At 43.9% G+C, this 266,977-nt stretch overlaps 1 protein-coding gene across 5 annotated transcripts; it reads left to right on the top strand.

Moving 5' to 3' along the window:
- Positions 1-75,361: 75,361 nt before the first annotated feature.
- On the top strand, positions 75,362-231,291 carry MYOM1 (myomesin 1). 5 transcript variants are annotated; one of them, XM_044294762.1, is made up of 40 exons: positions 75,362-75,508; positions 96,835-96,985; positions 104,466-104,600; positions 111,389-111,602; positions 128,553-128,710; positions 129,110-129,202; positions 132,845-132,933; positions 133,944-134,003; positions 134,087-134,251; positions 139,918-140,079; positions 143,275-143,416; positions 146,416-146,615; positions 149,925-149,981; positions 150,090-150,214; positions 152,846-153,029; positions 153,225-153,399; positions 156,745-156,866; positions 158,631-158,648; positions 167,419-167,615; positions 170,011-170,137; positions 172,106-172,290; positions 172,540-172,654; positions 172,748-172,907; positions 173,304-173,410; positions 175,871-175,915; positions 177,500-177,636; positions 177,934-178,078; positions 185,217-185,276; positions 188,912-188,979; positions 189,069-189,182; positions 189,349-189,436; positions 189,789-189,827; positions 208,339-208,444; positions 209,505-209,668; positions 210,075-210,111; positions 211,407-211,429; positions 212,138-212,193; positions 213,686-213,901; positions 225,257-225,401; positions 227,974-231,291. In XM_044294762.1, exons 2-40 carry the CDS (start codon positions 96,861-96,863, stop codon positions 228,114-228,116), a joined length of 4,701 nt encoding a protein of 1,566 aa, XP_044150697.1. In that variant the 5' UTR covers positions 75,362-75,508; positions 96,835-96,860; the 3' UTR covers positions 228,117-231,291. The 5 variants fall into 5 exon arrangements, with proteins under 5 accessions (XP_044150697.1, XP_044150699.1, XP_044150700.1 ...); XM_044294763.1 differs by lacking the exon at positions 75,362-75,508 and adding an exon at positions 95,295-95,418; XM_044294764.1 differs by lacking the exon at positions 158,631-158,648.
- The last annotated feature ends 35,686 nt before the right edge of the window (positions 231,292-266,977 follow it).

The raw sequence follows: 266,977 nt of genomic DNA, 5'->3' as shown, positions 1-266,977 counted from the left end.
CCATTTCAGGGCTCTCACAAGCGGCACAAAACGGATCAGTTTAGCCCCAATGCATTCTGAATGGACAAGGATCTGCTCAGAATGCCTCCGTTCTGCCTCCATTCCGCTCTGGAGGCGGACACCAAAACGCTGCTTGCAGCCTTTTGGTGTCCACCTGGCGGTGCGGCGCCAAACGGATCCGACCTGACTTACAATGTAAGTCAAGGGGGACGGATCCATTTTCACTGACACAATATGGTGCAATTGAAAACGGATCCGCCTCCCACCGATTTTCAGTGTAAGTCAGTGTTCATGGTAATGCAAGTGGATCCATTCTGAACGGATACAAGCGTTTGCATTATAGGTGCGGACCCGTCTGTGCAGATAACAGACGGATCCGCACCTAACGCAGGTGTGAAAGTAGCCCAACTCAGAAGTTTTCTAACTTTTTTCTGACCTATTTATGTAAGTGCGCTTCTTTTGCGCCTGAATTTGTCACAAAACCGGTCTAATTTCTACTCCACTCCAGGCGTACTTTTCTTCATCTGTTTTGTGCGGTGAAGCGCGACTTATTTCACGCGCAAATAAATTAGACCAGTCTAAGTGAACATGAACCTGTCATAAGGAAAAACAACCACCAGAGGTCAGACTAATAATAATACGCCGAATCTAATTCAACGGCGGTGCAACTTTTATTATATTTTCGGCAAAAGAACGAGAGACGAATGAAATAAGTCTTTCCAATCTTATGGCCAATGGGCCGTTATGTCTGGATTTTCTGCAACTGTCGCATTGCACAATCACTACATTAAATCTCCCACGACACTCATAGCTGCACCCTTACGTCTCATTCACACGTCAGTGATTTCCATCAGCGATTCTGAGCCAAAACCAGGTGCGGCTCTAAACACAGAGCAGGTGCAGATCTTTCACTTATAACTTCTCTGTGGAGGTTCCACTCCTGGTTTTGGATCACAATAAGGCTCCATTCACACGTCTGCAATTCTGCCCCCCCCCCGTAAAAAAAAAAGAACATGTCCTATTCTTGTCCGCAATTGCAGACAAGATTAGGCATTTTTTATTATAGTGCAGGCGATATGCGGTCCGCAAATTGGAGAAAGCACATTGACGGTGTCCGTGTTTTGCAGATCCGCAAAAACACATACAGATGTGTGAATGGACCCTTAGGGATGAGCGAACTTGTGTTTTCAGGTTCGGCGTACAAGGTTTGGGTTATCTAAGACTTCCGTTATGGATTCGCTACCAAAGGACCATAATTTATGTACACAAATCCATAACGGAATTCTTAGATAACCCGAACCTGAAAACACAAGCCACAATCACTGATGGAAATCACAGACGTGTGAATGAGGCTGTAGTGAACAGCAGTACACACCTATTACCGGGTCTAGACACTGCTGCGTCCGACTGGTAGATGTAGCCAGCAAGCAGAGTGTTTGTACGATGTGGTTACCACAGATCACATCAGTCTGGATGCCGAGACCGGATTCAGACCAGTGCTTTCCTTCCAGCGCACAGACCCATTGCAATTCCCACTCCTACCATGCGCAGGTCTTCTTCATTTTCCATCTAAGACTCATTCATTCAAGTGAATAGGTCCAGAAAACTGAAAAAAATAAACACACAGACCCATCTGGAGGTCAACATCCATCCATATCCAGCCTTACAAAGTATGTGAGAAGCCATCAACATTGGTATACATTAATCAGCCATAACATTAAAGGGGCTATGCCATTATTGATGTAAAAATGAAATCGGCATCATATAGTACAGTGATGGTGAACCTTTTAGAGACCGAGTGCCCAAACTGCAACCAAATACCCACTTATTTATCGCAAAGTGCCAACACGGCAATTTAACCTAAATACCAAACATAGTATAGCTTCCAAGTACTTTATTATTTCGCTATAATAGCTTAATAGCCTACATTCAGTGCGCTGCCTGTGCTGTTCATAGTGCAACCCTGTGCTGATGAATGGTAGGAAAAGTCTAAAGCATATTGGTACACCATAGACTTTTTCCAAGGCGCGGGTGCCCACAGAGAGGGCTCTGAGTGCCGCCTCTGGCACCCGTGCCATAGGTTCGCCATCACTGATATAGTACATGGCAATGCCTTTCTAACAAGGCTAGAGCCAGCCCTGTACCTCACATGGGTCCTGAGATCTCCTCATCCAGTGCTCCAATTCTTCTGCTAGATTCTCTTCAGGCTGGGCGTGCCCCTTCTGCTGCAGCTCTCTCCCTGCAAGGACTCATGCACACGACCATTGCCTGCTTTGCGGATCCGCAAAACATGGATACTGGCCGCGTGCCTTCTGCATTTTGCGGAAAGGAATGTCCAGCCCCACATAGAACAGTCCTATCCTTGTCCGTATTGAGGACATTAACAGGATATGTTCTATATTTTTGCGAATGCCACAGAACGGACATACGGATGCGGACAGTAGACCGTGTGCTGTCCGCATCTTTTGCAGCCCCACTGAAGTGAATGGGTGTGGATCGGATGCCGGCAAAAAAAATACGTTTGTGTGCATAAGCCCTAACAGCTGGTTTTGAAAAAGTAAAAAACTTTTTTTTTGCAGCACCACCCCTTTAAGGATACCACTCAGGCTGGAGCTACACCTAAACTTTTTGTAGCGCTTTTAATTGATTTTAACTAGTAAGCTCCAGCTGTACTTCAACGCAGTAGCAGGCGGGTGGACATGGAAGTGCGACAGAAAGCCAAGTGCAGCCCCGGCCAATCACACGCAGACACCTGTAGACTGGGAGCACAGTAATGTACTGCATCAGTAACTAACTAGAAAAAATCATGTTAACCTAATCAAAACTCTCCAAGTGCAGAGACTACAGGGAGGATAGAATCAAGCACACAGTCATACCACTACAATGGATAACTTGCCCAGTAATACAATCCATCACACACCAATAGAAGAGAACCCACATCCATGCTGGGAGTACCTACAAGTGAATCAGACAAAAAGCTGAGGAAGACTCCCCAGACAATCACCCCACCATGGCCATCTACTACCCTAAGAGACAGCTCTATACAGTACAGCTGATGTACAGAGACCACTTTACCTGAGCCCTCTCCGCAGACGATCACACCACACCATGGCCGACTACTACCCTAAGAGACCGCTCTATACAGTACAGCTGATGTACAGAGACAACTTTACCCTGAAGCCAATCTCCGCGACGATAACACCCACCATGGCCGACTACTACCCTAAGATGACCCGCTCTATACAGTACAGCTGATGTACAGAGACCACTTTACCTGAGCCCTCTCGCAGACAATCACACCCACCATGGCCGACTACTACCCTAAGAGACCTCCTCTATACAGTACAGCTGATGTACAGAGACCACTTACCTGAGCCCTCTCCACAGACGATCACAGCCAGCCACGGAGGAGGTCTTCATATAAGCCTTTGTCATGCCCCGGTAATCTTCCTCTAAAAGGGTCACATTCCTGCCATGTAACGCAGCCGAGCTCTATCTGTGGGATGAAGGTGCTCTGCAGCTGTCCAGCACTGGGTGATCCTCCGGCGGGCACACTCCTGTCGGCAGTACCCAGTGAGCTCCCACGTCAGCTTATTACTCTGATGTTTCTTTATTACTTTTGAGTCATCACTGAAGCAACTCAGATCCGTACAGCCGGCAGAAAGCCCAGTACTCCACCAGACACATACCTGTGACCACCTTCTCCGGGCAGTCGGATTAATCCGGGCAGAGTGGAATGTAGACTGAACGGAGGCAAACTGATGCATTCTGAACGGATCTTATCCATTCAGAGTGCATTAGGGCAAAACTGGTCCGTTTTGGACCGCTTGTGAGAGCCCTGAACGGATTTTGCAAACGGAAACCAAGACACCAGTGTGAAAGTGGCCTTAAAGGGGTTTTTCTTTTTTTTAAGGTCTGCAAAAAACGGGGTCCGTAGGTCCGTGACACGTTTTTCGTCCGTGGGTCTTCCTTGTTTTTTGGAGGATCCTACGGACATGAAAATGAAAAAAAAAATCTAAGTCAAGTTTGCCATTGAAATGATAGGAAAAAACGGACACGGATCACAATCTTGTGTGCATCCGTGATTTTTTCACGGACCCATTGACTTGAATGGGTCCGTGAACCGTGGCCGTGAAAAAAATAGGACAGGTCATATTTTTTTCACAGCCAGGAAACACAGATCACGGATGCGGCTGCCAAACGGTGCATTTTACGATTTTTCCACGGGCCCATTGAAAGTCAATGGGTCGGTGAAAAAAAAAAAAAAAACGGAAAACGGCCACGGATGCACACAACGGTTGTGTGCATAAGGCCTTAGAAGATACCGGCGCGGCCTTCGCCCCCAGGACATTGTATAGCACTCAGCCCTCACTTCAATGGGGCTGAGCTGGGCCTAGGTCACATGACATCACTTGGCCTGGGGAAAGCAGAGAGCAGCAGCGCCTTCTCAAACAGCTGATCAGCGGGGGTCCTGGGTGTCAGACCACCACCGATCAGATACTGATGGCTTGTTCACAGCTCTTTTCCTTTCGGTCATGAACGTATCCCAATGGAAGGCTGCAATGTAGGCCACCGTATAGGTGGGTAGTGGCATACATATGCAGCACAGTTTATTGCCATATTCTACACTTTACTATAAGGTGAAGTGCCAGCCCAGCTACGCTATAAGCCGTGCCCACCCAGAGGAACACTAAGGACTGCAAGCAGGGTCACCATCTGCAACCTTAGATCTCTACTCAGAAGCTTAGACAGGTTGTACAGCATTGGAAAAAATGCATGCTTTTTTCCAAAAACAGCACCCCTGTCGTCCACAGGTTGTGTGTGGTACTGCAGTTCATTCACTTTAACAGAGCAGAGTTGCAACACCATCCACAACCCATGAACAGAGGTGCAGTTTCGGACAGAAAGCAGGCCTGTATTTCTAATCCTGACCAAACCCTTAAATTAGGCTGTCCAAGTTCATTATACCATTTGTCCCATGCCACCCAATGCTTTAGAATGGGGAAAAAATAAAAAAAGGAAATGGATGACATACTCCTCTCTGTTGCGCTGTTCCCTGCGCCACCGATCAGTCCTCCAGCTGTCTGTATACCAGGCTGCAGCGGTGACATGCAGGTACACAGCGCATACTGCATACATCACCGCTATAGCCTTGCATACAGACTGGGGCGGTGGCGCAGAAAACGGTGCAGGGGAAAGAGGGGAGCAAGTATATACTTATTTTAATGCATTAGTTATCATGGGCAAAATTTCTAATGCACTTGGAAAAGTCCTTTAATTGTTGCGGCAAGTTATTACAATGTTTTACACAAAAAAAATAAAAATTGACCGACCAGCAGGATGCCCCACGCACAGGCGCCCGACCAGCAGGATGCCCCACGCACAGGCGCCCGACCAGCAGGATGCCCCACGCACAGGCGCCCGACCAGCAGGATGCCCCACGCACAGGCTTTGCTGTATATTTACACCGTGTCTACAGAACCGGGATCTCAGTTGCATTCACATGACTGTATAAATGGATCCGCATCTGTTCTGCAATTTTGCGAAACGAGTGCGGACCCATTCATTTCAACGGGGCTGCAAAAGATGCAGGACAGCACACTATGGGCTGTCCGCATCCGTTGTTCCGTTCCGCGGCCCAACAAGAAATACGGAGCATGTCCTATTCTTGTCTGCGGTTTGAGGACAAGAATAGGCATTCTCTATATAGTGCAGGCCACAAAATGCGGAACACACATGGCCAGTATCGTCTGAATGCACCCTAAAGGGGGGTTTAATTACAGGGAGCCCTCTAGTGGCGAGATCCTGCCAATACATCACAGCACACCACCCTGTAGTGTTCACATCTAGCCGGCACGCATTTCCTGCTGCGGGGCCCCAGCTCTCCGTTCTCCTGTACAGGCAGCGGGCAGGGCGTTACACATACCGCCATGTAGTCCACCGTACTATTTACACCTACTTCATAGCCACAATGCTACAACCACTTCCTATCTCACATTGCGGCAAGCTTGTCATAACTTGTACCGTGTGTAATGCTTCAAACACACACAGCGGTTCTGTGAAGAGGCAGTAGGGCGGCACATGCCGTCCCGATGGTTGTGTTCTGCTGTATGCCGCCTTAGCATGGCACCGGATGCCCCTTACAAAGAAACCTCTTCTCAAGTTTTGTATCACTCAGGGAGATACAACCCTCAACATGAGACGCACAGAGGTGCAGTACGGCCCCATGGCCATCTATGGCGGCACAACCTGCACAGGGCTGGATTTCAGCCGATGAGGCGTCACCACATGGCCGCGGCTTAAATGGTCACTTTTCACAGAAGTATTAGCGCTCTATGACGTGGTAATATGGCGCACTACTTGCTATGCCTTCCATTTCATACGGTGGCATTTTTCTGTCACAATTCAGCACTGGGCAGTAAAACAATGTGAGAAGCTGTCAGGGCTCATGCATACAAACGTATTTTTGGTCTGCACCCAATCTGCATATTTTGCCGGTCATATGCGGACCTATTCTCTTCAATGGGCCGGCAAAAGACGCGGAAAGCACACCCGTATGTCGTCCGCATCCGTATGTCCGTTCCGCAGTCGTGCAAAAATAAATAAAAATAGAGCATTTTCTATTGTGGTCCGTTTTACAGACAAGGATAGGACAGTTCTATAAAGCAGTGTTTCCCAGTGTGCCTCCAGCTGTTGCAAAACTACAACTTCCAGCATGCCCGGACAGCATTTGGCTGTGCGGGCATGCTGGGAGTTGTAGTTTTGCAACAGCTGGAGGCACACTGGTTGGGAAACACTGCTATAGAGGGCTGGATGTTTCGTTTCGCAAAAGGTTTAACACACACCTGGTCTCCATGTTTTTCGGATCCACAATTTGCCCTAATACAGTGTGGGACCGGGTCCAGCTAAAATGCCCCATCAATATGGCGGTACACTACCTTGTGATATCACTAATTACCAGTGCAAGTGTTACTGTATGGGGAGGTATATGAACCCATATGCATACACATTGTTCTATGCCCCCCAACAGCGGGCAAGACTAGTGGAGATAACCTGCATCCTCCCACATGCGAAACTGTCCTTAAAGGGATTGTCCAGGCCCAAACTGTATTTCTTTCTACCTGCCCAACTCACCACAAATATTGCTCATTTGTCCCCCGAATCATTTTTCCTGTTTCTGTTCTGTCTGGTCTCAGCATGCCTAGCGCCGCCATCATTCCCAGGCCTCGCTCTGTCTGCGATGACACCCATGTATTTCAGTGGACCAAGAGACATGAGAAAGAATCCGGAGCGGCATGGCCCAGGAAGTGCTGAAGTCTGGGGGGCGCCAGTCACGTAAGCGCAGGAGGAAGAAATGCAGCATTACGTACAGGCGATTTACAAAGCCACTTTGCACCAGGCTCTAAATTTGACCCGACCCAGAGAACCCCTTTAATCAGTTCTTACTGCAGCAGTCACAGCTACAGCAATGTGATGGCAGGAAAAGAAATGGCAACCTGCGCCAATGTGTTACTATTATGCCAGGCCTGACAATCATCCTTTGCTGTGCTCAGTGACATTACTAGATAGAATACTGTTGGAGCACCCCTTTAAAAGGGTTTCTGTCACCAGAAATACCTAAATTTAACTGGCCGACATTAGCGATGCGCCAATGTCAGCTGAACCTAACTAGCCCATTCCTAGTGTTCTCCATGCCCCGTTACTCCAGAAATGTAACTTTTACAATATGCAAATTAGCCTTGGGCGGGGAGCGCGGCGGTTATTCCTGCTACTAGAGGCTCCGTTCTCCCACCTCTGTCACCTCCCTCCAAGTCCTGGTTGACAGGGCCACGCAGCTTTCACATCCTCCGGCCGGCCCTGAGTGCATGGTAAATCTCACACCTGCACCGTTCAGTATTCAGCGCATGCACAGTAAGGAAGTCAGCAGCCAGTGAGCCTCCTTCCTTCACTATGCCTGCGCCGAATACTGAACGGCACAGGATTTACCAAACCAGTCAGGGCCGGCAGGAGGCTGTGTGGCCCTGTCAATCAGGACTTGGAGGGAGGAGACAGAGGTGGGAGAACGGAGCCTCTAGGAGCAGGAACAATGCCCCCCCCCCCGGCTAATTTGCATATGATAAAAGTTACATTTCTGGAGTAACGGGTTTAGTGCTCTCATTAAGAGAAACAAAATAAGAGTATTGCAGGTTTGATGCCTTTAATGGCTAACAAAACTAGAAGTGATGATGTTACATAGCGAGCTGTCGAGACATCACCAGTCCCTTCATCGGGCGTACCACAGGAATATATGAAGAAACAGCCATATATACAATAAGAGCAGAGGCATGGGGGAATGAATGGACATTTGAGGAAAACAGAACACATCAAAGATCTTGAGAAGGAGTCCTTAATTATCTTACAGATTAGGGGTGGGAAGGTTTGTCATCTCAGAGACCTGGTGCCCCCACTATGTCTATAGAAGACTCTTTAGATCAGAAATCCTGGGGACAAATTCAGTCCAGTATTCAGAGTGTCAAGCAGTGTTATAAATTTGTATTCCCAAATTCTTCTAGCTCTTTGGGATTTGAAGTTACCTTTTAATATGAGAACTTTCATGTGTTCTTCATTGTGTCCCGGGCTACAGAAATGCCGCAGGAAAGGGCAGCTTCTTCTCCAATTGTGTGGCGGGTGGGACCTCATCCTTGCATTGAGTTCTGCCCTGTTTCTCCAACAGGACATTTAGTGCAGAGAATCAGATGTGAATGTCCCAGGGATCCTATAGTCCTGCTGTGTGTGTTGGGGGGTCCGTGGTTAACACTAGGACTAGGCTAGTTAGGTTCAGCAGACATTGGCGCATCGCTAATGTCAGGCAGTTTAATTTAGGCATTTCTGGTGACCGTGCCCTTAAAGGGATTCTTTCACACATGCAGATTTCGGTTTGTTTTACAAAATCGAGGAAGAGCGTGCCACTGCTTTTCTAAAGGAGAATGTCCGAGGCTACCTGCAGGTTAACGTGCAGAAAATCTGCGGGGTTTTTTACGTGGATTTCAACACCCAAACGAATGTGTTTCTGTTGAGGATTTGATACGGATTTCCCCCAGATCCATTGAAAAGGGTGAAATAGACACCAAAAAAAAAAAAAAAAAAAAAAAAAAAAAAATCACACACGCAATTAACGTGCTGCAGATAGATATAAAAAAATAAAGTGCAGGTGGCCTATAGGTAAGGAGATATAGTACCCCGCCCCATATCGCATACACTACGCCGGCACTGCATTACCCTAACTGCGGCCACACATTAGTCTACAGTTAATCAAAAAGTATGATCTTAACCAAAACGAACGTGTCGCTTGAAATTCAAAGGGGGCCTCCAGGCATTTTACCCAATTTGTAGCGGTAACTAACCTGACAAAGGAGGATCTTCCACTCAAGAAGTGTCCACATCCGGTTAGGACCAGGGTGGGGGAGCGGCAACAGCGGCAGAGCCAGGGACGAGGGTCCCTTCCACAGGTTAGTAACAACTACGGATTAGGCGAAATGCCCGGAGAACCCCTTTAACAATGAAGGATTGTTTTAATCTACCAATGACAGATCGTTATCATCGGAAAAGAAGTCGGCGATGTTTAATATTTCTGAAAGACCCTTCCCAGAAAGATCCATCACCCAGATACACTGAATGTGTATAGCCGTGTCTGCGAAAGATAGTCCACCCACCTTCTAATGTGTCAGACTGTAAGTGTGAACCCGACCCGAGGAGCTTACACAGGGTAGGGCCAGCAATGGCACCAGACCCATGGACAAGACGTCTATAAAGGGTGTGAACCCGGCCCGAGGAGTGTACACAGGGCAGGACCAGCAATGGCACCAGACCCATGGACAAGACGCCTGTAAGGGTGTGAACCCAGCCTGAGGAGTGCACACAGGGCAGGACCAGCAATGGCACCAGACCCATGGACAAGACGCCTGTAAGGGTGTGAACCCAGCCCGAGGAGTGTACACAAGGCAGGACCAGCAATGGCACCAGACCCATGGACAAGACACCTGTAACTGTTAACCGAGCCCTATAAGTATACACAGGGCAGGACCAGCAATGGCACCAGACCCTCAGCGATGAGGTGGACAAGACGTTGGCAAAGTCAAGATTGTGCAACCGTCTCAGGAGGAACATCTGCAATCAGTTTGGATGAATTTCCAGAAATCTTAACTCTCTCAACATGTTATAGGGTCTGAGGGCATTGCCGTCTCCAAAAGCTTCCAAGAACACCACAAGAGCCGGGGGCCAACAGAGGTCTTGGCACTGTGCCTGGCACCTGATGATATTGTGTAGACTCCCCCCTCCCCCCAGCAAAGGCAGGAAGAGGAAGGAAGGCGCAGTAGTGTGTGTGCCATGTAGATAGGAGGACCTCTCACCAACATGAAGCAGTGCCCGGGAGCCCCCCCTAGTCAAGTAGACACTGTGCCCCAATATCATCTTGCAGACCGCCAGAGGAGTAGGACTACAACTCTTAACATGCTTTGTCAGGGCACAGTACAGAAATCTAGATGTAGTGGAGCTGAGTTTGTCCCCAGGCCTACCTATACGGCCCCCTTACTAGTGGGGTTAGAAGACAAACACAGCCCAGCTACATCTGCTGATATTAGGCTCCCACTAGAGACTTGTCCCCATATGCAGAGGGCGGTCTGTGGAGCCCGGCGGGGTAAGTGCCGCCGTCAGGTCAGGTGTAGACACGACGCCAGCCTTTGTACCGACAGCCACCCTGCCGGGCTCCTATAGGACGTGACTACTTACCGCACACTGAGCAGAGATGAACGGACACGACCGGCGCTGCACTCACTACACAGACGTTCTCAGCCTCCGACCAACACCCCTCACACAACCACGCCTCCAGACAGTCACTTCCGCATTACTCGCGCAGGGAGCGGATGGACCGTACCACTCTACAGTAGGGGAGGGGGGGCAGTAGTCAAACAAGCCCCTTTCATACCAAATATATCGCTTCTGCCACTAAAAGCCTGTATTCACGTTATGATAGGTAGGTGGACGCGCAAGTACGTACCTATGAGACAGATAACAGGAGAATGAGGCGGCGACAGGTTTAGCTTTTGGTACAGACCACAGGGAAGGGTGGGACGCATTCCAGCCGGGGTGACGTCACGAGACATTGGCTGACATGTCCTTGTATGGAAGCAGACGCTCAGCTCTCGCGGGAGTTCCCAGTAGATGGGCTGCAGCTGTCAGACTCGCAGGGGCCATGGCAGCTGCAGAGCTATAAAAGGCCCTGTACGGGTTACAATGCATTGCACATGTACTGGTCGTGGACTGTCTCTAGCCCAGGCTTCAGAGCTGAAATCTCCCAGCATGCCTTGCTGGTGCTGGCTAATGTCATTGTATGGCTGTCTTCCATCAAGCTCTGATGATAGAGATGCTTATCTGTCCTGAGCCCCATAAACAATGGGGGAGACGCAGATCATGGGCTCCTTGGTTATCTCTAGTAAAAGCATGGAGAGCACAGTACAACAGACCCACCATCAGATAGGAGCTGACTGCACCCTAAAACATTACCATGCAGTCTGTTGGGGTCCAGGGCCGACACATGGACCGTGTGAATCGGCCCCTAGGCTTTGTAGGCACAGGGTCAGATGTGTACGCCCGACTGCGGCAGATGCCATACTATAGCACCCGTCGCCCACAGGGACCCTTTGTGTAGGTTAGGATTGGTCATCAATATCTAAAGCCTGGAGAACCCCTTTAACGTTTTGTGTAGCTGCTGTTAGAACATGAAGATGCTCTATAGATAATAATTAGGGATGAGTGAATCGACTTTGGATGAAACATCGGAGGACAATTCGCATAAAACTTAGTTTGAATACTAATGCGAGCGCTCCCTACAGTATTAGAATGTATTGGCTCAGATGAGCTGAAGTTATTACTTCGCAAAGTCTTAAAAAATAAATTTCTACTGTTAAAAACCTTTTCCCGAACTCTGGTTCAGTACCTTGGAACCGTACAGTATTCAAATGAAGTTTTATGCGAATCGACTTTGGCCGTTTCGTCCGAAGTCGATTCGCTCATCCCTAATATGTAGCCACATAATTATAGGAGAAATCTTAGTGGAAACACCTCAGAAGGTCCACATGTAACAAGCCTTGTGCTGGAAAAAGATTTGCAATATTTACGCTAAAATTAGTGAATTTTTGCCTCTTGCCCCTTTTCAAAAGTGGGTGGAGTTTAGCTGAAAATGGGCGGGGTGTAGCAGTCTCGACAGGGCCTCTTTTGGACTGAGAGAATTACTATATAGTGCAAATATATACGCCTTTCAGTGCAAATTTACATTTCTGGTGCAAAGATGGACCTATGTGCATCAGATTTATTAAGGGGGCGCCTCTTATAGACTTGGTGCATTGCACTCCAGTGCCCTTAAAATAGGAGAAATATTCTGTAATATTAATAACTCTTGGCTCCCCAATGAAATATAGGAGTATATTTCATGACAATAGATCATATTGTGGAATGATCTATGTTTATACGGGGGCTCAGCGTCGCTGGGGTCCTAGGTTCACATGTGACTAGGCTACTTTCACACTTGCGTTGTTTTCCAGTATTGAGATCCGGCAGAGGATCTCAATACCGGAAAGAACGTTTCCATTTAGTCCCCACGCATTCTGAATGGAAAGAGATCCGTTTAGGATATATTTCGTTCCCGCAGCATTCTGTTTTGTGACTGGACACCAAACTGCTGCAAGCTACGGTTTTGTGTCCAGTCATAAAACGGGAAAAAAACAGTTCCGGCACTGAAAATGTTGTTTAGTAGCCTAAAAAAACGGATCCGTCACCCATTGACTTTCTATGTATTTATTGACGGATCCGTTTTTTTCCCATTTTGATTTCACACAACGTAACGGCTCCATCCTGATGTGTAATCAAAATGAATGAGTTTAATTGCGGTAGTGAGATCCTCAGCTGGATCTCAATACCGGAATTAACAACGCAAGTGTGAATGTAGCCTTAGCACGATATCTGCATGAAGTTTGTACGTTCTCTCCATGTCTGCGTCGGTTTTCTCCCACACCCCACACACTGATAGGGAGTCTAGATTGTGAGCCCCGCTGGAGTGATGATAATGTGTGTAAAGCACTGCGGGGTATGTCAGCGCTATATATTAATACCCCAGCTACCATACCGCTAGCCTAGATATCATGTATAATGCTTTATGCTTTTGGATCAGTTTGTAATAAAGACTACATAATAAAACTGCACCAGAATGCAAAATGTGGTCGGGTCCTACTTATATCTTATGACAGTATTTGGGGGTACTAGCTCTCCTTGGGGAGAGCACCTTAATTGGCATGAGGAGACTAAGGCTACTTTCACACTAGCGTTTCTATTTTCTGGTATTGAGTTCCGTCATAGGGTCTCAATACCGGAGAAAAACTCTTCCGTTTTGTCCCCATTCATTGTCATTAGGGACAAAACATAACTGAACAGATTGAAGCGCTCCAAAATGCATTCCGTTCCATTTGGTTGTGTTTCCATACCGTAGAGCAAACCGCAGCAAGCTGCGGTTTTCTTTCAGTCATGGGATGCGGAGCAAGTCAATGGGGACGGATCCGTTTTCTCTGACACAGTAGAAAACTGATCTGTCCCCCATTGACTTTCAGTGGAGTTCATGACGGATCCGTCTTGGCAACGTTACAGATAATACAACCAGATCCGTTCATAATGGATGCAGACGGTTGTATTATCAGTAACGGAAGCGTTTTTGAAAGTAGCCTTAGGTCCCTTTCACACGAGCGTGATTTCCGCGCGGGTGCCATGTGTGACGTGAACGCATAGCACCCGCACTGAATCCGGCACCATTCATTTCAATGGGGCTGTGTACATGAGCGTTTTTTTTCACGCATCACTTCTGCAATGCTTTGAAATCGCAGCATGTTCTATAGGCCTCTTTCACACGACCGTTTTTTTTTTCCGTTTTGCGGGCCGTTTTTTGCGGTCCGTATACGGTCCGTATACGGAACCATTCATTTCAATGGTTCCGCAAAAAAAACGGAATGTACTCCGTGTGCATTCCGTTTCCGTATTTCCGTTTTTCCGTTCCGTTTAAAGATAGAACATGTCCTATATTTGGCCGCAAATCACGTTCCGTGGCTCCATTAAAGTCTATGGGTCCGCAAAAAAACGGAATGCATACGGAAATGCATCCGTATGTCTTCCGTATCCGTTCCGTTTTTTGCGGAACCATCTATTGAAAATGTTATGCCCAGCCCAATTTTTAATATGAAATTACTGTATACTGTATTTGCCATACGGAAAAACGGAACGGAACAACGGAACGGAAACGGAACCACAACGGAAGCAAAAAACGGAACAACGGATCCGTGAAAAACGGACCGCAAAACACTGAAATGGACATACTGTCGTGTGAAAGAGGCCATATTCTGCATTTGTAACGCAGCCCTGGCCCATAGAAGTGAATGGGGCTGCGTGAAAAACGCATTGCATCCGCAAGCAAGTGCGGGTGCGATGCGTTTTTCACTGATGGTTGCTAAGAGACGTTGTTTGTAAACCTTCAGTTTTTTATCACGTGCGTGAAAAACGCATCAAAACGCATTGCACCTGCGTGGAAAAAAACTGAACAACTAAACGCAATCGCAGACAAAACTGACTTGTTTTAGGCTAGGTCTACACGACGACATTTGTTGCGCGACAAAAAGTCGCGCGACAGATAGGGCGCAACAGTTGTCGCGCGACATTTTGTTGCACTAATGTCGCGCGACAATTTTTATAATGGCAGTCTATGGTGTCGCACTGCAACATGCGACATGTTGCGACTGCGACGCGACAGTCGCAGAAAAATCCATCTTGAATGGATTTTCTGCGACTGTCGCGTCGCAGTCGCAGCATGTCGCATGTTGCAGTGCGACACCATAGACTGCCATTATAAAAATTGTCGCGCGACATTGGTGCAACAAAATGTCGCGCAACAAATGTCGTCGTGTAGACCTAGCCTTAGGCTGGTTTCACACGGGCGTTGCGGAAAAATGTGCGGGTGCGTTGCGGAAACACCCGCGATTTTTCCGCGCGAGTGCAAAACATTGTCATGCGTTTTGCACTCGCGTGAGAAAAATCGCGCATGTTTGGTACCCAAACCCGAACTTCTTCACAGAAGTTCGGGCTTGGGATTGATGTTCTGAAGATTCTATTATTTTCCCTTATAACATGGTTATAAGGGAAAATAATAGCATTCTGAATACAGAATGCTTAGTATAATAGTGCTGGAAGGGTTAAAAAAAATAAAAACGTTAACTCACCTTATCCCCAAGATCGTGTAGTTCCCGGTCGGTCTCTTCTCTAGCTGTGGGCTTGGGCTGAATGACCTTTGGTGATGTCAGATCACATGCTCCAATCACATGGTCCATCACCATGGTGATGGAGCATGTGATCTGACATCACCAAAGGTCCTTTAGCCACAGCTAAAGAAGAGACCGACCGGGAACTAGGCGATCATGGGGATAAGGTGAGTTAACTTTTTTATTTTTTTTAACCCTCCCAGCACCATTATACTAAGCATTCTGTAGTCGGAATGCTATTATTTTCCCTTATAACCATGTTATAAGGGAAAATAATACAGTGAATAGACTGTCACCTAGAACCCATGCGTGAAAATCGCACCGCATCCGCACTTGCTTGCGGATGCTTGCGATTTTCACGCAACCCCATTCATTTCTATGGGGCCTGCGTTACGTGAAAAACGCAGAATATAGAACATGCTGCGATTTTCACGCAACGCATAAGTGATGCGTGAAAATCACCGCTCATGTGAACAGCCCCATAGAAATGAATGGGTCAGGATTCAGTGCGGGTGTAGTGCGTTCAACTCACGCATCGCACCCGCACGGAAATCTCGCCCGTGTGAAAGGGGCCTTAGTGCCAAAATCGCAACATTTTCACTGAACGCACCCTGAACGCATCCGGATCAAATCCGTCACGCCCGTGTGAAACCAGCCTTAGGCTGGTTTCACACGGGCGTTGCGGATTGGGTCCGGACGCGTTCAGAGTGCGTTCAGTGAAACTCGCACTATTTTCAGTCAGTCAGTTTTGTCTGCAATTGCGTTTAGTTGTTCAGTTTTTTCCGCGCGGGTGCAATGCGTTTTGATGCGTTTTTCACGTGCGTGATAAAAAACTGAAGGTTTACAAACAACATCTCCTAGCAGCCATCAGTGAAAAACGCATTAGATCTGCACTTGCTTGCAGATGCAATGCGTTATTAACGCAGCCCCATTCACTTCTATGGAGCCAGGGCTGCGTGAAAAACGCAGAATATAGAACATGCTGCGATTTTAAAGCATTGCAGAAGTGATGCATGAAAAAAAACGCTCATGTACACAGCCCCATTGAAATGAATGGGTCAGGATTCAGTGCGGGTGCAATGCGTTCACCTACTGCATTGCACCCGCGCGGAAATCTCGCCCGTGTGAACGCAGCCTTAGCAACCATCAGTGAAAAACGCATCGCACCCGCACTTGCTTGCGGATGCAATGCGTTTTTCACGCAGCCCCATTCACTTCTATGGGGCCAGGGCTGCATTACAAACGCAGAATATAGAACATGCTGCGATTTCAAAGCATTGCAGAAGTGATGCGTGAAAAAAAAAACGCTCATGTACACAGACCCATTGAAATGAATGGTGCCGGATTCAGTGCGGGTGCTATGCGTTCACGTCACGCATGGCACCCGCGTGGAAATCACGCTCGTGTGAAAGGGACCTTATAGGTCATACATGTTCTTCTTGAACTCTGGGAAGAAAGGGATGCAAATGAGCTCTTAACAAGCTCTGCATACACATATATATATAGCCACGTCATGTCTCAAGGCCTATATAAAGGGTCGAACATTGACTTATAGGCAGGGGTGTAGCTAAAGAGTCATGGGCCTGGTGCAAAGTTTTCAGCTTGGGCCCCCCTTCCCTCAGTGCTTTGTGGCCAGGGAAGCACATTGCCTTCGTGCTGCCTAAGGGAAAAAATTTAAATGGCAACTACCGCCCACCCAAATTCTTGACCTAACCCCTTCCCCTCCAGCCAGAGGTGTAACTTGACCAGCATGCACGGGCGTGACGGATTAGGTCCGGATGTGTTCAGGGTGCGTTCAGTGAAACTCGCACTATTTTGCAAGCAAGTTCAGTCAGTTTTGTCTGCGATTGCGTTCAATTGTTCAGTTTTTTCCGCGCGGGTGCAATGCGTTTTGATGCGTTTTTCACGCGCGTGATAAAAAACTGAAGGTTTACAAACAACGTCTCTTAGCAACCATCAGTGAAAAACGCATCGCACCCGCACTTGCTTGCGGATGCAATGTGTTTTTCACGCAGCCCCATTCACTTCTATGGCCTCTTTCACACGGGCGTCATGTTTTTTGCCCGGATAAGAGGCGGGTGCGTTGCGGGAAAATGCGCGATTTTTCCGCGCGAGTGCAAAACATTGTCATGCGTTTTGCACTCGCGTGAGAAAAATCACGCATGTTTGGTACCCAGACCCGAACTTCTTCACAGAAGTTCGGGCTTGGGATTGATGTTCTGAAGATTGTATTATTTTCCCTTATAACATGGTTATAAGGGAAAATAATAGCATTCTGAATACAGAATGCTTAGTATAATAGTGCTGGAAGGGTTAAAAATAATAAAAAAGTTAACTCACCTTCTCCTCTTGTTAGCGTAGATGCCGGTCTGTTCTTTAGCTGTGGACTGAATGACCTGAGGTGATGTCAGATCACATGCTCCAATCACATGGTCCATCACCATGGTGATGGAGCATGTGATCTGACGTCATCAAAGGTCCTTCAGCCACAGCTAAAGAACAGACCGGCCTCTACGCGAACAAGAGGAGAAGGTGAGTTAACTTTTTTATTATTTTTAACCCTTCCAGCACTATTATACTAAGCATTCTGTATTCAGAATGCTATTATTTTCCATTATAACCATGTTATAAGGGAAAATAATACAGTGAATAGACTGTCACCTAGAACCCATGCGTGAAAATCGCACCGCATCCGCACTTGCTTGCGGATGCATGCGATTTTCACGCAACCCCATTCATTTCTATAGGGCCTGCGTTACGTGAAAAACGCACAAAGAGGAGCATGCTGCGATTTTCACGCAACGCATAAGTGATGCGTGAAAATCACCGCTCGTGTGCACAGCCCCATAGAAATGAATGGGTCAGGATTCAGTGCGGGTGCAATGCGTTCACCGCACGCATCGCACCCGCACGGAAAACTCGCCCGTGTGAAAGGGGCCTATGGGGCCAGGGCTGCGTGAAAAACGCAGAATATAGAACATGCTGCGATTTTCGCACAACGCAGAACTGAAGCGTGAAAAACAACGCTCATGTACACAGACCCATTGAAATGAATGGGTCAGGATTCAGTGCGGGTGCTATGCGTTCACGTCACGCATTGCACCCACGCGGAAAACTCGCTCGTGTGAAAGGGACCTAATACTGGTGTCTTCTTATGTGGCACAAGGGTCTTCAGGCCCCTCTGGCTGCTGGGCCCGGTAGCGACTGCTACCTCTGCGCCCCCTATAGCTGCCTTACATCGGCCAGAGAGTGCTAAGAGCTCATTTGCATCCCTTTCTTCTTTGACTATAAGTGACACAACGCAGGAGCTTAGGTATGTACCAGCAGAGGGAGCTCCTGTCAGTTGCTGTCCTCTCAGTTTAGTAATGCAAACACTTATGCCTCGTTTCCACTGAGCGGATCGGTTCAGTTCGGTACGGTACGGTTCGCTATTTTGGGTGTTTCCACTATGAAAGCAATCCATACAAGCGAACCGTACCGCACCATTCAGGGTCCTGCTTCAGATGTAGGGCCATAGAAAAATGGAACAGTTCGGTTAGGGCGGAGCTACTTGCGTCACACAATACATTCTCCTGATTGGCGGCCTGAATAATGTCAAACGTAAGCGCAACATAAACACCGATGTCGCACTAGTACCTGGCGGCCCGAGTTGCAGTGGAAACGCTCACCTAAATAGACCGGACCATAAAAAATCTTCCAAACTGTGCCGACCCAAACCGATCCGCTCAGTGGAAACGAGGCATTAGGCTACTTTCACACTAGCGTTATTCTTTTCTGACATTGAGTTCCTTCCTAGGGGCTCAATACCGGAAAAGAACTGATCAGGTATATCCCCATGCATTCTGAATGGAGAGAAATCCGTTCAGGATGCATCAGTTCAGTCACCGAATGGCGTTTTGGACGGAGGAAATACCGCAGCATGCTGCGGTATTATCTCAGTCCAAAATTCCGGATCAGTTGCCGGAATTCAATTTACATTGAAATGTATTTGTGCCGGATAAGTCCTTCCGGTCTGTGCATGGGCAGACCAGTAAAAATGTAAACAAACAACGGATCCGTTCTTGCAATGCATTTGTAAGACAGATCCATCTACAAATGCTGTCCGTCTGGCGACGGAACTGCTTGCCGGATCACTCTGCCGCAAGTGTGAAAGTAGCCTTAGTATGTACAAGTAGCCATCGCTGTTCCATTAAACCTAGACTCTGCTGTAAGGATTCTTATCACCAGGCTCAGCATTCTTCACATCATTCTCCTTTCCTTAGGCAGTTTTATCTGTATGCCAAGAGCTCTTAGAATAACATGCCTTCGGACTGTCGCCAGTTTCTATTTTTACTAAAACTTTGTTGTTGCACTTGAGGAAAGTAATCTTTCAATATGTGGATGGTGCCCAATTGCATTTTAAATGGTTGGAATTATAACTTTTTTATGCTTCCTTCATCATAGCACATAAGAGCCTGTTTTTTGCCGGACCAGTTATCTTGATTAATAGCATCAGGTAATGTACACCCCAAAAAATAATTAAAGGGATTGTGTCACTTCAGCAGATGGCATTAATCATGTAGGGAAAGTTATTACAAGGCACTTACTAATGTATTGTGATCGTCCATATTGCTTCCTTTGCTGGCTGGATTCCTTTTTCCATCACATTATACACAGCTCGTCTCCATGATTACGACCACCCTGTAATCCAACAGCAGTGATCATGCTAGCACACTAGTAAAAAGCTCCGGCCTATGCGCACTCCTGCGGTCCCGGTCACCAGAGAGGCACTTTTTCCTGTTGTGTACAAGCACGACCACTGCAGATAGATTGCAGGGTGGACTCAACCCCTGGAAATGAGCAGTGAATAGTGTGATGGAAAAATGAATCAAGTCAGCAAATGAGGCAACATGGACAACAACAATACATTAGTAAGTGCCTTGTATTAGCTTTATCTACATGATAGAATTTGCTGAAGTGAGACAGGCCCTTTAAAGGGTATGACCAGTTAGTAATAAGCATTTATTCCTTTTAAACAATCACTACCTTGTCTGATAATTTAATATGAATAATTCATGTTTACATGTAGGTCCGCTGACTTTGCATGCCAGCGCTGCCCTGGGAACATAGCCGCTGGTAGAGGATTTCTGATTATGAGCGGACTCTATTCACTTACACTGGGGAAGGGCTGCACATGCGCTAGCTTTCCTGTTCGTCTCCAGTGCAAGTGAATGGAGGCCATTAATGGATGGAACCCTCCATCAGCGGCCATGTTCTCTGGGCAGCGTTGGCACGCAGGTGAGGGGATCTGCATGTAGCTAAAGCTGTTACTACTGCTTGTTACTGGCGGTATGCATTGCTGTTACCAGCACATGTGCAGCTAGTAATATAAACACCTCCTCACCTTGTCCCCTCTCTGTTGGTGTCCCTCAAGGCTCTGTTATAGGACCCCTTCTCTTCTCAATCTACACCCTCGGCCTGGGACAGCTCATAGATTCCCATGGCTTTCAGTATCACTTTTTTGCTAACGACACGCACATTTACCTCCCTGGTCCAGACATCACCACCTTACTACCCAGAATCCCACAATGCCTATCCTCTATAGCCTCCTTCTCCTCTCGCTTTCTTAAACTTAAAAGGGGTTTTCCGGGAATTATGGAAATACTTAAATATTACTTTATAATAAATATATTCCCAAATACCTTTATTAGTTAGAGTGGCTAGTTTTTTCTACGGAGCAATCACTATGAGAAATAAAATGGCCGCCGTCCTACCAGTACACACAGAACCTGTCCTAATCACACAGGAGGACAAGTCACTTCACAACACTGAGCTGAAGAGCTGCCTCATCTTCCTCTCTGCTCTGTGGGATTGGAAATGATGAGGAGACATGAAGTACAGAGAGGAGGGTGGGGGTAATGAGCAGCAGCACTTTGTGCAGTCTCCATTACCACAGTCTGTCCTGCCCATCCTCTCTGTACTTCATGTCTCTTCATGAACTAAATTCCCCAGAGATTCAGCTAAAGTTTCTATCATCTGTATTCAGGATCATAATCCCTGAGAAGTAGAGCAGAGAGGAGGATGAGGCAGCTGTTTACATCAGTGTTGTGAAGTAGGACAGGTTCTGTTTGTACTGCTAGGACGGCGGCCATTTTATTTCTCCTAGCGATTGCTCCGTAGCCACTCTAACTAATGAAAGGTATTTGGGAATATATTTATTATAAAGTAATATTTAAGTATTTTAATTTCATAATTCCTGGAGAACCCCTTTAATGTGGGTAAAACAGAATGTATCATTTTTGCCCCATCTCACTCAAACCCTCATCAGACTTTTTTATCATAGTCAATGACTTCACACTCTACCTGGAGCCGCACATTTCTCAATCCAGAGTGTGCAAAAATACTTGTACATGCCCTCAACATCTCCAGCCTGGACTACTGTAACATCTTTTTCTGTGTCCTCCCATCTAGCACTCTCGTACCCCTCCAATATATCCTCAACTCTGCCTTGTGTTTTGTGGATGAGCTGTAGTTTTTATAGGTAACACGTTGAGTTACAGTTTGATATAAAAAAAAAAAATCTGGAAGTAAGGTTACCAAAAACAGTAATTCTAGTGCTGCGTTTTTTTTTTTTCTTTATTTACAGCGTTCACTGTACAAGATAAATATCATATTTTAATAGTTTGTACTTTTAAAAACATAGCATTACCAATTGTGTTTTTTACATAATGAGAAAAATGGGTTGGAACTCTTAAACTGTTCAAGCGACAGCCAGTTTGGACAAAATGCCGGAGCCCCATTTTTCAAATCTGCCATTTAAGGCTACTTTCACACCTGCGTTTAGGTGCTGATCCGTCTGGTATTTGCACAGACGGATCCGCACCTATAATGCAAATGCTTAGATCCGTTCAGAACAGATCCGTTTGCATTACCATGAACAAAAAAAAAATCCGTTCATGATAGTGCAAACGGATCTGTTTTGACTTACATTGAAAGTCAATGGGGGACCGATCCGTTTGAAAATTGAGCCACAGTGTGTCAACTTCAAACAGATCCGTCCCCATTGACTTACATTGTAAGTCTGGACGGATCCGTTTGCCTCCGCACAGCCAGGCGGACATCCGAACGCTGCAAGCAGACTGATGCATTCTGAGCGGATCCGCATCCACTCAGAATGCATTAGGGCAGTACGGATCCGTTCGGGCCACTTGTGAGAGCCTTCAAACGGAACTCACAACTCACAAGTGGAGCCCCGAACGCTAGTGTGAAAGTAGCCTAAGGGCTCTTTCACACTTGCGTTGTCCGGATCCGGCGTGTACTCCATTTGCCGGAATTACAAGCCGGATCCGGAAAAACGCAAGTGAACTGAAAGCATTTGAAGACGGATCCGTCTTCAAAATGCGTTCAGTGTTACTATGGCAGCCAGGACGCTATTAAAGTCCTGGTTGCCATAGTAGTAGTGGGGAGCGGGGGAGCAGTATACTTACAGTCCGTGCGGCTCCCGGGGCGCTCCAGAATGACGTCAGAGCGCCCCATGCGCATGGATGCCGTGCAATGCAATCACGTGATCCATGCGCGTGGGGCGCCCTGACGTCACTCTGGAGCGCCCCAGGGGCCGCACGGATGGTAAGTATACTGCACTACACTTTACCATGACTGCCAGGACTTTAGCGTCCCGGCAGCCATGGTACCCATTCAGAAAAAGCTAAACGTCGGATCCGGCAATGCGCCAAAACGACGTTTAGCTTAAGGCCGGATCCGGATCAATGCCTTTCAATGGGCATTCATTCCGGATCCGGCCTTGTGGCAAGTCTTCAGGATTTTTGGCCGGAGCAAAAAGCGCAGCATGCTGCGGTATTTTCTCCGGCCAAAAAACGTTCCGGTCCTGAACTGAAGACATCCTGATGCATCCTGAACGGATTTCTCTCCATTCAGAATGCATGGGGATAATCCTGATCAGGATTCTTCCGGCATAGAGCCCCGACGACGGAACTCTATGCCGGAAGAAAAGAACGCAGGTGTGGAAGAGCCCTAAGACAGATAGTGATACTTCATAAAATAGTTATTACTTTACATTCCCCATATGTATATGCAGCACGCCAGACCTGCAGGGTATAGCGACAGTGAGGTCACGGTATGGGCAATCGAGGGTTACTCTCTTTTCTGAGGAGAACCCTGGGCAGGCATGCGACAGTGAAAGAGAGGCAGACACTAGTTCCTCTGGGGCACACTCTGTAGATAGGGACTAGGCCTGATGGTGTGTGAGGTGCCCTGGATGTTGTAGGTGTTTTGAGTGCCTGGGGCAAGGTCCCTTTAAGGATCGTGACGCCAGTGCCTGTAACGGTGGCACACCGGTTTGTAGAGGTAGTAATTGAGGTACACAGATTGTATGATGAACCAAACGTTGCTTTACTTGGAAAACAATCCAACTTTGTACAGACAATTACAGTTGTTAATGATGATGCAGTCCCTTGAACAATACTTCACAAGCAGGTTTCCTTTCAATAATGGCAGGTATTAATCATGCAAGATACTTGGAGGGCAAACAGTTAATGCTTTGCAGTACAATGCTGCTCTATCCCCTCAGCTATTCTAGCTGGCTGGATCCCAAGGCCCGGATGCCTAATTGCTGGCTTTAATCCTTGGTATATAAATCCTTCCTCCAGTATAGACCCTTGCTCTTCACTTTATAGTACTTCTGCCCATCAGGTTACTTATCTGTACTTGGTTGTATTATCCTTGCTTGGTAGGGAAACTGCAGGTTGCTCCCAGGAGGTGCTCTCCTACTACTGGGGTATCTCGACTGAGCTATACTTAGCCTCAGGAGCTTCAGGCTGACGAGGTGACTCCTCTAGTCCCCTGGAATACACTCACGGTCTCCAAGCAGGCTGTACTTCTTCTAGCCTCATGGTGCAGCTAGGAACCAGGACTATCTAGCTGCATGTCAGGAGGAGGCCCTCAGCATATCCTGGGCTGGTGCCTTCTCACTTCTGTCTCCACAGACTCCTGACTATGACCTAACCCCTCCCTTTCTGGGCCTGGACATTTATACTAGGGGCTCCCTATCTCCCTCTAGTGTCTGGAATGTTTAATTACACCCAACTAGGCCTGATAAGCATATAACAGGGGAAATATACCAATGCAAAAACACACAGGAAATACATTACAATGCATGGATAAAGATAACATCACTGTCCCTTGTGAGTAGAAGTAACACGTTACCCAATTGATCCTTGTGTAGTGCCCACTCCTACCTAGTGGGACACTACATACCCCCACGCTATGACGTTGCCCGTCCTCGGCGCAACATGAAAGGGGCCCTGCCCAGCTGGATACTGCACCTGAAATAGAGAAAAATAATGCAAAGCAGGAAAATACATCTACATTTGCGAAATACATTATATGTTTACATCAGGCAGTTCCACTGGCTAAGGAGCAAGTTCGGTGAAAAGGGGCGTCGTTCTCTTCTCTCAGGATCATGTAAGGGAACAGGGGTGCTGACCTGGTGCAGCGTATCAAGGATACCAGGATTAGTCCATAATAAGCAAATTGTCCATAATAAATGTAAAACATTAAATAACAATTCTTGGAGGCTCAAAGCATATTTATGAGTCCGTACCCAGGTTTAAAGTGTTAAGTGATGCCAAATATAAAGCGGAAACAAAGGTACCAGATCACAGAGGCTCACATACGGTGGAGTCCATCTCTGGGCAATTTTTTTTTAAAATAGTAGCAAAATCTCAGAGGCTCATGTGCATTAGAGTCTATCCCTGGGCGCATTCCTTTTAATATTTACGTTGCATAATAAAAGTGACAGCACATAAAAATAGTCCACATTATTCAAATGGCACATATAAAAATAAGTGCTGCAATACCCTTAATTAACCTGAAAAGGGGGTGAAAGGGTTAAATGTGCAACATACACAAATAGGCACAACAGTTTTTTTTTTTTTTTTTTCTTCACTCTGAGAAAGCAGGCAGGAGGTCCTGTAAACAATATGGCCTTGCTGCAATTGGTATTTCAGTGGTTTACCGCCTCCACTGAGCCGTGGGTAACTGGCAGCAGTAACAGAGGGCCAAAACAACAAAGGACTCCTGTCCTGGAAGGGTTAATCCACTTTGATAGGGTCCCTTAGCAAAAGTAATCAAATCAATGGCCTAGCAGGCCAATTCACAGGGGCATGTCATATCCACTTGGCATCACAGTGGTGCTCCCTGGCTCCATTTGCAGATTGGGCCTGTACTGAGAGTCAACAGGCGGATGTGCCCACAACACAGTATTGGGGGACAACTGCAGCATGAAAGGACCCCTAATAGGTATTGGCCCCATAGGCCTAGGGGTGATCACGGTTGCTGACCGCACCGGTGCAGGCATGACAATTGGAGGCTGCTGCACTGGCCTGGGTACCTCTGCTGCAAGCGGTCCGGTGGGTTCCTGGACAACTGGCTATGCGCGTCGGTGCACAGCATAGGAGGACCTCACCGCAGGTGCTGACACTAAAGAGGGCCGGCTGGAAGGGACAGGTACTCTCACCTCAGACCCGGAGATGTCCGAGTCCTTAAGTCCACTTTCTTTCAGGTCAGGTGGAGTCTGGATCCTGGCAGAGGCAATCTGGCGCATCTCACGCAGTTTCATCTCCAGCCACACTATCTGGTCGTCTAGGCTTTCGGAGTTGGGATCGCTGTCCTCCGCTGTCAGCGCCGGCACTTGTAAAGTAGATGGCGCGTCCTGCGCAGCCGCTGCAGGTTCAGGTGAGGCGTCCTCTTTCTTTCCTCTTCGGATGTTGTCCAGGGCAGCATGGAATCTTTCTACATCCTCTAGTTCACGGATAGTCTTCTCCCTGCGAGGCAGCTCAGGTGAGGGCCATGGGCTTACCCTCTTCTCCACCACTGTAGGTTGCCAAAAGACGTTCGGGCCAATGAAGGAGCCCCGTTCTTGGAAGGCATGATGGGCCGGTTCTGGAGAGCGCACAGGTTCGCGCTCGCAGCCAGTATGGTCCTCATCGATTTCCCAGTCCTCCGATTTCTTTTTAGGACGGGACACGGCAGTGGCGTAGGGGCCTCGCAGGCCCTCGGCAGGGGTGAACTCGACTTCCTCTCCCTCGCGGAGGTTATGCAGATGCTCTGGGAGGTAACTCCGCTTGACGGACCTCCGATTCACATATAAGTCTCTGCCAGTAATATAGTCTTTTATGAAACCGAAGCCTCGGTCCTGGTCAAATGCCACAACCAACCCCATTCTCCTCTCCAGGCGGGGTTGGGTGTCAGTGTGGCGCTCATGAACGGTCTTTGCCAGTTCTTCATAGTATATTTTAGTCTTGGTAGTTTTCTTGATTGCAGCCTCCCGGATCTCTGCCATTAATGCTGACCACTTGAATGAGGGCTGGAAAAAGTCTCTCCAGGAGCCATAATAGGTCTCCGGTTGCGTCCTCGGTGGCGGGCAGGTGGGTCTCTCCGGTTCCGGAGAGTAGGCCAGTGGAGCATCATTTTGCTCTACACCAATAACATCTATCTTTATCAGATCAGGAGCAGACATCCCAGCAGAGCAGTCCTCACTCCTCAACATGCTCAATCCTTCTCTGGAGAGCGACAGGGTGGCGCCAACAATTTAAGACAGATCCTCCCATTGCACTGGGAGGCCGCCCCCCAGGTACTCCAGTATGGGGGAGGCGGAGTCCATTTCTGCAGACATGCAAATATCCAGACAGGGCGGTGGCGCGGACATATAGCCTTTCCCGCACTTTTCAGCAGAAGGCGCCAATTCTTACCGCCAATTGAGTATGAAGATGACGCAGCAAACAAATCCAGTCAAGCTAAGCGGCCATCTTTGAGCAAAATCGCTGTCTATTCACTGACAGCAAGCGGTGGCTTAAATAAGCAGCAAACAGTCCAGACAATATAATCTTCACACCGCAAATTATCACAGTTCACTTTGGCCCAATAATTTTTCAATAAAGCAATTAGGGCTTGGTCACTTTAAAGCAAATAACGGCACACAGTTTTTGTATCCGCAATGGTGCAGGAATGATCGTATCCTGTTTGTGACGCCAATTTATGCAGCACGCCAGACCTGCAGGGTATAGCGACAGTGAGGTCACGGTATGGGCAATCGAGGGTTACTCACTTTTCTGAGGAGAACCCTGGGCAGGCATGCGACAGTGAAAGAGAGGCAGACACTAGTTCCTCTGGGGCACACTCTGTAGATAGGGACTAGGCCTAAAGGTGTGTGAGGTGCCCTGGATGTTGTAGGTGTTTTGAGTACCTTAGGTAAGGTCCCTTTAAGGATCGTGACGCCAGTGCCTGTAACGGTGGCACACTGGTTTGTAGGGGTAGTAATTGAGGTACACAGATTGTATGATGAACCAAACGTTGCTTTACTTGGAAAACAATCCAACTTTGTACAGACAATTACAGTTGTTAATGATGATGCAGTCCCTTGAACAATACTTCACAAGCAGGTTTCCTTTCAATAATGGCAGGTATTAATCATGCAAGATACTTGGAGGGCAAACAGTTAATGCTTTGCAGTACAATGCTGCTCTATCCCCTCAGCTATTCTAGCTGGCTGGATCCCAAGGCCCGGATGCCTAATTGCTGGCTTTAATCCTTGGTATATAAATCCTTCCTCCAGTATAGACCCTTGCTCTTCACTTTATAGTACTTCTGCCAATCAGGTTACTTATCTGTACTTGGTTGTATTATCCTTGCTTGGTAGGGAAACTGCAGGTTGCTCCCAGGAGGTGCTCTCCTACTACTGGGGTATCTCGACTGAGCTATACTTAGCCTCAGGAGCTTCAGGCTGACGAGGTTACCCAATTGACCCTTGTGTAGTGCCCACTCCTACCTAGTGGGACACTACATATACTTTATGTTTGCATCGTTTTGTAAATGCCATTTTTTTCAGGAAGTTAGAAGGCTTAGAAGCTAATTTTAAAAAAAAATTGCCAAAACCCACTTCAGTTATGGAGTCGCTTTGTGGGACTTACATACAGTAGTAGAAACCACACCTAAATTACCCCATTTTAGAAACTACATCCCTCAAGTTATTGAAAACTGATTTTACAAACTTTGTTAACCCTTTAGGTGTTCCACAAGAATTAGAGCAAAATAGAGGGGAAATGTAAAAATTTCATTTTTCCATTTCGTCCACCATGACGGCTCTACTATGAGATTGACCCCTTGACCTCTGTAGGGGCAGGAACACAGAGAGTTTAAAAGGCCACCACCCACTCTCACCCTCAGTGTTTCCTGTCCCTACGGGGGCACCTCACAGAGAGGCCTCCTGATGGGGTTAAAGACTTTTATTATTTTAAAGAAATACCTTGGGACTTGTGTCCCTTTCCTCTGCCCTCCTGCAGTTGAGTCCAAAGCTGGGCAGATACCTATGGAGCTAATCTCGTTCCTGTCTGCAGGAGCCTGTATCTCTCCCCATAGCGTCGGTCCCCCTTCCCTTTATTGAGGAAGCTGTCCACGCGTCGCAGAGCACGCTGCACGCCGACTCCAGGTTGAAGCTTCAGCGCTGCACTCTGCTTCGGCCGGCAGGAGGCGGAAGGGGCGGGGCTTGGACCGGGGCGCACCGCGATGACATCAGACGCCGCTCTGAGTATTAGAAGCGGCAAGTTTGAAAAGGCTGTGGCACACAACCGGATCGCCATCCTAGAGCAGACAAACCACAGATGTCTGTCCCTGAAGCCCCTGACGCCCCTGCAGTCCAGATGGAATCTGAAGCCCCCTCGGCTACTCCAACTGTGAGTTCCCCTGTGGGGAGACAGACAAATGATGTATCATATCGACTTGTTTTATTATCATGTCTATTGATACCTGGTTGCTCCTCTCTTATAGGGAGTAAAAGAGCCCAGAACCAGAACTAAAGTTCATAGGTGTGCGACTTGTAGCAAGAGACTTCCTGAGAATCATAAAAAGAAACTCTGCCAAGTTTGCATGATCTTGTAAAAGAGGAGCAACCATCCATACTGGTGGAGGTCAAAACCCTAATTCAGAACAAAATAAAGTCCTCCCTGGCCTCTCTCAGATCTGTCCCTCCTACACCTCCAGCGAAAAAACCTAGGATGTCTGTCCTATCCTCCTCTGATTCAGAGGATATGGACGAGGAGGCCTCCACCTCTAGACAGAACGTTGATATTGACGCTCTATCAGAGGGTGAAATTGTGGAAGATAGTAAAAAATATTTTTTCTCTTCCGAGGACATGGAGGAATTATTGGGCACTGTCAGAGCAACCATGGGTATTGAGGAGGTGAAAAAAAACACGATCTGTCCTGGATGAGATGTTTGGGGGACTCAGAGCCCAAAAAAACTAAAAGTATTTCTAATGAATGAAAACATAAAAGATATGATCCTGAATGAGTGGACGGACCCTGAAAGAAGACTGGGGGTATCTAGCGAATTCAGGAATAGGCTATTATTCGATCCAGCGGACGTTAAACTGTTTAATTAAACCCAAAAAATTAACATCCAGGTAGCCAAGGTAGTCAAGAAGACCTCCCTCCCATTTGAGGACTCGTCACAACTGCAGGACCAAATGGAAAGGAAGGCCAACTCACTTCAAAAAAAATCCTGGGAGGCATCTATGTTTGGTATTAAAACCAACAAAGTTGCGACGTCGGTGGCTAGGTCCATGTGTTTCTGGCTCAATGAGTTGGAAGACCATATTAAAAACAAAACCCCAAGAGAGGAAATATTAAATTCTATTCCACTCCTCAGATCAGCCACTGCTTTCCTGGCGGATGCCTCAGAGGAGTCAGTGAGGTTTGCCGCCAAGGATGCTGCTCTCACCAATTCAGCTAGAAGGGCATTGTGGATGAAAGCATGGGGAGGGGATAGAACATCAAAAGCCAAGCTATGTTCTATAGCTTTTTCCGGGGAATACATTTTCGGACCCGTGTTAGACTCCATTCTTGAGAAGGGGTTTCCGGAGGAAAATAAAAAGAAGCCCTTTTGTTTCTTCAATTCCCAGACTAGACCCTATAGGGGCAAAGGGAAGTCGGGTAGGTGGAGTTACCAGAAGGAGGGGGGGAAGGCAGAAGTTTCCTTCTCAACCCCCAGAATAAACAGTCAGATAAACATTGTCGCCAGGTTAGGGGGAAGACTGAGGAATTTTCTGTCCCGGTGGGAATACGTCACCTAAAATCCGTGGGCCTTAGACATCATACGAAATGGCTACCGGATAGAATTCTCCTCAGCCCCTACAAAAAAGATCAAAATAACATCACACAGCCCAAAAACTCTAGGAAAAATCTGGCAAGGGGTCCTTCAACTTATAGATTCAGGAGTGGTAGCAGAAGTCCCCAGTATGGAAAGAGGAAGGGGTTACTTTTCCAGTTTATTTCTGGTTCAGAAACCAGACGGTACCTTCCGCACTATTATAAATCTAAAGGGACTGAAAAAAGCTGTCACATACAGAAAGTTCAGGATGGAATCCATAACATCCATCATTCCTTAGATCAAAGCCGGAGATTTCATGACGTCCATAGACTTAAAGGACGCTTACTATCACATCCCCATAAACAAGACATCTCAGAAGTACCTCAGATTCGCCCTAGTGGACAACTTGGGAGAAGTAAAACACTTCCAGTTCACCATGTTACCCTTTGGAATCTCCTCTGCCCCAAGGGTATTCACGAAGCTCGAAGTGGAAATGATATCCCCCCTGAGAGCGGAAGGAATAAAAATATTTCCATACTTGGATGATTTCCTAGTTCTAGGATCCTTGGGAACTGGAAACAACTAGCCTTACCAATGACCTAATATGCAGATTCTCAGACCTAGGCTGGATAATAAACCTAAAGAAATCATGCATAATTCCATCAACCAGAATGAAATTTTTGGGAGTGATCCTGGACTCAGTTTCCCAGATTACATCCCTCCCTCAGTAGAAAATAAAATCCTTTATAGACAAAACAAGAAAATTCCAGTTAGTCTCAGTGCTCCATACGCCGTGCCATGAGCCTCTTGGGAATGATGACTTCCTGTATAAGGGCGGTATCTTGGTCCCAGGCTCATAACAGGATAGTCCAGTCGTGGATCCTGAAGAATTGGGACAAGAGGCAGTGCTCTCTAGAAAAAAGAATCTCCATCCCAAACCACGTAAGATCAGATTTAAACTGGTGGACGGAAAACTAAAAATAGCTAAAAGGTGTAATCTGGATAAAGAATCCAGAGATACAAATTTATACAGATGCAAGTGGCACAGGATGGGGAGCAAAAATAGGCTTGCTAAGCTACCAGGGCACTTGGTCGGACATCATAAGAACAAAGTCATCGAACCACAGAAAACTGAGGGCGATCTTGGAGGTTCTGAAGGCATCACAAGGTATCCGGAAAACACCTGAAGATCCTTTCAGACAATGTAACAGCAGTCGCATATCTGAAGCATCAGGGGGGTACAAGATCCCCAAGCTTAAAAAATCTGGTGGAAAAAATATTCTTCTGGGCAGAAAGAAATGTTCCCTCCATCACAGCTATCCATTTAAAGGGTACAGAAAATATTCAGGCGGAATTCCTCAGCAGGATGACCATAGATCCAGGAGAATGGGCCTTAGACTCAGAGGTATTCTATCAGATCACCAGGAGATGGGGGACCCCCCAGATAGACCTGTTTGCGTCAAGAAAAAATGCAAAAGTCCATCCTTTCTGCTCTCTAAACCCCAGGGACAACCCTTGGGCAGTGGACGCATTCTCAATCAGGTGGACTTGGGGTCTAGCCTATGCTTTTCCCCCTTGGCCGCTGATACCCAGAGTGCTGCAAAAAATAAGGTCGGACCCAGTAACAGTAATACTGGTTGTTCCATACTGGACAAAAAGAAATTGGTTCCCAGTACTAAGGGAACTAGCTCTGGAAGAACCCTGGAGAATTCCCCCACAGGAGAACATCATTTCTCAGGGCCCAATCCTTCATCAGAATCCAGGTCTGTTCAAATTATCAGCCTGGATCCTGAGCGCAAGGTCCTAAAAAGCAGGGGGCTATCTGAGAAGGTTATAAATACACTCAAATCCAGCAGGAAAGAGGTCACCTCTGCGATCTATCTTAAAATTTGGAAGAAATACTGTAGCTGGCTAGGCCAGAACCCACCGGTGAACTCTACCCCAAATATTGAGAAAGTATTGGATTTTCTTTAAAGAGGATTAGAGTACAGGTCTCGGCCTTGGGGGCTTGCTATGATACTGACCTAGCCAGTCATAGGTGGATAAGGAGGTTTATAAGAGCCGCCTCCAGGTTAAGGCCATCCTTAACCCCTAGGACGCCTCAATTGGACTTGAATTTGGTTCTGAGGGGTCTTACAAGTTCAGCATTTTCTCCTATTCAGGATTTTTCACTCAAACACCTGTCATTTAAAGCGGCCTTCCTAGTAGCCATAACTTCAGCCAGACGATTGGGCGAAATCCAGGCACTGTCCTGCCGGGAACCATACCTCACTATCTTTCCAGACAGAATAGTTTTACGTCTGGATCCGGGTTTCCGGCCGAAGGTCGTGTCGGACTTTCACAGAGATCAGGAAATTGTCCTTCCATCCTTTCCCAAAGATGGTCCATCACACGATCAGTTCCAGCTCCTGGATGTTCAGGATACGATCATACAGTACCTAGATTCAACAAAGGAATTTAGAAAGGATAATAATCTTCTTGTCCAAACAAGGGGAAAAAGGCATCCAAAGCCTCCATTGGATTAGATTTACCATTGCCTGTTGCTATCAAAAATCGGGTCTAAACAGCCCCACAAATATAAAAGCCCACTCTACAAGAGCTATGGCTTCTTCGTGGGCAGAAAAAGGGGGTGTCTCAAAATTTGTAGAGGTGCCACCTGGTCAAGTATAAATACTTTTATCAAACATTACCGCATTAATGTTTCGGCTTCTGCTGACTTGGCCTTCGGTCATAAGGTTCTGCAAGTTGCCCACCCTATTTAGTAATCTGGTAGCTCTCATAGTAGAGCCGTCATCGTGGACGAAATTGAAAAAACGTAATTAGACTTACCGGTAATTCTGTTTCCTTGAGTCCACCATGACGGCTCACATATTCTCCCCTGGAGAATTAAGGAGGGGTTGAGTATATATTAATACAAATTTTTTTTTTCTATAATATATATATATATACACTCACCTAAAGAATTATTAGGAACACCATACTAATACTTGGACCCCCTTTTGCCTTCAGAACTGCCTTAATTCTACGTGGCATTGATTCAACAAGCTGCTGATAGCATTCTTTAGAAATGTTGGCCCATATTGATAGGATAGCATCTTGCAGTTGATGGAGATTTGAGGGATGCACATCCAGGGCACGAAGCTCCCGTTCCACCACATCCCAAAGATGCTCTATTGGGTTGAGATCTGGTGACTGTGGGGGCCATTTTAGTACAGTGAACTCATTGTCATGTTCAAGAAACCAATTTGAAATGATTCGACATGGTGCATTATCCTGCTGGAAGTAGCCATCAGAAGATGGGTACATGTGGTCATGAAGGGATGGACATGGTCAGAAACAATGCTCAGGTAGCCCGTGGCATTTAAGCGATGGCCAATTGGCACTAAGGGGCCTAAAGTGTGCCCAGAAAACATCCCCCACACCATTACACCACCACCACCAGCCTGCACAGTGGTAACAAGGCATGATGGATACATGTTCTCATTCTGTTTACGCCAAATTCGGACTCTACCATTTGAATGTCTCAACAGAAATCGAGACTCATCAGACCAGGCAACATTTTTCCAGTCTTCAACAGTCCAATTTTGGTGAGCTCGTGCAAATTGTAGCCTCTTTTTCCTATTTGTAGTGGAGATGAGTGGTACCCGGTGGGGTCTTCTGCTGTTGTAGCCCATCCGCCTCAAGGTTGTGCGTGTTGTGGCTTCACAAATGCTTTGCTGCATATCTCGGTTGTAACGAGTGGTTATTTCAGTCAACGTTGCTCTTCTATCAGCTTGAATCAGTCGGCGCATTCTCCTCTGACCTCTAGCATCAACAAGGCATTTTCGCCCACAGGACTGCCGCATACTGGATGTTTTTCCCTTTTCACACCATTCTTTGTAAACCCTAAAAATGGTTGTGCGTGAAAATCCCAGTAACTGAGCAGATTGTGAAATACTCAGACCGGCCCGTCTGGCACCAACAACCATGCCACGCTCAAAATCGCATAAATCACCTTTCTTTCCCATTCTGACATTCAGTTTGGAGTTCAGGAGATTGTCTTGACCAGGACCACAACCCTACATGCATTGAAGCAACTGCCATGTGATTGGTTGACTAGATAATCGCATTAATGAGAAATAGAACAGGTGTTCCTAATAATTCTTTAGGTGAGTGTATATATATATATATATATATATATATATTGCCTAAATTAAGGCTGCACCCACTTGGTAATTTGGAAAGCACTGAGGGTGAGAGTGGGTGGTGGCCTTTCAAACTCTTTGTGTTCCTGCCCCTACAGAGGTCAAGGGGTCAATCTCATATTAGAGCCGTCATGGTGGACTCAAGGAAACAGAATTACCGGTAAGTCTAATTACCTTTTTTTCGTGCAGATTTTCCATTTTAATCAGTTTGTACTGTTACACAGTAAGGGTTAACAGTCAAACAAACCTCAATACTTATTACCCTGATTCTGCAGTTTCCAGAAACACCCTATGTGTGGTTGTAACTTGTATGGGCATACGGCAGGGCACAGAAGGAAAGGAGCGCCATATTGTTAGCGGAGGGCAGATTTTGCTGGAATGATTTTCAGGTGCCATGTCACATTTGAAAAAAAAAACTAGAAAGGAAACCCCCTAAATTTACCTCATTTTGGAAACTACACCCCTCAAGGAATAAATCTAGTGGTGAAGTGAATGCTTTGACCCAACAAGCGTTTCATAGAATTTAGAAACGCATGGCAGTGAAAATGAAAATAACTTTTATTTCCAATATAATGTTGCTTTAGCCCTACATTTTCACAAGGGCTAACAGGAGAAAATTCACCCCACAATTTGTTATGCATTTTTTTCCTGAATACAGCAACACCCCATATGTGGTCATTAACCGCTCTTTGGGAACATGGCAGCATTCAGAACGGTAGGAGCATCATTGAGATTTTCTAACATGTAATTTGCTAAAATTGTTTTTAGGGGCCATAACATTTTTTTTTTTTTTACCAATGTAGCTGTGTGGGGGCTTTTTTTGTGGGATGGGCTGTAGTTTCTATTGGTATCATTTTGGGGTACATAAGTCTTTTTGATCACTTTTTATTATAACATTTTTTTGTGGAGGTGAATTGGGTAAAAATGACAATTGTGTCTTTTTTATTTTATTTTTTATGGGGTTTCCCTTGCGGTAACTATGATATGATAACTTTATTCTGTGGGTTGATACAGTTATGGCGATACCAAATTTATATAGTTTTTTTATGTTTAAAGGGAGTCTGTCACCACATTTGAGCATATTAGACAGATCCAATAGCGTTATATGTGCCACCCAGAAGTTAAAAACTGTACCTTTGTTGCATATACCGGAGTCTTCTTTCACCCAAAAATGAACTTTGAAGATTCTGTAAATGCGCCCTCTCAAGTGCCCAGGGCGGCGTCTCAATCTTCCGAGCCCAAGACCGGACCTCCCCAACGGCTCATAACCCCGCCCTCCGTGTGCCTCTGCCCGCCCGTTTACTCTCCTCCTCTCTCCTTTTCCACTGCACCTGCTACGAATTTGACCGCGCAGTCGCAGTGTTCGGTGTTGTGTAGATGTAATTATTTTCCCTTATAACATGGTTATAAGGGAAAATAATAGCATTCTTTACTACAGAATGTTTAGTAGAAGGTCAATTGAGGGTTAAAAATAAATAAAAATTAACTCACCTCCTCCAATTGATCGCGTAGCTGCCGGTCTCCTGTTCTTTCTTCAGGACATGTCAAAGGACTTGTGGTGATGTCACTGAGCTCAGCACATGGTCCAATCACATGGTCCATCACCACGATGATGGGCCATGTGATGTGACGTCACCACAGGTCCTTTAGCCGGCAGCTCATGATTAAAGAAGTAAGAAGAGATCGGCAACTACGCGATCAAGAGGAGGAGGTGAGTTAATTATTTTTTTATTTTTTAACCCTCAATTGACCTTCTACTAAGCATTCTGTATTAAAGAATGCTTTTCTTTTCCCTTATAACCATGTTATAAGGGAAAATAATACAGTGAATAAACTGTCATCTTAGTAACCATGCGTGAAAATCGCACCGCATCCGCACTTGCTTGCGGATGCTTGCGATTTTCACGCAGCCCCATTCACTTCTATGGGGCCTGCGTTGCGTGATAAACGCACAATATAGGTGTCACGGAAGGTGTACAGGTAACAAGACAATGCAAAATGAATGTATGACTCACTGGATCCAAAACTAAGGAACAAAAGGGAGACCCCTGCATAAGACCTGGCACTCTCCCTGACTGCTCAGCCTATGCGAAAATCCCAATGGTAGATGATCGCATATCCTCATACCTCGACTGTATAACACCTACAATAGTGAGGGGACATGACCACCGGCTCCCTACACTAGACACGGAGGGAGTCAGGGTCACCTGGGATCCAGCAAACAGGAAATCACAAAAGAATGTAACACTTATCTTGTAGAAGACTGGGAAATAGGATCAGCATGCACACACACTCCAGGAAGTTGTATAATCTGCACACTAATGCATTATGGGGAGGAATTTAAAGGGATGCAATCAGTCCAACTACATGACAGCTGAGAGAGGCTAACGAGATGAAGAACTGAAAACCAAAACAAAGAATAGCTCAAGGAGGAGGTTCTGAAAGGCATCTGTCAGAGCTTCTCAGATGTCTGGTTCTGACAATAGAGCATGCTGCGATTTTCATGCAACGCACAAGTGATGCGTGAAAATCACCGCTCATGTGCACAGCCCCATATAAGTGAATGGGTCCAGATTCAGTGCAGGTGCAATGCGTTCACCTCACGCATTGTTCCCGCGCGGAAATCTCGCCCGTGTGAACTCAGCCTTAGGGTGAATAGGACTTCACAGTCTCCCTTTTTCACACAAGCGAGTTTTCTACGCTGGTGTGATGCGCGACGTGAACGCATAGCATCCACACTGAATCCTGACCCATTTCAGTGAAAAACGCATTGCATCCGTAAGCAAGTGCAGATCTAATGCGTTTTTCACTGATGGTTTCTAAGAAATGTTGTTTATAAACCTTCAGCTTTTTATCACGCATCAAAACGCCAATCTGTATCATTCGTGTGACAAAGGCCTAAAAGTCCACATAAAAATTTAGGGGGTTGTAAAGGGGGAATATTAATTACCAATATTTATGCAAATATCAATAATTAATATTCATAAATAGGAGGAGTCGTCCAGTGATGACTCAGCCTATTTATACCTTTATAAATATTAATAACACTTTCACTTTGCCTTACGCTAATCACTTGACTAGCTGCAAGCGCCTAACTGAACTAGCTACCGCTAATAACAACACGTTACAGAGTAGGTACAAATAACACACAGTATTTATTAACACCTACAGTACACAACGCACGCAATGCACTAACAATACAGTACTAAAAATACAGTACTAAACTACACTACACAATCCCAAATTCCAACCACAAACTAACTATACAGTACACACACATACATTAGCAGCCCACCCAACCTGGACTAAAAACTATCCCTATGATCGAAGGGTTTACGGTAGCGCTTCAAAGGTAAATGCAGGCCACAGACACAGGGTTGCAGGGGTTAACCCAGAATAGGGAACAGAGATGCTCCTATAGGGTTAGGGTAGGGTGTTGGTGGTCCAGGGGTGAAGGGTAGGGGTACAGCAGGCAGGGGAATAGTAGGGGTTAATGGTAGGAACAGGGGTACAGGTGGAACAGGAGTAGGGATATATAAGGGTTAAGATAGGACATGGTATTGGTGGTTCAGGGGGGATGTGGGATAGAATATGGGCAGGTAGTGGGGTAGAGGTAAGGGTGATCGTTGGTAGGATAGTGGTATGGGGAATAGGATAACATAAGGGTTAATCGTTGGTGGGATAGTGGTCTGGGGAATAGGATCATTGGTGGGATAGTGGTACTCAGCCCTCCAGGTATGCTCGTTGTCCAGGGGGGATCCTCTTCAGGGGGGGCAGCTCGGCTCCTCTCCCAGTGCAGGGGCCGCCGGATATTTATGTCTGGCGGCCCGCACTGCCGCACCGCCATCAGGGACATGTGGGCCGGCGCAGTGAGATGACGTCACTGCGCCAGCCCACGCGTCCCTGCACGAGCGCGTCGGGGCAGCGCCACTTCCTGACAGGCGGGAGAAGCCTTTGCATTCCGGACAGTGCAATGTAATCGCGCTGCTGGAATGCACATAATAGAAAGAGGGGAGGTTTCTCCCCTCTTCCTATTATGCATAATTATCTCCAGCTGCGCTGGAGATAATTAATACAAAGGACTCCGATTCTATTGAATCGGAGTTCTTTGAAGCATACAGGATGACCGGACTCTTGTCCGGTCATTCTGATGCAATTAACCAGATGGCATCAGCGTGAATGCTTGGGGCATATTCACACTGATACATCTGGTTTCAGGTGAACCAGGGGACGCCATATATAATATACATGTATATGGATGCTTGGGGCACATCCGTACACATGTATACACCACATCGAATTTTGGGATATATATATGTGGGGACACATAGGGGGATATAAATTAGGGGGCACAGATTCCCCACAGGGGCCACCATGAGCCCCTGTGGAATACTAAGGGCAGATGTGTGCAGATGCTGGGCACATCTGCGCACATCATCCTATAACAGTGATGGCTAACCTTGGCACTCCAGCTGTGGTGAAACTACGGCTACCAGCATGCTCCATTTATTTCTATAGAGTTCTGAAAGCAGCCAAGTAAGCGGAGCATCTTGGGAGTTGTTTTACCACAGCTCGAGTGCCAAGGTTAGCCATCACTGTCCTATAAAATGCCTGTTAATGCAGGTTTGCATGTATATATTTATATATATATATATGCATATATTTCAACCCTTCCTCAACAAGGGTTATTTATCAAACAAAAATATGCATAAATTAGGTGTATTTCTGGCGCAGACTGCAGTGTAAAGGTCCTTTGCTCCGCAATCTGTGTCTTCTCCCCGCACATGCCAGGTCTAAAAAAGTAGGCGGGGAAGTGGCCTGTTTTAGGTGTAGAAAATGGTCTAAATGTAAGACAGCAAGGAAGCTGTTTTACATTTAAAAGTGGCGGAGGACCTGCCGAAATTATGGAGAGGCCTGCGTCTCTTCATAACTCAGACGGATCCACCGCCAGGTATAGGGGTTATTAAGACCGGCGTCTAAAACGCACGCTTCAATCTGTTCAAAGCAATACATTATTTGGCTGAATATTCCTTGACACTTTTTTGCAGCATAGATTGGGCCTTCACATGGTACCAAAACACAATCCATATCTTTTCATTTTAGGTTTTTCTTATAGAAAATAGGCAAAAATAGTATACATTTTTCAATTTTAATTGAAGTGTAATACGTTTGATTAAACAAATACATACACAAACATTCTTCTCACTCACCGATGAATAGCCATAGCAAATATATGTACTTTGTGTAACCAACATCAGTTCTGTAATACGTGAGAACAGAAGTCTCTGTTTTAGGTCATCCTTCGAGTTCTATGTGACCGAGAGATGATTTTTTTTTTAACTACTACCGTAGGATCAGACAAAGTGCCGGCCAAATCTCTAATGGCAGAGCGCTATACACAAAGAGTGAAAGTGGAGGACATACTGTATCTTTGTCCTACCTGCACAATGCATCATGTATATAGAGACGGTGAACACAAAAGGGTTAACTTTGCAGCCCATCAGTCCTGTAGTCACACGGCTAATCACAGTATTATCTGTAGGGATTGAATATTCAATTGAAACTTCTCATCCTAGCGTAAGTACTGCAGGAGAACCCCTCAAGATGTTTCCACCCCTGGAGAAGGCTTGTTCACACTCCTACCTCAAAGAGGCTTGATGTGCAGTAGGAGCGGTTAAAGTATTTTGGAACTGTATATTCTTGCCAAGGGTTGTTGCCTGTACCCATGCCAAGCAGTGCAGGCTGAAAGCAATTTGCCTCCGTACTGTAAAAGCGACAGCTCTTGCTAGTGTCTCTTTGAGAAACCATTACCAGGCTCCATTGAAAGCAGTTTAGGAATGATTGGGTTATGGTATAGAATTAAAGGGGTTGTACAGGGGCAACCCCGCTGATCAGCTGTTTGAAGAGTAGGCGGCTCTCCATGTGAGCACTGCTTCCTCTTCATTGCACTGCCCGCAGTCTCCCTTGCAGTGTTGTGTAATTACAAGTACTCGCTCCATTCAAGTGATTGGAGAACTTGTAATTACACTGTACTTCCGAGACGTCGCGCAGTGTAATGAAGAGGAAGCTGCGCTCGTGAAGAGCTCTGCCTCCTCTTCAAACAGCTGATGGGCAGGGGTGTCGGACTTCTGCAGATTAGATATTGAGGTTGGCTCCACTAGATTCCCAATGGAATATGTAAACTGGTTTAGTTACTGATCACTTAGGCCCCATAGACATGACCGTATCCACCCTACAGTCTGCAAATCGCAGATCCGCAAAACATGGATCCCGGCTGTGTGCATGCCACCATGTAGAAATGTCCTATCCTTGTCAGCAAAATGGACAAGAATGGGACATGTTCTATCTTTTTTGCTGTGCTTTCAACATCTTTTTCAGCCCCACTGAAATGAATTGGTTTGCATCCAATCTGCATTTTTTGTAAAAATATGGTTGTGTGCAAGGGTCCTCATAAAACATACACATCAAGTATATGTACAGGCTGTACACCACACCCATTAAAGTACTGATAACATAACTGTACATCAAAATGTCAAAAATAGACGTCTGCATATCACCTTGTGTTCAAGACACATGTCGATAGAGCTTTAAATGTTCTCCCTGACATCATCCCTCCTCTCTTTCAGCAGCTGTTGCTGTACATCCAGTGACCTCTCTAGAGGTGCAAATCAGATCCGGAAGAAAGCCTTTGGAAATTATTTTCCTCCACATACAAATAGTGAGGATTTTCAAGCAATTAAAGGTTATTAAAAAAACTGCCCGTAGTCCGAGTTACAAGGACAATTGTTAGTGGGGCCATTAAAAAGATTAAAATAGTTGCATGATTGGGCCTTTGTAAAGTTTATACTGTCATGTGAGATAGTCAAGTGTGATTAATCGCTTATAGCCTTATCTGTGAAGAGGACTATTATTTAGCCAGCAGGAACCACAGACCCGATGCTGTATTATTACATACTCTGGATTAGTGAAGGTCAGGCGACAAACATGTTTAGTGCATTCGTGGAATATCAGAATCAAACAAATAATATGAATATGCAGTTCAACAGCACATTTAGTGCGGAGGAACTGGATTTTCTTGATGTCAAGGTAAGGGTCAAGGATGGCCAGCTTAATCCCACCATTTACAGAAAAGATACATCCACTAATGCACTATTACATTACATAAGTTATCACCCACCTCACATCAAAACCGCAATTCCATACGGCCAATTCATGCGCCTCGCCAGAATTGTGAAAGATGACACTGAGTTTAGAGAGAAATGTGTGGACATGAAGAAACGATTTTTACAAAGGGGTTACCCGGAGAAGGTAGTAGATAGCGCATATGTGAAGTGTATACACAGGAGAGAGGTTCTGGGTAGAGACATCTACACAAATAAGAAAAAGAGGAGACAACGAGATAATGATGGCGAGCGTAGAACAGTGTTCACATTCGACTTTTCCCCAATGGCGTCAACCATCAAAACATTGATTTTAAACAACTGGCAAATGCTGCAGAGGGATGCCTCCCTGGCAGCTATAGTAGATAATCCAGGGGTCGAGTGGAGGGGGAACGCGTGGGAACGGCGTTCCTGCACTTTTTTCATGGCAGGAACGCCGTTCCCTTTCAAGCCTCAAGCCAGGAGAAATCAGGGGGTGAAGCGCACTGTGCAGGGCAGGCTAAGCGGCTTCACAGCTGTCTGTGCGGTGCTGCTGCTGTCTGTGACTCCTCTCATGGCGCCCCGCCCCCTACTGACCTCATCTCCTTCACTTCTTCTGTCGGCCTAATACGCTGCGAGTATGTTCAGTCACTTCGCAGCTGACACATAGGAGATCATTTAGAAGTTCATCATTAAGAAAAGTTTGTCCCTGGGATTCGAACTCACGACCTCTACACATCAGAGGCAAGGCATTTACCCTCACAGCCATGAATGCTGTCTAGGTAGTTGGTTAAAAAAAAAAAATATAAGACTTCTACTTATATCTAGTGTACTGATACCTAGTGTACAACCATACACATGACAGCTGCCCACTGTGTATGGATGTAGCAGAGCTGGGTGTGTTGGGGCAGCTGTCATGTGTATGGTTGTACACTAGGTATCAGTACACTAGGTATAAGTAGAAGTCTTATTTTTTTTTTTTTAAGTAACTACCTAGACAGCTTTCATGGCTGTGGGGGTAAATGCCTTGCCTCTGATGTGTAGAGGTCATGAGTTCGAATCCCAGGATAAACTTTTCTAAAAGTGTTTTTTTTTTTTAAGACTCCTACTGATACCTAGTGTACTGATACCTAGTGTACAACCATACACATGACAGCTGCCCCAACACACCCAGCTCTGCTACATCCACACACAGTGGGCAAAGTTACCTACAGTAGAAGTCTTATATATTTTTTTTTAAGCAACTACCTAGACAGCATTCATGGCTGTGAGGGTAAATGCCTTGCCTCTGATGTTTAGGGGTCATGAGTTCGAATCCCATGACAAACTTTTCTAAAAGTGTTTTTTTTTTTTTTTTTTAATACCGGACTGTTACTTTACTGCCACGGGGGAGGCGGGCTATTGGCGCCATGATACTGGCACATGAAGGGGGTAGGAGAGAGGAACTTGATACTGGCACATTAGGGGACAGGGGGAGAGGATGGCACTGTGATATTGTGTTTTGATCACAATGTGTACATTTGGCTCAGTCCGCAGCTACACAAATTACAGCGTGCTAGATTTTCTGTGCTTTTTTTTTTTTTTTTTGGAGGGGGGGGGGGGGGTTGCAGTGGATCTTGGGTGAGTTCCCACACTTTTTTTCCCAGGACTTGACCCCTGAGATAATCCCCCAATTGTCAGTTTTCGCAGGAGCAAAACTATAGGGGATGCCATTGTTAGGAGCAACCTCCCCGTCCAGCTGATAACTGGCTGGGTAGGAATGCTCCAAGAGGAAACTTCGCATGTGGACACTGCTCTATGTGTGCACATGTACATAAGCAGAAATACCTGCAGCTGGGGCATGTAGGACATGTACAGTACAGACCAAAAGTTTGGACAAAGAGTTTTCTTTATTTTCATGACTATGAAAATTGTAGATTCACACTGAAGGCATCAAAACTATGAATTAACACATGTGGAATTATATACATAACAAAAAAGTGTGAAACAACTGAAAATATGTCATATTCTAGGTTCTTCAATATAGCCACCTTTTGCTTTGATTACTGCTTTGCACACTCTTGGCATTCTCTTGATGAGCTTCAAGAGGTAGTCACCTAAAATGGTTTTCACTTCACAGGTGTGCCCTGTCAGGTTTAATAAGTGGGATTTCTTGCCTTATAAATGGGGTTGGCACCATCAGTTGCCTTGTGGAGAAGTCAGGTGGATACACAGCTGATAGTCCTACTGAATAGACTGTTAGAATTTGTATTATGGCAAGAAAAATGCAGCTAAGTAAAGAAAAACGAGTGGCCATCATTACTTTAAGAAATTAAGGTCACTTGGGGACACTTTGAAAGTGTCCCCAAGTGCAGTCACAAAAACCACCAAGCGCTACAAAGAAACTGGCTCACATGCGGACCGCCCCAGGAAAGGAAGACCAAGAGTCACCTCTGCTGCGGAGGATAAGTTCATCTGAGTCACCAGCCTCAGAAATCGCAGGTTAACAGCAGCTCAGATTAGAGACCAGGTCAATGCCACACAGAGTTCTAGCAGCAGACACATCTCTAGAACAACTGTTAAGAGGAGACTGTGTTAATCAGGCCTTCATGGTAGAATATCTGCTAGGAAACCACTGCTAAGGACAGGCAACAAGCAGAAGAGACTTGTTTGGGCTAAAGAACACAAGGAATGGACATTAGACCAGTGGAAATCTGTGCTTTGGTCTGATGAGTCCAAATTTGAGATCTTTGGTTCCAACCACCGTGTCTTTGTGCGACGCAGAAAAGGTGAACAAATGGACTCTACATGCCTGGTTCCCACCATGAAGCATGGAGGAGGAGGTGTGATGGTGTGGGGGTGCTTTGCTGGTGACACTGTTGGGGATTTATTCAAAATTGAAGGCATACTGAACCAGCATGGCTACCACAGCATCTTGCAGTGGCATGCTATTCCATCCGGTTTGCGTTTAGTTGGACCATCATTTATTTTTCAACAGGACAATGACCCCAAACACACCTCCAGGCTGTGTAAGGGCTATTTGACCATGAAGGAGAGTGATGGGGTGCTGCGTCAGATGACCTGGCCTCCACAGTCACCGGACCTAAACCCAATCGAGATGGTTTGGGGTGAGCTGGACCGCAGAGTGAAGGAAAAAGGGCCAACAAGTGCTAAGCATCTCTGGGAACTCCTTCAAGACTGTTGGAAGACCATTTCAGGTGACTACCTCTTGAAGCTCATCAAGAGAATGCCAAGAGTGTGCAAAGCAGTAATCAAAGCAAAAGGTGGCTACTTTGAAGAACCTAGAATATGACATATTTTCTGTTGTTTCACACTTTTTTGTTACGTATATAATTCCACATGTGTTAATTCATAGTTGTGATGCCTTCAGTGTGAATCTACAATTTTCATAGTCATGAAAATAAAGAAAACTCTTTGAATGAGAAGGTGTGTCCAAACTTCTGGTCTGTACTGTAGTTAAACAATTTATACACTTTAAGACCCAATATGTTGTGTATGCGATTTTATGCCCATGCGGGAAGTTTTACATTGGAAAGACACACAGGTGCCTATATGTATGCTTTAGGGAACATAGAAAATCAATCATTACCAGAAATGGAGCAACCAGATTAATTGAGCATATACATAATGAACATGCGGGGAACAGTGACATTTTGAAATGTGCGGGTATTGAAGTGGTCCACACCCCCATGAGAGGGGGGTCAGAAAACGCATTCTCCTGCAGCGAGAAGCAGCATGGATAATAAAAACGCAAGCCATGGGCCCTCTAGGGTTAAATGACAAGAATGACTTAGCTGTTTTCATCTGATTGGTTTTAACACACATGTTTTTTATATCACTTTAATTGTAACCAGTGACGTGTATGAGATGAGGGTATTTCTAACCCCGTCCTCCTCCACGTCACAGGAGGTTTGACGAAGCGCAACACAGCGCGAAACAGCTCTAGCCTATTCATTCACCTGTGTTCTGCCCGCGTCCACGATGTGTATCAAGAAATAAACTGCAAACAGCAACTTTGTGACCAGTGGTGAGTGCCGCAGTGCTTTTTTTCTCTTGCTATTATAGAAAGACCAACATCCTATATATATATACACACACACACACAGGTTGGACTTGATGGACTTTTGTCTGTTTCCAATCTTATTTAAACCCTATAATGCCCCCCAAAATGCCCAGGCCCCTCATACTGGCCATACTTACCCCTCTCCCCAGCACCCACATCGCTCCTGGCCTCCGCTGCATCTCCCCATTGTGCGGATCAAAACATCCAGCGACGGTATGGCAGGGGGACCGCCAATAGCGGGCCGTGACGGGAACCAGCCTCCCTAGCATTTCGGGTGACGCAAGAGCGGCTCGTTCCCATTGTGGCCTACTATTGACTCTCCAACCCCCCGACCGCAGATATTTTGATCCATGTGACGGGGAGATGCAGTGGCCGTGCAGGCATCGGAAGCGATGCAGTATAACCAGTATGAGGGGCCCGGGCATTTTAGGGGTTGGAAAACAATTATGTAACTTTATTAACACAAAATATACTGTTATAAGTTTGTTAATGTTAAATGGATGTACCAATCTTAAGGCCCCTTTACACCTATGTTCGGGCAGATTATCGCTGTGTGTCTGCCCTTAGACTGGCCTGTTTTACTGTCCTGCTACACTTTGGCATCCGATAGTCAGGCGTCAGCTACACCTGTTTTTTGTCCTAGCAGTCAATCTATAACAGAACAGAACACATGCCTGAATATTGTAGATTACAGTCCTTGCTGATTGATTGAAAGGTGATTCTTAGAAATGAATGGGCCACATCCAGAAAGCAAAAGCCTAAAATATACAAGTGTTCACCTAGCTTAACATGCATTTTTAATCTTGAATTTGATTTACTTTAACCCACAGCCATGTTTACAGACTGGAGCACTCATTATTGCACGCAGATAGTAGTTTCAGATTGCTGCAAAACTTGGTATGCGGTGATGTCTCTGACAGATATGTAAATGATTACAGTTGTGGTCTGATTAGACCAGTGATGGGCAAACTACGGCCCGGCGGACCTTTTTATTCGGCTCGCAGAGCTGTTCGAGGGGAACATGAGTCGAGATGAACGCTTCCATTGTGGAAGCGCTCATCTCCATATTCATCTGTATCGCCGTCCTCAGGACAGCACGGCAAGCACAAGCAGCAACCACAGTTTCATTGTCCACCATTGAGACACCCCCCTATCTCTACCCAGACCATCTCCAGGTGCTTATCAAAAGAAAGTTTGATGTCACGGCGCCCAGTACATGTCCTGCTCTTGACAGACAATCACAGTTGCCTTCGTTTGCAGTGGTGTCATGCATGACAAACCTGGGCTGCTAAGGAATGGAACTGTATTGTCTTTAGCAATGAATCCAGTCAGGGACATAACTGGAAATGACTAGGCCCTACAGCTAATTTTAAATGCCCCCACTCCATTTTAAAGAGGACCTTTCACTGATTATGACACTGTGAACTAAGAATACAGACACAGAGAGCGGCGCCCGGGGATCTCACTGCACTTACTATTATCCCCGGGCGCCGCTCAGTTCTCCTACTATGCCCTCCGGTATCTCCGGTCACAAAGTTATGGTAGGCGGAGTCTGTCCTTGTTCTTCTGTAGCGCTGGCCAATCGCATTGCAGAGCTCACAGCCTGGGAGAAAATAACCTCCCAGGCTGTGAGCTCTGCGCTGCGATTGGCCAGCGCTAGAGCAGAACAAGGGCAGACTCCGCCTACCATAACTTAGTGACTGAAATCTCCGCCTACTATAACTTAGTGAGCGGAGATACCAGAGGGCATAGCAGGAGAACGGAGCAGTGCCCAGGGATAATAGTAAGTGCAGTGAGATCCCCGGGCGCCGCTCTACATGTCTGTATAGTTAGTTCACAGTGTCATAATAGGTGAAAGGTCCTCTTTAAGATAACAAATATGAAAATAAAATAACCAGTAGGGTTGGATTTTTCATGATTCTGTTCTGGAGTCACAGGTGTGTCAATCTGTGAATCACCATGCGACCCCATTAATTTCTACGGCCGCACTACAATCCTTGGTTGCGCCCACGATTGCAGCCTAAGGGCTCATGCACACGGCCGTTGCCATTTGATGCAACACAGATGCACAAAGCTCCCAGCATGCACACTTACTCACCTTCCTGTAACTCCCATAGAAGTGAATGGAGAATTCTGGGAGTTGTTTCCGAACAGCGGGAGTACCGGAGGTTGCTGATCCTTGCCTTAGGCCATCAATACTAATCATGAAGGGTCTGAACTCCAGAGCACCACCAAACATCACAGTGAAAGGAGCTTCACGTTCCTGAAAGTCATACACTCTTGTTTTTTTGTTTACACAGACAAAATGGCTCCTCTATAAGGTGTGAGGATTTGCTCTGGTAGGTAGGGTATGCGGACGCAGTACAGAGGCAAAACAAGTTCGTAAATCAAAATGTCAGTGTTTATTAACACAAAAGGCAAAAGAAAAACAACTCATAACAGTCTTAGTGTTAATTTGAACAATGAAAAGTCCATAGAACAGTCACATCACCTTGCTAGCCGTCAATTCACAGCAGGCTTGAGGGGACCTGTTTCTCAGCATGCAGCCCTCATGCGGCTCTCAGCCTTCCAGCATGGCACCATGCTTCAGATCCCAAGACAGAAACTCAGCTTCTGAGCCCAGTTGCCTATTTAATGAACAGCCAGGTGCTGCCAAAACTTGGACCAGCACTTAAATCTGGTCTGGTATTTGATCTCACCTGGCTGGAAATCAACCCAGCCGCCCATGTTAGGAGGAAAATACCTGCCTTCCCAAACAAAACCCCTTGCTATGTCACAAAGGGTACATTAACAATTTTATCCTCTTCCGAGCCGCATCCGTTCCACATTTTGCGGAATAGATGTGGATCCATTTATTCCTATGGGTGAAAAAAATGTGCGGACAACATTAAGTATGTTGTCCACATCCGCGTTTCCGCATTTCTAGTCCGCAAAAATATGAAGCTTGTACTACTATTGTCCACACAGATAGGTCTGTAGCCCCATTCATCCGTTTTTTGCTAATCCGTTTCCGTATTATTGAAGGCCCTGCCCCCAGAGGTTGGTGCTAAATAATCAGATATTACTATTGCTGAAGACTAAGCACAACATCTAACTTGCTAACCAAAATGGCTGCGCTATAGTCAGTCCGTTGGGTCTGCTGGGCCCCCTGTCACTGCGGGCGGAGGGCCCTGTATATAAATAAGCAATAATGCTGGCTGCTGTCCTGGTCGCCTGCTGGTGCGGGCCCCATAGCAGCCGCTATGGTAGTGGTTATGTTCCTGAATCCAGGTTCTGTTTGGGATTTGGCAATGGTTGAGTTTGAGTATGGAGGCCTCATGGTTTGTTGTGAAGCGACACACTGCTTCAACTACTTGTCACGGTGCAGAGTGGGGGAAACTCCCCACCGTACAATGAGGGTGGGAGGGATATTCCACTAGACCTGGAAGCCTGGAAAAGGGAGCTGATCACCTCCTACTGCAACCCTCATCCTAGTTATGACCTCCTAACCGCATGAGTAAACCCAGATGATAGGAGGGCTCATGCTCCTGAACCTCGGGCCCTAACTAGCCCTGAGGATCCCTGGGATAAAGGTCAGGAAAAGGAGACGACCAGTTCATCCACAACACGGATAAACTGGAGTCTCCTGCAGGCCTAGAGACAACAGACATAAGAAGAAAATTGAACTTACTGTCATGTACAAGAAAGGGTCCACCTGACCCCAAGTACATGAAACAACAACAGTAAGACATAACATCAAATAAGAAAGGAATCCAACCTGGATACCAAACTCTGGGAAACAAGGCACTTACTGCCTAGACTTGTGGTTCACCCCTCCGGGAAACCATGGAGCCCACTTCCGCAGGCAGGTGCTCAACACTGTTCGCCCTCCGAGGAACACAGAACCCCCCTCACCAGAAGCTCAACACACAGGGTAATGCCTTGCATACATGCTGGGACAAACAACACCACCAGACCAGCCATGTAACTACAAACAAGACGTACACCACACCCTGAACGTAAACCAACACCAAACATAGGAACAAGAAAGGTGGGGAACATGGGGGATATAATAGGAAGACAATCTATGTCCAACAAGGTGGCCCTCAATCTGGACAGATGGAAAGGTCCCGGATGACAGCATAACTCCAGCTCCCAAAGAACTCAGGCTCCAAGCACACTTACTATAAGAGCCAAGAGGCGACACCCAACTCCACCTAGCTCACACCTTAACCCCTAAAACACCAGAATGTTGCCACCAGCCACGTCCACTACCACCAGACCATGACACAGCCGTGACACTACTAATGTGATGATCTGTGGAGCCATCGTTTGTGACAGTCAGTCCCCCCTTGTAGTGATATAAGGGGACACTAACAGATCAGTGATATGTGCAGGACATTCTGCAACCACGTTTGTTGCCTCTTAAGGCAGGGCTTCCAACTGGTATTTTTTTGGTAGAATAATGCTCACCCACACACAGGAAGGTTTTTTTCCAGGAATGTCTCCACCAGATTTCAACCCTTCCTTGACCTGGGCAATTCCCACATTTATCTTTGGCTACCTGCAAGTGTGCAGGATTTACAGGCCCAGCTGCAGCATCTGTGGGCAAATATGCTGCATGATGCCATATATAACCTGTATGCCTCCATGCCCAACCCCATCTCATCTTGTATCCAGGCTAGAGGCGGCCTAACAAGGTACTAGAGCCTCATTTCAATTGTAGAGTTTTCCCCAATAAACCAATTTTTTCATTCTAATATTGTAATCACTTACATACTGTCAAAACCAGACAGCTGAGAAGCTCTGACAGAGGCTTTTCAGAACCTCCTCCTTGACTTTCTTTGTTGTGGTATTCAGTTCCTCATCTCGTTAGCCTCTCTCAGCTGTCATGTGTTGGACTAATTGCTTCCCTTTAAATTCCTCCCCAGAATGCTTTTCTGGGCGGCTTATACTTCTTCCTGGAGTGTGTGTGCATGCTGATCTTGTTCTCCTCTCTGCTACTAAGTTAAGTGTTGAACAATTATCTGTTATTTTCTGTTTGCTGTATCCCAGGTGACCCTGACTCCCTCCGTATCTTGTGTAGGCAGCCGGTGGTCGTGTCCCCTCACTATTGTAGGGTGCTCAGGGGTTATATAGTCAAGGTACGTGGATATGCAAACTTCCACCATTCGAATCTTTGCATAGGCTGAGCAGCCAGGGAAAGTGCCAGGTCTTCTGCAGGGGTCTCCCTTTTGTTCCTTAGCTTTTGGATCCAGCGAGTCTTTTATGCATGTTGCTTTGCCTTGTTTCCTGTACACCGTCCGTGACATTATAAGCCGCCAAAACCGTCTCAAGCATGGATCCGGTTTCACTTTTGGCTGAACGCTTCCAGGGTCTTTCATTGGAGGTAGCTGATCTCCGTAAGACTTTTTCTCAGCTTCAAGTGACCGGTTCAGCTTGCGTTCATGGAGTTTGTTCTGAGCCTAAGATATCGCTCCCGGATACGTTCTCCGGGGGTAGTGAGAATTTTGTGCGTTTTAGAGAGGCTTGCAAACTCCATTTTCGCCTTCTTCCCCATTCCTTTGGTGATGAGGAACGGAGGGTGGGGATCATTATATCGCTGCTCAGAGGTAACGCTCAGTCCTGGGCCTTTTCGCTGCCGGAGGGGGCACGGTCTCTCCGTTCAGTGGATGAATTCTTTTTAGCCCTGGGTCAGATATATGATGATCCGGATCGTATTGCTCTGGCTGAGTCTAGACTACGTCTATTATGCCAGGGTAAACAATCCGCAGAAATATACTGCTCAGAATTTTGGAGATGGGCAGTTGATACTGGTTGGAATGATGCTGCACTCCGAAGTCAATTTTGCCATGGTCTTTCAGAGGGATTAAAAGATGCATTTGCCTTTCATGAGAGGCCTATTTCTTTGGACTCTGCTATGTCTCAGGCCGTTCGTATTGACAGGCGTCTTAGAGAGAGAGGAGAGATGTCCCCTTCCTGTCATACTCAGTCCCAGGACAGTGCAGCGGTCCCATTCTGTGCGCAGGGGTCTCAGTCGCTGTCAGCCCCTTCTGAGCAGGAGCCCATGCAGCTGGGGTTGATTGCTTCTGACAATAGAAGATTCAGCTCGCATGGGAGGGTTTGTTTTTGTTGTGGAGGTATAAATCATTTGGCAAATATTTGTCCCTCTAGGAGATTCAGGCAGTTTTCTGGGAGTAATAAAGAAACAAACAGGAAAAAATGTTTTAAAAATGTTCCGTCTGTTACTATTGGCAGGGTTGAGGCGGAAATGGAAGGTTTTCCGTTTGCTTGTAGTTCCCGTTTTGTCCTGCCGGCTAGGGTGGCGCTAGAGAGCAAGAACATTTTTTGTGAGATTTTTGTGGATAGTGGAGCAGCGGTCAATCTCATTGATAATCAATTTGCGATAACTCATGGTTTCCAGGTGCGCACTTTGGGAAAGGATATTCCTGTTTTTGCTATCGATTCCGCTCCACTTTCTCAGAAATCATTAAAGGGCATAGTTCACAATATCCGTTTAATTGTGAGTGATGCTCATGTTTAGGATGTGTCATGTTTCGTCCTTAGCGGTTTGCCTACCCCTCTGGTGTTGGGGCTGCCCTGGCTCACTAAGCATAACCCCACCATTGATTGGCAAGCGAGGCAAATAAATGGTTGGAGTGACTTTTGCAGAGAGAATTGCCTCATGACATCTGTTTCTGAGGTTGCTACTAAGACTGTACCATCTTTTCTCTCTGAATTTTCGGATGTCTTCTCTGAGAGTGGAGTTCAGGATTTGCCCCCGCACAGGGAGTACGATTGCCCTATTAATCTCATCCCAGACGCCAAGCTGCCTAAATCTCGTTTATACAATCTTTCCCAACCTGAGAGGATCGCTATGCATGCTTATATCTCTGAGAGTCTGAGAAAAGGACACATACGACCCTCGAAGTCACCTGTTGCCGCTGGTTTTTTCTTTGTTAAGAAAAAAGATGGTTCTTTAAGACCTTGTCTGGATTTCAGGGAGCTGAACAGTATCACAATTCGTGACCCTTATCCGCTTCCTCTGATCCCGGACCTGTTTAACCAGGTTGTTGGGGCTAAAGTCTTTTCCAAATTAGATGTAAGAGGGGCATACAACCTGGTCAGGGTCAGAGAAGGGGACGAATGGAAGACGGCCTTCAATACCCCTGAGGGCCATTTTGAAAATTTGGTTATGCCTTTTGGTTTGATGAATGCCCCAGCTGTTTTTCAGCATTTCGTGAACAGCATTTTTTATCATTTGATGGGAAAATTTGTATTGGTGTATTTGGATAACATTTTGATTTTTTCTCCCGATTTCAAAACTCATAAGGAACATTTACGTCAGGTCTTGCTCATCCTGCGGGAGAATAAATTATATGCAAAACTGGAAAAATGTGTGTTTGCGGTTCCAGAAATTCAATTTCTGGGGTTTCTTCTCTCCGCTTCTGGTTTTCGCATGGACCCCGAGAAGGTCCGCGCTGTGCTTGAGTGGGAGCTTCCTGAGAATCAGAAGGCGCTGATGTGTTTTTTGGGCTTTGCCAATTATTACAGGAAGTTCATTTTGAATTATTCTTCTATTGTTAAACCACTCACTGATATGGCCAGAAAGGGGGTAGATTTTTCTTCTTGGTCAGTAGAGGCGCGTAAGGCTTTTTCTGATATCAAGGAGAGTTTTGCTTCCGCTCCCATCTTGGTGCAACCTGATGTTTCTTTACCCTTCATAGTTGAGGTTGATGCTTCTGAAGTGGGTGTGGGGGCGGTCTTGTCTCAGGGTTCCTCTCCTGCCAATTGGCGACCGTGTGCCTTTTTCTCAAGAAAACTCTCCTCCGCAGAGAGAAATTACGATGTGGGAGATAGGGAATTGTTAGCCATCAAGTTGGCTTTTGAGGAATGGCGCCATTGGTTAGAGGGAGCCAGACACCCTATTACCGTATTTACTGACCATAAAAATCTGGCCTACTTGGAGTCAGCCAAGCGTCTGAACCCGAGACAGGCCAGATGGTCTTTGTTCTTTTCTAGGTTTAATTTTGTTGTCACGTTCCGCCCTGGAGTTAAGAATGTGAAGGCAGATGCCCTGTCACGTTGTTTTCCGGGAGGCGGGAATTTTGAAGACCCGGGTCCCATTTTGGCTGAAGGTGTGGTGGTCTCGGCTCTTTTTCCTGAATTGGAGGCAGAGGTGCAGGCAGCCCAGTCAGAGGCTCCTGATCTTTGTCCTCCTGGGAGGTTGTTTGTGCCTCTCGCTTTAAGACACATGATTTTTAAAGAACACCACGATACGGTCCTTGCTGGGCACCCGGGGGTAAGAGCCACACTGGATCTCATCGCTCGGAGATTCTGGTGGCCTGCGCTTCGTAAGTCGGTTGAGGGTTTTGTGGCAGCCTGCGAGACTTGCGCTCGTGCCAAAGTCCCTCATTCACGGCAATCAGGTCCTCTCCTTCCCTTACCCATTCCTTCCCGTCCTTGGACACATCTGTCCATGGACTTCATAACGGACCTGCCTCGTTCCTCGGGGAATACTGTGATTCTGGTGGTGGTGGACCGTTTTAGCAAAATGGTGCATTTCATCCCTTTTCCTGGTTTGCCCAATGCTAAGACGCTGGCGCAGGCATTTATTGATCACATTGTCAAATTGCACGGTATTCCTTCAGACATAGTCTCTGATAGGGGCACGCAGTTTGTTTCCAGATTCTGGAAGGCTTTCTGTTCTCGCTTGGGGGTTCGGTTGTCATTCTCTTCTGCTTTCCACCCGCAGTCGAATGGCCAGACAGAGCGCGTCAATCAGAATCTGGAGACATATCTGCGCTGTTTTGTGGCGGAGAATCAAGAGGATTGGTGTTCTTTTTTGTCCCTTGCTGAGTTTGCTTTAAATAACCGTCGTCGGGAGTCCTCTGATAAGTCACCATTTTTTGGTGCATATGGGTTTCATCCGCAGTTTGGGACTTTCTCGGGAGAGGGGTCTTCTGGTTTACCTGATGAGGACAGATTCTCCTCATCTTTGTCATCTATTTGGCAAAAGATTCAGGATAATCTGAAGAGCATGAGTGAGAGATATAAGCGTGTGGCAGATAAGAGACGTGTGCTTGGTCCGGACCTGAATGTTGGTGATCTGGTGTGGTTGTCCACCAAGAATATCAAATTGAAGGTTCCCTCCTGGAAGTTGGGTCCTAGGTTTATTGGGCCTTACAAAATCCTTTCTGTCATCAATCCTGTTGCATACCGTCTTGATCTTCCTCAGACTTGGAAGATCCATAATGTTTTTCATAAGTCCTTATTGAAACCTTATGTTCAACCCATTGTACCCTCGCCTTTGCCTCCTCCTCCGATTATGGTTGATGGGAATCTTGAATTTCAGGTCTCTAGGATTGTGGATTCTCGTCTTGTCCGCGGTTCTCTTCAGTACCTTGTTCATTGGGAGGGGTATGGTCCTGAGGAGAGGATGTGGGTCCCAGTGACGGACATTAAGGCCTCTCGTCTCATCAGGGCTTTCCATAGGTCCCATCCTGAGAAGGTGGGTTCTGAGTGTCCGGAGTCCACTCGTAGAGGGAGGGGTACTGTCACAACCAGACAGCTGAGAAGCTCTGACAGAGGCTTTCAGAACCTCCTCCTTGACTTTCTTTGTTGTGGTATTCAGTTCCTCATCTCGTTAGCCTCTCTCAGCTGTCATGTGTTGGACTAATTGCTTCCCTTTAAATTCCTCCCCAGAATGCTTTTCTGGGCGGCTTATACTTCTTCCTGGAGTGTGTGTGCATGCTGATCTTGTTCTCCTCTCTGCTACTAAGTTAAGTGTTGAACAATTATCTGTTATTTTCTGTTTGCTGGATCCCAGGTGACCCTGACTCCCTCCGTATCTTGTGTAGGCAGCCGGTGGTCGTGTCCCCTCACTATTGTAGGGTGCTCAGGGGTTATATAGTCAAGGTACGTGGATATGCAAACTTCCACCATTCGGATCTTTGCATAGGCTGAGCAGCCAGGGAAAGTGCCAGGTCTTCTGCAGGGGTCTCCCTTTTGTTCCTTAGCTTTTGGATCCAGCGAGTCTTTTATGCATGTTGCTTTGCCTTGTTTCCTGTACACCGTCCGTGACACATACGTCATTACATTCACACATAGAAAGTTTCATCCATTTCCAACAACTCCTTCATGGTGCATTATTTTTTTTGTCCATAAGCCACAACTGTATAAATTTGATCACTGTATGAGCGACAGCACTTTTTTTGTGGAATGAGTTACCGTATTTTTCGCCCTATAAGTCGCACCGGCCCATAAGACGCACCTAGGTTTTTGGGGAGGAAAATAAGAAAAAAATAATTTTTAACCAAAAGGTGTGCTGTGTGTTTGGTGGGTTTGGAACGAATGGTGGTCTCTGGATGGCACTATTACTGGGGATCTGTGGATGACTGACACTGTTATGTGGGGGATCTGTGGATGACGGACCTTGTTATGGGGGATCTGTGGATGACGGACACTGTTATGGGGGGATCTGTGGATGACTGACACTGTTATGTGGGGGATCTGTGGATGACGGACACTGTTATGGGGGATCTGTGGATGACGGACACTGTTATGGGGGGATCTGTGGATGACGGACACTGTTATGGGGGGGATCTGTGGATGACGGACACTGTTATGGGGGGATCTGTGTATGACTGACACTGTTATGGGGGATCTGTGGATGACGGACACTGTTATGGGGGGGATCTGTGGATGACGGACACTGTTATGGGGGGATCTGTGGATGACGGACACTGTTATGGGGGGCATCTGTGGCTTGCACTATTACAGGGGGATCTGTGGATGGCATTGTTACAGGGGGGGGGATCTGTGGATGGCACTGTTATGGGCTGGGGGGGATCTGTGGGTGGCACTGTTATATATGTGCCATCCACAGACCCCCGTCCCCCAGCCCATAACAGTGCCATCCACAGACCCCCCCCCCCCCAGCCCATAACTGTGCCATCCACAGATCGCCCCCGCCGCCAGTATACTAAAATAAGATGTCATATTAAATTAATACTTATTAAACATGCCCCCTCAGTCCTATTTCTACCTTACATACGAATCGCTGCTGTAGAATTCAGGCAGGCAGGACGGGAGGCCGGCGCGTCTCTTACTGACGTCACTTGCCTGCGCCGCCTGCTTCAATTATAAAGTAGGCGGCGCAGGCACGTGACAAGAGTTACGCTGCCGCCCGCCCAGCCTGAATTCTACTGCTGCGATTAGGATGTAAGGTAGTAATAGGACTAAGGGGGCAAGTTTAATAAGTATTACTTGAAAATGACATCTTATATTAGTATACTGGAGCGGCCGGGCGGTGCTATACTACACTGACTGCACCGCCCTGCCGCTATTGCCAGCCCCCAGACCCTCCTCCCAGTCCCTCCCCGACTCCTCGCTCACTGATACATCACTGCCAGCGATGTAAAACTGCAAGCATTCGCCCCATAAGACGCAGGGGCATTTCTCCCCCATTTTGGGGGAAGAAAAAGTGCGTCTTATGGGGCGAAAAATACGGTATATATATTTTTACATGACGTTTGCACATAGTAATTGCGTATATTCGGGGAGATTTATCAAAACTGTTGCAAAGGAAAACTGGCTTAGATTTCACTTTTAATTTTGCACCAGTTTTGGTAAATCTCCCCCATAGTCTATTTAGCACTAGTTACCAACATGCACTATAAATAACAGGCTAACCTCGTAGTACAATTCTTAGGGTATGTTCACATGGGCAAAATACTCGGAGTATTTTCCCTGGGTCTGCACACTGATTAGCTCTATAGTCCGAGGAGGGTGGCCACAAACGGGCGAACAATGCGAACTGGCCATCACTGCTAACCAGTGTGTGGCCACCCTCCTCAGACTGAAATCCGATCAGGATAGGGCAGAAGGATTATTTTTTCAGCGTCGACTCCCATTTAAAACATTGGTATTAATGCTGATTCGGATATCATTTCCACATTGCAATAAGCGTGTGTGTGTAAAAGAGCCACCCCTTAGGCCCCTTTCACACAAGCGAGTTTTTCGCGCGGGTACGATGCGTGAAGTGAACGCATAGCACCCACACTGAATCTTGACCCATTCATTTCAATGTGTCTGTGCACATGAGCATTTTTTTACCACGCATCAGTTCTGTGTTGCGTGAAAAACGCAGCATGTTTTATATTCTACCTGTTCTATATTTTCACACAGCCCTGGCCCCATAGACGTGAATGGGGTTTCAGTGAAAATCATTCGTGTGAAAGAGGCCTTACAGTCTTTGTCATATGTGTATGATTTTATAACGGTCTAATAAACACATTTTTAAGGGCTTGATCACACGAACGTATGGGTTCCGTTCCGTGCATTGGGGACGCAATTTGCAGTCTGCAATGCACGGAGAACGTTTGTGAGGCCTCCGGGACAGATCCAGACCCATTCAACTTGAATGGGTCCGCATCCCTCGGTTCCACAAAAAGATAGGACATGTTCTATCTTTGTTTGGAACGGAACCCCACAGAAGCACTCCGTAGTGCTTTCATTCAAGTGAATTGGTCCGCATCTGTGGTGCAGAATGCACACGGAACGGTGTCCGTTTATTGCGGATCCGCATATGTGGTCCGCAATACGGCAACGGAACCCATACGTTTGTGTGAACAAGCCCTAAAACTCATCTTTATAATTTTAATTTTCAACATTTTAAAAAGGACTTTATTAGGGTACTTTCACACTAGCGTTTTTCTTTTCCGACATTGAGTACCGTCACAGGAGCTCAATACCGGAAAAGAACTGATCAGTTTTATCCCCATGCATATTTCATCCGTTTTGGACGGATGAAATACCGCAGCATGCTGCGGTATTACCTCCGTCCAAAATTCCAGATCAGTTGCCGGAATTCAATTTACATTGAAATGTATTTGTGCCGGATACGTCCTTCCGGTCTGTGCATGAGCAGACCAGTAAAAATGTGGGAAAAAAAATAGAAACTGATCCGTTTGTCCATATGACAAACGGAGAGACGGATCCATTCTTGCAATGTCCGTTTGCATGCAGATTGCCTGATCCGGCAGGCAGTTCCGGCGACGAAACTGCCTGCCGGATCACTCTGCCGCAAGTGTGAAAGTAGCCCTAAACTAACATTTATAGTCCTACTATTGATGTCAAAACAGATCTATTACAGTACTTCAGGACTCATGCACACGACTGCATCCGTTTTGCTGTCTGCAAAACATATATATTGTCGTACCAGCTGGAAACCAATGTTAAGATCCTTGTGAGGTAGTACTTGACTCCCACCCATATAGCCAAGACGGTCCCAGGATACTGATCAGGTTGCTTTTAAGGTTGCCAAGTGCTGGGGAACATGGACAGCTCAGCATATACAGTACAGGCCCTGCCCTAATGCGCAAATTCTTTGGATCCTGACTGTTACTATCAAGGACGGACTGGGACCTTAAAATTGCCCAGGAAAAAAAAAAAAAGTGGACCCATGTTGTAGATGGGTTCAAACTGACAAAAGACAGCTAACACAAGTATGTAGGGCTAACACAAGTATGCAGGGCCAACACAAGTAGGCAGCGATAACAAGTAGGCAGGCCCAGCAATACCATAGTGCAGCAAAGAACCAAATACAGTATTCAACTGTATCATCATCCGGAGATGGAGGTATAGTTGCTAAACTGAGAACATCAGATCATTATGTACTTGGCCTACAGCCGTGAGGTGGACATTGGCCCACTGGGAAATTTCCCTGAAAGGTGCATGGCTAAGCCTCTCATGGTTGCTATGTTGAATCTTACTGGTCACTATACGATTAAAAGTCTTTGAGGGCCATCCTCAACAAGAAAATACCAGGCATGCAGTGGCAGTGCTTGGCCAATCTTTGGAAAGAATTACTTTTGTATTCCTGGCTATGATGCAAACATTTGCGGTTATGTGGATGAGCCAATCTCTTGATTTCTCTGATGTATGTCCTGCTATATGATCAATGAATAACTGACTGCCGTTCTTCTAAAATGGACAGGTTCTAGTCTGTTTGGTCCCCTGAACCAACTACCATAGCAATACCATCTTCACCTGACCTACTCTGAGTGAGATTGTCATTGCTCATGGATGGCTGGTGCTGGCAGGCTCCCAGTCTCTTTCTGTTTTCTTCTCTATGACCTCTCTTTCACACCTCAGCCCTTTTTTCCTTCTCCTTTTCCTTTTTTACCACTACAGCAGACTATATAGCAGAAAAGGAACGCTATGTCCAGGTTCTCCAACAGCAATGACCAACTTCAAACAAGAAGAAGCACAGATGTGTCTGATCATACTAAATATTGATAAAGCCCTCAGTCCATCCTACATGTGGAGGAAAGACAATTCAGATATTATTGCAGCAAAGGATTTTTTACAGTTCAAGTAGTCAAACTATGGACTATCCTAGCCTACGAGGTAGTAATGGCAGATATTATGTCAATTTATGAAAAATAGCTAGATGCACATCTACTAGCAAATGACCTTGATGGTTATAATGAATCTAACAATTAATGTTGTATAATTGATTATGAGTAGAGTTGAGCGAACACCTGGATGTTCGGGTTCGAGAAGTTCGGCCGAACATCCCGGAAATGTTCGGGTTCGGGATCCGAACCCGATCCGAACTTCGTCCCGAACCCGAACCCCATTGAAGTCAATGGGGACCCGAACTTTTCGGCACTAAAAAGGCTGTAAAACAGCCCAGGAAAGAGCTAGAGGGCTGCAAAAGGCAGCAACATGTAGGTAAATCCCCTGCAAACAAATGTGGATAGGGAAATGAATTAAAATAAAAATTAAATAAATAAAAATTAACCAAAATCAATTGGAGAGAGGTTCCATAGCAGAGAATCTGGCTTCCCGTCACCCACCACTGGAACAGTCCATTCTCAGATATTTAGGCCCCGGCACCCAGGCAGAGGAGAGAGGTCCCGTAACAGAGAATCTGTCTTCATGTCAGCAGAGAATTAGTCTGCATGTCATAGCAGAGAATGAGGCTTCACGTCAGCCACCACTGCAACAGTCCATTGGCATATATTTAGGCCCAGCACCCAGGCAGAGGAGGGAGGTCCCGTAACAGAGAATCTGTCTTCATGTCAGCAGAGAATTAGTCTGCATGTCATAGCAGAGAATGAGGCTTCACGTCAGCCACCACTGCAACAGTCCATTGGCATATATTTAGGCCCAGCACACACACAGGCAGAGGAGAGAGGTCCCGTAACAGAGAATCTGGCTTCATGTCAGCAGAGAATCAGTCTGCATGTCATAGCAGAGAATGAGGCTTCACGTCAGCCACCACTGCAACAGTCCATTGGCATATATTTAGGCCCAGCACACACACAGGCAGAGGAGAGAGGTCCCGTAACAGAGGATCTGGCTTCATGTCAGCAGAGAATCAGTCTGCATGTCATAGCAGAGAATCAGGCTTCACGTCAGCCACCACTGCAACAGTCCATTGTCATAAATTTAGGCCCAGCACCCAGGCAGAGGAGAGAGGTCCCGTAACAGACAATCTGGCTTCATGTCAGCAGAGAATTAGTCTGCATGTCATAGCAGAGAATGAGGCTTCACGTCAGCCACCACTGCAACAGTCCATTGGCATATATTTAGGCCTAGCACACAGGCAGAGGAGAGAGGTCCCGTAACAGACAATCTGGCTTCATGTCAGCAGAGAATCAGTCTGCATGTCATAGCAGAGAATGAGGCTTCACGTCAGCCACCACTGCAACAGTCCATTGGCATATATTTAGGCCTAGCACACAGGCAGAGCAGAGAGGTCCCGTAACAGACAATCTGGCTTCATGACAGCAGAGAATCAGTCTGCATGTCATAGCAGAGAATGAGGCTTCACGTCACCCACCACTGCAACAGTCCATTGGCATATATTTAGGCCTAGCACACAGGCAGAGCAGAGAGGTCCCGTAACAGACGATCTGGCTTCATGTCAGCAGAGAATCAGTCTGCATGTCATAGCAGAGAATCAGGCTTCACGTCAGCCACCACTGCAACAGTCCATTGGCATAAATTTAGGCCCAGCACCCAGGCAGAGGAGGGAGGTCCCGTAACAGAGAATCTGTCTTCATGTCAGCAGAGAATTAGTCTGCATGTCATAGCAGAGAATGAGGCTTCACGTCAGCCACCACTGCAACAGTCCATTGGCATATATTTAGGCCCAGCACCCAGGCAGAGGAGGGAGGTCCCGTAACAGAGAATCTGTCTTCATGTCAGCAGAGAATTAGTCTGCATGTCATAGCAGAGAATGAGGCTTCACGTCAGCCACCACTGCAACAGTCCATTGGCATATATTTAGGCCCAGCACACACACAGGCAGAGGAGAGAGGTCCCGTAACAGAGGATCTGGCTTCATGTCAGCAGAGAATCAGTCTGCATGTCATAGCAGAGAATCAGGCTTCACGTCAGCCACCACTGCAACAGTCCATTGTCATAAATTTAGGCCCAGCACCCAGGCAGAGGAGAGAGGTCCCGTAACAGAGAATCTGGCTTCATGTCAGCAGAGAATCAGTCTTCATATCATAGCAGAGAATCAGGCTTCACGTCACCCACCACTGTAAGAGTCAATTTTCATAAATTTAGGCCCAGAACCCAGGCAGAGGAGAAAGGTCCCGTAACAGACAATCTGGCTTCATGTCAGCAGAGAATCAGTCTTCATATCATAGCAGAGAATCAGGCTTCACGTCACCCACCACTGTAAGAGTCAATTTTCATAAATTTAGGCCCAGAACCCAGGCAGAGGAGAAAGGTCCCGTAACAGACAATCTGGCTTCATGTCAGCAGAGAATCAGTCTTCATATCATAGCAGAGAATCAGGCTTCACGTCACCCACCACTGCAACAGTCCATTGGCATATATTTAGGCCTAGCACACAGGCAGAGCAGAGAGGTCCCGTAACAGACAATCTGGCTTCATGACAGCAGAGAATCAGTCTGCATGTCATAGCAGAGAATCAGGCTTCACGTCAGCCACCACTGCAACAGTCCATTGGCATATATTTAGGCCTAGCACACAGGCAGAGGAGAGAGGTCCCGTAACAGACAATCTGGCTTCATGTCAGCAGAGAATCAGTCTGCATGTCATAGCAGAGAATGAGGCTTCACGTCAGCCACCACTGCAACAGTCCATTGTCATAAATTTAGGCCCAGCACCCAGGCAGAGGAGAGAGGTCCCGTAACAGACAATCTGGCTTCATGTCAGCAGAGAATTAGTCTGCATGTCATAGCAGAGAATCAGGCTTCATGTCAGCCACCACTGCAACAGTCCATTGGCATATATTTAGGCCTAGCACACAGGCAGAGGAGAGGTTCATTCAACTTTGGGTAGCATCGCAATATAATGGTAAAATGAAAATAAAAATAGGATTGAATGAGGAAGTGCCCTGGAGTCCAATAATATATGGTTATGGGGAGGTAGTTAATGTCTAATCTGGACAAGGGACGGACAGGTCCTGTGGGATCCATGCCTGGTTCATTTTTATGAACGTCAGCTTGTCCACATTGGCTGTAGACAGGCGGCTGCGTTTGTCTGTAATGACGCCCCCTGCCGTGCTGAATACACGTTCAGACAAAACGCTGGCTGCCGGGCAGGCCAGCACCTCCAAGGCATAAAAGGCTAGCTCTGGCCACGTGGACAATTTAGAGACCCAGAAGTTGAATGGGGCCGAACCATCAGTCAGTACGTGGAGGGGTGTGCACACGTACTGTTCCACCATGTTAGTGAAATGTTGCCTCCTGCTAACACGTTGCGTATCAGGTGGTGGTGCAGTTAGCTGTGGCGTGTTGACAAAAGTTTTCCACATCTCTGCCATGCTAACCCTGCCCTCAGAGGAGCTGGCCGTGACACAGCTGCCTTGGCGACCTCTTGCTCCTCCTCTGCCTTGGCCTTGGGCTTCCACTTGTTCCCCTGTGACATTTGGGAATGCTCTCAGTAGCGCGTCTACCAACGTGCGCTTGTACTCGCGCATCTTCCTATCACGCTCCAGTGCAGGAAGTAAGGTGGGCACATTGTCTTTGTAGCGTGGATCCAGCAGGGTGGCAACCCAGTAGTCCGCACAGGTTAAAATGTGGGCAACTCTGCTGTCGTTGCGCAGGCACTGCAGCATGTAGTCGCTCATGTGTGCCAGGCTGCCCAGGGATAAGGACAAGCTGTCCTCTGTGGGAGGCGTATCGTCATCGTCCTGCCTTTCCCCCCAGCCACGCACCAGTGATGGACCCGAGCTGCGTTGGGTGCCACCCCGCTGTGACCATGCTTCATCCTCATCCTCCTCCACCTCCTCCTCATCCTCGTCCTCCTCGTCCTCCAGTAGTGGGCCCTGGCTGGCCACATTTGTACCTGGCCTCTGCTGTTGCCAAAAACCTCCCTCTGAGTCACTTCGAAGAGACTGGCCTGAAAGTGCTAAAAATGACCCCTCTTCCTCCTCCTCCTCCTCCTCCTCCTGGGCCACCTCCTCTTCCATCATCGCCCTAAGTGTTTTCTCAAGGAGACATAGAAGTGGTATTGTAACGCTGATAACGGTGTCATCGCCACTGGCCATGTTGGTGGAGTACTCGAAACAGCGCAACAGGGCACACAGGTCTCGCATGGAGGCCCAGTCATTGGTGGTGAAGTGGTGCTGTTCTGTAGTGCGACTGACCCGTGCGTGCTGCAGCTGAAACTCCACTATGGCCTGCTGCTGCTCGCACAGTCTGTCCAGCATGTGCAAGGTGGAGTTCCACCTGGTGGGCACGTCGCATATGAGGCGGTGAGCGGGAAGGCCGAAGTTACGCTGTAGCGCAGACAGGCGAGCAGCAGCAGGATGTGAACGCCGGAAGCGCGAACAGACGGCCCGCACTTTATGCAGCAGCTCTGACATGTCGGGGTAGTTGTGAATGAACTTCTGCACCACCAAATTCAGCACATGCGCCAAGCAAGGGATGTGCGTCAAATTGGCTAGTCCCAGAGCTGCAACGAGATTTCGCCCATTATCACACACCACCAGGCCGGGCTTGAGGCTCACCGGCAGCAACCACTCGTCGGTCTGTTGTTCTATACCCCGCCACAACTCCTGTGCGGTGTGGGGCCTGTCCCCCAAACATATGAGTTTCAGAATGGCCTGCTGACGTTTACCCCGGGCTGTGCTGAAGTTGGTGGTGAAGGTGTGTGGCTGACTGGATGAGCAGGTGGAAGAAGAGGAGGAGGAAGCCGAGAAGGAGGAGGTGGCAACAGGAGGCAAAGAATGTTGCCCTGCGATCCTTGGCGGCGGAAGGACGTGCGCCAAACAGCTCTCCGCCTGGGGCCCAGCTGCCACTACATTTACCCAGTGTGCAGTTAGGGAGATATAGCGTCCCTGGCCGTGCTTACTGGTCCACGTATCTGTGGTTAGGTGGACCTTGCCACAGATGGCGTTGCGCAGTGCACACTTGATTTTATCGGATACTTGGTTGTGCAGGGAAGGCACGGCTCTCTTGGAGAAGTAGTGCCGGCTGGGAACAACATACTGTGGGACAGCAAGCGACATGAGCTGTTTGAAGCTGTCTGTGTCCACCAGCCTAAATGACAGCATTTCATAGGCCAGTAGTTTAGAAATGCTGGCATTCAGGGCCAGGGATCGAGGGTGGCTAGGTGGGAATTTACGCTTTCTATCAAATGTTTGTGAGATGGAGAGCTGAACGCTGGCGTGTGACATGGTTGAGACGCTTGGTGACGGAGGTGGTGGTGGTGGTGTTGGTGGTACATCCCCTGTTTGCTGGGCGGCAGGTGCCAACGTTCCTCCAGAGGCGGAGGAAGAGGCCGAGGCGGCAGCAGCAGAATAGGCCGAGGCGGCAGCAGCAGAAGAGGTAGCAGGGGGAGCCTGAGTGACTTCCTTGGTTTTAAGGTGTTTACTCCACTGCAGTTCATGCTTTGCATGCAGGTGCCTGGTCATGCAGGTTGTGCTCAGGTTCAGAACGTTAATGCCTCGCTTCAGGCTCTGATGGCACAGCGTGCAAACCACTCGGGTCTTGTCGTCAGCACATTGTTTGAAGAAGTGCCATGCCAGGGAACTCCTTGAAGCTGCCTTTGGGGTGCTCGGTCCCAGATGGCGGCGGTCAGTAGCAGGCGGAGTCTCTTGGCGGCGGGTGTTCTGCTTTTGCCCACTGCTCCCTCTTTTGCTACGCTGTTGGCTCGGTCTCACCACTGCCTCTTCCTCCGAACTGTGAAAGTCAGTGGCACGACCTTCATTCCATGTGGGGTCTAGGACCTCATCGTCCCCTGCATCGTCTTCCACCCAGTCTTGATCCCTGACCTCCTGTTCAGTCTGCACACTGCAGAAAGACGCAGCAGTTGGCACCTGTGTTTCGTCATCATCAGAGACATGCTGAGGTGGTATTCCCATGTCCTCATCATCAGGAAACATAAGTGGTTGTGCGTCAGTGCATTCTATGTCTTTCACCGCTGGGGAAGGGCTAGGTGGATGCCCTTGGGAAACCCTGCCAGCGGAGTCTTCAAACAGCATAAGAGACTGCTGCATAACTTGAGGCTGAGACAGTTTCCCTGGTATGCATGGGGGTGATGTGACAGACTGATGGGGTTGGTTTTCAGGCGCCATCTGTGCGCTTTCTGCAGAAGACTGGGTGGGAGATAATGTGAACGTGCTGGATCCACTGTCGGCCACCCAATTGACTAATGCCTGTACCTGCTCAGGCCTTACCATCCTTAGAACGGCATTGGGCCCCACCATATATCGCTGTAAATTCTGGCGGCTACTGGGACCTGAGGTAGTTGGTACACTAGGACGTGTGGATGTGGCAGAACGGCCACGTCCTCTCCCAGCACCAGAGGGTCCACTAACACCACCACGACCATGTCCACGTCCGCGTCCCTTACTAGATGTTTTTCTCATTGTTATGGTTCACCACAACAACAAATATATTATTTGGCCCAATGTATTGTATTCAAATTCAGCGGGATATAAATTTGAGGCCTAGTATTTAGGCGCTGGGTGACCGGTATGGATTTAGTGACAGAATTAGACTTGGAAATGCACAGAAGCGTGTGTGTGAAGTTATTCTGAATGACCCTATGTGCACCTTCAATATGATCTACCCTTTTAGGGATAGATTTCAAATAGCTCTGATATAGCAGAAACGACTAAATTATGAAATTGCTAAATTGGGAATTGTATTTCAACCCAGAACAAAAAATGTGCTTTGACGGACACTAAATAACTTTCCCAGCCACAACAGGACAGCGGTAACGAGAGATTTAGCGGGATATAAATTTGAGGCCTAGTATTTAGGCGCTGGGTGACAGGTATGGGTTTAGTGACAGAATTAGATTTGGAAATGCACAGTAGCGGGTGTGTGAAGTTATTCTGAATGACCCTATGTGCACCTTGAATATTATATACCCTTTTAGGGATAGATTTCAAATAGCTCTGATATAGCAGAAACCACTAAATTATGAAATTGCTAAATTGGGAATTGTATTTCAACCCAGAACAAGAAATGTGCTTGAACGGACACTAAATAACTCGCCCAGCTACAGCACTAGGGACAGATTTAGCTGGATATAAATTTGAGGCCTAGTATTTAGGCGCTGGGTGACAGGTATGGATTTAGTGACAGAATTAGACTTGGAAATAGCACAGTAGCGGTGTGTGTGAAGTTATTCTGAATGACCCTATGTGCACCTTGAATATTATATACCCTTTTAGGGATAGATTTCAAATAGCTCTGATATAGCAGAAACCACTAAATTATGAAATTGCTAAATTGGGAATTGTATTTCAACCCAGAACAAGAAATGTGCTTGAACGGACACTAAATAACTCGCCCAGCTACAGCACTAAGGACAGATTTAGCGGGATATAAATTTGAGGCCTAGTATTTAGGCGCTGGGTGACAGGTATGGGTTTAGTGCCAGAATTAGACTTGGAAATACACAGTAGCGGGTGTGTGTGAAGTTATTCTGAATGACCCAATGTGCACCTTGAATATTATATACCCTTTTAGGGATAGATTTCAAATAGCTCTGATATAGCAGAAACCACTAAATTATGAAATTGCTAAATTGGGAATTGTATTTCAACCCAGAACAAGAAATGTGCTTGAACGGACACTAAATAACTCGCCCAGCTACAGCACTAAGGACAGATTTAGCGGGATATAAATTTGAGGCCTAGTATTTAGGCGCTGGGTGACAGGTATGGGTTTAGTGACAGAATTAGACTTGGAAATACACAGTAGCGGGTGTGTGTGAAGTTATTCTGAATGACCCAATGTGCACCTTGAATATTATATACCCTTTTAGGGATAGATTTCAAATAGCTCTGATATAGCAGAAACCACTAAATTATGAAATTGCTAAATTGGGAATTGTACTTCAACCCAGAACAAAAAATGTGCTTTGACGGACACTAAATATCTTTCCCAGCAACAACAGTACAGCGGTAACGAGAGATTTAGCAGGATATAAATTTGAGGCCTAGTATTTAGGCGCTGGGTGACAGGTATGGGTTTAGTGACAGAATTAGACTTGGAAATACACAGTAGCGGGTGTGTGTGAAGTTATTCTGAATGACCCAATGTGCACCTTGAATATTATATACCCTTTTAGGGATAGATTTCAAATAGCTCTGATATAGCAGAAACCACTAAATTATGAAATTGCTAAATTGGGAATTGTACTTCAACCCAGAACAAAAAATGTGCTTTGACGGACACTAAATAACTTTCCCAGCTACAACAGGACAGCGGTAACGAGAGATTTAGCGGGATATAAATTTGAGGCCTAGTATTTAGGCGCTGGGTGACAGGTATGGGTTTAGTGACAGAATTAGACTTGGAAATACACAGTAGCGGGTGTGTGTGAAGTTATTCTGAATGACCCTATGTGCACCTTCAATATGATATACCCTTTTAGGGATAGATTTCAAATAGCTCTGATATAGCAGAAACCACTAAATTATGAAATTGCTAAATTGGGAATTGTATTTCAACCCAGAACAAAAAATGTGCTTTGACGGACACTAAATAACTTTCCCAGCTACAACAGGACAGCGGTAACGAGAGATTTAGCAGGATATAAATTTGAGGCCTAGTATTTAGGCGCTGGGTGACAGGTATGGGTTTAGTGACAGAATTAGACTTGAAAATACACAGTAGCGGGTGTGTGTGAAGTTATTCTGAATGACCCAATGTGCACCTTGAATATTATATACCCTTTTAGGGATAGATTTCAAATAGCTCTGATATAGCAGAAACCACTAAATTATGAAATTGCTAAATTGGGAATTGTACTTCAACCCAGAACAAAAAATGTGCTTTGACGGACACTAAATAACTTTCCCAGCTACAACAGGACAGCGGTAACGAGAGATTTAGCAGGATATAAATTTGAGGCCTAGTATTTAGGCGCTGGGTGACAGGTATGGGTTTAGTGACAGAATTAGACTTGAAATACACAGTAGCGGGTGTGTGTGAAGTTATTCTGAATGACCCAATGTGCACCTTGAATATTATATACCCTTTTAGGGATAGATTTCAAATAGCTCTGATATAGCAGAAACCACTAAATTATGAAATTGCTAAATTGGGAATTGTACTTCAACCCAGAACAAAAAATGTGCTTTGACGGACACTAAATAACTTTCCCAGCTACAACAGGACAGCGGTAACGAGAGATTTAGCGGGATATAAATTTGAGGCCTAGTATTTAGGCGCTGGGTGACCGGTATGGATTTAGTGACAGAATTAGACTGGGATATGGCCAAAAAATAACCACACTATTGCTGGTTAAATGCACTTGGTGACGGGCGCAGCTTGCCCCTGATGTAGTATATGGCCAAAAAATGAACAGACTATTGCTGGTTAAATGCACTTGGTGTCACAGCTTGACCAACCACACTACTGAGGGTTAAATGCACTTGGTGACGGGCGCAGCTTGCCCCTGATGTAGTATATGGCCAAAAAATGAACAGACTATTGCTGGTTAAATGCACTTGGTGACGGGCGCAGCTTGCCCCTGATTTAGTATATGGCCAAAAAATGAACAGACTATTGCTGGTTAAATGCACTTGGTGTGATAGCTTGACCAACCACACTACTGAGGGTTAAATGCACTTGGTGACGGGCGCAGCTTGCCCCTGATGTAGTATATGGCCAAAAAATGAACAGACTATTGCTGGTTAAATGCACTTGGTGACGGGCGCAGCTTGCCCCTGATTTAGTATATGGCCAAAAAATGAACAGACTATTGCTGGTTAAATGCACTTGGTGTGATAGCTTGACCAACCACACTACTGAGGGTTAAATGCACTTGGTGTGATAGCTTGACCAACCACACTACTGAGGGTTAAATGCACTTGGTGACGGGCGCAGCTTGCCCCTGATGTAGTATATGGCCAAAAAATGAACAGACTATTGCTGGTTAAATGCACTTGGTGACGGGCGCAGCTTGCCCCTGATTTAGTATATGGCCAAAAAATGAACAGACTATTGCTGGTTAAATGCACTTGGTGTGATAGCTTGACCAACCACACTACTGAGGGTTAAATGCACTTGGTGACGGGCGCAGCTTGCCCCTGATGTAGTATATGGCCAAAAAATAAACAGACTATTGCTGGTTAAATGCACTTGGTGTGACAGCTTCACCCTGATGTAGGCTTTAGCCAAAAAACAAACGCACCATTGAGGGTTAAATGCACTTGGTGACAGGCGCAGCTTGCCCCTGATGTAGTATATGGCCAAAAAATAAACAGACTATTGCTGGTTAAATGCACTTGGTGTGACAGCTTCACCCTGATGTAGGCTTTAGCCAAAAAACAACCACACCATTGAGGGTTAAATGCACTTGGTCGCAGCTTGTGCTGGCGCACCACAAGACACAAAATGGCCGCCGATCACCCCAGAAAAATGTGACTGACAAACGGTCTGGGCAGCCTAAAAACAGTGAGCAATTGAGGATCAGCAGCTCAATGATCCACAGCTGCAGATCGATCAGTTAATCAAGTCCTTTGGAGGAGTTAATCTGCCTAATCTCGCCCTACTGTCGCAGCCGCAACCTCTCCCTACGCTAATCAGAGCAGAGTGACGGGCGGCGCTATGTGACTCCAGCTTAAATAGAGGCTGGGTCACATGGTGCTCTGGCCAATCACAGCCATGCCAATAGTAGGCATGGCTGTGATGGCCTCTTGGGGCAAGTAGTATGACGCTTGTTGATTGGCTGCTTTGCAGCCTTTCAAAAAGCGCCAAGAAAGCGTCACAAAAGCGCGAAGAAAGCGACGAACACCGAACCCGAACCCGGACTTTTACGAAAATGTCCGGGTTCGGGTCCGTGTCACGGACACCCCAAAATTCGGTACGAACCCGAACTATACAGTTCGAGTTCGCTCATCCCTAATTATGAGAAATCTATAACTTCATGGATCTGTGTCTTGTTTTCTTAAGTGTGTAACTTTATCTATATTAAAGGGGTTTTCCCATTACAGACAATGGGGGCATATCGCTCGGATATGCCCCCATTGTCTGATAGGTGCGGGGAAATGAACGGAGGGCGCACTGCGCATGCGCAGCCACCCTCCATTCATTTCTGTGGGACCACCGAAAATAGTCGAGCTCTGGCTGGGCTATTTCGGTCTGCTCCAAAGAAATGAATGGGAGCAGGGGCCACGCGTGCACGGTGCGCTCCCATTCAGTTCTATGGGAGCAGCGCTTGGTGGTGGACGGACCCCGCTCCGTTCTCGTTGTAGGTGCAGGTCCCAGAGGTGGGACCCGCACCTATCAGACAATGGGGGCATATCCTAGCGATATGCCCCCATTGTCTGTGATAGGAATACCCCTTTAAGTCTGCTATATTCTTTGATAAATGCTATCAGCCAACTGGAGTATTATTTTTTTGTGCCATGGGTGAAAAGTACAGGTCTGTGCCCTTAATAAGACCAGCAAAATATAGTGATAGGTGTGCTTTAAAATACCTGCCATCTATTAGGGCATACATACTAATAGGCAGTAAGAGCAATAGTAAAGAATGACAACTGGTAGGCAGTTAGATCAGGATGGGGGTGGGGATTTGTTCTTTATAGTCTGTGAAAAGCTGGGTGACAAAACCTTATGACATTGATTTATGAAATCCAGCATCTGTTTAGTCAAGATAAGTTAGAAAAAGAACTGAATATTAAAAGACTTCACACAAGATGACAGAGATTGCTCCAGGTCAATCCTTATTTGTAAAATATTTTTTTTTCAGCATCACACAACATTCACATTTTTGTGGATTTTTGTCATGTGAAGTTTAATCTTAAAGGGAACATGTCACCATGAAAATGCAGTGTATACTGCAGGCAGCATGTTATAGAGCAAGAGATGCTGAGCAGATCGATATACACTACTCACAAAAAGTTAGGGATATTTGGCTTTCGCTTGAAATTTATGGAAAAAGTAAAAAGTTCACGCTACAGTGATATTATATCATGAAAGTAGGGCATTTAAGTAGAAACATGCAATGGTGATTTCCTCATCTCAAACTATTTATTGAAACAAAACCCAACAACAGTAGTGGGTATGCCCCACAAAAAATGTCAATGTCTCAATAACTTGTCATGTGGCCTTGAGCATCAATTACAGCTTGACAACGACGTCTCATGCTGTTCACAAGCCAACTTATTGTCTGCTGAGGCTTGGCATCTCACTCTTCTTGAAGGATGGCCCTCAGGTCATTGAGTTTCTGTGGTACAGAGTTACGAGCCTCTACACGGTGACTCAGCTGATCCCATATGTTTTCAATGAGATTCAGGTCTGGAGAAAGTGCAGGCCACTCCATTTGAGGTGCCCCAGTCACCATCAGCCGTTCCTTATTGATGCAACCTCGACGAGCTGGTGAATTGTCATCCATGAAGATGAAATTAGGCCCGTGTTGTTCATGCAGAGGCACAATGACTGGATTAATGATGTTATTTAAGTAGTATGGGCTTGTCACTGTACCATTCACAAAGTGTAGGGCAATTCTGTATTGACTCGACACACCTGCCCACACTGTAACACCACCATTACCACCAAAGGCTCGTCTAGTGACAACAGTGGCTGATGCATAGCGCTCTCCTTGATGTCATTTCTGCTCAGCGTGAATCCACTTTTTATCAGTGAACAGCACTGAGGCCCACTGGTACCTTCTCCAGCGTAGGTGCTCCCTGGCCCATGCAAGACGAAGATACCTGTGTCTAGCGGTGTGGTCATGTACCCTTTCAGGTCATCTAACATACAGACCACGCTGATGTAAATGGTTTCGAAAGGCCTGGCATGACACTTGGGTGCCTCTCACCTCCTTTAAACGTGCCTGGAGTTGTGTGGCATTCATCATCCGGTTCCACAGAGCATTGTTCACAATGAAGAGGTCATCAGTGTGGGATGTGGCCAAAGGATGTCCACTTCTATGCCTTTCTGTGACTCTTCCAGTTTCTCTGTATCTCTGTTACAACCTGCTGATGCCACTCTGTGACACTCTAAACTCAGTGGCCACTTCCATCTGAGAACATTCTGCTTGAAACCTCGCAATGGCGAGGTACTGTCGATCAATTATTAGGTGTCGTCTTGGTCTCATGATGTCAAAATGTGAACAGCATGATGAGAAGGACTGTTTAAATACCAATTCTAATTGAACCAGGAAATTTATTAGGCGATCCATGGATCGAACACCTGTTGGGAATTTTGCCGTTAAGCTCCTTGGAAGTTGTGCAAAATGTACTGAAAAATTGAACAGTTATACATGTGCATTCAAAAGTTTAGAGAAGGTCACATTAAGTTCACCTGTAAAGGTTAGAGTGTATTTTAGGTTCATCCTGAAATTTCACCCACAAGCCAAATATCCCTAAGTTTCTGTGACTAGTGTATAGTTTTGTGGGAAAGGGTTTAATAAAACTTTCTCATTCTGGGCTTTGAAATCAAGGAGGGGATCCTATCAGTGATTGACAGCTATCTCTGTATACACAGTGTGACACGGTGAGGTGTTGTGTCTGGCAAGGCAGGTATTTTCCTCCCAGCATGTGCGGCTGGGCTGGTTTCCAGCTAGGTGAGGTCAAATACCGGACCGGAGTTTAAATGCCAGTCCGGGTTTTGGCAGCACCTGGCTGTCCTTAAATAGGCAGATGGGCTCAGCAGAGAAGTCTCTGTTTTGGGGATCTGAGGCTTTGTGCCGTGCTGGAGGAAACAGGCCCCCTAAAGCCTGCTGTGGACTACTGCAGGCAGAACTGCCAGCAAGGTGACTTATAGTATATAAACTTTCCATTGTGTGTGAATTAACACCAAGACTGCAAAGTTACATGCTGTTTTGTGCAATTGCCTCAAGTGTGAATAAACACTGATGTTTTGAGTTAAGAACTTGTATTGCCTCTGTACTGCACCCGCTTACCCTATCTACCAGAGCGAAACCCCACAACAGTCATAGCGGAAAGACCGTCACTGATAGGACCGTCTCCTTGACTTCAAAGTCGAGAATGAGCAAAGCTTTGGGGGAGATTTATCAAACTGGTGTAAAGTAGAACTGGCTTAGTTGCCCATAGCAACCAATCAGATTCCATTTTTCATTTTCCAAAGGAGCTCTAAAAATGAAAGGGGGAATCTGATTGGTTGATATGGGCAACTAAGCCAGTTCTTCTTTACACCAGTTTAATAAATCTCTCCCTGTACATCAATTTGCTCAGCTCCTTCTGCTCTAGAGCATTCTGCCTGCAGCTCAAATACCACGTTCAATGTGACTGATTCCCTTTAAGTGTCTCAAATCTGTATATTCCTACCATGAGTACAGCTGGGTGGAAATACGTGACCTTCAGTACAAGCTATGGACTGCTGGAGAAGAGTTTTTCTCATGCAGGCTCACTATTTTCAGATGTGTGGCCTACATACCAGTTCCCAGTGCATTGAGGTTATTACAGAGGCAATCATTGTGAGAAGTGTAAGGGCTCATGCACACAACTGTATATATTTTGTGGTCTTCAAAAAATAGATCCGCAAAAAATACGGATGACGTCCGTGTGTGTATTCCGTACAGAACAGCTGGCCCCTAATAGAACAGTACTATCCTTGTCCGTAATGCAGACAATAATAGGACATGTTCTATTTTTTTGCGGAACGGAAATACGGACATACGGAAACGGAATGCACATGTAGTACCTTCCGTTTTTTGGGCGGACCCATTGAAATGAATGGTTCTGCATACTGTCCGCAAAAAAAAAACGGAACGGAGACGGAAAGAAAATACGTTTGTGGGCATAAGCCCTCACAATCATTTCCATATACAGTGTACCAATCAAGTACAATATCCCTGGCACATGGACCCTTACAGCACAGTAAAGAGCCAGCTATCCAGTAACCTATATTTCTAATGCAGTTCCACACGTGCCCTCATATTGATTGTGAATGAAGCATTAATGGTTAAACTCTAGCGTCCTGTATGAGGGTGTAAGTGGCTATGAAGAGATAGCAGCCTGTTTCTTTCGCTCTCCCTCCCCATGCTGCTATATTTATCATGACATGTGGCCATAAATGGCTCGGACTGGGGCTCTGACATTCCACTGACACCAGGCATCATTTTTGCCCTGGACTCCAATGTCCAGTTCCTAGGACTGGTCTCTTCAATCTCATTGTTGGATTCTGGATTTTCCCCTTTTTCTTCATAGATTTCCTAGACATTCTGAGAGTACTTCCTGCACTGAGGTAAGTGTGAACCTTTAAATATGACACACTTGTCTCACATGGCCAAAATAATTACCTCTAATGGCTGCGAGGATCTACAGTGAACACACTGAGCCTCGCTGCTGATAGAGTGTACCCCTTAACCCGGGACACTGAGGTCCATCTGAAGCTTACAGAATGAGCTCATCCTTACTAAATATCATTAACCATTAACGTTCTCTGTGCCAAGCTTCATTGTACGACTTTACTAACTGTGTACGGTGTGCTCGTGTGAGTACTGTGTGGTTTGAGGCTATTGGTCACTAAAAATGAGTTACTCTTCTGTTCATACTGAAGGTTTCTATGTCGTATTTTTGTACTTGTCTTATTGTTCCACGCATTATTTTACTGATTGCTTTTAGATTACAAATATTTGATCGAATATATTAATTATATCATGGAGAATCAAAAATACAAAGCTGGGGTCCTCAGCTCGTCTATTAAATATAGTGAATTGTAATAAACAAGATTGGTTTATATAATTTTGATTTGGTAAAATCGAATGGCTTTCTTAATAGATTACAAAGGTTGTAAAATATCTGCTTTTGAATACAAAGATATGGTTTTGAATAGAGGAAGTTGCATTGCTTCCATAGCCTGGGCAGAGATATGAAGCCGAGGATATTCCTGGTGGATGAATGTGTGATATTATTGGATATGAGGATATTATGTAGCACATGTATTCAGTAACATGGTGCCTTTTCAGCCAGGAATGTTCACTATTTAACTTAGATAGCACCGTCCCCTATTAGACCTCACGATTTTTAGGCCAATTATTGTGAATGAGCAATCAGCTTGGGCCCCTGTAATCAGGCAGCCAATAAAGAAACAAATGTTTGTTTGTTTTTTGGCCGACGGGCATCATTATCAGGAGGAAAGATGCACAATTATCGGCAGGACATTCCTCTGTCTAATTAACATAATTGAAAGAGGAAGTAATGACCGCAGTAGCAGAACCTGTGCCGATGGATGTGGTATCATCCATCAGTGCTCGCTAGGGTGGCCAGACGTCCAGTTTTCAGGCTCAGGGCCTGGACGGACACAGGGATGTCCACCTTTTCAGTAGCTCACGCTCAGACAGCAGCACTGACTGAGGCTTCCCTCACCCCCAGTCAGTCACTAGAGCTCGCAGTCATGGCTCCCTGTGGCTGACTGAGGGGGAGAGAAGCACCCCGGTGGCCCCCAGCTTACCTTCCATTCAGAAAGTTCTTCCCTCTCCTCCCCCCGTTTTTTCCCCAGCTGGCGATGGGGGCGTGGCTTCACTGAGCCGGGGACTGTTGTTTATCCGTTTGGGGGCGTGGCCGGTGAGTTCCGGCTTTCTTGGGGTGAAGCCAGTGGCCACCCTAGTGCTCGCACCAGGGGCGTGGCTTTAGTGGAAGCAGGGAAAGCGGGTGCTATGGGGCCCAAACTCAGAAGAGGCCCTCCAGGGAGGAGGACTGAAAGTTTTTTTGGTTAGGGCCCCTGCAACAGCATTATACAATGACATTATATACAGTGACAGTATATACAGCGACATATGGTGTATACGTGTAGGAAACGGATGGATCGGCTGCCTGGCCCAGTCTGAGAGATCTTGACAAGCTGCAGGAGTGAGGGTTGCATGGGAGGAGGGAGCTACTGGGGGGAGAGGTTGTTCTTCAAAAATTTGCCTTGTGGCCAGTCAGTTCTAGTTATTCCATTGGCTTTCTCTCGTCTGAACGTCGGCCAGTGTAATACACTCCTAAGTGTGCTGATTTATGCGAGCACTACGTACAGGTATTCTGTATCTACTGTGCACAATCTGCAGGTACAGTGTCAATTGTTCATTCATTGCAGCCTTTTCACTAAGGTTAATCCATGTCCATATGTCCCCTAAAAAGAGTTACCCAGTAAAGTACTCAGAGCAGATGAGTGGCCTTACACAGCTTTTATATCTTTCACTAAGGGTTGGAATAGCTGGACCTGCAGCTGTTTGCCAGATGGCATATATACCAGATGGGGTTGCCCATTTGTGAAAACCCCATTAAATACACAAGTTCCTTATACCAAAACAGATGTCATGAGAGGGTAGACCCTGCCAGACCTAAGTTGTCCATTTGTCCATACACCAAACCAAACATTTCCTGTAATCCCCTATAAACAGTACATGCATGCTTGGAGTTAACATGGACCATCTATTTTTTCCCTAACAAAAAGAATATGGAGGCTTTGGGGCTGCCCACCAATACATCAAGTGGATGATGGACCAAAATTGTAAGAATCCACCAGCATTTATCTAATGTGTGCGGACGGGTAATTTAATGTTTAGAGCTTTTAAAGTTATTGGGTTGAGTTCATGTCTAATTTAAAACAGTACAAGAAAGATCATAGATGACCGTTTCTCTAGCCCAGTGTTTCCCAACCAGTGTGCCTCCAGCTCTTGCAAAACTACAACTCCCAACATGCCTGCACAGCCCTTGGCTGTGTGGGCATGCTGGGAGTTGTAGTTTTGCAACAGCTGGAGGCACACTGGTTGGGAAACACTGCTCTAGCCATTGCGAGTCAGTGCATCAAGAATCCAGATGTGGTTGACAAGAGACCGCTGCGTGTTACAACTGATACGTGATGTCTTCACTTGTCTTTGGCTAATATAGAAGGAACTCCCCTGAAGTATAATTAATATTCTAAGAATAATAGCCATAATTATTAGTAGTGATGTAATGGACATAAGTCATGCTTAGACATGACAGTTAGATCACAAAATTCACAATGGACTGAAATATATGAAATAACAACAGATAATGGGATTTATCAAACTGGTGTAAAATAGAAATGGCTTAGTTGCCTATGGCAACCAATCAGATTCCACCTTTGATTTTCCGAGGGAGCTATGAAAAATGAAAGGTGGAATATGATTGGTTGCTATGGGCTACTAAGCCAGTTCTACTTTTCACCAGTTTGATAAATCTCCCCCAATGTTTTTATATAGTGGAAAATCAGAAAAAATGAGGTCACAAAGAAACATGTACAAATTCATGGTCCTGCCCATCTAGTCCCTCCTTTTTCTTCCTCCTTGTCATGATCAAAGTCACAAGATAGATAACAGTTTTATAATGAAACTGGACGTCAAGCTTGAAAGGTCCTTAGGGTTGTATATAGAAGCCGTAGTATTTATCAGTCGGGCAAAAGAGGGGATCTGCTGATAAGATATGGCGCGATACGTGGATTACTGGAGAATTGTCTTGGCAAGTCAAACAACTTGGAGAGGAAGAATGTGCAAATAATCAGACCAGGACACAAAAACTAAGCAGTTTGTAATTGACTTCATTCAAACAGTTTCTGTAAAACAGCATGCTACTGTCCATGACTTTGTCCCGTGAACACATTGTCACATGAGCCTAATACCATATAGGCCTATATTATTGATAGATACTTCCATGGTCTGACAAATGGCCTCATCCCCTTAAATGGGTTCTCTGAGACCTTGAAGGGGCCACAGAATCTACATTGTGCTCCAGAGATTGCTGAGCACCGTGACTAAGTGTATACATGTGATCAGCGAGACAACTGTCAAATAACATGCCACAAGGTCTAACTAGATCCAGCACAGCCCTCTTTATGTCAGCAGAGATGTTGCCCGTGAAAATGGGGCAACTATGAAATATGCAGTGTAAAGCAAATATCAGTTTAACTAAAAGGAATAGGAATTTATAGTTACTGTAATAATCTAATAAACTTCCCTCTAGTGGCAGCTGCAAGGAAATGCAGTGCTGTCATGTTAGGAAGAGAGGAGGTTTAGCACTGGCCCTTTCTATCCCCTGCGCAATTGCAGGGTCTTCATTGAAGGTATGCCAATACCTACAAATATGGTATTTTTGCACAAAAATTGGCATACACCAACATTTGTGCCTGCAGGACTTTAAGGGGTCGATTCAATAAACTATTTTTCACCCTAAGGCCTCATGCACACGGACGTTTTTTTTTGCGGTCCGCAAAAACGGTTTCCGTTGTTCCGTGATCCGTGTCTGTTTTTTCTTCCGTGGGTCTTCCTTGATTTTTGGAGGATCCACGGACATAAAAAATGAACAAAAAAATCTAAGTCAAGTTTGCCTTTAAAATTATAGGAAAAAACGGACACGGATCACGGACGCGGATGACAATCTTGTGTGCATCCGTGATTTTTCACGGACCCATTGACTTGAATGGGTCCGTGAACCGTTGTCCGTGAAAAAAATAGGACAGGTCATATTTTTTTCACGGACTGGAAACACGAATCACGGACGCAGATGCCAAACGGTGCATTTTACGATTTTTCCACAGACCCATTGAAAGTCGATGGGTCAGCGGAAAAAAATGGAAAACGGAACAACGGCCGCGGATGCACACAACGGTCGTGTGCATGAGGCCTAAATTGTATTTTCATCAGTTACTCTAGATCCCGTTCCTTGTTTTTCAAATTTACCCCATCTGCAGTTTTCTCTTGCCTCCCATGCTTGAATCCTACTTCCTGGTTTATCATGTCCCTGCTGTCCCATCATGTCCCTGCTGTCCCATCATGTCCCTGCTGTCCCATCATGTCCCTGCTGTCCCATCATGTCTTAGGACAATGAGATGAGTCCTGACATCAGCAGATGATGTGACACTAACCATGCCGCTTGTTCTTACCAATGCGTCCTACATTACAAGGCTCCAATGCAGAACGTAATCAACAGCAACTGAAAATCAAAACAGATTTGCCACAGGGTACAATGGTAGGCTATTCTAACTTTAGAATACGGCAGTTTTGATAATTGGTGGTATTTGGTGAAAGTGATATAGAAGCGATATCTGTTGAGCAGGATACATTTATATTAGTGGCACAACCATGTTTTAGTACTATTAATATATTATACAGTACTATAATCAGACAAGCATACTTGGTTATTGTTTTTTGTTTCAGTGTTTGCTATACTGAATATTGGCCTGGGCTACTTTACGTTGCAGCACAGTTAACCTAATGCAGGTATACAGGGATATTATATAACATCCTTATATTGATCTTCAAAGGTTACATAGTTCCGTTTATTTTCCAAAAATCCTAAAACCAGACATAAGCAGATGGACACCCATTGAGTCGTCTTACCATAAATAGAGTCTGTTGATGAATTAGTTGAATAATAGCAGGTTTTATCTCTGTTCACAAAATGAAATTGAAATTTGTATCGCCAATATGTAGGTGGAATATAATCTACTTCGACCACATACACAATGCAGAAACATGTTTTACTCTCTGAAATGAGGACAGTTTGGGGTGGCAATTATTCATTTATTGTTTCTAATAGCACAGTGCTCTCTGTAAGGTTAAAAACAAAAATATATAAATAGGTTGTCCAATTCTCAGAACCTGTACTTAAAATGGAAAAAAAGACACTCACCTGTTCACCGACACACCATTCCCATACTGTAGCCCTATTCTCGGCCACTTCGGGTCTCCGCTGAACTGGAAGTGGCTTAGTCCCATGACCGCTCCAATCACTGACCTCAGTGGTCATATGTGCTAGAACGGCACGTTACGAGCACGTCAATAACAGGCTTCCGCGGTGATTGCATGTACATAACTTCTCAGCTCAAGCAATCACTATGACATACATGTACATCAAGACGCCTAAGTTATGGTATTCCATGAAGTACATACATGTCATAATGCATAAATGGAGTGTTATAAAATTAGAGCTTAATTACAATGATCCAGTTTCAATGGCTGAGATCAGAGAAACCTGGGATCCTGGCTGTTTGTCCCTTTAGACAAAGCAGTCAGTAGCGACCGTGGAATCTAAGATGTTTCACAGAGGGAGGAGCCTATCTATCAGCTGATAGGCTTCCTGCAATGTAGATGGGTTTCCATGGCAGCCAGGGGCTTAACAAAGGTCTGTCAGTAGGCCTTAGCTTCCTCATGTAAATCAGGTAAAATAAAGTTTAACAAAAAAAAAATATATATTACATAAAAAAAATAACCTGTTTTCCCCCTTTATTAGTTTTAAAAAAACAAGTCCATCTTAGAATACAATAAACAATAAACTTGGTACTAACGAAGTTGTAATGAATAAAGATACATTTTCATTCTTACTTCCTAATACAGTAAAAAAAAAGTGCAAAAATTATGGCAAAATTGCTGTGGTTTTTCACCCCCCAAAAAATCTAAAGGTTAATCAACTGTATGACCCCCAAAATGGTTCTAATAAAAACTCGTTCCACACCAAAGCCCTCATGTGGTTTTATTGAAAAAAAAATGAAGATATGGGTCTTGGTATTCAGCAACACAAAATGATTTTCCCTAAACAATGCAAAAGTACTACAATATAAAAAAAATCACACTTATCTGGTATAACTGTATTCGTGCCAACTCCTAGCATAAAATTGTTTTCACTACGTGGTAAAAAGCAAAAAAAGAATTATCATAAAATAATGTCACAATTGCAGTTTTTTTTGCATTTCCCCACAAATAATAAAAGCTAATTTCTAAGTATGTAACCCCTTGTGCTATTGAAAAATACAACTTTTTTCACAAAAACAGAAGTCATTTTACAGCAGGGGTGTGGAACCTCCGCATGCGGGAGGCACAGGAAGGTGAGAACAGAGCATTGCAAGCTGTACTCACCTTCCCTGGTCTTCTTCCGGCCCCACCCTGTGTCCTGACACGTACAGTGTCAGGAAGTAGGGCACGTAGACGTGATCAGATGACCTGACACTGTGCGCTGTCATGTTACAGTACAGCGCAGCAGGAAGAAGACCAAGGAGGGTAAGTGAATCTGCCAAGAGGCAGCGCCGTCTAGAGCTGGAGAGGTAAGTTTATTTTTAAATTTATTTTAAATGTTTGCTCTGAGGTCTGATTGGGGTTGATCTAAGGGTGAGGAGGTTCTGATGGGGTCTGATATGAGGCTGGTGGGGCTGATCTGAGGCTGAGGGGTCTGATGGGGTCTGATCTGAGGCTGGGGGGGTCTGATCTGAGGCTGGGGGGTCTGATGGGGGCTGATCTGAGGCTGGGGGGGTCTGATCTGAGGCTGGGGGTCTGATAGGGGTCTGATCTGAGGCTGGGGGTTTGACGAGGGTCTGATCTGAGGCTTGGGGGTCTGATGGGGGCTGATCTGAGGCTAGGTAGGGTCTGATTAGGGTCTTATCAGAGGTTGGGAGGTCTGATGGGGGTCTGATCTGAGGATGGAAGCTCTGATGGGGGTGTGATATGAGGCTGGGGTCTGATCTAAGGCTGGGGAGGGTCTGATGAGTCTGATCTGAGGCTGATGTAAGCTGGGGGGTCTGATAGGAGGTTGATTTGAGGCTGGTGGAGGTGGGGGTCAGATCTGAGGCTGAGAAAGGGACAAAGGTAGGGACAGTTGCGAAGAAAGAGGCAAGGACAGTGGCAGGGAGAGTGAAAGCTGGATGAACCCCTCTCTGGACCCCTCTGAGATGAGCTTGGCTGCCATTAATGCCAAATAAAGAACTAAATATATAACATTCTCAACTTAAATATTAGACAGCTATGTGTGGTCAAAATGGCGCCTGTACTATTTGTAATATATAGTGCAGGTGCCATTTTGTGCTGCAGAAATACAGCGCTCTAGATTTTTTTTAATTGAAGCGCAATTTCTGTAACTTACCCCTAAGTCACGTATATGTTTGACCAAATATAGCCGTCAAATTTTTAAGTTGAGAATTTTGTATGGCCCCCGAACGATGTTACAAATATCCAAATGGCCCTTGGCAGCAAAAAGGTTCCCCAATCCTCTGTCTATTGACAGAGAATTAAAAACGTTAAGGCTCTTGGAATGTGACAATAAAAAAACAAAAAATTGCTCTGTCCTTAATGGGGTTGTCTGAGTTTAACATTTTTTAAAGGGAGGGAATGTATTATAATTGTAAAAAAAAAACTATACTCACCATCCCAAACCCCTTAATTACAGTACCTTTCTGATCCTCCCTCCCACTGCAGCCATGATGTCATGTTTTTGGTTGCAGCGATGACGTCTGTATACACACATGATCGAAGCAGCCAATCATATGGCCAGGATTGAGCCCTACTACTGCCCTTAGAATCCATGCAGTAGTGTGCCTATGAATTAGTTACATGTTATGGCAATAAGGGCCAGTATTTGACATATTGCTATTTTTGAAGGGGTTTTCTAGGATTTTGATACTGATGACCTATCCTCTGGTCCCCCCCTGATCAGCTGTTTGAGAAGGCACCGGTGCTCCTGTGAGGACATCAGCCTTCTCGCAGCTCACCAATCACAGAGCTGTATAGCAGCTGTGTTTGGTATTGCGCTCAGCCCCATTTACATCTATGGGGCTGAGCACGATATCAAGCACAGCCACTATCAAATGTATGGCACAGTGCTTGGTAAGCGTTGAGAAGCTGATCGGTGGGGTTCCCAGGTGTTGGAGTCCTGAGGATAGGTCATCAGTATCAAAATCCCGGAAAACCAGGATTACACAGCAGACATCCGCCTGCAGTGTCTGTTATCGGACACAGCTTTGATCATGGACATTTAACTTCTCAGATTGCCATGGTCATATGCGACCATGACATCTGAGTGGTCATTTAGAGGGAGGGAGCCTTTTTTTACTATGTAAGCCTTGGACCTTTTGAAGGCTCCTAGGACTGCCATTGTAAAGGTCCTATAAAGCCCTGGCTCAGCCAGGGCTTGAGAACATAGCACTATTGCTATAAACTGCCATAGTAAAGTATTGCAGTTTATGATATAAGCAATTTAATTATCTCATGTTCAAACCCCCTAGGGAGGCTAAAAAAAAAAAAAAAAAAAAAAAGGTGTTAAAAATATTAAAACAAAAACAAAAAGAATGAAAAAGTCAAATCAACCTCTTTCCCCAAATTAAAAATAAAACAAACAAAATATAAATAATCATCACTGCTATCACTGCACCCAAAAATGACCAAACTATTAAAATATATAAGAATTTATCCCGTACAGTGAACACTGTTACATAAAAAAGAATCCTAACAGTATATTACACGCATAAAACAGTTGTGCAATTGCATTTTTGTTTCCAGTTCCACCCCATTAATATTTTTTATTAAATGGTGCAATTAGAAAGTACAGCTTGTCTGCGCAAGTTAAAAAGTTATGGAAGGAGTCTTGGAAGGCAGAGAGGAAATTGAAAAACAGACTAAGGCTACAATCACATGTTCGTTGGAGGCTCCACTTGGGGCCTCCGTCAAAGAATTAGTTAAAACTATCACAGAGAAAGAAGCATTCTCCTGAAAGGAAACCGAACAGATCCCATTATAGTCAATGGGGTCTGCTTGTCTCCATTTGTTTCAGTTATGTGCCGAATTCAGCACTTCTATTATCTTCAGTGTTCTGTTCTTATAACAGAAATAACAAACGCTAATGTGAAAGAGGCCTAAGTTCCATAAATACTACTTTAAAACTTAAGACTTTTTTGGATGTGGCAACCCAAATTATCTAAAATATTTTTAAAAAGCTTTTTTACATTTTTCTAGTCATGCAATCTTTTGAGTACTTGTATGGTACACTGCAATAGTTCTGCATTGCCGTATGTGGTGATTTTCCTGTTATTTTATTAGAACTTGCAATGAAGGAACAGAGGGAACCGTGATCTTTGTCTGACCACCCCTATTAATTGACAGTTATCTCCAATTCTGGCTGTTGCAGGCAGGTGTCACCTGTTGAATACAACTGCTACCCACTGCATATGGAGCGGACTCAGCTCCTGTGCCTGTTCTCTACTCTTCTTTGTGATCAGCGACATACAGTTACATCACTGGTCTTTAAGGGGTTAAACGAAACGGAGACCTTTTCAATGGATTTTTTTTGCTTACTAGGTGCAAAATTAAGTAACTGAAATAACATTAATTAAGATTACATACAGTTTTGATGCTGTAGAGACTGTGTAGCATAGCTTATATAACTGGTTGTCCTGCTGCTATTGACATGGCTCTGACAGCATACTGCTCCTGGTTGTATCTGCTCTCTATTCTACACCTCCGTTCTCTCAGTGTAAGAGATGGCAGCAGGAGGGTAGAATATTTACATGGCAGATCAGAGTGTGGAGTGGTGGGAAAGCATCCAAGAGTGTAAATAGGGATCAAAGTGTGGAAAAGGAGAAAAGCATTCATGCATCCAAGAGTATAAATAGGAAGGAAGCGAACACAAAGCAGTCTGAAGCGGGAAGGGGAGAAGAATCACAGTCTTGGCATGGTTGTAGAGAGATATGGATATTCCCATATGGATATGGGATATTCTGCAAGACTGGTGGAGGGGGCTGGGGGAAATGTCACACACTTATGAGCATCGGTGTCTGTCAGGACAAAGGGAAAGCGATCTCACACAGTCTTGCATTGGCAGCACTGAAAGACCACGGCTTGGAAGCCGCTTCTGTTAAATAAACAGGCACTCCGGTAATGCCTATGCTGGGAGGGAAAAGGGGTGGCTATGGACTGACTGAGTCTCACTACAGTGTTTACATGCAGCAGACCTCAGGTCTACATGACAGTGTTACTATTTGGCAACATTTTAATGTAGTCTTGTCTTAAACTTGTCCCAGCAGTTTAATTTCAGAACGGTATAATGTATGGCCAATTTTAGTCCTGGTAAGGATGAAAGCCATAAGTTTATCAAAATGAAGTTACAAAATGAAGAACTCCATAGTCGTGGGTTGTACCAGATTTTGGTGTGTGTTATTATTCAGCAATTCAAGTATAGCCAAGACCCAAGATTGTGTTACACTGTACATAGCCCCAGGGAGCCGTGTATGATACAGGTATTCGAGGAGAGAATCCCTGTACCATGCACCACCTCCTCAAGTCATTCAGTAAACATATCACAGCGTTTTTTACTTCAACCGTAAATATAAAAATTCCCAAATATTAGTAAATACAAAAGAGCCATAAAAAATCAAGCTAATGTCAAAGTTCTAATATAAATGATCATTTTACTTAAAATATTGTAGTTATTTTATGCACTTGTGACCGATAGACGAATAGAGCAAAATAGATAATATTAGTACCAGGAGAGTTACCTTATCCTGATGCTGTCCACTATTTTAAGTCCTTTTAATGATGTTTCTGCTGTTAATTGAATTATATAATACATATTATGTACATGTTTGTTACATGTATGCAGTTGTTTTTTTAATAAAGATTACAGTTTGTTGAATATGTTATAGCTTTTTTGCTGTCATATACTTTGATCTTTTAAATAAAACTGGTGACAGATTTTCATTAATGTCATTTGATTTTTTTTCCTTAGCATTCTCTTTTGTTTGGTTCTAAAGTTGTCTCCACTGCAGCCCAGTGCTTCATCTGTTAGGCCTCGTTCACACTTCAGTGTTTGGTCAGTGATTTCCATCAGTGATTTGTGAGCCAAAACCAGGTGCAACTCTACACACAGAACAGGAGCAGATCTTTCCCTTCTACCTCATGTCTGTGGAGGCTCCACTTCTGGTTTTGGCTCACAAATCACTGATGGAAATCACTGACCAAACACTGAAGTGTGAACGAGGCCTTATAGTATTGCAGTTATTTTATTTTTCTGTTGTTACAAGATATTTCTTAGTATCTTTATTTTGGGAAATAGTTTGTCATGGAATTATGTGGATTTAAAAAATAGTACTGCAAAACAGATATTTAGTGCTGTTATCTGCATTTGTGGACATTTTCTGCATCACCTGTAACATGAAATTGGTTACAACCTCAGATGATGGGCCTATGTCTCAATGGCATGTCAGAATATGTTAAAGGAGTTGTTCAGTGCTATGATATAGATGACCTCCGAATAGCTGATCGATATCATCAGATCAGTGAGGATCCGACTCCCGGGACTCCCCCATGATCAGCTGTTTGAAAGCCCTCAGTCTTGTAGTGGTCGTGCAGTGTAATAACACAAGCCGTTGTCTGATATTGATGAGCTATCCTGAAGATGGGTCTTCAATAGCTAGCATTCACAACTCCTTTAAAAAGTGCACATGCTTGACAGTGTGAAGGACAGAATAACTTACGTAGTAATAGGAAGAATGTCTTAAACAAATTCATGATAATGTTTAACGATCGGATGAATGTTATTTAGAAGCATATCATGTATCTAATTTTAGTTTAATTATGATGTTTATTATTACTATTTTCTTCTTTAAAGAAGCTGCCTTAGCAATCAGTGTATGGTGTTGTCTGTTTTACTATTGTTAGTAGTCCATGGCAATTTGTTAAAAATGGCCTTAATTTATCTTTTTTTTGTATAATTGTCTTTTTTTTTTAAGTACCGTTTACAACAAACCATACAAGTGTATTATTCATTGTTGTGTAGAAGAGAATTCTAGTAAGATAGTTTCAAATGAAGAACATTGAGCCACTTAGTATAGGTGGCCTTATAACATAACATAGCATAGCATAGATAGTTATCTATCGACTTTGCCAATCATTGTAGTACTAATAGTACATTTTACAACATGCTGTTCAAAGGAGAAAAAAAAAGATTGTATTCACAAAAAGAAAGCAAGTAGTGAAGGACATATACATGAACAAAAACTAAATGAGACTAAGACAAGATAAACAAGGGAAAGGCAGGCTAGGAAAGGGGTAATATAGTGCTTAGGTGCGTGCATCAATAAATTCATCCCATATCTGCCAGGTTCGAACCTTTCAATCTGGTCGGTCATGAGAGCTGTAAGATGTTCCATCTTTCTGATGTCCATGACACTAGATATAAGGTCTAGTTGGGTGGGTTGGTCTGTTCTTTTCCAGAAACTGGCAATAAGGCCCCTGGCTGCCGTCAGGATCTATAGTGTTAAAAATAATGCATACTTTTTTAAAGGCATGGGAGGCATATTCAATAGATAAAAGCAAGGATCTAAAGGGAGCTCAATGTCCAATAGAGAAGGATATCTTATGTTGTTCTCCAGAATAGACATATCAAAGAGCATTCCCCAAAAATATGCAGGTGAGATCCCATGCCTGTCCCGCACCTCCAACACCTGTCTGAAATTTTAGGATCAAGATGTCTCAGTAGTTGCGGGGTATGATACCAAAACATCAATATCTTGTAAGAGTTCTCTCTATGAGTAATGCAAATAGAGGTCAGTGCTGCTCTTTTCCAAATTAATTTCCACTCACCCGGAGAAACACTACGATTCAGAAGCGCTTCCCACTTGGACATACAGTATATGAGTGTCTTATAGGTGCGGGATAGGACAAGGAGGAAAGAATAACATAAATCTTGGAAATAAGTCCCCTGGTCGAATCCGAGAGTTTACACAACTTCTCAAACTGTGTTGGGGTAGAAACCTGAGATGAGTTGAACAGACTAGTGAACAGGTGTTGTGTTTGCAAGTATTGGTATCTAGAAGATTCTGGTAATTGAAATGTAGTTTTAAGGAAATCGAATGGTAAAAGTCGTAAAGTTCTGTAATCTACCATGTCCGCAAAGTGGAATAACTTTATAGAGAACCAAGGCCTAAAAAAGTCAGGGCACATACCTGTCTGGATTCTGGAACAATGGATTAAATAAAAACGAAGTCATAGAGAACCTATCAGACGCACGGGGGAATTTCTGCATGCATGTCCTCCAAATATTATATGTAAGGGACATTGGCCCCAGTAATTTAGGCATTAGTGTAGGTGGTATCCGAGACCATAAAAAAGAGTTGGGATGCACAGTTGCAATAGTTTTTCTATTTCCATCCACCTGGAGTATGCATAAAGGTTGGACCATGCTGGGAGACGCCTTAGGTATGAGTCCCCCCTGCCTCTTAGGGCTGTGAGAGTGCTACATGCTATTATTATTATTATTTATTATTAAAGCACCATTCATTCCATAGCGCTGTACATATGAAAAGGGGTAAACATACATAATACAGACAATTGCATTAATCATAAACAAGACGAGATACAAACTGGTACAGAAGGTGAGAGGGCCCTGCCCGTGAGGGCTTACAATCTACATGGTATGGGAGAAGGACACAGTAGGTGCGGGTGAAGTTGGTGATGGCTGTATAGAGGCAGCAGAGTCACTGGTTGCAGGCTTGTCTGAAGAGGTGGATTTTCAGGTTTCTTTTAAAGAATACCACTGTAGGTGAGAGTCTGATATGTTGGGGTAGCAAGTTCCAGAGTGTGGGGGATGCACGGGAGAAATCTTGGAGGCGATTTTGGGAAGAGGTGATAAGAGGAGAGGAGAGGAGAGAAGGAGGTCTTGTGAGGATCAGAGATTGCGTGTGGGGATGTATCAGGAAAGTAGCTCAGAGATGTAGGGAGGGGACAGGTTCCGGACGGCCTTGTATGTATTCATTAGTATTTTGAACTGAATTCGCTGGGCAATGGGGAGCTAGTGAAGGGATTGGCAGAGGGGAGAGGCAGAGGAGTAACAGGGTGGGAGGTGGATTAGTCGGGCAGCAGAGTTGAGGATAGATTAGAGGGGTGCAAGAGTGCTAGATGGAAGACCACAGAGGAGAATGTTGCAGTAGTCTAGGCAGGAGATAAGGGAATGTACAAGCATTTTCGCAGATTCAAAGTTAAGGAAAGCACGGATGCGGGAGATGTTTTTGAGTTGGAGGTGGCAGGTGGTGTAAAGGGCTTGGATGTGCGGTCGGAAGGAGAGGGCAGGATCCAAGGTCACTCCAAGGCAGCGGACTTGGTTGACCGGGAGAGTGTGCAGCCATTGATCGTGATAGATAGGTCTGTTGGGGGGTTTGAGCAAGATAGGGGAAAGATGATGAACTCTGTTTTATCCATGTTAAGTTTTAGAAAGCAAGAGGAGAAGAAGGATGATATGGAAGATAGGCATTGTGGGATTCTTGATAGTAAGAGTAAGGTGGTAATGTCTGGACCAGAGAGGTAGATCTGTGTGTTGTCAGCATAAGAGTGATACTGATAGCCATGGGACTCTATGAGATGTTCCAGGCCAAAAGTGTAGATAGAGAAGAGCAGGGGTCCTAGGACAGAGCCTTTGCGGGACACCAACAGAGAGGGAATGAGACGAGGAGGTGGTGCGATCGTGGGAGACGCTAAACGTCCGGTCTGTGAGGTATGATGTGATCCAGGAGAGGGCCAAGTCAGTGATGCCAAGAGATGAGAGAGTTTGCAACCGAAGGGAGTGGTCGACAGTGTCAAAGGCAGAGGAGAGGTCAAGGAGAAGGAGTACAGAGTAATGTGTTTTGGTTTTGGCTGTTAGTAGGTCATTGGTGACTTTGGTAAGGGCAGTCTCAGTTCAGTGGTGGGGTCGGAAGCCAGATTGTAGGCGGTCAAAGAGGGAGCAGGAGGAGAGGTGAGAGGACAGTTCAGAATGGACATGTTGTTTAATTAGCTTTGAGGCATACGGAAGAAGTGATATGGGGCGATAACTGAACAAAGAAGATGGGTCAAGTGAAGGCTTTTTGAGGATGTGTGTAATGGTAGCATGTTTAAAAGCAGAAGGGAAGACACCAGAGGTTAGTGATAGGTTGAAGAGATGAGTTAGGGCTGGGATAAACACTGTGGTGAGGTTAGGGATGAGGTGGGATGGGATTGGGTTAAGTGCCCAGGTGGTGAGATGTGATCTGGAGAATAGAGTGGAGAGTTTTTCTGCTGTAATGGTGGAGAAGCGGGTTTTGGAAGAAGAGGACCGAGCAGTTGTGTAGAGGGTCTGTGGGGAATGTGTACTGAAGCTTTCTCTGATGTTGACTATCTTTTGTTTGAAGTATTTGGAAAAGTCCTCAGCTGAGAAGAGAGGAGAGGGTGGGGGCGCTGGGGGACGGAGAAGGGAGTTAAAAGTGTTAAAAAGTTGTTTTGGGCTGTGGGCCAAGGAAGATATGAGAGATGAAAAGTAGGCCTGTTTTGCATCAGCAAGTGAGAATTTGAATATGAGGAGGGATTGCTTGTATGCGGTGAATTGATCTTTAGAATGGGATTTCTTCCATCGCCGCTCAGCAGCCCTGGAAGCTAAGTTGGTGTGCCAGGGTTGTCTGTTGATTTTTCGGGTTTTGTTGTGTGTGAGGGGGGCAACAGTGTCCAGAGCTGTACTTATGGTGGTGTTATATAGGGTGGTGGCAGCATCTGGGTCTTGGAGGGAACAGATGGTAGAGAGTGGGAGAAGAGAGTCAGAAAGCAAGTGAAAGTCAAGATGTTTAAGGTTCCTGCGGGGGTGTGCTAATGTGTGGACTGGGGGAGCAGCAGAAGAGACCAATGAAGAGAAGGTGAGTAGGTTGTGGTCGGATAGGGGGAGAGGCGAATTAGAAAGGTTAAATAGGGAGCAGAGGCGGGTAAAGATAAGATCCAGAGTGTGACCATCTCTGTGGGTGGGAGCAAAAGACCACTGTGAGAGGCCGAAAGAGAAAGATAGGAGTTTAGAGGCGGCCGAGTGGCAGGTGTCAATAGGGATGTTGAAGTCACCCATGATAATAGTGGGGATGTCGGCAGAAAGAAAGTGTAGTAGCCAGGTGTTAAAGTGGTCAAGAAAGATGGTGGCTGGGCCTGGGGGTGGTAAATGACAGCTAGTTGAAGGTTGGAGGGAGAGTAGATGCAAACAGTGTGCTTCAAATGAGGTGAGCGTAATGGAGGGTGGCAGTGGAGTTGGGCTGTAGGAGCAGGTGTCTGATAGGAGAAGACCAACTCCTCCACCATGTTTTCAGCCGGGGTGGGGGGTGTGAGTGAATTGAAATCCACTATATGAGAGTGCAGCAGGGGAGGAGGTGTCAGAGGGTGTCAGCCATGTTTCTGTGAGACCCAGAAAGGAAAGTTTTTGAGAGATGAGGAGGTCATAAATGTAGGACAGTTTGTTACAGACAGAGCGAGCATTCCATAATGCTCCTGCAAGAGGAACCAAAGGAGCAGGGGTCAGAGGAATGGTTATTAGGTTTAAGGGGTTGCAGAAATTTGTAGAAGGAGATTTGTAGTGGGACATGGACTTGATAGTGGGCATTTGCTGAGGTGGGCCTGGATTTGGAGAGATATCACCAGCAATAAGGAGAAGCAGAGAAAGTGTTAGTAGGTGAGAGTAAGAGAGGGCAGGCTGTATCTGTGTGTGTTTGGGAAGGAAGTGTTTTATGTTGCCAAACAGGTTTGTGCAAGCTGTCAGATGAGAAGGTAAGATGGAGGAAGAGATGAATAGTTCCTTGCTGGGTAAATGGATGCATTTTCCCATTCCATATAAATCGTAATATGGAGGACTGGAGGGCTCGTAATTCTTTTCCCAGAATGGGAACTGATAGAATTTCCAGGAAATATAATAGCTTAGGCAAAATGGACATTTTAACAGTTGCTATACGACCGAATAAGGAAATTGGCAAGGACATCAACTTATTCATAAGGACTTTGAGTTCTTGAAAGAGAGGAGGGAAGTTATAAGTATATATCGAAGAGTTAGTCTAAGTTAATTGTACTCCTAAATAGCATAAAGTCTTCTCATTCCATCAAAAATGGAAATTAGTCTGGAGTGTGACTAATCTGTCAGATGGGAAATTCAGTGGTAGGGCTTCAGTTTTTGTAGTGTGGACTTTATATCCTGATAGCCTACTATATCCTTCCAGTAGTCGAAAGAGGTTTGGAAGAGTAATGTGTAGGTCTGTCAGGGTAAGGAGGATATCATTTGCAAATAGGGAAAGCTTAAATTTTACTTGATTAACTTTAACCCCATGTATATCAGGGTGGAATCTGATGGCTGCGGCGAGGGGTTCAATACAAAGCACTAAGAGGAAAGGGGAAAGCGGGCATCCCTGACGTGTGCCGTTGTAAATATGAATTATATCAGATTGTGCATGGATCATTTTGATGGTGGCTGTGAGCTGGGAGTAGAGTCTGCAAAGTGCACCAAGGAAAGGGCCCATGTTCCCAAAAGCATGCAGGGTGGAGAACATAAAAGGCCAACTCAAGCGCTCAAACACTTTTTCTGCATCAAGGCTTAACAGTAAAGCCTGATGGTTGCATTTGTTAATAACATCTATTAAGTCTATGGTTCTTCCTGTATTGTCCCCACCCTGGCGGCCCATTACAAAGCCCACTTGGTCCTTATGTATTAATTGAGGGAGCCAATATAAGAGTCAGTTGGCAAGGATTTTAGTGAAGATTTTTAGGTCAGAGTTAAGAAGAGCTATGGGGTGGTAGTTAGAACAATCCAATGGATCTTTACCCGGCTTTGGAATAAGGGTTATGTAAGAATGTGACATTGTGGCAGGTATTGGTGATCCTTGCAGGAAGGAATTAAATAATGCTAACATATGTCGCTCAAGAATAGAGGAAAATGTTTTGTAATAGAGATAAGATAAGCCATCTGGTCTGGGGGCTTTGCTATTAGGAAGTTGTTCTATCACCTCTTGAATCTCTTTAGCTGTAATCAGAGCATTAAGTGAGGTTGAAGCTTCTTTTGATACCTTGGGTAGATTGCATTGGTTCAAAAAGGAGGAGAATAAATTCCTACATTCCACTGGGTTATAGGGCACTTGCTGCGGGAGGGAATAAAGAGAGGCATAAAACTTTTGTAAAACGTTTGAAAAAACCTTGGGGTCATATACCATACTGCCATCAGGTTGTCTGAGATCAGTTGGTGTCCCTACAACATTGGAGTCGTGTAGTTGACCCACTAAAATCGTATGCGGTTTATTGCCCCATGTGTAAAAGCACTGTCACGAGTATAAGATCAGCTTTTCTGTTTTCATAAATGCCATTTCACGTAGTCTAGCTCGTAAAATGACTGCGTCATAGCAAATCTCGTGAGGGACACGTCTCCAATAGTAGGTCTAGGTTTTTCAACTGTTCGTTGATGGCAGCATATTGCAGATTACCATCTTTTTTTTTATTTGGACACTATTGCAGTACAATTGCCTCTGAAAACTGCTTTATGCGGCTCCCACAGCGTGGAAACAGAAGAAACAGAAGAGTGATTGATAGAGAAGTATTCAGATAGAGTGTTGTGAAGTTCTTGTCTAGATGCAGGACTGGTAATTAGAGAGTCGTTTAGTCTCTAGTGACATACTTTGATGTGGTTTTTGGCTGTTTTAATAAAAATGGATATCGGAGCATGATCCGATCACGTGATTCTTCCCACTTCAGCGTCGCTTAGCATTCTAAGGGTAGGGATATTACCCAAAAAATAATCAATACGGGTGTGTGTACTATGGGAGTGAGAATAGAAGGTGTAGGACTTGGATGTGGGATAGTTTATTCGCCATAGGTTGTATAGTGCAAACTTCCGCTTCAGATTCAGATAGGCCTCTGATTCGTATATTCTTTCTGCGCGCTCTGTTGTCTAGATCTTCCAGGTGTTGGGTGTTGTCTTTTATATTTCGGGAGTAACAGGTGATGACGGATTGTAGTTGAGCGATGTATCTGCGGGTATCATCATGCTCAGTTTCAATAGAGTCGATGCGAGCTGACATCTGTTTAAAATCTTGACGCAAGGAGTTTATTTCTGATTTACAAGTGCTTCTCACCTCTGCTATTAAGGCCTTGAAGTCCTCTTTAGTAGGGAGGTGTTGTAGAGTTTGATGAAGTATGATGGAGACCTGTGATGACTGAAGCGCTCCCTCCTCTCCATCTTCTACTGGGTCTGATAACTGTTCCCAGTTTATAATTTCTCCCTCACTTCTATTTGCAGACTGTGACATCTCTGTGGTGTCCCCAGGGATGTCATTCCAGTCACATCGGCGCTGTGATGGCGTGGCTGTTTGCCCAGGACATCTGGCTGATGGTTTGGGCGGCATGGCATCACTCAGATATGCCTGACCACAAGGCTTTAATACTGCCTCTGTAATGTCCCCTATAGCTGGGGTGGTGAAGCCAGGGATAAATTCCCCAGCCGTGGGGGAAAGGAGCGATGTGGATGCCTGACGAGGAGCGCTCTGAGGGGAGTCTCGCAGCAGGGGTGATGCTTGCAGTCCCACGCTTCTTGAACTAGTTAGTAATGCGGTGATGGTGATAGGCCGCAGTCAGCAGACGAAGCAGCGTTACCTCTGCTTAGGTATGTATCAATCGTTCCGCTCCTCAATCCGGTGTGTCCTTGGGCTTCTTGGGGAGCAGTTTCTTTCCCATGGGATGCGATCCCTGTGCTTATTTGCCTCCTGATGATAGCGGGGCGGCAGAGCTCGTCTTTCACGCAGCCATCTTCTTAGAGGTCCAGGCCACGCCCCCAACCTTAATTTATATTAAAATTTAAATTCCTTAACCTAATCAATCACTACAATGATTATGAAGGGAGCCAATTATGTTGCTAAACTAGAATTTGTTGCAATCATAGAAAGGCTTTTGCAGCATATAATGAGGTATGCCACAACTGCTTCTCCTGCTGCATTTCACCAACAACTAGGTGGCTCCCCAGTGAGGCCCACGTCACAGTTTAAGAACCAATGGTGTAGACAGTATGAATGGGAATTAATGGCCAGCAAATAGATCTAATATAGTGTCCTCCTCCAGAGACCAGTGAGTGGCAAAGGACTTGCCTACAGAGCCTTATTTGTATAGTGACATTTTCTCACTTAGCAGTGCCATAGAGCTGTCATTCAATCAGAGATGGCGTTGATCTTGTCTCAGTCTACACAGCAAAGCTGAAAATTCAGCTGCAGAAAGCAGTGAATGCGTTGTTGCTTACAAGTAGCGCTTATTTCTATACCCTCTCAGCAGGCATCGCCATTATCAGAACCTAGTTGATTTCAGGTCTAACTTACAACCAGATATCAATTACCAGTTTTGGAATCTACTTTTGGCTAACAGTAAGATAGACTGCTATGAGTCTCTCCCAGTTTTCCACTTTAAAAAAATGGTTGTGTCCAGTGTGTTCCATTAGTTTTTTTCACAGACACACCTGCTTGTCCATACCGGTGTCTGTGCATGGTCCTGAGTAATATTCATGCATTAGTTAGAGTGCTGCTAAATACTGGGTTCCCAAGGGTCATGATATCAGATGTATCTGATGAATGTGATTTGTCATTGGAAGGGGCTTCTGAACTGTATATGGTTTTTATTTCCTTGATATGCATATTATTCATATTTGTGCAGCTGAGATGGCTATTTAGATACAGTCTTTAGTGCAGCCAATTGAAACTTTGATACAAGTGAAGAAATGCCTAGTTATGATTCTGATTTATGACAGGAGCTGTAAATCCATGGACTGCCTAAGTGGGGTTACGAAAAAGTCCGTTTGGGGTCTTGATGAAAATGACCCTTGAATGCTTTAGTAAAAGATTGTCGTCTGATAGAAAATTCAGCCCTGGCATGGGTTACACCCTTATTATGCTGGATGTTAGTATAAAGTGTAACTAATTACTAATTGTTTCTAACGATTGGTATAAATCAATGAAAATAACTAACTTGGTGTTTAAGTATCAAAATAATCAAAATCTTCAAGGCACTGAATAAATTGAGTTATTTTTGAACCTAGTATAAAGGGTGAACACAGGTGGCAGGATGTCTTTGCCCTTCTACCAAAAGCGCCATCAGCATTATGACCGTGGTTATCGCAGCACAGAAGTGCAGTCTACCTTAAGCCAGTACCAGCGTGAAGAGAAGCGCCACTCCGCCGCACACCTTGGGTAACTGTTCCTTTCTTATAACTGCAGCTCTTCTGATTGGGTTTGCACAGTACTAATATTTTCCACAACCCTTAATAATGAATATTCCATCATTTTTTTATTTATTCTAATCCTGCACTGGAAGATTCATTATTCTTTGTATTTCATCTCTAATATTATCTTTTTCTTAAAGGGGTTTTCCAAGTGTTTTGTACTGATGACTTGAGAAAGGCTGGGATACAGCCGAAACGTTGCTGCTTAATTTTATGGCACACTTTCTGTAAAGTCCGTCCGAATAAAGGATTCACCGGAGATGCTGCTGCCCCCTCTCTTCATTTGCTATATGGTTGACTGCTGAGGATCTGCGGTCGTGGTTTGGCTGTTGCATTGCCGGGGTGGTCGTTTGCGTCTGCTGGTGCTGCTCTACAAATACTTTTGTTTGCTATCCTCTGGATAGGTCATCAGTATCTGATCGATGGGGGACCGACACGCGGGGCCCATGCCGATCAACTGTTTGAGAAGGCAGCAACACATGGAGTAGCGCCGCATCCTTCTCTAACTTTTCCTAGGCCAGTGACGTCACGTTCATAGGTCACATGGCTTAGGCGCAGCTCAGACCCATGAAGTGAATGGGGCTGAGCTGTGATACCAAGCACAGCTGCTATACAATATATGGCGATGTGCTTAGTAAGCAGAGAGAAGGGCGCGGCACTACTGTGAGTGCCACTGCCTTCTCAAACAGCTGATTGGCGGGGTGAAGGTCATCGGTAAGAAAAACACTTGGAAGACCCCTTTAACTTTCATCTTCTACCCTTATTCTTTACTACCTGTTCCTTTTCTGTTTCTTGCCACCCTAGTTTAAAGACTATAGGCATTTGGGGCATTTTTATTATTGTATTATACTTATCATGGGCTAAAAACAATTTTTCCAATCTTTTTTTTAGCAGTTTGCCTTTTACAGCCTTTACTTTTAACTGCCTCCACAGACTGTTCTTTCGGCTTCTCGTCAGAGAGCTGTTGTGTGGGCTCCATCTGTAACCCTTATCCTTAGTTCCCTGACAGCTCATACGCACTCATGTAAGCTAAATTATGATAAACATTTTGCATAAATGAGTTTTTATGAGCTGACAGGGAATGACAGATAAGGGCTACAGATTTTTTTGTGTAACACAAACTGCATGAATTTTTTTTTATAAAGATGAATTGGAAAAATTATTTTTTTAGCTCAATAGTGCAATAATAAAAAAGACATCAAAAGTTTCCATAGCATTTAAGCTTTGCTACATGAGCACATTTTGTATGGTGTAAATCTAAAAAACTTTAGCAATAAAGGGCATCTGTCAGCAGATTTGTACCTATAAACTGGCTGACCTGTTACATGTGCGCCTGGCAGCTGAAGACATCTGTGCTGGTCCCATGGTCATATGTGACCGCATTGCTGAGAAGAAATGAAATTGTATTATTTGCAAATGAGCGTCTAGGAGCAACAGGGGTGTTACTGTTGCACTTAGAGGCTCCGTATCCTCTGCAATGTCGTCAGCTGCCAGGCACACATGTACTGTAACAGGTCAGCCAGTTTCATAGGTACAGATCTGCTGACAGATGCCCTTTAAGTTCAATGGAATCAATATATTCTACAATGGTGCAATCATGCATTAAATACAATCACATTTAGGACTCGTTCAAACGACCGTATGTCTTTTCAGTGTTTTGCGGGCCGTTTTTCCTGGATCCATTTTTCAGTTTATTTTTTTCAGTAATGTTTCCGCTTCCGTTCCGTTTTTCCGTATGGCATATACAATATAAAGTAATTACATAGAAAAAATTTGGCTGGACATTAAATCTTCAATAGATGGTTCCGCAAAAACGGAACGGATACGGAAGACATACGGAGTACATTCCGTATGTGTTCCTTTTTTTTTGCAGACCCATTGAATGGAGCCATGGAACGTGATTTGTGGGTAATAACAGAACAGAAATACGGAAACGGAATGCATACATAGAAACATAGAATGTGTCGGCAGATAAGAACCATTTGGCCCATCTAGTCTGCCCAATATACTGAATACTATGGATAGCCCCTGGCCCTATCTTATATGAAGGATGGCCTTATGCCTATCCCATGCATGCTTAAACTCCTCCACTGTATTTGCAGCTACCACTTCTGTAGGAAGGCTATTCCATGCATCCACTACTCTCTCAGTAAAGTAATACTTCCTGATATTACTTTTAAACCTTTGCCCCTCTAATTTAAAACTATGTCCTCTTGTGGTAGTTTTTCTTCTTTTAAATATTCTCTCCTCTTTTACCTTGTTGATAGAAACATCCGGAGTACATTTTTTTTTAGGAACCATTGAAATGAATGGCTCCATATACGGAATACAAAAAACGTTTGTGTGAACGAGCCCTTAGAGTGGTCTTAGTTCACCTTTAGGCATTGAGCTCATTGAATGATCACTAAATCTGAACACTTATGAACTGAGTGAGGCCCTTACAGGCTGTGTCCACACATTGTGACTTCTGAGCACTACTTATCCATCATCCTGGGATACATATGTCACCAGTGATTAGTCTTAATTTGTTGTCAAGCCTTGTTTGTAAATGTCAGGCCTTGTTGGATGAGATGTCCTGATATATCATGATCATGTAGCATAGACAATGCTTTAGAATTATGGTGCATTGCCAAGTGCCATAATCTCAATAAGTGTATACCGCAAATACATGCCATGACTGTCCCTATCCATGATTAATAATACTGTGCAATAGTCATGTAAAAAATGTGCTTGTTCTTTCTGCTTCCTATATGTTATTATTGCTGCAACATGTTTTGTCAGTGTTTGATTTTCTTTAGTTCATGTGTGAATTACATAGGTTTTATTCTGAGGAACATAGTTATATGCCTGGACTAAATGGAAATTCAGATCCTCACCATCCTCTTCTAGACCGCTCCTTAAAAAGGTTGTCTAGCCTAGGAGCTGACAACTAAAATGCTCCTAACCTGTGTCCCATTAAAAAATTAAATAAAACATTCAACTGTCTGTGGTCCCACTATGTCCATGCCGCTGGCCAGTCCCCAGCTGCCTCAGATCCCCACAGGAGCAGAAGTGGCTTGGTCCTGTGAGTCACTGGCCTCTGCAGGCAGATGTGCCGCAACAGCACGTCACCAGCGCTGAAGACAATGACTGGCCGTAGTGGTCACATGGGACCAAGCTATTTGTGGTCCTGCAGGGACTGGAAGCAGGTGGGACTGCAGACGGGGTGGGACAGTTGGCTGGACAACTGCTTTAAGGTTGTCTGGTTTAATAGAGGGAGTTGTTGTTCTCCTCAGGACACCTCTTTAGTAGCCACAGCACTAGCTAATAAAAAAGTTGTTGTTTTTTTGCTTGTGAAAAATGGCATGAAATTCATGCATTTTTTACAAGCGTTTTTTTTTTAGCTACACGAAGTTTTTATTTGTCTTTTCAGACTTTATTTTCCTAGAGAGAAGTCTATAGGAAAATGCCTGCAAATTGCCACACCCAGAGCATGCAGCGTTTAAAAAAAATGCCAAGGGGCAAAAAACTTCTAGGAAACTATTATAAATTGCCACATAAAATATCCTCCATGTTTGTATGGTGTTTTATATTGTACCATTGGCCAACATCTAACATCTGGAGACATGTTTCATCGAAAAAACACCCCCAGAAAAATGCCCCAAAAAATTGCAGCTGTTTTTGCAAAGAATGTATTGTGAGACAAGCCCGAATGGGCGCTGTCTGGGTATTGCTCCATTTCTCCTGTGGCATCTCGATCACATCGGGTGTCCCGTTTTCTGCTATTTAAACCTGACAACCCTTTTGATCCTTTGCGGCCCACCACACCTAAGCAGTGTTCTGAAGAGCAGCCCAGAACTCTGCCTAGAAAATGCAGGCTATTGGCCGCTCATGACAGAGCTGCTGAGAACGGCTAGCTGCTGTATGGTAGGCTATCTGTGAAACCTGCAAAGGTGAAGTAAGTACACTTTTAGACATATGTTTCTGGGCACAAGCTGTATTTGCTGAAGTGACACTTAATTATCTGACTACAATGGTCTCTCTTATTTGCTTGCAGTATTTCTGTATTTCTCTCTACTACATTGCTCCTTGACTATCACATTTTATAAACATTTTATTTATTTTTTATTTGTTTTGTTTATTATGTAACAATGTATCTTTATTACAGGTAGGTTATTATAAATTAAAGGGAACCTGTCACCGGGATTTTGGGTATAGAGCTGAGGACATGGGTTGCTAGATGGCCGCTAGCACATCCGCAATACCCAGTCCCCATAGCTCTGTGTGCTTTTATTGTGTAAAAAAAACGATTTGATACATATGCAGTCCTTGAGGTGCTCTTTTCCGCTATGTTTTCTTTCATTTTTTTTAACCATTTCTTAGAAAGGTGATAATATGAAATGCCAGCCAGTACAGCTCCTGTAAAGGTCCTTACGTATTTATTTTCAGGCTCCTGGCAGATGCACCATAAGTCTAGGTGCAAACTCTATAAGAGCTACAATAGCTTTCATTTTATATTGCCACTTTTTGTAAAAGAAAGAACAGAAGTGATCTGTGAGAAAATCTAATGAATCCAGCATTGAATGTCTTTATCAGAAAAGGAATGTGAACCTCAGTAACTTTGGATAGGCCTCTCACCTATTTCTGCTTATGGAAATCACTAATGGTGGATTCTCTATTAGAGTCTTACTGTGCCAATACATTTTGTAGCCTGGCTTTGGGATCCGAATTTGGATTACTGCTACTTTCTTGGTTCACTGGTACTTGCCATTTTGGCTGGAGCTATATTTACCATTTAAAACAACGGCATGTCCAGGTAGTGGAAATCCGCATGCAGATCTCACGTGCTGGGCGCAGAGTGCATGGGCACCCTTAATCATAGTAACAGAAGAATGATGGCAGAGAAGGACCATATGGTCCATCTGGTCTGCCCATATATTATTTTTATTTTTATCTAAGGCCAGGTTCACATCACCTTTAAATTTTCTGTTCTTCTGATCTGTCCAAAGAACAGAAAACAAAACAAAAAAAAAACGGATCCTTTATTTTGAGCAACCATTATGCTCATTTTGCATCCATTTTATCCATTTCCTTCTCAGATCTGGTATTTTAGACAGAAAAATAAGTACTTTTCTGTCTAAAATAATAGATCTCAGATGGAAATGGTTAAAATGGATGCAAAATTAGCATAAAGGCTCGTTCACACAAACGTATTTTGCGTTCCATATATGGTCCGTTTTCTGCATTCCGCATACGGTCCGTATACGGAGCCATTAATTTCAATGGGTCCGCAAAAGATGGGGACAGCACTCTGTGTGCTGTCCGCATCCGCTGCTCTGTCCCGTGGCCCTGCAAAAATTATGAGTCCTGTCCTATTCTTGTCCGTTTTGCGGACCTCTATAATGGGCCTCCTGTTCCGTTCCGCAAATTGCGGAAGGCACACGGGCGGCATCTGTTTTTTGTGGATCCGCAATTTGTGGGCCGCAAAAAACGGCACAGTCGTGTGAACAAGCCCTAACTGTGCATAATGGATGCTTAAAATAAAGGATCCGTTTTTTTGTTGTTGCTGTTTTCTGTTCTTCTCACAAAGCGGTGATGTGAACATAGCCTCAGGATAGGTATATGTCTATCTCAGGTGAGATTAAGTTCACTTACTGTAGATTTTCCAACCGCATCTACTGGAGGTTTGTTCCCAGCATCTACTACTCTTTTACAGTTACATTTTAGCAATTGCCAACAGCCTGCCTCACTAAGCTGAGGATTTATACTTCTTGCCGATCAGGTCCTCCAGTGTGTCAGTGTTCAGGTCCCCGCAGTGTTTTTATCTGGCAAAGCATGGCATGGTCACTGGTGTTGAGCAAAGCAAGCTTCGGATGCTTCATCTGAAGTCGCTTTGTTCAAAACTTCGGAATAATACTGTACGGAGATTCGTCTCCGTACAGTATTAGAATGTATGAACTCCAATGAGCCAAAGTTAGTGATTCACAAAGTCGTGCGTGACTTTGTGAATAACTGACTTCGGCTCTTGAAAGCCCATACATTCAAATAGTGTACGGAGACGAATCTCCGTACAGCATTATTCCAAAGTTTTGATCGAAGCAACTTCGGGTGAAGCATCCGAAGCTCACGTTGCTCAACACTAATGGTCACATTCTTCTCTGCAGCCAATGACTGGCTTCAGCAGTGACACACTGTGGCGAATTACCACAGAAGCCAGTCAGTGGCTGCAGCAGAACATGTGGCCATGCTGGGCCAGATGTTAACACTGCAGGGCCCGTAACATGAACACACTGCAGGCAGTGCGGAGAATTGGATCGGCAGGGAGACGGTAAGTATGAATCCTCAGCTTAGTGGGGAAGGCTGCAGGCAATATCTAAACTGTCATTAGATACTCCTTTACGGTACATATTCCATCCATCCATTCACAGAGCCTTGTTTCAGACTATGTGCTTGCTCAGGTAGGTGGTTGTAGAAAACTTGAAATAGAAATGTAGGTTAATTGCAGCAGAAAAAGGACCACGCAGCTCGTTCAATCTGCCCATTTCATTTCCTTTAGCCATGCTCTTCTTGGGGAGAAGTGTCTGGTCCCTCTACACTTTGCCTGATACCGGACCTATGAACATTGACATTATCAATGCGTCTATATTACAACAAAATTGTCTATGATCGTGTACACTCTTATCAGAGCTGTTCTTGGCAAGAGTCATAAAACATGTGTTAAAATATCTCCAGAATTTTTTTTTCAAAAACCTTTCCTGATTGATTAGTATTTACAATAAATTTTCAGGGGTCAAAATTGGATTGATCTTGTTAATGAATTGACGACAAAGACAAATTCTGACTTGTCATCCAGTTAAATAAAACACTCCTCAATACTTCCTAAGGTTATGTTTAGACGGTTAAATAAAAACACTCCAACATGTATTTCCTGCAGAAATCCTAGGCTAGCCCTTGGATCTGAAGTGGATTTGTAGTCTGTCATGCCTTGGAAAATTCCTAAAATTAGCCCCAGGAAAGGACAAAAAGGGAAATGTTGCTTTGTTTTTTCAGTGACGCGGTTTATAAACAGTGGAAGTCAGATTTTGCGTGGATTTTGGCGTGGAATACATGCTGAAATCTGTACTGAAAAGATGCTGTCTGAACATACTCTAAAAAAACAATGCTATATACATATGGCACCCAAAGGAGCATGGTACTGGACTTCATGCGCCCTACAGCCTCCTGCACACCTCTGCTAGGTACACAAGTCAAATCACAAAATCACAAAAAAATCTACATAGTATTCAATGTAGGCCCCTTGTCAGTACTGTAGCATTAGGAGTAGTAAATGTAGGCCTTGTGTGCACTATAAATTTACTGCAAAATAGACTAAAAGTATTTAGACTGATCCTGCAATGTAAGTGTAGCCCATATACTTGTATAATTTGAAATAATATTATAGTAATGCACTGTTATTGTATCTACTACAGAATATCATCTCATAAAGCAATAGAGGATACATCATATAAGATGAGTCCTAGGGCAAAACGATCAAAGATTTTAGCCACTGTTGCAGATAAAGAAAATGAAGATCTCGGCTACGTGGTTCCTATCTTCAGAGGACGGTACGTGTGTATTATGTTTATTCTTGTATCCAGCCATTTAATCTCTGTGACTTTTACATCGCACCTGTTGTACAAAGTTTCCTATGACATTCACCATAAATGCATTCCTTGCCAGAATGTGAGTGGTACAGAATCCTGCAATCACTTCATGTTGCCTGTATGCAGCCGAGAAAACCCTTGGAAGCCTTCTTATGTTGCATAGACTGGGCTTCATGTGTAATAACTCTGCAGACAAGAAGGTTCAGTGTTTCGCATAGCAACGAAACGGATTCAGGCTGGGAATTGAAGAAGTTCTCTTATCAGTTGTTATGGCAACATTAAAACTTTTTGTCTGTGCTCCTTTTTAACCTATAAAATATATAAAATATCTAATGTATAAAGCTGAGTGTATGTATGTGTGTATGTCCGCTAAAGGAATCCGCAACGTCGCATTTACAATCACGAAATTTGGCACACAGGTGTCTGGTAAGGTTTTAGAACAGGTCTCAGTTCTCTAGCACGTACCATTCGTGAGATTGTCCCAAAACATGTATTAGCCAATAGAAGCCAGGTCACATGACCCTTATCAGCCAATAGAAGCTGTCAGGCCCGTAGTCTCCACATACACACAGTTTTACACCAGGTTTCCATAACAACCCAGCCATTTTTCTTCACTGCTGTAGGTCAGCTTTAAAGGGGCAGGGTGCTGTGGATGACACTGTTAAGGGAGTGGAGTGCTGTGGAGATCACAGTTCAGGGGGCAGGTAGGGTGGCCATTCACACCACCCTCATAAGACGGACTTAAAAACCCTGCTAAGCCACACCCTCGGCCAGAGTAGGCCAAGCCCCCTCTCACTCCGCAGCCGACGGGGATTGAAAAAATGAAGGTAAAAATCAACTTCTGTCAGCTGCAGGGGTGGGAGGGAGAGTGACTTTCTCCCTGCAGCTCACGCTCAGACAGCACAGTGCTGCTGTCTGAGAGTGAGCTGTTCAAAAGGACATCCCTGTGTCCGTCCAGGCCCTGAGCTAGACAGAGGACAAGGAGTCTAAAAGCAGACTGTCTGGCCAAAAACTGGACCTCTGGCCACCCCAGGGGCAGGCTGCTGTGGAGGTCACAGTTAAGGGGACGATCCACTATGAAAGTCAGTGTTAAGGGTCAGATTGCTGTAGAAGCCACTGTTAAGGGGCAGATTGCTGTAGAGGCCACTGTTAAGGGGACGGGGTGTTGTGGAAATCACTGTTAAGGAGATGGGGTACTGTGGAGGTCACTAATAAAGGGGCGGCCGCTGTGGAGGTCACTGTTAAAGGGGCGAGCTGCTGTGGAGGTCACTGTTAAGGGCGCAGGGTCTTGTGGAAATCACTGTTAACGAGACGGGGGACTCTGGAGGTCACAGTTAAGGGACAGTTCAGGCTTGACAAAGTTCAGGCTTGACAAAGACTGTTTGGCAGTCGAAACGTTGCTGTATTGTGTCTTGAGGTTACAATAAAAGAATATTGGATGTTGCGGAATGCTGCCGGAGCCATTTCTTCTTTTCTGGTCCGCTAGGGAGGTCAGTGTTAAGGAGCAGGGTGCTGTAGAGGTCACTGTTAAGGGGCTGGGTGTTGTGGCGGTCACATTTTAAGGGAACGAAGCTGTGTGGAGGTCACTGTTAAGGGGTGGGTTATTGTGGAAATCACTGTTAAGGGGGTTGTCCAGGATTGGGTAGATTGGTGTGTGTGGACAACAGTGCCCTAAATTTTGCACTCATGCCTCTCCTACCTTTACCAGAAAATTCTTATGCCACTTTTGCCATTGAGAAAATCTCCGCCGGAAGTGCAGTTTATCTTACAGTCAGTGACGTACCAGGTCCCTTTCTGCCGAGCAAAGCCTCTTCTTCCACCCAGCAGTGAGCCCGGTGATGTCACTGGCACTGTTGGGCGGGCTTTAGCACTGCCCTAGGCTGTAAAATGGCTATGGCAGAGCTAAAGCCGGCCCATCATAGCTGGTGATGTCACTGAACACACTGCTGGGCGGAAGCCTCCACCCGGCAGTGTGTTATGATAAACAAAAGAGGTCTTGTCCTGCGCGATCCTGCTCAGGGCAAGGGAGAGCATTGGAGCATGAACTGCTCCGATGCTAACCTCACGGGGGCTGCCTGGATGAAATTATGTGTATGTCCGGGTTCAGCTTTGAACCCGGACAACCCCTTTAAGGAGATGGGGTACTGTTGAGGTCACTAATAAAGGGGTGGCTGCTGTGGAGGTCACTGTCAAGGGGGTGAGATGCTGTGGAGGTCACTGTTAAAGGGGCGGGAGCTGTGGAGGTCTCTGTTAAGGGGTCAGGGAATGGTGGAGGTCACAGTTAAGGAGACAGTCCGCTATGGAGGTCAATGTTAAGGGGTGGGGTGCTGTAGAGGTCAGTGTTAAGGGGGCGGGGTGTTGTGGATGTCACATGTTGTGCCTTTTGCGCTGTGGCATTAGAAGAATTCTGATATCTCTGACTTTTTAGTCTAACCAGACTGTCTATTACTCTGTAATTCCTCTAGCGCCTTTCTATAAAAACAGTAGGTTTAAAGAGCACACCAAATGCTTGAAATAACTTCTTTATTAACTTCAACTTTTCTTCATATAACACTGCCGCCTTCGCAGCAGATAGTCCATGTACAAAACACGTGTTGAATAAAATATCATAAAATGGCGGCATGTGTAAGATGGTGGTTTAACTGTTCAATCTTGTCATTCAACATAAAATGGTGGATATATTTCTCTCTTGAGTATCTGTACTCTCACTTTAAGTTATTTAGGCACTTTATGATCTCTCTGAGAGGTATATCTGAGGTTAACCAATAGTTAACTTGCTCTACTTGGTTTGCAGTTTGCTCTATACAATTGCTTATGATCTGGTATGAGCAGTTCGCATTTGTATGCAATTTGTTTGGATTGTATGGTTGTAAATTGTACGGTATTTGCAATTGGATTGTGAACTTTGAAAACACATATAACTGGTTCAGTATACAGTTCTAATCGCTATATTAACAGTAGGAACATTATATAACGGTTTTAAATACCTATTTTGGTCTCTCTGCTTCCATAAAACACAGCTCTTAATGGAGTAAATGTCTGTTCAGCTTCTCTCCTCTGGTGTAATGATTCTAGCAGCTCCTGCTAGGGGAATTTCCCACACAGGCTGTGTGTGAGGCTGGCTGTGATTGGTCAAAATTCTTGCTGTGTGTGAGGTTGGCTGTGTTTGGTCTAGACTCCTGCCCAGCAACAACAGTTTAACTCTATGCTTTCTGTTGTTTCTGCTGTGTCATTGAGCTTACCTCACATCCATATAATGAATCTTAAAGGCATTTTATCTTTTCTGCTTCTGTGAACACAATATATAACAGTTATATGGCATCCAAACATGAAGTCACTGTAAATAACTCTGCTTTTGTCTTTAACACAGAAACATAGGGACTGATTTAAGGTTATTGGCAGGTCTAGCTGCATATACATTGTAGGAAGGCACAAGGGTCCGTCATTGACGGAAGGTAAGTGTCACAGAGGTTCCTGGCCTCGGTGAGATAAGAACCGGGATATTTGTGTGTCAGCAGCAGCTAGTGCTCGGTGACACTGTTTTACTTAGTGTGGCTGTAAAGCCAATCCGGGCCGGTTCTTATTGGGAGCAGCCAAAGAGCAGGGTGGGTGGCTGTTCCCCACGTCCAGGCCAGGTTTAGGGCTGGGGTTTAAAAACCCAGCCAGCAGCCCAGCTGGGTGTGGAATGAACCTCCAGGTGATAGTGGAGCTCTGTGTTTTGGTAACTGAGGAGTTCTGCCATACTGTAAGGCTGAGATCTGCATGAGAGCTGCCAGCTGGAAGCCAGGCGTCCTAAAGCCTGCTGTGGACTGCCAGGTGACGTGTTTTTTAGTTCTGTGGACTTTTTCTGTGTGAATTAACACGAGGATTCCTGCGGTGTGAATTAACACCAAGGCCCTGCCAAGTATTGTGTTTCTTTTCTGCCTTTTTGTGTGAATAAACACTGATTTTTGCTTTTCGACCGTGGTTTTGCCTCTGTATTGTGTCCGCTTACCCTGCCTACCAGAGCAAATCCCTACAACATATAAGCTGTATTTGCAACCTAGGACAGGTCTTAGCTGGCCAGCTACTCATTTTAACGGAACGTAGCTCTGTGGAGGTCACTGTTAATGGGGCGAGTTATTGTGGAAATCACTGTTAACGAGATGGGGTACTGTGGAGGTAACTAATAAAGGGGCAGCCGCTATGGAGGTCACTGTTAAAGGGGCAGGGTATTGTAAATGTCACTGTTATAGTGGATACTGTCAATATCTTTTAACGACACACACAAACATGAAATGAAATAGATGAAATATACCCGTGCAAAGCCGGGTCCTTCTGCTAGTATATACAGTTGCAAGAAAAAGTATGTGAACCCTTTGGAATGATATGGATTTCTACACAAATTAGTCATAAAATGTGATCTGATCTTCATCTAAGTCACAACAATAGACAATCACAGTCTGCTTAAACTAATAACACACAACAAATTAAATGTTACCATGTTTTTATTGAACACACCATGTAAACATTCACAGTGCAGGTGGAAAAAGTATGTGAACCCCTAGACTAATGACATCTCCAAGATCTAATTGGAGTGAGGTGTCAGCCAACTGGAGTCTAATCAATGAGATGAGATTGGAGGTGTTGGTGTCACGGGACGTCAAAGGCGCACTCGGTCTCCCATCAGCCGCAGACCTGCTGCTTAGCTTCGGGAGCGAGGATCTGTGTTTGGCCTCGTTCCCAGGGCGGCTTTGCTAGCTGGGAGGCTCCCTGCTCCTAGGTCTGCCTTGAGCGCCGAGCTGATCACTCGGTGCTCGACTTGTCTGTCTGTCGGTCATGTGACGCTAGCCACGTCACATGACCCTCAGACCCCACTATAAATACAGGCAGCCTGCTGGCCACAGGTTGCCTGTTAATTCTAGGTTCCTGGCTATTTGTTGGACTACTAAATACTCACCTGATCCTGTTCCCTGACGATCCTTTGCCTGCTCCTCCTGTACTGCGCATCCGTCCTAGTATTGTGACCTCGGCTCCCACCTGACTACTGTTTGCGGACTCCTCTGGTACTTCTCTACTCTCCTGGTATTTGACCCCGGCTTCTCCTGACCATTCTTTGCTTAACCCTTTGTACTGCGTAACTCTCTTGGTTCTGACCCGGTCCGTTCACGTTCCGTATTTTGTCTTGTCTGTCTTCCCTGCACATATCCTAAGTAAGGGACTTTCGTCCAGTTGTCCCCTGTCATCAGGACTCAGGAGGCAAGTAGGCAGGGCCAGGGGTGAGGGTGGAGCGCAGTGGTCACTATCCTTCCTCCTGTGTGTGTGTGCATGTGACCGTTACAGTTGGTTACAGCTTCCCTGCCCTATAAAAAACACACACCAGTTCTGGGTTTGCTTTTCACAAGAAGCATTGCCTGATGTGAATTATGCCTTTCACAAAAGAGGTCTAAGAAGACCTACGATTAAGAATTGTTGACTTGCATAAAGCTGGAAAGGGTTATAAAAGTATATCCAAAAGCCTTGCTGTTCATCAGTCCACAGTAAGACAAATTGTCTATAAATGGAGAAAGTTCAGCACTGCTGCTACTCTTCCTAGGAGTGGCCGTCCTGTAAAGATGACTGCAAGAGCACAGCACAGACTGCTTAATGAGGTGAAGAAGAATCCTAGAGTGTCAGCTAAAGACTTACAAAAGTCTCTGGCATATGCTAACATCCCTGTTAGCGAATCTACGATATGTAAAACACTAAACAAGAATGGATTTCATAGGAGGATACCACAGAGGAAGCCACTGCTGTCCAGAAAAAACATTTCTGCGCATTTACAGTTTGCACAAGAGCACCTGGATGTTCCACAGCAGTACTGGCAAAATATTCTGTGGACAGATGAAACCAAAGTTGAGTTCTTTGGAAGAAACACACAACACTATGTGTGGAGAAAAAGAGGCACAGCACACCAACATCAAAACCTCATCCCAACTGTGAAGTATGGTGGTGGGGGCACCATGGTTTGGGGCTGCTTTGCTGCGTCAGGGCCTGGACGGATTGCTGTCATCGAAGGAAAAATGAATTCCCAAGTTTATCAAGACATTTTGCAGGAGAACTTAAGGCCATCTGTCCACCAGCTGAAGCTCAACTTTAGATGGGTGTTGCAACAGAACAACAACCCAAAGCATAGAAGTAAATGAACAACAGAATCGCTTAAACAGAAGAAAATACGCCTTCTGGAGTGGCCCAGTCAGAGTCCTGACCTCAACCCGATTAAGATGCTGTGGCATGACTTCAAGAAAGCGATTCACACCAGACATCCCAAGAATATTGCTGAACTGAAACAGTTCTGTAAAGAGGAATGGTCAAGAATTACTCCTGACCGTTGTGCATGTCTGATCTGCAACTACAGGAAACGTTTGGTTAAAGTTATTGCTGCCAAAGGAGGTTCAACCAGTTATTAAATCCAAGGGTTCACATACTTTTTCCACCTACACTGTGAATGTTTACATGGTGTGTTCAATAAAAACATGGTAAAATGTAATTCTTTGTGTGTTATTAGTTTAAGCAGACTGTGATTGTCTATTGTTGTGACTTAGATGAAGATCAGATCACATGTTATGACCAATTTGTGGAGAAATCCATATCGTTCCAAAGGGTTCACATACTTTTTCTTGCAACTGTATATAGTAGGCAATGTCACATAATGCAATTCCCTTATATTTTGTCCCACGTACCTCCAGATCATTTCAACCTAATACATTCTCAGTTTCTTTAAATCGCAGTCATGAATATGTCAGTGGGATCACTGATACAGAGGAAGAAAGAATCAGGATGTCAGCAGGATATATTGCTCGACGGAATCTACTTTCAAGTGGAGAAGGCATTAGTGTGTCCAGAAGCGCCTCTTCATCAGCAGCACATTCTGAGGCATATCAGAAGAAATCCAGGAGTGTCGCTATACGTGAAATGGCAGAACGTCTAGCTCTTAATAAAAAGGTTAGGTTGGATTCTCACATAAATTTCTTGTGGTATTTTTGCAGTATTGTGCTTTTTGAGAGATTTTTTTGCACATCTGTATTTTGTGTGTTTTTTTTTTTAAATTTCCAACTCCAGATGTTAGCTGAAAGTCTACGGGAAATAAGAATCGCAGGACACACATGCCTAATTTTGCTGGGAATCATTTTTGTGTCTATGCCATTGTTTTTAAATGAAGCATGTTGAAGCAATGGTGTGTTTTTAGGCTTTCTTCCTTCCTCTTCTCTATAGGAAAAAAAGATAAGCCTAAAAATGCATTAAAAACACAATAAAAACACATGCTATGTGCAAAAAAATAAAATAAAGCATTTTTGGAGTAAAAATGCCCTTGCAAATGTGTAAAGGATCCCTAACAATGTTATAAAATCTGAAACAAATCTAGAAAAAATTGAAATTCATAAATACTGACCCTTGCAGCTACATAGATTCTCACAGCAACTCTCCATGTCTGTGCTGCAAAGAAACATAATATTGACAGCAGAAAAATACCACATGGTCCATCTAACCTGCTCCTATATTATTATAGGATAGACATCCCAGACATGTTTAAATTCATTAACTATAGATTTCCCAAAAACATCTGATGGGAGATTGTTGCAAGTCTGAACTACTGATATTTGTTGGTTCTGATCTTTCCCCATCAACTAATTTAAGATTGCTATTTCTTTATTCAATACACTTTCCTCCTGAATCTTATTTCTACCTTTAACATATTTAACTCCTTAAGGACACAGCCATATTCACCTTAAGGACCAGGCCATTTTTTGCAAATCTGACCAGTGTCACTTTAAGTGGTGATAATTTTAAAACGCTTTGACTTATCCAGGCCATTCAGAGATGGTTTTTTCGACACGAATTGTACTTCATGAAACTGGTAAAATGAAGTTAAAAAAATTCATTTTTATTTATAAAAAAATACCAAATTTAGCAAAAATTTTGAAAAAAGTTTCAATTTCTCTACTTCTATAATACATAGTAATACCTCCAAAAATTGTTATTACTTTACATTCCCCATATGTCTACTTTATGTTTGGATCATTTTGGGAATGACATTTTAGTTTTTGGGGACGTTACAAGGCTTAGAAGTTTAGAAGCAAATCTTGAAATTTTTCGGAAATTTTCCCAAACCCAATTTTTGGGACCAGTTCAGGTCTAAAGTCACTTTGTGAGGCTTACATAATACAAACCACCCCAAAAAGGACCCCATTGTAGAAACTACACCCCTCAAGGTATTCAAAACTGATTTTACAAACTTTGTTAACCCTTTAGGTGTTGCACAAGAGTTATTGGCAAATGGAGATGAAATTTCAGAATTTAGATTTTTGGCAAATTTTCCATTTTAATCCATTTTTTCCAGTAACAAAGCAAGGGTTAACAGCCAAACAAAATGCTATATTTATTGCCCCGATTCTGTAGTTTGCAGAAACACCCCATATGTGGCTGTAAACTACTGTACGGGCACACAGTAGGGCGTAGAGGGAAAGGTGTGCCAAAATGATTTTGAAAGGCAGATTTTGCTGGACTGGTTTATTTACACCATGTGCCATTTGAAGCCCCCCTGATGCACCTCTAGAGTAGAACCTCCATAAAAGTGACCCCATCTAAGAAACTACACCCCTCAAGGTATTTAAAACTGATTTTACAAACTTTGTTAACCCTTTAGGTGTTGCACAAGAGTTATTGGCAAATGCTATTACAATTTTTGTGATGTAAGGTGACAAAAAATACAGTTTTGCACCGTTTTTATTTAATTTTTTTGAACTTGTTCATCTGAGGGGTTAGGTCATGGGGTATTTTTATAGAGCAGATTCTTACGGACGCGGTGATACCTAATATGTCTACTTTTTTAAAATTTATTTATGTTTTACACTATATTATCTTTTTATAAACAAAAATAAAAAAATTTTAGTATCTCCATAGTCTAAGAGTCATTTATTTTTTATTTTTTTAGCCAATTATCTTAGGTAGGGGCTTATTTTTTGCGGGGTGAGAGGACGGTTTTATTGGCACTATTTTGGGGGCATATGACTTTTTGATCGCTTGCTAATACAATTTTTGTGATATAAGGTGACAAAAAAAAACTATTTTTTGCACCGTTTTTATTTTATTTTGTTGACCGTGTTCATCTGAGGGGTTAGGTCATGGGGTATTTTTATAGAGTATATTCTTACGGATGCAGCGATACCTAATATGTCTACTTATTTTATTTATTTTAGTTTTACAAAATAATATTTTTGAAAATAAATTTTGTTTTAGTGTCTCAAGTCTGAGAACCATAGTTTTTTATCTGATTGTCAGTGGCTAAATTGGGATATAAATCTAGTACTCCATGGAAGTATGGTACTACCTGAAGCAACCAATAATGCAGAGGCCCGGATGATCGGGGAACGTGTCACACTGAGTAGTGGTGTCCTTCCGTATCTCCCTCCTGTGACACACTCTGCACTTTTTTGGGGTCAGTCCCTTGATTCCAGTATGGGGGACCACACCTGGAAAGTGTTGGCCAGGGACGATCCGGGCGCCTCCAGTTCCCGAGGTACTCCGGCCTGCTCTTTCCCGGTCAGAAAAGATCAGGGCCTTGAGGACTGCCTCATAGAACTGAAGGAATGTCCCTGTGTTGCCAGCGCTCCAGGACAGCACAAAAGAGTTGTACAAGGCAACCTGTACCAAGTAGACCGCAACTTTTTTGTACCATGCCCTGGTTTTGCGCATGGTGTTATATGGCTTGAGGACTTGATCAGAGAGATCAACTCCTCCCATATACCGATTGTAGTCGACGATACAATCAGGCTTGAGGACCGTTGCCGCGGTACCTCGCACAGGGACAGGGGTGATGCCGTTACCATGAATTATGGACAGTACAAGGACATCCCTCTTGTCCTTATATCTGACGAGCAACAAGTTTCCACTGGTAAGGGCACGGGTCGCACCCCTGGGGATAGGTACCTGAAGGGGGTAGGTAGGGAGGCAGCGTTGATTTTTCTGCATGGTCTCACAAGCTGACGTGGATCTGGCGGCGAGGGACTGGAATAAGGGGATACTAGTATAAAAGTTATCTACGTACAGGTGGTAACCCTTATCTAGCAGTGGGTGCATAAGGTCCCACACAAGTTTCCCGCTAACACCCAGAGTGGGGGGACATTCTGGGGGTTGAATACAGGAATCTCGCCCCTCGTACACACGAAACTTGTAAGTGTACCCTGAGGTACTCTCACAAAGTTTGTACAGCTTCACTCCATACCTCGCCCGCTGAGAGGGAACATACTGGTGGAAAAGGAGTCTCCCCTTGAAAGCAATGAGAGACTCATCAACCGCGACCTCCCTTCCAGGTACATAGGCCTGTACAAATTTGGCCCCAAAGTGATCGATGACCGGCCTGATTTTGTACAAGCGGTTATAGGCAGGATCACCTTGGGGGGACATGCTGCATTATCTGAATAATGCAGGCATTTTCGGGTGGCCTCAAACCGGGAGCGTGTCATGGCGGTACTGTAAAGTGGGGTCTGGTAGAAGACGTCCCCACTCCAGTAATGCCTGACACTAGGTTTCTTGACCATAGGGGAGTGAGTGTGTGTATGCGTGTGTGTGTGTGCGTGCGTGATAAACTTTATTTGGTGTGTGTGTGTATGTGGGGGCACGGGTGTTTGCGAACTTACCCTAAACCTAACAGACAAAAAAAAAAAAGACTAATTAAAAAAAGGGCAAACATTTAAAAAAAATTTTTTTAAAAAAATCTAAATCGCTGATCAACCGTCTGAAGTTGATCAGCGGTGGGGTGTGCGATGCTCTAACAGTGGCCGGACTCTAAGAGTGCCGGCCACAGTCAGCGTACGCACATAAAAAAAAATGCTTGCGCCCCAAAAAAAAGTTGTGGGAGGGGGGGGCAAGCTGCAGCACCCATAGGGGGTCTAGGGTCATACAGCTGTGCTGTGAACCCCAGACACCCGATTTAGGGTGATGCAATCAGAAACTGATTTTTTTTTTCTACCACTAACTTTCCCTGAATATCCCTGCCTAACCTAACCTTTCCCTAAATACCTGGGTGCACAGATGGGGGTGCTGGGGCAAAGATGGGGTGCTGGATCCTGAGCTCTGAACAGATGGGGGTGCTGGCTGGAGATCCGATGCAGCGCTCATCTCTCCTCGGCTCCTGGCAGAGGCGTACATAGGAATCACTGGGCCCCATAGCAAAAATCTGAATTGGGCCCCTTAACCCCGCCCACTACCCACCATGGCCCCTCCCACTTCCTGACTTTGCTCCTCCCATGCCACACCCCCATTAAATAAATTTATACATGACCTACAGAAACTGTTAGGGGTTTCCTGGGGGTGACCTGTCACATGGGATATCTGCTGCAGCCTGCAGGTCTCCTTATTTGGGGTGCCATGTTAGGCTACTTTCACACTTGCGTTCGGGTCTCCGCTTGTGAGTTCTGTTTGAAGGCTCTCACAAGCGGCACCGAACGGATCCGTCCAGCCCTAATGCATTCTGAGTGGATGCGGATCCGCTCAGAATGCATCAGTATGGCTCCGTCTGTCCTCCGCTCAGCAGGCGGACACTTGAACGCTGCTTGCAGCCTGGCCGTGCGGAGGCAAACGGATCCGTCCAGACTTACAATGTAAGTCAATGGGGACGGATCCGTTTGAAGTTGACACAGTGTGGCTCAATTTTCAAACGGATCCGTCCCCCATTGACTTTCAATGTAAAGTCAAAACGGATCCGTTTGCACTATCATGAACAAAAAAAAAAATGTTGTTTTTTTTTTTTTGTTCATGTTAATGCAAACGGATCCGTTCTGAACGGATCTAAGCGTTTGCATTATAGGTGCGGATCCGTCTGTGCAGACACCAGACGGATCCGCTCTGAACGCAAGTGTGAAAGTAGCCTTAAAGGGAATCTGTCACTAGCAATTTACCCCCAATTTTTTTTTCATGAATCCATGTTTAACAGAGTACCTGTTTTCCATCTGTCTTGTTCTTTTGATTGTGAGTCTTGTCATGTCTTCAAAAAATCGATTCTTATGATATGTAAATGAAGCTGTAAGGAGCCCAGAGGGGCGTTATTCTTTCTCCACGGTGCCCAGGAACGCCCCTCTGAAGTGCCGTGCCCGGCTAAGTTTGAAAACTAATAACGCCTCCAAGTTCATCTAAATCGCCTCCCAGAGGCACGGCTAAGTGCTCAACACCCCCCTCCTCAGTGCCGCGCTCTGCGGCAAACACCCCGATCCTCCTCTCGCCGGCATCCCAAATCCCGCGCAGGCGCAGTGCCGTCAGTCATCTTATCATAGCGCAGGCAATCGCCGGCACTGCGCCTGCGCGGGATTTGGGATGCCAGCGAGAGGAGGATCGGATTTGGGAGGCGATTTAGATGAACTTGGAGGCGTTATTAGTTTTCAAATTTAGCCGGGCACGGCACTTCAGAGGGGCGTTCCTGGGCACAGTGGAGAAAGAATAACGCCCCTCTGGGCTCCTTACAGCGTCATTTACATATCATAAGAATCGATTTTTTGAAGAAATGACAAGACTCACAATCCAAAGAACAAGACAGATGGAAAAAAGGTACTCATGGATCCATGTTTAATAAAGTACCTTTTTTCCATCTGTGTTCTTCTTTTCCATGTCAGTCTTGTCCTTTCTTCTAAAAATCGATTCTTGCTGTAAGCCGGACTGGAGCCCAGAGGGGCGTTTTTCTTTCTCCACGGTGCCCCTCTGATTAGTGCCGTGCCCGCCTAAATATGAAAACTCTAACGCCTCCATCATTTAGCTGAATCGCCTCCCAGAGGCGCGGCTAAGTCCTAGACACCCGCCCCCCTCCTCAGCGCTGCGCTCTGAAACACCCGATCCTCCTCTCGTCGGCGTCCCAAATCCCGCGCAGGCGCAGTGCCGGCGATTGCCTGCGCCTGCGCTCTGATAATACGGCTGAGGGCAACAGCTTCAACATCGTCACTGGGCTCGGCGCATGCCCAGTGACGATGTTGAAGCTGTTGCCCTCAGCCGTATTATCAGAGCGCAGGCGCAGGCAATCGCCGGCACTGCGCCTGCGCGGGATTTGGGACGCCGACGAGAGGAGGATCGGGTGTTTCAGAGCGCAGCGCTGAGGAGGGGGGCGGGTGTCTAGGACTTAGCCGCGCCTCTGGGAGGCGATTCAGCTAAACATGGGGGGGGGGGCCCTGGGGAGAAAAGCAGCCGCATAGCCGGCTGCTGGTCATCAGTGGGCGGGGCCTTATCTGCGCTACGGGCCCCCCAGTGCCGCGGGCCCCATAGCAGCGGCGTGGTCTGCCTCTATGGGCGGTACGCCACTGGCTCCTGGACACAAAAGGAGGAGGAGAGGAGCACTGGGATAATTTGAATGGCCCGCCCGCCCCTGCAGCGAATGAGAGACGATCATGAGAGGTGATGTCACCATCACCTGTCAGGATCGCAGGATGGTGATTGGTGTTGTATTATCACACCACCGATCACCATCCTGTTCCTGGTTATCGGGTCCCACTGGGGACCCGAATAACTCGGAAACGCAGCAAACCGCAGGTCTGAATTGACCTGCGGTTTGCTGCGATCGCCTACACGGGGACCCAGGGCATTGTACCCAGGTGCCTGCTCAATGGCAGTGATCGGAAATACATAGGACGTACCGGTACGCCCTGTGTCCTTAAGTACCGGGACATCAGGGCGTACCTGTACGCCCTATGTCCGGAACAGGTTAAAGGTTTTGATCATGGTTTTGATATCAGGACCCCTAGATCCTTCTCTTCTGAGGTCTTGGATAACACAGAAATGCCAATATGATAGGTAGATAGAGGGTTCCTTCTCCCCAAGTGCATTATTTTACATTTGGACTCATTGAACTACAGTTTTTTTTATTGTTTGGACCATTTATCTAGTGAAGCTAAATCTTTTTCCATGTTACTAATGCCTCCAGGAAAATCCATCCTTCTACACCCTTTTATGTCATCTGCAAACATACAAACCTTGCCTACCAAACCTTCTCCTATGTCACATACAAAAATATTGTAAAAAAATAGGACCCATGACACCCTTGAGGTACACCACTTGTAACCTGTCTCTCCTCAGACTGCACACCATTAGGCCTCATGCACATGACCGTTGTGTGTTTTGCGGTCCGCAAAACACGGATGGCGTCCATGTGCGTCCTGCAATTAGCAGAATGGCACGGACAGCCATTAATATAACTGCCTATTCTTGTCCGCAAAGTGGACAAGAATAGGACAGGTTATATATTTTTTTGCAGACCACGGAACGGAGCAACGGATGCAGAAAGCACACGGAGTGCTGTCCGCATCTTTTGCGGCCCCATTGAAGTGAATGGGTCCGCATCCAAGCCGAAAATACTGCGGCTCGGATGCAGACCAAAACAATGGTCGTGTGCATGAGGACTTAACAACACTCTGGTCTGTAGGTCCCAGCTTCTTCTCTGCCACTTTTCTTGTGGATAGGTAGAACGTTGGCCATTCTCCAGTCTTCAGGATTATCCCCTGTCAGGAGGGACTGGTTCAACAAATCAGTAAGAGGAGCAGCAACCACAGACCAGAGTTCTCTAAGGACTCTGGGGTGTATGCCACCTGACTTTAAATGTGCCAATTCACCCGTAAGATCAGCCTCCAAAAACACTGGGGCTGAGCCTTGACAGCTAGAGGTAATGTCATGACCATAAAAGTTAAGATTTTAAAAGCAACCTTCTGAAAATACTGAACAAAAGTAACTACTCAAAACTATTCAAATGGTCAGTGACAGCCTTGTCCCCATCAATATGGTGACATTGGCCACTTTTAATTTTTGTAATCCGACAATTATTTTTGTTCCTATTACTAATATACCTGAAGAAAGCTTTATATCCCTCCTTAAGATAAAGCGTTACTTCCGGTTTCTTTATACCGCTTAAAAGCAGCCTTCTTTTCTTTTTCTATGTTACTTACTTCTTTAGTAAACCATAGAGGCCTCTACTCCTTTCACTCTTGCTAATATGTCTGGCATAGAGTTTAGTTGTCTTTAGGATGGCCATTTTTAATAGAGTCCACTGGACGTGCACACCTGTTGCTGTTGTTTTCCACTCTTTTTAAACACTCCCCCATTTCCTTACAAATAGTCCTTCTAAAGTCTAAAACTTTTACAGTAGTGTAAGATTGCTCCCAGTTCCCAGCAACATGACAGGTTCATTGTGAAACTGAAAGCAAGATGCTCCGCAGATAGACTAAAACGTATCCCTATAAAACAAAAACTTTTATTCATTTTATATAAAGAGCAACTTTAAAACACTGTTTCTGGCCAAAATGAGTAAAATGTAGTAATAAAAAACCTGGTATAGAACCTCAGCAAGGGTATGTAAGTAAAATCCACAGCTGAAAAATCTGTAGCATTTTTGTGCAGATTTATAATGGTGGTAGTTTTAGAAGAGTTTTTGCAAGCATTTTAGGCCTCCTGCACACGAGTGTGGGTGAAAGCACATAAGATTTGCACGAATTTCCGTGTGGATTTACGTGCGTTTCTGCACCAAAATCCGCAATTTCTAACAGTGGTATTTGGTGCTGATTTCATGTGGATTTGCTGCAGATCTAACCCATCATTGAGAAAGGGTGAAATCTGCAGCTAGAACTGCAAACATAATTGACATACTGTAGATATGGAAATCCATGCAGAAAAAATCTGCAAAGTGCACATGAGATTTGTGTAATCTCACACACTTTGCTGGTGCTGTACTTTGCTGCAGTTTTTCCGCATGGGAATTTTCAAGGAAAATACACACATATTCTGTAACATGTGCAGGTGGCATAGAAGAGTTTTTATTGAGGCTTTTCTCCTTGCCCATTGGCTCTCTATGGAATCCACATTCAAATCTGTTTCTAAGAAGTAACTGTCACTCCTCACGTGTTTTTCAAATCAGCTACTGGAAAACAACATTTGTACAAGGTGTGCACGTGGTCGAATTGTATACATTGAAGTCAATGGGAAACTGTTGATGGAGTTTTGAATGTGGATTCAGTAGAGGAAAATGCCCATTTTCCGCTGCTGAATCCACATGTGTAACTTGCAGATTTTGTTGCGCATTTGATGTAGATTTTCTGCAGATCACACCCTTGCATTGCAATCTGCTCAAAAAATTGCACAAACAATTGACATGCTGCAGATTTCTAAATCCGCACGGCAGGTCAATTTCCGTATGGAAAAAAAAAGCTAAGAGAACATGAGATTTGCCTAATTTCAATCACTTTGCTGGTAGTGGCATGAAAACCCATACAGGAAAAACACACGTAATCCAATTGTGTGCAGGTACCCTGATACAAGCATGCATTCTAAGGGTTGGTTCACATCAGCGTCATAAATTCCATGGTTATAACAGAAAATAACTGAGTTCGTAAGACAGAATTAAAAACGGAAATCTTTAGAAGCATTCCGTTGTTATCTGCAATAATAGAGGCCTATGGGCAAGCAGACAGTGATGGTCAGTTTGCAGTGTTCGCCAGCGAACACATGCGGGCTGCCATCTTTAGTAAGGTAGACTCACCCGATGCACAGGTAGTCCCTTACCTGTGCCTGTACCGGGAACCGGTCTGAAATCAAATGCAGTCACCGGGAGCAGACAGTTCCGAGAACAGCCTGATGAAGGCCCCCGGCGGCTGTTCTTGGAACTGCCTGCTCCCGGTGACTGCACTTGATTTCAGAACGGCTCCCGACACAGGTAAGGGCTTACCTGTGCATCGCCGGACGGGTGAGTCTACCTTACTAAAGATGGCAGCCCGCATGTGTTTGCTGGCGAACACTGCGAACTGACCATCACTGCAAGAAGGGCTTTCTTTTCCATCCTGCATAACGGAAACCAGATGGATCCGTTTTGCTTGCCCATAGATCTCTATTATGGCAGATCAAAACGGAATGCTTCTAAAGGTTTCCGTTTAGAATTCCATAATTTTCCGTTATAACCATGGAATTCATGACGCTGATGTGAACCTGCCCTTAGCCAGTTATATCTCTTCCACTGTGGATAGTACTACCTAAGAGCTACAATGTATCAAAACATTTATAATCTATGTACTAGGCAACCCAAGTGAGATGTTCTTTTCTGTCTTTCACACCTCTGTGTACATTTCACACTAGCTAAAGCAAATTATTAATCCTCCCGTGAAATGTGAGAGACTTCAGCAGCCTAGAAATCAGACGACAAGATTAAGAAACTGGAGGGTACTCAAGTGAACCTGGAAAATAATTTGCAGGATTTCAGTAACCTATGAGGCTATGTTTACATGTTGTTCATTTTGTTTTTTTGTGGAGTAACAACCATGGCAAAAAACACATTGCAAAAAATGCTGCAGTCTTGCCATGAAGTAATTGTCCATACGGTTTTCATCTGTAAAACACGGACACCGGCAATGTGCATTCCGCAATTTGTGGACCGCACATCGCCGGCACTATAATAGAAAATGCCTAATCTTGTCTGCAATTGCGGACAAGAATAGGACATGTTCTACTTTTTTGCAGAAACGGAAGCACGGATGTGGAAGTGTGGATCCGCAAATGCGGATGCGGACAGCACATTCCAGCCCCAGTAAATAATTAATGGGTCTGCACCCGTTCCGCAAAATTGTGGAACGGATGCGGACCCATTTTGCGGACGTGTGAATGGAAAAGATATCCCTCAAAATGAAAATAAATTAAATTATTAAAGTTAAGCAAAAAGCATAGATGTGGTAGGCAATAACAAGAGCTCGGCGGCACTAAATCAGGTACTCGGCGGCACCAAATCAGAAACCATATGTCCTACCACAATCCGGGGGGTTCCAGTGCACATCCATGAATCCCAGAGGGAAAGCAAAAAACATCTATCCCTGGGCTAGATGATGATGTGGTATTGAAGGACAGGGTGGGCAAAGAACTGTCCCTGATATTGCCCTACAGGGGGGTGCTATTCTGGTCCTGATAGCCTAACCACAGACCACCCGCCCTGATAAGAGCGACCCTGTCCGGAACCTTACCCTATATAAAAATGGCCCTAGTAAGCCCCTAGCCCCTGCCTGACTCCCAGGTGATCACTATATAGATCTATGTGTTTTTGACTCATTATAAAAGTATATTATAAGTATATCGCACCCCTCTGTGTATCACACATCGATAGCACACCTATACCAGTCCTTAAAAGGACTTTTGTTGCCCTATTAGCTAGTGTTTGGTGTCCCTACAGCCTGTCCCTGCTCCACACAGCAACCTCTCCCTACACAAGCAAAACACTGAATGTAAAATGGCGACCAGATTAGGTTTATTTATAAGGTAGGGGGTATGTCCATGTGATGAAATGTCTCAATTGGCTGTCCTGTACCACCTGTTGGATGTGTCATGGGTTAAAGTTCTTCACAATGTAAAAGAATGAGGCCGGCGCAAATTTCTCCATATGTTCGCATGTTCAGCGAATCGCAAATACGCAAAGTTTGCCATCTCTAGTGAAAATAACTGTTCATCTGAACAGCCCCATTGAAGTGAATGGGTCCGGATTTAGTGCAGGTGCAATGCGTTCACCTCACGCATTGCACCCGCGCGGAATTCTCGCCCGTGTGAAAGGGGCCTAAGAGGTCTCCTAGGACTATTATGGATTTTTCCTCTTTCTGTCTTTTCCTTTCCCCCTTAAAGCAATGACCACAATAGCAAATAATATCAGAGTGACACTGGCATATATAGCTATGAGGAAATGCATGGTTGATGGTGTTAACAAACAGTCTGTTTAAAAACACACTAAGCAGTTGCATTTGTTATGCCTTTTCATATTAGAAACCTTCCAAAAATTGTTCCTTACTGGGGGCAGATGGTGGTTTGTTGCGACCAAACAAGCAAAAATTTATGGGGATAGATTTCTGCCCCTGTTTATACACATACACTTGTTAGTTTCATAAGATACAGTGGCTTGTTCTGCGCAAGCATCCAAAAAGTATGCATTAAAGGAGGCGGAATGCCTGACTGTATTTATACACACAAGTGGTAAATGTCAAAAGAAAAAGTTGCTTGTTCTGAAGTTAATCAAGCCTGGAAAAATTTTCCCTTTTATTTGGGAGTAGCAGTACAGTGTAGACGTGGAAAGGGTAAGGTGTGTAGGGATAATAGTAGCACCAACAGTAGCAGCACAGAATGAAACAGAGAAGACGGCAAGTAGATGTGTGTGAGGCTTGGGGTAGTAGTCGTAGTAGAGGCAGCTGTGTAGAGGTAAGGCAAGTGGCAGTAGGGGGATTAGCAGCGGGGAGTAGGAGCTGCAGCGAGGGCAGCAGCAGCCATATGGTATAGGACATGACAGGCAGACAGCGGCAGTGGCACAATGGGGCCAACAATAAATAGCCGCTGTCAGCAATGGCAGATCTATTTATCGGCCTCCGCCATAGGTGTGTAAAAATCCTCATGGATCCATGCCTGATTCATTTTAACAGAAGTGATTTTTTGTACACTGGTGAAGAACAATGTTGTCCATTTGGGTGTGACAACGCCACCTGCTGTGCTGAAAATCCACTCTGAGATGACACTGGAGGCTGGACAAAACAGTGCTGTGAGAACAAGTACTGCTCCAATCTGCCTGCCCAGAAGTCCATGGTGTCAGGGAACATGCTATGTGCTGGGTAAAGGCCATAGTCCTTTTAAAAAAAGACAATTTTGAATATATATTTTTTTAAATGGACACCTGGCAAAATGTACGACTGATGGCATAGAGAAAAATTACATTTTGGTGAAGGCGGTGAACTGCGCCACTATGGACACCTGGCTAAAAGTCTGACTGATGGCTTGGGAAGAATTACATTTGGTTGATGACGAGACAATTTTTACGGACACCTGCCAAAAAGTTGCCACAAATAAGTGAGAGTAAGGCTTGCTTACAACAGGATTGCTGAACATGTAGAGTTGTTTTCTGGCCACACATTTCCTGATCGATGACTGGTGACAGAGTGGAGGAGGAGGAGTTGGAGTCTGAGCAGGAGAAAAAGTAACTGATAAGGACAATGACAAGGACACTGTACTGGTTGTGGATGTGGCCTGGCTGCCACAAAGAAGACCAGGAGAAGGAGGATAGACTTGTTCTGATTCGGAATGCTGGCCAGTTTTATTTTCCTGCAGGATCTGGTGATGCCACCTCATGTGTTTCAATAGAGCCCTGTTAACTACAGTATGTTTGTGTTTGAATGCCCATGGCTTATTTTAATCCCGCAGATCTTGCACACGGCTGTCATTTCATGTGCCGGCCTTGTGGAGAAAAGCTACCATACGGCAGATTCTCACACAGAATTAGCAGCAGCCACAGACTCGGCATCATCACAAGTTCTGGAGCTGACCACAATAGAACCACATCTGGCCCAACCATTTCCAGTTAGCTATTGCTAATGAGCAAGTCTTAGCTCTTTAGTGGCATCTTCCATGGCGGTATAGACAGGATGATAATATATTGATCTGCTACCACAGCAACCCCCGGCTCACATTTCAGCTAGGTCATTACTGTTGCAGAACTGACAGGATATCAGGAAGTTTTAATCCTTTAGCGCTCACATTCATTTTATTTGATAGTCTTAGTGGACTTAATAAAAGTTAAGTTTTATTATCTGGGACAAGTGAGGTTAATAGCCTAAATAGGCCTGAATTGTTGGTTAATAGTAAACCCTTTCCAGATAGGGTCTTGTTTTTTGTTTATTACAGGTCCTGTCCAACACACAGTCATCATCATAGTATCCACTTTTATCAGTCTATGATATGTCATTGTGGGCTCCTTAGCCCCCCCCCGATTCCCTGCTCTGTATTTGTCCTGAATGGCACTGTTGCTACCACTGCCCCTACCACCACCCCCGTGGCTACAAGTGTTTCTACTACTACTACCACCACCAACACAGCTATGCATGGGGTCCCCTGCCTTCCACCTGACTGCCTCCTCCAACTCATGAACAGGGGAACTATCTTCCATAGCACATGGGGTTTTGTTGCCTCTATAGCCACAAGGAGGAGCAGCAGGAAGAATGCTGTGACCCCTGGCTCCAGTGCACAGTGTGTTTGACTCAAAGGTGACCTTGACACCATCCTGCTGTGACTGAGAGATGGGGTCAGCCATCCAGTCCACAATTTCATCCTCTTTTTTCTATATAATAATGTGGTGTCTATTGGAAGCAAAGAAGAACCGCAGCCTAATACTATTACTGACCAAATGGCTGGTGCTGCTTCTTCTGTTTGCACCACTACCCACATTCTGACTCTCGGATGATGAGGTATAGGTCTTTTGTTTTGCAGTCTCCCGTTTACCAGACATTTTATTATGAGGTCTAAAAATAAAAAGTCACGGGTTTGGTACACAGTGTATTAAAAGGTACTAGCAAAATTGTACATGTTTTTTCTGTAAAATTAATATACAGGTCCTTCTAAAAAAATTTGCATATTGTGATAAAGTTCATTTTTTTCTGTAATGTACTGATAAACATTAGACTTTCATATATTTTAGATTCATTACACACCAACTGAAGTAGTTCAAGCCTTTTATTGTTTTAATATTGATGATTTTGGCATACAGCTCATGAAAACCCAAATTTCCTATCTAAAAAAATTAGCATATTTCATCCGACCAATAAAAGAAAAGTATTTTTAATACAAAAAAAGTCAACCTTCAAATAATTATGTTCAGTTATGCACTCAATACTTGGTCGGGAATCCTTTTGCAGAAATGACTGCTTAAATGCGGCGTGGCATGGAGGCAATCAGCCTGTGGCACTGCTGAGGTGTTATGGAGGCCCAGGATGCTTCGATAGCGGCCTTAAGCTCATCCAGAGTGTTGGGTCTTGCGTCTCTCAACTTTCTCTTCCCAATATCCCACAGACTCTCTATGGGGTTCAGGTCAGGAGAGTTGGCAGGCCAATTGAGCACAGTAATACCATGGTCAGTAAACCATTTACCAGTGGTTTTGGCACGGTGAGCAGGTGCCAGGTCGTGCTGAAAAATGAAATCTTCATCTCCATAAAGCTTTTCAGCAGATGGAAGCATGAAGTGCTCCAAATCTCCTGATAGCTAGCTGCATTGACCCTGCCCTTGATAAAACACTGTGGACCAACACCAGCAGCTGACATGGCACCCCAGACCATCACTGACTGTGGGTACTTGACACTGGACTTCAGGCATTTTGGCATTTCCCTCTCGCCAGTCTTCCTCCAGACTCTGGCACCTTGATTTCCGAATGACATGCAACAGTCCAGTGCTGCTTCTCTGTAGCCCAGGTCAGGCGCTTCTGCCGCTGTTTCTGGTTCAAAAGTGGCTTGACCTGGGGAATGCGGCACCTGTAGCCCATTTCCTGCACACGCCTGTACACGGTGGCTCTGGATGTTTTTACTCCAGACTCAGTCCACTGCTTCCGCAGGTCCCCCAAGGTCTGGAATCGGTCCTTCTCCACAATCTTCCTCAGGGTCCGGTCACCTCTTCTCGTTGTGCAGCGTTTTCTGCCACACTTTTTCCTTCCCACAGACTTCCCACTGAGGTGCCTTGATACAGCACTCTGGGAACAGCCTATTCATTCAGAAATTTCTTTCTGTGTCTTACCCTCTTGCTTGAGGGTGTCAATGATGGCCTTCTGGACAGCAGTCAGGTCGCCAGTCTTACCCATGATTGCGGTTTTGAGTAATGAACCAGGCTGGGAGTTTTAAAAGCCTCAGGAATCTTTTGCAGGTGTTTAGAGTTAATTAGTTGATTCAGATGATTAGGTTAATAGCTTGTTTAGAGAACCTTTTCATGATATGCTAATTTTTTTAGATAGGAATTTGGGGTTTTCATGAGCTGTATGCCAAAATCATCAATATTAAAACAATAAAAGGCTTGAACTACTTCAGTTGGTGTGTAATGAATCTAAAATATATGAAAGTCTAATGTTTATCAGTACATTACAGAAAATAATGAACTTTATCACAATATGCTAATTTTTTTAGAAGGACCTGTAGAGGCGCAATTAAACGTTCCTTTCCTTTTACAAACACACTGCACATGGGTATTGCCAATTTACAATGGTTATAATGCAGTTTTTGCAGTAAAATGCTTTTGCTGTATTTTAAAGTCATACAACACGTTCACTAAAACGGTTATATTAATGCAGTTTTTGCAATTAAGCACGTTCACTAACACAGGTACAGTAATGCAGTTTTTGCTGTAACTACACGGTATCTTGCAGTAATACAATGCATTCACTAACATGGGTATACTAATGACTTTACAGACATACAGACATGGAAAACAGCCAGATCTTCAGTTTTCTTTTTTTGAATCCGAATTTCTGCTCCGCAAAAAGATAGAACATGTCCTATACTTGGCTGAAAAATGAGGATGACAGACAATTGAAGTCAATAAGTCCCCAAAAAAAAATTGGTGCAACACGGACTTCACACAGACATCGTCCATATTTTGTGGATCTGTGTTTTGCAGACCGCAAAATACATACAGTTGTGTGCATGAGGCCTAACACAGATATGTATGAATGCACAAATACAGTAAATGTAAATAGCCATACAAGCAGAGATCAATCAAAAATACTGTACATATTACCTGTCTACGTGTCTGCAGTAAATCTGGGCCACACTGTGTAATTTATTAGGAAACTTACCACTCTTTCTTCATTAGTATTGTTTTTACATATAGGTTAGCTTCAATTTTACAAAACCTTCTAGTTTCTATACTCACCCAGTACAGACCACTCTTATTTCATCATTTCATGAATTCAGCCAATAATTACGGCATAATTATAGAATCTTTAGATACAGAGGATTTTTATAGCAAATGAAGGGATAGTTTGGAGAGCCTAATGGAAGTGCCACCCCCCATGCATTATGTTAAGGCATATTCTTTATTCTTATAAAGTAATATTATTGCCTAAATATTAACCCTCCCATACAAATAAAATGTTTTCATTCTTTTCAGATAGAAGAAACTGCAGAATTTCACAAAAAGATAAACGAGGACACACTGTTACATGCTCCTGTCTTTATCATCAAGCCTCGTTCTCACACCATCTGGGAGACACAAAACGTGAAATTGCACTGCACAGTGAGCGGCTGGCCAGAGCCACGGGTCACCTGGTATGTTCATGCAATAAGGACTGTGACATAGACGTGCCTTATTCCATAAGAGCTGTGAGAAAAACTAGGACTGATTTTAGATTTAACCAAACTGTGTAAATCCATACACCAGCCAAAGTTGTTACTGGTTCATCCCACCCGTTGAGAGGCATGGAACAGTTAGAATCCATGATTGCCTGGATATATGTTTGTAAGATAAATAACGTATACCAGTATATACTATGATTTAAAATTATACTTCATGCTAGCATAGTGATGTTAGCCCATGTAATCATGGGTTAGGAGGAATATCTAAATGAGTCTTCAGATGACTTATCTCTAAAGCTTTAGTCCTTACAGCGATTGATGGATTATGTTTTACCGTTATCACTGGCAGAATAATGTGTTTTTTCTACTCAGGTATAAAAATAATGTTCCCATCAATGAACAACTTCATCCTGAGAAATATAAAATTGAAAGTGGATATGGCCTTCACTCATTGGAAATTTTTAAGTGAGTATTGAACACACCCCATGTAAAGGAATACAATATATATGTAACTGCCTATATACTGTACATATGACAGTAGTGTCCTATGGTATGTACCGCTGAATAGGTAGGTAGCGGTGTTTGTTGTAGTATTGCTTATTGTTTGTTAGTATGCTGTGAATGTCGGCCATGTACCGAACCCTACTGAACACAAGTGATCAGGGATTAACACCACTTAGCTTCTTTCCCATGGATTCTTGTCACTTAGCTTCTGACTAGTTACTTTACACATTGCATGTTGCGTTCATAACTTGTGTATCACTGAGTACCAGGAAACCTGTGCTTGGAAGAATGCCATGCTGGTTTACACGCACATGCTACAAAGCAACTGCATACATGAAACATAAGTATTCTGTATAGAAAGTGACAAACTGTGGTGGCCTTGGAGAATAGTTAATTGGGGGCAACTGCTGGAACATGAAACGTTTCTTCTATCACATTTGCTGTTTGGAGCATGTTATTTTTGACATCTTGCCACCTTCTCTTTGTTCATAAAGCAGATAAGCCACAGCTAAGTTGTTCTTTTCTTCTTGGCTCAGATATACATTCTTTGGGTGTTTGTCATGGACTTTATAAAGCAGCAGCAGTGATCCTGTATCGGCAGCCAGATATAATAATAGATACCTACAATATGAGATACATGAACATGTATTACAGCCATGCTACATATTTTACACATTTTAGAAACAAGCCATGTTCTACCAACAATATAGAGTATCGTTTTTTTGTATACAATCAAGAATCCAACATTGATCACAAATATCCATGTATTTCTGGGGTGAATATACCATGAGCTTTGCCATTATGACTGCGTTGCACAAGTCTGACAGAACATGGAAAACCCTGGTATGCCTAGCGGATTCTTTTCCTCGTGTGCATTTAAAATCAGTATAAACAGTACAAGATGAGCGTGGAATTTCAAAGCCTTGTTTAGGCTACTTTCACACTTGCGGCAGGACGGATCCGACAGGCTGTTCACCATGTCGGATCCGTCCTGCGGCTATTTCGCCGTGCCGCCGCTCCGCACGGCGGTGCACAGAGAAAGCCCGCCGGACTAAAATTACTGCATGTCAGGCTTTTTAGTCTGTCGGCTTTCTCCGTGCACCGCCATGCTGCGCCGGAGCTCCGCCCCCGTCCCTATTATAGTCAATGGGGACGGAGCGGCGGCACGGCGAAATAGCCGCAGGACGGATCCGACATGGTGAACAGCCTGTCGGATCCGTCCTGCCGCAAGTGTGAAAGTACCCTTAACCCTGTCCTGCCACAGCTATTTTTCATTTTTATATTAAATTTTTTTTTTAGTTCCTGCCTTCCAAAAGCCATGACTATTTACTTTTCCATTGACCTTGTTTTTTTTTAAGTTACAGCATTGTTTTGTGGGTTTCTTTTTTACGGCACTCAAACTGCAGTAAAAATTACGTTACCTTCTGTGAGTCAGTACAATTGCAGAAATGCCAAATTTATATACTTTAATTTATGTTTTAAAACTTAAAGGGTTTATCCCACAAAAACTATTATTATGCAGTTAATAGAGCATAAAAAATGAGGTAGGTATTAATCTAATATACATGCACTATAAATAATGTTATTTTTTTATGTACAATATATTTTCCTTTTTGGTGGGGCCACCTGCTGTTTATCCTTCTGGTCCAGCTTCTCTTGCGTTCAGAGGTGGACTAACATGCTCTGTAGCTTTCCTTTCTTCTCCCTTCCTTCAGTGCCGACATAGTGATCTTATAGTGAAACAGTCCAGACACCTTTGATTCATTAATCCCTACTTCTAAATTTATAGAAATATATATCTATATCTCCCTCTAGACAGTGGAGAAGGATATTGTGGGGACATAATATGCCATATGTATCTCTGGGGCTATATGAGAGGGACTATTTTGTTTGCAGTGGGGTAAGGGTTTAACAAGAGCTCATTGCAATGCATCCTAGAAGATGCAGATGCTTCATTATCTTGTGTGAGCTCTTTCCCACCCATAGGAAGAGAGAAAGTCCTCCAGATAACCAGGTAAGGGCTCATTCACACGACTGTAGGCCATCCGTGTCCGTATTGCAGACCACAAACAGTGGCATCAGTGGCAATATACAGGCATCGGCCGTGTGATTCCCATAGCACAGATGCTGACCCTTTAACTTGAATGGGTCCGCAAGGTACGGTGCAGTGCAGAATTGAGGTATGGATTGGAAGCACTACGAAGCACTTCCGTGTGCTATTAAAGGGTTTAGCCAAGTTCTCAAACAGACCCCCCATGTGCCAGGCCCCTCACAGGTAATATACTTACCCCGCTCCTGGTCCCCGCACCGCCGCTGCTGCTTCTCCCTGTACACGGATGAAAACATCCAGTGTCGGGGGAGAGCAGCCAATGGAAGGCGGGGACGGGGACGAGGCTCCCTAGCATTGCGGGTGACACTAGGGAGCCTCGTCCCCTTCCCCGCCTGCCATTGGCTGCTTTCCCCCGACACCGGATGTTTGTATCCATGTACAGGGAGAAGCAGCAGCGGCAATGTGGGGACCAGGAGCGGCACAGGGAGTGGGGTAAGTATATTATCTGTGAGGGGCCCGGCACATGGGGGGGCTGTTTGAGAACTTGGATAACCCCTTTAAGTCCATGCCTCTGCACCGCAACATCCATAACTACTTACAATCATATTTGTATTCCTCCTTCACTGTACCCTCCCTACCTGCCAAGAAGGAAAAAAAATAATTACAACACATCGTTTAACCTGTCTTGGATAAGATGTTAAAGGGGTTGTGCAGCAATTTATATTGATGACCTATCCTCAGGATAGATCATCAATATCAGATCCGCGGGGATCCTACTGCCAGCACCCTGCCGATCAGCTGTTTGATGAGGAGCTGGCATTCCAAGCGAGCATCTCTTCCTGGTCTTTACACTACACGTCATCTCCTGTGGAGCGGCGGTATAGGGTACAAATCACTGCACAACTACTTTAACTTTTTTTGATACCGTATGTGCCATTGATGTTTTGAGGCTTCTTTTGGTCCTTTAAATCTTAAGAACTGTCTCACTTAATCCCCCCAAGTCACTGTATCTGGAATATCACTAGACTATATCTGTCAATATCATACTGTAGACCACCTCTAAATATATTATTTTTCTTCTCAAAAGTCTGGATTTAGAGCCCTCACGGCTCATTGACTTATACTTTAGAATCATTCGGTTTTGTGCTCTATATTCATGATGAGCTTGTGATAGACTTGTGTTATACACAGCAGCCAATCAGAGGATGCAGAGCTGCAGGGGGCGGGAGAGAGCAGCAGCTTGAACCAATAATGGGACAGGAGGCGTTTCTCAGACTCTGTGTAGACAATAGAGCTAGATTGCAGTCACAGATCACAGCTCTACAGTAATTTATGATGAACTAAAAAGCAGTACTGGAGCCAGATCTGAGGAAATTAAATAATATATGTTCAACCATGTAGGTACTGAGTTACATATCAATTTTGAGTTTCTGACTGGAAATTTGCTTTAATAAATATCCTTAAAACGAATGACATGAGGATTATGGTTAATATGTATACTGTATTTTACAATGTAATAAAACATTGACTGTATTTCTTCTGTATTATTGCAGCTGTGATTTTGAGGATACAGCTCAGTACCATGCATCGGCAATGAATGTGAAAGGAGAAAACTCTTCATATGCATCCCTCGTGGTGAAGAGTATGTTTTCAAAATGTTTACTTTCCCATCTAGAATTCACAGTTCTGACAAATTCCCGTCAGGAAGTTCCAAAAAATAATAGTGGTGAAGAACAGTATAATTATTCACAGACCGCCACCATATAGACTTAGCCTTTATTAGATTTTAAAACATACCATAAAGTGCCCTCTAAAAATAAGGGTCAGGGTACAGGGAAGAGGGAAGAAAATCTGAACCCTAATGTTTCCCTATTCTTCATACCCTGCCTAGAAACGGAATGGCCGCCCAGATAGGGGGTATCCCATATCAGGAACCTCCTATATGCCCTAAGAAGGCCCTGACATCAGGATAGAACCCACTACCGTTTATACTATATTATATTATTACCAAAAAATAAAAAACAGGACTAAGTCCCATAATTTGCCAATACCCAAAAATCGATATGCCAGGTAGCGTAAAGATATACAAAAATGAAACCAGATCCGCTTAGTCAATTATTTATGATAGTCAAATCTGTCCCAGGTGGTTGCCAAGGGTATCAAAAGTTAACCTCATATAATGTAGTTCAAACACGTTTCGCCTTCAGTGTCTATAATGGCTCATCAGGGGACTGTTATTATCCTTTTACATGGATCAATGCTAAGTAGGTGTACCAATATATCAGCCTTAATCTACTCACACCATACCTATTAAATACATATCATATAGAGACTGACACCTGCAGATAGTTAGTGTCGGGTGTAATCAGACCAACGGTATTGGTAGTAGCCCTCCAATTAACTGTAAATAGTTATGCATGATCCCCAATAGGTATTCAATAATGAGGGGTAAATAACATGGTACTTGCGTGCCCCAATCATGTACTCCACTCGGTCCACAGAATGCCCCGTAAAAGAGTGGAGGGAAAAGGAGTAGAGGAACCTCCGGTGCCAGTGGGGCTAGTGTCTCCTAGATAGTTCAGGTACTTCCCATCTAGATATTTCTGTTCATTTTAAACAAGGTTTCTTTCATTTTACCATCCATTTTTTCAGGGTATAAAGGAGAATTGGATGTTACGCCTTTGTTTCCTCCGAGGGGTGAACCATTCAGCTGTAAGTTGCAACCTGATTGCTTACTAGTACATTGTACTAGAGTATAGAAAGCTTACCTACAGCATTGCCACTTTCTCTTTTAGTTTCTGTTACTCCATACGGCTTTGCTACTAAGTTTGATATCCATTTCGTTGACTCATTTGGAGTATCTTTTGGCAAAGAAGGTGAAACATTGAGTCTAGGTTCCACAGTCATCGTTCATCCAACTATCAAACGCTTCCAGCCAGAAATACAGTGGTACAGAAATGGTAAGTGATTAGTCCCCTTTTCACTAAAGGGGTTCTCCAGGCTCCTGATATTGATGACCTATCTTTAGTATAGGTCGTCAGTATTCGATCGGTGAGGATCCGACACCAGCACCCCCACAATCAGCTGTTCCCTTCAGTCTCCAGCTCTAGAATTACCAATCTGAGTGAAACAGGAAGCACGGCTCAATTCGAAGTGTAGTGGCCATGCTAAGTTACTGCAGCTCAGCTCTTATTCACTTCAGTGGGAGATGAGCTCAGTAACCCGGCACGGTCACTACACTTTTAACAGAGCTGTGTTTCCTGTTCCATTCAAAGTGCTAGTTCCAGGGTTGGAGGCTGCAGTGAACAGCTGATCGGTGGGGTGTCAGGAGTCGGATAGGTCATCAATATCAGAAGCCTGGAAAGCCCAAAGTCTTCTATATAAATGCATCAATATACTGACCAGGAGTATGACTCCTGTGTCTCTGCTGATTATGTGTCAACTTGGTAATTAAATCCTGTGTAAATTTTTTATCAAATATTAATCAATAGGCCAGTGGAATAGATAGCTGAGGTTATGTAAAATGGGGTTCTCCCAAAATGTATGCATTTTCCAACTAATGAATGGTAATCATGAGAAAACCACTGCAATAATCCTTATGTGTACAAAGTTGTGTAAACCCAATAGTATACCCACCAATCACTCTTTTACTCTAAATTCTGATTTACTTCGGCTTGGATAACTTTTAACTATAAAGTGTTTGCATCTCAATACTTCTGCATCAGACTGTGTTAGTATATAGTCTGCCGTTTCCTAGGAAAGGCAATCCAAAAAAACTGGCTAGTTATTCCAAATACCCTGTCACGGTGGGGAGTGGGGGAAACCCCCCACCGTGCGGTGTCAAAGGGTAAAAGGGGATCAGTCTGGCCAAAAGGAGTAATAAGTGAGCAGGTCACCTCCTACCACATCCCTAATCCTCTCCCTGACTGCTCACCGTATGAGCGGACCCCGATGGTAGGACGACTCATACTCAGAATTCCTAGAGACCCTAAGTCGCCCTGGTAATCCCTCACCAAGGAGCAGGGAAGAGACAACCTGTTCATCCCAGTCATGGAGGAACAGGAGTCTCTATCTGAGGCCAGGCTGCAAGGAGAGGGGAACACATACAGCTTAAGGAGATGGCAGGTAAGCGAAACCAATAACACACTTACCTGCCACAGACACACTGACTGGAACCCGTACACAAGTCCTGCTGTCCACACCAACATTAAAGGACACAGCACACACCCCAAACCACACAGAAATAAACATGAGACAGGGGAATATCTAGCAAACATGACCCCAAACACCACCAGACATGTAACACCAAACTAGACATACCAACTCCCTGAACATAACCCACTCCATACAAATAGGGACAGGAAGGGAAGGAGACACCGTAATGACATTGATGACCACAAGGGTGGCCCTCACTGGACAGATGGAACACCCTGGACTGGAGCAGAGCTCCAGCACCAACAACAGCTGAAGTGCCACTAACTCCAGCCAGGAAACCACAGAAGATAAGCCAAGTGACCACACCCAGTCAGGGAGTTAACCCTTACAGCACCAGACAGAGGGAGACTACCACTTAAAGGGGAAGTGCACACACAAGCATACCAAACACGTAACCACCGGCAACAGCATGCGCGGCAACCATGTCACTGCAATCACCAAGGCCGAGACACTGCCACCGCATGCTTTCACAGCAACACGTTGCCGTGGGCAACCGCAAGTGTGGCAACAGTGTCACAGCGTACACCATAGGCCGTGACATACCCAGTGACACAGAAGGTCTGCAACTGGAGTTTGCAGTGTACATTATGTGTACGGTATGTTAATAATAGTTTGCATTATTGAATGCTCACGTCATGTTATAACAGCAAGCTGTGGATAGCAGAATAAAAATTTATGGGATCTGAAAAAACGGTGGGCAAAAATATATGTACAGATGTATATTTTTCTGAATAGAAAGTAGGTTACACTTGCAGATTTAGGCAGGGTTCCTGTTACCAGAAAGGAGGCCATTGTGGGGGCTTGAATAGTTGTCACATCGGTAGAGCAGAGGTAAACTGATGCCTGTTTCCAAGGGCAATCATCAGTTTTGGAATCGGCATAGAATTATGATTGGATACCAGAATATAAAATAACTCAAAATGGGTACAAAAATAGCAAAAGAAAAGTGTTTCCTAAGCTGCTCAAACTGTTTCAGACAGTGAAGCAATGAACTGTTGTTAAAAGCAGAATTACAGGAAATGTTGATAAAACGATTTTTATTGAAAACCATGGAGAGTCATGGTACAGTACCTTAGTTTAGCTGTATGTTATTCTTCCCCCACTGAAGTTGATAAAGAGAAAATACACCAAAACTCTAAATAAACATAATTGGTAGACTGATAGAGACTGCTGTAGTAGAAATACAGTAATTACAGTTTAGTCCACAAAACTGCATTTTGAAAACCCTATTTATATCTATGAGACATTTCGAAGTAAAAAAGAAACACAGCCTATACAGGTTGTACCTGTAATCATTATAGGAGGCATTATAGATGTAGAACACATTTATATTACAGTGGTTTAAATCACCTGGGTAAAGAGGGATAGGAAAGGGATATGTTCCTATAGATTTGATTTTTATTTTGTTGTTAAAGAGGTTATCTGGGATTTTTTTTTTTTATATGAGCATTAGATAAATTTGACCTATAACCACATCAGATAGTCCTAAAAGTAGATAAAGATAACCCAATGAAACAAATGAGTCAAAAATATTAATAAAAGTATGTGAATCTTTAGGAGTAAGTAGATAATTTGAAGGATAAGTTTGAGGCAGGTGTTTTCAATCATGATAATTAGGTATACGTGGGTGAATTGTTTTAGTTAAGGAACAGGTATCTAGCAAAGTCTGATCTTCACAACATTTTTTTAGAAGTGTATCATGGTACAAACAACGGAGATTTCTGAATACCTCAGAAGAAGAGTTGTTGATGCTCATGAGGCTGGAAGACTTTACTAAACTATCTCTAAAGAGTGTGGACGCCAACAGTCCACAGTCAGACGGTTTGTGTACAAACTGAGGAAATTCAAGATCATGATTACCCTCCCCACGAATGGCAACAAACAAGCAACAAAGATCATGCCAAAAGCTAACTGTGTAATAGTTCACAAGGTCACAAAGGAGCCCAAGCTAACCTCTATTCAACGAAAGTTTTTTTTTCACATCAGCTACTGTTAATGTTCATGATTCCACCGTTAGGAGGACACTGAAGAACAATAGTGTGCATAGCAGGATTGCAAAGTGAAAGCCACTGCTCTCCAAAAAGAATATTGCTGCCCATCTGCAGCTTGCTAAAGATCACCTAGACAAGGCAGAAGGCTATTGGAACAATGTTTTGTGACTGGATGAGATCACAATAGACCTTTTTGGTTTAAATGAGAGGTGTTATACCTGTAGAAATGAAAAAAACTGCATTCCAGCATAAAAAACTAGTGGTGGTAATATAGTGGTTTGGGCTTTGCTGCTTCTAATGGAACAATGAATTCGGAATGATACCAACAAAATGTCACGAGGGTATCGAGAACCACGCCTGACTCCGTTATACCCGGGGTCAGGAAGTCGCAGCGGTTGGCTGCACGCTCTATTTAAGATAGGGCTGTTTTCCTTATGGTAGCTTTCTGGGTTTGCTTTGCAAACCCTTTTGGCTCACTCAGGGATCCGTAGCTCCTTCTCCTCAGCTGTTCCTTGTCCAGCACTCCCAAACCTCCTTATATTCCTCTCTCACACTTCTCTGGTTGCCAGAGATAGAGCTTCCTGCCTGGACATCTATCCTGACCCACTGGAGCTGTGTTGCTGCGTTCTCTGACTGTTGATTCAGAACGCTACCCTCCGGATCCCTGTTGGACCTTTGTGGACAGTTGTTGTCGTCCACCTGGGTGTTTGTGTTTGTCTGTGTTTGTCTGTCCCCTCCCTGGTGTTTCCCTCTTAGTGCAGTGGTGAGGACTAGCGATCCCACCGGCCTGTTCACTATCTAGGGCTCATTTCAGGGAAAGCCAGGGTTTAGGCACGTGATCGCCGCACGGGTGAGGAACCCGTCTAGGGACGTCAGGGCAGTCAGGTGCCAGCCGCAAGGTGAGTTAGGGGTCACCACCTTTCCCTCTCCCTTAGGCAGGGCTTTCCCTGTTTTCCTCCCTGTGCGTGACACCGGTCATTACACAAAATCTACAGGAAAATGTCAGGACATCTGTCTGTGAGCGGAATCTCAAGAAAACATGGCTTATACAGCAAGACAATGACCCTATGCACACAAGTCATTCTGCCAAAGAATGGTTAAATAAGAATAACGTTAAAGTTTTGGAATGGCCAAGTAAATGTCCTGACTAGAGTTGAGCGAATCGAAGTTAACGAAGTGGAACTCGATCCAAATTTCTGGAAAAATTTGATTTGTCACAATTCTCAATTTCCTTCCCATTCATGGTAACGAATCAGATTTTTTTCTAAAAACACTGGTGCACATGTGACAAAGTCAAAGTAAGAAGCCCAGGAATTTTTCCAGTGAACTGATCATAGGGACAGATGTGACAACTGCTATGGAAAGTGATTAGGAAAGACTATTTGAAAAATATTAGTTTTTCAACAGTTCAGGGACGGCACTGAGATAGTGTAGGGAGATAATAGGGAGACTTTACCCACACTGTAGTGAGAATGCAGGGGACAATAGAACATTGTAAAGCTTGGCTAATAGAGAAGCCACTCTATTACACCTTGCTGCACTAATTGGGGTTAAAAAGTGTTGTAATACTACTGATTTTAGGTTGTTCACATTCTTTTATACATAAGTTAAATATTGGGGTGAAATAGCAGTCTGATTTTGGGGGGGTTCACATTGTTATTTAACATAATTAATTCCATTTATCCTTGATTCTGCTGTTGGGGTGAAATTGTGGCCTGATACTACTGATTTTGGGGTATTCACGTTCTTTTATACATAAGTAAATCTGTTAATTCTTGATTCTGTAATTGGGCTGAAATTGGGGCCTGATACTATTGTTCATATTCTAAAAACTTCAATTACAGTTACATAATGTTAAAGAGAATCTGTTAGCATGATCAACCCTATTAAACCAGGTATATTGCCTGTTATGGTTGATCATGGTGAGTAAAATTATATATTTCTGTGCTCCATAGGGTTAATAGTTGCTGAAATATAATAATTTTTATATTTATATAAATTACCTATTTGGAACACCAAGAGGCTGGCCATAGCACTAGGAGCACTGCCAGCGCAAAGCTCTCGTGCTCTCTGTACTAACTACCACCTCCCCTTTAAGTGACAGGGCTAGTTGAGGTGTGTTCTCGTAGCAGTGAGTCACTGAGCCTTGACGCTGCTGCGAGAGCATAGGGCTAGCAGTGCTCCTAGCACTATGGCCAGGAAATTGGTGCTCCAAATAGATATATTACATAAATATAAAAATTTATAATTTAAGCAACTATTAACCCTATAGAGAAAATAAATAGATTGTTTTACTCAGCCTGATCAACCCTACTAGGCAATATGCCTCACTTAATAGGGTTTATCATGCTCACAGATGTTATTTAAGTTTAAATTGCAACAATCCATTATTTCTAATCCAATTTGCTTGTCATTTTCAGGAGTTTTGGTCACGCCATCAAAATGGCTGAGCACACACTGGAGTGGAGGACATGCCAGCCTGACACTGAGGCATCTCAATAAGGAAGATGAAGGGTTGTACACTCTGCGAGTTGTCATGGGAGAGTATTATGACCAATACAGTGCCTATGTATTTGTCCGAGGTGAGAAAAATATGAGAAGTATATCTACAGTGTACAAACAGTCTTTAGGAGATGCTACAGATGGATATTAATGGGTTGGTCATTTTCATGTAGACATTAGCTCTGTACATATTTATTATTATTCACTAACAGAAATAAGTCTATATTAGGCGTATTTCTGGTGCAGATTGCAGCACAAAGGTTCTTTGCACCGCAATCTGCGACTTTTCCCTGCTTGAGCCAGGTCTAAAAAAGTGGGTGTGGGCGGGGAAAGGGGACGGGCCAGTAGGCCCGTCTCATTATTCATTTTCTACACCTGTTTTAGGCAGAGAAAATGGTCTAAATCTACACCAGCAAGGGAACTGGCGTAGATTTAGAAGTGGTAGTGGATCCGCCGAAGTTATGTATAGGCTGGTGCGGCATCGCGGCAGGTGTATCATTGAAAATACAGCAAAATCAGCAGCATTCGCCGTATAAGACGCACTGCTATTTTCCCCCCACTTTTGGGGGGGAAAAAGTGCATCTTATACGGCGAAAAATACGGTATATTATAAGTATATTGCACCCCTGTGTGTATCACACATATCGATAGCACACCTATACTAGTGCTTAAAAGGACTTTTGTGGCCCTATTAGTCAGCGTTTGGTGTCCCTAACAGCCTGTCCCTGCTCCACACAGCAACCTCTCCCTACACTGGCAAAACACTGAATGTAAAATGGCGGCCAGATCAGGTTTATTTATAAGGTAGGGGGTATGTCCATGTGCTGAAACATCTCAATTGGCTGTCCTGTACCACCTGATGGATGTGTCATAGGGTCAAAGTTCTTCACAATGTAAAAGAATATGGCGGGCGTGAATTTCTCCATATGTTCGCATGTTCAGCGAATCGTGAACACGCAAAGTTCGCCGCGAAACAACCGCCGGGCGAACCGCAAGGCCATCTCTAGTTTTGACCCTAATAAGTTCTAATAATGCTGTGACCTCCCTGGTGCTACTAGAACAACATGCTCTGATTTCCACATAGGTTTTTCTTACTACAAGTATTCTATTATAAATAGTTGCGGCTTAACCTGGCTTAACTGTGCCATATGCCCAACTAATGCAAACATATAGGAGGGAGGTTATCAAGCCCTGTACTCCAGAATTTTGGATTTAAATAGGTTTGAAATGATGACATTTGGGGTTTATTTGCTCAAAATTTTGTAAGGTATTTTACATCTTTAGTACACGCACTCCAGTTTTGAAAAGTGTGTGGGAAATTGGGCATGCTTAGCATGTCAAGCTGATTTAAGACAGTTTATCAACTTTTTGAAGTAAAGTGGTATGTAGAATGTGTAATACTTAAAGATATTGCACATTTATCTAACATCCTGTGACATTTGATAAATTTGCCCTAAATTATAGTAACACACACTCCTATAAATTTCCCTTATGATAAATTGCTCCCATAGTGTCCAAATTATAATTTTATACAGTTCTATAGTGTCTAAATAATGCCACCATATGGGCCCAAATAATCTGTGTGTCCTAGCATCAATCCAAAGTATTCTCATTTGCCAATAAGCACAAAAGAGACAGCTGACCCGTGTCATGTTTCAAAGGAATCCCAAATTAAATACAATCTTCACATAAAGCTAGATCCAATATCCACTGATTTGTCTAAAGCCTTCAAATGTGATACTAGACCCCAATTATAAGAGGATATTTAGTGTGCCGTATCCACAGGCAGAACACCCTGGGATATTAAGCCCATTGTTCTAGATAACAGGAAAATATATTATTCCAGCTTGCCTGGTTGTATAATTGAATTAAAGTTTGCTTCGTATTATGTAGAGCTTGTGCTATCAAATGGCCGGTAAAGCGGGGACAGATTTAGTCTCTGTGTCAGCTGTTACAGGGAGCAGCTGATGGTCTGGCAGTCTAGCAGTTCTCAAGTGCTTTGCATTCTTGGCTCTAAGTAAAGAACCAAAAAGTCACCTATGCTAAGTTCAGCAGTACACGTGAAAAGGCACCCTTGACTGGTATGACGCAAATAGACACACCTACAAATAGTCTCCATCATAATATGCTATTTATATAGCAACAGCCATGCTGTGCTTATATAGGGAAGCCATGTCAACCCACAACATTTTTCATTTTATGCATACATTACTTACAAAAAGATGGAGAAAATACACTTAAAAAAAAAACAATGCGTTTTCACTAAAGTCATAAAAAAAGACCATCAAAGGAATTGGGGCTAATGGTGACCAGGGACAGACAGAAAATATGGTAGCAAATGTCGGGTATGCCCCATTTTTATTTTTCCCCAAAACAGGCTCAGATCCAACAGATCCAGCATAGAAGTTACTTACCTTCTACACCTTGTTGTATCTGTTTTTTGTAAAACACTCTGATGGCTGATGCATCATATCACAGTACAGTGTCAAAGCAATCTGACTTCTCTACATAGCTCTTTAATTATGAAAATCAGAGGTGATCACAGACTTGACTGATTTCATCTTCTCATGCTTATCTATGACATATCAGAAGATCAGATGATAATTTATCCTCTAAAGGGGTATTCCCATTTTCGAACATTTATGAAACACCCTCAGGATATGCCACAAATGTCTGATAGATGCAGGTTCCACCTCTAGACCCCATACTTGTTTCCAAAACAGGGGTCCCTGACTCTGTCCTGGCTGGATGTGGTGGTCAGAGGTGGTCGGAATTACAGAGACAGTCGAATAAGCTGTGCGCTGCTGCTTGTATAGCTCCTATTCAGGTAGGATGAGGTCAAGGGTGTGTGGGGAATTTAGAAAAAAATGCCAGGTACCCCTAGCTTTTTTCCCGATCCATCCTACACTAAATGTGACAGTTACAACGTCCAGTGAGACGTTTGACCTCCGTCTTTTAATCATTTTGTTTCTCTCTACCTGACCCCATGGATATGCCATAAATGTCTGAGATGGGAATACCACTTCAACATCAAATATTTTGAAAGTGGAATAAAGATTGGTAAGAACTTGCTTTTACCAGGAGACACTATGGCCATGTTGTACACGAATGGATGTAGTCCACCACAAGAAAAGTCTGTGCTCATAGAGGAGAGTCCCAAGTGGAGGGCCACCTCTGTGATGTCCATATGCCCTAATCCTAAATGGCTCCATCAAAATGTTCTTTTAGTTAATTATTTCTAATACATTCAAATATACTTTTTTTTTTTTTTATAGATGGTGAACCAGAGGTTGATGGAGCTCCAACTGCTCCTCTGGATGTGAACTGTCTTGATGCTAATAAAGACTATGTAGTAGTTTCCTGGAAACAGCCAGCCGTTGATGGTGGGAGTTCAATTCTGGGATACTTTATTGACAGGTTGGTATCATGCATATTCATATTTAGTTCTATCTCAGCAACTGCCTTCTCAGATGTATAGTGATATATATTTATGAATAGTTATTCCATCATACTGAGCTTATTGGAAAGATTTTTTTATTGTTTTTTACATTTTAAAAGGAAATAAAAAGATAAAGACTAGGCGAGGGGGTGAATGAGAGAAGGAGGTTAAGTCGTTCAACCTTAAATGGGTTGTCTCACTTCGGAAAATGGCATTGATTATGGTGAGGAAGTTGATACTAATGTATTGTTATTGTCCATATTGCCTCCTTTGCTGGCTTGATTCATTTTTCCATCACATTGTACACTGCTTGCTTCCAGGGTTTACGGTCAGAGATATGAGCTGGACGGGACGGGAGCTGTTGTACATGCATGCCTACACGCACTCCCATGGTCCCAGCCACCAGAGAGGCCGGCGCTTTTTTCCTATAGTGTATACGCATGGCCACCAATGCTGGATTGCAGGGTGGTAGTAACCCCTGGAAATACATTAGGAAGTGCCTTGTATTAACTTTGTCTATATGATAAATACCATTTGCTGAAGTGAAACGACCCCTTTAATCTATGGACAGGACCTGCATTCTTTGCATTCTACTAATTAAATTAGTGTACATGACTTCTAATGAGGATCTGCTGGGATGGAGAGAAATGGTAATGTACGTGTGACCTCACAATGCTGTCACATGTCATTCTGGGTCACAATGTATTGATAAATTCTCCACTGTTAACTATGTATCCTACATATGGTTGAGTGGATACAGGCCATCGGGCATTATTCTGCGGTTAAGAGATTTGCTTTGGAATTATCTATTTTACAGCAATTATGTAAAAAATGATACACAAACTGTTAAAAGCTGACAATATATTCACTCTGTTTCCAATATCTTCTAAATAAGGGGGTTACGTCAGCAACCTGACATTTCCTTCTGAGTACAGGAGGTACAAGAAATGAGGATCATTAGTACATGCACATAAGGGGTCATTTACTAAGCTGAAATACACCTAAATTAGGCGTATTTTGGGCATAGAAGGTGGAACAAGGTTAGTCTGTGACTTTTCCCCATTCACACCAGGTCTAAAATTGTGGGCGTGGCGTGGGCGGTGAAGGGGACGAAACGGCAGGCGCGTCTCATTTTACCATCTTCTACGCATTTTTTTGGTGTAGAAAATGGTCTAAATGTAAGACAGCTCAGAAGCTGTCTTACATTTACAATCAGTGGTGGATACGCCAAAGTTATGGAGAAACAGGCGCCTCTTTATAACTCCGGCTGAACCACTGCCAGCGCAGGAGCTTTATTAAGACCGGTGTTTTAAACGCCGGTCTTAATAAATATTCCCCGTCATCCATTATGGGACTGTACTGTACCTCTTTGTTCAGCCAGTTTCATATTGACAATTGTTTGCTTCCATATAGTGTGCACAGAATGTGTATAGGTCCATACTATGGACTTATAGGGTCTCGATGTGCTGCTATAATGAGTCCTTGCACATGTCAGTGTGCTATAAGCCCACATCAGCATTACATAACTGAAGTAATATGCGTTATCCAGTCCATCTCCCATTCTTATTAATGAGGACCTGTCACCGCTCCTGACATGCCTGGTTAATAGCTTCATGCATTCCCCATGTAATAACAATTCAGGAGCATCTATTCTTATAGCTCTATGTTGTGCAATTCCTCTATTATTTGTACTAGAAGCTATGAATATATTTCTAGGAGTCTGCAGTGTGCAGAGGGGTGGTAACCAGTTGGGGGCGTGTACCTGCACAGTCTGAAAATGGAAGCACTGATTGGATAAAGCGAGTCTGTGCAGGAAAACCCCCCACCTTGTTACCTCCCCTCTGTACGTACTGCAGACTGCTAGCAATTCATTCATAACGGCACAACATATAGCCATAGGAATAGATGCTCCAGAATTGTTATTACACAGGGCATGCATGTAGCTATTAAAAGTCTCTTTAAAGGGGTTTTCCAGGATTTTAATATGTATGACCTATCCTCAGGATAGGTCACCAACATCAGATCGTCGGGGGTCCAACACCCAGCCCAGTTGATCAGCTGGTTGAAGAGAAGGCCATGTGCTCTGCCATCGCAGCCTCCCCTTCATTGTTTACCTGCTCACCGTCGACATCGCAGGGGTGAGCAGTGTGATTACAAGAAGTTCCTATACATAGGTAACATACGGAGGAGATTAGCACACAGCAGTGCGCATGAAGCTACATTTAAGGGGAACTCCACCCTGTTTCTCATGGTTTGAGAGACAAAATAAATAATTATCTATATATACCTTTTTTTTTTATATATATATATATATATATATATATGTTTACCGGGGGCCAAGGGTTTTTATATATGACACATGGGACCATCCTGCTGGTAGGACAGTGTTAATAATATGTGTCTATGTAGCTGTACTGTAACAAGTCTTATGTAGAGATGAGCAAATTTCTTGAAATTTTGTTTTCGGGTCTGATTCTGACAAATCAATCAGCACATTCATTTTGGGTACATATACATTGTACGATTGCCCTGAACAGTCATGTAGCACACTCTGAGGTCTTCTAGGACTTCACCCAACCCTTTTCGAGCCGTTTAATGCCTGCACAGCATTGGTAATGTCAAAGTGACAGCAACATATCTGGCCATGGGTAAAGGGATGTAGCAGGTGATAACAAGGAGCCTGTTTGAAAGCGCACTGCACCTGGATTTTATTTTTAAATTGAAACATGGGCCACACATGTTCCTTTTTTGGTGGCAGATGCCTCCTTCTCTGTCTTCTGACCTGTAAAATGGTGGCGGGCATTTTGAGAGATTCATTGAAATCGAAATGTAAGAGATTCAGATTCGCCTGGAATCTGAACGTTTGGGAAATTCAAGACCAATTAGATTTATTCATCTCTAGTCTTCTGCATTTACAGTATTGCACACATGCGTGTTGTGTTGACAGAGCTTTCCATCTCTCATCTCTTTGTGTAAGGTGTGAGGTTGGCACAAGTCACTGGACTCAGTGTAACGACACTCCTGTGAAGTTTGCCCGATTCCCTGTGACTGGTTTGATTGAAGGAAGATCATATATATTCCGCGTAAGAGCCGTAAATAAAACTGGAATCAGCAGACCTTCCCGTGTCTCAGAGCCAGTGGCAGCTCTAGATCCAGCAGACAGAGCCAGAATCAGAAGTAAGTCCTATATAATACTACATCTAGGCAGAGGTCAGCTATTCAACATATAGGAAAAAGTACTGTATTTCTGTATTCAATTCAGATGGATTTCATGGCAATTACAGGGGTTCAGATACAAAAGTTCAGCTTGAGCCCCCAGCACAACTTCTCTGCACACTTGCTAGCTGCAGCCTATCTGGACCTTTTTAACATTAGTGGGTCTTTTACATGACCCATTGATACAGCACTGTCACATCTTCACTGATTACAGTCTTCTGCTTTCCCAATAGTTACTGCAGCATCTAAGGTCTTTGACAGAGGGAGGGGGCTTTCACACCACATTGTGCTTTTTGTATGCATGCGCTATGGTGTCAGTCAGTGGATGAATATCCAAGTTTAATCTACTAGAGTTGTCGGCCCTGCTATGGACCTTACATTAATTACCGGATCCCCCTACAGACCGCCAGGTAGAGGTAGAGGTAGAGTATAATTTCCTGTACAGCTCAGCAGTCTCTTCCATATAGACATGGTCTATCGCAGGGATGCCTAACCTGTGGCCCTCCAGCTGTTGCAAAACTACAACTCCCAGCATGCCCTGACGGCCTATAGCTATCAGCCTACAGCAGGGCATGGTGGGAGTTGTTGGAAGGCCTGTTCCGAGAGAATGTTGCTCATCTGCACTTTTCTCCACCACTTCCTTTCCTTCACTATCTGCTAACCTACTGCTAGTTTTGGCATTAAAATGTTAGCGATCTCCTTTCTGACAGTTGAGATGTCCAGCATCATAAACCTTCTTCCGCTGTCTCCAGTGTCTTAGATTTATGATGGTCTGGATGCTAGACATCAAAGGAAATCAGAAAGGAGATGAAACAAATACAGTGGTGAAAGGGACTGTGCTCCCCATTGCAATTGGTCTGCTGAGACCTCTATAGTTATACCACTGGACAATGATATTGCTGTGAAATGGCATTTAGCTTTATGTTAATTATTAAAATCAGTATACTGCTCCATGTATCCGCACCCACCATTTGACAGGTTTACAGAAAGCTTTTACCTCTATCAAGAACAAGTGCATTAGTAGAATAATAGTACTGCTTGTGCTGAGTCTGGATTGCTAAATTGCAGGCTGATCCTTCCTCCCACCCCATTGCTCTGCGGTGCTGCTGGAATACATTGACAGGAGTCCTGAGCTTGCACTCATAATGGAGACGACCTCCTGAGCAGAGGTCCTGTCAATCATAAAGCCGCGGCACAATGGGGGAACAAGGAGGAGTATCAGCATAGAAATCAGCGATCCATACCCCATACACAAGTAGTACTAATTGTCATCCAACTTTCCTATTCTAAGTTATAATAATTTTTGTTTCATTTCCTTATGGATTCCAAAATCTCTGTTTGTTGTCTTTGAATGGAAACTTTCTTGTTAATGTTATGTTCACACAGGTGTAATGGTTCCATTATGTTTCCATGGCTGTGGTAGGCAAAAATTTAGCATGGTCTTCTAACCTATAAAAAATGGAGACCTGGTCAACCCATACGTACGTACTGTTAGCTATTGTGACAAATGGATCATCATGTAAAAACACAAGCCATAATGGCAGTGTCAACAGCCTGACAAGGAGAGATTGAAATCTCATATAGTCCTAACCTAACACTTCTGACAGTAAGGGCCCTATTACGCTGTCCGATGTCCAGCAGTGCAAGTGCTGATGGGTGAGAAGTTAGAACACATCCACCGCTGCTCATTTGCACCAGTCTGATTACATAGGCTGATTCAAACTGAAGGAACGATTGCTACCTCAGTGGTTCCTCCCTCATTCAGTTCTATTCATTATTGCCACCTCCCTAAATACACTGCAAGATGTGTTGCTGATAATTGGACATCTTTTATCCTGATGAGACATGCAAGTCAGCTCACAAACGAGTGCTTGATCATACAACGGCTGATCGCCTGCCCGATTATATGAGACAATTATCGGGAACAAACATTCGTATGGACCCTCGTTCCCGATAAACTGGCCCAAAAATTGTGCAGTCTAATAGGGCCTTAAAGGCTTTGTACACCTTTGGTGGTAATATTTTTATTTATTATTGCATTGTACTTATTTTTAGCTAAAAATCATTTTTTCAATTGGTCTTTATTAACAATATGGCATTCTTTTTTGTGTGCACAGCTGACATGATCTGGTAGCAGCCTGTGGATTTTCTGTCTTTTCCGTCATCTGAGGAGCAGGCAGACTCCTTATCTCTGCTCTCTGACATTATAAACACTCATTAAAGTTCAATCCTTATGTTACTGATAAGAATTTGGCTTAAATAAGTGTTTATGACCTCTTAGTAGTTTAGGAGATAACGGTTATTAGATGACCAGCACAAAGTGAAAGTCAAAGTACCAGTCACACAGTTAGGGTACTTTCACATTAGCGTTATTCTTTTCCGGCATTGAGTTTCATCCTAGTGGCTCAATATCGGAAAATAACTGATCAGTTTTATCCTAATGCATTCTGAATGGAGAGCAATCCGTTCAGGATGCATCAGGATGTCTTCAGTTCAGTCATTTTGCCTTTTCAGGAAGGAGATAATACCGCAGCATGCTGCGGTTTTATCTCCGTACAAAATTCCGGAACACTTGACATGCCTTAATGCCGGATCCGGCCCTGAGTGTTCCGGCAAAACGGATCCGGCATTGTGGTCTGTGCATGCTCAGACTGAAAAAAATGGGAAAAAAATAAATGCCAGATCCGTATTTCCGGATGACACCGGAGAGACGGATCTGTCATTTCAATGCATTTATCATACGGATCAGGATCCTGATCCGTCTGACAAATGCCATCAGTTTGCACATGTTTTGACGGATCCGGCAGGCAGTTCCGGCAACGGAACTGCCTGCCGGAATCCTCCGCCGCAAGTGTGAATGTACCCTTAGAAAAACTGTTAACCCTTTGTTACAGAATGGCTCAATATTTTTAATAAAGGCCCATTGACAATATGAAGGGTTTGCTTAAGTTGTATACATTGTAAGCAATTCTCTATGAGCTAAACAAATAAGCATCACAAACCTCCTGCCTGTCCTGAAGGTTTGCTGCAATGTATCAGCACTGGGAAAGTATGTTGTGATGAAATAAAATCTTGAAAATGAGGATAAATTAAAACACAAAATATAGTAGAAATGTCCAATTTTTATAATATAAAATGTTTGAAGTTTACATTTATTTATTTGTTATATACCGCTGGCATATTCCATAGCGTGTTGCAGACATCCTTACTCCCTGTCACCACAATCTAAGTACATATTCAGTGATTGTATCATTGACTTTATGATCCCAGGTCGTCCTTCTGCTCCATGGACTGGACAAATCATTGTAACTGAAGAGGAACCCACAGGTCAGAAAAGTGTACTGAACAAATGAAGACTGTGTGTGTGCATGTGGCAGTATGTGTATCAGAATATATACCGTACATAAATGTTTCTTCTACCATTACCAACTTCAGAGGGAATCATTCCTGGACCACCATCAGATCTGACTGTGACGGAAGCCACCAAAAACTACGTGGTGCTGAGCTGGAAGCCTCCTGGACTGCGTGGTCACGAAGGTGTCATGTACTATGTAGAAAAGGTGAAACTGAATCCCTGTTATTTGTCTTACACCTCACCTTCTTTTATTGAAAAGCATTACAAGTAATGAAAAACACTAACAAACACACATCCTTAGCTCTCCACTTCAGTAAGAATGTTTTCATTTTCGCTTTTTTTTCTGGGGGAGGATCACAAAGACAACTAATATTTCTACCATAACCTTTACAATCACTCACCCAGCTTTCTTAGATTTCTGAATGGCAGAACTGTTGCATACATAAGAAGATTTTCCATTCATGGTGATAACCTCTATATGATCTGTACTGGATGAAATTGTTGGCTGCTTGGGGGATGAAAAGGAACAACAAATGTGACTGTTGTGTAGAATAGAATTGAAAGAGAATGTGTCATCAGAGAATGACCTATTGTTTAAATCACGTTTTTGTGTAAAATTAATTTTTATATTTTTATTATTATTATTATTTTTTTTTACATTTTTCCTGTCACTGTCTTTACTAAAATATGTATATAATCCTGTCGTTTTCACAATGGCCACTAGGTCTAATAATATGTAATGATTTCCTGTTCTGTTTAGGTAACTTTTCAGTAGCCATTATCATTATCACCACAGGCAGAATTACAATGCCAAATAACACCTCTATATTGATACAGAATCCACCACACAATAGGTGATGTCACAGCTTATCTACTCCCTCCTGACCTCTGCACAGGTCACAGAGCGTGCCTAGAAAACTCTTCCATTGAAGACAATTAGGTCCCCTGTTGTCCATTGTGTCTTTAGTCCATATACAATGCCTTACAAAAGTATTCACCCCCCTTGACTTTGGTGCCTCACAACCTGGAATTTACATGGATTGTTTGAGGATTTGCATAATTTAATTTACAGAACATGCCCACAACTTTGAAGATGTTTTTTATTTATTTATTGTAAAGCAAACAACAAATAGGACAAAATAACAGAAAAAGTCAATGTGCATAACTATTCAGCCCCCTAAAGTCAATACTTTGTAGAGCCACCTTTTGCGGCAATCACAGCTCCAAGTCGCTTTGGATAAGTCTCTATGAGCTTGCCACATCCTACCACTGGGATTTTTGCCCATTCCTCCTTGCAAAACTGATTCAGCTCCTTCCAATTGGATGGTTTGCGCTTGTGAACAGCAATCTTTAAGTCTGTCCACAAATTTTCTATTGGATTGAGATCTGGGCTTTACATGTTTCCCGTTAAACCACTCAAGTGCTGCTTTAGCAGTGTGTTTGGGGTCATTGTCCTGCTGGAAGGTGAACCTCCGTCCTAGCCTCAAATCACACACAGAGTGGTATAGGTTTTGCTCAAGAATATCCCTGTATTTAGCACCATCCATCTTTCCCTCAACTCTGACCAGTTTCCCAGTCCCGGCTGCTGAAAAACGTGGTGTTCTTTGGGTGATGTGATGTGTTGGGTTTGCGCCAGACTTAGCGTTTTTTTTATGGCGGAAAAGTTCAATTTTAGTCTCGTCAGACCAGAGCACCTTCCTTCATACATTTTGGGAGTCTCCCACATTCCTTTTCGCAAACTCCCAACGTGCCTTATTGTTTTTAGCTGAAAGTAATAGCTTTCTTCTGGCCACTCTGCCATAAAGCCCAACTCTATGGAGCGCACGGCTTATTGTCATCCTATGTACAGATACTCCAGTCTCTGCTGTAGAACTCTGCAGCTCCTCCAGGGTTACCTTAGGTGCCTGTGCTGCCTCTCTGTTTAATACCTTCCTTGCCCGGTCCGTGGGTTTTGGTGAGCGGCCGTCTCTTGGCAGGTTTGCTGTTGTGCCATGTTCTTTCCATTTGGTTATGATATATTTGATGGTGCTTCTTGAGATCATCAAAGATTTTGATATTTTTTATAACCTAACCCTGACTTGTACTTCTCAACAACATTGTCCCTTACTTGTTTGGAGAGTTCTTTGGTCTTCATGGCAGTGTTTGGTTAGTGATGCCTCTTGCTTAGGTGTTACAGCCTCTGGGGCCTTTCAAAAATGGTGTGTATATGTAATGACAGATCATGTGACACTTAGAGTGCGCACAGGTGGGCATCATCTTACTAATTATGTGACTTCTGAAGGTAGTTGGTTGCACTAGAGCTTTTTATGGGCTTCCTAACAAAGGGGGTGAATACATACGCACATGCCAATTTTCTGTTTTCTATTTCTAAACAATAGTTTTATTTATATATTTTTCTCATTTCACTTCACCAACTTAGACTATTGCGTTCTGATCCATCACATAAAATTCAGATAAACAAAACATTGAACTTAAGGCTGTAATATAACAAAACACACAAAAAAAAGTCAAGGGGGTGAATACTTTTGCAAGGCACTGTAGCTGTTTTGAAAAGACAGGTAGTCTTAACAGATTTTAGACCTAGTGGCCTTTGTAAAAACTGCAGGATTTTTATATTTTTTAACTTAAAAATTTGATTTAAAAAATAGGTCATTTTCTGATGACAAATCCCTTTAGTACCAGGGCAGAAGAAGACAACTCAAAAACTGAACAGAACCTTCTAGGCAGGAAAATACATGTTGCACCATGGTGGTAAAATGGTGGAAGAAAGATCCATGAGTATATCTGAACAAGGCTTGGTGGTCCTTTAACCTTGTATTGTTTCATGCCATTACAGTGTGTCACTGGTACAGAGAACTGGCAGAGAGTCAACACAGAAATACCAGTAAAGTCTCCAAGGTTTGCTCTCTTTGATCTTGCTGAGGGAAAGTCTTATAGTTTCAGAGTACGTTCCTGTAACTCTGCTGGAGTGGGGGAACCCTCAGAGGCAACTGAGTCTACAGTAGTGGGTGACATCCTTGGTAAGTAATATCAATTATCCTAGTGTAGCTTTAGCATCTGCTCATAATGAAGGAATATCCATCGCCAGTAGCTTTCATTTGTATCAATTTTCTCATAATTTCCTAACACATGTATAGATAGGCCATTCATTCTGGAAATAATGGAATATATACAGTATATTGTTGTAATATAATTCTTTTCCTATCCTTTTGTAGACATCCCCAACCCACCAAGTCATCTTGTGCCTACAAGGAACACAGATACCTCTGTGGTTCTTACATGGGCAGAGTCCAAGGATGCTAGAGAGTTGGTGGGATACTACATTGAGGCCAGCATTTCAGGATCTGGCCAGTGGGAACCATGCAACAACAACCCAGTGAAAGGCACAAGGTAACCAAGGTTCCTGCTAGAGTTTAGTCATTTTCTTCTGTGCCTTAATTGAACATAATATTATACATACATTACTCTTTACCTGAATAATGTACAGTGGTGCCTCACACTACAACATTAATGGGTTCCAGGACAACCATTGTACTGTATTTTGAATACATTGTAACTTGAGTCCATAACTAGTAATTGGTTTCAAAGACCCAAAATATCATCCCAAAATAAGAAAAACTGAAGATTTAAGAAAAATAAGCAGATGAAGCAAGGCCTTACATAGAGCTACTGGAAGCTGTAAATCACTTTCTATGATGAGGACAGGAGCTTCATTAGTGTACCAGAAAAATAAAATGGAGCCACCCTGTCCGAAGGAGCAGCTCATCCTGGTACAGGCAGAGGGCAGTACAGGACATGTAGTACCGCAATGTATTGTAAAGAGGAGCTAGTAGATAGTGAATGCAGGTGTTTCACTAAGGAAATGGCCATATTGATTGGTTGGAGGTGAATTTGAGGCATTGTATGTTGAGTGTAATTTCAACTTACATTGACCCAGGAAAGACCATTCAAATATTTAGGCATCAATATAAGCAGGAACTTCAGGGAATTATATGCGTTAAACTTCCTTCCTCTATTAAAGAACGTGGAATCAGCCTTCAAAGAATGGGAGACACTGTACGTTTCCTGGTTCGGGCGCATAAACGCCATTAAAATGATGACACTCCCAAAAGTCCTATACATTTTACAGGCTTTACCTATTGATATCCCTAAATATTTCTATAACACTTTGAAGAAGGCGATTTTAAAATTTATATGGAGATCGAACAGCAATAGGATACAATATAGTACTATCTCGATGCCTAAGGCGAGCGGTGGCCTGGGGGTGCCTGATTTCCTAAAATACCACCAGTCAATACACATAGCAAAATTAATGGAGTGGTTTATTAAACCTTCCAGGAAGAGATGGATAGATTTAGAAGGGGAGTCGTTACCCCCTGGACACCGCTTACTACTGTGGAAAAGTGTAGAGAAACTCCACCCTCATAAAACTAAAAAAACAGGAGACCCACTGACTAGTTTCTCCCTTAAGATCTGGCATAAGACTAATAAAAAAATACAATTTCTGACCTCTAACATCGCCGTGACCCCGGTGGGTGTAGTGATACCTCACCACCTCAAAGATTTAAAAAATAAAATAATGAAAGAGGAGGAATTATATCTCGCACCAATAAGGAGTTTAATACATGACAACGACTTTATTTCTCATACAGATCTTAATAGTTACTTTCCAGAACTGGACCTCTCCTTCAGGGAATACTCACAGCTCAAAGATTATATAATGAGGTCCGAAACTCATCATTCCTGCGTCAACCCCTTAACACCCATACAAAAAAGCATCAGTACAAAGGTACCGGTTAAAAAAGCTATCTCCACTATCTATAACATAATCAACAACCCCACCTCTCCTCCCTCGTACCTTGGAAAGTGGATAATAGAGCTTGGAAGAGAGCTCAATAGCTCTGAGATGAAAGACATTATTGCAAACGTGAGGTCTAAATCTATCAGCCCCAAGATACAAGAAACCCACTACAAGATAGTCTCACGCTGGTACAGAACCCCCAACATACTCAACCGCATGTTCCCAGACATATCCCCATTGTGTTGGAGATGTGAAGCGGAAGAAGGTACTATATCCCATATTTGGGTTCACTGCAAAAAATTGGAGATCTTCTGGAGATCCATTGCCACAATAGTCAATAAAACCTTTAATACGACAGCTAAAATACCCCCAAACTTGATACTATTCAGTATTTTCGATGTACAGACATCCACTATCAAACATCCCTTAACGCTTCATATGTTAAATGTAGCCAAACTACTAATCCCTAAATTGTGGAAGGAAAAAGACTCCCCGTCTATTTCAGAATGGCTAAAAGAGATGCATACTCTACACAACTACGAGAAGCTTAGATTGACTAGAGACGACAATATATCTAAGTATCATCAAACATGGGACCCCTGGATTAAACTTTTAGAAAAAGACGTCATAACTGAATATCTTTAGCTACTCAGTCTCATCACTCCGACCCTGCACTTATAAAGGTAGATTAAGCCTGGTTCCCTCCCCCCCCCCCCCCCCCCCATACCTCTCCCGTTCTTTTTGTGTTATTTTTCTCACCCCAAGTTATTGTTCTTCTGTTTAGACTTAGCTGGGATGACTCGAATAGTTTTCCACGCACAGCGATCTAGAAGTTGTCAGTTTCCACAATTTCCAAATATTAAGGACTCTGTCGTGGTATAGGCACATAAACAAATGGCATACATATTATCATCCTGTTAATAAAGACTCCGGTCCGAATTCGCTATTTGTTTGTATGTCATCCTAGCACCAATTGCTATAAGTTCAATAATTTAGTTCTTAACATCTAGAAATATTTTCTTTACAATGTCAATAATAGAATGATATTTTATTTCATTGTAATACACGTCATGACTTTTAATGATATGTAATCCAATCTTAGCCACATCTATGTTATAGTTTTTCACTATCATCCTGTTGTGAAACAGAATTATTTTTCTTTTTGAACTTTCAAAACTTAATAAAAAAGAATTTAAACAGGAAAGACCATTAAAGTGGAAAATATTGTATCCTGAGGCAATTGTATCTTGAGGGACCACTGTATCTTCTAAATTGTGAGCAACTACACTCATTAACAACAAAAAAACATAACACACCCAGATATAAATGTCATGGTGGGGCTTTCAAATGGCATACACACAGTAAGGATTGCAACACTGTACTGGCCTGCCCAGTCACCAGTTGCCAATTGAGCATTTATGGGACCACCTGGGACGCCAGCCTTAACAACCTGCGAGTTTGCAGTATCTAACAGGCCTAGCTGCAACATCTGTTGGCAAATGTGTCACAGGATACCATACGGAACCTGTATGCCTCCATACCCAACCGTGTCTCATCTTGTATCCAGGCTAGAGATGGCAAACAGGGTACTAAAGCCTCCTTTCAATTGTATAGTTTTGCCCAATAAGCTTATGCTTTTGCTGTAATATTTTAATCACTCACATACTGTATATTGTCATTGCATTCACACATGACACGTGTTTGGTATTGCAGCTCAGCTCCATTCACATCAACGGCACTAAGCTGAGGTACTAAACATAGCCCATGGACATGACTGGCGCAGTTCCTGAAAATGTTTTTATTTTTTTTCTAATTGTGTAAACCGCTTTTATATTCAGGGATCTCAAGTTCAATGTCCATGCATAATTCAAGCACTTATACATATTAATTCCTGTTTATATATTGGAAACATGTTTCTCCTCTATTGGACACAGATTTATTTGCCATGGTCTTCTCACCGATGAAAACTACATCTTCCGAGTCCGAGCTGTGAATGCTGCTGGTCTTAGTGACTACTCTTCTGATTCTGAGTCAATAAAAGTGAAAGCTGCCATTGGTAAGTGGTGCCATATCAGCGATTACTAGATTTGGGAAATTAGTTCTACATTTACAATGATCTCTCCTTGCTTTCATTGATATAATGTTCATTTAATTAATGCTGTTGCGTTGCACCATCACTCAACGTTTCTTTTCAAAAGCCGATTTATCACTTCATCTAAATCCAACAAATGCTAATCTGTGATGTTCTTTGTGAGTACACATTTTGCACCCATACAGTTCTTAGACTCCCACTTTGTAAGGAAGCACATTTCTTCATCTTTTGGTGTGGATGGAAATCCAGACTTCATGGTTCAGTATGCGAGATCCATTCTTAACAACTGTGCACATTGTCATGCCCATAGATTATTTACTAACCTAATGCATGCCTCTACCATTGGTGCATGACGTAGTCCTAGTGCATCTGTAGCAATACTAATAGCTGAATGTTCTCATATGTTGTCATAGTCTGTTACATGTATTGCATTGTGAGAGAAGGTATCGTGATCAGCACAACTATTTTTGACAAAAATTAAAATAGAATTTGAAATGTAATGAAAGGGATTATTTTGCTAGAGACATTGAATGCATAGCTATAGGATGCCATCAGTATTTGATTGGTGGGGGCCTGGCCTCTTTGGCCGACCATTTTTGGTAATGCTAGGAACATGGTAATCAATGGCTGACCAAGTGGCCTCTGTGTCACCTCTGCAAGCAAGATGATGCTCAATGTAATCTTGAAGAGGAAGCAGTGCTTGTATGAGCGCTGCGTCCTCTTCAGACAGCTGATCAGGAATCCTCAGGATAGCTCCTCAATATGTATTGACTGCATAACCCCTTTAAAGAGGTTTTCAGAGATCGCAAACATTTTGGTAAATGCAGTGTTCTAAAATAAAAAAAGAAGCTTTACTCACCTGTCTGATTCAGCAGTTCTGTTCCCGTGCTCCATGCCGGACTTTGTTTCTGGCGGAGCAGCAATAAAATCCGTAACTACCTCACATGACTGCTGAGGCCAGTGAAAGCTGAAGCTATCACGTAGGGTAATTGGGCATGTGACTGCTGCAGCACTGTAAACATGGACCGCAGGGAACAACAGAGTCGTGGTGCTGGATCAGACGGGTGAGTAAAGCTTCTTTTCTTATTTATAAAACTCCTTCCCTTTACCTAATTTTTTGGGGATCTGCAAACTGTGTTGCTTTGTAGACTTGTGGAATTTTAAATGTTGAGAAAAAAAAATATTTAGCTGCCAATCTTCAAGGTCTTTACTAGTCTTGAATCCCTTTGTCAGGCCCTGCTCTAGTGTATTGAGCTGACAGGTGGTATGCATATCAAGCCAATTCATCTGCTATGCTCTCATGTTCGTGTGAATGTAGCCTTTAATATACTGGTTTATCCGATGACTTACCTATATTTCTCTCAGTGTGCAGTGCATCTTATATACTGTGCATGCTTATGTTCTGTATTGTTGTGTTGTATCCACTGAACAACATAGGACTTCTCTTAGCATCCAGGACTGGATTTTCTACATAGAGATTTTGCATCTTTACTATGGAGGTTTTCCCGGACATACTGCGGTTTCCGCAAACTATTTATGCCCTGTTCCTCCTCAACTTTAATAGGAAGTGTTTTTCTTTTTGTTGGGGGCATGTTAGCTAGACTTATATTCTTAGCATCAACGTGACCACAGTCCTGGTAGCACATGTCAGTCCTCTGTTGCTTAGTGAATGAAATGATAAATGTACAATATAATAACAATGTCTTTGTTATTTTCTGGATGCTGTAGGGGGAGGATTGCCACACGGTGCGTGCCCTGAACTGAGTGCTAGTGCTGATGGACTAACAGACTCCCCTGCATGTCGGGTAGTCAAGCATGAGTCCACACAGCATTCCCCCATCACAGATGCATTGCCCAATAGCAGTGCTAACACCAAAAATATCTCACCCAGTGGTAAACCTGGACCTGCAGGTGTAAGTAAAATAAGTGCAAGTAATGAGTCCATGGCTCCCACACACTCAACACAGAAAGAAGGAGCTGAGCATGAAAGTAAGTGTGAAACCAATGCCTCCTGCCCGCTGACTCCATAAGTCATGGACAATCCATTGAATACACAGCAGTTCATTGCCCCATCATCATAATTATCAGAAATGGCAATGTTACTACTCATAGGCCTAGAATGATTCACCACTGACGAGATATCAATGGATACATGTATGGGTTTTACAGTGTGAAGTTAGTGATAATAACGTATAGTGCATAGAAGTGGTACTGTAGTGTCTGCTGCTAGGTGTGGCGATTGCTGTAGTTTGGTAAAAAAAAAAAGGATCAGCAAACTTTACTAGTAGTAATAAATGTCACTGATCTAATGCTGTTAGTCACACGTGATGAAATAATAATTATAAAATGAATTGGTGGATAATGTAAAATTCTCATTAAAAGGGTTGTCAGATATGCAACCAAGGTCAGATAGGTGCGGGTCCCACCTCTGAGACCCACACCTATCTCCAGAACGGGACCCCGAAGTGAGCGGAGAGCAGCCACGCATGCACTGCTGCCCTCCATTATTTCTGTGGGGCTGCCGAAAATAGCCAAGCCCCCGACATTCCCATGGGAGTGAATGGAGCGGTGGCCACGTTTCTGCAGCGCGCTCTCCATTCATTTCTATGGGTCTTCTGAAAAATAACTAAGCAGTATCCTTCACTTTCGGGGGCCCGTTCTGGAGATAGGTACAGGTCCCAGAGCTGGGACTCGCACTTTTCTTACAAAGATGGCATATCCTAGCAATTTACCACCAATGCTTCAGTTGAGACAACCCCACATGTGACTGAAAATAGAGTGAAAGATTCCACTGTACTTTCTGCTACAAAAATACAGCAAGAAACAAGTGTATTACATGTGGTCATTGCTGTGGATTTCACCCTCTCCATTGTAAAGGGTGAAGTCCGCAGTGGAGGTCCACTGCATATTTATATTGCAGGTTTTCACTTTTGCAATGCAGATGGTAGAAACTTTGGAAAACCCGCAGCATTTATACTGTTAATGTTCCAAGAAAATGTATACCATTTAGTGTGGATGCAGAATTGCAGATACACTGGAGTTTTTCCACTGCGGAAAATATGCAGTGCACCCATCCCTTATGGATGTACCCCAAATGAATGAAAGAATTGCAAAACACCAACTGGTATTTCTAGAACTATGGCCTTTATGATCTTTTCACAAATAGGTTCAACTGGCACCTAAAAAAAATCTAATTATTGTGAACTCATTATAATGTGGGGTGGAGATTCTGAGTATCTACAGTATATCTAAATTATCTGGCAGCCCTGATTATTTAGCTGACATTGCAAACATATCCGAATGTCACATTTGCACTTACTGAATGTACTGTTGCATGTGAAACATGTAGTTCTGATATGGGATCTATTATTCTGGGTTTTTCCCATTCACACAGTGCAGAGAAAACTGCATTTTACTTCTGCCACAATCACAATTTTTATGGGAATAGTTCAAAGTTTCCGTTCTAAAACTGCTACTACGATCCTGGCAATATCTGGACAGGTCTGATGAACCATCATATTTTCACATATACTTTTTCAGACATGGTTATTTTTTTTATTTTTTTTGCTCTGTTTGGAAGCTGTTTGCAGAATGGCATTAAGAGATTAAGAGATCCCATATCTGTCAGGGAGTCCTGTTGTTCTAACCAGTTGTCCACCTTGCATTTGTCAATGTGATAAATTTGGAGCCGACATGTTCATGTTAAATGTATTGAAAACAAAAAAAGGTTTTCAATAAAAGTTGTTGAACGTTTGCATGCCTTGATACAAGTTACTGCACCTGTAATGGACTAATGAAGAAATAAAAGTGTTCATCATCAAGCCTGCCCTACAGGACGTCGGTTACTGACTACACTGTCTGATACACTGAGTATGCTTGTTAGTTTAGTACACTATACGCTCTGTAATACTCCACACTTATCACTCACGTTTCCTTTTGGCATCACACTACTCTATAAATTAAAAGAATGACTGAATCATTGACTCCAGGTAACATCGCTCCATATGGAACCAGGTTTCTCAATCCTCGGCAGTATAGGCTAAGCTCAAAGGGGTTATCACATGATTAAAGTAAAAAAGAAAATCAGACATCATATAGTACATGACAGTCTCTAATTAACAAATTAGTCCTGTACTTCACATGGATCCAGAGATCTCCACATTCATTGCTTCATTTCTCTGCTAGCTGTATTCCAAGCTGGCAGCTCAGAGGGTGTGTCCTTTCTGCTACAACTCTCTCCCTATCATGGCTTAGGCTTCCTGCTGCAGTTCTCTCTATGAAACTCTCACAGCGTCTAACAGTAGATACGGCTGGTGGAAGTTGAAGGATGACATGTGTGACCACCTCAGTGAGGTGAACAGAGAAATAAGGACAGAACAAACAGCAGGTGGCGCTGTACAGATACATTTAATTTTATGACTCAGTGGCCATACTAAATGATTAATTACATCCAATTACAATAGTATTCAACAATTTGTTAGAATATGTTTCCTTGGACAACCCTTTTAAAGGCATTTCCTTACCAAAGATATTGATGGCATATCACTAGGGTACACCATCCATGTCTAATCGGTGGTGTCTGACCATTCTCACCCCCTGAAACACTAAAACAGCGTTACAGTGGCACTAGTAAATCATCATGTCCCATCAGCAACCTTCAGAGACCTCATGGTGAGCCATGGATTATACGTAGAGCCAACTGTAGACAAAGGAACATGATGCTTTCCTAGCACGGCTGTCACTTCTTTCTAGTAATCTGTGGGGGTCACATCAGTTGAACACCCACTGTTTATATACTGATGTGATATCTTAGCCAGTGATGGCCAGTTCGCCGTGTTCGCCCGCGAACACATGCGAGCTGCCATCTTAAATTACAAGTCCAGCGAGGCACAGATAAGTCTTTACCTGTGCCTGCGCCGCGAGCCGGTCTGAAACAAATGCGGTCACCGGGAGCAGGCAGTTCCGAGAACAGCCCTATGAAGGCCCCCAGAGGCTGTTCTCGGAACTGCCTGCTCCCGGTGACCGCATTTGTTTCAGACCGGCTCGCGGCGCAGGCACAGGTAAAGACTTACCTGTGCCTCGCCGGACTTGTGATTTAAGATGGCAGCCTACATGTGTTCGCGGGTGAACAATGCGAACTGAATTGTCTTTAGTGATGTATATATTAGATACACTCATTTCAGGCAGTACCTGAACAATAATATAATAATAATAAATGCTAAAATACCTCCTATTTTTGTCATGTCGGTTAACACCATCACATCCAGAATATAACCTGCACTCAATTTCCCCCACCTCTTCTTATCCCTTATAGGAGAAAATGGTACATGACTAGTTCCCATTCCCATGTTCACAAATGTTGCAATGCCTGTTAAAGGATGGGATTTAGCCCAAAATGAAGGGAGCAGGAACCGTCATGAGTTGTGTACTACTCCCATGTCTATTTGGTGCCTACACTCTAGATTCAGAACATTTCTATACTATACATTTGTAAATTAAAGAATTTGTTTAATAACAAGTAAATTGATATTTACACATAACTCTTCCATCTTGGTTGAATAGAAGATGTATATCCTTTCTATCAGGTGTATAATTGTGTCATTGTCTGATGTATGTAACCGTAACTTATGTTTTCCGGGAGGTAAAGGTAAGTTAAGAAGTTAAGGTGGGCATACACATTAATTGAGCAAAACGTATGTTTTCACAACCTAAATGATCATTCATCCAGTGAAATTTATCAACGGACAATTGTTTTAACTATTCGATGACAGACCATCACTGTTTGATGAAACATCCGAAGTCGATTTGCATAATACTTAATTTGAATATTGTACGGAGCGAGCGCTCCGTACAGTATTAGAATGTATTGGCTCCTATGAGCCGAAGTTATCACTTCACGAAGTCTCGTGAGACTTTGCATAATAACGATAGGAGCCAATGCATTCTAATACCGTACGGAGCACTCAAATTAAGTATTCGCTCATCCCTAACCATCTCTATCTGAAAAGAAGTCGGCCATGTTTGAAATTCTCAACTGATAGTTAAACGAAAGGTCTTTCTTTAAAGAACGTTCCCAGAAAGACCTTTCGTCCATCGCCCAGCGTCATTGAACATGTATGGTCAGTTTGGACAATCGTTTAGGCCAATATGGAGAAAAATGTGTATGGTTGTGTCTGTGAAATGAACGTTCACCAGATGATTGTTTGTTCAATCAATGTTCAGCCATCAACCAACTCCTGTCTAATGTGTATGGCCACGATTAGTACCAGATAGTTCAGTATTCCTCTGAGATACAAGCCTTATATTTATATGGTCCATGTTTCAGAGGTTTGGTAAGTAAATCAGTGATTGATTGATTGGTTATTCATTAAACTGTTATGCAGTATCTCCTATAGTGTTGTCATTGTACTCAGTGCTGCCATGGTACCAGCACAGAGGTCAGTCTGCTATATATACTGTATTGCAAAAATAGCGCTCACTGATACATGCTGTGAGGCCCCTTTCCTTATCTCCACGCCCAGGGATCCTGCTGGCTTGCCAGGAAATTCATGTGCAAATGTAGCACTTGTGACATAACCATTGCTTTATTCTGATTTCAATAAATATGGAACACATATAATTATGAGAGGCATATTCTGTCGGCTTACACGTTTCAAACCAACACATTCCTAGTCATATCATAGAATGTGTTAGTCCGAAACGCATAAGCAGATAGGATCTGGCTTTCTTACAATTTGTATACAACATTTTTTTTAAAAATCAGAATAAAAGAGTGATTTTATGCTACCAATACTGAATTGCACAGAAGCTTTCTGCTATATGTGTACAAATGACAGCTTAATGGATAACCCCTAACACATTGGATCAGGTAAGTGGAGACCAGCTGCAGGTGCAATGATCACAATAACATAAAACATGAGCTCCCCCTCCATATGCCAGGCCCTCCACACTGAATATACTTACCTGGGTCCCGGCTCCCTGCCCTGCTCCTGGTCCCCGCACCGCCGCTGCTGCTTCTCCCCATGCACAAATGAAAACATCCAGTGTTGGGGGAGAAGCCAATGGCATGCGGGGACGGGGACAAGCCTCCCTAGCATCTTCCGCAATGCTAGGGAGTCTCGTCCTGATCCCCACCTTCCAATGGCTGCTCCCTCCCCCCACACCAGATGTTTTCATCCACGCATGGGGAGAAGCAGCAGCGGCGGTGCGGGGACCAGAAGTGGTGCGGGGAGTCAGATAAGTATATTCATTGTGAGGGGCCCGCTATATGGAGGGGGGGGGGTGATTTTTTTTATTGGATAACCCCTTCCTTAGGGTAGGTCATCAATATTTGATTGGTGGGGGTCCAACTCCTGGCACCCCTCCCAATCAGCTGTTTGAAGAGACTGCGGCTCCAGTGAGTGTTGTCCTAGACCAGTGACATCACATTCATCAGTCACATGGCCTAGTTGCAGCGCAGTCCCATTCAAGTTGATGGGCCTGAGCAGCACTACCAAGCACAGCTGCTATCCAGTGTACGAAGCTGTGCTTGGCGAGGCTGTGAGGAGGCCACATCACTCACCAGAGTGCCAAGGCCTCTTTAAACAGCTTAATGCCAGGGGTGCTGGAAATTGGACCCCCACCGATCAGATATTGGTGACCTGTCCTGAGGATATGCCATCAATATCAAAATCTTTGACAACCCCTTGGCAGCAATTTACCTTCATCATTTTCAAATCTCTAAAATGAGTCTCTTGGATGAGGCTTGGATAAAATGGTTATACCGGTTGAATTAGTCCTTATTATGAAATAAAAAAAAGTGCTTCCAACAGAATGATGACATGGAAGGTACAGGAGATATCAATTAAGCAGACTATATTGTCTTGACATACTGTCGAGGGGAGGACAGTTATCATTAGTTATCCTTATTCATTCTTTTGGTTCATACAGTTTCCTAAAGCAACAAGATAGGAAATATGCTATAGAGGTTTTCCCACTATACTGAGTGATGTCATAATTCTAAGCTATGCCAATATTTTATTGATGCTTGGATCCCTATGGGTCATCTTCCATAGGCAGATTTCCTGCCTAATTAAGATGCTAACGAGCATTGATCAATGAACAGCGATGTACATTTTATAGTAGCTGTGCTTGGTATTACGCTCTCCCCCATTTAAGTGAATGAAACTGAGTGCAATACCAAGTACAGTCACTATACAATGTGCTCAGAGCAGCGCCAGTGCTATCTCAAATAGCTGATTGGCTGGGGTCCGGGGTGTGGGACCCCCACTGATCAGATACTGCTGACCTATCCTGAGGATAGGTCATCAGTATCAAAATCTCAGAAAACCCCTTTAAGAATGATGCTAAGATCTATTTCTTCATCATTTCATAATCACACATTAATTATATTAATCAGTATCTTCAGGAAGATCTTCTAAATCCCATATATAATTAGTATGGATTTAAAGGGACACTAAATTTGTATCACATATCACCCTATATGTGAATAGTCTAATAGTCTGGATATACTGTAAGTTTTAGAAGTCCCCCCATGTTTTCTACTTCCTGCCCTGGCTCTTCAACTTCTTTTTATTTTTACTTTTAGCATAGCTAAACTTTCTCAGTCAATGCCACGCCCTCTGACCAAAAAGGGAAGGGGAGACGGGAAGGCGGAGGGACTAAGTTAGAGCATCACACATTGCACTGATAAAGGCGATCCTCCTCTGTAGAAATCTTTATCTAGGCCTATCAAGAAAACAATGGAACAGTCAAACTGTTATCCCAATTGTACACTTAAGGTGCATTTTGACAAACCAATTATCAGGCAGATTATCAGGAAATGTTCGACAATCTGCCCTTCTGAATGTGCCGCCAATCACCTGACGAATGAGTGAAACGCTTGTTTATCAGGTGATCCTGTCGCTCGTGCAGGCACCACCAATCGTATGGTCTAAACAGCGATTTGCTGCTCAGAAGCCATGATTCTGTATGAGGATGAGTGGGGGCACTATAGCGATCCTTCACTGAACGAGCAGCCAAGTTTCGGGAAGGGACGCTTCCTTCCCGACAATCGGCCACTGCATCACCCCCTGGTAAACCCAGCTTTACTATTATAATAACAGATAACATCTTCCCCTCACAGCAGCAGTAAATTGACAATGGATTACCTACAGTATCCATATAAGAGACTTTATCATTTGTGCTGAAAGCTACAGAATGACAAGATTTTGTATTGGGTTTGACACTTTTGTATAACTCCATCGGTTGGCTTAGTTTAAGAAAGAATTGTACGTCAGAATTGTGCTGCAATTTCGGTGTAAAACCTTGCATTAATTTCGCTGCTTAGACAGATTCTAGGTGCAGACACATCAGTAAGTCTGGACCAATATATTTCAGTAGTGCTACACCGTTGAAAATTAAATTCTACATTTTCAACGGTATAGTTACATAGTAACATAGTACATAAGGCCGAAAAAATACATTTGTCCATCCAGTTCGGCCTGTTATCCTGCAAGTTGATCCAGAGGAAGGCAAAAAAAAAAACCTGTGAGGTAGAAGCCAATTTTCCCCACTTTAGGGGAATAAAAAATTCCTTCCCGACTCCAGTCAGGCAATCAGAATAAATCCCTGGATCAACGACCCCTCTCTAGTAGCTATAGCCTGTAATATTATTACGCTCCAGAAATACATCCAGGCCCCTCTTGAATTCCTTTATTGTACTCACCATCACCACCTCCTCAGGCAGAGAGTTCCATAGTCTCACTGCACTTACCGTAAAGAATCCTCTATGTTTGTGTACAAACATAGTACTGCTGAAGTAAAAAAAAAAGTACTGCAACTAGAATCTCTTTATAAAGTGGAGCGAATTGATGCAATTTGGCACAACTAGAGTTTCTCGAACTGGCTTGAAAGGGATGTGGCTTAGTTGGGTGGGAGGGGGCTTTGAGAGAGGAGATGTGGCCTAAGATGCAAGATTTTACACCAAAATTGCGCCATGATTTTGCCGTTAAATTCTTTCTCAAACTGAGCCAACCAATGGAGTTATACAAAGTGTCTAGCCCATACACCAAGCTTATCATCCAGCCCGAGCCACTGTGATCAATCTTGAAACATAGAAACATAGAATGTGTCGGCAGATAAGAACCATTTGGCCCATCTAGTCTGCCCTTACAGCCGGTGTAAGTTTAAACCATCTACAGGATTAGTAAATCTTTCTGATGGAAGTGTCCATGTAAATAACCTTCAGAACTGAATTATAAACCCATTAAAATTATTGATAGGTATTATTTTATGAAGAACATAAATGATTATAAAGGATCCTTGCACCTCATTCTTATTGCACATAGTCACTGGTCTTAGAGAGTCAAGTGCTCACTGTAAAATGTTTAATTCCCTCGCTTTTTTAATGTCACGTTTGTACAGTTCAGTCCCTCACACGGCTTCATTCAGTATTAATGTGTTTCTCCAACTATATGAATATTAAGAGTATCACAAATAAACCAAAACCACTTGTCTAATATTCATATGAAAACAGCGACTCCCTCTGCTCCTTATGACATCACTGTTCTCGAGAGCGTTCGTGACTCCATGGTGATCAGCTGGAAGCAGCCGAAAGTCTCTGGAGGTGTGGACATTCAAGGCTACTACATCAACTATCGGGAAGTTGTGAATGGTGTTCCAGGAAAGTGGAAGGAGGGCAATGTCAAATCCATAAGTGACAGGGCCTACAGGGTAAGTGTTCCATGTTAAATGTATCAATCATATACATCAGCCATAAGGCCAGGTCATGACTTTAATAAGGGCAGGTACTTCGTTTTCAAGCATAATATGATGTTTAACATCTGCGTATGTTGCCACTGTTATTTTATCTTGAGTCCAGGGATGTCAGGATGGTCACTTTAAGTTGCATTAAAGGGAGTCTGTCAGCTCCAAAATACCCCCCAATCTAGAGTAAGTGGTGTATAGTCTAAGTAACACTGAGTCCGATTATGTAATTTTTATCCTCATACTCACATTCCGAGGCTGTGCTCCAACAAAACAGCAGTAAATGCGTTAAGAGGACTGTGTGCTGGAGAGGACTTAAAGAGGACCTTTCACCTGGAAAAAGATTGTGAACTAAGTATCATGCCATATACAGCGGCGCCCAGGGATCTCACTGCACTTACTATTATCCCTGGGCACCACTCTGTTCTCCCGTTATGTCCTCCGGTATGTTCGGGGACTTGGTTATAGTAGGCGGAGACTTAGGACTCTTGGTTATAGTAGGAGGAGTCTGCCCTTGTTCTGCTGAGCATCTCCTCCTCCTAGGCTGTAGCGCTGGCCAATCGCAGCGCACAGCTCACAGCCTGGGAGAAAAAAAACTCCCGAACATATCGGAGGACATAACGGGAGAACGGAGCGGCGCCCAGGCATAATAGTAAGTGCAGTGAGATCCCTGGGCGCCGCTGTATATGGCATGATACTTAATTCACAATGTTTTTCCAGGTGAAAGGTCCTCTTTAAAGAGGAGTCCTCCCAATATATTTAACAGCTAGTTTGTGGGAGCACAACGTCGGAATGCACGTGAGTATGAAGATAAAAAAAAAAAAAACGGACTCAAAACCACTTACACTATTCACCATTTAATCTAGTTTGGGGGTGTTTCGGAGCTGACAGATTCCCTTGAATGTGATTTTGTTGCTTTAATACGTTAAGCCAGTTAAGATAACGTTGGTTACATCTGTATAAATCGCCAGAGAGGACTTTCTGTTGGATTCAGTCAATATATGATCCTGTACAAACTAAGGCTACTTTCACATCTGCGTTTTTGCTGCATCCAGCAGGGTTCAGCAAAAATGCTTCCATCTACTTATGCACCTGACCAATGGTTGTGGGTGCCCTTCTGAATTCAACTGTATCACCATCCACAGGATGGTGATACAGTTGAATACTACAACAAGGACGACAGTATTTTGTGCTGCACTGTGGCGGTATTTTGTGCTGCACTATGGTATTGCTGGCCCCACCTAATTCTGCTGTCCCTGCCTACTTCTGCTAGCCTTATCTACTTGTATTGACTTACCTTCTGTCAGTTTGGACCTGGCTACAACATGGGTCCATTTTTTTATTTATCTTTTCCAGGGACACTTTAAGTTCCCAGTCCGTCCCTCCTTATGGTCCACAGTAGCACCACATACCTTAGAAAACAAAGTTATAAAAAACACTATATTGTGCACTAGTTAGGGCTACAGTGTCCCCTGGAAGTATCCAGAGCTCAAATGTCCAGCTGAATCGGCGCTAACCCAGCATACCATTCCTTGATTAACGTGAATGGCGCTTCCTATGTCATCAATGGCCCTCTCCAAATCTAACTATATGGGAACTGGTGTAGAATGAAACTGAATCCTCAGCCACAGCAAATAATTGACATTGCAGATGTGTTGGTTTACTGAATAACCTATGTACGGCATACTGTACATCCCAACCTGCTTTTGGAATTATATATTAGGAAATCCTCCCATAGCATACCTTCAAAAGAAGGTTCAAATATGATATGAACACATCCTTAGAGGGGATGTTCCATTATAGGACCTTATCTCCTATCCACTGGGGGTTCCTGTGGATCATGAGAATAGGGGCCTTCCTTTCTTTGTTTAAATGGAGAGCCAGACACACATATGCATGTCCACCGGTCCATTCAACTCTATGGGACTGCTGGAGATTGCGGACTCCAAGCGCATGGCTATTACTGGCAGTCTTATGGAGCTGAATGGAGTGGCAGGTACGCATTCCTGTCTGAAGTGCGATTCAAATTCTGGAACATGAGCCGGACCCAGTGGTTGGATCCCGCTTATCCCCTATCCTGTGCATAGGGTATAGGTTCTTGTAATAGGACAACCCCTTTTATATATAAAATCAATGGTATAATACATGAATCACAGTCTAGTGTTCAGTATTAAACCCACTAGAATAATTAACTAGATAGCATACAAAAAAATTATATATTGTTTAGATCCATCTGAACATGTTACTGTATATAATTATACCTGACTACATGGACTGGAATGTTGACAAGTGCCATGACAAAGCACTAGCAAACACATCAGGCAACTCACTTTGAATTATTATCTTTGATTTTGTGCTATAGGTTCTGAATTTGAAAGAAAACACATTATATCAGTATCAAGTAGCTGCCTGCAACATAGCAGGGGTAGGGACACCATCCCAACCAAGTAAAGAGTTCAAATGTGAAGAATGGACCATTGCTGTGCCAGGTAAATTTCATGTCAACTTCATATAATATTAACCACTATGCAAATATTAGATAATTTTAAGGAATTTAACAGAACTGAAAAGGGGTTCTCCAGGAATAATATAAAATGGCCACCCAGCAACCTGTGTTAGAAAATGAGCAGGACTGGTTGCCTTCTAGGTGGGTGAGGTGACAGGGCCTCACTAGACACTATGCTCTGGCACTCGCATATACTACATATTGGTGAGTTTTCCTGTCACCTGGAAACGTAATGGAAAACATAAAAAGTTCACGCTGCAGTGATATTATATCATAAAAGTAGGACATTTATGTAGAAGCATGCAATGGTGATTTCCTAATTTATTGAAACAAAAGCCAAGAACAGTAGTGGGTATACCCCAACAAAAAATAGTCAATGTCTCAATAACTTGTCATGTGACCTTGAGCATCAATTACAGCTTGACAACGACGTCTCATGCTGTTCACAAGTCAACTTATTGTCTGCTGAGGCTTGGCGTCCCACTGTTCTTGAAGGGCGGCCCTCAAGTCATTGATGTTCAGAAATACAAAGTTACGAGCCTCTACATGGTGACTCAGCTGATCCCATAAGTTTTTAATGTGATTCAGATCTGGAGAAAGTCCAGACCACTCTATTTAAGGTACCCCAGTCTCCATCAGTCATTCGCTAATGATGCAACCTTGATGAGCTGGCGCATTGTCATCCATGAAGATGAAATTGGGCCTGTGTTGTTCATGCATAGGAACAATAGCTGGATTATGGCTTGTTCACATCACCGTTATGTACAGTATTCTGTTATGGCTTTCCGCTATAATATGGTTATAACAGAAAATAACGGAATCCATAAGATGGAAATCAAAACGGAAACCTTTAGAGGCATTCCGTTTTGATCCGTCATAATAGAAGTATATGGGCAAGCATGATGGATCCGTCTGGTAACAACAGTGGCGGATGCATAGCGCTCTACTTGATGTCTCCAACATTGTTGGCGGCCATAATTTCTGCTCAGCATGAATCGACTTTCATCAGTGAACAGCACTAAGGCCCACTGGACCCTCATCCAGCGTAGATGGATCAGATATTGATTACCTATCCTTAAAGGGCTTCTGTCAGCCCACTAAACCGTTATTATTATTTTTTGGGTTAATAATAATCCCTACACTGCGAGCTCCCTATACATAAGCTAAATATTCATTTTTGTTCAGTAGATTTTGTTAAAAAGCAATTTTTATAATATGTAAATTACCTTGCTACCAGCAAGTAGGGCGGCTACTTGCTGGTAGCAGCCGCATCCTCCTCTCATCATGACGCCCCCTCTGCTGTGTGATTGACAGGGCCAGGGAACGGGATCGTTCTCTGCTGGCCCTGTTTGAATTCAAAATATCGCGCTTGCGCCGTACCTGTCTTTAATCGGCGCAGGCGCACTGAGAGGCGGCTCTCTCGGCCGCTCCATCCTCAATGCGCCTGCGCCGATGACGTCACATCTACACCCGGCGCAGGCGCATTGAGGATGGAGCGGCCGAGAGAGCGCCTCTCAGTGCGCCTGCGCCGATTAAAGACAGGTACGGCGCAGGTGCGATATTTTGAATTCAAACAGGGCCAGCAGAGAATGATCCCGTTCCCTGGCCCCTGTCAATCACACAGCGGAGAGGGCGTCATTATGAGAGGAGGATGCGGCTGCTACCAGCAAGTAGCCGCCCTACTTGCTGGTAGCAAGGTAATTTACATATTATAAAAATTGATTTTTAACAAAATCTACTGAACAAAAATGAATATTTAGCTTATGTATAGGGAGCTCGCAGTGTAGGGATTATTATTAACCAAAAAAAAAGAAAAAACGGTTTAGTGGGCTGACAGAAGCCCTTTAAGATAGGTCATCAATATATATGGCTGGACAAGCACTTTAAGGGTTTTCTCATTCTATTAAGGATAATATTGTTTAACTTGTTGTTTTTTTTTTGTTGTCAACAGGACCACCACATGAGCTCAACATCACTGAAGTCAGGGGTAACTCTATGGTTCTGTTGTGGAAGACTCCAGTTTATACTGGTCGTAGTCCAGTAACTGGCTTTTATGTGGATATTAAAGAAGCAGATGCTCAAGAGGAAACCTGGAGAGGCGTGAACGAGAAGCCAACTTCAAACACATACATTAAGGTCATTTTATGTAATTTTTTCTATGTAAAATGTAAATTAGAGCTCTAGTTTTTATTCCCCTGTTCTTGATTTTATCACTGATTTTAATCATTATGGTTGTACTTTCCAGACTACCGACTGAGATGAGGCATATCAATAATAACATCAAGTTCTATTATTCCAGTTTGACACCTCATAAAAGTGATTATAATGAAATGTATCACAATATTAAGGCGTCATTTTTAATGCAAACAAATATTTATCTTTCAGATCGAAAATCTGACTGACGGTGTAAAGTATATACTGAGGGTACGAGCTGTGAACCAGGCTGGTGTGGGAAAATCATCTGATACCACAGATCCAATCCTCGCACAAACCAAACCAGGTTTTTATAACGATGGTTCCTAAAATTCTGAGAATTATGTTCTTAATGTAGCACAGATCTACCATTGTCACTGTACCTTATCTGACTTTTTAGGTACCAAGGAAGTATTTGTCGGGGTGGATGATAATGGCATCATTTCATTAAACTTCGAGTGTGATCAACTTACTCCAGACTCGAAATTTGTGTGGTCCAAGAATTATGAAGCAACAGGTGAAGATTCATCTAGAGTAGATATCGAGACCAAAGGTGGCAGGTGAGCAGTAATGACTATAAACTATGTTCATTGCAATTTATATGCTAAGCCCACTTTTCATGGGTCCATATTGGTCATATTGGCAGCACAATGTTACATACTAGTGGGTCAACCGTTTTAAGTTTTTTAAGGTTTTTTGGGGGGGAAGGGATCAGATAATTGATGGCCTATTCTGAGGAAAGGCCATCACTATGTGATTGTTGGGAGTCCACTGATAGAACCTTCAGACAGCTGATCGGTGGGGGTTCTAGGATTCGGAACCCCGCTGATCTGATATTCATGGTCTATTTTTAGAATAGGCCATCAATATTCTGAACCAGGAAAACCCCTTTAAATGGCATAGAGCAATTTATCATAATGTGAGTTACTGAACAAATCGATTCCAACATCTTCTAGGACAAAGATTTCATTCAAAGACCCTTCAGAAGAAGACATTGGCATTTATTCCTGTGTTGTTACTGAGACAGATGGCATTTCATCCAGCTATACAATAGATGAAGCAGGTAAATATATTATTGCACTTATATATGATTTAGTTTTACTTTTTTTGTAAAATTTCAAAAGAGTTGTTTTCTATAAATAAATCTAAATGATCGCATGATGAAAAGTTCTGCAACTTATTAATTTGCTATTTCTATATTTAGTATAAACTTTGATGGAGAGTAACCACACATGCGGGGTCACCTCACCACTTGGAATAGGAGACTAGACACAGCCATTCTTAGGATCAGTGGAGGTGCTACAAACCATACATTTTAGACATACAGTTGCAAGAAAAAGTATGTGAACCCTTTGGAATGATATGGATTTCTGCACAAATTAGTCAGAAAATGTGATCTTATCTTCATCTAAGTCACAACAATAGACAATCACAGTCTGCCTAAACTAATAACACACAAAGAATTAAATGTTACCATGTTTTTATTGAACACACCATGTAAACATTCACAGCAGCAGGTGGAAAAAGTATGTGAACCCCTAGACTAATGACATCTCCAAGAGCTAATTGGAGTAAGGTGTCAGCCAACTGGAGTCCAATCAATGAGATGAGATTGGAGGTGTTGGTTACAGCTGCCCTACCCTATAATATAAAAAACACACGCCAGTTCTGGGTTTGCTTTTCACAAGAAGCATTGCCTGATGTGAATGATGCCTCGCACAAAAGAGCTCTCAGAAGACCTACGATTAAGAATTGTTGGCTTACATAAAGCTGGAAAGGGTTATAAAAGTATCTCCAAAAGCCTTGCTGTTCATCAGTCCACGGTAAGACAAATTGTCTATAAATGGAGAAAGTTCAGCACTGCTGGTATTCTCCCTAGGAGTGGCCATCCTGTAAAGATGACTGCAAGAGCACAGCGCAGACTGCTCAATGAGGTGAAGAAGAATCCTAGAGTGTCAGCTAAAGACTTACAAAAGTCTGTGGCATATGATAACATCCCTGTTAGCGAATCTACTATACGTAAAACACTAAACAAGAATGGATTTCATGGGAGGATACTACAGAGGAAGCCACTGCTGTCCAAAAAAAACATTGCTGCATGTTTACAGTTTGCACAAGAGCACCTGGATGTTCCACAGCAGTACTGGCAAAATATTCTGTGGACAGATGAAACCAAAGTTGAGTTGTTTGGAAAAAACACACAACACTATGTGTGGAAAAAAAGAGGCACAGCACACCAACATCAGAACCTCATCCCAACTGTAAAGTATGGTGGTGGGGGCATCATGGTTTGGGGCTGCTTTGCTGCATCAGGGCCTGGATGGATTGCTATCATCGAAGGTAAAATTAATTCCCAAGTTTATCAAGACATTTTGCAGGAGAACTTAAGGCCATCTGTCCACCAGCTAAAGCTCAACAGAAGATGGGTGTTGCAACAGGACAACGACCCAAAGCATAGAAGTAAATCAACAACAGAATGGCTTAAACAGAAGTTGCCCAGTCAGAGTCCTGACCTCAACCCGATTGAGATGCTATGGCATGACCTCAAGAAAGCGATTCACACCAGACATCCCAAGAATATTGCTGAACTGAAACAGTTCTGTAAAGAGGAATGGTCAAGAATTACTCCTGACCGTTGTGCACGTCTGGATCTGCAACTACAGGAAACGTTTGGTTGACGTTATTGCTGCCAAAGGAGGTTCAACCAGTTATTAAATGCAAGGGTTCACATACTTTTTCCACCTGCACTGTGAATGTTTAAATGTTGTGTTTAATAAAAACATCGTAACATTTAATTCTTTGTATGTTATTAGTTTAAGCAGACTGTGATTGTCTATTGTTGTGACTTAGATGAAGATCAGATCACATTTTATGACCAATTTGTGCAGAAATCCATATCATTCCAAAGGGTTCACATACTTTTTCTTGCAACTGTATTATATTATGTATTTGGTAGAAACGCTTTTAATGTTTTATCCACTTTGGACAATCCCCTTTAGGTAGAAGGGTCCCTCAATGTTAATTTGATCATTGGATGATCTACTACTGAAAACCCCAGCAATGTATTGTGTGTTGACTGTGTGAGGATTCAAGCAGCAAATGTATAATTCCCCTGCACCACCAACACAAGGAAAAAGAGAATGTCATAGTTTTTACTGAAATCGGTTTGCTGTCCAGAGTGGTAGAGATGTGCTTAGTAATCTCTCTTCCTTTTAGCTAATATATGAGGGCCCTGAAGCAGGGCCTCCGCCTCATAGTAACTAAAAATAGGGGATTTGAAAATGGGTTTTATAAACTAGACACCAATTTAAGTTAAAGACAATGGCGTCAGTTTATTGTAGCCATTAAGTTAATCATAGCAATAATTTATGTCTATTACTAGATACTTTCTATACACTTTGGTGAACTTGCATGTCTCACGACTACACCAGGGGTTCAGTTTTGGGCCAGAGGACACAGTGACCATTGTCTGTTTACAGACTGATGTCATGTAAAACTCATCACACTTGTTTCCTCCCTGCAGAGCTCAAGCGACTACTGCAGCTCAGCTATGACAGCAAATACCCAGGTAATTAAAGTATTCTAGCAATGCAAAGCCTAACACAATGTCATTCGCTCTTGCTTTTGGTTTTGTAATACATACTACAAGAAATGTAATATTTTTTATAAAGAAAACCCATTAAATGCACATACGAGCACAATATTTCCTAATACATTGTTATTAGATTAAGCTATTTGAATAAAGAGCAGATTCTGATGGTAGAATAAATGCTGTTTTTCAGCAGTCTGCAGCCTGTGACCCATCACCTCACTACAGGCTGCTGTCCGCGGACACAATCTCAGAGTGAACAGATTTGTACCTATGAAACTGGCTGACCTGTTACATGTGTGCCTGGCAGCTGAAGGCATCTGTGTTGGTCCCATGTTCATATGTGCCCGCACTGCTGAGAGAAATTATGTTTTAATATATGTAAATGAACCTCTAGGAGCAACGGGGGCGTCACCGCTACACGTAGAGGGTCAGCATTCTTGGCAACTGCCCTGCCCTCTGTTTTTTGATTGACAGGGCCAGGCAGAGTAAACATGATCATGCCCGCCTGGTCCTGTAAATCACAGTGAAGAGAACGCAGCAGTTGCAGAGAGAGCACAGCCTCCATTACACGTAGAGGCTCATTTTCATATATTAAAAGTTCTTTTTTCTCAGCAATGAGGGCACATATTAACACAGGACCAACAGAGATACCTTTAGCTACCAGGCGCACTTGTAACAGGTCAGCCAGTTTCATAGGTACAAATCTGCTGACAGATGCCCTTTAAATGCCAGTTAAGTTAGCAGTATCTTATAGAAAAGTCAGCAATGTTTTACCAAAGTTACCAAGACAAGCAGATTTTTGAAGAACTACAGAGAGAAGCAGCTGTCAGAGCTAAGGGAAACAAGTTACACCTAAGTTCATCATAGAAAGCATTGTATACATGTATTGATTCCAAAAAGTTGTAAGAAGGGCTTAATGATAATTATTGTTTAAGAACTAAGTCCAAGCTCTGGCACAGAACTAAGTCCAAGCTCTGGCACAGAACTAAGTCCAAGCTCTGGCACAGAACTAAGTCCAAGTTCTGGCACAGAACTAAGTCCAAGCTCTGGCACAGAACTAAGTCCAAGCTCTGGCACAGAACTAAGTCCAAGCTCTGGCACAGAACTAAGTCCAAGCTCTGGCACAGAACTAAGTCCAAGCTCTGGCACAGAACTAAGTCCAAGCTCTGGCACAGAACTAAGTCCAAGCTCTGGCACAGAACTAAGTCCAAGCTCTGGCACAGAACTAAGTCCAAGCTCTGGCACAGAACTAAGTCCAAGCTCTGGCACAGAACTAAGTCCAAGCTCTGGCACAGAACTAAGTCCAAGCTCTGGCACTATATTGGGCTTCAAATACAAAGGAGATCCAAAAGTGCAGCAGAACTGAGACAACTCCATTTAGAGCTGACATTGAAGCTAGTCACTTGCCACCAGGGTCTCTTTGCTGAATTGGAGACAACAAAGATTATACTAAAATCAAAAGTGAATGTTCTGTATATGTGACGGGTGGATCCTCAGAATCATTAGGCCCATGCTACCCCATTCTGAACCTCATATTTAATTTAAAATCTTCTTTTACAGTTGTTCCACTTAAATCTGGCTTGGCTGTAGAGATCTTAGAAAAGGGACAAGTTCGCTTTTGGATGCAAGCCGAGAAACTCTCTGGTAGTGCTAAGGTCAACTATGTGTTCAATAATAAGGAGATTCAACATGGTGAGGTGAGCTAGAAGACATCAGACTATTGCTTAAAATGAAAAGCATGCTGTGGCAGCTAGGACACATATATTTTACATGCTGTAGATTTCCCACTTCCATAATAGCATACATAAGAGCAACACACAGTATGTGGTAATGGAGACATCACATTATACCAGCATGCTCACTGCTCATTTTGATATTGTATATTAGTGATGTATGTAGATGTATCTATTTCCTCTGGGTATATATACGTATTTCTATAGGAAATATGATATTATATATTGACATAAAATTTACTCTTCTGTTCCTTTTCAAAGAAATATAAGATGAACTTGGACAGTAAGACTGGCATTATAGAGATGATTATGGAGAAGCTTGAGGATGAGGATGAAGGGACCTTTACCTTCCAGCTGCAAGATGGAAAGGCAACAAACCAGTCTAGCTTGGTCCTTATTGGTGATGGTGAGTTTGTAGTATGACTCAACTGTATAAGGCTCTGGTCACATTACAATTAAAGGGAACCTGTCACCCCAAAAGGCAGAACACTCTGCAGGGGGCTTGTTATAGAGCAGGGGCTGAGCAGATTGATAGATATTTTGGTGGTAAAAGATTCAGAAAAACGTGTGAATTATACATTTATATCTCTGCTTTATCTAACTTCCTCCCCCGTGAACAGCTCTCATTACACGGCGAGGGTTTATTAGTACTCATCTAACATTTAACTGAGAGCTGTCACTATAAATGTATAAATTACACATTTTACAGATTTTTTTTTCCCACAAAACCATATATATCTGCTCAGCTCCTCCTGCTCTATAATTTTCTGCCTGCAGATTGTACTGTATTTCATGGTGACATGTTCTCTTTAAGTTCTATGATCGATGTTTGTAAATCATTTATCACACAGTTGTAATTCAGACACAATTAAAATATTATATCTCTCAGAAAAGCTGAGCCTTTCTCAAGCAAACAGCATAGTGCCAGAAAGCCCTAAATGTACTATTTTCAATTACATCATTACCCTAATTGTAGTGACAATTAAAGGGGCTGTTCTATAAACTACCTTTCACTCTAAGGTTTATTTTCAGCAATTGCTCTAGTTAACGTTCCTGCTTGGATTTTTTTTTTTTCAAATTTATCTAATTTGCAGTTCTCTCTTATCCCCCATGCTTGAATCCTACTTCCTGGTTTTTTATGTCCCTGCTGTCCTATCATGCCTTAGGGCAGTGAGATGTCATGACATCAGCAGGACATGTGACACTAACCATCCCCATTGTTCTTACCAACGACACTTGTTTCTCCTACATTACAAGGCTTCAATGCAGGACGTAAACTACAGCAACTGAATATCAAAACTGCCACAGGGTGCAATAGTAGGCTAATAACTTTAGAATAAGGCACTTTTGATAAATGGTGGCATTTGGGGAAAGTGATATAACATCGATATCTGTTGTGTGGGATACTCATTTAATACAGTTTGGATGAAATTACAATACATTAGCTCCTCATCTCATATCATAGATCACATTGCCATCACACGTTTGTAATGGCAGTCATGGCACTGTTTCGGATTTGTTGTACTACAGCCATTTTTCCCCTAAGGCCGAATGCACACGGCCGTGGAACACAGACGTGAGCGGTCCGTGGTATTCCGGCCTGGCATTGGTTGCTATGATGCCGTGCGCTTCATGCCGCCGCTGCACTACAGTAATACACTCGTATAGATCATCAGATTTTATTTTTGAAAAATGCTTAGCAGATGTGAATCCCATTGGGGTAAAGTTCTCAACAGCCTGTTTTTTAAATGCATTGGAAATTACACTAGACTTAACATGTGGAAAGAAAGGCTCTAGTGTTAAGCCGAAACATTGCTTTCTTTCCACATGGGTGAATAAAAGTTTTTTTAACTTTTTCGCTACAGAAGTGCTGCCCGGTTTTTAAATTTTTTAAATTTTTTATTATACATATATATATATATATATATATATAGTGGGGTTTCGCTCTGGTAGATAGGGTAAACGGGCGCAGTACAGAGGCAAAATACAAGTATTTAATTTAAAATGTCAGTGTTTATTCACACTTGAGGCAATCGCACAAAACAGCATGTAACTTTGCAGTCTTGGTGTTAATTCACAAACAATGGAAAGTTAATATAACATAAGTCACCTTGCTGGCAGTTCTGCCTCCAGTAGTCCACAGCAGGCTTTAGGGGGCCTGTTTCCCCAGTGTGCGGCTCTCAGCCCTCCAGCACGACAAAAGGCCTCAGATCCCCCAAAACAGAGACATCTCTGCTGAGCCCAGCTGCCTATTTAAGGACAGCCAGGTGCTGCCAAAACCCAAACCGGCACTTAAACTCTGGTCCGGTATTTGACCTCATCTGGCTGGAAACCAGCCCAGCCGCACATGTTGGGAGGAAATACCTGCCTTGCCAGACATAACCCCTCACTGTGTCACATACCCTCCCCCTTTGTTCAACCCTGAGGGGGTAGACACACGCCAGACAATGTACCCGGGACAGGGCATCCGCGTTTCCCTGCAACTGGCCTGCTCTGTGTTCTAACGAGAACTTTTTACCTGGTTTCTGTTGAGCTTGTGGCATTCGGAAGACAACGGGATGCTCCTCCCCGTTGACTTCCTTAGACAGTACAGCATTGAGGCCTACTTTGGAGGCATCCGTTTGTACCACGAACTCCCTCTTGAAGTCGGGCGTCACCAAAACCGGTGACCCACACAGGGCCGACGTCAAAGTGGCAAAAGCCTCTTCCGCCCGATCATCCCAGCGAACCATCAATGATTTTTGTCCCTTCAAGAGCCCTAAGTGGGGAACAAACCTCATGTAATAGGCCACCATTCCCAGGAATGACTTTATTTGCCTAGTGGTGACAGGTCGGGGCCAATTCCGTATCTCCTCTATTTTGTTCACTTGGGGTTTGATGATTCCGCGGCCAATGACATACCCCAGGTACTTAGTCTCTTCTAACCCTATCACACATTTCTTTGGGTTAGCGTTTAGGCCAGCTTTCCGAAGGGAGTCCACTACAGCCTGCACTTTGGGTATGTGACTTTCCCAGTCGGTACTGTGCATGACAATATCGTACAGGTAAGCCGAAGTGTACCGACGATGTGGACGAAGCACAATTTCCATTAGTCGCTGAAAAGTGGAGGCAGCGCCATGCAGACCAAAGGGTAAGACCTTATATTGATACAGCCCCTCAGGCATGATGAAGGCAGTTTTCTCTTTGGCAGCCTCCGTTAAGGGCACCTAGCAGTACCTATTCGTGAGGTCCAAAACAGAAAAATACCGGGCTTGTCCTAACCTTTCGATGAGCTCATCCACCCGGGGCATGAGATATGCATTGAATTTGGAAACCTCGTTAAGTTTTTGAAAGTCGTTACAAAACCTCAACGTCCCATCCGGCTTGGGTATCAATACTATAGGACTGGCCCACTCACTTTTTGACTCCTCAATGACGTCTAGCTGCAACATTAGCTGCACCTCCTCCGATATGGCTTGTCGCCGAGCCTCGGGTACCCGGTATGGTTTTAATCAGACTTTTTCCTGAGGCTCAGTGACAATGTCATGCTGGATTATGGAAGTGCGCCCAGGGAGGTCCGAGAACACATCCGTGTTCCGACTAACGAACTCCCTGGCCTCCTGAGTCTGTTTAGAGGAGAGGCTGTCAGCAATTTTTACTGTGGCAGCCGCCTCTCTTGCATCAGACAGAGGGGCCGGTACCTCTTCTCCTAGAAAACCCGGACGCAGGCTGTCTTCTGTACAGGTTTCCCTATCTTTCCACGGTTTGAGTAAATTCACCTGGTAAACTTGCTCTGACTTTCGCCGCCCTGGCTGGTGTATCTTGTAGTTTACATCTCCAATTTTCTCGAGTACCTCGCAGGGGCCCTGCCACCTAGCTAGGAACTTACTGTCCACGGTCGGCAGCAGAACCAAAACCCGATCACCCGGGTTAAAGATCCGGACCGGAGCCTGCCGATTATAGACCCGACTCTGGGCTCGCTGAGCTGCCTCCATATGCTCCCTAACAAGAGGCAACACTGTCTCTATCCGATCTTGCATCTGGGTAACGTACTCAATGACACTTTTATGTGGAGTGGGTTGTTGTTCCCACACCTCTTTGGCCACGTCCAAGAGACCGCGATGGTGTCTGCCATATAGCAGCTCGAAGGGCGAGAACCCAGTAGAGGCCTGGGGTACCTCTCGCACTATGAACATAATATAGGGCAGAAGGAGGTCCCAGTCCTTTGCATTTTTAGACACTACCTTTTTCAACATATTTTTTTATGTTTGGTTAAACTGTTCTACCAGACTGTCCATTTGCGGATGGTAAACGGACGTCCGTAGTTGTTTTATGTGCAGCAACTTACAGAGTTCCCTCATCACCTTGGACATAAAAGGGGTCTCTTTAGGTAGTCCTACTCGGGAAAACCTCTCCAATAACTTCTTAGCTATGAGTTTGGCTGAGGTATGTCACAGTGGCACCGCCTCCGGGTACCGAGTGGCGTAGTCTAGAATGACTAAGATGTGTTGATGCCCTCTGGCGGACTTCGCTACTGGGCCTATGAGGTCCATAGCTATTCAGTCAAATGGTACTTCGATAATCGGGAGAGGTACTAGGGGACTACGGAAATGTGTCTGGGGCTAGTTATCTGGCAGGTCTGGCAAGACTTACAAAACTCTTCCACTTCTTTGAATATACTGGGCCAGTAAAACCACTGTAGAATACGATCCTGAGTTTTCTGCAGCCCCACGTGACCCCCGAGAACGTGTTGGTGTGCTAGATCTAACACAAGCTTGCGATAAGCCTTGGGGACCACCAACTGTTCAATAGGCTCACCCCTTAGTTGGTTTACCTGATACAACATATCCTGATGAACCACAAAATGGGGAAACACTGACTCTGCCCCAGGTTGTTGTGGTTCACCATCTACTATTAACACATTTTCCCAGGCGCGGAATAGGGTTGGGTCCCGACGTTGGGAGGTACCAAAATTATCCTCTGAGACATCTCCCACCATCACACTTAGCGGGCGTGTCTCCCCCTCTTCCACCGATGTGGTGGTGACCCCTACCGCTGGCCCTTTAGTCCCAGGTTCCCAGGGTTATGGTCTCCCCCCTGAGCCGGGCCACTCTGCTAGGGTTACCCCTGTCTCATGGGTATTAGTCACTCTCATAGTAGGCCACAGTGCCGGGAAGCCCGGGAAGTCTCTCCCTATTATAAGTTTGTAGTGTAGATTTGGGGCAACTGCCACTTTATGAGTCCATCTACCAGCCCCTGTGGCTAGAGACACCAGGGCGGTATACTCCGCTGACCGTACCAGGGGAACCCTTACTAGGGACACCAGACTCCCTGAGTCCAGCAGAGCCTTTGCTGGAGTGTCACAGGTAGTTTAGAGTTTTTGGCGTACCTGCTGCACACAGCTTCCTGGCATATAGCGACTGACAGTAGCCATAGTTAGTATCCATGGTTCCACCTGATAGGGACAGTCAACTCTTACATGGCCCGGCTCCTGACACCACCAGCAGAGCCAGGTCCGTAGAGGGTACACCCCGGGTGGGTTTGGTTGGTACAAGTCGCCAGGTCTGGTATGGAGATTTATGGGGTTTGACTGTCCCCATCCCAAAAGAACCCCCTGTAACAGTCTTAGTAGCCTCGTAGAGCTCCACCAGGTCCACCATTCCTAGGGCGTTGCCAGGAGACACCTGGCAGATCCAGTGCTGAAGAGGGGGTGGCAGAGCCCTCCAGAACATATTAGCCAATAGTCTATCCAGCATAGCCGTGGGACTCAGCACATCAGGCTGTAGCCACTTTTGCAAGAGATGGAGTATGTCATAATACTGGGTCCTCGCAGGCTCAGCCGGCTTAAACCCCCACTGATGTACCTGCTGGGCCCAGACCAACACATTCACCCCCAGTCTTGCCAAAATCTCAGCCTTTACTTGTTGGTAGTCGGCCGCTTGATCGTCCGGCAAGTCAAAATACACCCGCTGGGAATCTGATGCCAGGAATGGAGTGACGACCTCAGCCCACTGGTCACGGGGTAGCTTTTCCCTGATGGCCACTTTCTCGTTCATCGCCAGGTAGGTTTTAATGTCGTCTGCTGGGGTCATCTTAGGAATCGGGTTGTAGCAGCAACTGGTTAGTCTCCTGCTGCTGCTTATTAGCCTCATGTTGCTGCAGGTTGGTCTCTCGCTGCTGCAGATTACCCTCCATGAGGGCCTTCGCAACAGCCTAAATTTTGTCGTGGGGCACTGGTTGTAATACAGCTGGTTTAATGTACGACATACAACCGTGCCTGAAAAATGCAGAAACCAAAAATATTGGCGTTCACGCCAGCCTCACTGCTCTTGCCCGCATCCTCCACCAATTGTGGGGTTTTGCTCTGGTAGATAGGGTAAACGGGCGCAGTACAGAAGCTCAGTACTTATCTCAGAACGTCAGTGCTTATTCACACTTGAGACAGTTGCACAAAACAGCACGTAACTTTGCAGTCTTGGTGTTAATTCACACACAATGGAAAGTTCATATAACATAGGTCACCTTGCTGGCAGTTCTGCCTCCAGTAGTCCACAGCAGGCTTTAAGGGGCCTGTTTCCCCAGCATGCGTATCTCAGCCCTCCAGCACAGCATACAGCCTCAGATCCCCAAAAACAGAGACATCTCTTCTGATCTCAACTGCCTATTTATGGACAGCCAGGTGCTGCCAAAACCCGAACCGGTACTTAAACTCCGGTCCGGGATTTGACCTCACCTGGCTGGAAACCAGCCCAGCCGCACATGTTTGGAGGAAAATACCTGCCTTGCCAGACACAACCCCCCACTGTGTCACAATATATATATATATATTGAAATGCAATGAATGGCAGCACCAACCTTTAGATTTGAAGATTGGGTGCAAGCTCCAATAGGAAAAGCGTCCCAGGATAATAAAAATAAAAAATAGAGCAGCACTCCAGTATAGTGAAAAAAGAAAACTGTTTATTCACCCAGTGGTGACGCAACGTTTCGGCTCCAACATGAAGCCTTTCTCAAGCCTAGAGAAAGGCTTCATGTTGGAGCCAAAACGTCGCATCACCACTGGGTGAATAAACAGTTTTCTTTTTTCACTATACCGGAGTGCTGCTCTATTTTTTATTTTTATATATATATATATATATAAAGTATAAAAATCTACCGGCAGCACCACCTATGGAAAAATTGGGTGCAGAGTCCAAGGATGGCAACTGGAGCTTACCCACAATAGACAATGGAAAAAATTGGACAGCACTCCAGACGGTATCTTCGGTAAAGCAGATAAAGTTTAATCACCCATGTGGTGGCAGCAAAAAAAGCAACGTTTCGGCTCTACATGAGCCTTTCTCAAGAAAGGCTTGAGAAAGGCTCATGTAGAGCCGAAACGTTGCTTTTTTTGCTGCCACCACATGGGTGATTAAACTTTATCTGCTTTACCGAAGATACCGTCTGGAGTGCTGTCCAATTTTTTCCATTATATATATATATATATATATATATATATATATACACAGTATATACACACGTCTCTGTGCTTTGTTCTAACCTTGCCTTTTTTTTACCCTTTATAGTGTTTGATAAATTGCAGAAGGAAGCCAGATTCCAGAGACATGAATGGATCCGGAAACAAGGTAGGTAATACATTACCCAAAATCATTAAGTGAAGTCTAGACACAATAGCAGGCAAAGTGCTGTTTTGCTGGAAATGTGATTAATAGAGTTTTATAATGATGTTTAACATTTGCAAAAATCAGTTTTTTTATGGGGGCTTTATTTTTTCTTCATTCTTTATATTATACATTATATAACTTTATATTAAACATAGAGTTTAAAATTGTTTCACTGTGTAGGCTTTAAGGGGAATTCCAATACAAAAAAGGATGTCCCACGGCCATCAAATGGTAAAAAAAAATGAAGGGGTTTATGCTCCCCTCGCCAATTCCCTGCGCCCCATTTTCTCCTGACATCCTCACACAGCAGAAAATGGGATGAGGAGCACTGGTCTGGTCTGTGATTCGCTGAGTGGCATTCCCAGCCAATTTCCTGCTGTGTTGAGACGTCAGCAGGAAGTGGAGCACAGTGAGGGCCCGAGCACCATCAGAACAGCAGTAGCAGGGGATTGGCATGGTGAGTATAAGCTTTTTACCCATTTTGAGGCCATGGAACATCTTTATTGCACTGGAATACCCCATTATGGTGGGTTTCCTCTTTCACAAAATACTTGCATATGACCCCATCTGAAAGAGCCTAAAGGGGTTTTCCAGGGCTTAAATACTTGGTAAACTTACCATGCAGGTTTATGGACAGGGGATATCTTCATGAGATAACTCCTTTTAAAGTAGTCTGGACTCCACCTATGAGTCTGACATCAGTGTTGTTGACTAATCTGGATCACCCCCCTATAATATTAGTTTGTCTGAACAGCCCCATTATAGTAGCATTCTTGCTGTGTACGCTACACTGTCCATAATTTTCATAGCAAAAACTTTGCAAGATCCAGCGCCTTTAGATAAAACTTAACTTTTAATACATGAATATTGAAAATGTCCTCATGGTGTCCTCCAGGCTGCACATTTTCGCCGTGCAGCCTTTTATCACGGCCCATGGTGGACCCAAAGAGCAGGGATTTAAAAGCATAAGATATCCAGTGAGGTGTAACGTGGAAAAAATGTAACAAGAGAACGCCTATTTCCCATTGCCTCCATGGGTATATCCCCTTTCAGACAAGCGAGTTCCATGCTCCGGACTTGCAGCGTGAGTATGCAGCAGCACCCGTACTGACCTCCCAGCACTGCCGGAGTCGCATAGCATTATATTGATTTATGATGCTATGTAACCCTTAGAGGTCTGGAATGTATTGTATAACACTGAAAGCATTATATCAGTGTTATCCAATACAATGCGACCCTGCCAGTGCTGTGAGGTCAGGACGGGAGCTGCTGCATACTTATGCTACAAGTCCGGAGCTTGGAACTCGCTCGTCTGAAAGGTGCCTATGTCTGTGAGGTAAAAACCTCAGTATGGAGTATATGTGTGTGTGTGTGTCTGAAAATAAGTCATTGTTCAGATGCTAATTTAATGCTTGCGACACAGTATCTATAGAGTACAAAGAGAATACCTATGAAATCCCATAAAATAGTCGTATTAGCAACAAGTTTTTGATTCACTGTTCACTAAAAACTGATATTATACAGGATGGTACTTATTCTGCACAACCAGATTACTCCGACTAGGAGAAGATGCTGCAAGAGACACAAAGCCCAAAAGCAAATTAAAACACATTGATAATCCTTTACATGAAATATATACATAATATTACTCTTCATTGGATTCCTAAAAAGCTTTCCCAGTATACTTAGAAGTACTAAGATACCTATAGTATGACATTCCTACTGACAACAGCCAGTAGAGGGCAGACACACATGCTAAAGTCATTTATGCAATCTTAGTATTGATTTTGATGACCTGCGTACATAAAATGAAATATATGTATGAAGCTGGAGCACTTAATACACTAGAGCTGTGACGGCTAACCTCCGGCACGCCAGCTGTGGTAAAACTACGACTCCCAGTATGTACACTTGCTTGGCTTTTCTCACAACTCCATAGAAATGAATGTAGCATGCTGTCGTAGTTTGACCACAGTCGTAGTTTGACCACAGCTGGAGTGCTGGAGGGTAGCCATCACTGCTAGAATGTTCCTACCTGGACAGGGCCCTCACATGTTGGTATTGCAAATGTCATGCTGACACACTGTATATTTATGGGCGCATCCAACGCCGAAATCTCGCGGAGGCGCAGTACCGCGTGCTGCCTGTGCGAGATGAGGGGGGCGTTACTGGGCGCTTTTTAACGATAATAACGCCCCTCTGGGCCCCTTACTCCCTAATTTGCATAATGCAGAATTTGGATTTACGCAGAAATGAAAGCCAGAAGAACAGAACAGAATTTATTCTACATGGCAATAGTTGTACTCTCATATTGCTAATGCATGTGACAGATTTCCTTTAAATAGCTGGACACTAAGGCTGATTTACTAGGACTGTCATTTCAGACACCAGACTTAGTAATCAGATTCCCTTGTTTGAAATGTGCCAAATTATTAAGAGACACACGGTGCTAAATTTGGGCGCATTGCCAGTCCTGTGCCTGACTCTGCAGTTATAATTTACGTCATTCTGGCATAAGTTATAGTAAATATGGCTAGGGTGCAGTGGCACAACAAGAACTGACTGGGCCCCCCAGCAAGCCTCACTCCTGCGGCTAGTCAAGATGGCTCTCTCTGAACAGGCCCGGCAGCCGCTCAGTGTCCTACACATATATACTGTATTTTATGTCACTGTATATTGTGTCATTGTATGATACTGTTAAGAGAACCCTGACAAAATCTTTGTCCTCCTCCTGGGGAGGCCCTTTCTGAGTTCGGGACCCGTAGCAGCTGCTCCCCCTGCTTCCACTATGGCTATGCCCCTGCTAGGGTGGCCACTTGCTTAACCTCAAAAAGGAGGATATCTTAGACCTCTCCCTCAACTCCGCTAGAAAACGACCCTCTCCCAGTAATGGTGCCGGGCAACACAAAAAAAAAAAGAGAGGGCAGACCTTAAGGTGAGCTGTGCTGGGCCTGGAGTGCTTCTCTCACCCTCAGTCAGTCACAGAGTGACATGTCTGCCGGCTCTAGAGACTGACTGGGGGTGAGAGAAGTCAGTCAGTTGGTAGCTGTAGCGCACACTCAGACAATGCTGCTGTCTCGGAGTGGAGCCAATAACGACACCCAGTGTCCGTCCAGGCCTTGTGCCAGACGGAGGACAGGGAGCTAGGAAACTGTACTGTCCAGCCTAAACCTGGACATCTGGTCACCCTAGGCCCGATCCCCTCCTCCTCCCAACGGCCTTTTAAATATGACATGTGGTATAAAAAGTGGACAAGTTGCAGCTAGTCTTGAGTGACTTGAGCTTCAGATCATAGATCCAAAGTATATTAGTTCAAAAACTTCAAATTTTGCATACGCAGAGCCAATACATTTTAATCCTGTACTGAGACAGCATTAAAATCGAAGTTCTTTAACGAATCGACTTTAGATCTTTGATCCGAACCTCCATTCGCTCAAGACCAGTTGCAGCTTATGTTACTTTTGGCCGCTAAAAGTTGCAAAACATGACATGCTCCTCTTTTTTAGACTAAAATGGGTCAGTGGTCCCTAACTCTGATTGTTATTGGATGTTGTGACTATAATACTTCTTTATAAAGATGCTTTGATTCATTTAAGGTCCTCATTTTGTGGAGTATCTTGGATGGGAAGTTACTCCTGAATGCAATGTACTGTTGAAGAGTAAGGTAGGAAGAGTATCTAGTCTGTCTCTGTCTGTCTAATGTCAAGGCACAACATTGTCTTATTATCGGTTTCTTATGGCCCCTTACATTAGGTTGCTAATATGAAGAATGATACAAGTATTACATGGTATAAGGATGAGATGGAGATCATGATTGATGAGAAACATGACTTTAAGGATGGTGTCTGCACATTACTCATTACTGAGGTAAGTTACTTACCTGTAACGTTGCTAGGCTTGATATACCAGTTACTATCATCCATGGTCCACTACAAATAGTCATGACTAATAAGATCTTTAGAATTGTCATCCCTACTTATCACCGATAATATATTTCTATTCTAGTCTTTCATCATTTCATTTTCACTGGTAGGTAACTAGGAAGGACGCTGGCATATATGAATTAATCCTGAAAGATGACCGAGGGAAAGACAAGAGTGTCCTTAAGCTGGTGGATTCCGGTAAGAAGTAGATACTTACCTATCTGCCTTGGGAATTTATTATCTGCCTTACCTATCTGCCTTGGGAATTTATTATCCTGCTTTTAGCCACTTATGGACTATAATGCCTGGAAGACTGTTGGGTTTCTTATGTTGTGACATCCTTTCTGTTGCTGTTGTGTCTGTCTTATCTATATCAGTGTGATATTCTACAGTAAGTGACGGTGTCCCCTTTTTCTGTGCGTTCATGCAACCTCAGTGTTGCTAGATGCCATCACTCCTCATATAGCCTGTGTTTTATCCTATCATGATATGTCCTGCCTGTGTAGAAATAGGAAAACCTTATTAACTATATACTTTTCAATTTTCATAGCATTTGATGATCTCATGACCGCTGTCTGCAAAATGATTGGTAAGTATCTCATCACTTAGTTATTAATGGAATGAATAGGGCCTTACTGCCACCAAAGTTATATCATATAAGGTTCCTCTGTCTCAGGTAGCAAGTCATCTGTGATCTGCAGGATTGTAGACCGAATGGGGGCATTTAATAATGTTTGTTTTTTTTAAGTCACATACCATATTTGCATCATAATTTGCGACTTCTGAACACTTTTCTAATGCTACTTTCACATCTGCGTTGTTAATTCCAGTTTTGAGATCCGGCAGAGGATCTCAAAACCGGAATTAAACGGATCCGTGCCATTTAATACATCCGGATGCATCTGTGTTGGCCGGATCCAGTAGTATTAAATCAGAACCGAACAAACCAGATCATTGTAAGTCAATGGGCACCAGATCCTTTTTTTTTTTGTTAGAGGAAAAAAACTGATCTGGCATCATTAACTTACATTGATTTTCATGCCGGATCCTGTTTGTTCCATTTCGCAAACTGGACACAAAACCGCAGCTTGCAGCAGTTTTGTGTCCGGCACCAAAACGGAATGGATGCATCCTGATCAGTTTTGTCCCCATTGACAATGAATGGGGACAAAACTGAATCGTTTAATTCCTGTTTTGAGATCCTCTGCCGGATGTGAAAGTAGCCTAAAGTGTCTAGAAAACGAGTGGGGCTTAGCAGGATGGGTAGGATTAGTGTGGCCCACCGGATTCACTATACTTTCCAGTTAAAGATATTTATGACTTATCCTCAGGATAGGTCATCCGAATAAGATCTGCAGGGGTGCGACACCCGGGATCCCCACTGATCAGCTGTTAGAAGAGGTCTTGAGCATTGCAGCCTCTTCCTAGGCCAGAGATATCACTGTACATTGGTCACATGGCCCAGTTGCAGCCCAGCCCCGTTCAAGTCAATGGCGCTGAGCTGCAATGCCAAGCACTGCCACTGTACAATGCACAGCGCTGTCAGGAAAGCTGCCAGGAGCCTGCATCGCTCATCGGAACTCTGGTGAGCGCCGTGGATCCCTGAAACAGCTGATCGCCGGAGATGCAGGGACTTGGACCCCTGCTGATGTGATAATGATGACCTATCCTGAGGATAAATCATTATATTTTCTAGGATAACCTATTTAAGTCTACGCAAGCCCCTAGCTGATGTAGATTTCCGTTTCTGGTGGATGGACTGCCAGAGATGTGGATAATCAATCTGCCTCTTCATCTGCCCCCTAATAAATTAGACGGGAACATATGGGAACACCAGTCTTGATAAATGTCCCCCTGTGGTGCGGAAAATCTACTGTGTATTTTGGAGCAGATTTGCACCAAAATCCACATAAGGGTCCATTCACACAACCGTGTGTGTTTTACGGATCCGAAAAACACGGACAGCGGCAATGTGCGTTCCGCATTTTGTGGACCGCACATTGCCGGCACTAATAGAATATGCCTATTCTTGTCCGCAATTGCGGACCCAGAAGTGCGGCTCCGCAATTCCGTATCCGGGCAGCACATCGTGCTGCCCCATTGAAATGAATGGGTCCGCAATTCCGTTCCGCATAATGCAGAACGAAATTGCGGATGTGTGAATGGAGCCTAAGTTACATTTTGCTGCTGATTTGATACGGATTTCAACCTTTACATAGCCCTGACATTAAATATCTACACCACAGATGTCCGGATTTAGAGTTGAGCGAACACCTGGATGTTCGGGTTCGAGAAGTTCGGCCGAACATCCCGGAAATGTTCGGGTTCGGGATCCGAACCCGATCCGAACTTCGTCCCGAACCCGAACCCCATTGAAGTCAATGGGGACCCGAACTTTTCGGCACTAAAAAGGCTGTAAAACAGCCCAGGAAAGAGCTAGAGGGCTGCAAAAGGCAGCAACATGTAGGTAAATCCCCTGCAAACAAATGTGGATAGGGAAATGAATTAAAATAAAAATTAAATAAATAAAAATTAACCAAAATCAATTGGAGAGAGGTTCCATAGCAGAGAATCTGGCTTCCCGTCACCCACCACTGGAACAGTCCATTCTCAGATATTTAGGCCCCGGCACCCAGGCAGAGGAGAGAGGTCCCGTAACAGAGAATCTGTCTTCATGTCAGCAGAGAATTAGTCTGCATGTCATAGCAGAGAATGAGGCTTCACGTCAGCCACCACTGCAACAGTCCATTGGCATATATTTAGGCCCAGCACCCAGGCAGAGGAGGGAGGTCCCGTAACAGAGAATCTGTCTTCATGTCAGCAGAGAATTAGTCTGCATGTCATAGCAGAGAATCAGGCTTCACGTCAGCCACCACTGCAACAGTCCATTGGCATATATTTAGGCCCAGCACACACACAGGCAGAGGAGAGAGGTCCCGTAACAGAGAATCTGGCTTCATGTCAGCAGAGAATCAGTCTGCATGTCATAGCAGAGAATGAGGCTTCACGTCAGCCACCACTGCAACAGTCCATTGGCATATATTTAGGCCCAGCACACACACAGGCAGAGGAGAGAGGTCCCGTAACAGAGAATCTGGCTTCATGTCAGCAGAGAATCAGTCTGCATGTCATAGCAGAGAATGAGGCTTCACGTCAGCCACCACTGCAACAGTCCATTGGCATATATTTAGGCCCAGCACCCAGGCAGAGGAGGGAGGTCCCGTAACAGAGAATCTGTCTTCATGTCAGCAGAGAATTAGTCTGCATGTCATAGCAGAGAATGAGGCTTCACGTCAGCCACCACTGCAACAGTCCATTGGCATATATTTAGGCCCAGCACACACACAGGCAGAGGAGAGAGGTCCCGTAACAGAGAATCTGGCTTCATGTCAGCAGAGAATCAGTCTGCATGTCATAGCAGAGAATGAGGCTTCACGTCAGCCACCACTGCAACAGTCCATTGGCATATATTTAGGCCCAGCACACACACAGGCAGAGGAGAGAGGTCCCGTAACAGAGAATCTGGCTTCATGTCAGCAGAGAATCAGTCTGCATGTCATAGCAGAGAATGAGGCTTCACGTCAGCCACCACTGCAACAGTCCATTGGCATATATTTAGGCCCAGCACCCAGGCAGAGGAGGGAGGTCCCGTAACAGAGAATCTGTCTTCATGTCAGCAGAGAATTAGTCTGCATGTCATAGCAGAGAATGAGGCTTCACGTCAGCCACCACTGCAACAGTCCATTGGCATATATTTAGGCCCAGCACCCAGGCAGAGGAGGGAGGTCCCGTAACAGAGAATCTGTCTTCATGTCAGCAGAGAATTAGTCTGCATGTCATAGCAGAGAATGAGGCTTCACGTCAGCCACCACTGGAACAGTCCATTCTCAGATATTTAGGCCCCGGCACCCAGGCAGAGGAGAGAGGTCCCGTAACAGAGAATCTGTCTTCATGTCAGCAGAGAATTAGTCTGCATGTCATAGCAGAGAATGAGGCTTCACGTCAGCCACCACTGCAACAGTCCATTGGCATATATTTAGGCCCAGCACCCAGGCAGAGGAGAGAGGTCCCGTAACAGACAATCTGGCTTCATGTCAGCAGAGAATCAGTCTGCATGTCATAGCAGAGAATCAGGCTTCACGTCACCCACCACTGCAACAGTCCATTGTCATAAATTTAGGCCCAGCACTAGTGTTGAGCGGCATGTCCCATATTCGAATTCGCGAAATTTTGTGAATATTCGAAAGAATATTCGTAAAATATTCGCGATTATTCAAATTCGTTATTATTTCGCATATGCGATAATTCGAATTATCGCATAATACATATGCTATGCAAAATTCACATGTGCGCTAATGAAATCGCCTTACGAAGATTCGCAACTCAATTCAATCACTAATGTATGAATGCAATGCCCTTTGCCTCTGTTCTGGGACAAGTGTAGATATTCGCATGTGCGCTAATAAAATCGCCTTACGAAGATTCGCACCTCAATCACTTTCTAGGGAATGTGAGACTTTTGGGAATCAATCGAGATACAGTGGGGGGTGATGACAGTAGTTGACAGAGTACAGATCAATGTAATCTGTAAGGTGGAAAGTAAAATAAAAAATACGAATATTCGTAAATCGAATTTTACGAAGTTCTACGTATTCGCGAATATGGTGCTATACTATATGAATGCACAGGCCTTTGCCTCTCTGTTCTGGGGACAAGTGTAGATATTTGCATTTGCGTTAATAAAATCGCCTTACGAAGATTCGCAGCTCAATTCAATCACTAATGTATGAATGCAAAGCCCTTTGCCTCTGTTCTGGGACAAGTGTAGATATTCGCATGTGCGCTAATAAAATCGCCTTACGAAGATTCGCAACTCAATTCACTAATGTATGAATGCAAAGCCCTTTGCCTCTGTTCTGGGACGTGCCGATATTCGCATGTGCGCTAATAAAATCGCCTTACGAAGATTCGCGCCTCAATCACTTTCTAGGCAATGTGAGTAAGATCTGAGCTGTTGGACCTTTGGGAAACAATCAATTATATGTGTACTGTAATTTTGTGGGGGGGGGGGGGAAACAAAAAACGAATATTCGTTTTTACGAATATATAGCACTATATTCGAAATATTCGCGAAATCGCGAAGTTGCGATATTCGCGAAAAAAATTTGCTTTTCGAATATTCGCGCTCAACACTACCCAGCACCCAGGCAGAGGAGAGAGGTCCCGTAACAGAGAATCTGGCTTCATGTCAGCAGAGAATCAGTCTTCATATCATAGCAGAGAATCAGGCTTCACGTCACCCACCACTGTAAGAGTCAATTTTCATAAATTTAGGCCCAGAACCCAGGCAGAGGAGAAAGGTCCCGTAACAGACAATCTGGCTTCATGTCAGCAGAGAATCAGTCTTCATATCATAGCAGAGAATCAGGCTTCACGTCACCCACCACTGCAACAGTCAATTGTCATAAATTTAGGCCCAGCACCCAGGCAGAGGAGAGAGCTCCCGTAACAGAGGATCTGGCTTCATGTCAGCAGAGAATCAGTCTGCATGTCATAGCAGAGAATGAGGCTTCACGTCACCCACCACTGCAACAGTCCATTGGCATATATTTAGGCCTAGCACACAGGCAGAGCAGAGAGGTCCCGTAACAGACAATCTGGCTTCATGTCAGCAGAGAATCAGTCTGCATGTCATAGCAGAGAATGAGGCTTCACGTCACCCACCACTGCAACAGTCCATTGGCATATATTTAGGCCTAGCACACAGGCAGAGCAGAGAGGTCCCGTAACAGACAATCTGGCTTCATGACAGCAGAGAATTAGTCTGCATGTCATAGCAGAGAATGAGGCTTCACGTCAGCCACCACTGCAACAGTCCATTGGCATATATTTAGGCCCAGCACCCAGGCAGAGGAGAGAGGTCCCGTAACAGACAATCTGGCTTCATGTCAGCAGAGAATTAGTCTGCATGTCATAGCAGAGAATCAGGCTTCACGTCAGCCACCACTGCAACAGTCCATTGTCATAAATTTAGGCCCAGCACCCAGGCAGAGGAGAGAGGTCCCGTAACAGACAATCTGGCTTCATGTCAGCAGAGAATTAGTCTGCATGTCATAGCAGAGAATGAGGCTTCACGTCACCCACCACTGCAACAGTCCATTGGCATATATTTAGGCCTAGCACACAGGCAGAGCAGAGAGGTCCCGTAACAGACAATCTGGCTTCATGTCAGCAGAGAATCAGTCTGCATGTCATAGCAGAGAATGAGGCTTCACGTCACCCACCACTGCAACAGTCCATTGGCATATATTTAGGCCTAGCACACAGGCAGAGCAGAGAGGTCCCGTAACAGACAATCTGGCTTCATGTCAGCAGAGAATCAGTCTGCATGTCATAGCAGAGAATGAGGCTTCACGTCACCCACCACTGCAACAGTCCATTGGCATATATTTAGGCCTAGCACACAGGCAGAGCAGAGAGGTCCCGTAACAGACAATCTGGCTTCATGACAGCAGAGAATTAGTCTGCATGTCATAGCAGAGAATGAGGCTTCACGTCAGCCACCACTGCAACAGTCCATTGGCATATATTTAGGCCCAGCACCCAGGCAGAGGAGAGAGGTCCCGTAACAGACAATCTGGCTTCATGTCAGCAGAGAATTAGTCTGCATGTCATAGCAGAGAATCAGGCTTCACGTCAGCCACCACTGCAACAGTCCATTGTCATAAATTTAGGCCCAGCACCCAGGCAGAGGAGAGAGGTCCCGTAACAGACAATCTGGCTTCATGTCAGCAGAGAATTAGTCTGCATGTCATAGCAGAGAATGAGGCTTCACGTCAGCCACCACTGCAACAGTCCATTGGCATATATTTAGGCCTAGCACACAGGCAGAGCAGAGAGGTCCCGTAACAGACAATCTGGCTTCATGACAGCAGAGAATCAGTCTGCATGTCATAGCAGAGAATCAGGCTTCACGTCAGCCACCACTGCAACAGTCCATTGTCATAAATTTAGGCCCAGCACCCAGGCAGAGGAGAGAGGTCCCGTAACAGACAATCTGGCTTCATGTCAGCAGAGAATCAGTCTTCATATCATAGCAGAGAATCAGGCTTCACGTCACCCACCACTGTAAGAGTCAATTTTCATAAATTTAGGCCCAGAACCCAGGCAGAGGAGAAAGGTCCCGTAACAGACAATCTGGCTTCATGTCAGCAGAGAATCAGTCTTCATATCATAGCAGAGAATCAGGCTTCACGTCAGCCACCACTGCAACAGTCCATTGTCATAAATTTAGGCCCAGCACCCAGGCAGAGGAGAGAGGTCCCGTAACAGACAATCTGGCTTCATGTCAGCAGAGAATTAGTCTGCATGTCATAGCAGAGAATGAGGCTTCACGTCAGCCACCACTGCAACAGTCCATTGGCATATATTTAGGCCTAGCACACAGGCAGAGCAGAGAGGTCCCGTAACAGACAATCTGGCTTCATGACAGCAGAGAATCAGTCTGCATGTCATAGCAGAGAATCAGGCTTCACGTCAGCCACCACTGCAACAGTCCATTGTCATAAATTTAGGCCCAGCACCCAGGCAGAGGAGAGAGGTCCCGTAACAGACAATCTGGCTTCATGTCAGCAGAGAATCAGTCTTCATATCATAGCAGAGAATCAGGCTTCACGTCACCCACCACTGTAAGAGTCAATTTTCATAAATTTAGGCCCAGAACCCAGGCAGAGGAGAAAGGTCCCGTAACAGACAATCTGGCTTCATGTCAGCAGAGAATCAGTCTTCATATCATAGCAGAGAATCAGGCTTCACGTCACCCACCACTGCAACAGTCAATTTTCATAAATTTAGGCCCAGAACCCAGGCAGAGGAGAAAGGTCCCGTAACAGACAATCTGGCTTCATGTCAGCAGAGAATCAGTCTTCATATCATAGCAGAGAATCAGGCTTCACGTCACCCACCACTGCAACAGTCAATTGTCATAAATTTAGGCCCAGCACCCAGGCAGAGGAGAGAGCTCCCGTAACAGAGGATCTGGCTTCATGTCAGCAGAGAATCAGTCTGCATGTCATAGCAGAGAATGAGGCTTCACGTCACCCACCACTGCAACAGTCCATTGGCATATATTTAGGCCTAGCACACAGGCAGAGGAGAGGTTCATTCAACTTTGGGTAGCCTCGCAATATAATGGTAAAATGAAAATAAAAATAGGATTGAATGAGGAAGTGCCCTGGAGTCCAATAATATATGGTTATGGGGAGGTAGTTAATGTCTAATCTGGACAAGGGACGGACAGGTCCTGTGGGATCCATGCCTGGTTCATTTTTATGAACGTCAGCTTGTCCACATTGGCTGTAGACAGGCGGCTGCGTTTGTCTGTAATGACGCCCCCTGCCGTGCTGAATACACGTTCAGACAAAACGCTGGCCGCCGGGCAGGCCAGCACCTCCAAGGCATAAAAGGCTAGCTCTGGCCACGTGGACAATTTAGAGACCCAGAAGTTGAATGGGGCCGAACCATCAGTCAGTACGTGGAGGGGTGTGCACACGTACTGTTCCACCATGTTAGTGAAATGTTGCCTCCTGCTAACACGTTGCGTATCAGGTGGTGGTGCAGTTAGCTGTGGCGTGTTGACAAAAGTTTTCCACATCTCTGCCATGCTAACCCTGCCCTCAGAGGAGCTGGCCGTGACACAGCTGCCTTGGCGACCTCTTGCTCCTCCTCTGCCTTGGCCTTGGGCTTCCACTTGTTCCCCTGTGACATTTGGGAATGCTCTCAGTAGCGTGTCTACCAACGTGCGCTTGTACTCGCGCATCTTCCTATCACGCTCCAGTGCAGGAAGTAAGGTGGGCACATTGTCTTTGTAGCGTGGATCCAGCAGGGTGGCAACCCAGTAGTCCGCACAGGTTAAAATGTGGGCAACTCTGCTGTCGTTGCGCAGGCACTGCAGCATGTAGTCGCTCATGTGTGCCAGGCTGCCCAGGGATAAGGACAAGCTGTCCTCTGTGGGAGGCGTATCGTCATCGTCCTGCCTTTCCCCCCAGCCACGCACCAGTGATGGACCCGAGCTGCGTTGGGTGCCACCCCGCTGTGACCATGCTTCATCCTCATCCTCCTCCACCTCCTCCTCATCCTCGTCCTCCTCGTCCTCCAGTAGTGGGCCCTGGCTGGCCACATTTGTACCTGGCCTCTGCTGTTGCCAAAAACCTCCCTCTGAGTCACTTCGAAGAGACTGGCCTGAAAGTGCTAAAAATGACCCCTCTTCCTCCTCCTCCTCCTCCTCCTCCTGGGCCACCTCCTCTTCCATCATCGCCCTAAGTGTTTTCTCAAGGAGACATAGAAGTGGTATTGTAACGCTGATAACGGTGTCATCGCCACTGGCCATGTTGGTGGAGTACTCGAAACAGCGCAACAGGGCACACAGGTCTCGCATGGAGGCCCAGTCATTGGTGGTGAAGTGGTGCTGTTCTGTAGTGCGACTGACCCGTGCGTGCTGCAGCTGAAACTCCACTATGGCCTGCTGCTGCTCGCACAGTCTGTCCAGCATGTGCAAGGTGGAGTTCCACCTGGTGGGCACGTCGCATATGAGGCGGTGAGCGGGAAGGCCGAAGTTACGCTGTAGCGCAGACAGGCGAGCAGCAGCAGGATGTGAACGCCGGAAGCGCGAACAGACGGCCCGCACTTTATGCAGCAGCTCTGACATGTCGGGGTAGTTGTGAATGAACTTCTGCACCACCAAATTCAGCACATGCGCCAAGCAAGGGATGTGCGTCAAATTGGCTAGTCCCAGAGCTGCAACGAGATTTCGCCCATTATCACACACCACCAGGCCGGGCTTGAGGCTCACCGGCAGCAACCACTCGTCGGTCTGTTGTTCTATACCCCGCCACAACTCCTGTGCGGTGTGGGGCCTGTCCCCCAAACATATGAGTTTCAGAATGGCCTGCTGACGTTTACCCCGGGCTGTGCTGAAGTTGGTGGTGAAGGTGTGTGGCTGACTGGATGAGCAGGTGGAAGAAGAGGAGGAGGAAGCCGAGAAGGAGGAGGTGGCAACAGGAGGCAAAGAATGTTGCCCTGCGATCCTTGGCGGCGGAAGGACGTGCGCCAAACAGCTCTCCGCCTGGGGCCCAGCTGCCACTACATTTACCCAGTGTGCAGTTAGGGAGATATAGCGTCCCTGGCCGTGCTTACTGGTCCACGTATCTGTGGTTAGGTGGACCTTGCTACAGATGGCGTTGCGCAGTGCACACTTGATTTTATGGGATACTTGGTTGTGCAGGGAAGGCACGGCTCTCTTGGAGAAGTAGTGCCGGCTGGGAACAACATACTGTGGGACAGCAAGCGACATGAGCTGTTTGAAGCTGTCTGTGTCCACCAGCCTAAATAACAGCATTTCATAGGCCAGTAGTTTAGAAATGCTGGCATTCAGGGCCAGGGATCGAGGGTGGCTAGGTGGGAATTTACGCTTTCTATCAAATGTTTGTGAGATGGAGAGCTGAACGCTGGCGTGTGACATGGTTGAGACGCTTGGTGACGGAGGTGGTGGTGGTGGTGGTGTTGGTGGTACATCCCCTGTTTGCTGGGCGGCAGGTGCCAACGTTCCTCCAGAGGCGGAGGAAGAGGCCGAGGCGGCAGCAGCAGAATAGGCCGAGGCGGCAGCAGCAGAAGAGGTAGCAGGGGGAGCCTGAGTGACTTCCTTGGTTTTAAGGTGTTTACTCCACTGCAGTTCATGCTTTGCATGCAGGTGCCTGGTCATGCAGGTTGTGCTCAGGTTCAGAACGTTAATGCCTCGCTTCAGGCTCTGATGGCACAGCGTGCAAACCACTCGGGTCTTGTCGTCAGCACATTGTTTGAAGAAGTGCCATGCCAGGGAACTCCTTGAAGCTGCCTTTGGGGTGCTCGGTCCCAGATGGCGGCGGTCAGTAGCAGGCGGAGTCTCTTGGCGGCGGGTGTTCTGCTTTTGCCCACTGCTCCCTCTTTTGCTACGCTGTTGGCTCGGTCTCACCACTGCCTCTTCCTCCGAACTGTGAAAGTCAGTGGCACGACCTTCATTCCATGTGGGGTCTAGGACCTCATCGTCCCCTGCATCGTCTTCCACCCAGTCTTGATCCCTGACCTCCTGTTCAGTCTGCACACTGCAGAAAGACGCAGCAGTTGGCACCTGTGTTTCGTCATCATCAGAGACATGCTGAGGTGGTATTCCCATGTCCTCATCATCAGGAAACATAAGTGGTTGTGCGTCAGTGCATTCTATGTCTTTCACCGCTGGGGAAGGGCTAGGTGGATGCCCTTGGGAAACCCTGCCAGCGGAGTCTTCAAACAGCATAAGAGACTGCTGCATAACTTGAGGCTGAGACAGTTTCCCTGGTATGCATGGGGGTGATGTGACAGACTGATGGGGTTGGTTTTCAGGCGCCATCTGTGCGCTTTCTGCAGAAGACTGGGTGGGAGATAATGTGAACGTGCTGGATCCACTGTCGGCCACCCAATTGACTAATGCCTGTACCTGCTCAGGCCTTACCATCCTTAGAACGGCATTGGGCCCCACCATATATCGCTGTAAATTCTGGCGGCTACTGGGACCTGAGGTAGTTGGTACACTAGGACGTGTGGATGTGGCAGAACGGCCACGTCCTCTCCCAGCACCAGAGGGTCCACTAACACCACCACGACCATGTCCACGTCCGCGTCCCTTACTAGATGTTTTTCTCATTGTTATGGTTCACCACAACAACAAATATATTATTTGGCCCAATGTATTGTATTCAAATTCAGCGGGATATAAATTTGAGGCCTAGTATTTAGGCGCTGGGTGACCGGTATGGATTTAGTGACAGAATTAGACTTGGAAATGCACAGAAGCGTGTGTGTGTGAAGTTATTCTGAATGACCCAATGTGCACCTTGAATATTATATACCCTTTTAGGGATAGATTTCAAATAGCTCTGATATAGCAGAAACCACTAAATTATGAAATTGCTAAATTGGGAATTGTACTTCAACCCAGAACAAAAAATGTGCTTTGACGGACACTAAATATCTTGCCCAGCAACAACAGTACAGCGGTGGGTAACGAGAGATTTAGAGGGAATTAAATTTGAGGCCTAGTATTTAGGCGCTGGGTCACCGGTATGGATTTAGTGACAGAATTAGACTTGGAAATACACAGTAGCGGGTGTGTGTGAAGTTATTCTGAATGACCCTATGTGCACCTTCAATATTATATACCCTTTTTGGGATAGATTTCAAATAGCTCTGATATAGCAGGAACCACTAAATTATGAAATTGCTAAATTGGGAATTGTACTTCAACCCAGAACAAAAAATGTGCTTTGACGGGCACTAAATAACTTTCCCAGCTACAACAGGACAACGGTAACGAGAGATTTAGAGGGATTTAAATTTGAGGCCTAGTATTTAGGCGCTGGGTGACAGGTATGGGTTTAGTGACAGAATTAGACTTGGAAATACACAGTAGCGGGTGTGTGTGAAGTTATTCTGAATGACCCTATGTGCACCTTCAATATTATATACCCTTTTTGGGATAGATTTCAAATAGCTCTGATATAGCAGAAACCACTAAATTATGAAATTGCTAAATTGGGAATTGTACTTCAACCCAGAACAAAAAATGTGCTTTGACGGACACTAAATATCTTGCCCAGCAACAACAGTACAGCGGTGGGTAACGAGAGATTTAGAGGGAATTAAATTTGAGGCCTAGTATTTAGGCGCTGGGTCACCGGTATGGATTTAGTGACAGAATTAGACTTGGAAATACACAGTAGCGGGTGTGTGTGAAGTTACTCTGAATGACCCTATGTGCACCTTCAATATTATATACCCTTTTTGGGATAGATTTCAAAGAGCTCTGATATAGCAGGAACCACTAAATTATGAAATTGCTAAATTGGGAATTGTATTTCAACCCAGAACAAGAAATGTGCTTGAACGGACACTAAATAACTCGCCCAGCTACAGCACTAGGGACAGATTTAGCTGGATATAAATTTGAGGCCTAGTATTTAGGCGCTGGGTGACAGGTATGGGTTTAGTGACAGAATTAGACTTGGAAATACACAGTAGCGGGTGTGTGTGAAGTTATTCTGAATGACCCTATGTGCACCTTCAATATTATATACCCTTTTTGGGATAGATTTCAAATAGCTCTGATATAGCAGAAACCACTAAATTATGAAATTGCTAAATTGGGAATTGTACTTCAACCCAGAACAAAAAATGTGCTTTGACGGACACTAAATATCTTGCCCAGCAACAACAGTACAGCGGTGGGTAACGAGAGATTTAGAGGGAATTAAATTTGAGGCCTAGTATTTAGGCGCTGGGTCACCGGTATGGATTTAGTGACAGAATTAGACTTGGAAATACACAGTAGCGGGTGTGTGTGAAGTTATTCTGAATGACCCTATGTGCACCTTCAATATTATATACCCTTTTTGGGATAGATTTCAAATAGCTCTGATATAGCAGGAACCACTAAATTATGAAATTGCTAAATTGGGAATTGTACTTCAACCCAGAACAAAAAATGTGCTTTGACGGGCACTAAATAACTTTCCCAGCTACAACAGGACAACGGTAACGAGAGATTTAGAGGGATTTAAATTTGAGGCCTAGTATTTAGGCGCTGGGTGACAGGTATGGGTTTAGTGACAGAATTAGACTTGGAAATACACAGTAGCGGGTGTGTGTGAAGTTATTCTGAATGACCCTATGTGCACCTTCAATATTATATACCCTTTTAGGGATAGATTTCAAATAGCTCTGATATAGCAGAAACCACTAAATTATGAAATTGCTAAATTGGGAATTGTACTTCAACCCAGAACAAAAAATGTGCTTTGACGGGCACTAAATAACTTTCCCAGCTACAACAGGACAACGGTAACGAGAGATTTAGAGGGATTTAAATTTGAGGCCTAGTATTTAGGCGCTGGGTGACAGGTATGGGTTTAGTGACAGAATTAGACTTGGAAATACACAGTAGCGGGTGTGTGTGAAGTTATTCTGAATGACCCTATGTGCACCTTCAATATTATATACCCTTTTTGGGATAGATTTCAAATAGCTCTGATATAGCAGGAACCACTAAATTATGAAATTGCTAAATTGGGAATTGTACTTCAACCCAGAACAAAAAATGTGCTTTGACGGACACTAAATATCTTGCCCAGCAACAACAGTACAGCGGTGGGTAACGAGAGATTTAGAGGGAATTAAATTTGAGGCCTAGTATTTAGGCGCTGGGTCACCGGTATGGATTTAGTGACAGAATTAGACTTGGAAATACACAGTAGCGGGTGTGTGTGAAGTTACTCTGAATGACCCTATGTGCACCTTCAATATTATATACCCTTTTTGGGATAGATTTCAAAGAGCTCTGATATAGCAGGAACCACTAAATTATGAAATTGCTAAATTGGGAATTGTATTTCAACCCAGAACAAGAAATGTGCTTGAACGGACACTAAATAACTCGCCCAGCTACAGCACTAGGGACAGATTTAGCTGGATATAAATTTGAGGCCTAGTATTTAGGCGCTGGGTGACAGGTATGGGTTTAGTGACAGAATTAGACTTGGAAATACACAGTAGCGGGTGTGTGTGAAGTTATTCTGAATGACCCTATGTGCACCTTCAATATTATATACCCTTTTAGGGATAGATTTCAAATAGCTCTGATATAGCAGAAACCACTAAATTATGAAATTGCTAAATTGGGAATTGTACTTCAACCCAGAACAAAAAATGTGCTTTGACGGACACTAAATATCTTGCCCAGCAACAACAGTACAGCGGTGGGTAACGAGAGATTTAGAGGGAATTAAATTTGAGGCCTAGTATTTAGGCGCTGGGTCACCGGTATGGATTTAGTGACAGAATTAGACTTGGAAATACACAGTAGCGGGTGTGTGTGAAGTTATTCTGAATGACCCTATGTGCACCTTCAATATTATATACCCTTTTTGGGATAGATTTCAAATAGCTCTGATATAGCAGGAACCACTAAATTATGAAATTGCTAAATTGGGAATTGTACTTCAACCCAGAACAAAAAATGTGCTTTGACGGGCACTAAATAACTTTCCCAGCTACAACAGGACAACGGTAACGAGAGATTTAGAGGGATTTAAATTTGAGGCCTAGTATTTAGGCGCTGGGTGACAGGTATGGGTTTAGTGACAGAATTAGACTTGGAAATACACAGTAGCGGGTGTGTGTGAAGTTATTCTGAATGACCCTATGTGCACCTTCAATATTATATACCCTTTTTGGGATAGATTTCAAATAGCTCTGATATAGCAGAAACCACTAAATTATGAAATTGCTAAATTGGGAATTGTACTTCAACCCAGAACAAAAAATGTGCTTTGACGGACACTAAATATCTTGCCCAGCAACAACAGTACAGCGGTGGGTAACGAGAGATTTAGAGGGAATTAAATTTGAGGCCTAGTATTTAGGCGCTGGGTCACCGGTATGGATTTAGTGACAGAATTAGACTTGGAAATACACAGTAGCGGGTGTGTGTGAAGTTACTCTGAATGACCCTATGTGCACCTTCAATATTATATACCCTTTTTGGGATAGATTTCAAAGAGCTCTGATATAGCAGGAACCACTAAATTATGAAATTGCTAAATTGGGAATTGTATTTCAACCCAGAACAAGAAATGTGCTTGAACGGACACTAAATAACTCGCCCAGCTACAGCACTAGGGACAGATTTAGCTGGATATAAATTTGAGGCCTAGTATTTAGGCGCTGGGTGACCGGTATGGATTTAGTGACAGAATTAGACTGGGATATGGCCAAAAAATGAACAGACTATTGCTGGTTAAATGCACTTGGTGTGACAGCTTCACCCTGATGTAGGCTTTAGCCAAAAAACAACCACACCATTGAGGGTTAAATGCACTTGGTGACAGGCGCAGCTTGCCCCTGATTTTGTATATGGCCAAAAAATGAACAGACTATTGCTGGTTAAATGCACTTGGTGTGACAGCTTCACCCTGATGTAGGCTTTAGCCAAAAAACAACCACACCATTGAGGGTTAAATGCACTTGGTGACAGGCGCAGCTTGCCCCTGATTTTGTATATGGCCAAAAAATGAACAGACTATTGCTGGTTAAATGCACTTGGTGTGACAGCTTCACCCTGATGTAGGCTTTAGCCAAAAAACAACCACACCATTGAGGGTTAAATGCACTTGGTGACAGGCGCAGCTTGCCCCTGATTTTGTATATGGCCAAAAAATGAACAGACTATTGCTGGTTAAATGCACTTGGTGTGACAGCTTCACCCTGATGTAGGCTTTAGCCAAAAAACAACCACACCATTGAGGGTTAAATGCACTTGGTCGCAGCTTGTGCTGGCGCACCACAAGACACAAAATGGCCGCCGATCACCCCAGAAAAATGAGACTGACAAACGGTCTGTGCAGCCTAAAAACAGTGAGCAATTGAGGATCAGCAGCTCAATGATCCACAGCTGCAGATCGATCAGTTAATCAAGTCCTTTGGAGGAGTTAATCTGCCTAATCTCGCCCTACTGTCGCAGCCGCAACCTCTCCCTACGCTAATCAGAGCAGAGTGACGGGCGGCGCTATGTGACTCCAGCTTAAATAGAGGCTGGGTCACATGGTGCTCTGGCCAATCACAGCCATGCCAATAGTAGGCATGGCTGTGATGGCCTCTTGGGGCAAGTAGTATGACGCTTGTTGATTGGCTGCTTTGCAGCCTTTCAAAAAGCGCCAAGAAAGCGTCACAAAAGCGCGAAGAAAGCGACGAACACCGAACCCGAACCCGGACTTTTACGAAAATGTCCGGGTTCGGGTCCGTGTCACGGACACCCCAAAATTCGGTACGAACCCGAACTATACAGTTCGAGTTCGCTCATCCCTATCCGGATTCCATGGTCGAAATTTTCCACAGCATGTGGATGAAATTTTTCTAAATCGGATCCACATTTTCAAACTGAATCCAGTCCAGCTTTGAGTTGCTAGATGGATTGGTTACTAGTGATAAACTGCCTACGTCTGCAGCCATGGAGACAGGGTTGTCAGACAGCATTTACCTAGCAACCAATGTGTCTTCAGCTGAAGGACCAACTGACACTGGCCTGCAGACTGCCAGGGCCATGGAGACAGGGTTGTCAGACAGCATTTACCTAGCAACCAATGTGTCTTCAGCTGAAGGACCAACTGACACTGGCCTGCAGACTGCCAGGGCCATGGAGACAGGGTTGTCAGACAGCATTTACCTAGCAACCAATGTGTCTTCAGCTGAAGGACCAACTGACACTGGCCTGCAGACTGCCAGGGGGCATGGAGACAGGGTTGTCAGACAGCATTTACCTAGCAACCAATGTGTCTTCAGCTGAAGGACAAACTGACACTGACCTGCAGACTGCCAGGGGCATGGAGACAGTACATAGCCACAATAAAGATGGACAATTATCAGTCACGGCGTTTCGGGTCTAATATTCCTTTAATTGTATTGAACGCCTCTTAATTAAATTGGCAGGGCATCGTTGTTTTTACACCAGAAATAGAATTGTGTCAGCAGACATAGATTTGCGATATAATTTGCATTGATTGCTAGTGTGATAGTAAGGCCTCATGCACACAACAGTATTTTTTTGCGGTCTGCAAAAAGGGGTTCCATTGTTCCGTGATCCGTGTCCGCTTTTGTTTCCGTGTGTCTTTCTTTATTTTTGGAGGATCTCCAGACATGAAGGAAAGTTAAAAAAAAATCTAAGTTTGCCATGCAAATGATAGGAAAAAAAACGGACGCGGACGTGGATGACAATCTTGTGTGCCTCCGTGTTTTTTCACTGACCCATTAACTTTAATGGGTCCGCGAACCGTTGTCTGTGAAAAAAATAGGACAGGTCCTATTTTTTTCACGGACTGGAAACACGGATCATGGACACGGATGACAAACGGTGCATTAGCCGAGTTTTCCACGGACCCATTGAAAGTCAAGCGGACCTAGCATGCATGTGGAACCTACACTTGCTGAATTATATGATAGCCGTCATGGCACATAACAGATAGAATTTAGTGTTAGGAACCCATCTAACAGTGCGGCAGACGGGCTCAAATAATTTTGTACAAAACGATTTGCCAAGCATCAGATGCTGCATCCGAAGTCGCTTAATTCATAATTCGGATACTGTATGGAGATCCGTCTCAGTACAGTATTAAAATGTATGGGCTCCGATGAGCAGAAGTTAAAACTTTAAAACTTGAAACCGAATTCGGCTTTGATTCTGAGGTAGCAGTTGGAACCAAAGCAGAGTTTGGTTTCAAGTTTTAAAGTGGTTTTACACTTTAAAAATCAATTACTGAAGTTATTCAACAAAGTCACGCGCAAATTCACGAATAACTAACTTCGGCTCATCGGAGCCCATACATTCTAATACTGTACGGAGACGGATCTCCATACAGTATTAATCGAAGTTATTAATGAAGCAACTTTGGATGTAACAACCGAAATTTGCTTCGCTCATCTCTAGCCGCAATGTTTGAATGTAACATAAATATTTCTTATAAAATGAAGCATAAAGAGGTTTCCCTTTTTTGCATAAACACCTTTTAAAATAATCATTTTTTATTGTATTTCTTTTACCATTATTGCTCCCATCTTCTGTTCTGGGCTGTCACATGACCATGTCCATGTACCTCTTACTTCCTGTTATGTCCGTGGGCGTGTCAAAACAGTAACGGAGGCAGTGATAGGGGAGTGTCTATCTGGGCGGGAGGAGCTATAAACTTGCTATTAACTAGCTGGAGCTGTGAAGTGCATCATGGGTTTGGTTGGATACAGCAACAGGAAGTGCAACTTACAGGATGGAGACAAACCAAGGGGATTAGCTTACATGGTTACGACAGGTCAGGAGAATCCAAATTGAAATATGTACATTAGATAAGCAACATCAGCACATCTGTTAAAAACCATAACTATCCTGAAAACCCCTTTAAACCTATTCTCAGAACACCTATACCCAAATTCATCATTAGAAACCTTTTTTTTGTAAAAATAAATATAATAATTCAATGTATTTTCTTTAGCTGGGACAGCTACACAAGTCAAGATCCAGAGCAACGAAGAAGGCATAAGACTGTACTCATTTGTAAACTATTATGTGGAGGATCTGAAAGTGAGCTGGGGACACAAGTAAGTCATTGCCTTAGTCCAATAAGCATCACTTACTATATGACTAGGTATAGATAGAATTTCATGTACATTATACAAGATCACTCGTTGTCACCCAATTAATGTTTACATTCCCGTTCAATTTAATGGTCATCCTGAAAATGCAGTGCAGTCTGCAGGCAGCAGGTTATAGAGCAGGAGGAGCTGAGCAGATTGATATATGGTTTTGTGGGAAAATAGTAAAATTAATTATTTGCAATTTCTGCTTTTTCTATGCTTCGGCATCATATGGGTGTTCCTACTGCATATAGAGTTAACTGTCAGGACCACCCACCTGACACCTAAGGTTTTTCAATTAAGTAAATACAACTTGTAATGAATCTTTTCCACAAAAGTATATATCAGTCTGCTCAGCTCCTCCTGCTCTATGACATAATGCCTGCAGATTACACCGCATTTTCTTGGTGAGAGGTTCCCTTTAAAGTAGCCATAGCTTGCCAGGGAAGAACAGTGGCATGCTTGATCAGCTGTTACTCCCATAGAACTTCCTTCGAAATAAATGGGGAGTGCTCTGCACCTCTCCATACATTCCTCACTTGAACTCCTTGGAGATAGCTGCAGGTTCCAGAGGAGTCCTCCTGGGTCCTATGCATACGCCATCAATGTCAGTGCTGAGTATAACTCTTCAGAAGCTAGGGGTTCTGCGTCCAGGGGTGTATCATCCATGCGGCAGGGTGAACACTTCCTTGGCTACATGGGGAGCATTTTAGCACATAATTTGACTCCTGAACTAAGCACAGCTCTGTTATCACTAGAATCTACTTGGCAGAGCAGATAATAGGCTGCTTATATGTAATTTTCTGGCAGATTTGTTTTAGGAATGTCTGTGACATACACCTTAAAGGGCCAGTCTCACTTCATCATTAATCATATAGAGAAAGTTAATACAAGGCACTTACTAATGTATTGTGATTGTCGATATTGCCTCCTTTTCTGGCTGGATTCATTTTTCCATCACATTATACACTGCCCGTATCCAGGAATCTGAATTTATCTTCCATTTATCCGTGTTTCATTACAGTGAAAGTAAGATAAAGTACACGGACAGAGTGAAGAGCGGAGTCACTGGAGAGATGATATGGCTCCAGATTAATGAGCCCACACCAAACGACAAGGGCAAATATGTGCTGGAAATGTTTGATGGAAAAGAGTCTCACACAAAGGAATTAGATCTCTCCGGACAAGGTGAAGAATAGTGTACATGCATTTTATGTAGTTGGTATTTTAAATAAATTATATTTTACAGTTTTTATAGATTTTTTTTATTTTTTATTTCTTGCAATAAAGGAGAAATTTGCAACAAAGTAGAGTAAAATGCATGTGAAAGGTCTTTCCCAAACCCATACACACATAGCTGATTTTTCTACCATGCATTACACACGCCACACAGCAAGCTTAATATATTATGGATTTGATATATAATTTACCATTTGCAACTAAATTAGTGCGAATCCCAAATGTAACATATGCAGATTTTGCAGTAGACACATTGTAACCTCATGCCAAAAAAATCTGCAGCAGATTTTTCTACTTTGTCTGAATTTACCTTTACAGTTACCAAATTCTAATATCACTATTATTTGTCTTGAAGCTTACGACGAGGCCTTTGCTGAGTTCCAGAGACTGAAGTAAGACCATCATGTGAAATAATAGTAAAAATAACCGCGAGTCTGAATCCATCTTTTATTGGTTTACATTTTCTGTTGGTTCATGGTTTGGTCATCGGGAAGTACAACGGCGTTACTATTGTGTCACATTGTGTCTTTTTGCAAGAAATGTAAGGTCTATGGCCAATCTGCCCCTGCTTAGACATGCTCATCTTTGGTGGGCTAAATGTGGATTACAGTATATGTAAAGGGCTATACATTTGGATATTAAAGGGGTTGTCCAATACTTTTACACTGATGGCCTATCCTCAGGGTAGGCGATCAATATCTAATCAGCGGGGGTCTGACACCTTGCACCCCCACCAATCAGCTGATTTGGAGTGGCTCTGGCAGCAGATCTACAGAACTCTATCCACTGTGTAGTGGACAGAGATGGTTTCTGCAGTGCTGCCCCTTTTTGATGTGAATAACCACCTCCATCCAATATACAATAGATATTAGAGTTGTGTAGATCCGATGCTATTTCAGAACAGCAGATCAGCAGGGTGTGTGGAGTGTCAGAACCCACCACAGGTCAGATATTGAAGGCCTATCATGAAGATAGGCCATCAATATAAGAGTCTCAGAAAACTCCTTTAAGAAGGACAGACAGTGATTAAGACTGTAAAGTGGTTTTATTGTGCCTATACTTGTGCAGAAAGATGTCAACAACCTTCTCCTTCTTCACTAAATCACCTTTGATGCAGTCTATCGATGACCATACAACAGAACTGATGGGCTGAGTATCCACTTGGTGGTGGCCATTCCACTGCCGCATCCAACTGGAGCCTTACCCACCCACAACAGCCAGTGGGTGCAGGCTAATGGAGGCATTATCTGCAAAATCATGCAGTCATTGGACACTGCCCGCGGCCAGGGTTTTGGCTGAAATGTAAAAACTCTGGACTATGGAAATAGATTTTTTTGAAAAGATTGAGTTCCATTGGACTGCAGCTGTAGCTCAATAGTTAAAAACAATCATTACCCCTACAAAAATTCTCATTTTAGCGCGCTAGCCTAAGGGAACTGGCTGCTCATCCCAGCAGGAAGGTTGATGTCCTCAGCCCATCAGTCTTGGGCCACATCACTATCCATAAATATAGTTAGAGTTTCCAAAAAGAAGAGAAACCATTACTATAGAGAGTACACCCAAAATAATAATATAAACGTGAGGGTAAATATAGTATAAAAGTTCATTCATTATGTATTATACATAATCCGCACTGCAGGCATTTCTGCAAGTAACTTTTAATCTCTTTCTTTTCCTCCAATAACAGGCAAGCTGCAATAGCAGAAAGGAGTAAGTAACCTTCCATTATCTGCAGACGTCTACATGTGTTTCTTCTGCTAGGGAGTAATATATCAGTAATATTGCATTTACGATTAAATCCTCCTACCAAAGTAAAGAAAGCTATTCCTAGTCTGCAGTACACGAACTGAACCAGTGTAACCCCAACCATCCCAATCAGGGGCTGATAGCACTAGGCATCCCGAGGGTCCCAAGAATGGTTTCAGTCCTATGCTTGCTCCATTTATATGTCCACCCTGCTGGCACTGTTATATAATGGGTCTTTTGCTGGCACTGTTTATCAGGATGCTCTGCTGGTACTATTTATAGGGGGCACCCTGCTGGGACTGTTTACAGGGAGACACTGCTGGCAGAGCACTGGTCTACTCCTGTTTATAGGAGGTCACTCAGCTGTCATTGTTTATGGGAGCGCTCTGCTGGCACTGCTAATAGTAGTGCTCTGATGGTACTGAAAATGGGGTTATGCGAGTAATTCCAGTCTTTATGGGGTCATAGCTTGTTCTTGTCAGCAGGGTTTACATTGAAAAAAATATTTCTGTGTGTATAGTAAGCAAAGTATACATTATGTGTCTTGTAGTCTTCACAATTTCAGTAGTCAGCTAACCTCTGTTACAACCCTAAAGGCCCTTTAGCCATACTTGTTGCCCCAATATCTAATATTTTTGAATACTTATATTCATGTATCTTGTGTCCTTTTAGATCGCGCCCGAGTAATAGGAGGTTTGCCAGATGTTGTTACCATACAAGAAGGAAAGGTAAAGCAATGTATCATAAAGCTGAGAAAAAGGGCAAAAAAATGATGATGATTTTGGAAAGGTACATGGGTCTGCCTATAGGGAGAAGGAATACGGCAGGTAACGATTTGGGTCCTAAACAGCAATGGCCAGTTCGCCGTTTTCGCCTGCAAACACATGCGGGCTGCCATCTTAACTCACAAGTCCGGCGATGCACAGGTAAGCCCTTACCTGTGGCTGTGCACAAGCCGGTCTGAGATAAATGCGGTCACTGGGAGCAGGCAGTTCCGAGAACAGCCGCCGGGGGCCCTCATCGGGCTGTTCACGGGCAAACATGACGAACTGGCCATCACTGGTCCTAAATAAGTGGTAAGTCAAGAATTCCTTCCAGGTAGACCACAGCTCACTCATAGGTATTATACATTCTTTGGTAGCTGTGCCTCTAGATTACTATTAAATGAATAGTGCATTAAATGGGGTCTTAGCATCTGATTGGTGAGGGTTGGACTCCCATCATCCCTACCATTCAGCTGGTGGGGACGTCATGGTGTGGAGGTGATTTCTGCAGCCTCTTCCTCGACCTGTGACATCACATCCAGATTCACATGGCCTTTGTGCAGATCAGTCTCATTGAAGTGAATGGTTATGAGCTGTAATACCAAGCACAGACCCTATACTATGCAGAGAGTTGTGCTTGGTATATGGTGAAGAGGCTGCAGGATCCAAGGGATGCAGCCCCTTTATACAGCTGATCGCCTAGGTGCCTGGAATAGAACCCCCACCAATCAGATAATGATGATATTAATGAGGACAGATCATCAATATTTAAAAGGGTTTTCAAAGTTTTTTTTACTGATGACCTATTCTCAGGATAGGTCATCAGCATCTAATAGGTGGTGATCCTACACCCAGGACCCCGGCTGATTTGAGAAGGTACCGCCGCTCCTGTGAGCACTGTTGCCTTCTTGGTATAGTGGCTGTCCTTGGTATTGCAGCTCAGCCCGATTGAATGGGGCTGAGCTGCTCCTAGGCCACGTGACACATAAACGTGACATCATATGGCCTAGGAAAAGCAGAGAGAAGGCCGGGGTGCTAGTTTTACTGCCTTCTCAAACAGCTGATTGGCGGGGGTCTGCGGTGGTCAGACCCCCACCAATGAGATACTTAAAAAAACAGAAAACCCCTTTAAGTCCCAGAAAACCCTTTTAAACACAGATCAGTCATTCCTGGCCCTGATATTGTTGAATGCACTAAGGGGCTTGTAATGTCAGATATCCAGTAGCAATAGAAGTAACCTGTTGATTACATATACAACCTATACATCATTTTTCTAATGCACCATATAGCAGAGACATATGGATGCATCATATTTATCAATGCATACATACAATACAGCACCATTTCAATTATGACACTGGAAACGTTTCCTCCAAATGTCAGGAGCTGTCCATTTCACCTACACAAGGTGGTTAATATGTTGATCATACCTTATATCTGTGTTATTACCTTCTAGGCACTTAACCTGACATGTAACATCTGGGGTGATCCAGTTCCGGAGGTCACCTGGGTGAAGAATGAGCGGGAACTGAGTGGAGATGACCACTGCATCCTCAAGTTTGAGTCCGGGAAATACGCCAGCTTTGTCATTACCAGCGTCTCTACGTCTGACTCGGGCAAATACTGCATACGAGCAAAGAACAAATATGGCACTGAAACGAATGATTTTACTGTAAGTGTGTTCAATCCAGAGGATGTAGAAGCTCCAGGGGAGGAGGCTCAGACTGACGCAAAGACAAAATAGAGAAAAAAGGGAAAAATGAAGGAGGGTAGAAGGATGTAAAGTGCTACTAGTCTGTGAGTCGTCGCTTCTTAAACCCATCTTTAGGGCGCCTTCACATGCGGCAGATTTTGTTGCAGAAATCTCTACAACTGAAAATCTGTTCCATTCGTCTGCGGTTGGGGTTGTTTTGGTGGCAAGCACATGGATGTTTGCAAGCAACAAAATCTGCCGTCTGTGAAGAAGCCCTAAGAAACCTCTCAGTGAAGTTTTTAAGAAAACACATAGTATTCTACTGAATCTTGACTCTTAAGGGGAAATCCTGGGTATACGCACTATTGGGAGGATACACGAGGTGGTTTGAGAAACGACGGCTAAGTAACTGACTTCACTCCTTTAACCTACCTCTTTTTTAACTTGCAACTTAATTAACTAAGGGAACTTAATATCTGTTACCCGCACACTGTGGTGGCCATCCTATGGGCTGAGACAATATTCTTATCGATATCACTGCAGCTAGTGACGTCACTAATGTTCGTTCTCCTATTAGACATTGACTCGGCCCATAAAGTAAATGTGAATCAAACTAGATAGATATACAATATATAACATTATAATGATGGAGGCAGACTGTCATATGTCCCCATGTTTCTAATTATAAAGAGTGTCTTTTATTTTTCATTTTTACATTAATCCCTATGGTAATATTATTAAGTCGTTATTCTCTCGAGCATAATCAGGGAAAATTCATCCTAAAAGTACCCGTACACATAAGATCAAAGTTGGGAATGGCTGACTATTTTCCCCTGAGAACATATTGAATTTCAACATGCCCGATGTTTTGTTCTGAGAAAAGAGAAACCATTGTTTCTTCTTGCAACATTCTGCCCTCTCTCTATTGAAAACAAATACTTAGCTGGATAGATGGACATATAATTTGGCCTCTTGTGCCCCGGATACAGAATTTTTCAAAATCCCAAATTTGTTACCATGTACAGAAATATCTGACCCTTGTGCTAGGGCTAGTTTCTCACCAGCTTTAGAGACATCTGGCAGGCTGTTCTGGCAGAGAATAGTTTTCCGGAGTTCTAGGGATCCGTAATAGCCAGAAAGTGCCGCCCGCCCTCTTGACCCCATTGATAAACCACAAAAAGGATTGTATGTTATACATGTATCATTCAGAATGGCCATGTTTTGTTAAGGGCAGAGATCCATGCCTAAATTTGGGGTTATACATACAATAGAAAAAGCACTTACAGAACATAAAGTATTAGGAAGATGTTATTGATAATGAACCACTTTTTACAGCATAATAAATTCAGCTACAGGTACTAATGTATCATGTATCATGACGAGATGAGGTGGGTAAAAGAACTGTTAAAACCCTTCATAATTGTGGCTTAAAAATCAGATTATTACTACCTTGTGCCTTAGGTATTAGCAGTAAAGGCCCTCATACACATTGGTGTATTGTCAGCCAAAGGCGCCAAGAACGGGGGATCAGCGGACAATCTGATGTGTATGGCGTGCTCCCACTCTCCCCTGACAGATGATCAGTTTCTACCAGTTTGCAATGTTGTCAACAACCCCCTGCCCCAACAATCTAACAGATTCATAAGAAAATTATGTAAAGCCAAGTCTCTTCCAATATCAGCGTCGAAAGGGCATCTGTCAGCAGATTTGTACCTATGAAACTGGCTGACCTGTTAGATGTGCGCCTGGCAGCTGAAGACATCTGTGTTGGTCCCATGTTCATATGTGCCCGCATTACTGAGAAATATGATGTTATATTATATGCAAATGAGCATCTAGGAGCAATGGGGGCGTTGCCGTTACACCTAGAGGCTCTGCTCTTTCTCCATCTGCCGCTCCCTCCGCACTTTGACTGACAGGGCCAGGCAGGAGTGATGATGTTTTCTCTGTCTGGCTCTGTCAATCAAAGTGCAGAGGGAGCTGCAGATGCAGAGAGAGCAGAGCCTCTAGGTGTAACTGCAACGCCCCAACACAGCTGCCAAGTGCACATGCAACAGGTCAGCCGGTTTCATAGGTACAAATCTGTTGACAGATTCCTTTAAAAGACTATTTATAGGTTGTTGTTTTTTTGCATTGGCAGTATTACGGGATAAAAAAACATGTTATCAACTGGTATTATAAAAAAAAATAAACACTTCTCCTACGTTGCAGTCTGCTCAGTCCCATTCAGTGTTCAGCTCTCTGACGGCTCGGTGGGCTGCCCTCTCTCTAATCTCTTGAACGTTCATAAAGCTGGCATCCCACTTGATTTCAGTTTATTTGGTTGTAAAGACGTCCGCTTAGATCCATGTTCCGGAGAGCAGATATAATGGCTACAGACTGAGTTGTCGGAGAACTCGGTCGAAGGATTTCACACTGAATAGGGCTGAGTAACCTGAAATGTATGAGAACACATACAGGCTGCGATAGACAAATGGAACGTATTTTCTTTTATATAATCCAATTGCAAATGTGTTTTTTACCCCAATATCCTAGTTCAGCCAATGCAGTAAAAAATGTCCTAAAAGGTGTCCATGGCCTTTTGGATACTAACCTGAATGGAGAGTTGGATCCATACAAAGAACATGAGAACATCAGGGTTACAATGCAAAATTGCTCTGAAATGGTATAAGGTATTAAAAAATTATCGAATTTTTAAAGCACACCAGAGGGGCTCATATACAACGTCCGAGGCCTAGCAGTACACAACCGGGAAGGGTTTTGAAAAGCTCTTGTTTTAGGAGTATAAAGAAACAGTGCTGTAGTATATCTGTGTAATATCATGCTGTACTGTAATATTACCAATATACTGTATCCTTCATTTAATTTCTGGTAATCAGTCACTGTACGTGTCCTATCACTGTTCACTAATAAACTGAGCACATATTTTCATCTCTACCTCCACCATTGTTTCACTGTGTGTCCTTCTTTTGATCACGAACATCCACCTCCTGCACCACGGGTGTAACAGTGCCGGGGTCACTAAAATCACAAGATATTTCACAAATCCGTCATTATATCCACAAATAGCGATGAGAAGCAATCCAATAATATTAGTAGCACTCTGACAATATCTAACTCACTCTAACATAATATCATGTATAACATTTCACCACTGGTTAGGCTGCAGCTCAGATATCACGACGATTTTTTATCATATGGAGACTAATGTGTGCAGGTCTTCAGCATGTGGCAATGGAAAGCAGTCTTTGTATTACACAGGAGAAACAACACGATACCTCTAGAAGGGCCAGAATTTCTGCAGTGGAAAATTCATGATAAATAAGCTGTAACATCAGCATCTGTTATATGCAGATTTGTCATGGATTTTGCTGCAGGTGTGCAGATATTTTTCCTGCTGCGCATGCGTGACATTGGCTAAAATCTCATCCACTCTGTTGGTACGGTAATGTAATGATAATTTTCTGCACACAATTCCGTGGCAAAAAATCCACAGCATCCTGCAAATAAGCACCCAAAAGGAGACAATACTGATTCCACATGGATAGGACATAGTTTGTTTTTAGCAGACCAAACACAGACAGGTGTTATAGTGCGCGTCTGAAGAACCCCTAATAAGGCCACTTTCACACGGTCAGTATTTGGTCAGTATTTGTGAGCCAAAACCATGAGTGGGTCCAAAACACAAATCTTTCCATTATACTTTTTCTCTGTAGATTCCACTCCTGGATTTGGCTCACAAATACTGATGCAAAATACTGACCGTGTGGAAGTGGACTTAAAGGGGTTGTCACTTCAGCAAATGGCATTTATCATGTAGAAAAAATTAATACAAGGCACTTACTAATGTATTGCGATTGTCCATGTTCCTTCTTTTGCTGGCTTGATTAATTTTTCCATCACATTATACACTGCTCATCTTCATTGTTATGATGACCCTGCAATCCATCAGTGGTGGCAGTGCTTGTATGCTACAGGAAAAAGTTTGGGCCTCTATGGTGGCCAGGACCATGGAAGCACGCATAGGCACACATGCGCAGCATCTCCCAGCCACCTCATATCTGATCTACAGTGGTGGCTGTAATGCCTGGAAATGAGCAGTGTATAATGCGAGGAAAAAATGAATCAATCCAGCAGAGGAGGCAATATGGACAGTCACTATACATTAGTAAGTGCCTTGTATTAACTTCAATAATACCACTAAAAATTGGTCCTTGAGACCCATTCACGTTTTTTTTCATGTGCTGTTCCCTTTTTTTAAATATAAAACTTCACTTTTATTTCTGGATTCTCATTAAAATTATTTTCTTTTAACTTCCTCTACATGATAAATGCCATTTGCTGAAATGATGCAACCCATTTAAGGCCCACCTTGAAAGATGAAGTTGATCTGGTGTTTTTGTTATGATGAACTGCATGCCATGTGTTTTTATGGCAGTATTTAGTGGTATTTTTTTCTTCACATTTGGGTGACTTGTGTTTTTTTTGGTGTTTTTTCCCCATATATAGAAGGGTATGGAGAAAATGCCATTGCAAAAACTTGGGTTAAAAAACTAACAAAAAAACAAAACAGCATACAAAAGTACAAAAATACAAAAAAGTGGAACCTAATTGAAAAAAAAGGCCACTAGCGCAAAGAAGCATGTATGTCATAAAAAAGGATGTGGGAATCCAGCAGAAGAGGAGGGTTTGGACAGCTCTGAAGGCAGCATTCAGCATATAAAAGCAGATGGATGAACAGTCTGATCTCCATCCTCCTCTTGGTGCCATTGCTTCCAAACAGGAGAGATGTTGGAGCTGAGCCATCATAGGCTGAATACACATATTGAGGGATGATAGAGGACTGAAAAATCACTTACTTAGGCTACATTCTTTAGACTTTTTTTTAGAACAATGGTACGGTATAATCTTGTAAACAATGTTCTGTCTTGTCTGTTTTCACTGACCGACGGCCCCCATACAATGGAATGGGACTGGTTTTAACATCCGTTTCACGGGACGGCATCAGTGAAAAAAGATCTGATAAAAACTGACAGTTTATCCGTTTTTAACAGTTTTTTTGTTTTTTTTTACTATCGTGTGAATGTAGCCTTAGGTTATAGTCATACTTTTCATTTTTTAGTATTTTTTTCACCTTTAGGTTGAGTTCATACATGGGTTTTTAGTTTTTAGGGTTATTTCTCCACTGTTGTGGTTTTAGTGGCGTTTTCGCGACCTGAAGTTATTGGTTCATTTTTTTTTGTAGTAAAAACGCCAGCTCTGGAATTTAGTTGAAAGTCCATGGGAAGCATAATATGCAAGAGGCAGCAAGATGAAGTTCACACAGTTTAGAAAGTGGTTTCTGTGGAGTTTTTTAGTGAGGAAAATCATGTGGGTAGAGACCCAAATTTTGATCAAATTGCAGAAAAAAACAGGACATGTAAATACACATGTATCACCAACTATTATCTTTGTCACCGCCAGCATTACCTCATAGTAGCCCCCAGTCTGTTAATAATCACATGTTTGATCCGGTAGTCTAATGCTCCATAGATTCAAAAAACAATGTTTTAAGCGCCATCAGGGCTATCTTGCCGGTCAACTTGAAATCAAGGGGGTAACGGCTTCCTTGCTTCAAGTCAAGGTAAGCATGCCCCCTAACCATCCCCTCTTCTGTGTGATTGACAGCCTGCAGTGCAGCCGGGATCGCATAAGTCTCGCGTTTGCGCGGTGTGCTCCTTGGTAAGGTGTGATCCTGTTTCCGGCTGCCGCTGTTAGCCGGGTTTAAACGGCAATGCGATCCCGGCCGCACTGCAGGCTGTCAATCTAACAAAAGAGGGGATGGTTAGGGTGTTTGCTTACCTTGACTTAAAGCAAGGAAGCCGCTGCCCCCTTGACTTCAAGCTGACCGGCAAGATAGCGCTGATGGCGATTAAAGGGGTTGTCCGGGATTGAGGACTTTGTTCCATTAGTACAAGACAGACATACATATAACATACATCCATGTCCTACCTTTTCCACATGTTTCTGAATCCCCGTTTTCCTATAGGAAATTCTTGGGCGGAAGTGAAGTTTTCTTAGACTCTGTGACGTACCGGGTCCTTTGCAGGAGTGCTGAAGCCTTTTCTTCCGGCTGCTCAAGGAGCCCGGTGACTTCACCAGCACTGATGGGTGGGATTTAGCGCTGCTCTAGCCAGTAAAATGGCTAGGGCAGCACTAAAGCCTGCCCATCAGAGCCGGTGACGTCACCGAACACACTGCCGGGCGGAAGCCTCTCCCCAGCAGTGTGTTATTGTAAACAGAAGAGCCTTTGCCCTGCGTGATTTAGAGCAGGGCAAAGGAGAGCATCAGAGCATGAACTGCCCCGATGCTCAAGTCAGGGGGGCTTCCTGGGTGAAAAAGAGGTTTGTCCGGGTTCAGCTCTGAACCCGAACAACCCCTTTAAAACATTGTTTTTTTAATCTATCAAGCATCAGACTATCGGATCAAACATATGATTATTAACAGACTGGGGGCAGCTATGAGGTAATGCTGGCGGTTTTATATGCGTTTTTGAGGTGACAGGTTCCCTTTAATGTCATAATACAATGATCCTCACCTTGCATTTTCACATATCATTTCTGCATCAATATGAAATAATGTGAAATAATTGGCATTTATTACAATAACTTGACAGATGAAATTAATTTGATCTTTACTCATTTACTTCTACCATCACCCTACACTTTGCAGGTCATACGGAAAGGAGTAACTTTTTATACTTATATTCCTAAGGCTAAATTCACATCTGTGGCACTTTTCAGTTTTTCTCTTCTGGTACAGGAACAGAAACTGTCGAGCACCATAACCAGCATACTGTAGGCCAGGCACCATTGATTATAATGGGATCTGGGAGATTTCCATTGTGGATTCTGGCATTCTGCTGGACGAACTACCAGAGGCTCCTACCGAAACCAAAGCCAGGAATGGATCATAAATAGGGGAAACGTCTAAATGAAACCCTGAGGCTTCTGCTCTTTGTATTCTAAACCTAAATGTGGAAACCCAGTCTAATAGCACCTTCTAGTGTACTTCACTTGCTGTATGTTATCCTAAATATGTATTACCATATTAAAATCTAGGGGTACAACAAGTAACCATGGGACCTTATGGCAAAACGTGGAATGGGGCCCCATTTCACCATGACCAATTTCAAAACATGAGCACCTTATTTTAGTACACAGTGATACCACAGTACAGGGAAAATGCTCATACTCATGTCATATCAATAGAATAAGGGTCCATTCACACGTCTGCAAAATGGGTCCACATCCGTTCCACAATTTTGCAGAACAGGTGCAGACCCATGCATTTTCAATGGGGCTGGAATGTGCTGTCCACATCCGCACTTCCAGATCCGCACTCACAGATCCGCACTTCCGTTCCGCAAAAAATAGAAAATGTCCTATTCTTGTCCGCAATTGTGGACAAGAAAAGGCATTTTCTATCAGAGTGCCGACAATGTGTGGTCCGCAAAATGCGGAACACACACTGCCGTTGTCCGTGTTTTTGCTGATCCGGAAAACACATACAAACGTGTTAATGGACTCATGCATACAGTGAAGTCACAACACAAGGATCATACAATGATGTCATAGTATAGGAATGGTGTACACAGTGATGTCACAGTACAAAGATAATGTACACAGTGATGTCACAATAGTGGGATAATACCACAGGGATAGTACATACAGCATACCTCCCAACTTTAGAAAAGAAGGCAGAGGAACACTATCTGTGCCGTGGCAATTTTTTTCCGCACTAGGCCACGCCTCTAACTCTGCCCAAAGCATAACTAAACACTTAATCCTACCCAGTCCGCTAAGTGCCCCCACATTCCCCCTTTATGCCACCACACTGTAGTTATGCCAGCATTGTGCCCCCCTCACAGATTATGCCCAGATATGTGCTACCTGACAGTAGTTATGTCCAGATATGTGCTCCCTCACAGTAGCAATGCCCAGATATGTGCCCCGCTCACAGTGGTTATATCAGATATGTGCCCCTCACAGTATATATGCCCAGATATGTGCTCCCTCACAATAGCAATGCCCAGCTGTGCCCCCTCACAGTAATATGCCCAGCTGTGCCCCCTCACAGTAATATGCTCAGCTTTGCCCCCTCACAGTAATATGCCCAGTTATGTGCCCCTCACCGTAGTTATGCCCATTTATGTGCAACATCAGAGTAGTTATGCCCAGTTATGTTCCCCCTCACAGTAGATATGCCCAGTTATGTGCCCCCTCACAGTATTTATGCCCAGTTATGTGCCCTTTCACAGTAATCGCCCAGCTGTGCCCCCTCACAGTTATATGCCCAGTTATGTGCCCCTCACAGTAGTTATGCCCATTTATGTGCCCCATCAGAGTAGTTATGCCCAGTTATGTGCCCCCTCACAGTAGATATGCCCAGTTATGTGCCCCCTCACAGTATTTATGCCCAGTTATGTGCCCTTTCACAGTAATATGCCCAGCTTTGCCCTCTCACAGTAATATGCCCAGTTATGTGCCCCCTCACAGTAGTTATGCCCATTTATGTGCCCCATCAGAGTAGTTATGCCCAGTTATGTGCCCCCTCACAGTAGATTTGCCCAGTTATGTGCCCCCTCACAGTATTTATGCCCAGTTATGTGCCCTTTCACAGTAATATGCCCAGCTTTGCCCTCTCACAGTAATATGCCCAGTTATGTGCCCTCACAGTAGTTATGCCAATTTATGTGCCCCATCAGAGTAGTTATGCCCAGTTGTGCCCCCTCACAGTATTTATGCCCAGTTATGTGCCCTTTTACAGTAATATGCCCGGCTTTGCTCCCTCACAGTAATATATCCCAGCAATGCCCCCTCAGTAATATGCCCAGTTATGTGCCCCTCACAGTAGTTATGCCCAGTTATGTTCCCCCTCAAAGTACTTATGCCCATGTATGTGCCCCTTCACAGTAATGTTCCCCCTCACAGTAGTTATACCCAGTTATGTGCCCCCTCACAGTAGTTATGCTCAGTTATGTGCCCTTTCACAGTAATATGCCCAGCTGTGCCACCTCACAGTAATATGCCCAGTTATGTTCCCCCTCACAGTATTTATGCTCAGTTATGTGCCCTTTCACAGTAATATACCAGCTGTGCCCCCTTACAGTAATATGCCCAGCTGTGCCCCCTCACAGTAGTTATGCCCATTTATGTGCCCACTCAAAGTAGTTATGTGCCCCCTCACAGTAGTTATGCTCAGTTATGTGCTCCCTCACAGTAGTTATGCTCAGTTATGTTCCCCCTCACAGTAATATGCCCAGCTGTGCCCCCTCACAGTAATATGCACAGTTATGTGCCCCCTCACAGTAGTTATGCCCATTTATGTGCCCCATCAGAGTAGTTATGCCCAGTTATGTGCCCCCTCACAGTAGATATGCCCAGTTATGTGCCCCATCAGAGTAGTTATGCCCAGTTATGTGCCCCCTCACAGTAGTTATGCCCAGTTATGTGCCCCCTCACAGTAGTTATGCTCAGTTTTGTGCCCCCTCACAGTAATATGCCCAGTTATGTGCCCCCTCACAGTAGTTATGCTCAGTTATGTGCCCCCTCACAGTAATATGCCCAGCTGTGCCCCCTTCACAGGCAGTAAAAAATAAAAATAATAAACTCCAAATACTCACCTCGTCCTCAGCAGCAGCAGAAGGATGATACGCGGAGCTCCTGGCTGGCCTTGCCCCCTGCCCAGCCCCCAGCCCAGACCTGCAGTATGGAGGAGGAATGATGGAGCAGGGAGCCGAGGGGCGGCTCTCTGCTTCATCATTACAGGCAGCTGTCTCTGCTTCCTATGGAAGCAGGGACAGCTGCCAGAGAACAGGACATACCTCCCTCATACTGGGACGGCTTGACAGCCACTGAAATCTGGGACTGTCCTTCCGGATCCAGGACGGTTGGGAGGTATGCATACAGTGATGTCACAGTACAGGGATAATGTACACAGTGATGTCACAATAGTGAGGTAATGCACGCAGTGAAGTCAGAGCACTGGGATAATACAGACAGTGATGTCACAGTACACAGGCAATGCACAAAGTACTTTCACAACAATGGAATAAAGAGATAGTGCCCACAGCAGAGAGAATCATGGGGCTCCATAGTAAAACAAAAAATGGGGTCACATCTAATTTCCATAATGTATAGCCATCACTAATTGCACCTTATGCATTTAGAAGGATCCTCTTAGTTGCTGGGAAGGTAGCTTTCCTTTAAATCAATGTTTGACCTTTTAAACGGGCCTTAAGATATCATTTATAGCCAAGCCAGTACCTTATCTGCGGACAGCTATTTTGGGTTGATTGCCCCTCTTCATGGCTTTTATCAGCATGTTTTTTTTTGCGATTTTCAAGTTTTATAGAGAAGCCAATGGAAATAATGTTGAATAAAAAATACAATTTCCAGAGCACCAGAGACGAAACAAGAACACTTATATACAGCGTTTTCTATATTTTACTATCAACTTTAACGTAACATCTGGCCAGGGCGTTTTTAACACCACAGAAATGTAGCAAAACACTGTGTGAATCTAGCCTAAAACCGGCATTACTGAACTGTCTCTGAGTTGTACATATCTCTGATCACTTTATTGTCTGTACTGTCTATGCTAAGCATGTACAGTATAAAATCTGTTATTTTTTTGTCGCTTTTCTATTTCTCTAAACTCACAGTTATTTTTGGTCTAATATCATTTTATGCTTTGATCTACTAATGCTTTATATGGTACATAGATTAACTGTTACTGGATGAACAGCTAGTATTAAAGGGAACCTGTCATCAACCTTTCCCTGACCCCACTGAGGGCAGCATAAAATAGTGACAGAAATGCTGATTTCAGCGGTGTGTCACTCATGAGCTAAAAGTAAGTGTTTGCCGAGAACCAGCATCATCATCTTTGCAGCCCAGGCCTTGAAAAGAGTCAAATCTACCTGAGAAGAGTCATAGTTATTCATAATCTCCTGCACTCTCACCCATCTTCTGATGATTGGCAGTTCTCTCCTAGAGAGAAAGGGAGAAAACTAGGTAGAGAACCGTCAGTCATCAGCAGGTGGGCAAGAATTCATGAATAACCATGACTCTTCTCAGGTGGCCGTGACTCTTTTCCAGGCCCAGTCTGCAATGATTGTGATGTTGGTTCTTGGCAACCACTTACTTTTAACTTTTAAATGACAGACCGCTGAAATCAACTCACCTGCCTCTACTTTATTCTGCCGTTAGTATGGGCAGCACAAAGGTGATGACAGGTTCCCTTTAATGCATGTTAGTGTGTGACGACAAAACTTTTCCTTTGCTGCTCCAGCTAATAGTGACGCATATGATGGGTGAGCTTGGAATGGCTATGTATGTTGCCGATGCTGCAGGTCATGTCATGGAAACAGTGACCCCAGGAAAGAAGAAAGAAGTACCTCCATCAAAATTCCAATCCAAGGGAGGAAAACAAAAAGGTAATATTATGGAAAATACTATAAAATGACAAGCAGAACATTTTGGCGGTCATTTACTATTTTGAAATACGCCTAAATTAGGCATATTTTAGGCGCAGATGGCACCGCAATGGTAAGTTGCGCCGCTATCTGCAACTTTTCCCCGCTCAGGTGTGGCGTAAGCGGGGGAGGGGATGGGCCAGCAGGCCCATCTCATTCATAATTTTCTACGCCTGGTGTAGGCAAAGAAAAAGGTCTAAATGCAAGACAGCTAGAAAGCAGTCTTACATTTAGAACTGGTGCTGGATGTGCCGAAGTTATGAAGAGGTCGGTGCCTCTTCATAAATTCGGCGGAACCACCGCCAGCTATGGGCCTTTATAAAGATCGCCATCTAAAACGCCGGACTTTATAAATGTGTCCCTTTTTGAGTTATGATAGATATGTGGTATCTGTAATGAACTTCCGTGTCTATGCTTTTTTTTATTAACCCCATTAAAGAGTTGTCCAGGCAAAAAAAAAATTCAATTGGTCTTTATTAAAAACTTTCAGGTGTTTTTGTCCGACGGGGTAAAGTTGCAGCCTATCTGCAGAGTATCTTACTTTCCGTTTCACATTTAGCCATAAGAAAATTGGTTGCTGCTCTGATGGCTAGATGTATAGCCATTATCTTGAGCTCCTGACAGCTCATAAACAGTCATTTAAGCCATATTCCTATCGGTTTGCTAACAATTTTGCCATAATGCGTGTTTATGAGCAGTCAGGAATTCAGAGATAAGGGCTGTCAATCCAACCATCAAAGCAGCAATCTGATGGCTCAGTGTGAAACTGAAAGTGACGTACTCTGCAAATAGGCTGAAACTCAACCCTGTAGGACAAAAACTGTTAAAAAATCTTTAATAAAGACCAATTGAGACACGAATTTTAGACCAAAATAAGTAAAATGCAATAATAGAGACAGATAAAAGAAACCCCTAAAGGTGTTCGTAACCTTTAAAGGCTCAGAGTAGCATAAAAAAAGCAGTCATACCTACATCGATCCCCTGACACCTTTGTCTGATGCTCCCCAGGACTCTCACTTGTCTCTGCTTTCTGGTCCTTATCGAAACACAGGAAATGTCTGCTCATCCAGTCATTGGCTGATGCTATTAATTGTTAAACCCATCATTTGGACTTCTTAATTTATGCTTGTAAAAAAAAAAAAAAAAATAAAGTAAAAAAAAAAAAAAGAAGTAAAGTAAACAAAATACACGGTGGCCCGCAAAAAAGTAGCCCCCCTCCAGCGATAGTATGACAAGATGAACGAGCACCTGGATTTTTTTTTTATTATTACCCACAAGTCACAAAAGATGCTGAAAGTGGTTCCCGTTCACGTCTGTGCATCTTTGGGTACGTTGGATTATGTTGGCGGATACTGCTTTCAGCTCTTCAACAGTGATGCTGCGGATGGTATTTGTGAGGTTTTTCTTGAGTTTACCCAGGGGATGTGGATTGCTAGCGGACACTTTTTGCTTCAAATTTCCCCACAGATAAAAATCGCATGTGGACAAGTCTGGGGAACGTGGTGGCCATAACCCCTTGCTCATAGTTCGCTCCTCCGTAAACAGTTCATGAACTTGTGCCAGTGAGTTCTGGGAGGTGTCGCATGTTGCCCATCTTGTTTGAAAAAGCAGGATATTTTTTCTTCTGCAGCATCACTGTTAAAGAGCTACATGCAGTATCAGCCAACATAATCCGATGTGCCCAAAGATACATAGATGTGAATGGAGACCACTTTAAGCAACTTTTTTGACTAGTGGGTAATTGAAAAAACAATCTATTTGCTCGTTCATCTTGTCATACTATCGCTGGAGGCGGGCTACTTTTTCGTGGGCCCCCTGTATAACACTCATGTAACTGCACAAAGAAATGCAATCTCATGAAATGCAAATAGAAGTGATAACCCATAGTATTGCAGGGCGATCTACAGTGATGGCACAAACGAATAATCCGAGTGTGCAATATTGTGGTGGAGGTCGGGCCTAATAAAGTTGAGTATAGTCTGTAAAATACTACAGAGAAATTTTAACAGCAAAAAGAGGGAACCATTCATTGGAAATGTATAACCTGGACCTTGATTTAAAAACTATGGATGCCTTTGGGGGCATTTTTTTTATCATTGCATTGCTCATTTTCAGCTAAAATCTATTTTTCAATTGGTCTTTATTAATAAATCTCAACAGCTTTTTTCTTCAGCCTCCACTTTCATACCATTTCGTTCTGCTTTACTCTGACGGCTTGATGTGTAGCCCTTATCTCTTACTTCTGAGAGTTTATAAACACTCATTTAAGCCATATTCTTAACAGCTTGACACAAAGTTAGCTATAATAAGTGTTTATGTGCTGCCAACAGTTCAGAGATAAGGGCTACACATCAAACCATCAGAGCAGCTCCCTAACAGATTCAGTGTAAAACAGAGAGCAAGTTTGCAGATACACTGAAAGAGTAGGCTGTACAAAAAAAATGTTAACATTTTTAATGAAGATCATTTTAAAAATTATCATAACCTTTAAGGAAATTATATACCAATTGTTGTTCAACTTTTATATAATTAGAAATGGTAAAACCCCACGTGGAGGAGATTGTTGCAACAGAAGAGACACCAAATCCTGATGAAATTCCTGTAGTGGGAGAACGAGAGGGTGATACAGAACCAAGTCAGGAGCAGCAAAAGCAGGAAAAAAGTGATAGCGTGTAATGTGTGCATTACCATGAGAATACAAGCATTTGGTAAAATATGTCTGACAGGTACTCTGTAAGTGTTTGTGTCCACCTACCATAATACTATATGTACTATTTACTGTAAACTGAAATACTCTCAAAGAAGTAATAATTGTGAGAGATATCAGAATGGACACATTGGGGAAATGTATTTTTCTTGCACGCCTTGTCGCACCTTTTTGTGCAAGTGTAGTTTTGTGCCAACAATTTCAACTTTTTGCTCTTTTCGGCCACCCTCACCATTTTAACAAGTACCACCCGAAGTTGAACACATTTACCAACATGTGCACAACAAGACTGACACCCATTAAACCTGAAATCTATGCCAGCTCCTTTGCTCCACTTTCTGGGACATGGAGTCACCAGAATTATTACCTTTTAATATTTCTGGAGCATCATATGATAGAAGGGTTTATTATTAAGGCTGGCTTAAAAAGCCACTGTACTGTCATACAATTGGTGTAACTAGTAAATTTCCTAATCATTTCATTTAAAAAATATCCCTGCCTCTACCTGAAAATAGCTGTATAGTCATGGCCACTAGGGGGTCTCATCTACACCCAAGTAACAGTCCACTGCCTGGTGTCAGGCAAGATCCGTCCCTTGTAACAGGGACTCAGAAGGTGGCTGAGAGGAAATGGGGGGGGGGGGGGGGTCGGAGCTAGAGCTGAGATCCTGAGCCTGATAAAACTGCTTCTACACAGCTTCTGAACATCACAGGAGCCTCCTGTCTTTCTGCAAGTGTGATTTACCTCTCCTTATTTCTTCTGTGAGCTCCTGAGCTGCAAAAATTATATTGGAAAGGATGTCACAGCAGAACAGTGCTGGCAGAAGGACAACACCCCCTGCTTCTGAGTGAAATGCATCTAGCTGTGCAGCTGAAAAAGGGGAATAATATGGCTAAAAAAACATTAGGGAAGCCCAAACATAACTGTGCCTAACAGTTATGATTCTACAAAGAAGCAAAGCCATTATGCAAACTTTTTGTGAAAACTCAGGTATGCTTTAATAAAAACAAGTCTTATACATACATACCCCTTTGTGTCTGGATTTTCTTTCAACAGGAAAATGTTATATAAAAGTGAGACAGCTTTTCATTTCTCACTCCTGAGCTGTGTGATAAGCCTCATTCTATGTTTGTCCTTTTTTTAGTTCTCTCTGAACATTAACTAGAATTCTTACAGAAATACTGTAGCTAATGCTAGCAGGGATGGATTATCACCATAAGAAATAAATGACATACACTTTAAGATCAGAGGAATGGCACAGAGTTCTAAGAAAAGATGATCCAGAATTATTATTTAATGCAAGTATGTCAGGAGGGATGACAAATTCTGCTTAAGCAACACGTTCTAAAAATTAATTTTAGTTTAGTAGGCTATTACTATACTGCGAAAGGGCTGATGACACCAAATTTTTGTAGAGCCATGACTGAAAAATTAAAAACCTTCAGTCATAAAATAAACACATCAAACCCTATAGAAAATAATCTTTAAACACACAGCGCCACTTTTGTTGATAGATGTGTTTGGTATTACAGCTCATCCCCTTTCAAAAGAATAGGGCTGAGCTGTAATATCAGTGACAGCCAGTAGCTGTTTCTGCAAACAATATCGGACATACTGTAGTCTGTAAGGCTAAAAAACTGATATACGCCCATTCAGATCAGCCTATTATCCTGCAAAGTTGATGCAGAGAAAGGCAAAAAAAAACTTCATGAGGTAAAAGACAAATATCTTAACTCTAGGGGAAAACAAAATCTGAATCAAGTGAAGATTATGTCCCCCTGATTGAACAAATTGAGATTGTGTCCCTATGTCTATTATTTAGGAATATTTCTTTCCTTACAAAATGTAAAACCAGCAATAAACTTAAAGCGCACCTGAATTTTCAGAAATGGTTGCATAATGGATGTGAAGGAACTGGTGGTTTTGGGCTTTCCTAAAGTCTCTTTCAGCCATTTTATTCCCTGTTTCAGCTGCACAGCTAGATGCATTTCACTCAGAATCAGGGGTGTCTCCCTTCTGCCAGTACTGTATGCAGTGACCTTGCTTCCCTTACTTCCCACCATGTTTGTTTTCTTCTAGTTCAGAAAGCTGATAAAGCAGTATAAATCACACTTACAGAAAGGCAGGAGGCTCCTGTGATGTCCAGAAGCAGTGTAGAAGCAGTTGTTTTAACAGGCTCAAGATCTCTGCTAGCTCTGACACTATCCCACTTCCTCTCAGCCATATTCTGAGTCTGTGTTACTAGGGGCCGATCTTGCCTGACAACAGGCAGTGGACTGCAAGTTAAGTGAGACCCCCTAGTGGCCATGACTTTACAGCTTTTTTCAGGTAAAGATTGCTAGTTACACAATTCTCTATAAAATAAATTGTGTGAAAGTACATTGCCTCTTTAATGTACATCAATCATTAATAATTGTTATCACAAAAAATATTTTAGTAGGGGATATATACTTCATTTGTGTCAAGTGAAATTTATGTCATGCGGGGCATGATCTGCACTTGATCCCAAATTCCTTCTCAACTCCAAATACAGCAATCAGAATAACTCTCTGGATCAATGACCCTGCTCCAGTAATCTAGTAAGTATAACCTGTAATATTATTACACTCCAGAAATACATCCAGGCCCCTCATGGACTCTTTTAGTGAGTTCACCATCACCACCTCTTCTGGTGGAGAGTTCCATAGTCCCATTGCTCTTATGACAGTCTGATGGCTTTGCATGCAAGTTGAGTCAGTTTTGCCTATGAGCGCATTCAGTGTTTCAGTTTTTTCATCAGGATTGTATCTTTCATGCATGTGAAGAAAAACTGAGGAATAACACACAACATCTCCTAGCAGCCATCAGTGAAAAACAGACTGCATCCGGATGCCATGGGTGTGCTGTCTGTTTTTTCACTGTACAATTGACTTGAATGCCCTGCTATGTTTTTCTTGTACACTGATGCCAAACATTGTACACAATACTTTATGTATGGTTTGACTAGTGATTTTGACAGTGATACCCTTTTTTCAAATTCCTTTTAACACCTTTAAAATGAAAGAAGTCACAGAAATATAATTTGGTGTTTTTACGGTTTTCTTGTGAAAAATTACTGATTGCATTTATAAAAACACTGTTCAATAAACAAGATGTGAAAGTGGACTGAATTTTACTTTGTAATTCTCCTATACTAGAAACAAGATTTACTAAGGGCCTCCTAACATGGACCAAGGACGGTGACAATCATTGTGGACAAACATTTTCTATTAATACTCGTTCCTGATTATTGTCCTATGTAATGGTGTCGCCGGCACCTGACAAATGAGCAAACTCTGGTCAGGTGATCACATCTTTCATGTGGCCTCTAAAATAAATGAACCCTTTCGCTACCAGCGCCGTACATGTACGGTGCTGGTAGCACTGTGCAAGCATGACGCCTGCTCGCGCGTGCATCAAGGCCAGCAAGTCTCTGCTGTTTCAGATAATGCCGATTGCGGTAATTAAATGCTTTAGATGCCGTGATCAAGTAAGATCACGGCACCTGAATGCGCAAAAACCCAGAAGCTCATGCTTCCGGGCTTAGTATTGAAGCCCCGTGCGGCCAATCTGGACTTTAGTACATGCGCTGAATGAAGTCTATATGAAGAAATTCAGAGCATTAATGCTGCAATTCTTATTTTGGCCACCAGATGGCAGGCCAACAAAAGAAATTAGCAAAATGCTAAAAAATTGTCGTTTTTTAAATCCTTTATAGGTCAAAATTTAAAAAAATTAAAAAATTAAAAAACATCATTTATATGGTCATTAGAAGGTCAAAAAAGTAAAAAAAAATATAAAAAATATAAAAATATAAAAGTTTAAATCACCCCTCTTTCCGTATAATAAAAAAAATACCTAAATAAAAATAAATATAAACATCCTGGGTATCACCGCGACCAAAAACACCCATAATATTAAAATCTAAAAAAAAGATTCAATACGGCGAATGGCGTAACGGAAAAAAGGGTCAAAATGGCCGATTTGCCATTTTTTCATTGCTTCTCTTACCCCAAAAAATGAAATAAAATGTGATCCAAATGGTATCACCAAAAACTGTGAATAGTCCCGCAATAAATTAGCCCCTAAACAGCTCAGTAGACATAAGTATAAAAAAAGTTATGGGGGTCAGAATATGGTGGTGTAAAAAAAAAGAAATCTCAAAGTTTACATTTATTTTTACACTATTTACATATAAAAACCTATACATATGGTGTATCATTGTAATCATACTGATCCAGAGAATGAAGGCCATGGGTCAGTTTTGCCTTAAACAAAACGCAGTGGGAACAAAACCCGTAAAACGGTGGAGAGATTGCATTTTTTTTCCAATTCCACCCCATTTGGAATTTTTTTCCCGCTTCCTACTACAATTTATGCCATAATTAATGGTGATATTAGAAAGTACAACTTTTCCCGGGAAAAAATAAGCCCTCGTACAGCTATGTGACTGGAAATATAAAAAAGTTATGGCTCATGGAAAATAGGAAAGAAAAATGAAAATGAAAAAATGAAAAAAAAAAAAAAAAAAAACTCCGGTAGCCAAAGGGTTAATTTAAATTGTTTGTTTACACGGGGCAGAGTGTGGCCCACAAACAACGGATTCTTATGAGGATAATTAATCCCAGTAGCTATTGTTCTTTTCTGTACATCTACATCTCTACTTTGCCTGAACAAACGGTTCATTCCCAATCAATGTCCTGTGCATTGGATGTGTAAAAAGCCCCTGAGGGAATTCATCCCATAATACTATTGTATCTAATTACTAGTCTTGCTCTAGCTAGAAAATGCAGCTCTGGTTAAACTGGTCTCGTCTCTAGGTAATAGTTGTTAGAGCAGTCTAGGCTGGATAGAAATGCAACATTTTTGTCAAGTCTTCCTCGTTCCATCCAATGAGTTCTGATGACAGAGATCTACTTTTGGTCAATTTCATAGTGGTACAGTACCTGTCACCTCAACCAGCAATGCTCCATCTTGTCTACTTTTGAATCAAACTTACTGCACTAGACTTTCCCTGGAAATGGCTACGGATTCACAATTACTGCAGGTCCTTACAGACGACTGCAAACACTTGTGCTAATAATGAGTGAGTCTATGGAGATGAACAGAAGTCAGTTTCATCAGTTACAAAAGAGTTAATGATCTACGTGGGTCCTCTGTGCTGTACAGTTTCCATTTACCATGCTGGCACTAGTGCAGCACTCTTCATTGTCTGGTTCATTAATATGAGTACTTTAAGAAACGTGTACTCCTAATAGGTGTGTGCCGTAATTATATTGTGAAAGACACACGTGCTCCGGGTAAGTTAGACAACTACGTAACGTTACTCAAGGGCTGAGTCAACCAATACATTTGCTCCCAGTGATTAATAAAACGTAATGGTTTATGAATAACACAGACTTATGTTGGTCATTTAATAACAATGTGAAGTTCAAAATGAACTTAATAAATAACGAAACTGATGAAATACAATATAAAACACAATCGTAATAGTGTAAGAGTATTTTTTCAGCTGCAGGGATGTAGAAAGATTTATTCTTCAGGCATCTGATTGGCTGGTTATTATACAGGGTGGCCAACGAAAAAGTAGCCCACCTCCAGTAATACTGACAAGATGAACAAGCAAGTGGATTGCTTTTGTTTCATTACCCACAAGTCACAAAAGATGCTGAAAGTGGTCCCTAGTCACTTCTATGCATCTTTCGGCATGTTGGATTATGTTGGCTGATTCTGCTTGTATCTCTTCCACAGTGATGCTGCGGATAGTGTTTATGATGTTTTCCTTGAAGGGTGCCTGAGCAATAGGCTCTAGTTTGCTAGGTTCCTGCTAAGTGTGCTGTTATACATTCCTATGTGCCTACTTCTACTGGTTTCCTGGATTTTGACCATTTGTTGCCTGACCTATGCCTGTTTTCTGTTCTAACCCTAAGCTGCCTGGCCTGACCTTGGACTGTTAATCAGCCTGCCCAAACTCTGCTGCTCTAACCATAGCATGTCCTTGACTATGGTTTTACCTGATCCCTTGGTGCTCAACAACCATGTCTCCTGAACCCCATGGGTCAGCAGTCATTTGAACAGAGACTACTCTGAGAGGTAGCAGCTTCTTGGTTCACCTGCAGCAGAGTCCAGATCCCTGTATAGGGGTAAAAGAGTGAAAACTAGGGGCCACTTAGACAATGCCCTTGGGAGCAGCCCCAAGCCAAATCTGTTCAAATGACACAGTGGGTCCATACCCACTTCGTTATACCATTAATTCTAAAGAAACAGTTTTCTATGAATAATGAGTTAAAAAAATAAGCCTTCTGAAGTGTTCCTTTAACTGCCTTATACTTTCTGCTCTGAGAAAGATAGAGAAAGAACTGCCTCAATCAGTGCTTGGGCATAGAGGAGGGAATTTATCATTATCACAAAAGTTAAAAAGTTGAAAAACCCGGTTTTTAAATTTCATTGTGCCTTTTTCATTCACAACTGCCATTTTTACACTGCCCTCGCCAAGTTTCTGTAAAGGGGACGTTGTGAGGGCAGGGTGTGGATGGGGCCATCAGCTCTGGCACATTTATAATTATTTATGCCAGAAACCTCATCTTGTGTGCGGTGATGATGTCATCACGCAATGCGCAAGATTTTGTGCGGGATCTTCATGCTGAAATGGTGAGTATTATCATTATTTTTTTAAGCCCTGAAAGACCTAATTTTTACCTCAGATGGCGCGATCAGTATTCAATTCGGCATGTCGGGGATATAAAGCAAATGCTTTATATAAAAGAAAGGATCAACGAAAAAATTTCAAAGGGAATTGATCCTAGAGGTGGACATATAAAACACCTCAAAAAGAGTTCGTCATTAATTTAATTATATTGTGCAATCAGTAAAACATGGTACAAGCATCTATGCAAAAATATTAATGATTTATTATACGATAACTTAAAATACAATCAAAGCTTAATCAATGTAAAATTCAATAATATGCAATAACACACAGTTATATGCAGTGCCCTAAATTTGCCACTAGATGGCTCTAACACAAATACCAGCGTTCCATATCAATCACCTCTCAAAAATAAGAATGTAATACAACTTCCCAATCACAATTATGAGATATAAAACTCAATAGTGATAAGGATAGATACGAACCCTTGCTCTGCTCAATCTATGACCAATCTCGGATATAGGGTAGTATTGCTACACAACTTATAAATTATCAGGCCTGATATTGACTGAGGAATGTGAATATTCCAATCAGAGAGTTTCTCCGATATCAATATTAGATCTTTTATTCAGTAATATGCATCTTTACTGAATAGTGATAATATTGATGTAGCACTTTTAACATTTTACATCTGTACTAAAGTGGGGAGTTACTAAATATCAGGCTAATTAATTCATAGAAACATAGAATGTGTCGGCAGATAAGATTCATTTTGCCCATCTAGTCTGCCCAATATACTAAATACTATGGATAGCCCCTGGCCCTATGTTATATGAAGGATGGCCTTATGCCTATCCCATGCATGCTTAAATTCAATTAATACTACACGTAATAAAGTTATACGTTACCCGAGAATGCAGATGATATGCAGAGTATAAGGGAAGCCAGCTCTAAAGTACGTTCTGGTCATTGGGATTTTTCTCCTGGGCTCTCTCTCCTTTCTTTCTTTCTTTTTCCTCCTTTTTTTTCTTTGTTGGATGTGGTTTATTATCCAAAAACATCAGTTAGACACACCTTCCTAGCTTGGAGTTTTCCAATCATTGTCGGTTAGGCGTGTACATATGATAATGACTGTGATGTCACTGTATTACCCAGAATGCATTTCTGCTGTTGGTGTAATGTTACTTATTTATAACTAGGTGACACTATTGCATAAGCTATTAGCATCATTACCAGTAAGGGTTAAATGTCCAGGTCAGACTTTATCTTACATTCCATACACATAACATATGGAATCCTAAATCAGAGCTACAGGGATTAACTTTGACACATGTACCAATTAACCACTTCAGCCCCGCTAGGTGAAACCCCCTTCATGACCAGAGCACTTTTTACACTTCGGCACTACACTACTTTCACCGTTTATCGCTCGGTCATGCAACTTACCATACAAATGAATTTTACCTCCTTTTCTTCTCACTAATAGAGCTTTCATTTGGTGGTATTTCATTGCTGCTGGCATTTTTACTTTTTTTGTTATTAATCAAAATGTAATGATTTTTTTGAAAAAAAATGACATTTTTCACTTTCAGCTGTAAAATTTTGCAAAAAAAAACGACATCCATATATACATTTTTCGCCAAATTTATTGTTCTACATGTCTTTGATAAAAAAAAAATGTTTGGGCAAAAAAAAAAAAATGGTTTGGGTAAAAGTTATAGCATTTACAAACTATGGTACAAAAATGTGAATTTCCGCTTTTTGAAACAGCTCTGACTTTCTGAGCACCTGTCATGATTCCTGAGGTTCTACAATGCCCAAACAGTAGAAAACCCCCACAAATGACCCCATTTCGGAAAGTAGACACCCTAAGGTATTCGCTGATGGGCATAGTGAGTTCATAGAACTTTTTATTTTTTGTCACAAGTTAGCGGAAAATGATGATGATTTTATTTTTTTTATTTTTTCTTACAAAGTCTCATATTCCACTAACTTGCGACAAAAAATAAAAAATTCTAGGAACTCGCCATGCCCCTCACGGAATACCTTGGGGTGTCTTCTTTCCAAAATGGGGTCACTTGTGGGGTAGTTATACTGCCCTGGCAATTTAGGGGCCCAAATGTGTGAGAAGAACTTTGCAATCAAAATGTGTAAAAAATGACCGGTGAAATCCAAAAGGTGCACTTTGGAATATGTGCCCCTTTGCCCACCTTGGCAGCAAAAAAGTGTGACACATCTGGTATCGCCGTACTCAGGAGAAGTTGGGGAATGTGTTTTGGGGTGTCATTTTACATATACCCATGCTGGGTGAGAAAAATATCTTGGTCAAATGCCAACTTTGTATAAAAAAAATGGGAAAAGTTGTCTTTTGCCAAGATATTTCTCTCATCCAGCATGGGTATATGTAAAATGACACCCCAAAACACATTCCCCAACTTCTCCTGAGTACGGCGATACCAGATGTGTCACACTTTTTTGCTGCCAAGGTGGGCAAAGGGGCACATATTCCAAAGTGCACCTTTCAGATTTTGCAGGCCATTTTTTACACATTTTGATTGCAAGGTACTTCTCACACATTTGGGCCCCTAAATTGCCAGGGCAGTATAACTACGCCACAAGTTACCCCATTTTGGAAAGAAGACACCCCAAGGTATTCCGTGAGGGGCACTGCGAGTTCCTAGAATTTTTTATTTTTTGTCACAAGTTAGCGGAAAATGATGATTTATTTTTTTTCTCTTTTTTCCTTACAAAGTCTCATATTCCACTAACTTGCGACAAAAAATAAAAAATTCTAGGAACTCGCCATGCCCCTCACGGAATACCTTGGGGTGTCTTCTTTCCAAAATGGGGTCACTTGTGGCGTAGTTATACTGCCCTGGCAATTTAGGGGCCCATATGTGTGAGAAGTACTTTGCAATCAAAATCTGTAAAAAATGACCGGTGAAATCCGAAAGGTGCACTTTGGAATATGTGCCCCTTTGCCCACCTTGGCAAAAAAGTGTGACACATCTGGTATCACCGTACTCAGGAGAAGTTGGGGAATGTGTTTTGGGGTGTCATTTTACATATACCCATGCTGGGTGAGAAACATATCTTGGTCAAATGCCAACTTTGTATAAAAAAATGGGAAAAGTTGTCTTTTGCCAAGATATTTCTCTCATCCAGCATGGGTATATGTAAAATGACACCCCAAAACACATTCCCCAACTTCTCCTGAGTACGGCGATACCAGATGTGTCACACTTTTTTGCTGCCAAGGTGGGCAAAGGGGCACATATTCCAAAGTGCACCTTTCAGATTTTGCAGGCCATTTTTTACACATTTTGATTGCAAGGTACTTCTCACACATTTGGGCCCCTAAATTGCCAGGGCAGTATAACTACGCCACAAGTGACCCCATTTTGGAAAGAAGACACCCCAAGGTATTCCGTGAGGGGCACTGCGAGTTCCTAGAATTTTTTATTTTTTGTCACAAGTTAGCGGAAAATGATGATTTTTTTTTTTCTCTTTTTTCCTTACAAAGTCTCATATTCCACTAACTTGCGACAAAAAATAAAAAATTCTAGGAACTCGCCATGCCCCTCACGGAATACCTTGGGGTGTCTTCTTTCCAAAATGGGGTCACTTGTGGCGTAGTTATACTGCCCTGGCAATTTAGGGGCCCATATGTGTGAGAAGTACTTTGCAATCAAAATCTGTAAAAAATGACCGGTGAAATCCGAAAGGTGCACTTTGGAATATGTGCCCCTTTGCCCACCTTGGCATCAAAAAAGTGTCACACATCTGGTATCGCCGTACTCAGGAGAAGTTGGGGAATGTGTTTTGGGGTGTCATTTTACATATACCCATGCTGGGTGAGAGAAATATCTTGGCAAAAGACAACTTTTCCCATTTTTTTATACAAAGTTGGCATTTGACCAAGATATTTTTCTCACCCAGCATGGGTATATGTAAAATGACACCCCCAACACATTCCCCAACTTCTCCTGAGTACGGCGATACCAGATGTGTGACACTTTTTTGCAGCCTAGATGCGCAAAGGGGCCCAAATTCCTTTTAGGAGGGCATTTTTAGACATTTGGATCCCAGACTTCTTCTCACGCTTTAGGGCCCCTAAAAAGCCAGGGCAGTATAAATACCCCACATGTGACCCCACTTTGGAAAGAAGACACCCCAAGGTATCCAATGAGGGGCCTGGCAAGTTCATAGAATTTTTTTTTTTTTGCATAAGTTAGCGGAAATTGATTATTTTTTTTTTCTCACAAAGTCTCACTTTCCGCTAACTTAGGACAAAAATTTTAATTTTTCATGGACTCAATATGCCCCTCAGCAAATACCTTGGGGTGTCTTCTTTCCAAAATGGGGTCAGTTGTGGGGTGTTTGTACTGCCCTGGCATTTGAGGGTCTCCGCAATCATTACATGTATGGCCAGCATTAGGAGTTTCTGCTATTCTCCTTATATTGAGCATACAGGTAATGAGATTTTTTTTTCCGTTCAGCCTCTGGGCTGAAAGAAAAAAATGAACGGCACAGATTTCTTCATTCGCATCGATCAATGTGGATGAAAAAATCTCTGCCAAAAAAAAAAAATGGAGGGGAAAGGCGTCTGCCAGGACATAGGAGCTCCGCCCTACATCCATACCCACTTAGCTCGTATGCCCTGGCAAACCAGATTTCTCCATTCACATCAATCGATGTGGATGAATAAATCATTGCCGGGATTATTATTTTTTTTTTATATATATATATACAAAGTGCTTGCCAAAGCATAGGAACGCCGCCTCCTCCTCAGCTCGTATGCCTCGGCAAACGTATCTGTCACTGCAGAGGAGAAAATCCCGTCTTGCAGCGCCGCATACACCGACTTGCGTGTAATCTGACAGCAGCGCAATGCTTCTGTCAGAATGCACATCGGTGCTGCAGCTAGTAGATCGGTTGGTCCACCTGGAAGGTAAAAAAAGAAAAAAAAAAAAAAAGAAAAAACCAGGCCGCATCGCAATAATTTTATTAACTTTGCAACAGAGCATATAAACTTTAACTTTTTTAACTGAACATTAACGTGTTTGCTTACTGGTGTGTTTTTTTTTTTTTTTTTTTTTTTTTTACCTTTATAGAACAAACCTCTCCTTCCCCATGGGTCAATGTGCAAAGCGCAAATCGCCCAAAGATGTGGCGAAGTGCGTTATGCACTTTGTCCCATGTGAAAGGAGACGTTTGCAGCAGCAGTGAGTGAATGGGCCCTAATAGCCCTGTGTGCCTGTCCTGGTGAGATGATCCCTATGCTAATAGTGTACCTGTGAGTGGTACTTCTGGAAACACTCTCCAAAGCATAGGGCAGGGTGGTCCGGACAGTCAGGACAGAAATAGCGGGTGTCACGCCTTATTCCACTCCTGCTACAGACACGACATCTTTTTCGGGGTGACTGTTGGGTTGAGGTACCAGGAACAACATTGGGGAAATGCCGCTCGTGTAGACGGCTAACTACACTGGTGGTTGGGGCCACGGAACCTCCTGGATACAGGAGGTTCTCGATGATCTCTTCCTGAAATTTGAGGAAGGATCCAGTTCTCCCAGCCTTACTGTAGAGAACAAAACTATTGTACAGAGCCAATTGAATTAAATATACAGACACCTTCTTATACCAGCGTCTGGTGCGTCGGGAAACTAAATACGGAGACAACATCTGGTCATTGAAGTCGACCCCTCCCATGTGGAGGTTATAGTCGTGGACTGAGAGGGGCTTTTCAATGACACGGGTTGCTCGCTCAATTTGTATTGTCGTGTCTGCGTGAATGGAGGGGAGCATGTAAACGTCACGCTTGTCTCTCCATTTCACCGCGAGCAGTTCTTTGTTACACAGTGCGGCCCTCTGCCCCCTTGCAAGACGGGTGGTAACGAGCCGTTGGGGGAAGCCCGCGCGACTAGTTCGCGCGGTACCACAGGCGCCAATCCGTTCTAGAAACAAATGCCTAAAGAGGGCCACACTTGTGTAAAAATTGTCCACATAAAGATGGTACCACTTGCCGAATAAGGGTGACACCAAGTCCCAAACTGTCTTCCCACTGCTCCCCAGGTAGTCAGGGCAACCGACCGGCTCCAGGGTCTGATCTTTTCCCTCATAGACCCGAAATTTGTGGGTATAGCCTGTGGCCCTTTCACAGAGCTTATACAATTTGACCCCATACCGGGCGCGCTTGCTTGGGATGTATTGTTTGAAGCCAAGGCGCCCGGTAAAATGTATCAGGGACTCGTCTATGCAGATGTTTTGCTCTGGGTTATAAACATCTGCAAATTTCTGGTTGAAATGGTCTATGAGGGGCCGAATTTTGTGGAGCCGGTCAAAAGCAGGGTGGCCCCTGGGACGGGAGGCGGTGTTGTCACTAAAGTGCAGGAACCGCAGGATGGCCTCAAAACGTGCCCTGGACATGGCAGCAGAGAACATGGGCATGTGATGAATCGGGTTCGTGGACCAATATGACCGCAATTCATGCTTTTTTGTCAGGCCCATGTTGAGGAGGAGGCCCAGAAAAGTTTTAAGTTCGGAAACTTGGACTGGTTTCCACCGGAAAGGCTGGGCATAAAAGCTTCCCGGGTTAGCGGTGATAAATTGTGTGGCTAACCTGTTTGTTTCGGCCACAACTATGTCTAAAAGCTCCGCAGTCAAGAACAGCTCAAAAAATCCCAGGGCCGAACCGATCTGAGCCGTCTCAACCCGAACTCCAGACTGGGCAGTGAAAGGGAAAACTACAGGTGCGGCTGAAGTTGGGGACTGCCAATCAGGGTTTGCCAGCACCTCTGGGATTCTAGGGGCTCTACGGGCACGTCTTTGCGGTGGCTGCGACGGGGTCACTACTGCACGTGCCACCGTACCAGCTTCAACTGCCCTTCTGGTGCTCGCTACTTCACCAGGTTGTACGGCAGTGCTGGTACTAGGTCCAGGGAGGGCTGGGCTGCTGGTGTATGCCTCACCACGTAATCCGACAGCACCAGCCCCACTCTGCTGCTCTTGAAGCGGATCCTGCGCAACCTGCGGTCTAGCAACACGGGGCCGGGTACGCCTGGTGGTATCAGGGACCTCAGCCTCCTCGTCCGAACTTTGGGTCAGAGAGCCACTGCTTTCTACAGGTTCGTATTCTGACCCGCTGGATTCATCAGATGAGGGTTCCCACTCCTCATCCGACTGGGTCAGAAGCCTGTAGGCCTCTTCAGAGGAATACCCCCTGTTAGACATGTGGGCAACTAAATTTAGGGGTATTCCCTGAGACTACCCAAGAAAAAAAAAGCAAGCCTGTCTTACAAAGGGGAGGCTAGCGAAGTACCGGAGGCCGCTGCGGTTGATAAAAATATCAAAACTGATTTTTTTATCGCCGCAGTGCGTGTAAAGTGAATGTGCAGTGATCAAAAAAAAATTTTTTTTTGTCACTGCGGTGGGGCGGGTGTGGGCGAACGCACGTGTGGGCGACCGATCAGGCCTGATCGGGCAAACACTGCGTTTTGGGTGGAGGGCGAACTAAAGTGACACTAATACAATTATAGATCTGACCGTGATCAGTTTTGATCACTTCCAGATACTATAAAAGTACAAATGCTGATTAGCGATACGCTAATCAGCGAATAACGGACTGCGGTTCGGTGGGCTGGGCGCTAACTGATCGCTAACTACCTAACCAAGGGACCTAAACTATACCTAAAACCTAACGGTCAATAACAGTGAAAAAAAAAAGTGACAGTTTGCACTGATCACTTTTTTCTTTTCACTTGTGATTGACAGGGGTGATCAAAGGGGTGATCAAAGGGTTAATTGGGGTTCAGGGGGGTGATCAGGGGCTATAGTGTAGTGTTTGGTGTACTCACTGTGAAGCCTGCTCCTCTGCTGGATCCAACCGACGAAAAGAACCAGCAGAGGAGCAGGCAGCCATATAACAGATCATATTTACTAATATGATCTGCTATCTGGCACTTTGATTGGATTTTTTAAAAATCAGCAACCTGCCAGCCACGATCATTGGCTGGCAGGTTGCTGACGAAATACTGCTGTGCGAAATGACGGCGCGAACTGCGCATGCGCGCGCGCCTATTCGCGTCATCTCGCGTCTCGCGAGATGACGCGTATATGCGTGACTGTGCGCAGCGCTGCCACCTCCGGAACGCACATGTGCGTTAGGCGGTCCGGAGGTGGTTAAAGAATAGACTTTAAGGTAACAGTTTAGTTTCCCAAACTATCAAATTTATGGTATTGATAAGAATATAATAGACCTTGTACTCTCACAGACACGTGTGTCTCTCCTGTCACTTCAACGGGTGATTGATTGTTAGTTAAAATAACACCACTTTCCCTGAACGGAGAATCATTAACAAAGTCTATACTTTGGGAGTGCATGCGTTTTTAGTGAGAAATATATAAGATAATAGATCCATTGATGTAACAATACAAAACAATACATATGTCCTATTGATTATCTTATACAAAAACTAAGGTTCATTATATGTGTATACAGACACCACAGATTTTCTGCTTCACCAATAGACATCAAATTGTAGGGGTAATTAGTACCAGATACCTCTAGAGACTATCCTTATCTCAGTCATAAATCTATAAGGAGTCAAGAATGACTCTTCTCAGACAGAAGAAATTATATGAACTGTGTCCTCTCCATGAACCTATTTTGGCCAACTTTAAAATACATACAAAAATGGTGAATATATCACAATATGGCCTCTTATATATAATCAAACCCACTATACAAAATATATATAATAATTTCTTTAAGAAATTTGGTGAAGCAGCCGAATCTAAGTTTACATAACTACGCTCATCTTTATTCATAACTAACACATTAGTATTCAAAATGTTTGGAAACTATTGTTTATTTTTCTATAGGTGTACAATATGAACAAATGATGTTTGGTGTGAGTAATGAATTATCTGTGTTTCTATGGCTAGCTCAGGGCAATAAACTTTGCCGGAAAAGAACAGAAGTAAAGTATACACAGTAAACTGGGGTTCAAGGCCTCATGCACATGACCGTATCCATTCTGTTCTCTGCAAATCGCTGATCCGCAAATACAGATGTTCTCTGTGTGACATCTGCATTCTTTTTTTGCGGACCCATTGAAGACATGTGGGCCACATTTTGTGTGCATGTTCTATATCTTTGCGGAACGGACATACGGATGCGGAAACCACGTGAATGATCAATGTGCTTTCCGCATATATACAGTTGCAAGAAAAAGTATGTGAACCCTTTGGAATGATATGGATTTCAGCACCAATTGGTCATAAAATGTGATCTGATCTTCATCTAAGTCACAACAATAGACAATCAGTCTGCTTAAACTAATAACACAAAGAATTAAATGTTACCATGTTTTTATTGAACACACCATGTAAACATTCACAGTGCAGGTGGAAAAACTATGTGAACCCTTGGATTTAACTGGTTGAACCTCCTTTGGCAGCAATAACTTCAACCAAACGTTTCCTGTAGTTGCAGATCAGATGTGCACAACGGTCAGGAGTAATTCTTGACCATTCCTCTTTACAGAACTGTTTCAGTTCAGCAATATTCTTGGGATGTCTGGTGTGAATCGCTTTCTTGAGGTCATGCCACAGCATCTCAATCAGGTTGAGGTCAGGACTCTGACTGAACCACTCCAGAAGGCATATTTTCTTCTGTTTAAGCCATTCTGTTGTTGATTTATTTCTATGCTTTGGGTCATTGTCCTGTGCCAAAACACCCATCTACTGTTGAGCTTCAGCTGGTGAACAGATGGCCTTAAGTTCTCCTGCAAAATGTCTTGATAAACTTGGGAATTCATTTTTCCTTCGATGATAGCAATCCGTCCCGGCCCTGACGCAGCAAAGCAGCCCCAAACCATGATGCCCCCGCCACCATACTTCACAGTTGGGATGAGGTTTTGATGTTGGTGTGCTGTGCCTCTTTTTCTCCACACATAGTGTTGTGTGTTTCTTCCAAACAACTCAACTTTGGTTTCATCTGTTCACAGAAAATTTTGCCAGTACTGCTGTGGAACATCCAGGTGCTCTTGTGCAAACTGTAAACGTGCAGCAATGTTTTTTTGGGACAGCAGTGGCTTCCTCTGTGGTATCCTCCCATGAAATCCATTCTTGTTTAGTGTTTTACATATCGTAGATTCGCTAACACGGATGTTAGCATATGCAAGAGACGTTTGTAAGTCTTTAGCTGACACTCTAGGATTCTTCTTCACCTCATTAAGCAGTCTCTGCTGTGCTTTTGCAGTCATCTTTACAGGACGACCACTCCTAGGCAGAGTAGCAGCAGTGCTGAACTTTCTCCATTGATAGACAATTTGTCTTACAGTGGACTGATGAACAGCAAGGCTTTTGGAGATACTTTTATAACCCTTTCCAGCTTTATGCAAGTCAACAATTCTTAATCGTAGGTCTTCTGAGAGCCCTTTTGTGCTAGGCATCATTCACATCAGGCAATACTTCTTGTGAAAAGCAAACCCAGAACTGGTGTGTGTTTTTTACAGGGCAGGACAGCTGTAACCAACACCTCCAATCTCATCTCATTCATTGGACTCCAGTTGGCTGACACCTCACTCCAATTAGCTCTTGGAGATGCCATTAGTCTAGGGGTTCACATACTTTTTCCACCTGCACTGTGAATGTTTACATGGTGTGTTCAATAAAAACATGGTAACATTTAATTCTTTGTGTGTGTTATTAGTTTAAGCAGACTGTGATTGTCTATTGTTGTGACTTAGATTAAGATCAGATCACATTTTATGACCAATTTGTGCAGAAATCCATATCATTCCAAAGGGTTCACATACTTTTTCTTGCAACTGTATGTCCATTCAGCAAAAAAGATAGAACATGTCGTATACTTGGCTGCAAAATGCGGACAGAAGACCCATTGAAGTGATTGTATCTTTATTTTGTGGATTGCTATTTGCAAACCACAAACTGCATAGGGTTGTGTGCATGAAGCCTCATGGGTATACATTACTGGGGAGTTTCATGTTAGGCTAGTTTCACACTAGTGTTAAAATCTTCCAGCAGGCTGTTCTGGCAGAGGAACCGGCCTGCAAGAGCTCATCTTATCAGGCATAGCTGGAAAGGGTCAGAGCACTGCCAGGCCCCATTAACTACAGTGGTACCCAGAGGAGATCTGGCCTGTTTCCGGAATTAGTGCAGGGATTCGGCACTAATGTTGGGAACTTGGGCAAGTGCATGATGTGCTACTCTCTTCTTTCACTTGTGGGGAATTCCAAAAACAACCCAGCACCAGCTGCTATTATTCTGGAAATAGGTGCAGCTACCAGAGATGGGTCCCATCGATCGTAGTTCATGAGAATAATGAGAATACCCCTTTAACAGCCTATTGATATGACTGGCAGGGTTCTGAACTGTCTATATTGGGCTGAGCTGTAGTACCAGGCACAGCAAACCTATTCACTAGATGAAGGACTTCTAAGATGACAAGGAAAGAGCCATTAGTTCACTAAAGAAGGAGATGGCGTTCTTTTTAAGGCAGAGATACCTAATGCCTATGGGGTTGGCAAAATGGCAATTGCCACCTGTGCTGTGCCATAGAATCTGTCCTTACAGGGTAGACTCTGCCTCCTCTGCTTATACACAACTAGAGGAATTGGTGTCTTCCAGTTCTACTGGTACCTACGGTAGCCACCTTTCCCAACAAATACTGGTACCTAGGATGGCCACCTTTTCTAACAAATACCAGTACCTAGGGTGGCCACCTTTCCCAACAAATACCAGTACCTAGGGTGGCCACCTTTCCCAACAAATACCAGTACCTAGGGTGGCCACCTTTCCCAACAAATACCAGTACCTAGGGTGGCCACCTTTCCCGACAAATTTCGGTTCCTAGGGTGGCCACCTTTCCCAGCCAAGTTTGTAAAAAAAGGGTAAAAAAGGAAGTGTGGTAAAGAAAACTCTAAGGGGCAAACAAAGCCATGAAACTATAATTAAACTCCACACAAAACCCTCAAGGGAACATTTATCAAAACTGCTGTAAAGGAAAACTGGCTTAATTGCCCATAGCAACCAATCAGATTCCATCTTTTATTTTCCAAATTAGCTCTGAAAAATGAAAGGTGGAATCTGATAGGTTGCTATGGGCAATTAAGCCAGTTTTCCTTTACAGCAGTTTTGATAAATGTTGCCTAACATGTGGGCACAGTGTTTTTCATTGCAAAAATTCTATGAAAAAGGCAGCAAAAACACCATTCAAAATACTGCGTTAAAAAAAAAACAAAAAAAAAAACACCAGCGTTAGGGTCCATTCACACGTCCGCAAAATGGGCCCGCATCCGTTCCGCAGTGCAGACCCATTAATTTTCAATGGGGCTGGAATGTGCTGTCTGCATCCGCATTTGCGGATCCGCATCCGCGGATCCACGCTTTCGCATCCGTTCTTCCATTTCCGAAAAAAAATAGAACATGTCCTATTCTTGTCCGCAATTTCAAACAAGATTAGGCATTTTCTATTACAGTGCCGGTGATATGCAGTCCACAAATTGCAGAATGCACATTGCCAGTGTCCGTGTTTTACGGATCCGCAAAACACTTACGGACGTGAGAATGGACCCTTAGGATGACAGTGAATGAATTTTGGACTGTCAGAAATATATTAGATATTTCTCACTAGTAATAATCGTTATCACTATTACTGCAGCATGTAACAGGTATCTCTAGAGAAGCTGTCTGCATATTTTACAGTGAAGATCAGGTATGGCCATAATAGACACAGTATAAAAGATCTATCAAGACTGCTCCAAAGTAAAACTGGCTTAGTTGCCCATAGCAACCAATCAGAGTGTTCCTTTCATTTTCCAAAGGAGCTCTGAAAAATGAAAGGTGGAATCTGATTGGTTGCTATGGGCAACTAAGCCAGTTTTCCTTTGCACCAGTTTTGATAAATCTCCCCCACAATGTGACAGGCAGAGAGCATGTATTCTCCCTGATTGATTGAGGGGGATTGCAGAAGTCCATGTTACCCCATCCCCTGGGGTCAGGTACACAGGGAGAGAGGATCTGTGCCTCTGCTCCTCTCCCTGCAGCCTGGCAGCATGCCAATCCTCCCACACTGAGATAGATCATAGCTGGCTGAAGGTGCGGCAATCTCAGATTGTATATCTTCAAGTACAGTGGTGCTTGAAAGTTAGTGAACCCTGCAGCATTTTCTATATTTCTGCATCAATTTTAACTAAAACTAAATCAGATTATCACACAGGTCCGAAAAAAGATAAAGATTACCAAAACAAACAAATGAGTCATTTATTGATTGAGGAAAATTACTGCCTGTGCGTGGCAAAAGTATGTGAACATTTAGGATTAGCTAATAATTTGAAGGTGAAATTACAGTCAAGCCTGTATTAAGGTGGATTTAGACGGGCCGGCTGGCTGCTCGTTGAGTGAAGGAGACCACGCATTTACATGCAGCGATCTTCTTCACTGTATAAGGACAGGGGATCTCTATAGTGATCCCTCGTCCTCATACAGAATCATGGCTTCTGAGCAGCAGATCGCTGTTTAGACCACACAGTCTGCTGCTCAAAGAGCCATGATGGGTGGTGCCTGCACATGCAGCAGGATCACCCGATGAACGTGCATTTCGCTCATTGGGTGATCGGCGGCACATTTAGATAGCCAGATGATTGGGAATGGTCATTCCAAATAATCTGGATGATTATTGGTGCGTCTAAATGCACCTTTACACTGGCAGATTTCCTGGCAGATGATCGCTAACGACTGTTCGTAGTAACACTCGTTAGCGATAATCTGGTAGCTTAATACTGCAGCGATTACCTGATGAACGCGCAAATAACGCAACTCGTTCATCGGGCAATCGTGATCTTTCAGCATGCTGAAATATCATGTTTGCTGGCGGCAGACTGTGCTGCCAGCAAATAACTAGACAGCATGGGAATGAGCAATGGTATACCGATCGCTCCTTCCCATGCTGTGGAGGAGATCACTCCCCTCTGTTAGCGAGCAGGCAATTTTTGGGATGGAACGCTTCCTTCCCGACGATCGCCTGCTGCAATCGTGCTGTGTGACACATCCTTCAGGTGTTTTCAATCAATGGGATGACAATCAGGTGTGAGTAGGCGACCTGTTTTATTTAAAGTACAGGGATCTATCAAAGTCTGATCTTCACAACAATATTTGAGAAAGTGTATCATGGCATGAACAAAACATATTTATTACGGTATGTTCATTGGGCTGGAAAAGGTTACAAATCCATTTCTAAAGAGTTTGGACTCCACTACTCCACAGTTAGACAGATTGGGGGCCATTTCTTAAGATCAGCATTTTAGACGCCGGTCTTAATTACCCCTGCGCTGGCGGTGGATCCGCCAAAGTTATGTAGAGGTAATGGCCTCTACATAACTTCGGTGTATCCACCGCCAGTCTAAATCTACACCAGCTCCCTTGTTGACGTAGATTTAGAACATTTTCTACACCTTAAACAGGCGTAGAAAATTATAAATGAAATGGGCCTGGTGGCCTGCCCCCTTTTCGCCTACGCCACCTTTTTTAGACCTGGCATGAGCGGTGAAAAGTTGCAGAATTCCTGCTGAAAATTTGCGACAGATATATGCCAGAAAACTGGCGTATATCACTTAGTAAATGACCCCTATTGTGTACAACATCAGGAGGTTTAAAGGGGTATTCCCATCTCAGACATTGGTGGCGTAGTGCTAGGATATGCCATCAATGTCAGATGGGTGTGGGTCCCACATCTGGGTCCTATTCCTGTCTACAGAAAGGGGCACCCTATTTTAGGAAACGCCCATAGAAGTAAATGGAGAGCACACTCGTTGTGCTCCCCTTTACTTCGGGGATTCCCATTCTGGAAACAGAAGCAGGTCTCAGAAGTGGCACCTGCACCTATCTGACATTTGTGGCATATCCTAGCACTGTGTCACTGTCTTAGAGAATACATGTACAGTATCTACTAAAACAGACATATCAGGAGAAGTGGCAGGCCTTCGGGTTTTCCGATCACATATTTACACTTCACATTCCTATGCACAGGTATAAATATGTGGGGGGATCCCAGCTTTACCCAGAGTCACTATATGGATTCGACCTCTGATCATTTACTAACAATCTGACTTGTCCTAGTATGCCCTCTCCGTCAGCTTTATATTCCAGTGCACAAGCCACATGCTAGGATGACAAACCGAGTATGACTAATGTGTAATGAGTTTCTTTATAGGAGGCAATGGTTATACGAGCAATAGCTCATACAGTTCAGTGTGACAAACAGCAGTCATGTGGCAGATGGTGAAAGGTATAAAATAGTACCTAGCCCTATGTTTCAGGACATAGTAGTTCTGGAATCTACTGAATTACACTTACATAATGCTATCAGTGTAATACAATAATTTTCAGGACTCTCGGGGTTAGGCTACATTCACACAACCATATGAATGGGTCTGCAACCGTTCCGCAATTTTGTGGAACTGGTGCGGACCCATTCGTTTCAATGGGGACTCAAAAGATGTGGACAGCACACAGTTTGCTATCCGCATCCGTAGTTCCGTTCCGTGGCCCCACAAAAAATATAGAGCAAGTCCTATTCTTGTCCGCAATCACAGACAAGAATAGGCATTTTCTATATATGGGTGGTATGGAGCGGAAGGCCGCGGAAGCACTACGGAGCACTTCCATGGCATTTTTGTCCGTGCCTCTGCACCGCAGTGCAGATGGATCGCAGACCCATTAAAGCTGAATGGGTCTGCATCCGTTAGTGTCGGCCACACGGACGGTGCCCGTGCATTGTAGACCCAAATTTGCGGTCCCAATACACGGCACAGCACACGTTCATATGCACGAGCTCTAAAGCTGTGCGATTCTGTCAGAGGAGCAGAGGCCAGAACAGAACCTCTCACTGACACACGCTGCAAGTTTATTGCATTCAACTCACTCATGTGTGTCTGGCCTAAGAGTGTATGTTAAAGCAGTTGTGCAGCAATTTATACTGATGGCCTATCCTGGAGTTATCCTGCCCATGACACTAAACTGTGTAAAGTAATTGACACGGAAGAGGACAGTATACTACTACAGAGGGATCTGGATAGATTGGAGGCTTGGGCAGAGAAGTGACAGATGGGGTTTAACACTGACAAATGTAAGGTTATGCACATGGGAAGGAATAATGCAAGTCACCCGTACATACTAAATGGTAAAACACTGGGTAACACTGACACGGAGAAGGGCTTAGGAATTTTTGTGAACAGAAAACTAAGCTGTGGAAACCAGTGTCAGGCAGCTGCTGCCAAGGCCAATAAGATAATGGATTGCATCAATAGGGGCATAGATGCCCGTGATGAGAACATAGTCCTGCCACTTTACAAATCGCTAGTCAGACCACACATGGAGTACTGTGTACAGTTCTGGGCTCCTGTGAACAAGGCAGACATAGCAGAGCTGGAGAGGGTACAGAGGAGGGTAACTAAAGTAATAACTGGAATGGGGCAAATACAGTACCCTGAAATATTATCAAAATGAGGGTTATTCACTTTAGAAAAAAGACGACTGAGGGGAGATCTAATTACTATGTATAAATATATCAGGGGTCAGTAAAGAGATCTATCCCATCATCTATTTATCCCCAGGACTGTGACAAGGGGACATCCTCTGCGTCTGGAGGAAAGAAGGTTTGTACACAAACATAGAAGAGGATTCTTTACGGTAAGAGCAGTGAGACTATGGAACTCTCTGCCTGAGGAGGTGGTGATGGTGAGTACAATAAAGGAATTCAAGAGGGGCCTGGATGTATTTCTGGAGTGTAATAATATTACAGGCTATAGCTACTAGAGAGAGGTCGTTGATCCAGGGAGTCATTCTGATTGCCTGATTGGAGTCGGGAAGGAATTTTTCCCCCTAAAATGAAGAAAATTGGTTTCTACCTCACAGTTTTTTTTTTACATTCCTTTGAATCAACTTGCAGGATGACAGGCCGAACTGGATGGACAAAAGTCTTGTTTCAGCCTTATAAACTATTTTTTCTCTGCAGCATGTGCAGTGTCCCATGGGCCCCGCAAACGTATTTTAATTATGTATTAATGTCATGTGATATGCCTGTATTTTATCTCCTGTCATATTCTCCATGTCACACTGTGATTCTATATGCAAATATCCTTTACACAGGCCTAGTTAGGGTGCACTACACTTGTTTCTCCACAAGATGGAGCAGTGTCAGTGTGTATATATAGCTTAGCTCAGACCTAAGTTAGGCAGTTGAATTCAGTTGTTGGCTGGTTGAGGTCAATCCAAACCAGTGCAGATGAGCTCAGGTCAATCCAAGTGAGAGTTCAGTACAATGCAGTTCTCTCATGAGCCTACAAGAAAGCAACAGCCATGTAGCTGAATATCTGGAGGGAGGCCCCTTCCTAGCCTCTCTACTCGGTCCCTGTCGGTTCCATAGCCCAGGGTTAAGGTCTGCAAGTATTAAACCTAGAGGTGCGCGATCCACTCCTATAGATCGCTCTTCCAGGGTGACCAATGTCTAAACTGTATGCAGCCGAGTATTTAAGGAATTATCACGTTTATGCTAGACGAAGGATTAGCAAGATAGTCATTACCTGAGGACTTAGTTATTAGGCACCTTTGTAGTAGGTGTAGGAGACAGCATGAAGCATCTACATCTCCAGTTCAAATCCTGAGGACAGTTAGGCCAACGGTCAGAACAACATTGGAATAGAAGTTTCAGGATTCAGAAAAGCACCTTTTTAATCAAGGATTAGGATCAGGCCGGAGTTGTGACCAGAGTAAGACTTTCTTTATCATTACAAGCCTAGTCTGAGCAGTAGTTTCTTATGTATTACAAGAGCCTGTACTTCATTGAGGATTTGCATTTCCCTTTCCCCATATGCATGGGAGATTGTGCTTAATGCCGGATTGTATCAAGAGACTGTTTAATGCATTGGATGTGTTGTTATGAAGTGTCACCATCAGTAAAGTGCCATTTGGAGTTTCATCCTGCTTGCCTCAGACTCAGTTCCTCTATTAACACTATAGTAAATGGTTGTGCCTCCATACAAAAGGTACTGGCGTCACGACTACAAGGGATATTTACAGACCACCAAGGGCACCTCAAACCACCATCTGGCCAGTGTCCCTTACAACAGAGTGTGCCCCAGAGAATCCTTGTGCCGTTCTCCTTTTCACTAATGCAAGTTTTCCCAGGGACGACATAACCGCGAGTAACCAGAACTGGGTTTACCTCGGCCCACCTATTGCTCACACCGTGTGACCTCACACATAATTCCCCTGCAAGGTCTGGCATACCACACATGTAGATAATGTTTCTAAAATTTCATCCACTTTGCTTATAAAGGGAACCTGTCACCATGAAAATGCAGAGCAGTCTACAGGCACCATGTTATAGAACAGGAGCAGATTGATGTATAGTTTTATGGAAAATTATTCAGTAAAACTTGTGATTCCTTAATCTAAATCTCTGCTCATTCTGAGCCAAGGAGTCCTGTGGGTGGTCCTAATCAATCACTGACAGCTATCTGTATATACACACTCATACAGGGAAGGCTGTCAGTCACTGAAGAGGACCGCCCACAGGACTCCTTGGCTCCGAATGAGGAAACATTTACTGGTAGATTAATAAAATATGTTTTAAATTTTTCCCCACAGAACTATATATCTGCTCAGCTCCTCCTGCTCTATTAGGATGAGTTCACATCACCGTTTAGGTTTCTGTTCTTCTGAGAACAGAAAAAGAAAGGTAAATAAAAGAAAAAAAAATGGATCTGGTATTTTGAGCATTAGTTATGATCAATTTGAGTCACTTCTATAAAAGATCAGTTGATGGAAGAAAAACTTTTGCATGCAGGACTTTTTCTCCAGTAAAAAATAACTGATCTCTGACGGAAGTGATACAAACTGATCATAACTGATGCTCAAAAAAAAGACAGATCAGTATTTTTTTTTAGTACAAACTGATGCTATAGCCCAGGGATCATCAACCTCCAGCACTCCAGATGTTCTAAAACTACAACCCCCAGAATGCTCCATTCACTTCCACTTGATGTGAATTTGGCGCAGAAATTTGTGGCGAATTTGTGCAAGTCTACCCTCACCTGTGTGCAGGTGTCCTAAGGGTGTTCACACGGCTAAGGCTATTTTCACATTAGCATTTTCAATTCCGCTATTGAGATCCAATCCACGGGCGTAGTTTGTGCTGTTAACCCCTTAAGGACTCTATTTCACCTTAAGGACTTGGCCATTTTTTGCAAATCTGACCAGTGTCACTTTAAGTGCTGATAACTTTAAAACACTTTGACTTATCCAGGCCGTTCTGAGATAGTTTTTTCGTCACATATTGTACTTCATGACACTGGTAAAATGAAGTAAAAAAAATAAATTTTTTTGCATAAAAATACCTAATTTACCCAAAATTCTGAAAAATTAGCAAATGTCAAAGTTTCAGTTTCTATATTTCTGTAATACATAGTAATACCTCCAAAAATTGTGATGACTTTACATTCCCCATATGTCTACTTCATGTTTGAATTATTTTGGGAATTATATTTTATTTTTTGGGGATGTTACAAGGCTTAGAAGTTTAGAAGCAAATCTTGAAATTTTTCAGAAATTTACAAAACAATTATTTTTAGGGACCACTACAGGTCTGAAGTCACTTTGCGAGGCTTACATAATAGAAACCGCCCAAAAATGACCCCATTCTATAAACTACACCCCTCAAGGTATTCAAAACTTCTTTAACCCTTTAGGTGTTGCACAAGAGTTATTGGCAAATGGGGATGAAATTTTGCCTAATTTTCCATTTTAACCCATTTTTTCCACTAACAAAGCAAGAGTTAACAGCCAAACAAGACTGTATCTTTATTGCCCTGACTCTGCTGTTTATAGAAACACCCCATATGTGGCAGTAAACTACTGTACGGCCACACAGCGGGGCGTAGAGGGAAAGGTGCGCCGTTTGGTTTTTGGAAGCCAGATTTTGCTGGACTGGTTTTTTGACACCATGTCCCATTTGAAGCCCCCCTGATGCACCCCTAGAGTGGAAACTCCATAAAAGTGACTCCATCTAAGAAACTCACCCCTCAAGGTATTCAAAACTGATTTTACAAACTTTGTTAACCCTTTAGGTGTTGCACAAGATTTAATGGAAAATAGAGATACAATTTCAAAATTTCACTTTTTTGGCAGATTTTCCATTTTAATTTTTTTTTTTCAGTTACAAAGCAAGGGTTAACAGCCAAACAAAACTCATTATTTATGGCCCTGATTCTGTAGTTTACAGTAACACCCCATATGTGGTCGTAAACTGCTGTACAGGCACACGGCAGGGTGCAGAAGGAAAGGAATGCCATACGGTTTTGGAAGGCAGATTTTGCTGGACTGGTTTTTTTGACACCATGTCCCATTTGAAGCCCCCCTAGAGTAGAAACTCCAAAAAAGTAACCCCATTTTAGAAACTACGGCATAGGGTGGCAGATTTGTTGGTACTAGTTTAGGGTACATATGATTTTTGGTTGCTCTATATTACACTTTTTGTGCGGCAAGGTAACAAGAAATAGCTTTTTTGGCACTTTTTTTGTTATTTACAACATTCATCTGACAGGTTAGATCATGTGGTAATTTTATAGAGCAGGTTGTCACGGACGCGGCGATACCTAATATGTATACAATTACTTTTATTTATGTAAGTTTTACACAATGATTTCATATTTAAAACAAAAAAAATGTTTTAGTGTCTCCATAGTCTAAGAGCCATTGTTTTTTCAGTTTTTGGGCGATTATCTTGGGTAGGGTATGATTTTTGCGGGATGAGATGACGGTTTGATTGGCACTATTTTGGCGTACATGCGACTTTTTTGTGATTACTTTTATTACCTTTTTGGGGAAGTAAGGTGGGCAAAATTTAAATTTCCTCATAGTTTTTATTTTTTAATTTTTATGGCGTTCACCATGCGTGGAAAGTAACATGACTGTTTTATAGATCAGGTCATCACGGACGCGGCGATACCAAACATGTGTAGGGAATTTTTTTTTTTTTCATTTTTAATCAGTGATAAATGTGTTTTTTGATTTTAACTTTTTTCACATTTTTTTTACTTTTTTCTTTACCCAGAACCACTTGGTTCTTGAAGATCCAGTGGGTCTGATGTCAGTATAATACAGTACAGTACACTATATAGTGTACTGCACTGGATTTCATTCACACTTTGAACAGATCTATGCCTTTAGCACAGATCTGTTCAGCACCATGGACAGCAGGATGCCTGAGAAGGCATCCTGTTGCCATGGGAACCTTCCCCGTCTGCTCAGTTGTGGCCACAACTTCGCAGACGGGGAAGGGTAAGGACAGGAGCTGTCTGGGGGATGTCTGGGGGCTCTCTCCCTCTCCATCGGGGGGCTGCAAATGGCACAGCAGCCCCCCGATGGGAGAGGGAGGGAGCACCCTCTTACTGTTAACTTTTTCCATACAGCGGTCCGTACGGACCGCGGTATTGAAAGGGTTAAACGGCTGACATCGCATCACAGATGTCAGCTGTTTATACCAGGGTGACACCCTGGTATACCACTGGCCACCAACGATTATTCAAGGGGAGGCGGGCGGGGGATCGCGATTCCGCCTGCCGCACCGCCCGCAACCCTCCCCTGCACCTCCCACCGCCATGAAATCATTCAGGGGTGCAGATGGGTGAATAAAACTTTAATTGAACATTTTAAAGTTTGATCCCAGAATCAGCAGAAAGCACAGCAAACCGCAGGTCTGAATTGACCTACGGTTTGCTGCGATCGCCGATACGGGTTGGGGGGGTCACATGACCCCCCCGCGTTGTGACAGGATACCGGCTGAATGATTTCAGCCGGCATCCTGTTCGGATTAACCCCTGCAGCGCTGCAATCTCATTTTAAACTCATGACGTACCGGTACATCATGGGTCCTTAAGGACTCGGGAAACATGGCGTACCGGTACGTACCGGTTAAACAGAAAGGCGCACCATAGGGTAATACCATATAAATCAGGTAAGTATTGATTCCAGAATAATGCTCACCTTGAGAAGTTGTGCTACATGTAGGTACAACTCTAGATAAAGCTCATCAAGATGTATACTGGAATCCCAGATGGCGGTTGGTCTGCAGCCACGGATGGAGGTCTTCCTATCAGAGATGACTGAAGTCCCCAAGAAGATGCAAAACTTTCCAAAACACCAGATTCTCCCACAGCCCAAGAAACCAACCACGGTCCAGATAGTTGAAGGTTGAGGTCTTTATTGCAGATATACAAAGCGTTTTGGGGAATTTCTCCCCTTCATCAGGTAAAACACTGCATATATACACTATCATACACTATATATATATATATATATATATATATATATATAGTGACACAGTGAGGGGTTGTGTCTGGCAAGGCAGGTATTTTCCTCCCAGCATGTGCGGCTGGGCTGGTTTCCAGCCAGGTGTGGTCAAATAAACCGGAGTTTAAAGGGACACTGACAGGCAAATTCAGCATATTGTGTTATATATCTGACATTACAGGTCTTATACAGTCTATTAAAAGCATGTAAGTATCCCCCCTGTCCACCTTCTAAATACCGAAATATAAAGTTTTATAACTTGCCTGTCTCCTCACCAATCTGCCCAAGGGGCAGCGTTTCATCTGAAAATGCGCCCAGCCAGCTGCTCCCAACTGCCGTTCTGTAGCCCCGCCCAGCTCATCAATATTCACTTCGCTGGGCGGGGCTACAACTCTCCCCAGTCACGATCCTGCGTATGGTTGATAGAATCCTCTTGGCAGCGTCCGTCTAATCCTCTGCGCCTGCGCCCCGCCGTGGTTAGATCGCGCCTGCTGTACACACCCTGCCTGCGTTCCCAGAGGCAGCTGCAGCCTCTGCCTCATGCGCATGCCCCAGGCACTGTTCAAAGCAGCGCTTCAGAGCGCTGCTCACTCACATCTCCAAAGGGGTTAATGATAGTGCGGAGAGTTGTAGCCCCGCCCAGCGAAGTGAATATTGATGAGCTGGGCGGGGCTACAGAACGGCAGTTGGGAGCAGCTGGCTGGGCGCATTTTCAGATGAAACGCCGCCCCTTGGGCAGATTGGTGAAGAGACAGGCAAGTTATAAAACTTTATATTTCGGTATTTAGAAGGTGGACAGGGGGGATACTTACATGCTTTTAATAGACTGTATAAGACCTGTAATGTCAGATATATAACACAATATGCTGAATTTGCCTGTCAGTATCCCTTTAAGTGCTGGTCCGGGTTTTGGTAGCACCTGGCTGTTCTTCAATAGGAAGCTGGGCTCAACAGAGATGTCTCTGTTTTTGGGATCTGAGGCTTTGTGCCGTGCTGGAGGGCTGAGAGCCGCATGCTGGGGAAACAGGCCCCCTAAAGCCTGCTGTGGACTACTGGAGGTAGAACTGCCAGCAAGGTGACTTTTGTTATATGAACTTTCCATTTTGTTTGAATTAACACCAAGACTGCAAAGTTACGTGCTGTTTGGTGCAATTGCCTCAAGTGTGAATAAACACTGACGTTTTGAGTTAAATACTTGTATTTTACCTCTATACTGCGGCCGCTTACCCTATCTACCAGAGCGAAATTGGGGGTCACGTGACCAGAGTTTCAATGATGTGACCACACTAGGCACCACGTTGTGCTCTGTAACTAAGTTACAGGATGCTCAGGGCTGGGCCTGTAGCAAGAATGTATGCAGAGTGTAGGGAGGGAGGAGGGAAGGCCCCGGGATCACGTGAAGTGATTCAAAATAATAGCAGTCAGACATTACTATTACCGTTTTTGGTAAAAAATGATTTCTACATGGCAAATAATTTACTAGCAGGTGTAGTAGAGTAATAGAAATCCAACAGACCCAACAGTCATGACATGCATGCTGCTAATTCTCTGTAATTCAATCACTTATTGAAAGGGGCATGTTCAAAATAATAGCAGTGTGGAGTTCAATGAGTGAGGTCATTCATTCTTTGAAAAACAGGTGGCAATTATTGTCCTTATTTAAGGAAGGAAGGCAGAAAATGTTGTTCATGCTGGTTACAGTGCATTTCTCTCTGAAATTTTGCAGAAGATGGGTCGTTCCAGACATGGTTCAGAAGAACAGCGTACCTTGATTAAAAAGTTGATTGGAGAGGGGAAAACATATAAAGAAGTGCAGAAAATTATAGGCTGCTCAGCTAAAATGATTGCAAATGCTTTAAAATTGCAACCAAAACCTGAAAGACGTGGAAGAAAGCGGAAAAACTACCATTTGAATTGATAGAAGAATAGCGCAAATGGCAAGGACTCAGCCAACAATCGCTCCAGTAAGATCAAAGAAGGTCTAAAGTTACCTGTGAGTACTGTTACAATTAGAAGATGCCTATGTAAAGCCAAGCTATCTGCAAGAAGCCGCCGCAAAGTCCCACTGTTGGAAAAAAAGACGTGCTGAAGCGGTTACAATTTGCCAAAGAGCACATTGACTGGCCTAAAGAGACATTTTGTGGACTGATGAAAGTAAGATTGTTCTTTTTGGGTCTAGTGGCCGGAGACAGTTTGTCAGATGAACCCCAAACTCTGAATTCAAGCCACAGTACAAAGTGAAGACAGTGAAGCATGGTGGCGCAAGCATCATGATATGGAGATGTTTCTCATACTAAGGTGTTGGGCCTATTTATCGCATACCAGAATACATCAGAATACTTGAAGAGGTCATGCTGCCTTATGCTGAGGAAATGCCCTTGAAATGGGTGTTCTAACAAGACAACGACCCCAAACAAACCAGTAAACGTGCAACATCTTGGTTCCAGACCAACAAGATTGACGTTATGGAGTGGCCAGCCCAATCCCCGGATCTTAATCCAATAGAAAACTTGTGGGGTGACATCAAAAATGCAGTTTCTGAGGCAAAACCAAGAAAAAGAGAAGAACTGTGAATGTAGTCCAATCATCCTGGGCTGGAATACCTGTTCACAGGGGCCAGAAGTTGGTTGACTCCATGCAACACAAATGTATAGCAGTTCTCAGAAACAGTGGTTATACAACTAAATATTAGTAAATTGTTTCAAAGAAAAGCAAATTCTTCAAACATTTTTCAGTTTATATAGTGAATGTTTGAGTTTGTAAAGAAGAATACAAACACTGCTGTTTTTTTGAACAGTCTAATATTCACTTTTCTTCGATTTTTTTTTAGAGGAACACAAATTTGATATATTTTTCTTCATGTTTTGATTTGGAATAGAATGTGTAGTGTTCCCAATGCATTTGTGTGTATGGAAATAAAAGCTATTAGAAGTATTTTGAGCTTTATTCACTTTTTTACATAATGCTATCATTTGGAACACAACTGTACGTTGTGTGGGCTGGCTCGGCGAATGCTATTGATGGCTGTGCAAAAGGGAGGGACGAGACAAATGGGGAATGTATTTTAGAAACGTGTATTGTACTGAATGAGTAAAATAATAGATGTACAGTACATCTGTGCATAAAGGGTATATATGGGGTATATATGGACTGATGTACATAAAAAGATAGGTAGGAAAAAAAGGCATAAAAATGGAGATGGAAGTAAAATATTGATGATGTAAATAAAAGTGAGGAGATTAAAGAATGGAATCACATGGATAAAAAAGGGGGGGGGGGGCTGTTGTGTACATTAATAAGTTCTTCACATAAAAGGAAACATATTGAGATAATTAGTAGGTAAAATGGAAAAAATGGGAGAATTGTAACATAAGATAATAGTAATAATAGTGATAATGATAAAAACCATAATAATAATTATAGTAATAATAATGATAATATATAAATAATAAAATAATAATAAGTAAAAAATGATACATATACAAATTATAAATATAAATTCTAAATGAGAGATAATATTGCAATAGATTCAAATAGATTCCCCCATACGGATTAATTTTTATAGGGACTGAATCTTTGTTAGGAGGCTAGTTTTATGGTACATTATTGGTATCCCTTAATAATGATGTAATAATAATAATACCAAGTGATCACCATAACCACAAGTGTAAAAGTAATAAAAAATATTAAAACGATAAGGCCGTCACAGTTCTTAATAGGTTGATTTCAAACACCTCATTTAGACCATGGGGATTCAGACAATTGAGTTTGAACATCCAGAACATTTCACGTCTCCTTAATGTCTGGGTAGTATTGCGACAATTTGCGTGGATTTGTTCGATGGGTATGATTGAAAAACCTGAAAAGAGTCCCTGATGGTGGTCTGTGGCATGTCTGGATATGCTATGCTGTAAAAACTTATTTTTAATATTTGATTGGTGCTTGTTTAGCATATTACGTAAAGTTTTTGTCATGATGGGGAAGAACGTACAATGTGGGGAAGAAGGGGTAGCAACTAGGCCTGGAAAAGGGAGCTGATCACCTCCTTGTGCAACCCTCATCCTAGACCTGACCTCCTAATCGCATGAGCAAACCCAGTTGGTAGGAGGGCTCATGCACCGGAACCTCAGACCCTAACTGGCCCTGATGATCCCTGGGATAAAGGTCAGGAAAATTAGAAGACCAGTTCATCCAAAACACGGATGAACCGGAGTCTCCAGCAGGCCTAGGTGCAAGGAAAGGCAGAAAACAGCAACTGGATAGGAAGGTAAGAGTCCACAACATCAAGCACTCACCTGCCGAGGCAACAACGATTGGAACCCGTGCCTCCATACTGGAACCCGATCACCTACTAGGACACAGCACAAAGACAACAAACACAGAGTCCAGCGATCCAGAAACTGCCTGGACCCCAGACAGGATGCATGGCGGCCCCAGGCAGAGCTGCTAACTGACTGATAGTTTCCCTTCTGGGGAACCCAGGGACACCCTTCTGGAGGACACAACAGACAGGGGAAATGTTGGAGTACAACACCAAACATACCAGACATGGAACACCAAACTAGACATTACAACACACCCAAAACATAAACCCACACCAAACATGTAAGGAAGGGTACAGAACGGAGGAAACAAAAGGAGGCTCTCAAACTGGATCGATGACATATCCAGGACAGGAGCAACTCCAACACACACCAAGGCTGGAGGACAACTGACTCCAGCCTGGGAGCCACAGGCAATATGAACCCAGTGGCCACACCCAGCCAGATAGTTAACCCCAAAGACACCAAACAGGGGAGGAACCAGGAGAAGGGGAGAAAAGCACATACATGCTGAGATAACAACGCGTTGCCGCTGGCAAACGGCAAAAGTGTCACGGCGCACAACACCGAGGCCGTGACAGTTTGGATGGTCCGCCCTAAGTATTATAACCCACATGGGCATTCCAATAGGTAAATGACATTACTTGATCCGCAGTCTAGATGCTGCTTGATTGAGAAAACTTCTCAATTAAATTTACTGCTGAATGAGGTAGATATTAGTGTTGATCACGAATATTCGAATTGCGAATTTTAATTGCGAATATCGGCACTTCGAGAATTTGCGATTATTTAGAATATCGCAAAATATATTCGTAATCGCGAATATTCGATTTTTTTAGAATACCAGTTCGAATTTTTATGCGAAAATGTTGATGCAAATTTTATGCGAGAAAGAAAGTAATGCCTGGAGATTACAAATTCTCGAATATATGGCGATTTTTTGCCAAAATATTTGCGAATTCGAATATTTCCCCTGCCGCTCATCACTAGTAGATATGCGAATAGAGATACAGCATAGACACTTAGGTTGATTACACTTGTAACTTCCTGGTAGTCCGGAAGGGGATATACTATTGGGGGTACCTGTCATTTTTTGTGTATGAGTTTGCAGTTTACTTGAGGCTAGTAAATTTCTTAGGGTTAAGGTTCCTCTGAATGTGGGGGATGAGTGGGTAACATTGTACCTATATAAGGATCTCTTTTGAGGATGTACCAATGTTTAGAAAGGATATTCCTGATATCATTGTGATTGCTACTATACGTGTGTAACAGCGACCTCTGTGCGACGCTGTCCCTCTGCTTACCGCCGCGGTTCCGGGCACTGTGCTCATCTGTGTTCGTGGTCTGTACTTCCCTGTCTCTGCTGCAGCTTTGGGTTCTGCCTGTGTGGTTAGTATTACCTTTGAAGATTCCGCTCCACAACTTCCATGGAACCTGAACACTGCTTGAACTCAACTTCGGTTGTGGCAGTACGCATTACTCCCTGGGCAGGGCTGAGTTCTGTCAGGTGATCACGTTAACCTATCCTGTCTCTCTTGTAGTTACTTAGTAGCTCAGTCCTCTAGCCAGACGCCTCAGTGTCAAGGTCCTAATCTTGTGCTAAAGAGCTCGCTTACCACTCGTGTTCCTGACTTCATGCTTCGTTCCTGGACTTTGATTATCTCCTATCCCAGCCTGCTTGCATCGCCTCTCCTGTTGCCCACCCGGATTGTCTGACCTTGCTCCTCTGCCGCCTGCCTTGACCCTTTGCTCATCCTGACTACGTTTCTGCATCATCCTCTGGTTCCTGTCTTGTTGCACCTGGTCACGACCCTGCCTGGTTTACTACGTCTGTACTGTCGGTACCTTCGCAGGTACCTCCTGGTCTGCCTGGACCAGCTGTCACCGATTGGTTTACCCTCCAGAGTAGCCCCTGGCAACTACCGACGGTCAAGCCTATCCTCACCATCTGAGGCTCTAGTGAAATCCGGGTATTTGCTCAGTCATGCCCCTCTGGAGTATTGCTAGTCAGTGGCACAATGGGTTCACATCCACTGTTCTGTGATAGTACACTGAGGCCATGGACCCCGCTAGAATCCCAAGGCTGTCGTTCATGACCTGTTACAGGAATTAAAGCGCCAGAGTGAACGATAAGACGTATTGATGCAGTTCATGCAGAATGTTGCTGCCCGCCTGGATGCAGTCTCTTCTCCTGCCACTGCAGGGTTGCCAGTCGCTCCTGCCCCTGCTATGACTTCACTGGTGATTCCAGATCAGAGTGCCACTGGTAGGCAACTCTCGCTGCCTACTCGCTACGGTGGTGATCCAAAAACGTGCCATGGATTCCTCAATTGGTGCCTGATCCACTTAGAGTAAGGGTACATTCACACTTGCGGCAGAGTGATCCGGCAAGCAGTTCCGTCACCGGAGCTACCTGCCGGATCTGTCAACACATATGCCAACTGATGGCATTTGTAAGACTGATCAGGATCCTGATCCGTCTTACAAATGCATTGAAATGCCGGATCAGTCTTTCCAGTGTCATCCGGAAAAACGGATCCGGCATTTATTTTTTTCACATTTTTGCGCAGACCGGAAGGACGGATCCAGCATTCCGGTATTTTGAATGCCAGATTCGGCACTAATACATTCCTATGTAAAAAAAATGCCGGATCCAGCATTCAGGCAAGTGTTCGGTTTTTTGGGCCAGAGATAAAACCGTAGCATGCTGCGGTTTTATCTCTGTCCTGATCAGTCAAAAAGACTGAACTGAAGACATCCTGAACGGATTGATTGCATAGCGATAAAACTGATCAGTTCTTTTCCGGTATAGAGCCCCTAGGACGGAACTCTATGCCGGAAAAGAAAAACGCTAGTGTGAATGTACCCTTACATGGGCAGAGGTTCCCCATGGAGCGGTCGAAGGTTGCCTTCATCGTGTCCCTGCTGTCGGATGGGACCCTTGCTTGGGCGAACCCTATTTGGGAACATGGCGGTCCAGAAATGACTAATCTACAGTCTTTCCTGACTACCTTCCGGATGGTCTTTGAGGAGCCGGGTTGCACGTCCTCCGCTGCCTCAGCCCTACTGCATCTTAGACAAGGTTCCATGTCTGTGGGTCAGTACGCCATCCAGTTTCATTCCTTAGAGGCCGAACTCACATGGAATGATGAGGCTCAACTAGCGGTGTTCTGGGAAAGCCTTTCTGACCGCATTAAGGACGAATTAGATGGCCGTGACCGCCCGTCCACTTTGAAGGATCTGATCACATTGGCTACTAGGATTGATGTGCGTTTCAGGGAACGCTCTAAGCAGGTCACATATGCCAGAAGACCACATCGTCTGGCTCCATCCTTCCAGAGGCCGGTCCTTCCTCTGATGTCTACCCCACCTGAGGAGCACATGCAAATTGAGCGCATTCGTCTGACTGACCAAGAACGCCTACGTCGCAAGGTGGAGAATTTATGTCTATATTGTGGAAGCAAGGGCCATTTTGTGCATAACTGCTCCCAGAGGCTGGGAAACGCTACTGTCTAGGATCAGTTGGAGAGGTAGTCCTAGACCAGGAGAAGTACTCTCACTTTTACTTCCGGTTACTCTCTTTCACAAGGGAGTTAAGTTATCTGTGATGGCATTTCAGGACTCTGGGTCAGCCGGTAACTTCATTCAACAAGCGCTGGTCCATCAGTATCAGCTTCCCACCACCCGACTGGAGAGGCCTTTGTCTGTGGCCTCCGTAAATGGACTACTGCTTCCTGAACGAGTACTCACAGTTACTGTGCCCCTTAACCCCTTAAGGACCGGGCTAATTTTCACCTTCAGGAAATCTGACCAGTGTCACTTTATGTGGTGATAACTTTAAAGGCTTTGACTTATCCAGGCCATTCTGAGATTATTTTTTTCATCACATATTGTACTTCATGACACTGGTAAAATGAAGTAAACAAAAAAAACCATTTTTATTTATAAATAAATACCAAATTTGCCCAAAATTTTGAAAAATTAGCAAATTTCCAAAATTCAATTTCTCTACTTCATTAATACATATTAATGCCTACAAAAATAGTTATTACTTTACATTTCCCATATGTCTACTTCGTGTTAGGATCATTTTGGGAATGACATTTTATTTTTGGGGGACGTTACAAGGCTGTCACGACCCCTGGTCATGGTCGTGACTCCTTGGGTGCCGCATGCTGTTGCCCGCGGTTTGGGAGTTCGTCAACCGCAGCTGGGGCACTTAGTTGTTTGCCTCAGGTGCGGTTGCCGCGGACAACAAGTGTGCGTGCGGTTGCCCTTGGCAACGTGTTTTATGTGCACTCCCTTTGTCGTTTTGTGGTGCACGAGGTTATGTATTATGTGCACTTCCCCTTATATGTGTGTTTTCCCTTCTGTGTGCTGGAAGGGTTAACTTCCTTCCCAGTGTGTGTGATGTCACTGGGTGTGGTTGATCGTTGGGTGGGGCCTCTTGGCCTATAAAGCCTCAGTCCCTGGCTGGGCTCAGTAGGTTGCTCTCAGCCATGCTGGCTGGAGCAGCCTCCTGTCTCCTCCATCTGCCTGGTGAGGACCATCCTTCTGGTCATAAAACCTGTGTTGGGAATTTCTATGTTTCTTGGTGTTATCTAGGTGTGTGTGGGGTTATCTTGTTAGTGCAGCTTATGGTTTCCTGGTTTCCCTTGTATGTCTGGTGTGTGCTGTGTCCTTTATGTTGCTGTGGACATCAGCACTTGTTCATGGGTTCCAGGTTTGTGTGTCTGTGGCAGGTAAGTGCAGGACTAGTCTCACTTACCTGTCATTTCCATATGTCTGTTGATGTTTCCCCTGTGTTGCTTGGCCGTTGAGACTCCTGCTCCCCCGTGCCTAGGAGGAGCAGGTCGTCTCACTCTGTCCCCTAGTACAGGGCCGACTTGAGGGCTCGTAGGGACTTTAAGGTTCCGGCGTATGAGTCCTCCTACCACCAAGGTCGGCTCATACAGATAGGAGACAGGGTCAGCGTTAGGGATGCAATAGGAGGTGACCTGCTCCCTAACTCTGTGGTCCCGGCCAAGGGGTAACCCTACCATCTCCTGGCACCGCACGGCTGGGGGTTTTCCCCACCGCCAGCCGTGACAAAGGCTTAGGAGTTTAGAGGTAAATCTTGAAATTTCTCAGAAATTTTCAAAAACCAGTTCAGGTCTGAAATCACTTTGTGAAGCTTACATAATAGAAACGACCCAAAAATTCTAGAAACTACACCCCTCAAGGTATTTAAAACTGATTTTACAAATGTCGTTAACCCATTAGGTGTTCCACAAGAATTAATGGAAAATAGAGATACAATTTCAAAATTTCACTTTTTTGGCAGATTTTCCATTTTAATATTTTTTTTTTCCAGTTACAAAGCAAGGGTTAACAGCCAAACAAGACTCAATATTTATGGCCCTGATTCTGTAGTTTACAGAAACTCCCCATATGTGGTCATAAACTGCCGTACAGGCACACGGCAG

Source organism: Bufo gargarizans, chromosome 5, assembly GCF_014858855.1.
Source record: "Bufo gargarizans isolate SCDJY-AF-19 chromosome 5, ASM1485885v1, whole genome shotgun sequence".
Lineage (NCBI taxonomy): Eukaryota > Metazoa > Chordata > Amphibia > Anura > Bufonidae > Bufo > Bufo gargarizans.
The sequence above is the reverse complement of the archived record's forward strand: the minus strand, read 5'-3'. Positions and strand labels throughout refer to the sequence as shown.

Coding starts and splice junctions, on each gene's coding strand:
- MYOM1 (XM_044294762.1), top strand. CDS start 96,861: ATGTCTTTGCCCTTCTACCAAAAGCGCCATCAGCATTATGACCGTGGT. Junction 146,616..149,924: donor AGACAGAGCCAGAATCAGAA/GTAAGTCCTATA, acceptor TTATGATCCCAG/GTCGTCCTTCTGCTCCATGG. Junction 189,828..208,338: donor CGCTGTCTGCAAAATGATTG/GTAAGTATCTCA, acceptor TATTTTCTTTAG/CTGGGACAGCTACACAAGTC.